The sequence below is a fragment of the Megalobrama amblycephala genome, linkage group LG23 (genome assembly GCF_018812025.1).
Source record: "Megalobrama amblycephala isolate DHTTF-2021 linkage group LG23, ASM1881202v1, whole genome shotgun sequence".
In the NCBI taxonomy this organism is placed as follows: Eukaryota; Metazoa; Chordata; class Actinopteri; order Cypriniformes; family Xenocyprididae; genus Megalobrama; species Megalobrama amblycephala.
In genome coordinates this window covers 18,568,803-18,857,160 of record NC_063066.1, presented here as the reverse complement: position 1 = coordinate 18,857,160, position 288,358 = coordinate 18,568,803, and the positions used below count along the sequence as shown (strand labels likewise).

The 288,358-nt window shown below is 38.3% G+C and overlaps 1 protein-coding gene across 3 annotated transcripts; it reads left to right on the top strand.

Moving 5' to 3' along the window:
- Window positions 1-56,204: 56,204 nt before the first annotated feature.
- LOC125259363 (A disintegrin and metalloproteinase with thrombospondin motifs 2-like) lies at window positions 56,205-252,526 on the top strand. 3 transcript variants are annotated; one of them, XM_048176979.1, is made up of 23 exons: window positions 56,205-56,691; window positions 58,647-59,038; window positions 137,490-137,661; window positions 196,614-196,813; window positions 209,544-209,627; window positions 222,183-222,339; window positions 222,575-222,680; window positions 223,609-223,752; window positions 223,836-223,968; window positions 225,061-225,090; window positions 228,815-228,928; window positions 229,024-229,169; window positions 229,329-229,504; window positions 230,631-230,764; window positions 230,840-230,960; window positions 237,444-237,524; window positions 237,628-237,791; window positions 237,877-238,042; window positions 239,895-240,027; window positions 240,594-240,801; window positions 240,885-241,014; window positions 242,248-242,337; window positions 249,141-252,526. In XM_048176979.1, the coding sequence occupies exons 1-23, from the start codon at window positions 56,607-56,609 to the stop codon at window positions 250,748-250,750; spliced, it is 4,776 nt and encodes a 1,591-aa protein (XP_048032936.1). In that variant the 5' UTR covers window positions 56,205-56,606; the 3' UTR covers window positions 250,751-252,526. The 3 variants fall into 3 exon arrangements, with proteins under 3 accessions (XP_048032936.1, XP_048032938.1, XP_048032937.1); XM_048176981.1 differs by lacking the exon at window positions 242,248-242,337 and having other exon boundaries at window positions 56,206-56,691; XM_048176980.1 differs by lacking the exon at window positions 225,061-225,090 and having other exon boundaries at window positions 56,207-56,691; window positions 249,141-252,525.
- Window positions 252,527-288,358: the final 35,832 nt, after the last annotated feature.

Genomic DNA, 288,358 nt, shown 5'->3' with positions numbered 1-288,358 from the left:
AATGATTACAGAATTTATTAAATATCCATTATTGAATTTCATGCAGTACATTTTGTTGTCATTTATACTGATCAGTGGAGTAGGTTTCATTTGATCTTTGGAGGGAACACACTGTTGTGTCTTCTCAAATGGTTATAGCTTTATACTACACATTAACATCAAGGTGAACACACACCCACCCACCCAAAACTATGCCTATGATATTGATCACCAGATTTGGCAGCAAAAAGCACACAAATGGAGTTTGTTGGAGGATTTCATGTTGTTTCTATGGTTACCTAATGAGGGTCCTTTTAGGACATTGCACTGGAGTTTGATTGGTTAAGTTCTTTGTAACCAAACAAGTGCTTGACCATTATGTTTTGCAAATGTGTCTTTTCCCCTATCTTTCGCAACAGATATTGTGAGCAGGTAATTTAGTTTCGATCAGTATGAACTATTTAAAGAGACTGGAATTTGATCACTATGATGAAACTGGTTCCATCATATTCAGATCAATGGCAAGTTCTTCACAAACTGCATTCTGTGGCCTGCAGTGGTACTGGTAATGAAGGATGTGACAAGTTAGGGATAGACCTACTTTAGCTAAAAGAGCCAAACACGGGCAAATGGACTGTCTTGGCTAGCAGTTTTTAATTTAAATTTAATGGGCATTTTCTATAAAAACACTGATTAAAGCTTTATAAATGAAGGTTCTCTGTGAGTATTCATGGGTGATCAAGTGAGGAAACTTGCATGCCAAAGTCTAACATGTCTGCCAGATTACCCTAGTCACGGCAGTCTGGAGGAAATTTTGAGTTATTGGATCATTTGGATCCAGTGCAAGTAAGACTAAAACTTGGAAGTGGATTTTGCATAGTAGTTATGTGAAAATTGGATACAGATTTCAACACCGACTATAAATAGTGATTGAGATATTCATTCACTGATATCATGCAATATTTCTGTGAATATAAATGTCAATGTAGAGAAAATATCTGAAAGCAGGTTTTCTTGTTCCTATATAGACAACTGTTTAGCATTCACTCAGAGGCAAGCAGCCACAGACCCCTGACACTCTCCACTGATTTCCCGTTTCAGGGTCAGCTGTGTTTTCAAAACATTGGTCCACCATGTTTCAGTTACAGCTCTGGCTGCGTGTCTCAGACTGTTGTCTGTGTTCGGCATGGAGCTGGCTTTTCTTTGAGCCTGTCACTGTTTTTGCGAGCTTTAATATGAGACAGATGTCATTGTTTTGGGTCTTTGCTGATCGCTGAAACATTGTGCAGAAAGGTTTATTTGTTATTCAGGTCTAAGACCAGCCCTTTTAACCCTGCCATGGAAGAGTATGTTGTTTTCCCTCGCACATTTGCAAAACATTTAGCATTTAAAACTCAAACATCTCAGATATTTAGATGTAGAGCCTACACTAACAGTTTGGACACACTTCAATGAAATTGTCTTAAAACCTAAAAAAAAAAAAAAAAAAAAAAAAAAAAAAAAAAATATATATATATATATATATATATATATATATATATACACACACACACACTACTGTATATTGCCCCTCCAAATCATTGAATTCAGGTGTTCCAATCACTTCCATGGCCACAGGTGTTTAAAATGAAGCACCTAGGCATGCAGACTGCTTCTACAAACATTTGTGAAAGAATGGGTTGCTCTCTGGAGCTCAGTGAATTCAAGCGTGGTACCATGATAGGTTGCCACCTGTGCAAGAAAGTCCATTCATGAAATTTCCTCACTACTAAATATTCCACGGTCAACTGTTAGTGGTATCATAACAAAAGTGGAAGCAATTGGGAACAACAGCAACTCAGCCACAAAGTGGTAGGCCACATAAAATCACAGAGCGGGGTCAGCGCATGCAGAAGTTGCCAACTTCTGTCAATAGCTACAGACCTCCAAACTTCATGTGGCCTTCAGATTAGCTCAAGAACAGTGAATAGAGAGCTTCATGGAATGGGTTTCCATGGCCGAGCAGCTGCATCCAAGCCTTAAATCACCAAGTGCAATGCAAAGCGTTGGAGTGATGTAAAGCATGCCACCACTGGACTCTAGAGCAGTGGAGACGTGTTCTCTGGAGTTATGAATCACGCTTCTCTGTCTGACAATCCGATGGACAAGTCTGGGTTTGGCGGTTGCCAGGAGAATGATACTTGCCTGATTGCATTGTGCCAAGTGTAAAGTTTGGTGGAGGAGGGATCATGGTGTGGGGTTGTTTTTCCAGGGGTTGGGCTTGGCCCCTTAGTTCCAGTGAAAGGAACTCTTAATGCTTCAGCATACCAAGACATTTTGGACAATTTCATGCTCCCAACTTTGTGGGAACAATTTGGGGATGGCCCCATCCTGTTTCAACATGACCGCACCAGTGCACAAAGCAAGGTCCACAAAGACATGGATGAGCGAGTCTGGTGTGGAGGAACTTGACTGGCCTGCACAGAGTCCTGACCTCAACCCGATAGAACACCTTTGGGATGAATTAGAGTGGAGACTGTGAGCCAGGCCTTCTCGCCAACATCATCTCCTGACCTCACAAATGTGCTTCTAGAAGAATGGTCAAAAATTCCCATAAACACACTCCTAAACGTTGTGGAAAGCCTTCCCAGAAGAGTTTAAGCTGTTATAGCTGCAAAAGGTGGGCCAGCTCCATATTAAACCCTACGGATTAAGCATGGGATGTCATTAAAGTTCATGTGCACGTAAAGGCAGGCGTCCCAAAAGTGTCTATTATAAATAACAACAATGTTAATACTGCTACTACCAGTAATTGTAATAATAATAATTTATGAATGCTGGATAGAATATGAAAGGTTAGAAAGCTGAACATTTTTATGGCCACTGTATAATTTACTGTAATGACTTTACTAATATTGTAAAATGTGGGAAAAAATTATAATAATAAAGAATTACTAGATGTGTCCATACTTTTGACCAGTGTATTTTCATTTATCATCTTTTTACTATCTTTTTGTGTATTTATGTGTATGATGGTGAGTACAGATGACCACCTCACCTGTAGATAGCCAACAACATGATGAAAGAGACAGCTAAAAATGTCTGTTGTGTAATGCTGAAGTCTTTGAACTGATTCCTGAGCAAAATTCTCAGAACAACAACGAGAACAACCCAACTTGAGGTCACTTAAAGGGGTATGTTCAATTAAGTTGAGCAACGGTGTCAGTCCTGTAGCTTGAACTCATGTTTCAGTTTTCTGAGAGCTGACGAGATTGGAGCTGGTGCACAAAATGTCAGTGAACATTGTAATCACATCTTCATGTGTCCATGTCTGTCATTATGTCCCTGAAAAGTATGGAGCCATAACATGAACTGAATTCCCCACTTTTTTCGACTTTGGTGTAATACAAGTAGAAGGTTCCTTGTTTGTTGTCTTAACTCTTAAAAGCTCTCAACTCTTTATATATTTATAGTTCACCATCCATCTAGTTTGCTTTTATATTTTTTTAATACTTTTTATGGAGCTTGTCAGCCTTTGGTAACTGTATAGAAATATATGAACTAAATATGTTTGAAATTAAATGACATTAGGGCAAGTATGATGATAGATGTTTAATTTTTGTGTATCATAGGCCCGGTTTCACAGACAGGGCTTAGCCTAAGCCAGGATTAGGCCTTAGTTCAATTAGGATATTTTAAGTAGCCTTTATAAATGTACCCTAAAAAACATCACTGGTGTGCATCTTGAGACGTAACAATGGCACTGACATATTTTAAGATATGTCAGTACAAGTTGCTTTCAGTTAAAACAGCTCAAACATACATTTTAGTCTAGGACTAGATTAAGCCTTGTCTGTGAAACCAGGAGCTAGAGTTTTTGAGTAGCTATCTTAACGCTTTCATGCATGAATTATGACATCCCCACTTGAGTATACACTAAGTGTTTTTGGTTTTAACTGAAGATATACTGTATTAAACATAATACAATAATAACACAGTGATACTGTATTTAAGAAATCAATGAATAAATGATATAAAATCATGTGAAAACTATATATATTTTAACATATAATACAAGTTCAATTATTGCAAATGCATTTGAGTTTGTTCCTGTCTGACCAGCAGATGGAGAACAAGTTGAACGTTGCATGTCTTTGATATCAGAACATGAGGACGTGATTCCATCACAGATCAGGTGGAGGGTACAACTCTGTGGAAACCCAACTCAGACTAAGTAGAAAATGCTCATGTTCCCTCCAGTCTACCAGAGTATGTCGATATACCCTTATTAGCTGATATTTCTGATTATGTTCAAAATGGACAGATTTCTACCTTTGCTCTCGGAGAAAACCTCAGGCTGAACGTGCATTACGTAATCAGATTACTTTTTGATGTAACGAGTAAAGAAACGGATTATGAGTAACATGCATTATGTAATCAGAATACTTTTTGATGTAATGAGTAAAGTAACGGATTACAAGTAACAAGCATTATGTAATCGTTTTACTTTTTGATGTAACGAGTAAAGGATTACAAGTAACAAGCATTATGTAATCGTTTTACTTTTTGATGTAACGAGTAAAGGATTACAAGTAACAAGCATTATGTAATTAGTTTACTTTTGTTGTAACGAGTAAAGTAACACATTACAAGTAACATGCATTACGTAATCAGATTACTTTTTGATGTAACGAGTAAAGTAACGGATTATGAGTAACATGCATTATGTAATCAGATTACCTTTTGATGTAACGAGTACAGTAACGGATTACAAGTAACATGCATTATGTAATCAGATTACTTTTTGATGTAACGAGTAAAATAACACATTAAAAGTAACATGCATTATGTAATCAGATTACTTTTTGATGTAACATGTAACACTGCAAGTAACGTGCATTACGTAATCATATTACTTTTTGATGTAACAAGTAACGCAATGTAGTAAAAGTAACATGCATTATGTAATCAGATTACTTTTTGATGTAACAAGCAACACATTACAAGTAATGTGCAAAATCAGATTTTTTGCTTGCCACTTGGTGGCAGTGTATAGGAGGATGCACTAATGTCCGCTGTAGTGGTTGATGTGAAACTGCAATTTAAACCCATGCATACTCAAGAAATGGCTTTTTGAATAGATGTCCACTGTAGTGACCTCAATGCATGAAAGGGTTAATGCACCCCCTACCCCCGAGGTTGAAGAAACAAACACAAACTATTCAGATTTCCCCCTTTTTAAAAAATCTCTTTTAATGTTTGAACCAGTGAAGTACAAATTTGTATTTTATATCTGTATTCCAGAGTGAAGACAGGTACAGAAGAAACTCGAAAGGGTGTGAAGTGTAGTGGTCCAATTAAAGCAAACACTGATGAAACACTCATGAAACATGAATGCTAGTACCCCAGAGGCTAGTATCTCTTTTTGAAAGGTTTGGATCCCATGTAGAGAAAATGATCTTGCGTTTGCTGTATTCTTTCAAATAGACATTAAAAAGACAAATCTTTTATAACCATTTCAGAGTAATGTAATACTTCATACTAAAGTCAAGTGATATTATCCTTGACATTTTTTTGTTCAAATAAGCAAAATTTGGACCCCTGTGCGGTTTTATATAACAACATATACACAAAAAAGTACAAAATATAAAAAAGAAAATGTCAAAACTTTGAAAGCACTCAGTGATAACCTTACAAAAAGACAAATGCAATACTTCACAGCACTTAATCAGAGTTAGAATTCCAATGACACAATATGCAGCACATGTGTAATCATACATTAGACATTAATTGTACTTTCTGTTGGTGTGTGTGATCCTGCTGTGTGTAATGATTGTTTCAGTGTCATCAATTCTTGATGAAACTGTGCCTGTCTTTGAAACTTGAGAAAATCAGATCTGAGATGAGTGGCTGAGCAGGATTTAAATATTCAGTAAGGTGCCAAAGCTTTCTTACCTGCTGTTATAACACACTTAGGAGGCTTACCCCACTTGTTTCTATGGAAACGCCTGAGGAAAGAAAAGAAGATTCAAGGACAAGTATGTTTGTAAACTGGAACATTAGGTCACCTTTGTGTACACAAGCACTCGTATGCACTCACAAAGCCAAGCATTCATCGCCAAGGTCAGTTTGATGGTACAACGATAGTCAATCAAGGAATTTGTCAGACATGATCTTCATTTCATCTCACGTATTTCAGTTTTTGTTGTTGTTGTTGTAAATAATTAATGCATTAATTTCTACTCAGAACCACCACTCTAGTGTTCTATGCTGACTTCACATGAAGAGACTGGTACTCTAGTTTTGTCTCAAAAGTTAACTGTCATAAATATATGTTTTCTAGCAGTGATTTGTTGGTTTCAAACACCTAATTAAAACACAAAATATATTTTTATTTTATACTCCTTAAATTCCATTTTTTTGTAATAGCTCTTGGGTAAACAAATGAATATAATAAAATGTGTTTTGGATGTATGCACTATGCTGTTAAAGTGTTTGGGGTCAGTAATGTTTTTTTCTCTGAAGTAAACATTTTTCTTCAGCTAGGATTCATTACATTAATATAAAATGAAGACCTTTAACACTAAACAAAAATATGCAGCATAATGATTTTCAACATTGATAATAATAATAATAACTGTTCATTGAGCAGCAAATTAGCATAGAGTGATTTCTGAAGGATCATGTGACACTGAAGACTGGAGTAATGATGCTGAAAATTCAGCTTTGCATCATAGGAATAATGAATAACTGCAATAATGCAATTATAATTGCAACTGTCAAAATATAATGACATGTCAGAAACCATTCTAATATGCTGATTAGGTGCTCAAGATTTATTATTATTATTATTATTACTATTATTATAATCAAATGAAAACAGTTGCTTAATATTTTGTGGAGTTTTTGTTTCAGGTTTTTTTCAGGATTATTTGAAGAATAGAAAGTTCAAAAGAACAGCATTTATTTGATATGGAAATCTTTTATAATATTATAAACACATTTAATTTAATGCCAGCTTTCTGAATAAAAGCATTAACTTCTTTTAAAGACCCCCTGTGGTGAAAATCAAGTTTTTAATGTTGTTTATATGTCTATGTGGTGTTTTTTTTAAATATGCTTTAAAGACAAATGTGCAAGTTCATCAGTCAAGACCATTGCTGAGTATTTTCTTGTTAAAACTACAGTGAACCAAAGACACGGTTTGAAGCCGCCCTTGTTCTCTATGTCACAAATATGTTGTAACCAGCTCTGATTGTAACCAATCCCGTGAATGTGCAGGGCGGAGGGTGGTCTAGAGAAGCCAGGCTATCCCAGTATTTTTTTTTTTTCTGTTTATATGAAAAATCGAGTTGTACATTTGGCAATATTGCAGGTGAATTATGTATATGATGTATATCATGATATTATGGTATATACTATCATCTTTCAGGTTCTAAAGAATATCCATTTGCTGCATTGTTTTTAAAAAGTTGTTTACATTCATTATTGTAGCACTGTTATTCACTGTACTGTAAAGTTTTCTCACCGGTTAATGACACATAATGTAATCTAATAACGTTGTCTCTGGTCGTCTCGCTTCTGGTCGGTGTGTTTTCATGTGTTTTGGAGTAAGCGTGGCTTTGGACGGTGATTTGAAGGGAGGTTAGGACGTATGCTTTCAATGCTAGCAGGCTAAAGTTAGCATTTTCCCAGAACACCTACTGCACCTTTAATATTTAAATGCCTTCATTTTGATAACACATAGCTTTCTCCAAACCCTCTAAAGACAGGACAGCAAATGTGCTAAATCATTCACAGAGACTGTTTCTTTTGATTTTCTGTTTTTAGAGTCTAGTAATGTCACAAAGACAGCTGTGATTTCACAAGACATCTGTCTCAGTGATATTCAGTCAGGTAGTAAGGACATATTGGTTTTGTTGACAAAGAAAATGGTAGCAGTAAATCAAAATAAATCCACACAATAAAGCTGTAATATAATGAAGGTAGACAAATTTAACAAAGGAGGCTCTCAATATGATAACAAAGGATGCTCGAGGGACTTTTTTTTTACATAAAATTTAAAGGGATCATATAATGCCACTTTCACAAGACGTAAAACAAGTCTCTGATGTCCCCAGAGTGTGTATGTGAAGATTATTTTTTATAGCATGATAAATTTGTCACTTTTTGAGGGTGAGCAAAAACGCTCCACTTTTGTGTGTGTCCCTTTAAATGCAAATGAGCTGCTGTTCCCAAGAAGAGGGCGGGGTTTCAAGAGCTCCTGTTAGCAGCTCCGATTTCCTCACGCAGACTCACTGAAAATGCCAGAAATTGTTCAGCCGGAGTCGTCGGACAATGATGGAGAGACTCAAGAAGAAGTGACAACATGTAGAATGCAACAAGACGTTTCTGAATGGTTAGTTGATGAATTTATGTAGCTGATGTGGAGATAACTATCTTAAAGTCATTGATTAGTATATTCTGTAATGATAATCTATAAATCGCCCATGTGGGAACTGTTGTAAGATGCCTACAGAACCAGAGAATATATGCTGCATGAAGATATAGGTATAGTTTAGTTTAATTACGGTTATAACTTATGTTGTCATCTTGCTTTTATGACATTTGTGTTACGTACTGTATTGCAATAACATGGTCTCACGTGTTCTTGGGGGCAGGGTTTATGCAAATTTTAGGGTTAGTGATGTCACCAACCTGGGAAGAAGCTCGTTTCCATGTCCATTCCAAGAAATCCATTTTTTGAAAAAAGAAAATATCTTCCTTTGCTTTGAACTTTGAGCATCATAACTTTGCAGATGTTTATGCTCTAACAGCAACATCACACACTAAGTAAAGTTAAAAAAGTGAAATCATAGTCAAGCACCCCTTTAAGATGTTGCAAGCGGTGAAGCTGTTTTTCGTTGGGGAAAGTTGTAATTTTTTAAATGTTGCAGTTTTAAACATTTAATTAATTCACTTTTTTCTTTATACTTTTTAAACTTCACTGACTTCCCACTTATGTGATCCCATGCTCTTGCATAAAAGGGACTGTTTTTTATTACGCGAGTAATGATTAAGAAAAATATACATACTGGATCATAACTATGATTAATGTGTATGTTCATAAACTAAAGTTAGCTTCTTTTTTTTTTTTTTTTTTAAAGGGGACCTATTATGCCTTTTTTTAAAAAGTCTATTTTGCTTTTGGGGTTTACTAGAATAGGTTTTGATGCTTGGTTTTTCAAAAACATTATTTTTCACATATTTTACATAGTTGCAGTACCTCCCTTCCCAGTCTGTCAGTAACTCTCTAATTTTTCTCTCTGGTCTCCTTCTGAAAAGCGCAATATGCTCTGATTGGTCAGATGGGCTAGTGTGTTGTGATTTGTCACATCCTTACCATAACTGTGAGTTTCAACACAATACTAATGCAACTCAACCAGGCCTCGCTCATTTTTTTGCATACGTCTTGGGCCGGAATTATTTAAATGAACGATATTGTGATGTGTAGATTCCCAGAAGAAAGCTCAAGACTACAATCGAGGTGTCTCAGGGAATTCAGAAACGGCATAAAGAAAATAAATTCCTATTTGAATTCATGTTGTGCTTTGTAACTTTGACAATTTTCATGCTCAAACAACAACATTACACATTAAAGAATTTTGAAAATGTAAAAAGTCATAATAGGACCCTTTTAAGGCTTTTTGTATTCTTGTAGTGTGCTACTCACATGTAGACTAAATGCAGGTGAGCAGTGCAAGCATGTCAAGGGTTCATGGTTTGGCTGTTAGCAGTTAGCCCTTGCTGGGATGCTGAGAATGGATTTTTCTGGCCCCTCTTTTGTCCTTCTTTTCCTTGCCTTTTTGTACAGATGCTATCCCCCATTTTGATCGTGATCTTTAGGAGACATCACTTATTAAAAGCGTACTAGTGTGTGTGCGGTGCACACGCTGGGCCTCATCTCCAATGTTCGGTGTCTCTGTGACTGATGAGACGAGTTCATTATCAAAATGTTAGCTGGGTTCTGGCTGGATTCTGAGTCCCACCTTCCAGCTTTCTGGTTTTGTGTTTCTTTTGCTCATAAACTATATTCAGCCACACACATACACATCTTGAGAATTTATTGAGCTTGAAATGACAGGAGGGAAAGATGAAGTGGGGTTATGTATGGTAACCTAGTCAGCTAATGTGTCAACATCAGGGCTAAGACCAGGCGATGATTCTGCTAACACCTCCTCTGTATTTCTTTTTATGGGATAACATTATGAAACTCCGATGTAAGAACAGCCGTGTCAGTTTCGTTGCTTAAATACACTTTTAACTGATCAGATGGTATGTTAAATTCATTAGTGCATTGCTATCATAAACAAGCAGATTTGATTGTACCATGTGACTTTGTAATGGATTTTATATTCATAGATTTAAAAGCAATTTCACACTTGCTAATGTAAACTTTTCTGCTTTGACACAGTGTTAACTGAGTGACTAAGCAATCTGTTTTATATTTAAACAGTAAGGCATGAGATGTCATGCCTTTTGTGAAAGTTATCATTACTAAAGGGAGTTGCAACCCTTTTAGACTTTTTATTAGCCTGCAACCCCTTTTGTTAAGCAAATAAAAGATCTGATAAATAGTCCCTATATTAGATCAGACTGTGTTGCTACTACACAAAAATTATGATCTGTTATGGGTGCCGCACAGTGATATGATGAACGGGTGCTTGACATGGCTGTTACTTTACCATGGATTTGAACATGATTGGAACATTTTATTGATAATTAGAAGCCTAGAACTATCAATTTTATCACTTACATAATAGGTAATTTGTGAGAAATACAACCCGAATTCATGGAAGTGTTGGGACGTTTTTTAAATTTGAATAAAATGAAAACTAAAAGACTTTTAAATCACATGAGCCAATATTTTATTCACAATAGAACATAGATAACATAAATGTTTAAACTGAGAAATTTTACAATTTTATGCACAAAATGAGCTCATTTCAAATTTGATGCCTGCTACAGGTCTCAAAATAGTTGGGACAGGGGCATGTTTACCACGGTGTTGCATCTCCTCTTTTTTTCAAAACAGTTTGAAGACGTCTGGGCATTGAGGTTATAAGTTTCTGGAGTTTTGGTGTTGGAATTTGGTCCCATTCTTGCCTGATACAGGTTTCCAGCTGCTGAAGAGTTTGTGGTCTCTTTGACGTATTTTTTGTTTAATGATGCATCAAATGTCCTCTATAGGTGAAAGATCGGGACTGCAGGCAGGCCAATTCAGCACCCGGACTTTTCTATGACGAAGCCATGCTGTTGTAATAGCTTCAGTTTACACGCTCTTTCACAGCTCTGCCCATCTTTACTACTCTGCCTCGCTAAGACATCCCTTTTATAGCTTATCGTGTTACAGACCTGATATCAATTAACTTAATTAGTTGCTAGATATTCTCCCAGCTGAATCTTTTCAAAATGTCTTGCTTTTTCAGCCATTTGTTTCCCCCGTGACAACTTTTTTGAGACCTGTAGCAGGCATCAAATTTGAAGTGAGCTCATTTAGTGGATAAAAGTGTAAAATCTGTCCCTTTAAACATTTGTGTCATCTACGTTCTATTGTGAATAAAATATTGGCTCATGTGATTTGAAAGTCTTTTAGTTTTCATTTTATTCAAATTTAAAAAACGTCCCAACATTTCCGGAATTCGGTTTGTAACCAAAATGTAAATTTTCTGATGTATGAAATGTTTCCTTTGCTTTTGCCTTTTTTCTCCAGTCTTCAGTGTCTCATGATCCTTCAGAAATTTTCTAATATGCTAAATTGGTGCTCAAATTATCACAGTTGGAAACAGTAAGTGGTTAAGTATTTTTCTGTAAACTGTGACTTTTTTTCAGAATTCATTGAGGAATAGAATAAAAATTTATTCGAAGCATTCTAACACTGTACATGTCTTTACTTTTACCTTTGATCAATTTAATGCATCCTTGCTGAATACTCAATGAAAGTAAAACGAACAATATATATATTGACCCCAAACTTAGTGTATGTGCTTTTGCAGAGATGTTTATCAATTTATTATATTGGAAATGTGTCAGTGTCAGTACATATTACCATTAGGTGCCATTAGTTTTTCTCTTTACTAGCACGTTAAATCTTTGTACTTTTTTTTTTGTGTGTCTAAAACCAGCTATTTTATAACCTTTTAACCGACTGCATTTTTTTCATATAAATATAATAAATTCCAGTTTGAATGTTTCAACGATTCGAGGCTAATTGCTGTGAAGTGTCGAAGCTGTAATTTATGGCATGCTGTGTTGCTTTGAGGAACATCTAGAGCCTGTGGCCTTCAGCGTTCCGCAGATGTTTACAGCTGCTGTTGCGCGTCTGCCTCTATCAACAGACCCAGCCAGCGAGACAGAGGCATGGTGCTGTTTCCCTTTTACTCACTCTCAGTGTTTATCTGGGACCTAGCTCTGGCACAGTTCTGCGCACATGGAAGTACTCAGGCAATGATACAGCGCATATGGGATCCAGGCGGTTTGGCCTAACACATGATCACAACATGTTACTGGAGATGGGAGAAGTCAGACACGGAAAGTTGACTAATAGGGACAGAAAAGAAAATAATTATGAGGTTTTCAACTCATGGAGACAGATTGATAATGGTAAGGGTGGGGGAGTTTGATATAAATAAAGTGTTTTTTTGCTAAACCATCTGGTATTAGTACAAGTTTTTGAACAACAATGTACAAAACATTCATTACTTGTTTGAACAATATTTATTAATTTATTAGTTTGATTTATTAGTTTACATTAGTTTACATGCTACAGGTCTCAAAAAAGTTGGCACGGGGGCAACAAATAGAAATTTTTGAAAAGATTCAGCTGGGAGAACATCTAGCAACTAATTAAGTTGATATCAGGTCTGTAACATGATTAGCTATAAAAGGGATGTCTTAGCGAGGCATAGTCTCTCAGAAGTGAAGATGGGCAGAGCTGTGAAAGAGTGCATAAAAAGATTGTGGAATATTTTAAAAAACAATGTTCCTCAAGGTCAAATTGCAAAGGCTTTGCAAATCTCATCATCTACAGTACATAACATCATCAAAGGATTCAGAGAAACTGGAGAAATCTCTGTGCGTAAGGGACAAGGCCGAAGACCTTTATTGGATGCCCGCGGTCTTCGGACCCTCAGACGACACTGCATCACTCATCGGCATGATTGTGTCAATGACATTACTAAATGGGTCCAGGAATACTTCCAGAAACCACTGTTGGTAAACACAATCCGCCGTGCCATCTGCAGATGCCAACTAAAGCTCTATCATGCAAAAAGGAAGCCATTTGTGAACATGGTCCAGAAGCACCGCCGTGTCCTGTGGGATCCCAGGAAGGCATCAGGGAAGGCCTTGTGTATTTCAGCAGGACAATGCAAAACCACAAACTGCAGCTATTAGAACAGCATGGCTTTGTCGTAGAAGAGTCCAGGTGCTGAATTAGCCTGCCTGCAGTCCAGATTTTTCACCTATAGAGAAAAATAGTTAGCCTGGGTGCCAGCCCGAACCCCGCCCACAACATTTTTTGGACGGGAAGTTCGGTCTGGACTCGATCCATTGTGGAGTAATTATGCTCGGCTCCCAGAAGGCCGAGCCAATCAAATTGCCAGGGCGGGCTTTAATCGATGATGGACAGGCTATCTGCGGTTACGTAACCGCCCACGTCATCAGAGAACGCTTGGGGAGTTTGATTGACAAGCGATCTAACCAATCAGAACGCCGCATCGCCGCCATTTTGTCCGTCAAAGCAGTCAGGAGTTAGAAGATTAACATCGGTGGAGTTAAACTTGAAAAATTGTGCATACTGACGTCTTTCCGCGTTTGAAACAACATTCATTCTCATGTTCATTCATGTTTATTTGGTGCTATAAATGGACTAGTAGGAAGAGATGATCGGTTCACGAGCCTCTTGAGCAGAGGCGCTACAGCAATCTGTCACGATCATGGTCACAACACATTAAAGAGCCACAAAACGGTTTTTATTGTTTGAATTTTTTAAATAACTACACAGTTTGAAAGCTGGGACTTTGTTTAATATCATAAGTAACCAGCTCTGTCTCGTCTGTCGATGTGTTGTCAGTTTCCTCTTTGCTCCACTCTGTGTGGCGTGACAGCGCCACGGCTTGTCGGACAAAGCAACAGTAACTAAGGGGGGCGAGTCTTTGCGAAAGGTCAATTAGTTTACAACAATGATGGCTGTTGTTGAAGAACTGAGATGTGTAGATTCCGCCATCGCGTCCGTTATAGAAGATATCGACAGCGCATTAATTTTAAAAGAGGAACAGAGGACCGCGATCAAGGCATTTGTCGATGGGAAAGATGTCTTTGCCGTCCTTCCTACGGGATTCGGCAAAAGTTTGATTTATCAGCTGGCCCCGATGGTCGCTAAGAAGAGTTCTGTTGACAACTATGCGTCGCTCAACATACGTCACTTACTCTGTAGCTCTGATTGGTTGTAGGTCTATCCAATTGAGGTCTTTCCTGGATCGGTTGAAATACGCCCCCATAATCAAAGCCCAATGGAGCAGTATCAGACTCATATTCTGACTAGAATTGAGTATGACCACGTCAGGCTAAAAAATAGTCAAAGACAACCACAAACTCTTCAGCAGCTGGAAACTTATATCAGGCAAGAATGGGACCAAATTTCAACCCCAAAACACCAGAAACTCATAACCTTGATGCCCAGATGTTTTGAAAAGAGGAGATGCTACACCATGGTAAACATGCCCCCATCCCAATTATTTTGAGACCTGTAGCAGGCATCAAATTTGAAATGAGCTCATTTTGTGCATAAAATTGTAAATTTTCTCCCTTTAAACATTTATGTTTATGTCATGTGATTTGAAAGTCTTTTAGTTATCATTTTATTCAAATTTAAAAAACGTCCCAACATTTCTGGAGTTCTTGGTGTATTTGATCAAAAATATAAAAACAGTAATATTGTGAAATATGATTACAATTTAAAATAACTGTTTTCTATTTTCATTTTTTTTTTTTTTTAATGTAATTTATTCCTGTGATGGCAAAACTTAATTTTCAGCAGTCTTCAGTGTCACATGATCCTTCAGAAATTATTCTAATATGCTGATTTGCTGCCCAAGAAACAATTATTCTTATTACCAAATTTAAAACGGCTTTTTTCAGGATTTTTTGATGGACAAAGTTGAAAAACAGCATTAATATGAAATAGAATTTATTTTGTAACGATGTAAAAATCTTTAATTTCTCTTTTGATTTAATGCATCCTTGCTGAATAAGAGCATTCATTTCTTTCTGCAACACCAATAGAATTTTTATTGCTTACATAGGGACTATAATATTTTATATTACTAGTTCTATTTCTGCTAATTGTCTGATTGTGGCCCCCTCCCTGACTTTTTTTCTTTTGTTTTTAGAGCCTTGCATTGTCAGAGAGACAGTTGTGATTTCACAACACTAATGTATTTCTGTGATGTTCACTCAGGTGGACATCTTTGTAAGTTTTTTTTTTTTTAATTATTATTTTATACAGTATATACATTTTTAGTAAATAAATTCATGCAAAAAAACTGTAAATTTTCGATAACTTTTGGTAAACTGATGAGACTGTGTAAGCATCTGTGTACTTGAAGTGAGGCTGTAGAGCATTACCATGCCATATGTGGCCGTTTGCTACAGCCAATACAAATCTAGTGGCCAAAGGCTGTTACCTTGTTAAAGTAGTTAGTCAACTGGGCATGTTTTTCTGTTGCTCAAGATGTTTCAGCACACATCCAAGTAGATTCATCACTTGGGAACTGATCGTGGAGATGAAGCCATTTGGATCAGTGGTGAAACAGAAAAACATGTCTAGCTGACTAGACTAACATCCAGCCTGACCTGGATAACTCTGTTATAAGACTGTTACCTTAATAATGTGGCAGAAACATTCTTGTTTATAGCGATTGTTGTGACAAAAGAAACTAGTATTGCATTTGTGTTGTTGTTGTTTTAGACCTTCATGAATGGATTCCATAGCTCATTTTCTTTTTGAATTATGCGAATAGTGTTTGTTTCCCCGAGTGCCCTTAAGGGGTGAAAAACTGGAACTGGAATTTGGTCAATGATGCCTTTTTTGTATTGAGGAGCTCTTTAGGTGGACAGTGAGTAAACAAAAACAAGGGACACTAAACAGACACAGAACAGCTAGGTTTTCATATACAAAGAGAACAAACATTTCTGAGCACTACAATTTTTTTATTCTTAAGCCATTTATGCTTATGCTATTTCTGTTTGACCATGGCCCTGCTGTCAGTTTTAGGGCTGAGGTTGTGGCAAGTTTTATGTATATTCTATTTCAGACAACTGCTTTCATTATACTATGGTTTGTCTGTAAAATCATTTTGAACATTCAAGCAATGAGCAGATGTCCACAATAACGGAATAAGAACAATCACAGTGACAAAAAACAGGGAGAGTGGACAACCGCTGCCTTGGAACTTATTTGAAATTAATTATATTATTTAAATTTTTATTAAAATATTATTTAAATTGTTTATTAATTAAATTATTGTATTTATATTATTAAAAATATTATTAAATTATTTCATCATGGTTGTGTGCCATTGAAAACTGAATTGAGAAACTTTTTAGACTAAGTAGACTTGCAATTTAGTCAATTTCAGTTCCAGTTCTACTTCATGTGGAGTGTAACCATTTCAGCTCATGAATAGAAAGGGAGCACATTTGGAATTTTGACCAGCACTGTTGTATATTTTCGCTGCATCCGAAATCACATACTGTCTGAGTAGTTACTACATTTGAATTTGAATTAACGTTGTGTCATTTAAAAAAGTATGCACTGTATAGTATGAATATGGGTAGTACGAATGAAATTCATCTACCATGTTGCTACTGTCACGTAACCTACCAGCATCAGTTGCTATGGTGTGGTCTTAAGGTCAAAGGTCAAGAGTTATTTCAGCTATAGCTCAATCAATCATGTTCACAGTCTAGAATACTAGCCATATCTTGAAGCAAACACTTCAGTTTATTGCATCTGTTTGATCAGTACATTTGGAGTTCATATGCAAACTAAAATCCCAATTTAAATCTAAAGACGGCCTTGTTTTTTATTTAACGTTTGTTTGTTTTAGATTATGTCAGGAAGAAATCATTCTGATTGAGGTGAGAACTTCATCTGCCTGAACTGAATTATTAAAACAGGCTAACAACATCATTAACATAGAGTTGATGAAATAAAGGAGAGAGAAAAGGTAAAAGAGAAAAAAAGGAAGTGAGAGAGAGAAAGAGAGAGTGTGCCAGAGTTTGTTTGTACAGACATTGATCCACAGCCTCCTGGGTCTGTGGCTGCCGTTTACCAATTTGTGTCTTCCCTTTTTCTCAGCACAGCTCGGCGGGAACAAACAGTCATGCTCGCCAACACTAGACCACACGTTGCTCAGCAACAGCACACTGGTCGGAGGGAGGGTGGATAGGGGGTGGTGCGACAGGATAGAGATTCGTGGAGAGGGAATCAAGGCCTTTATTAGCCCTGAGTACAGATCTCTGACCCAGAACTCTGCACTCTTCATGACCCTCATAACAGCAATGAAGACATTACAAAGCTTTTCTATTGACCTTACAGGGTTAGTTCACCCCAAAATGAAAATTCTGTCATTAATTACTCACCCTCATGTCGTTCCAAACCTGTAAGACTTTCATTCATCTTCAGAACACAAATGAAGATCTTTTTGATGACAGAATGTTGTCAGATTTCCTTCCATAGACTGCCTTCACATCTGAAACTTAGTTAAGATCTGCTATCAGGGGTGACTGTTTCAAAGTAATACCCATATGGCAAAAATGTACAGTTCTAAGATAATAGAAATCATGCTGATAGCTAACATCTGAAAGTGTTACTACAAAAAAAATTAACTCATCATTTGCATATTCTAGCTAAGTAACTTGAAAGTTTTTTTTATTGCTTGTGAAGCTTTTGTAAAGTATAGTGTTGTATTTTCATATATTTCTTTCTTTGCACCTTTCTACCTTGTAATGCTCATTTATAACCAGTCTTGGGGAAAGTTAGTTTTAATAGTAATGCATTACAATTTTGTGTTACTCCCTAAAAAAGTGACTAATTGTGTTACTTTTTATGGAAAGTAATGTGTTAAATTACTTTTGCTATACTTTTTCTCATCTGGACTGGGCTGTTTATTTGTTTTTATAACAACTAAAAGGTTCTATTTTTGGCAAATGTAAAGGCCCTTTCACACTAAGAGCCCTATTTTAATGATCTAAGAGCATGGTCTGAAGCACATGGCGCAGGTGCACTTAGGGCGTGTCTGAATCCACTTTTGCTAGTTTAACGACGGAAAAAATGGTTGCCGTTGGTCCAAAAGGGTTGTACCCTAGTCTCTTAATGAGTCATGGGTGTGTTTTGGGCATAACGTACAATAAACCAATCAGAGTGTCATCTCCCATTCCCTTTAAAAGCCAGGTGCGCTTGCACCATGGCGGATTGCTATTTACATGACGGAATATAAAAACCCTCAACCTGATGAGTCAGTTTAAATACATGTGTGCATTGCCATGATTGGTCAAATAATTAGCCAATTTCATTCATCATTACTGCAAATAGGTAATTCTGATACATGCAATGACTATCCATTGGCATTTTTAGTATGTACACAATAATAATCTTTTACATTGTAATCCTTTTATTTTTAATATTTGAAATGTTTGTATGCTGCTATGCATCCCTTTGTGTGTAACAAGCAGAGTGTATGCACGTTGTGCACCCACCTATAGCCACATATTACTAACGCTCCCTTTAAATAATCACAAAAAAAAAAAAAAAAAAAATACTGAGGCATTGACTTTAGACCAGGTTTCAGTTGATCAATGGTGCTGTCTTTTTCAGTTGCCTCAAAATAGCAACATGCCAACAATGCGCCTGAACACCTCGTTTTCAGACCAGCACGTCCACAGGCTTTTTACACAAATGTGGACGATGGACGTGAAAATGATAACTGTGTCGGGCTAAAACTTGCAAAAAACGCTTGCGTCGCACCTGCCGTCGCATTGTGCCGGGTGTATAATAGGGCCCTTAAAGGTGCCCTAGAATTCAATATTGAATTTATATTGGCATAGTTGAATAACAAGAGTTCAGTACATGGAAAAGACATACACTGAGTTTCAAACTCCATTGTTTCCTCCTTCTTATATAAATCTCATTTGTTTAAAAGACCTCTGAAGAACAGGCGAATCTCAACATAACACCGACTGTTACGTAACAGTCGGGGTGTACGCCCCCAATATTTGCATATGCCAGCCCATGATCAAGCCATTAGACAAGGGCAGAATGTCTGGATGTGCACAGCTAAATCATCAGACTAGGTAAGCAAGCAAGAACAATAGCGAAAAATGGCAGATGGAGCAATAATAACTGACATGAACCATGATATCATGATATTTTTAGTGATATTTGTAAACTGTCTTTCTAAATGTTTTGTTAGCATGTTTCTAATGTACTGTTAAATGTGGTTAAAGTTACCATCGTTTATTACTGTATTCACGGAGACAAGAGAGCCATCGCTATTTTCATTTTTAAACACTTGCAGTCTGTATAATGCATAAACACAACTTCATTCTTTATAAATCTCTCCAACAGTGTAGCATTAGCCGTTAGCCACGGAGCACTATCAAACTCATTCAGAATCAAATGTAATACATCCAAATAAATACTATACTTACATGATCCGATGTATGCAAGCAGCATGCATGACGAACATCTTGTAAAGATCCATTTTTAGGGTTATATTAGCTGTGTAAACTGTGTTTATGCTGTTCAAGGCAAGCGCGAGCTCCGGGGGAAGGGGAGCGGGAGATTTAACGGGGCCGCAACCTATATATCGGTGCATAGTTAATGATGCCCCAAAATAGGCAGTTAAAAAAAATGAATTAAAAAAAATCTATGGGGTATTTTGAGCTGAAACTTCACAGACACATTCAGGGGACACTTTAGACTTATATTACATCTTTTAAAAAGAAGTTCCAGGGCACCTTTAATGTGAAATGAATAAGCCTCAGGCTGAAGGAAATGCAAATTCACGCCTGTACAGTAGAGGGCGCAGTTCAAACAAACAAGCCTTTCAGCTGTGCTGCCATTCAGGAATACAGAAAAAGTAAAAGGGTAAATGTTTTCTCACATTTATTCTAGAACTAGTCCAGAATAACCATCCTGTTTACACAGCGCACACAACACATCTGCATTTACTCATGATTCCTCTCAACATGGGGACAGGAGAGCTGTCAGTCAGTAAATGGGAAAACAAAGTAACTTAGATATTTTGTTAATACTTGTAATGTGTTACCCCCAATATGGTTTATAACAACAACAGCAACAACAATAATATATATGTATCAGTCAGGTCATCGTTCCACCATTCTGCACAGAATTGTTAAGAGACCATTCTGGAATTGTTCACTTATGGGTGTAAGGTTGCATGAGCAAATTTTCACCTAAGTGTACATCAATAACATGATCCATATTTCTAAGACAAATCTAGATTTCAGTATTGTACGTATGTTGTGTAGGAGTCTAGCTGTGAGAATGTGGACTTGACCTTATTAGGTTTCCAACTACTTCCTTTTAAATGTATTTGTTCTTTAGCAAGCTATACGTTTTTTTCATATTAAAATGACTTGGTGAGAAAATGGTCTTTAAGGTTGGATTTGAGTAATTTGAGTGCTATTTGTTATTGAAGATGTTACTGATTTTTTTCATAGCATAGTATTTTCTTAAGAAACCTTTTTATGACAATATGCTCAAAATATCTAAGAATTTTGCTTTTGTATGAGTTCAAACCAGGCCACAGTGCAGCTGAAGCCACTAAAAACATTCAATTAGCATTTTGGGAAAGACAGTATGTCTGAAAAGTCTGTTTGGCCCTCATACTTCCAATTTAGTGATGTGAGGCTCAGAATTAAACTACTAAATGGTGTTTAAAAGTTATTTATGTTAAGAAGAAGCATATTTATGTTAGTAAAATTAGTAAATTAGGAGTTTAGGAATTATTTAATTGTAGTTATTTCCTACTTAATATTCAATTTAATGTGAATTTACTTAATAGTATAATTTATTATACTCTTGAGAGCTTTTGTACAAAGAATGATTTATCCAAGAACAGCATCAAAGATACGTTTGAGTTTTAATAGCTTCCAGATTTAAAGCCAGTCAGATGTTTTCAGAATATCAAATGACTTTTAATCACAGTAAAATACGATCTGTGTGTTCAGTGCCAGGTGTAAATTTCTGATTTGATTCTTGTTTTGATTCTGTGTGTACGTGTGGGTAAATGGATTTCTAAAAGAGACTTAAGGGAACGGAAACACAGGAATAAATTATCAAAATAAATTAAGTACATCATGTATCAAGTAATCTTCAGACATTACATACAGGTGGCTATGCTTCTGTGACAATCTACATGTTTGAAGTTTTGATACTTTTGTCATATATACATTTGGTTGAATGGTCTGGCTCCCTCCCAATATTTTTTTTTTTTTTTTATTATTTGAATTACAGCCTATGTACTTGGTTATTAATTCACAAGATATTATGTCAACATGAGGCTTTCCACCAAAACAATCTGTAAATAATAGTCTCTCAATAACGAATGAATGCTTTTATCCTCATTCAGAATAATTCAGCCCTAAATACTCTAGCCGTTCCGATCCATTCCCTGCATGGCTTACCGGATATGGCAAACATATGCTTAGGGCTGTCTGTGTAAGGTTTACCTCAGTCCCTGGATGAATAAAATAGAAGGATTATTGGATTAGGAAGGAGAGAGGGATGAGGAGATTGCTTTTTCCTCTACATGCCATTTCATATTCTCGTGTATTTTCAATTAAAGCGATGCAGTCATTGATTAAAAGACCTCATAGACATAAAGTGAGACATGACGTGTCACTTTTACATTATCTTTTCAGTATCAGGTTTAATATCACAAAATTAAGATAATATAATATACTATTTAATAATTGTTTAGTTTAGTTTTTGAATGTTTCTGAATTTTATATAAATAAATAAAATAAAATCTAAATAAAAAATGTATATAAATTTCAAATTTGTTTTTCAGACAAATTCAACAGCATGTGTGATTGTAGATTGTGTTTCGCTGGACATAATGCGTCTCGACCTATAAAGGGAAACTGCATCCACGTCCATGTTTTCATTGCACAAACCTTGCTGGATCACAGATTCTTTGCATATGCACGCCACCAAACCGCTCAACAATACCGTGCTGCGAATTGTATTGAGTTCTTTTGTTTTATTTTTTTCTTTTGTGGTGCCTGTTTTCGTGTGGCTTCAATCTTAAGGCTGATATGAAAATTCTTTGCCAGACATAAGAATGTGATCACATGCTCCAAACAAGCTAAAACAGCATTCTAAAGGGCCTTGAAGCTCCCAGTTCCTCAACCCTTCCAGCCACAAGATCATAGCCTCTCCATGCAGCAGGAAATATAAAAGTGCACTTTTTTAACAACACCTACAGTCTCTTAGGGCTTCTATTTGAATGACGCTTCTTAAAGTCAAGCCATATGTGTGCTTAACTCTTACGTGTGCAGGAGACCCTTGTCACCCAGCTGGAATGCCTTTTAAATGTATAGTAAATCCTAGACTCTTGGCAAGGATTTCAGTGCTATATATATATGTTCAAATAATAGGTAGACTCTATAGAGATTGTTGGCTTTGCATACATGTATTTGTGAAAGATAGTGCTAAAATCCTGTTAAAGGTGCCCTAGAACTTTTTTTTAAAAGATGTAATATAAGTCTAAGATGTCCCCTGAATGTGTCTGTGAAGTTTCAGCTCAAAATACCCCATAGATTTTTTTAAATTCATTTTTTTAACTGCCTATTTTGGGGCATAATTAGAAATGAGCCGATTCAGGGTGTGTGGCCCTTTAAATCTGGTGCTCCACGCCCAAAGAGCTCGCACTTGCCTTAAACAACATAAAAAAGTTCAAACAGCTAATATAACCCTCAAAATGGATCTTTACAAAGTGTTTGTCATGCAGCATGTCTAATCGCGTAAGTACAGTGTTTGGATGTTTACATTTGATTCTGAATGAGTTTGATAGTGTGCTCCGTGGCTAACGGCTAATGCTACAGAGAGATCTCTACTGTTAGAGAGATTTATAAAGAATGAAGTTGTGTTTATGAATTATACAGACTGCAAGTGTTTAAAAATGAAAATAGCGACGGCTCTTGTCTCCGTGAATACAGTAAGAAGCGATGGTAACTTTAACCACATTTAACAGTACATTAGCAACATGCTAACAAAACATTTAGAAAGACAGTTTACAAATATCACTAAAAATATCATGATATCATAGATCATGTCAGTTATTATTGCTCCATCTGCCATTTTTCGCTATTGTTCTTGCTTGCTTACCTAGTCTGTTGATTCAGCTCTGCACAGATCCAGACGTTAATGCCTGCCCTTGTTTAATGCCTTTCATAATGTCGGGAACATGGGCTGGCATATGCAAATATTGGGGGCGTACACCCCGACTGTTACGTAACAGTCGGTGTTATGTTGAGATTCGCCTGTTCTTCGGAGGTCTTTTAAACAAATGAGATTTATATAAGAAGGAGGAAACAATGGAGTTTGAGACTCACTGTATGTCATTTCCATGTACTGAACTCTTGTTATTTAACTATGCTGAGGTAAATTCAATTTTTGAATCTAGGGCACCTTTAATACATTGAAGAGTCATGGATAGTGCAGTATTGATGGTGTGATCCAAAACTATACAGCACTGAGGGAACAAACTTACATAAATATATATATATTTTTTAAGGTTTGAAAAGAATAATCTTAAGTAATCAATACCAGCTGTTCTCAACTGAGAACAGAGCCATGGGTCTGGTTAACACTTTGGGAGACCTGAGGGTTACAGTGGAAGCTTTTCCGCCAGGCCAGTCCCCATGTACCTCCCATTCCACTAGCGTGCCATGTGATGGTGGTGCAGGCAACCCAGCATGTCATTCAACGCTTTGGGTGAAGATGTCGATAGCTGCATCAGAGAGTGGGCTGTTGTCCTCTGAAGAGGAAGATGAAGCTATGCTTCCCCCTCTGGGCGGGTTGCTCATGCTGAATCGGATTCAGATTTGACAGCCATGCTTGCCCGGGCTGCCACGGGCATCGGACTCGAGTAGAACCCACCACCTTGTCCTAAGCACTCGCAGTTGGATGATTGGTTCCTGAGTGCAGAACATGGTTCAAAACCATGTTTTGCCTCAGTGCTTTTCTTCCCATAAGTGCATGAGGAGGTTCAGTTGTTGTGGAAGGCACCTTTTATTTACTGCCTGAAGCTGCTTCACAGCCTCCTCCACCTGTGATGGCAGGGCTGCTAAGGGTCAGCGGCGTCCTATTTACCTCAATGACAAACAAAGATGCTCCTGTCCTGTATGCGGAGATTACGGTCTACAGCCGAGATTAAGTCAGGGTTTTACAACCAATACTTCATCATACCCCCAAAAAGTGGTGGGTTATGGCCAATCTTGGATCTGCATGTCTTAAATCAGGCTCCCGTTCAAGATCCCCAGGCAGAGACGCATACTCACGTGTGTTCACCCCCAGGATTGGTTTGCAGGGATTGACCTGAAGGATGCACACTTTCACATCTCAATTTTACCTCGAGACAGACCGTCCCTACTCTTTGCTTTCAACGGTCAAGCATATCAGTACAAGGTCCTCCACTTTGGGCTGTCCCTGTCTCCCGGTGTCTTTACCAAAATCATGGAGGTTGCCCTTACCTCTCTCAGGGAGGTGGGCATTCTCATTTCAAACTATCTCTACAACTGGCTCATTGTAGCTCTGTCCCGTGCAGAGCATCTCTTTTCTCGGTATGGAGTTGGACTCTGTCAATATGATGCTGTTCGCCTTGCACCGGTTTTAACCGTTGCTTCAGGGCAAGCACATGTTGGTCTGCACAGACAACACTGTGACTATTGCATACATGAGCATGCTCGCACAGACACTGTACAAGGTCTGGGAGGAGGAGGAGCAGGCCTTGATAATTGCACCTTTTTGGCATACCCGGACCTGGTTTTCGGACCTGATGTTCCTCATGACAGCACCTCCCTGGAGGATTCCCCTGAGAAAGAACCTGCCCGTATCCACACCTCTGGCAGCTCTGGATCCTCCACATGTGGTTTCTGGATGGGACGTGGAGGACTTAAGTGGCCAACTACCAGCCCCCTCTACCAGGCGCACTTACGCTTTGAAGTGGAGTCTGTTCACTGAGTGGTGTTCTTCCTGGCAGGAAGATGCCCAGAAATGTCCGAACTGTTCTGTGCTTATTATCCTGTCTCTAAAGACAGTGCTCCTGATCACGTTCACTTCCTTCAAGAGGGTGGGGGACCTACATTTGCGGTCAGTGAGACATGCCTTGAGTTCTGGCCGGCCATGTCTCACGTGATCCTGAGACTGCAGCCTGGATATATGCCCCCTTTAGAGACTAGGTGGAGAACTTGCAAGCACAGCCCCTGGAGAAGGCAGACCCAGCCCTTGTGTTGCTGTGTCCCGTTCACGCACTGCATGTTTACGTGGACCGCATGTAGAGGTTCAGTAGCTCTGAGCAGCTCTTTGTCTGCTTTGGAGGTCAGCAGAAGGGAAAGGTTGGCCCAGTGGATAGTGGATGTCATTGTCTTGGCGTACCAATCCCAAGGCGAGCCATGCCCCCTTGGAGTGAGGGCTCACTCCACTCAGGGTGTTGCCTCCTCCTGTGCGTTGGCATGCAGCACCTCTCTGGCAGACATGTGCAAAGCTGCAGACTGGGCGACAACAAATATCTTTGCGAGATTTTACAATCGCCAGCTGGAACCGGTTTCTTTCATGGGTAGTTCCATCCCTGGCTAGGCAGGACCTACTGCAGAGATCTTCCATATGTAGCACTGCCCCACGGGTCAGTCCATATGTGTATCCACTACACGTTACTTCCCTTCGGCAGGGTGTGGCCTCCGTAGCGTCCCACTGCCTTGGACTAGGCATGCTTCCCCAGCATTAACACACTGGTAATGACTGAAAAATATGGGAATTGATATCGGAAGCACTCTTCCCCATGAAATATCATGATAATAGGAACAGCAGCTATGACCGTCTCCAGGGTGAGCCCTGTCCCTTCCATCCCATTGGTATGGAGGACTAATTTTCCTTGGGCTTACGTGGGGCATGGGTAGGTTGCGACTGTGTGAGGACAGTTGCAAAAATGGCACACTACATTTTGCCAGCATCTGCGTCTCTGACACTTGTAACACAGTTCAGAGGCTGTGGCGCTCTCCATAGTGACCCCAATATGTCAGTATTTACGTAACTTTGAACGTGACTGACTGAATGGGAATGTCTCTGTTACTGATGTTACCCTCGTTCTTAGAAGGAGGGAATGAAGATTTTAAGTCCCTCCTGCCACAACCCTGAATCCCCACTGAATTGCCAGGATCCCTTTCGGCTCCTCAGCAAAACATGAATGAATGAGTAAGTGAGCCTTATATACCTAATGGATAGGAGTGGCTCAGCATGCAAATCTCACTGGCCAATATCCATTGGCTCGTTTAGTTACCACTTCAAGGTGATTGGGCTCCTAGGCGAGACCCCAATATGTCAGAATCGAAGTAACGTCTTCATTCCCTCCTTCAGGGAATGAGCGTTACATCAGTAACAGAGACGTTAACAAGAAATTAGTAAATACTGTAACAAATGTATTGCTCATTTTTAGTTAATGTTAGATAATGCATTAACTAACGTTAACTGATGGGACCACATTGTAAAGTGTTAACAATATTTTTAAATCTTTAATTTCAAGGACTATAAATAATTGTGGTACTTTGTTGGGTTTCTCCTTCATGCCCAATTTTAAGCAAAACCTGTTGAGAACCACTGATATAATAAACATTGATGGATGTCTAATTCATAAAAATGAGCCTGATTTCTCCTTTCAAACCAGGTCACACTGTGTGGAGTCCTACAGAAAATGCAAAAGCTGCACATTTGTCCTTTGTCTTAAATCCTGAGGCATTTTTCTTATGGGATCTTTTATTACATCTAACGTGTACATCTGGACAATCACCTAAAATAACTTTTGCATGCAGGCCTCTTTGGTTTTACTGAGGTGCATCAGCATTTTTGTGTTAACTTTTGTGGGCCCAGCCATGAACATCTCACATGAGAGTACAACCATCAGTTTTTGATCCATTTAACCAACATGTGAGGTCAACAGTAGGTTTTCCAAGAGGCAACTGATTTTAAAATGATAGGTCAAGTTTTATTGAGTCACCTGACCGTGTGTCTCACTAACTAGGAGCATCTGTCCTATACTTCATGTCTTTGACAGATTCCAGCCATAAGCATCTTGCACGAGAGGCTTCAATTTCAGACCGTTTTGACCAACATATGGGGACAGCAGTCGATTTATCCATGTGCTAAAGATTTAACATTTACTCTATGTTGTAATTGGAATGATTCAACCCTTTTATCGACCATAAACATTAACTATTGAACCCACTTCAAGCAGCTACCCTGTCAGACATGGACCATCTGTGGGTACATCACACCGCAGGTCCAGTCAAAGCTTTAGCGGTCCATTTAATGAGCACCCAAACAAAGATGATGTAAGTAACAGATTCATTAAGCCTACACAATGCCAAAGTCTCCGTCTCAAAGTTGATCTTCGCTCCTTTTGTGGATAATGATACCGTCAAAGGTTTGCAAATATAGAATCTTTTATAATCGCAGATCTTTTAAATAGGGGAAAGCAGAGCCTATGGGGGCGTCTTTACCATTTCAAATGTTCACACTCCTGCTTCATTTCTATCCCTTCATGTACTTTTTCTTTTTACAGGTCCATTATGTACACCCAGACACAGAGCGACAAAGAGTTACACTAAAAGAGAACAATTATCTGATCAGTGACAAGCTGCAAGACTAAACATACATGTTTTCATGTCATTATGTGCCATCATTGGTTGGCAGTGAGGAAACGAGCCTGTTTCTATCACTAAACCATACTATGTGTTACATGCAAGGCCCATCTGCCCTACAGCCTCCGTTTTTCCACGTATCCGCCGTTTTATTTATTTCTTCCATTTGGACTGGGTTTAAAAAACTAATAAAAACATCAGAACCAGATACACAAGTGGATTTGTGAGACATGAGAGTGTCACACATCCGCTTTTTCATTTCAGTCAAAATATTTGTCATTGCACACAACATTCTTGAGATTCTCCAGCTTTTAGTCACATGACTGCATAGAGTAGTGTGACTGTAATATCTTAATTTTAGTCTAAAGAGAGACAAAACTAAGAAGTACCTCACCTTGGGGCAAGATTCTTAGAAATTCACTGTTGATTTGTGTTTTCAGCTAAGAACCATTGAGTGTCAGAAGAGATTCTAGTTGTTGCAGCTGGACCGTTTTCAAAATTCTTGTGATAGAACCGCACATGAAGAGGGTATTTTCAGACATAATATGGCATATGATGTCCGTGTTTAAATTTAGATAGATGCAGGAGAGAAAAATAACATGTACTATATATCAATCAAAGCTATGTAAATAGTTTAATTGAATCCATATGGGATGCATCGGCCTGGGCCGGCCCAAGCTCTGTTGTTGCCCTATATAGGTGAGATTTTAGATAGCGCCCCCCAAAAGCCAGTAACCTCAGAATGCTAATGGCAAAACTAATACCTATAATAACTGTGCAGCAATGCATACTTAATGTGTTATGGTGATATATTATAATCACATCATGATGCAGGCAGTGTTTAAATTAATCCAGCATAACATGTTGTCAACTATTATATTTTTTCTTCTTCAGTTGATATCAACTTTGTTATCATATTGTTCAGCTCTTCAGTACTTTATCTAAAGCATGTGTTTTATTAGGGCTGAGTGTTGACATAAATTTCATGATTCCAATCTAGATTGAATTCCATTCAATATCGATTAATTGGGATAAATATCAGGTACAGTACATGTTCATTTTAAATTTTAACTACTGCTGTAAACTGTACGAGGAACCCTGTCAGCTGGTACTATAATATTAAAGTTAAAAATGTGTTTTCAAATGAGTATCTTAAGACACTTATATATAGTGTGAGTTACTTGTCCAAAACCTTTTAGGGGCAGTTTATGCTTTTTATCTCAGCACATTTTTATACCCATAATCTTAAAATCACTGCTTGGCAAGCTTTCTTTAGTATTTGATTCTTTAGTACCTGTTGTAATTTATTTCTGGCAAAGGTACTGCAGATATTCGCTTTAATTCCAAAGGTCATTTCTATTTATATGTGCTTGAACAGTTACATTAATGCTCTCTTTTGAATTGCATGCCTCTTAAAATGTCTTGCAACAAAAGGCCTTTGGAACAGCAAGTAAAAGCATTGATTTAGTTCAGTATGTAGTGCTTTATGACAATATAATGGAGGCTTTTGTGTAAAAAATGCTCTATATAGCATATCACAATATGTTTAAAAAGGTTCATTAACAAATGATTTTGTTTTTGACAACACTGGACTGCAAGACCTTTATTGATTGATCTTATTGATCTTTGATTTCTAATCTGCAGCAAACACCTCCAAGCTTGCAGAAACGTACGCTGTGTCTGAAATCGAATACTTCCCTACTGTATAGTATGTCAGACATCACCTGAACTGAATATTTCATTACAGTTTAGTAGTAATAACTTTATAAATTTCTTCACCTAGAAAATCAAAAGTATCAGAAATACAACTGTAAATGCACAAACTTTTACAGCGTTTCATGATTTAGCCTCAACCATACCATGACAGGAAGAACTAAATAAACAAACTTATCACTGCATCTAAACTAATAATGTTTATTAGATCCAATACCCACTAAACTACTGAAAGAGTTGTTACCTATAGCAGAAGAGCCTCTTGTCAATATTAACTCGACTCTGTCTCTAGGTCATGTCCCAAGACCGTTCAAGCTAGCAGTTATTAAAGAGTTAGTTCACCCAAAAATGAAATTCACTCACCTCATGTCGTTCCACACCCGTAAGACCTTCGTTCATCTTCAGAAGACAAATTAAGATATTTTTGATAAAATCCGACGGCTCAGTGAGGCCTCCATTGCCATCAAGATAATTAACACTTTCAGATGCCCAGAAGGCTACTCAGCCTTAATGTTATGAAGCGACGAGAATACTTTTTGTGCGTCTAAAAAACGGGGCAATTTGGGCAATTTCAAAACACTGCTTCATGAAGCTTCGAAGCTTTACAAACCTTTTGTTTAGAATCAGTGGTTTGGGGTGTGAATCAAACTGCAAAATTCAACACTTGCCATACAATCAGTCCATATGACACAATGCTCTGGTGTACTCTAGAAAACTTGGAATGTGGTGCAGAAAGTGGACTGTTTTTATGGTGCATTTCTAGTGATTATAGTTGCCTATTTGTCCTTTCAGAAGCTTGACATCTCCTGTTATTTTATGGAATAGAGCTCCAACTGTGGAAAAGAGATTAAAGGTGCCCTAGATTCAAAAATTGAATTTACCTCGGCATAGTTGAATAACAAGAGTTCAGTACATGGAAATGACATACAGTGAGTCTCAAACTCCATTGTTTCCTCCTTCTTATATAAATCTCATTTGTTTAAAAGACCTCCGAAGAACAGGCGAATCTCAACATAACACCGACTGTTACGTAACAGTCGGGGTGTACGCCCCCAATATTTGCGAATGCCAGCCCATGATTGAGGCATTAGACAAGGGCAGCCAGTATTAACGTCTGGATCTGTGCACAGCTGAATCAACAGACTAGGTAAGCAAAAATGGCAGATGGAGCAATAATAACTGACATGATTTATGATATCATGATATTTTTAGTAATGTTTGTAAATTGTCTTTGTAAATGTTTCGTTAGCATGTTGCTAATGTACTGTTAAATGTGGTTAAAATTACCATAGTTTCTTACTGTATTCACGGAGACAAGACTGTCGTTATTTTCATTTTTTTAAACACTTGCAGTCTGTATAATGCATAAACAACTTCATTCTTTATAAATCTCTCCAACAGTGTGTAATGTTAGCTTTAGCCACAGAGCATACTATCAAACTCATTCAGAATCAAATGTAAACATCCAAATAAATACTATACTTACGCGATTAGACATGTTGCATGACGAACAGTTTGTAAAGATCCATTTTGAGAGTTATATTAGCTGTGTGAACTTTGTTTATGGTGTTTAAGGCAAGCACAAGCTCTTGGGGCGTGGAGCACGAGATTTAAAGGGGCTGCGTACCCTTTTATCGACGCATTTATAATGATATATAGGCAGTTAAAAAAAATTAATGGGGTATTTTGAGCTGAAACTTCACAGACACATTCAGGGGACACTTAAGATTTATATTACATCTTTTGAAAACATGTTTTTCGGCACCTTTAAAAATGCATATGGTGGTGAAAAATACAGTAAACAGTAATACAGTTTTCTATCTGAATATATTGTAAAATGTAATTTATTCCTGTGATCAAAGCTAATTTTTTTAGTATCATTGCTCCAGTCTTCAGTGTCAAATGATCCTTCAGAAATCATTCTAATATGCTGATTTACTGCTCAAGAAACATTTCTGATTATTATAAATGTGAAAACAGTAGTGCAGCTTCATATTTTTGTGGAGTATGTGATACATTGCCATTCAGAAGTCAGAGGTAATCTCTTTATAATCTCTATTATATATAATCTCTATTGCCGCAAGGATCTGTGTTAGGCACTCTGTTATTTTCAATATAGTTGCTGCCACTTGGTAATATTATAAGAAAACATGGTATTAGTTTACACTGTTATGCCGATGATACTCAGTTATATATTTCGTAATGACCAGATGAATTCTCTAAATTATCTAAGTTGACAGAGTGTGTTAAAGATATAAAATTGGACCAAAAACCTGTACACAGAATCTCTTAGACTACAATCTCCATTTAGATGGATGTACTGTTACTTCAACCTCTACAGTAAAAGACCTGGGTGTTATATTTGAAAGCAACTTGTCTTTCGAAAATCATATTTCATATGTTACAAAAACAGCCTTCTTTCACTTCACATCACTAAACTACGGAACATGTTATCTGTTTCTGATGCAGAAATATTAGTTCATGCATACAGGACCTCTAGACTGGTTTACTGTAATGCATTACTGGGTGGTTGTCCTGCATCCTCAATAAACAAGCTACAATTAATCCAAAATGCAGCTGCTAGAGTTCTTACCAAGTCAAGAAAATATGATCATATAACACCAATTTTATCATCTCTACACTGGTTACCTATTCAGTTCTGTATTAATTACTAAGTATTGCTACTGACCTATAAGGCCCGAAATGTTTTAGCTCCTTAACCGATCTTCTGTCGCTGTACAATCCATCACACTCTTCAAGGTCATCAAAACTCTTGGTTGTATCTAGGATATCTAAGGAGGAAGTCCACTGAAGGAGGAAGAGCATTTTCACATTTGGCTCCTGAACTCTGGAATAGCCTTTCTGATGATGTTTGATGCTCAGACACAGCTACTTTAAATTATATGTATTGTGAAAAGCGCTTTTTCAAATGAATGTTAATTGAATTGAATAAACCATTTATTATAAATACTGCACTATTCTAAAGCAATATTTGTCAATTTTGATTTCATGGTGACTTTAATAACTCCCAGTATTGAACATCCAGCACTGAGTTCAGATCATGTCATTCCAAGAGCAGCTTGAGATGGAGCCGTCCACAGATGGTCAGTGTTGTGTACACCCAGAGCACCGTGAACCGGGAGGGTGAACGGGCCAGGCAAAGGGTCCACAGAGAAAGGATGTATACGTTCAAATGGGAGAATGAGCACCAGCTGGCATCTGGCAATCTAAGATCAGCAGCTGCCCAATCTGGTGCACATACCGCTCAGTAATATGGAGGAACGGGACCACCGTGAATGTCTGGACACACAAAAGAAGTTTATGCGAGCGAGAGGTATTTCTCCTGTATGCCAAATTTCACTTGCACATTTCTTTCTGATTTTAAAGTCCACACACATAAATTGGTCCTATTATCTACGGAAGAGGATTAGGGCCAAGCAATAATAAAAAAATAAAACCATCTCAAGATTAAAGTTGTTCAATTTAGAGAAAAAACTTGTTAAATTTCGAGAAAAAAGTCAACTTTTTTCTCATAATTTAATGAGTTTATTCTCAACATTTTATCTCGACTTTTTTTCTCGAAATTTAACGACATTTTTCTCATAATTTAATGAATTTGTTCTCGTAATTTAACGATTTTTTTTCTCGTAATTTAATGACTTTATTCTCAACATTTTATCTTGACTTTTTTTCTCGAAATTTTAACGACATTTTTCTCATAATTTAATGAATTTGTTCTCGTAATTTAACGATTTGTTTTCTTGTAATTTAATGACTTTATTCTCAACATTTTATCTCAACTTTTTTTCTCGAAATTTAACGACTTTTTTCTCGTAATTGAATGACTTTATTCTCAACATTTTATCTCAACTTTTTTTCTCGAAATTTAACGACTTTTTTCTCATAATTTAATGAGTTTATTCTCAACATTTTATCTCGACTTTTTTTCTCGAAATTTAATGACATTTTTCTCATAATTTAACGAATTTGTTCTCGTAAATTAAATGACTTTTTTCTTGTAATTTAATTACTTTATTCTCAACATTTTATCTCGACTTTTTTCTCGAAATTTAACGAGTTTTTTTCTCGAAATTTAACAACTTTAGTCTCGAGATGGTTTTATTTTTTCATTATTGCTTGGCCCTAATCCTCTTCCGTAATTATCAGATTTTAATTTTTAAAATTTAAATTTTTTGTTTGTATAATAAAAGTCAGTGGAGTCCAGTGTTCCCCATCAACTTTCATTGTATGGACATTTGTAAACATTTTGTAAAAATATCTGTTTCTCTTGCACAGAAGAAAGGACGTCCATGTTGGTTTGGAACGGCATGAGGGTGAGTAAATGATGAAAGAATTAACCCATCCCTTGAATGAAAAGAGCTTTGTGTTTCTTTAGTATTATGTTAAACCTCTACAGTCAAGTTGCTACATGTCATTTTATTTAGGTCTATTTTGTTTCATCCACCCTTGCCAGTGGTAAAAGCAGTTGCTGAAGCACATGACACAATGTTTACCTCTTTTTCCTCACTTGTTGATGCCTTAATTAAAGACAGAACTGAAAAACATTTAATTACTTGGTGTCGCAGTGTGTCTAGTGTTCCTAAATGTATTTCTATAGTCTGGAAGGGAATGTTTATTCCTGTGACTGCAGTCTTTCATAGACTGATGGATTCCTTGGCAACTGTTTCTCTTGTTTTTTTTTTCCGCTCTCACTTTTTTTTTTCCTCTCCTTCTCCCTCTCCTCTTCTTTTAATTAGAGTAGAAGATCAGTGAAATGCCAAGTGTCAGAACCAGAGAGGATGAGAATATAGCATAAACAACCTTTTAAACTTTGCTGATCTTTGATAAGGCCACAAATGGAGCATCTTGGTCCTTCCACTGTATTGTTTGTCTCACATACCTGGGCTGTTATCTAACAGGTGGATGTCTGGGCAACTGTGGACTGTGATTGATATATGTGATGGCTAGAACTAAGCACATCATGAGACAGACAGAAGGTCTGGGAACAGAAGTGGATGAATAAAATAAAATCCTTTTTTTTTTTTTTTTTTGCAGCGTTTTGTTATTGTTCTATTTGTTCTCAAACTTTCAAGTCATGTCCAGAAAACTTGCTTCCACAATGTTTGGTTGTGATGCAGTTGCTAAGGTGTTGCTAGGTGGTTGCTAGGGTGTTCAGTGGCCAGTTGCATAAACTGCTTAGACTATTCTTAAAAGTTAGTCATCTATTTTTTTTTCTTCACAGCTGGTCCTATTTTTTTTTTTTAAGGTCAGTTACATGAAAAGGTGGATTGGTCTAAATGGAATTGAAAAAGTAAGACTGATCTCTTCTCCTCCTGCAAGTTGGTCAAACTAGTTCTTAAAGGATTAGTTCACTTTCAAATGAAAATGAACTAATCCTTTGAAAAAACCCTCAAGCCATCCTAGATGTATATGAATTTCTAAAAATATCTAGTTTCTGTCAGACCGCCTTCCCTGACTGTAACTGGCATCAGTTACACTTTTTCCGTAAGTTGAATAGGGAAGGCGTAGGACGTAGCGTTAACTTTTTGAACTGCAAGAGTTTTACATTTTCTTCGTACGTTGAATATGAAATACGTTCTGGTGGAAGCTAGGTATTTTACTTTATAACTTGTTAAATATGGATTTTTTTTTTACACAAACCCCTCGCTCTGCTTCAGAAGGTCTTTATTAACCCCCCCACCCCCCACCCAGAGCCATGTGGAATATGTTTATGATGGATGGATGTGGATGGAGACACTTTCTTCAGCTCATACTCGTGACTCCTGTTCACTGCCATTATAAAGCTCGGATTCGTCAGGATATTTATTAAAATAACTCAGATTTTGTTCATCAGAAAGACGAAAGTCATATACACCTAGGATGGATTGAGGGTGAGTAAAGCTTGGGCTAATTTTCATTTGAAAGTGAACTAATCCTTTAAGACACAGTTAACATAGTGGCTAAGTTTATACTGCATGGCCCCTGGTTGTTTAAAGTGGTATAAATATAGTATTTATCTATTATAGAATTTATTATCTTGAAGTAGCTTTTATCATTTTCAATTTTCATTTTAATTTTAGTTTAATATTCAGTAATTATTTGATTTTGTTTTATTAGTTATTGTTATTTCAATATTTCTATATAGCTTTTGTTTTTAAACTTTATTTCAGTTTTAGTAATTTTAGTACTTCAGCTTATTTCAGTTAGCTAACAAGGCAACAGTTCTAAGTTTTGTAAGTATACATTTTTTTCATCTAATGTTTGTATATATATATATATATATATATATATATATATATATATATATATATATATATATATATAGTTTCCAATAACAACACTAGGCTTAAAGGTGCCCTCGAATGAAAAATTTAATTTATCTTGGCATAGTTAAATAACAAGAGTTCAGTACATGGAAATGACATACAGTGAGTCTGAAACTCCATTGTTTCCTCCTTCTTATATAAATCTCATTTGTTTAAAAGACCTCCGAAGAACAGGCGAATCTCAACATAACACCGACTGTTACGTAACAGTCGGGGTGTACGCCCCCAACATTTGCATATGCCAGCCCATGTTCCCAACATTATGAAAGGCATTAGACAAGGGCAGCCAGTATTAACGTCTGGATGTGCACAACCAAATCAACAGACTAGGTAAGCAAGCAAGAACAATAGCGAAAAATGGGAGATGGAGCAATAATAACTGACATGATCCATGATAACATGATATTTTTAGTGATATTTGTAAACTGTCTTTCTAAATGTTTCATTAGCATGTTGCTAATGTACTGTTAAATGTGGTTAAAGTTACCATCGGTTATTACTGTATTCACGGAGACAAGAGAGCCGTCGCTATTTTCATTTTTAAACACTTGCAGTCTGTATAATGCATAAACACAACTTCATTCTTTATAAATCTCTCCAACAGTGTAGCATTAGCCGTTAGCCACGGAGCACTATCAAACTCATTCAAAATCAGAAACAATATAACAGTATACAATACTCACATAATCCGACGCATGCATGCCGCATGCATGACGAACACGTTGTAAAGATCCATTTTGAGGGTTATATTAGCTGTGTAAACTTTGTTAAGGCACTGTTTAAGGCAAGCGCGAGCTCTGTGGGCGGAGAGCACGGGATTTAAAGGGGCCGCAGCATAAAATCGGCGTGTTTATAATGATGCCTCAAAATAGGCAGTTAAAAAAATTAATAAAAAAAAAATCTATGGGGTATTTTGAGCTGCAACTTCACAGACACATTCAGGGGACACCTTAGACTTATATTACATCTTTTAAAAACATAATCTAGGGCACCTTTAAGCTATTCCTGGACTAAAATGCATGTTTGAGCTGTTTTAACTGAAAGCAACTTGCACTGACATATCTTAATATATGTCAGTACCATTGTTTTGTCTCAAGATGCACACCAATAATGTTTTTTTTTTAAGGCATGTTTATAAAAGCTACAGTGGCATGAAAAAGTATGTGAACCCCTTGCAGAATCTGTGAAAATGAGAATTATTTTAATAAAATAAGAGGGATAATAAAAAATGCATGTTATTTTTTGTTTAGTACTGTCCTGAGTAAGATATTTTACATAAAAGATGTTTGCATTTAGTTCACAAGACAAAACAATAGCTGAATTTATTAAAATAACCCCATTCATAAGTATGTGAACCATTGATTCTCAATACTGTGTGTGGTTACCTGGATGATCCATGATGTTTGTTTGTTTTGTGATGGTTGTTCATGAGTCTCTTGTTTGTTCTGAGCAGTTAAACTGAGCTCTGTTCTTCAGAAAAATCCTCCAGGTCCTGCAGATTCATCAGTTTTCAAGCATTTTTGCATATTTGAACCCTTTCCAGCAGTGACTGAATGATTTTGAGATTCATCTTTTCACACTGAGGACAATTGAGGGACTCAAACTCAACTATTAAAAAAGGTTCAAACATTCACTGATGCTCCAGAAGGAAACACGATGCATTAAGAGCCGAGGGGTGAAAACTTTTGAATTCAAATATCAAGGTAAATTGTACTTAATATTTCTTCTGGGAAACATGCAAGTATCTTCTGTTGGTTCCGAAGGGCAGTACTAAATGAAAAACAATGATATTTAAACAAAATAAGAAAAATTGTGACATCTTCATCCTGTTCAAAAGTTTTCACACCCCGACTCTTAATGCATCGTGTTTTCTTCTGGAGCATCAGTGAATGTTTGAACCTTTTTTAATAGTTGAGTTTGAGTCCGAAGATAGTTGAGATAATGCGAAGGTGGAGCCTGTCCGTGACACATATAGTATATATTTATAATTTAATACACTCTAAACAAAAATGGTGCTATATAGCACCAAAAGTGTTTTTTGGCTCGTAATCATAGGGGAACCTTTTTAAGTGCTATAGACCTTATGTAGCCCCGCCCCTTTTCAGCGTTGCACTCGTTGTCTTTTGACTTCCGGTTTGTATTTCTACAGCGATATTACATTTATGAATGAACTGCTCGTTTTAAAATCTTCCCGATCTACTGACATTTGTTAAGACATCTGCTTTAAACATAACAATGCTCATGATAACTTTCATTAACTCTACAACAAGTAAATCCACTTAACCAACTAATTATTCTTTGACAGCGATGCCATAGAAATGTACAGAGCTACCGCAAAACGGAAGTTCAAAGACAATTTTATAAAGATGGCGGCGCGCTTGTTTCTCTGGTAAATAAGGTCTATATAGTACCAATCTTTAAAGGTGCTATATAGCACCTTAACCACCCCAAAGAACCACTGAAAAACCGCTGAAGAACCACACAGGGGCTTTACAGTTTCTTATACGGTATTGGTGCTATATAGCACCTTATCCACCCCGAAGAACCGCTGAAGAACCATTTTTTTAGAGTGTATATTAAAATGTATATTTTATTTATTATAATAATAATAAAATATTTACAAAATATTTTAAATATTGCTCTTCATATACACCCGTTTTGAATAGTGCGCTCTCTTTTCTGTTTTCCTGTCGACAAGGGCAGAACTCTTTCTGTTGAGCAATTAAAATTCACAGACTTCATTGCCAAATGTCTGAACTTTCTATGACATTGGAAGCCTTTGGGTTTTGCTCCTCTCTGGCTAGAATAATCACCTGCTTTTGGCTTGAGGCTATAAACCACACTTCATAGGGATGGAGAATCCAGTCTGGCAGTCAGAGAGACTAATGTCAGGACATTTTATTCAATCACACATTTTACCCGCCAGAATTCAGATCATGTTTTGGTTCAGGTGTTATGAGACCACAATCCAACAGCCTTAGGGAGAAAAAGAAGTCTCACATGTTGCAGTATACGGATGTCAAATTTAGTCTGTCTCTGTGTGCAAGGTGGATGTTGGATTTCTAAAATGATAAAAACAAAAGCAATACTGCTACTACAGTGCTGCTGCTCTTTATACAATGTCTACATCCTATTACTTACAACATTCTATGCATCTCCACGTTTTTCAAACGATTTCTAATTTTTCTAATTTTTTCTGATCAGCTTCTTTGTCTTTTTACATGATTTTGGGTCACTTTAGCCTTTGACTTATTCATATTGTCAGCTTGCCTTGTGCTAGACATTGTGTGGGCTCTGATATTCAGATTTGGAGAGAAACACTGAGAGCATCTCCAGGATGAGTGGGAGGGTAAAGCACTTGCACCTTGCAGTTTGTTGTCTTTTGGAAAACAGATAAAAGAATAAGTAACACAGTATGTAATCTTCACAATTAGCAGTGGATTCACAGCTTTATGAGAGCAAATTGAATTTTCCCACAGGTTTCCAGGAATGAGATGGATCAGTAGTCAAGAGGTGAATCTAGGTATTCGACACTTTTTTTGTTCAAGAGTCAGAACAATATTATAGAGCCTCATTTGCAGAATGGATTACTTGGATGACTTAGACTGCATTGTTTCTTCCACTTGATATTTACATTCTAATGAGATTTAATGAGTTTTCTGAAGAAACTATGAGAAGTGAAGGAATGTTATAATTTGACAGTTTGAAATTAACCCACTTCCATATTTCTGTTAGTCTTGCTATACTTTGCCATGTACTTCCTAAGGTATTGCTAGGGTGTTTTCCTGGTCCAAGTCAGAAAGAAGCTCACCAAACCGTATGATTTTAGTTTTCATGTCCGTAACACAAATTGTGCACTTTTTTTGTTGTTGGTAGAACAGGAATAAAAAGCTTGAAGAATAATAATAGTGATGACACTAAAAAGTGACTTCAGACTGAAAAATGCATTCAATTTCCTCTGACTTCATTTGGAAATATACTATTGCTACACTACCAATTGCACAACATTCAAAATATTGATGTTGGTCACCTAAGACACAAAGAGTTCTCTCACATATGAGGAAGCAAGCGTTCATGTGCATACATGTAATCACTCATTATTCAGTCAGATTAAGTGTATTCTGTTGGTATTGGCCTTTGATTCAGGAATTGCAGCTTGTCAGTGGCACCATGACATTCACTGTCAACATTCATTCCAGTTTCCACAATATAGAAATCCTTTTAAATGGATCAGCTGTCTTGGTGAGAGTGTGCGCTGTGCCTACAGTGGCAACTGAGTATTGTTTAAAACATTTATTTAAACTTACATTTTAAAGGGAAGAAAAAACATTTCTGTGCATAACAATATAAACTGTCTTGTTGATGTTTTCATTTATTGCCAGCATTGTGTTTGCCAGCAATGAGAGAATCTTGGCTCAGCAATTCAATGCTTTGTTTTTGGAGCTAGGGCAAAGAAATTAAATTAAATGAAAACAATTGTCCTTAAGAAAATTGAAAGGGATTGAGTGATTTACAGTATTATAATCATCATATTTTCTGCCAGTATAAATTTGGTTAGAAACAGGTGTACAAACTAAAGCAAAAACATAGGCAAAAAATGCTGTTGAAGTATAACGCGTAGATGAAATGGATCCGTGAATACATAGTCTTTTATTAAGACTTTAAAGTGAGTGGAAAACAGCAAATACATTAAAAGAAAAAAAGAAAAAAAAAAGTTTGCTTAGATTGTTTTTAAATGGTATAGCCTACTGGTTAAGAATTGGTGTACCAAATGTTAATCGAACAGGTTGAAAGTTTTTTTTTTTTTCCATTATCTAACTTGGGATATCGAATGAAAACTGTAAGACAGGACTCGATTTGTCACATTAGAAGAAAAAGAAAGTTTTAGATGCACAGCAACTAATTTGTTGATTGCATAACCTGTTTTCTACTGTATGTTACATCATGATGAGAAGTAAACCTGACAGGCCCTGCTGACCATATGAAATTTTTGACTTAATTTTATTTTTTTTACACAGCATGGGCCATTCACTGAGCATGCAGAAAGAGGTTTTAAAATATTCATGGATAAAAACAAAACATTTTTTTGACATTTTCAGGATATGACATGTTCTTGACATGTTCTTTTCATATATGCTCCCCACAATTTTCACTCATTTGAGGTCTTAAAACATTTACATGTATATTTAATCATTAGCAGATGCCTTATCCAAAGTGACTTAAAAATGAGGAGAGCAATAGAAGCAATCAAACCAACAATAGGGAAACAATATGCAAGTGCCGTGACCAGTCTGAGTTAGACCAGCACAGTACACATAGCAAGTTTTTTATTATTATTATTATTATTATTATTAATAGATGTAGAATAGTCAGTGTTAGTATTAGTGGGTCAAGATACATCTTGACCAGTTTCTTGAAAATGGCTAAAGACTCAGCAGCTTGGGTTGCAATGGGCTGGTCATTTCACCTGCTTGGAACAGTACCAGACAGTTCTAGCAATGTAGTCTGTGAAGTTCAACTGATCATCAATCACATCTCAAGGTTCCTAGCTGTTCTGGATGGAATTATGGTTTATGAATTTAGCTGGACGGAGAAGTTGTGATGAAATGTTGGGTTGGCTGAGACCACAAGCAGCTCCGTCTTCAAGGTTTAGTTGAAGGTGGTGGTAGTTCGTCTAGCAAGAAATGTCTGTCAGGCAGGCTAAGATGCAAACAGCTACTGTTGGATCAGCTGGTTGGAATGAGAGGTAGAGCTGTGTGTCATCAGCATAGCAGTGATAGGAAAATTCATGTTTCTGAATGACAGATCCTAGTGATGACATGTAGATAGAGAAGTGGTCCAAGCACTGAGCCCCGAGGCACCCCAGTAGCTAGATGTTGTGACTTAGACACCTCACCTCACCCCTCCACGACACCCTGAAGGACCCACCTGAGAGGTAAGACTTGAACCATTGGGGTGCAGTTCCTGAGATGCCCTTCGTCTTGAGGGTTGACAGAAGGATCTGGTGGTTAACTGTGTCAAAAGCAGCAGACACATCCAGCAAGATGAGTACTGAGGATTTGGAAGCTGTTCTTGCCACTCTCAGAGCTTCAATAACCGAGAGCAGGGCAGTCTCAGTTGAGTGGCCACTTTTGAAACCAGACTGATTGTTGTCCAGGAGGTTGTTCTGTGTAAGAAAGGTAGAGACTTTGTTGAAAACGACTTGTTCGAGTGTTTGGTGAAGAAGGGACACCGGTCTGTAATTTTCTAGATGTGCTGGATTTAGAATGGGTTTCTTAAGCAGTGGGGTTACCCGAGCCTGCTTAAATGCTGTGGGAAAGGTACCAGTGTGAAGTGAGGTGTTGATGATATGAGTGAATGCGGGTACACCTGAAGAAGAAATGGCTTGAAGGAGATGAGTAAGATCAAGCGGACGGGTAGTAGGGTGATTAGAGAGGAAGAATTTGGAGACTTCTTCCTCTGAGAGCGGAGAGAAGGAGGGGAGAATGTGTGTGTGTTAGCTGTTAAGTTGAGCATGTCGATTTGTGGTGTGGAAAATTGGCCTGCTGATTGTTTCATTTATGAAGACTGTGACAAAGTCGTCAGCTGGTTAGTTTAGGGTTGATGGAGGGGGAGGAGTAGGGTTAAGTAGACAGGAGAAGGTTTTGAAAAGTATGCGAGAGTCAGAAGAATTGTTAATTTTGTTGTGGCAGTAAGTCATTTTAGCAGTAGAGACATTCGGGATAGATGCAAACCAAGTTCAGTGGGGTCTTTCGATTTGCACCACTTCCTCTCTGCAGCCCTAAGTTTAGAACGATGCTCATGGAGAACATCAGATAACCAGGGGGCAGAGGGGGTGGCACAGGCTGACCCGGATGAAAAGGGGCAGAAGTTGTCTAAGCAAGATGTTAGAGTGGAGAGTATCAATTGCACTGTTAGTATCTATGAGAGCTTATTAGGGGGAGGAAGTGTGGATGAGACCAAAGAGGATAGGCAGGAGGGTGAGAGTGAGCATAGGTTATGCCGAAAGGTGACCTGTGGAGGAGTGTGTGTTGTGTCCTGAGCCAGGTTAAGGTTAAGAGTGAGGAGGAAGTGATCTGAGCTGTGCAGTGGAGTGACCAGCGTATGGTCAGTGGAGCAGCAGCGTGTGTATACAAGGTCCAGTTGGTTACCTGATTTGTGAGTAGCCACAGAAGACTCTCGCTTGAGGTCAGACGAGGCAAGAAGAATGTGGAAGTCAGCAGCCTGAGGTTTTTCTAGGTGAATGTTGAAGTCTCCAATAACAACCAGAAGAAGTACTATCCTCAGATTGTCTGCAGTGCCTATCTACAACACAAGATGTTCAGTAGGATGTTTTATTTGCAACTATTGATGTGACCCCTCTGTATACAAATATTCCACATTGTGAAGGTCTATTCATTTTCTTGATTTACATGTTGATGATGACTGCATTCCAAATAAATTAATCACTGAAATGGTACTTACCAAAAATACAGATATTATTTACAGATTGAGCGCATGGCGATGGGGGCTACCATGGCTCCTGATTATGCTAATTTTTATTTTTAATGTTTTTTTTTTTGTTTGTTTGTTTTGGAGGACAGATTTGTTTTCAATAATAATCCTTTTTTGATAACATTATTCTTTTTAAAGGTGCCCTTGATTCAAAAATTGAATTTACCTTGGCATAGTTAAATAACAAGAGTTCAGTACATGGAAAAGACATACAGTGAGTCTCAAACTCCATTGTTTCCTCCTTCTTATATAAATCTCATTTGTTTAAAAGACCTCCGAAGAACAGGCGAATCTCAACATAACACCGACTGTTACATAACAGTCGGGGTGTACGCCCCCAATATTTGCATATGCCAGCCCATCTTCCCAACGTTATGAAAGGCATTAGACAAGGGCATAACGTCTGGATGTGCACAGCCGAATCAACAGACTAGGTAAGCAAACAATAACCACAGCGAAAAATGGCAGATGGAGCAATAATAACTGACATGATTCATGATAACATGATATTTTTAGTGATATTTGTAAATTGTCTTTCTACATGTTTCGTTAGCATGTTGCTAATGTACTGTTAAATGTGGTTAAAGTTACCATCGTTTATTACTGTATTCACGGAGACAAGAGCCATCGCTATTTTCATTATTAAACACTTGCAGTCTGTATAATTCATAAACACAACTTCATTCTCTATAAATCTCTCCAACAGTGTGTAATGTTAGCCGTTAGCTACGGAGCACTATCAAACTCATTCAGAATCAAATGTAAACATTCAAATAAACACTGTACGATTAGACATGCTGCATGACGAACACTTTGTAAAGATCCATTTTGAGGGTTATATTAGCTGTTTGAACTTTTTTTATGTTGTTTAAGGCAAGCGCGAGCTCCGTGGGCGGAGAGCACGAGCAATTAAAGGGCCAGCAGCCCTGAATCGTCTCATTTATAATGATGCCCCAAAATAGGCAGTTAAAAAAAATGAATTAAAAAAAATCTATGGGGTATTTTGAGCTGAAACTTCACAGACACATTCAGGGGACACCTTAGACTTATATTACATCTTTTAAAAAAAAGTTATTTTAAAAAAAGTATTTTTTTTTTTACAAAGGTTCTGAAAGGGACTTTATAGGGACTTCAGCATTTGCTTTATATATAAATTGTTTAAGACCTTTGATTAAATTCACTTATCATGTGGATACCACTAATGTCAACTTTTTTGGACACTTGTACGTCAATTATTGATAAACAAATGGTCTCTTATCTTTATAGAAAAGATACTGAAAAGAACAGTCTTCTTCATGCTAAGAGTGATCTTCCAAAACCCTTAAAATGTGGTTTACCTTATAGTCAGTTTTTAAGACTCCATTGTATTTATTCTAAGAGAAAGGATTTTGTTGTTAAATCCCAAACTCTGTATGCAGATTTGAAGCCACAGGGATATCCCGGGGATACGGGGATGTCACAGGGAAGCCAGTGGCTTGATACTGCAGTTGCGTAAGTTCATACTCTATATGAACAGGAGGCTAGCACCTCCATTATGAATAAAAGGAATAAGAGTTTCTCGTGTGTCTTTAAATCCACTTATAATCCACTGAGTAATGACATTAGGAGGATTATTAGGAGTCATTGGCACATTATTCAAAGTGATCATCAGTTACTGAATGTATTTAGTGATCAACCACTTTGTGTTTTTTCCAGGAGCTCTAGTTTGAGGGATAAACATGTCCTTGTGGATACTTACATCTCCTCTCCGACCACTCTTGTTGATGCCCAGGGTAACTTCCCATGCTACAATTGTATTTCTTGTACTAAACATGTCAAATGTAAATCATTCACACATCCTCATTCATTGAAAACATACAAGGTCAGACAACTTATGACTTACAAAAGTATATGTGATTTATATCATTATTTGTCCATGTCCATTGTCGGTAAGACCATACATGCATTACGCACCAGAATCATTGAACATTCAAGTGCTGTTAGGTGACAGGATGATACATTTCCAATTTATCAATAAACAGAGCACAATAAACAAAACAATGTTTCCTAGCAGCGACAACTAGGCTAAAATCAAAAGAGAAAAGACACGACTCCACTTACAGTATGTTGTCTCCTTTTGCTGACAGAGGTTGGACATTTGTTTCGACATTGTTTGCAGTATCTGCATCCTCATGTGATTGTTGATCTCTATATTGTCTGCATGCTAATCCTTGATCATGCAATTTTTATGATGTTTATAGTGCTGTGAACAGATTACTTTATTAATAGGGTCACACAAGGTCATCATAAGTGAATTTCTGAGAACTTTTCCATGTTTACGTTTAAAACCAGCACAAATAGGAATTGTTGTGAAAGTGAGTCTGTCCAAGAGAGTGTGGGTGGATGTATGTGTGTGAATGTGTGTACAGGGATATGAGAGTATGAGGAGTTCTGGCAAAACAAGCATGGGTGGCAAAGGGAGAGTGAGGGACACAGATGGACTGCGTTTGCAAAATGTGGGAAAAAGTTATAAAAAAAAAATGGATTAACACATCTTCAGTCCCACAGCACAACTGCGTAGCCATGCTGTAGAAATTTATGTAAATTAAACAACAGCAATATTTTTGTATATATGGGAAGTCGACATGAAATGCTTTTGGTTACATTTTATTTCAATTGTCCACTTTAGACATTCTACTATATAGAATGTCTATATAGTAGTATAGTATTACTATGCTAAGTAACTCATAAGCAACTATATCTCAACTAACTCCCAGTCACATATTGGGCTTAGATTAAGCCAGGATTAGGCCTTAGCCTATTTAGGGTATTTAAGTAGCTTTTTTAAACATGCCTTAGAAAAAAAATACTGGTGTGCATCTTGAGACAAAACAATTTTAAGATATGCATAAGTTGATTTTAATTAAAACAGCTCAAAGATGCATTTTAGTCTCAGACTAGCTTAAAGGTGATAGAGAGGATTTTTTCGTCGACTGAGAATCCAAAGACTGTTACTGAGTTTTTGAAATGAGCGTATGCTTAAGAACAACCCCCCTCCTTCACAACACATTTCAAAGGAACGCCTCCCAAAACTCGTAAACACTCGTATTGGAACACAAGTGTTTACCACCGGCATTCGCTGTGTCGTGTTTTTTGGATTCATTATGTCGGACTCACCGCAGGTAACTCATAATCTGCAGTTGTTACTCCTGTCTCCGGACAAAAACATTGCATGCGGCGCCTGTAGAGTGTGGAAAGTTACTGGAGCGTGCAGCCGCACTCGTCTCTCAAAAGGAACGTCATGGCAGTGATTGACAAGCCAGAGGGCCAATCGTTTACGCGATCATCGATTGGCTGATGTTTTTAAGGCCCTACCTCGTGCACAGATGATGTATATTAATATTATTACTTTCAGTGCACCTAATAAATAGTCTTTTATCAGTAGTAAAGACAGTTTCAAGTAATATTGCAAAAATGTATAAAACAAAACATCCTCTTTAGCACCTTTAAGCCTTGTCTGTGAAACTGGGGGTCATAGTGTTAGTGGATTATTAGGTTAGAGTTAGGTGTATAATAAGTTGACACGTGCTTGCAACGATACTTATAGTCAGAATGTCTGTTGGGGAGCATCAAAATAAAGTGTGAGCAAATATTAAAGGATTAGTTCACTTTCAAATGAAAATGACCCCAAGCTTTACTTACTCTCAAGCTATCCTAGATGTATATGACTTTCTTTTTTCTGATGAACACCATCTGAGATATATTAATAAATATACTGACCATAGGCGTAATTTGCGGGTGGGACATGTCCCCACCACTTTTTGAAACATCTCGCGGCATCTCGCGGATATCTAATACAAAATAAACACCTCTAGTTGATTATCAATTTGTGTTAATAATAGGCGATCTGGCGCTGGGATGTGTTGTTTTTAAAATCATGTTGAGTGCTCGTTGTCGCTGTTATCAGAGGCGCAACAGTGTTCTCTTGGCGCTCATTCACATTGCGCAGTCTTCACATGGACGAGCGCTTCAGTCTATGAATAGAGAGTTGCAGAGACTCTCTATTCGTTACGTCGAAATCACAAAACAAAATACACATAAACGTGTCCTTGCTCTTGATATACAATCACTGATGAACATCTTTGGTTTTAATGAGAAAAAAAAAAAAAAAATCATTCATGGTTGGATTAGAACCCAGAACCTCTTGCACGCTAAATGAAAATACTGCCATTAATCCATCAGGACATTCGATTACCAACAGTGGATCCTCGTATTTATTAACTAATGTACATAACTATCGAGACTAACGACATATTGTACTATAGCAGATGTAAGGAAGAAACTATCATATTAATTTTAATATCATATTATTATTATTATTGTAATAATACAATTCCCCCCCCATACACATTCCTGTCCCACCCACTTTTTAAAACAAAGTTACGCCACCGATACTGATGCATCTGAGCTTTATGATGGCAGTGAGTTATACAAACGAGTATTCATCCACAACAAGTGCCTCCATCCACATCCATCCATCATAAACATACTCCACACGTTAAAGGGTTAGTTCACCCAAAAATGAAAATTCTGTCATTTATTACTCACCCTCATGTCGTTCCACACCCGTAAGACCTTCGTTAATCTTCGGAACACAAATTAAGATATTTTAGTTGAAATCCGATGGCTCAGTGAGGCCTGCATAGCCAGCAATGACATTTCCTCTCTCAAGATCCATAAAGGTGCTAAAAACGTATTTAAATCGGTTCATGTGAGTTCAGTGGTTCAATATTAATATTATAAAGTGACGAGAATATTTTTTCAAAATTTTTAACAAAGTCACCTACATCTTGGATGCGCTGGGGGTAAGCAGATAGACATCAAATTTTCATTTTTGGGTGAACTATCCCTTTAAGCTTTTCCACAATCCTGCATGATTCAGCTCTCAGCTTGTTTACAAATCTCCAAGTTGACAAATCAACCCAAAACAAACAAGTTTTGCCAAATATTTTGTCAAATAGCTGCTGTCCCCTCCGACATCATAAAGTGATGGAGACTCACTCACAAGCAAAACAACAGGAAGGAAGGAATAAAGAAAATCAATCAAGGAAAAATAGGTCAGGAGAAAGGATAGACAGAGGAATGGTCTCAAAGGACTGCCTCAGCTTCAGAATGCACAGGAGAGTATTGATAGACGTCTGTTGGCTTGAACCTGCTGTGAAGAGGCAACATGTGGAGATGGTTTGAAATGGTCAACCTGAAAGAGAGATTCAGGGTTTATTCTTTGTCAGCTATATTGGCGATGTTGAATGGCCTGCATGTTCTCGCATAGTGCTGTGCCTTTGTGACTAGAACAATGTCAAAATATTGTTTAATATAATAATAATAATAATATTTAAAACTCTAATACAATAATTACATGTATTAAAGATTGAATATTACACATTGGAATATTGAATGTGAATTGCATAGCACAGACTTCATGATGACGATATTTTGAATCACTTATATTTATGAATGAGTTACAAATTACACAACTACTTAAAATGATAAAATTACAATATATACCATACACATTTGTGAGGTACAGTACATGTGGTATGTGCATGTATAGGACTTTGTTGGTGGGTGTTTCTGATTGTGCCTGTCTTTGAGGGGGCTTTTGTATAACATAATGTTATCTTGCATGAGATGCAAGGCAATTCCATAAAGTTTAATTACATGTTATGCTCCCTGTGGAACAGAGAAGATTAGAATAAAATTAAAATGTGGTGGTGCAAAAGCACTCCAGTTCTATGGAGCAGAGCTGTGGTTATCAGAGACCCTGAAATGTCCATAGATCCTTATTGCATAGCGAGACTTCAGTGGGTGGCTTCCCACTCAGTAAAAGACTTCAGGTGATTATTTTTAGTCAATCATTAAGTATTCATAAATGCTTTTTTGTAATATTACGTAATAGGTCTATAAGGTTTTTGAAGGCTTCCCCAAATTTAAAAAGGTGGCATGGACAGTGGGCTATCTATTTATCTATCTGTCTGTCCGTTTGCCCGCCCGCCCGCCCATCTAGGTTTAGTTTACTTAAGAATTAAAAGTTCCTGATTATTTACTCACCCGCATGTCATCCAAGATGTTCATGTCTTTCTTTCTTCAGTCGTAAAGAAATTAAGGTTTTTGAGGGAAACATTCCAGGATTTTTCATGGACTTCACTGGGGCACAATGGCTTGAAGGTCCAAATTGCAGTTTCAGTGCAGCTTCAAAGGGCTCAACATGATCCCAGACAAGGAATAAGGGTCTTATCTAGCGAAATGATCGGCCATTTAAAAAAAAAAAAAGAGACTGCGCTAGCTCTGCGATGCTCCATGCATTACGCAATCACGTTGGAAAGGTCACGTGTGACGTAGGCGGAAGCACCGAGCAAGTGTTTACAAAGCGAACGTGCAATCAAAAAAATGATTGATTGTTTCGCTAGATAAGACCCTTATTCCTCATCTGGGATTGTGTAGAGCCCTTTGAAGCTGCATTGAAACTGCAGTTTGGACCTTCAACCCATTGTACCCCACTGAAGACCACTATATGCAGAAAAATCCTAGAATGTTTTCCTCAAAAACCTTAAAGGTCCAGTTTTTCGTGGTTTTTTGAAGCTTTGATTGTGTTTATAGTGTGCAATATAACATGTGTTCATGTTTCGCGTGTAAAAAAACACAGTATTTTTCACATAATTTACTTATCTGTATACCGCTGTTTCCACTGTCATAAAAACGGGCTGATGACTTCCTTGTTCTATGAAGTCCCTCCTTCAGAAATACGTAACGAGTTCTGATTGTGCCAGCGGTTCCTGTGTTGTGATTCGACAGCAGTTTAGCGAACCTTGCCCGGAAAGGTCACACCTCTTACCATAACGTGGAGATGCACGCGCTCAGTGTTATTGTAAACATGTCTTTAATTTTACCCTATCAATTTGAGCCGGAATCAGACCCGGTGATTGGACTGCGGGATGAAAATAACAGCGTTTCGACGACATGGCGACAAACACACTCTACAAACGCAACTCTTGTGTATTCCTGTGGGCGGAGGTTAGTCAAAAAACTGTTTTAGTGACGTCATTAAAGAAGGAAGTAGAGGGATGTAGTCCAAACTGGCCGTTCGATGTAGGCGACTTCTGTTAAATAAAATATCTCGCTTGGCATTGAACTTTGAGCTTTAAAATTTTACAGATTTTATTTATACTCTAACAACAACATTACACACTAACTAAAGTTTGAAACATGGGATCACGAAGAACGGGACCTTTAATTTCTTTTCGACTGAAGAACATAAACATCTTGGATGACATGGAGGTGAGTAAATTATCAGGACATTTTATTCTGAATTGAACTAATCCTTTAATACACCAGAATTTTAATTATAAAATTAATCTTATTTTAGATTTTACCTTATTTCCAACAACCTGATTTTTACTTTGCTTTTAAGTGACACACATTTATACGCTGTCAACTAACACAGATGGTCTCTACTGAGAGCCTATTATTTTGACTAAACAAGATCGGATCATCTTCGGTGTTGTTCAAAGCCATGAGATGCAGTCAAGGTCTTCGGCACGGCTTGACTGTGCTATTCTAAGGAATGGTGAGCTCACTAATTAAAGTCTGATGCTGCTCCTTCACAGGGATGCAGCAGTCAGGATTGTTCCCATGTGGCAGAAATGTAACCATTATTGAAATGTTCAGGTCTAAAAATACTAATGGCATGAGGTATGCAATTACTTCAGGATTGTTCTTGGATTAACCAAGGCATGTGTAAAGATGGAACAGACGCTATATGTTAACTATTTCAAAAGGCTATTATTAACATTCCAGTGTCGATGGTTGACATTCCATGGGACTGACTGCTGGTTTTCTGTTTTTTTTAGTTGTGAAATTTTGCTCTTCTGTTGAAGTGAATATGGTAACTCTGAGAAGAAAGTATGATTTTATTGTCAGCTGGTACAAATAGATAAATATATACTTGCAAATACAACACACACACCTTTCCACTATCTTCTCTTGTCCGTGCTCCGTAGATCAACTTAGGTCAAGAGGTCAAGGTATTCAATGTCTTCAAAGTCTTCAAAACTGTGACCCAATTGCATTCATGAAAGTCATATATATATATAAAGAATTGTAATTTTCGATATCTTCAAAACATCAAAAATGTCATAAAACCATTGACCATTTTACTTCCAATTAACCACGTGTATTGAAATGAACTAATTACTGTACATTTGCATCTACTTTTCTACTTCTGTTTTTAAATATATTAATATCTGATTGGAATCTGGTAAAAGTTTCCTTAAAGACTAAACCTTAATTTAGAAACAATCTCGCATGTGATCTGTCACATTATTGCCCAGTACGAAACTTCTTTTTTATCTCCAAGGTATTGTAGAAGGTTGTTGCTCAGCAACTGCACCTATTCCACGGGAACGACAAAGGTGGCTTCTTCCAGACAGGATTTATACCTAATCATAGTCCTGAGACAGCACTAGTTATAGTCAATGACTCATTATTGTCCTGACGGATCTCAGTGCAATGTTCAAAACGTTGTCCTATCTCTGTCTGGAAAATCATTCCCAAGCTTAAATAACCTTACTAGTTAGATTAGAAACTTTTTGAATGCACATGGGTTAATTCTGGTATTCCTCAAGGTTCCAAATTAGAGATATCACTGATTCACTATGGTTATTTGCATGCATGGTATCAGATTGCAGAGATGTTATTGAACACACCAACTCTATTTTAATTTGATTTTCCATTTAATTTAATTGCCTATTTAATGAATTATTTGAAAATAACATATGTGTGCAGATTCACAAAAATTTGTATTTTGTGTAAAAATTAGACAATGGAAGAGGCGGATCATTTGCAATATCAATTATCCATTAATTCCTGCTTTTTGCTAACATGCCCACAGAGTGGGGTTTATGTAAGAATTTTTTTGTGATGTTTAGAGGATTGCGAGGGATAAGGAGGAAAAGTGAAAAGGAAAAGATCAAACGTATTGACTATCAAACCATCAGACGTCTCTTTATGGGGAAACATGATACACACTAATTCCCCCACATCCCTGCCACAAAGTGAACACACACACACGTTGGATTTCCATGTCTTATGGACACTTTCCATATAGACTTAAAGGGTTAGTTCACCCAAAAATGAAAATTCTGTAATTTATTACTTACCCTCATGCCGTTCCACACCCGTAAGACCTTCATTAATCTTCGGAAGGTCTTATGGGTGTCGAATGGCATGAGGGCAAGTCATAAATGACGGAATTTTCATTTTTGGGTGAACTAACCCTTTAATACTTTTTATACTGTACAAACGGAATATACTATCCCCTTACTCTAAACCCTAAACACAACCCTTATAGAATATGTTCTGCATTTTTACATTTTCAGAAAACATCACTTAGTGTGAATTATAAGCTGTTTTCTTCATGGGGGCCAAAACATTTGTGGTGTGTGTTCCTGGTAAACCTTCCATTGAGGGGACAAATACCAGAAATCTTTGTAAATCTTTGAAATCACAATGTAAGGTTTACCAAGACACCCCCTCCCCCCCCCACACACACAAAATGTGCAGTATTAAGGGAATTTCTCTGCAACAAAATGCTTGATAATTACACTGTGCTCTGACCTCTCTGTATATCTGTGGAATGAACAGGATCAGCATTGCCATTAGAATCAGTTGCCTTTGCATTTTTGTTCTCATTCTTGACTGAAATGAGACCATAAATATATTAGTGAAAATAAAATGATTTGGAATTGGCCTGGTAAATTATGTTTCAGGTACTCAATACATATTTCACTATTTGTCTTAGCAGTGAGTGTGAGATCCTTTTGACTAACTTTGCTCAGGGTCAGAAAATACCATTGTTTCTCATTTAGCCTTCAGACCTTGTTAACACACAAATGTAACACTTATCTTGCTTGTTATTATAATTTTTTAGATGATAAAAATTGCAATGTGGAGGCCATTTGCTTTTAATTGAGCTATTAATATGACAAGTGGTTTACATGATAATAGGAACAAATCTTGTTATGCCAAACCAGACTAGTGTATGCATCACACCAATATAATGGATGCTTTAACCCTGATTTTATCCATGCATGTTGCTTTGTGGATGTGCATGTTGCTCAAGGTAAAGATATATGTAAATAAATATAAGATATGGATGTTTCCAAGCATTTTTATCAATACTGTTTCATGCTTTCATAGGGTCTGGCAGCTTTTTAATGAGTATGTCAGATTAATTCTGACACTCTCTATACCTGATGCTCAGGAGTCTAACCTTTCAAGAGCAAAATTAAAATCCATCCCATCACTCATTAGGTATGTTAATACATGCAAACGAATGGATGCCATGTGTTTGACCCTACCAAGGACATTCTCTGTCCGCATTTTAGAAAGGCTATCTGCTCACCTGCCTTTTCAAAACAATTCTACTCCTGATATAAACTCAAAGGAAATTACAGTAAGAATTCTTACTGAAATTACACTGAATTCTCTTCTGCAGAAGAGAATTCACACACACAATCATTCTTTGTAAACCCTAGAGATGGTTGTGTGTGAAAATCCCAGCAGATAAGCAGTTACTGAAATACTCAGACCAGCCCGTCTGGCACCAACAACCATGCCACATTTAAAATGACTTAAATCATCTTTCTTCCCCATTTTGATGCTGAGTTTGAACTTCAGCAGATCATCTTAACCGTGTCTACATGCCTAAATGCATTGAGTTGCTGCCATGTGATATTTGCGTTAATGAGTAATTGAACAGGTGTACCAAATGACGTGGCCAGTGAGTCTGTGGGCGAATGCTGGTACCGGAACACATGCAAGCTACAGAGAAAATGGAGGCCTACATAGACGAGAAATTGTGCGAAGAGGTTAGAAAGTATTCTCATTTGCGTAAAAAATGTATACCTGGGGCTGAAGGGCACTTCGGGAAGGGGACGCCATTTGTAGGGGCGTTCCAAATGAAAGTGAACAACTAAATACCTTCACAAAGGGCTCTTCCACAAGTCTGTTAGTGAAGGGAACATGCAATAGTCACTTCAAGGAAGTAATTTAAGTGTTTATGGTCATGTGACCCAGGGTGACAAGTCCTCGCGATTCATTTTAAATTTATATGGCGGGAGAGTTGGAGTTAATATATAAACAGAATTTTTTGTTTTGTTGTGATATATTACATACATTTTGTCATGCTTTTCATTAGTTTAAAAGAGTTCCATTGGTAAAAAACGTGCTTTGTTTAGTGCTTAAAGGTGCTCTATGTAAGAATGACAGCTAATAGTTGAAATGGGTACTGCAGTCCAAATTCAAAATATTGTTCACCCCCCCCCTCCCCCTCAGACTCGATGCTCTCACGGGTTGCCAGTTTGAAGACACGCAACAGGAGCGAGCTTAATTGACATTGGAAGGTGAGGAAACTTACTCACTGGAAGATAATTAGTTGATTTATTGATTTATCATGACTTGATATCGCGTTTTAATATGCTCGCGTTCATATAGATTTTTAGATAGATGCTGAGGCTTTTTAGGTCGGGTAGAATCTGTGATCTCTGACCCAGTCTGTTCGCTGGCTTCCATGGCTGCAATTCGCTGCATGTGTTTTCTGCCAACTGGCAACCCGGGGCGGCAAAATACTATTGGGTAAATTGTCAATGTGCGGTCTTGCACAGACCGAAACAAAAACAGAAACGCAAATTTCAAAGTAAAATAACTGGCTGTAGCAATGGTTTTCAGAGAAGCGAGTATGTGAACTCAGCATGTTTAATACATATCTGGAAACATATTATGGTATTTTTATGCTTTAGAACAGTCAAAAATGTACATAGAACACCTTTAAGTCATAAAGTTAAGAACAGATAGGGAACACACACACACACATATAAAGCATATTTTATATCATATTAACTGCAATAAGATATTCCTGTTGTCGCTGCCTAGCGTTGTCGTGGTAACATTCCATGTGAAGCTAATGAGGAAATGATGTGGTTTTTCTTTGCTCCCTTCGTCAAGTGTGTTTCAAATGGCTTCATTATGACACACAAGTGCCCTGCTCCCTCCAAAGTCCCCACTTCAAGGGCTCTGCCCTTCAGAGTGAGTAGGGCATAGGGATGCTCACTTCCTATTGGAATTTGCCCTGTGTATGTATATTGGGCCTCTCAAGCATTTTGATACACTGCAATTAAATTTATTTTCTTGTTTGTCTTTTACATATACAAACATATTTTTGATTTCAGTTATTAGGCTATTATTAGGCTATTATAATGCATTTGCACCATTATTCAGTTGTGCCACAGATATCCTCTCGGGCAAATGATCCCATCACCTATTTTATTAAAAGAGAATTGTTTGGTCATTATCTCAACCATTTGATAGAGGCTCATAATCAACTATAATAATTACAATGTTGTGTGTAATATTTTATACATTTGTGTGAATATTTTTGTTAATAATAATGATAATGTTAAATGTAATATGAATAACGCATGGTTCGGTGTTGATTAAGTGGTACTTGAGCCTACCTGTGATTGTTGTTGAACAAGTGACAATCTGTGTGTGTGTTCAAGGGGGCGCTATTGCTCTAGCTGATGATGCTGTGCTTGAATGTGATGAGGCGCTGCAAAAAGTTTGAGCAGGTCATGAAGAACACAACCTCACACAAGTAGCATTTCATTTTGAAAAGTTTCAGACTTGAGCAGCAACATTTTAAAAATTCAGCAGTGACTCACACGTGTAGTTTGAAGTCCTTAAAATTTTATTGACATGCGGAAGAACGCAAAATATCAATATTTATATTGCCGCGCTGTCTGAAATAATTCCGCATCCCTCTGTCGCTCCACACTGTAGAGAGCTCGTGAGCGCGCTTTCAGGTGTTGACAGAGAAACCTAGTAAGAGTCGGCGAGGAGGAAGAGGGTGTGTGTGTATGAAAGAGAGAGGGAGGGAGAGAGAGAGAGAGAGAGGCACGCTCTCTCTCCTAGTGCACTTTGCAGTAAGTTGCGGGTGGCTGTTGCTGGCGTGGCGGTTGCTGGTCGCGCAGGGAACTTTAACACGCTGGATCCCAAAGTCCGTCTCCCTCACCTGCGCAGTTCGGAGCTGCCATGGATTTCTCGGCCGGATTTACTATCCTAATCACACTGCCGATCTTTCTGCAGACGAACGGCCTTTATATCTCCAGTAGCATAGGTACGTGCGGCTGCTTTTACCTATTTACACTTCCAGTTCCATCCCGTCGCAAGATGTCCTGCCCGGTACCACCCCAGTGCGCATCAGACCTGGATGTTTGCGCACTGTCCCCATCCCGGTGTGCGAGAAACTTGTGGCACATGCTATTTCTTATCTTTTTAATTATTCTCTGGAGCTTTAGGAAATATAAACAGCCGCGGCATCCTCGTGTGCTTTATCATTACTGTTTGTTTTGTGTTTGTTTCACATGCTGATGAAATTAATTCTCAGCGCAGCTCTGGTGGTGTAGTGGAAATGTTTTGGGTGTTTTTTTTCTTCTCGCGTTTGCGATTTTTTTTTCTTTTTTTTGACGGACGCTCTGGCGATATTGATCTGCCTGAGAGCGGAAGTATTGCAGGATATTGATTTCAAATAATAATAAAAAATGTGCCAGTTCTGTTCTCCTGATGAGATGTACGTTTTTTCATATGGAAACTTAAAAAAAAAAAATACCCTAAAGCTTTGAAATAGAACTTTTGGTTTTGGAAGAGAAAGACTAGACTGTTTTTATGCGGCAACTTTCTGTTTGTTGGTAACTTGTAATTGTTATTGGTAAATTACAGATTGTAATAAATATGCTAGAGTAAGTGGTCTCTTCAGAGATGCACATGCAGAACTCAGCATCACTTTGAACTGACACATCGGCTGTGTCTCAAAACCTATTGAGTTCTCTACCTAGACATCATTTTTGGGCATCATAGATGTGTGCAACATAGGTTAATTAAAGTATTTTGTGAGCACACTGCACATTTGAGCATTTTATTAGGCATCATAGGTGTGGTTATCATTACTAGGCATCATAGGTATGTGCAGCATTTTTAGGAATCATAGGTGACTTTTGTGCTTGAGGTGCATTACATATTTGCATTACAGGTGCATGTGGCACTTTTGCGTATCATAGGTGTGTGCAGCATTTTTGTGCATCAGTTACATTAAGTATTATTGGGTATCATAGGTGTGTGCAACATTTTGAATATCATAGGTAAGCATTTTTGAGCTTTTTTTTAAGGTATGATAGGTGTGGGCATCATTTTGTGCATTATAGGTGTGTACAATATTTATGTGCATCAGGTGTATAAGCATTATTGGGTATCATATGTGCTTGTGGCACATTTGGGTATCATAGATTTTTTTGTGCATCAGGTGCAGTAAATAGTATTTTCAGTGCATGTGGCACTTTTGGGCATGTGTGCAGCATTTTTGAGAATTATAGTTGAGTGGAGCATTTTTGGGAATTAAAGGTGCATGCAGCATTAATGGGCATCTTAGGTGCATGAAACATTTTTGGGTATCATAGGTACATGCAGCTTTTTTTGGGTAGCATAGGCATGTTTGGAATCAGCTGAGCTGACCTGGAATGCGCCTGTGATCCCAAAATGCTGTCTTGATAGGGTGCTCACTAGGTTTTGTGAAACTCATTTAGGATGAGTGGTCTTTTTTTCCTTATGTGAGTCTTGTTGTATTTCCTCTTGATATATTTCAGTATTGTAAATACATCTATCAGGCATCTGGCTGTCATTGAAAACAACAAGGCATATTGAGAATTATACTTGGTATTTTGTGATGGGAGGCAGATATGTAATTACAAGCACAGAATACCAAAACACACTGTTCATACAGTCTGTGCACAAACAGGCTTTGTTAAATCTGAAAATGATGGTGTCAGACAAGTGTTAATGTGTTTCTTCACCCAGACCCTTCTGACCCATTGCTTCTCATGTGCATTAACTCGCTGCATTGGAAAGAATGTGCATTTCAAGTGTCAACATAAACACATCTAAATTTAATTTGCTTTGTGAGAAGAAGCATTGTTTTTGCAAACTATCACATGAAAGTCGCCGGCATAGTGACATTCATTATAGATGCACTACGGCTAATGTGTGCTGTCTGACTGACTATCTTTGTGTGTAATGCAGATTCCCTGCAGCATGTTCTGGGGGACTATGGACTGGTGAAACCCGTTCTTACTGATGCAGAAGGCCGCTTCCTGTCCCATGCGGTATCGGTTGGTCCAGCAGGTGGGCAGTTCCGTAGGCGCTGGAGAAGAGAGGCGGCATCAGCCGACCACGCCCACCATGAGTTCAAAGGAGACACGCTCGAGCAGCTCTACTACAACGTCACCGTCTTCGGCCGGGAGTTTCACCTGCGTCTGCGCCGCAACACACGCCTGGTGGCTCCCGGAGCCAAGATGGAGTGGCAGGAATCCGGCGGCATGCACTCCGAGCCTTTGAAGAGTGACTGCATGTATGTGGGTGACATTACGGACATACAGGGAGCCTCAGTAGCTATTAGTAACTGCGACGGCCTGGTAAGTGGCCACATTGGCCTTCATTTGTGTGTGGTGTTCCTTCATGAAGCTAATCTGTTCGATAAAAATTGCAATCATTGAGAGAAGCTTTAAGTGTTTTGTCTTTCCTATATTAAATCAATATGGAAATTAGGTTTTTATTACGTACATACTGTATATTTGTAGGTTTTTTCATTTCAGATGCTCTCAAGTTGTATCTGAATACCAGGGGTGACATTAAGGGGCAGAACCTGATTTCACCAAGTGCAACATATTCTTGGATCAACATCTTTGTTGATCCTGGAACAACATTCCAACCAACCAACCAATCAGATTTGAGGGACAAGTTTACAGTTTATGTCAAGTTTAGGCTTACGACCAGGGGTTAGGTGCTTCTATATCTGTGTTTTTCACCTATCATTTCCCTCTGATTTTAGAAATAACTTATGGGTAGGGGTAGTTTTAGGGGTAGGGACATGGTTAGGACAAAATTTTCGGACCAGGATCGACAAAATATAATGACCCGGGAACACGTCTAATCAGGACATGCATTGAAGGTATAGTTCACCCAAAAATGAACATTTTGTCATAATTTACTCAACCTCAAGTTGTTCCAAACCTAAATGAGTTTCTTTCTGAACACAAAATAAGATATTTAGAAGATATTTTGAAGAATGTTGGTTATCAGGCAGTTGATGGTAGCCATTGACTTCCACAGTAGGTAACAATGGTTACCGTAAACTGTCTGTTTACCTACGTTTTTCAAAATATCTTCTTTTGTGTTCAGCATAAGAAAGAAACTCATTTAGGTTTGGAACAACTTGAGGGTGAGTAAATGATGACAAAATTGTCATTTTTGGGTGAACTATCCCTTTAAGGGGAGACAACGAGGAACGTGGATGTGAACCTATATGAGATGGCCTCATTAAGGTCCTTTATGGTGTAGCCTAAATGTTTTGTCCCAGGCCATGTGTTTTAGGTGACAGACACTGCTATCTAAACTGAATATTTGAAAAGTTGTTTTAGTGCATGCAGTAGTCACAGATTTTGTGAGTATCCTGGGATATTTCTAATACAAGCTGAAAGGCAAATAAATAGTTGAGTGGTACAGTGTGCTTTGTGATTTGTGTGCAATGAGATCTGTGTTTATGGCACTGACAGATGTGAGGATTGGAGCAGAGGTCTCTTGTTAATTACTGGAGGTGTTTTTCTTTACTTAAATAAAACTATAATTCTAAACAGGCCCAGATGAGAAGCTCAGAGAGTCTGTCTGAGATCCATATGCCCCCTGTGGCTGATATCTTTATACAGAGAGAAAGAGAGGCACAAAATAAACAGAATGAATAAACTTTATACGCAGATTAAACAGAGGTTAAATAAATTATGTAGACATTAACTACAGAGTTCCAGTGCAAGGCTGTGCTGTCGGATCTGTTGGTCTCAGTGTTCTTGTAGAGGCATTATAGCCATTTTAGTTTATTGATTGCACTTAAGTTTATTGATTTGTATACTTGAAATCCAAAAATAATTTTTTCGGTTAATATAATTGACACAAATTAAAAAGTACTTAATACATGACCAATACTGTAAGGGAATATTATAGACTTTCATTACATATGTAAGCACACTTTAAAAGTGCTTATTTGTCAATTTAATTTTATATTTAAAGGGGTCATGAACTGCATTATTTTATCATTTTATAATGTTTCCTGATGTGCACTTCTAATGTTAGTATGATATTTTACATAAAAAATTGTCATGATTTAGAAATAAAAGGCATTTTTCCTACCTGATATTAGCCCTCTGATTTCAATGCTCTGTTTTAAGGGGCGTGTCTGCTGTGAGACTTCAGTGTAAACGCCCACTGCTGTGATTGGCTAACATCTTTGCATATGCAAATAGCTAAGTGTTACATATGGAATTCTCGAATTCTATATGATCTCATCATTGTAACTCGATTTCTGCACACTAACGAATGCTTTCATCATAACTAACAGTGCAAACACAATGTAAATAAGAGATTCGTTGATTCTAATGGGAGTTTTTGGCGAGAGTCAAAAACACTTGCGCTGCTTGATTGACAGCTCCTGCGATTGTAAAGGGAGCGTTCTTTAATTGCTTCCTATATATATTTTAATCACAGTTTAAATAACAGATTTTCATCCTACTAAGAGAAACAATGTGATGTTGACCGTTTAGTCACTGTTTGATTTACTGACAATAAACGATTTTGAGACAAAAACTTCTGACTGTAGGCCTACATGAATCATTACATATCAGAAATCCCTGGTCACTGGTGATTAGACATGTACACATAAGCCATACATATCAAACGATCTGTGACACAGTAAAAATGTTTTTACTCACATAAGTGTGTTGCGCCGTTCCTGTCGGATCCAATATAGAATCCAGCTAGCGCAAGTGTTAGCGTTACCTAATAATACTTGTCGTGGTCGAATCAGTGGGCGGGGCTACTGAACTTTAGGGTTCGTGATGTCACCAACCCGGGAAGAAGCTCATTTTAGTCCCTACCAGCCGTTTGTTGTTGTTCTTAAATGAAAATTCTGTCATTAATTACTCACCCTCATGTCGTTCCACACCTGTAAGACCTTCGTTCATCTTCGGAACACAAATTTAAGGATTAGTTCACTTTAAAATTAAAATTTCCTGATAATTTACTCACCCCCATGTCATCCAAGATGTTCATGTCTTTCTTTCTTCAAGGTTTTTGATGAAAACATTCCAGGATTTTTCTCCATATAGTGGACTTCAATGGAGCCCAAACGGTTAAAGGTCAAAATTACAGTTTCAGTGCAGCTTCAAAGCATTCTACGCGATCCCAGACGAGAAATAAGGGTCTTATCTAGAGAAACCATTGCTCATTTTCAAAAAAAAAAAAAAAAAAAAAAAAAATTATATACTTTTTAACAATAAATGCTCATCTTGAACTAGCTCTCTTCTTCTCTATTAGAATTCCGGCAGTGTAGACACTGCTAAATGTATTACTGCCCTCCACAGGTCAAAGTTTGAACTACTGTAATTGTTATATACTTGCACTATCATATTGTATATGACAATTTAGTTCAAGCTTTGACCTGTGGAGGGCAGTAATACACTTAGCAGTGTCTACACTGCCGGAATTCTAATAGAAAAGAAGAAGAGAGCTAGCTCAAGATGAGCATTTATGGTTAAAACGTATAAAGTTTTTAAATTTTTTTAGAAAATGAGCAATGGTTTCTCTAGATAAGACCCTTATTTCTCGTCTGGGATCGCTGTAAACTATCATTTTGACCTTCAACCGTTTGGAGGCCATTGAAGTTCACTATATGGAGAAAAATCCTGGAATGTTTTCATCAAAAACCTTACTTTCTTTTCGACTGAAGAAAGAAAGACATAAACATCTTGGATGACATGGTGGTGAGTAAATTATCAGTAAGTTTTAATTTGAAAGTGAACTAATCCTTTAAGATATTTTTTGATAAAATCCGATGGCTCAGTGAGGCCTGCATTCCCAGCAAGACAATTTACACTTTCAGTACTCAGAAAGCTACTAAAGATGTATTTAAAACAGTTCATGTGACTACACTGGTTCAACCTTAATGTGATGAAGCGATGAGAATACTTTTTGTGCGCGTACAGGTTATGATATAGCCCCATATGAAATCATACTTACGGGAATACTCTGTGTTTGTGTGCTTGTGCACAGGTATGTCCACACCTGTGTCAGTTTGTGTGTGTATATGTATGTGAATGCACGCTCCAGTGGGCATGGTGCCCACAGGATTAAACAGTCTCCATGCTGTCCTTCAGCTTCAAACACTCAGGGTCATCCGGGGCAACAGCCGTGGGCATCTTGCATATAGAACAGCCTCAGTAACTCCATTTCCTCTGAGGGTGATGCTCCTCAACAGAGAGAATAAATGCAACCTTAGCTTCACGGCTCTTGTATTTCAGACCCAGGTTTGTTTGTACGTGATTATGTTGCAGAATGAATAGTGGCCATGCTAACAGCAGCATTAAGTGTATTTTGAATAGCTCAGGATATTCAGAGTGACAGATCAGGAGAGCCTTTGATTTTATCCTCTTTTTTTGGGCATAAATTCTACAAATTCTACGGACATAAGTTTTGGCCAGGCAGTCATACAGAGAAATTATGGACACATGCAAAAACATTTTTACATTTTTTGCATATTAAAATACCTTAACCAAGTTCTTCCCTCATATTTAAAATATTTAAAAAATATAAAATATCGTCATTAAAATATATTTTCTCTGGACACCACAAAATCATGCTGCCTGATCGACAGCTTCAGCCATTATAAAGAAAGCGTTGTTTGAAGTAAAAATGATAGCACAACATCTACGTGGCATCACAATCTTGTTATTATCATCACAATCTTATTGTAAACAACTACTTTAGATCCACTCGCTCATCAACACCAGTGGGCGAGGACAACGATGCAATGATGTAAAATTAGCCATTGTTGTCTTGCTCCAGAGGCAGTCGTATGCATATGATTGTGCCCCTGTGAAGTCACGTGCCACCTCAGATCCAAATTAAGCTTTACAGCTTGATTATATAAATGCATTTTTATTGATGACGAGGATGTTTTAAGTTATGGAACTTGCAGTATATATTAATGATACAAAGACCTCTTATATGCCAAAAGAACAAGAAAATTTTGATTTCTCATGTCATGACCCCTTTAAAAAACCTTTAGAAATTATTTATTTTAATTTATTTTATTTATCTGTTATACAAATATTTCCTTGAAAAATCTTATACTTCAAACGGTTCTGGTTATAACTTTTTTTTAAGGTGACAGTTACATGTTTCTATATTTACTTACTATAGTAATAATAACAGCAAAGTATGTATAATTACAAGTAACTAACCCTAACCGTAAGTTCATGTGGTTAATTAATATTACTCAGTACTTATTTGAGTAAGTACAATGAAACTACGTCACCTTAAAATGAAGTGTAACCATGTTTTTTAATGAGACCAAGAGTAATATAATTAGTCTGGTGCAACTTCACAACCAACAAGGTGCATGGAATGGTAAATATGTAGTATAAGGAAGAAAACCAGCAGCACTTGTGGCACAGAGGGGTCAAAAATAAAATGTGTGCCACAAGTGCTGCTCTTTTAATGAGACCAGAAAGGGAAAACAGCCAGATGAAAATAGGTAGACATTGTAGCAGTAACCACTTGTTCAAGAATCTCAAAGAAACTCATTGTTCCATTCCTTCTGAATAACTGGAACTGCAGAAAAATCAAAACATCTGCTCAATGAGCAAAAGGTTACGCAGGCTGTAGAGAAATCCAATTATGTGCTATTATGTTTTCTCCAAAACAGTATTTTTTTTTTTTTTGGAAATCAGAGGTATGTGGTATACAAGTTGTTAGAGGTAAGATGTGGTAATCAGAGGGTCCATTTTAGTAATGCAGAACTGAGAATCATTTACGGTTTATACGGTTTATCAACAGGTGTTTATCAACACAATGTACAGTGTATGTGAAGACGTGTCTTTTGGGAGGTTATAGTTTTAATAGCTAAAAGTATTTTAAAGTTTTCAAAACAATTTGTACTACAATTTGATTGGTGATATAAAATAGAGTTTTAGGTCTTTGTTTTAGATTAGTCATGACTGGACTCCTATGAGCTGAGAGGCCAATTTTGTGTTTGTTCGGTTTTGTAATAAAATGACTGAGGCCAAGATATCCTTTAATAATAGCAAAATGTTGACTGTGCATACATCTGTTTTATTGTGGGTTTTTTATTGCAGGTTACGTTAGCACTTACAGAAACTCAAGAGAGTAGTCTTTTATTGTTTTTACAAGTTAGAAAAATTAAGCCTGTCCACTCACTAGATGATGGCGTGCTATTTTCTAATAGCTATAGACAATAAAAGTGACTATATGTGTGTATATTAGTGCTGTCAATAGATTAAAAAAAATTAACTCGATTAAATTTTTTTTCTACGATTAATCGCAATTAAAAACACTTAAGTTTTTAATATATTTCATAATGTAATCTTCAGTTAATCTCCAAAATAAACAACATAAAGAAACTACATGAAGACAGTATATTTTAAATACTTGTTTAATGGCATATTTTTATGTATAAAGGCCAGTATCACTGATACTAACAGTCTACAGCTACTGATGTCTTGATCAAATGGATTTTTTCCCCAATTTTAAAGGTGCCATCGAACGTTTTTTTACAAGATGTAATATAAGTCTAAGGTGTCCCCTGAATGTGTCTGTGAAGTTTCAGCTCAAAATACCCCATAGTTTTTCTTTAATTTTTTTAACTGCCTATTTTGGGGCATCATTAAATATGAGCCGATTCATGCTGTGCTGCCCCTTTAAATGCTCATGCTCCGCCCACGGAGCTCGCGCCTGCCTTTAACAGCATAAACAAAGTTCACACAGGTAATATAACCCTCAAAATGGATCTTTACAAAGTGTTCGTCATGCAGCATGTCTAATCGCGTAAGTACAGTGTTTATTTGGATGTTTACATGTGATTCTGAATGAGTTTGAGGCTGTGCTCCGTGGCTAACGGCTAATGCTACACTGTTGGAGAGATTTATAAAGAATGAGGTTGTGTTTATGAATTATACAGTGTTTAATGAAAATAGCGACGGCTCTTGTCTCCGTGAATACAGTAAGAAACGATGGTAACTTTAACCACATTTAACAGTACATTAGCAACATGCTAACGAAACATTTAGAAAGACAATTTACAAATGTCACTAAAAATATCATGATATCATGGATCATGTCAGTTAGTACAGCTCCATCTGCCATTTTTCGCTGTTGTCCTTGCTTGCTTACCTGCATAAAGTCTGATGATTCAGCTGTGCACAGCTACAGACGTTAATACTGCCCTTGTCTAATGTCTTGATTCTTGATCATGGGCTGGCATATGCAAATATTGGGGGCGTACATATTAATGGTCCCGACTGTTACGTAACAGTCAGTGTTATGTTGAGATTCGCCTGTTCTTCTGAGGTCTTTTAAACAAATGAGATTTATATAAGAAGGAGGAAACAATGGTGTTTGAGACTCACTGTATGTCATTTCCATGTACTGAACTCTTGTTATTCAACTATGTCGAGGTAAATTCAATTTTTGAATCTAGGGCACCTTTAAACATGAATTATAGCCATTCAACATTCAGTGTAATTGAAAGCTATATAATTTTTTACATTTATTAGGCTTCAAAAAAATAACTTTTAATTCAAGTGAACTTAGAACAATCCTCACATAAACCCATAATAAATGTCATATTTACCTGTGCCTTTCCTACCTGTCTAACAGATTGGAAAAATACAATTCAATAAATTGAATAAAGTTACCAAACAGTCTGCACTACATAATTTATAGCGTAAATTAAATATAAATAATCATTATTAAAGCTACAAAAGTTCTTTAAACAGCAGTGATTAATTTTCTCTGTTACCTTTGTCTTTCATTATCTTCAATGACAGACGGCATTAGTGGTTGCTGTCACGGTTTCAGGCCGGTTTCACACCGCACGCGTCAGCAGAGCTTAAGAAGCACGTATTTTTTTCGCCGCCCATGTTAACAGATGAGAGCATTCACACCGCACGCAGAGGCTGCGCGGCAGCACGTAGCAGGATCAGAGCAGAAGCAGCAGTGCCGCGATCATTTCAGCGCTGGGTCTATTTTTGCTGCGCTGCTAACGCTCAATTAAAGTGAAAGTACACCTTTGATGGACAAAATAAATATGATTGCACACAAAAAGTGCTCAAAATGCACAGAATAAGCATGTCTAGTGTTTTAAACAAGAATTGGAGTAGGTCAGAAAAGAAAATTAAGATTAAAATAATATTTATAGAAGATTTACCCATTTAACTTGTTTTTAATTATTCAGTTTGGTTTAAAGTATAGAGTATTATAAAAAACTAAAGTAAACTAGCCATAAAATATGATATATAAACATCCTTTTAGTTATTACACAGACAGGTAGGCTAGGCAGCAATACTCAAATCAAACACGAGTTTGTGGTCTATTTTCGCCGAGTTTGCTGTCTTGTAAACATGTACACGCGGCAGATAATGTAAGCACAAAGCTTACCTCATTCATGTGTAGCATAGCAATATGACACGAGGCTTCTTGATTGATCGTTTGTTTATTTGTTACGTTTACATGAGAATGTTGTACACATCCCCATGTTAACAAACTTTCAAGACTATCAAGTTTATAAATGACCAACTTATAAAAACAAATTTATAATTGTCCTTGTAAATAAATGCTCACTTATAGGTAGTTTGGAGCCGCTGCTGTGACGCAGCAGCTCTTTCAGTGTGAATACTCGCACGTCTCTGCAGCTGCAGTTCACGCTCGCACTTTCTCACAGCTCTTTACTTTCGTTTTAAGACTTTATTTAACTCACTGAACGTTGCTCTTATGAGGATACTTGACAAAACGGATATTTTTGGCATTATTGTGCTTGTTTGCTTTCGTTCAAACATGACAGAGAACTCGATTCTGGCTCGCCATCCATGCGCACGATGGTGCGCGTCTTTCTGTGCGTCGTGTGTGACAGGACATTCACAGACAGTGCATTCTCTTTTTCTCTTTTGGCATGTTTATATGGTTTAAAAGCATTTGCATGAATAAGAGCGTGATCATATATTGTAATGCTAGCCAAAGGATGACAGAAAAAAACGAATGGTGTGTTAATTGCGTTAATATTTTTAATGTGTTAAACTGTAAAAAATAAATTGCATGCGTTAACGCGTTGACAGCACTAGTCTGTGTATATATATATAAATATATATTTACGCATAGGTTATATACGTTACATTGGTTATAGGCTAACATAGGTTATAGGTTAGGCATGTAACCATGGTTCCCTGAGAAGGGGGGAATGAGATGCTGCATCCCAGAGAGGGTGCTATGGGAGAAACGTGACCAGTGTCTGAAGCATGTGTGTAAACACGACAATGAACTTGACATTGGCAGGTGGCAGCCTATGACGTCACTACTGGTGTGACCGTGAGTATAAAAGGGCACCTGTGAAATATGTCATCCACTTCTTGTCTGAAGGAGACGTTCGCACGAAAACCTGAAGCATTAAAGTTCACCCAAAAATGAAACTTCTGTACATAAGGAGAAATTATGAATAATTATTGTCCATACAACAACAGTTCATAGTGACCACGTCTGTAAAGACTATTGCAATATATTCCAACTCTTTTGAAGTCATATGATAAAGGTGAGCAACAGACTGAATTTCACTGAAATGTTTGTTTTTAAGGTGTGGTTGTATTTACTGTTGCTCAAAAATACTGTTTTGCAGGCAAAATCTATTCATTTCAATAAGAATCTTTAGGATGTTCACATAAAGGAGAAAAAAAGTTCCCCACACAGATTTTGCTCATGTTTAAGATGGTCACACGAATTCACCATATACAGACCTCCAATAGAAAGCTGCTTGGATTGTAAGTGACTTCTGTGTGAGCAGTGCATTTCACTGAAATACTGCTATTGTGACTGGACTTTCATTCACTGAGTTGAGTGAGTTGAACTCAAAAACTGAATCGGTGAAGGAATCATCCTTTTGAGCCAGTCATTTTATAATGAACTGTTTGATCTGGTTGCCAAATAAGGCTAAATGATTAGTTTGCAAATTGTACAGATTTCTTCACTAATTAGGCTTTGGCAATCCCAGTCACAGCAAACATCTTATGACTTCAAAAAACATAAAATAGTCTGTAGCACACAAGAATAGCATACTGACTATTTTATAGCTCTTTTTGGTGCTTTTGTTTTTTTTTTTGAAGCTTAACAGCTGTGGTCACTTTGAATTGTTTGAAGACTGAATTGTTTATTTCACAGAAGAAATAAAACCATACAGGTTTATAACAACATGAGGATGAGTAAATGATGCCAGAACTTTAATTTATGGCAGAACTGTTCCTTTGATATTCACTTCTTTCTGTTTTTTTGTTCATAGTCTTGGTGGTGAGGCAGTTGGCATCTTTTAACCACAACTAAACAAACAGATAAACTTTCATGGACGTGTTCAAAAAACCGAACATAGGAAAGTGGAAACAGACAGGTGAAAGGCACCATCACATATCCTGAGGGAAGCTTTCGCTCGTAATATTGCCAGACTAATGAAGACAGAGACAGTGTTGAGCAGCTGAGCAGGTTCGAGAGGACATGCCATGATTGGTAAAAGACAAGGCCAAGGCTGATATAGCAAACAGGCAGGTGAGGAGAGCCGTATTGAAGACGAATGGTGCTGTCGGCACATTGGTTTCAGTACACAAGCAGGCCAGCGCACTTCTCCCCGGGGGAGACAGTCTTTTATATGTGTGTGCTGAAGAGTGGCCAAGGCCTAATCCTTTCACACACTTCACTGAGCGACGCAATTATACTCTTGCCTCTTCTCTTCTCGTCTCTTCTCTTGGGGCGAATCTGCATCCAGCAACGCACTCATACCATCAATCAGACCCTTCGTCCATCATCATATAGTGTGCATTGCTGGCGATAGTCGACAGCAGCATCAGCACCAAAAGGCAAAGCTGTTCGCTCTATCTATCTATCCATCCATCCATCCATCCATCCATCCATCCAAATTGCTACCTGTTGCAAGAGCTAATTATTTCCCTAACACTTTCAAACACAAGTACGGCAGCATGTCTAATTTTGATGAGGTGATGAATAGAGTCCCACGAGGAACATTAGCACTCCATTCGCCTTACATGTTGTGGAACATCTGTTTCACTTGCTTCACTTTTACTTGCAGTTGGCTCGAAGTTCTTAAGCATTACTTGATCTCACCCATCTAATCTCATTCCTGTAGTTTAAAGGGGGTCCGCTCCAGGCGTAAACTAGTTCAAGTACCATAAGTGCCCCTCTGTCATCAAATAACACTTTTAACAACTCAGCAGAGTCATTTGGTCATTTTAGGAGTTGATGATCTGGTAATGACACAGGTGGTTTAGTCTGAAAACACTGTAGGCCGAGAGACTTCATTTCTTGCTCAAAAAGCACTAGCGTCACCATGAATATAATCGTGATGGTGCGCTGAGCTAGTGGAGTTCAAGTACCATTTATTTCTGAGTATAATCATTATATCAATTTTCTGCTGAGCAGCTGTTATTGACCCCTTTTGTTCGAATTTGTGTGAATCGGCTGGTGCTGGGCATGAACGAACAAGAGATTACACTATGATTACAGACTCCGCCCTGCAATGTGGCTCTCAAACACACAATTACTCAATCAGAGGCTTTTATCAGCCAGTCAGCGGCTCAGCGCGAAGGCAGGAATGTTTCTCATAACCTATAATTACCAATTCCTACTGACTGCAATTCAGCAGCCATTTCACAGTTTATGCACTGAACACATAAAAAAAAAGACAAGGGGTTTCCCTTTGGATGAGGAAATTCCACATGAGCAAAGACATTATGTACAATATGTGAAATTTTAATAGCAGAAGATAAATAAGATCTGTAGCACCATCATCTGTATGTCTGTAACATTGGCGCTAGCAACAGCAAGGTCATAAAAAATGCGCTTTTGTAATATAAGTCACTTTGGTTAAAAGTGTCTGCCAAATGCATATTGTAAATGTAAATTCAGTTAATACTACACTGTAAAAAATTATTGTAATATTGAATTTTATCAGTAAAAGTAAAAATGATTTTAAAAATTATTTTAATGGTAAAAGACTTAAAAATGCTAAGGTGAAAAACAGTTAATTGGTTTACAGAAAGTTTACGTACATTATACGGTGAAAAAATGTAAATTGATAAATTTTACCACAATTCCCTGCGTGACATTTCACATTTGATGAATTTTCATTTAATGCATGTTTATTGCATTTTTAAAATTGCATGCGTGTTACCATGATGTTGTTTAGTGTTTGTGTGAATGACATTTGGTGCACCTTCTATATATTATTATTGTCCTTCTCAGCTTTTGGAAAAGCTGCTTGTGATGAGCTTTGATTCATCACAAAAGGCACAAAGGTACAAAACAGATATTAGTACTTCAGTAGGTAGGTAAACATATATCAGGTAGGTAAACATTATATCAGTTAATGAAATACGTTTTTTACTGTAAATTTAATTTTTTACAGTGTGTAAAATAAACAGTTATGAACCATAATTATTACAATATAAACCTTTAAATTATACGGTTTTGAACTGTAAAATAGACAGTAAACTAAGTACTGTCCCGTAAAACCGTAAATTTTACCGGTATTTTTTAAATTTTTTATTTTTTTGCAGTGTGTAAAATGTATTTGCTATAAATTCTTTATCAAAGAATACAGACATAGAACTGAAATTGTTAGAATGACAAAGAAAAATAATGATAAGAAAAAACACAAAGTGATCTTTCACAGCACTGGGTATTAAAGTTTACCAGTTGTCCATGTTCTCGAATTGTCCAACTTCTGTTTTAAAGTCTACTGTATATTGTCAGTTTTTTATTCTTTCAATAAAGCAACATTACATAGGCAAGGGTGCTGTTGTTCCAACAGTACAATTGTCATAAAAATTGCAAATGTTGTTATTGAGAGTGTGCTAGTTTACCAAATTAAAGCTTCTTTTTTCTCACAAACTGGGGATTAACAAGTTGGAAAGTCACAAAAATTGTGTCAAATGGGTGTCAGAAACACAATGTAACTGACAAAAGCTAAAAAACAAAGGTATCAAAACCCATGTTTTGAGGCGTTTGACCTGATTTAGACGTTTTGATTTAGAATAGTCGACCGTTGTGTCTCACCCAATATCCATGGGCCTTGATGCTCAGCACAGAACATTTAGCAGCCTGTACACCAGGAGCCTCCCTGAGAGTCTCCCACTCTGTCTCTCTCCATCTCCTTCCCTTCATTTATCTGTGGGGAGGTGGGGATGGTGTGGTTTCATGAGCAGCAAAACAGGACGATATCACACTGTTTTGTACGTTTTCACACTTTCAGGCTTCCAGATGCTGATGTGTTTAATTTGTTTTTGTTATTGATGTTGTTTTGGTGTAGATTATGATTGAAGCATTTTAGATTTTCACTTGACTCTCTTATTATTGCACAGTAAAATCAGCCTGTCTGCCTGTCTGCCTACCTGTTTGTCTGTCTGTCTGTCTAGCTATCTATCTTGTTTACTCAGTATTATAGTAATGACAATCGATTAAAATTTGTAATCATTGAAAGTTAAAGTGGATTTTCATTTTCACATTATACAATAAATATGAACATTTAAATGCCAATTTGTGTTGAATACAGGAATACAGAAACTTGCAAAGCATATTATATATCCCAAATACTGTATGTAGAATTTGTATGTTCATTTTCTGTAATGAAATTGATTTAATTGAGCAGCAGATCATTGTCCCCAAAATATTCCCATGCTTATGATGCAAGACAAAGCTTTCCAATCTGAAAACGGAAAGTACGGCACTAAAATATTTTAAGTCATGATTCCTGTAACATGCTGTGCATCAAATTGTTTACAGAAGCATTAGAGATTGGTTTAATCTTACTCAAGCAATTTCTTTTGCCATAGTTCATTTCCAGTTCAGATCCTCCCATGAGTCTCCAAGCTCCAAGAGTTTTTCAAAGCCATGAATTGAATTCTAGTGTAATGAAAGTACATCCTTGCTGCAAAAACGACCTTAGACTGGCTTGACTTTGCATTGTCCAAGCTAGCTTATGATGATTAGTACTAGTTTGGTGTTGGTTTAGCTCAAAGAGGCCTTTACTACACTGTAAAAAATGACCGTGATTTTAACAGTAAAAGACTGATGCGGTGAAAAACTGTCAATTGGTTTACAGAAAGTTTCCGTACTATATATGGTGAATAACTGTAATAGATCTAACGGTACATTTAATGTAATTTTACGGTAAAATACCATTAAATTCACAGTTTTTGGAAGTGAAAAATAACAATTCATTGTAAAATTTACAGTGAAAAACTGTAAATTGACATTCCCACAATTCCCTGCATGACTCATTTTTTCTAATCAGTTATGTACATTAGGGTTTTATGTTACATCTAATGTTGTTAAATGAATGTTTATTGCATTTTTAAAATTTCATGCATGTTACCATGATGGTGTTTAGTGTGTGTGTAAATGACACTGTGTGCACCTTCTATATGTTAGTGTTGTCCTTCTCAGCTTGTGGAAAATCTGCTTGTGATGAACCTTGATTCATCATGTGACTCTTATCACCACTGGTTTGGTGACTGTCAGTGTATTATAAAGGTACAAAACAGATATTAGTACTTCATTAGGTTGGTAAATTAACATTATATCAGTTAATGAAATACGTTATTTTACCGTAAATTTAACAGATTTTTTTTTCGTTGCTACTGTATTTTTTACGGTAAAGTTCTGGCAACCACAGCTGCCGTTTTTTTACCGTAAATTTTACTGGGATTTTTTTTACAGTGTACCTAGAGAAATATATCAATTAGCATTTCTATCAATTAAAAAAAGAAAAAAAAAGAAAAAGCAACTAATCTGTGATGTATAACTTGAATGGCCACCAATGGAGAAGGATGCTTATTGTATCCAGATGGTGTAATTACAACATCTACCAGCAGGGGCTGACTGGGAAATATTAACTACTGTAGCTAGACATTGGTCTAGCTGGTGAACCTAAATGTTGGTTCACCTGCTATACCAATGTCTAGCTACAATGTCTAGCATGCTGTTTAATAGCAACATTTAGTGGTCTGGTTTTTACAGAGAAGCTCATTGTTTTTGTTGAATAAAATAGTTAAATGTCTGCTAGGGACCAGCATGCAAAACACAACATATGCTGGAGGTTTCAGCAGGGTTATTGTATTTTCTTCAATAAAAACAAAACCTCTCCACATTAAAACATGACTATTTAAGACTGTGTGTATCTTCCATGCTCTCTTGCTCTGGTTATGTGCTAATCATCATGCTTGATGCTTTATGTTCCTCTTCCAATGCTATTGAAGAATCTCACTCCATGGGTTCCTGCTGTGGTGAGATCTGTTGCCTCTCATGTTCCTGTGCTATTTTTTCACAATCTCTCTGCTAAAAAGATGGCTTTACTTGTCTGTAATCCAGTTATTCTTTGCCTGAATGTCACTCTCACATGCATTCTACTTCACCACTATGTTTTATTGCTTCTTAAGATAGAAGCAGGTTATAGAATAAAAAGCAAGACGATACAACACAGGTCCAGCCACCCAGGTGCAATTCGAGGTTAAGTGCCTTGTTCAAGGGCACAGTGATGATTGGGCTTCCCAAATATCTTTCCAGTTCATGTCTCCGACTCCACACTTTGCAGAAATGCCACATAGGTTGTCGAGTAGTAGTCAGCTGTTGTGGCCACATAGGGGGAGCTCACGAGCACCCTTCTGAATCTTAAAACCTTCAAAGATACTCGCAAAAGTCACCTTTCAAGTCAAGTCGCCTTTATTTATATGGCACTTTATACAGTAAAGATTGTTTTAAAGCAGCTTCAAAGCAATAAACTGGAAAATAACTGCCAATGATGCAAATTTAATAAAAAATTAGATGACTTATTCAGATAGCTGTAAAGCAGCTCTAAAAACATCATTATTTCAGCTCAAGCCAATTCAAGTTTTGTTCTCAACCGATAGTGTAGGTCAAATTGATAATATTACTGAATATTAAGTGTCTTCTTAAACCCCAACAAAGCAAGCCAAAGGCAACAGAAGATGGGAATCGCAACACTGCAAGTACACATAAGTGTGCAATTTTGGTCAGGTGTGTTCATTAACAATAAAAATGACATGGAATTGTAAATATATATAAGGATTAGTATTGAGTTGACAAGAAAATTAGCGAGAGTGAGAGACAGAGAAAAAAAAATGCTATCATCTATTCACCTTTTATGTGATTTTACTGTTCTTCAGAATATCTTATTTTGTGTTCCATAGAACAATAAATGACAGAATTTTAATTTTTGGCTTAACTGTCCCTTTAAGGACTCGAAGCATGATTTTGACCTGTTTTATGTAAGCTAATATCATACAGGTGCTGTAAGGACACGCTACTTTGCTACCCATCTGTGGTCTGTCCTGGAGACCTAGGCTTGAGTCTTTGATAGAAATAAGATGTGACATGGCCTTTCTGATTGTCTTTTTCCTTGTGTGTGATAGCACGTTGCCTGCATTCACCTCGATTCCCAAGGAAAAGCACTTTCTTTCTTCAATATTATATTTTCTGCCTGTTTCTTGTTCACTCTCCCCTCTGGTAACCCCACCTCCTCCCCGCTCTGGGGCTCGGGCTGTAGGCTGTAACATCAGATGACTGATGCCATCTCAAGTCATTCTGTGATCGCATCTATCCATCCCCGCCTTAAGACTCACTGAGTTTCTCTGGCCATCTGAGGCTCTAATGTGCCGCCAATGAGGAGAACCGCGTATTTGCCAGAAAAAAAGTTTAGTAAATTGTTACAGCACAGTCTGTTTTAAATGAATTTGATAGGGTGAGGAGGTGTTGGATTCATACAGACGCTGTGTAATTTGTGCCTGGGGTGAGGCGGATGGCATATGCACAGCTTGTAAGCGGCATTTAACAGATAGATTTACAGCATTACTGTCCTAATAAACATAATAAGATCAAAGCTCCTCCACATAAAGCTGAATTCTTTAAGGAGGATTGCAAGAATTAGCCCTCATCCTCCAAATAAAGCACTTAACCTTTGAGCCAGGGCATCTGTGAGTTGTGGGTTATCTGTTTTGCTTGGCCAGTATTCATTTGAGCTGTTTTAAAACATGCTCAGATGTCTTGTCGTGGGAATGCCATTTAGACTGTGAATTTTTGTGGATTTCAGGCTGTTTTTGGAACTCACCATGCTGGAATGGGAATGATCCAAGAAACTTGGAACGCAGTGCATCAGCAAAGAGGTCAAAAATCCAGCTGAGTCACAAGCTGTTGCTGCTGGAATGTTACCTTCCTGTGTGGGAAATTACAGGAGACTAGTTATTATGGGTGTTTCTTCAACTATGGGCACTTTTGACCCTGTGGACACACACACACGCACGCACGCAGACATATATATATATATATATATATATATATATATATATGTGTGTAGTAAATCATATAAATATATAACATATTCTGTAAATATGAAAGGGATAGTTCACCCAAAAATGAAAATTTGATATTTATCTGCTTACCCCCAGGGCACAAGATGTAGGTGATTTTGTTTTTTATGAACACAAATGGATTTTTAACTACACTTGCAGTTGACATATAATGCTGTATAATGTCATATTATGCAATGGTAACATAACTATGAGAGTAAAAAAAACACGCACAGACAAATCCACATTAAACCCCGCGGCTCATGACGACACATTGATGTCCTAAGATACGAAACGATCGGTTTGTACTGTGTTTATATCATTTTTTACCTCTAATACACCACTATGTCTAGCTGCCTTGAGCAAAAATGATCGCTGCAGACCCTCAACAACCTTAGTACGTTAACCCTTAAATGCATGACTGTTTCGCCAATCATTCTTACATATTCGGGTCTTTATCGACCCGGATCTATATCTAACACGGAAGGATCTCTACCTGTCGTGATAATATAAAACTCCTCTGATATTAGAGTAACAATTACAGAAGAATAAAATAAATTGTATTTTGTTACCTTTTGGAGCTTGAAAGGGCTCCGTTTGAGCAGATGTTTTATGCCATCATCACTGTCCTCGTCAGAGCTCATTTCCCAGTAAATTCAGCAAATAATGGGCTAGTTTTATGTTTGAGGTCACGAATATGAGTCCATTCGCGATCTCAAACATATTCTCAGAACTGTATAATTTTCAACATCTTCAAAATCAATATTTCGATCGCTAACAGCTTCACCAGATCCATCCAGTGACAGTTACAGTCATATTTGATTGCGTTCAGTACTTGCTCTGCAGTAAATCGCTGAGCCATTTCATGTTTCTCTTATTATTTCGCTTTCTGTCTAAATGAGTCGTCACTTCAGCATTGTGTATCAGACATTGCCACCTTGTGGAATAAAGGTGAATTGCACTTATTCCGTCATCTAAGATTCAATTATTGTTGTGCAGAAAAAATATATGTACACTCATACACACCTCGGGTCGTTTGCGACCCTATACAATTTTTAAAAAAAATGAATACAAAAATTGGCATTCTTTTATAATTTTATGATTTTTTTCTTGTTATATTCTTTATAATGAATTGATTGAGGAATACCAAGAAGGTTGATGTCTAACTTTAAAAAATTAACGAGGAGGAGGGTAGTGAATGACGTCCCGGGTCACTAAAGACCCGAGGTATGCATTTAAGGGTTAATGGGTGTGTTGATATCCAGCCGAAGAGCAGTGAACATAACTTCAGGCTAGCAGGCTCAGAAGTTGGGAATACGTGGAACGTCACCACTCCAGAATGAGCTTGTGTGAGAGAACGTAATCTTTTAGTTTTAAGTCGGTTTGAACAATCCGGATAAGCGCAAGTAAGTACCATTTTGATTAGCCGTCGTACCTACAATGTTTGTTCACTGTGTAAACAAGGAGTGACGTATATGTGCGAGAGATCACTTCCGGCGCTTGTGTAAACTATGCCAACTACACACCTCACGCACTGAATGCTGTGCGCAAGGCAGTTGGACATAGTGGTGTATTAGAGGTAAAAAAAATTATATAAATACAGTTCGGTTTCTCGCACAAACCAATCGTTTCGTATCTTAGGACATCAATGTGTCGTCACGAGCCGCAGGGTTTAATTTGGATTTGTCTGTGCATGTTTTTTTACTCTCATAGATTATGTTACCATTGACATGCATTATATGACTGACAGACTGCAATGGTTGGAGTTAAAAATCATCATTTGTGTTCTACTGAAGAAACAAAGTCATCTACATCTTGGATGCCCTGGGGGTAAGCAGATAGACATCAAATTTTCATTTTTGGGTGAACTATCCCTTTAATTTTTCTTTTCCTTAAAGGGTTAGTTCACCCAAAAATGAAAATAATGTCATTAATTACTCACCCTCATGTTGTTCTACACCCGTAAGACCTTCGTTCATCTTCGGAACACAAATTAAGATGTTTTTGATCTGATGGCTCAGTGAGGCCTCCATTGCCAGCAATGTTACTGCACCTCTCAAGACCCATAAAGGTACTAAAAACAAATTTGAAACAGTTCATGTGACTTCACTGGTTCTATCTTAATATAATAAAGTGATAAAAATACCTTTTGTGCGCCAAAAAAACAAAATAATGAATTTTCAGCGATATCTATATGTGCCGATTTCAAAACACTGCTTCTTGAAGCTTCCGAGCTTTGTTTCAAATTAGTGATTTGGATCTCCTATCAAACGGCTAAACTGCTGAAATCACGTGACTTTGGCGCTCCGATTCAATGATTCGATTCGTAAAGCTCTGAAGCAGTGTTTTGAAAGTTTTAATGTGAACATATTTTTTATATAATATATAATATATTTTATATATTCTTGTGATCACAAAGCTGAATTTTCAGCATCATCACTCCAGTCTTCAGTGTCACATGATCCTTATGAAATCATTCTAATAGGCTGATTTGGTGCTCAAGAAATATAAAAAGTATTAATTCCCTTAAAAAACAAAAGTCTTACTGACCCTTTTAAACAGTAGTAGTAAATATACGCTCTGTTATAACAAAAACACAGCTCTTGAGTGCACCAAAAAGATTTAAGAATTTAGAATACAATCCAGGCCCCTGCATCAAAAGCCAAGATGAGCTCAAAACATTGAGGACTTCATTTGCCAAAAGCACTGATGCTCACATTAAGATGTCATTTATTTGGTTGACAATCTGTTCTCAGGCTCGAGCCCAGAGTAACAGAGCGCTCTGTCATCAGGTGTTGGGTTCATCCTGCAGGGTTTCACATCAGTTTCCAATCAAACCCGGCCGTCTAAAATGACATGAGCAACACTGTGCCTTACCTTAATTGATGCCCTAAAGAAAGACCTCTGGGTCTGGCCACATCAGCCTCTTGATGGCCAATACCAAGGACTGCTGATTGGAGTGTTGGACATAAGTGCAAACAGTAAACTGAAGGTTGAGAAGAAAGTCAATATACATTAATTGCAAGCTGCCAACCCCCTTTGCTTTTGAACCTTCATTGATGTGGTCACATTTCCTGAGACAAAAACTCATCGTATCGCATCTGAAAGCACGTTCCGTGTGCTCCGGGACATTTAGACTGTAGGATCTGCTGCTGCAGAGCCTCAACATCAAGGTCGTGTGCGTATTTGACCCTGTTTTGCAGGCTGAATCCGAAGAGAGTGTGCGAGGGCTGCGGTAGAAGTGGTGAGGGGTAATCTAGTTAAGGAGGTTAACTATAAAAAATGACCAGGCTCGTGTGCACTGTTTTGACACTTTTTCCTCTTCGCAGCTGCAGCTTTGATGTATCGCGGTAATTCAGTGTTTCAGAGGCAGCGAATTACCATCAGCGGGGCTCTGTAAGAGGCAGGGCATCCATATCTATGGGAATAATGGGCAAAGTGACAATTCCTCTCAGTGCAACAACAACGCCCCCACCCAACGCACTAAATGCAGAAATCAGACCTAAAAGTGTTTATCTTAGAGAAATTGCACTTGGAGTACCATCACCCTTAGAGAAATGATTGATAACATGCCTTTTATCAAAGCACTTGTCTGTTTTTTTGACACTAACAGAGATTATTTCATTTCGAGACTCACATATTGTGAAAAACTGAGGCCGCCTGCTAGAGTCTTTTGTCACGGTAATTCGGTACGGTGGAGAACTCTGGTATTTTCTTCTAGATAAAACACCATTACCTTTTTTCTCCGTCTGAGGTAATACCACACTACTCTGTTATTTTGTAAGATAAATCACATAAGTATGGCCTCTTCAGTGAGCGGTAAACCACAGATGGGCACAAATTGTGTCTGCCTTTCGCTGGAGCCACATAAATAATATTGAGAGATCTGAAAATCCTATTGAATTATCAAGCAATGTATGGGTTTACTGGTGAAATGACCATTATTATCGCTCACATGTATTTTAGCATAGCGTGGTATGTCATTTGCTTACAGTTGAAATCCACTTTTGAGCTAGGTAAAAATGGTTTAATATGGTTAACATTGACTTCTCCTTTTCGCTCATATAGGCTAGTATGTATTTGCAAAATGTCTGTACAAAAAGTTCTGTGTCTGTAAGACTACTAAAAAAGTTGAAGTGCTATTTTACACCCACAAGATGTAATTAGATTTCTATCACACTGTATGATATTAGCAATATAGGCCACAGAAATCACATCAGTCACTCTGGTCAGATCCATCAAATGTATTTTTTCCCTTTCCTACCTTTAAAACATATCTCATCTGCTTACTTTTGCTATTTCCAAACATAGCAAGTAAAATGTGCACGTGTCTCCCACCTTTACCACCAGAGAGCCACTCTATAGAGCTCTCTTAAAGGGATAGTTCACCCAAAAAATTCTCTCATTATTTACTCACTCTCATGTCTTTTTAAATCTGTATGACTGACGTTCTTTTGAAGAACGTTGAGAACTAAACATATTTGGAGCCCATTGACTTCCATTGTATGGAAAAAAACAAAAAAACGAAACACTGAGACATTTATCGAAATTTTCTTTTCGGAGTGTCTATTTACACTAAGTGCAAATAGCGTCCCTTGTTGGCAAACACGATTTACACTAGCTCCACCCACCAATGTCTGGTTTGGCCACTCGAGTTTTAAAAAAGACACATGGAATTTAATATCTTCAGTGGTGCAGCAGTAACGAGTAAGGTTCGCAGACCTGGCTTTTAACGCGATTGACGCGGGTTCGAATGCGCCTTTTGCCAAGCTCGCATTTATTTTCAATAAAAATGAAAATAATGTTCTAAAAGTGGAAATAAACTTCAAAGTGTTTATTGGATAGGGTTAGGGGAAGGTTTAGGGAGAGTTTTTATTCTCCCAATAAGGCAGCATCCATTTAATAATTTCAATAAAAATAATCATGTACACTCTATGATATTATTGCATCCTGTTAATGTACAAAAATACTCAGGTGGAAATAGTATCTGCTAATATAAAGTATAGATAGCCTCTAATTAGGCTACTATTTACTCTTATTGCAAAGAACTGATACTTTTACATGGTGTAAATAGAATCTATTGCTATTTTCACCTAGTGTAAATAGTATAGAAAATGCTGCTATTGTCACTTAGTGTAAATAGAATATATTGCTATTTTCACTTGGTGTAAATAGCATCTATGGCTAAGAAAATATGCTATTTTCACTTAGTGCAAGTAGCATCTATCACTATTTGAGGATAAGTAAATGATGACAGAATGTTCATTTTTTTTAAATGTTTACTCATTTACTCACTTTCATGTCATTTCAAATTTCTAAGACTTTAAATTAAATACATTTTTTTTTTTTTCTCAAAATATCTTCTTTTCATGGGGGTGAGTAAATGATGAATTTTGGACATTAAATTGCTAACAAACTCTTTTGACAATTTGTAACCTTTTGTAAACATTTAGATCTGTCTGTTTGAAACTTTTTTATAGCTTGGGTCATTCTCTATTCTAAGTGTTGGACTGTATGTGTGGACCTTCAACATGTAAACATGCAATTTTCTTTCTCTCAGCATCCAGGCCAAACTTGTGGGATGTGGGATGAGGTGGCTATGTTGGTTTGACTTGTTGGCCATGGTGTAGCACTGCACTGAAGTGCTGTGTCCTAACCAAAGGGTCAAGTTATGCCCTGCTGCCCTGTTATCCCCTGCTGGTAGATGTGGTAACTACAACCCCATTTCCAGAAAAGTTGGGACAGTTTTGTATAGTTTAATAAAATCAAGAATCTGTGATTTGTTAATTTCTCAAACCTTTATTTAACTGACAAAAGTACAAATAAATGTTTTCCAATGTTTTCACTGTCCAACATAATTGTATTTCGGCAATATAAACAAATTTTAATTTTGATGGCTGCAACACTCTCCAAAAAAGTTGGGACAGAGGCAAAATAAAAGTGAAAAGATTATGGAATATCTAAGTTAAACTGTTCACATTTGGTAATAGGTGAGGGAATTGTGATTGGGTATAAAATGATCTCAGTCTTTGCCAGCAAAAATGGGTCATCGCTCACCACTTTGTGCCACATTTCATGAGAGAATTGTCAAACAATTCAAATATCACATTTCTCAATGCGAGATTGCAAAGAATTTAGGTCTTTCACCATCTACAATACATAATATTGTGAAAAGATTCAGGGAATCCAGAGAAATCTCATTCAGTGTAGGGCAAACCTCTGTTGAATGTGTGTGACCTTCAAGCCTTCAGATGGCACTGCATGAGAAACTATCATGCTACTGTGTTAAATATAGCTACGGTGGCTCGTAAACATTTTGGAAAAAACATCATCACTTTACACAGTCTGCCGCTGCGTCAAGAAATGCATCTTGAATCAATTTTGAATCATCAATTCTATGCAGAGATGCCGTCTCAGATACTCCACACCATAGAGAGGATGTGCTTGAGTGGCCTGCCTGCAGTCCAGATCTGTCCCCTATTGAAAATGTGTGGCCCATCATGAAAAGGAGAATCAGACAACGATGACCATGGAGTGTTGAGCAGCTGTCTTGTATCAGGCGAGACTGGGTAAACAATTCCACTGGCAAAACTGCAACAATTAGTATCCTCAGTTCCCCAATGATTAAAGAGTGTAGTTAAAAGGAAAGGAGATGTGACCCAGTGGTAAACATGCCTCTTTCCCAGCTTTTTTGGAGCGTGTTGCAGCCATCAAAATCAAAGTTTGTTTAACAAAATATATTTAAGTTGGTCAGCGAAATCTTTTCTTTGTATGTTTGTCAGTTAAAGGGTTAGTTCACCTAAAAATGAAATTTCTGTCATTAAGTACTCACCCTCATGTCGTCGCAAACCTGTAAGACCTTCGTTCATCTTCGGAACACAAATTAAGATATTTTTAATGAAATCTGAGGGTTTCTGAACCACACATAGACAGCAACGGCATTACTCTTTTCAAGGCACAGAAAGGTAGTAAACACATTGTTAAAACAGTCCATGTGACTACAGTGGTTCAACCTTAATGTTATGCAGCGATGAGAATACTTTTGTGTGCAAAAAGTAAATGCAGTGCAGCGCTTCCATATTCTACGTCAGAACGCCGACTCAGTATTGGTCGACTCTGTACACGTGCGGCATGACGCATGCGTGTGATGCTGACGCAGGAGCTGGCCAATAATGAGTCGGTGTTCTGACGTAGAACACGGAAGTGCTGCACTGTGTTTACTACATCAACAGCGTAGAATACTGACATGGAAGAGAAGAAATTTTTGACTAAAGTTGTTAGTTTTGTTTTTGCGCACAAAAAGTATTCTCGCCGCTTCATAACATTAAGGTTGAACCACTGTAGTCACATGGACTATTTTACGATGTCTTCACTACCTTTCTGGGCCTTGAAAGGTGCAATGACATTGCTGCCTATGTGTGGTTCAGAAACCTGCGGATTTCATCAAAAATATCTTAATTTGTGTTCCGAAGATGAACGAAGGTCTTACGGAACGACATAAGAGTGCGTACTTAATTACAGAAATTTAATTTTTGGGTGAAGTAACCCTTTAAATAAAGGTTAAAGAGAATTAATAAATCACAGATTCTTAATTTAATTGCATTTTACAAAACTTTTCTGAAAATGGGGATGTACACCATCTGGATGCAAACAGCATCTTTCTCCATTGACGGTTATTAAAAAGGGTTATTTGTTTTTTGTTGCATATAAATTGCAAATATTTCATTATATTGTTGTAGATATTTTATTAGCGGACAATTTGTTTGTTTGTGGCTTCGGCATTGGTTGTGGGTGGTGAATGCACCTGAATGCAAGTGCAAAAAGTGTGTTGTGTGTATGTGGGGTGGAAATCAGCCCCATGGGATCCTGTGAGGTTAGAGTCAGTGGTAAGTTGACTCTGGTTGATTTATTACAGTGATTTTGCTTCATCAACATTAATATAGAGCAGAATCAGTGCAACAAGCATCAGCATTTCTCTTATAAACTGCCAGCTTGCGACTAATCAATGAACAGTCAATAGTGAATACTGGAAAGCATCTTAGCCTCTCGTTCTCAGAAAATGAGCCGTTTAATTTCAATCAGAGCTTATCATGTATAACAGTCTGTAACGTTTATGCCTAATTATGACTTGAATGGAAGGATGACAGTTATTCTTTACCATTTAATTGTTTGATGTGGCATCTATATTCTTCATAACGGTAATGGATTAAAGTGCTGCACTCTGCTGTACGCTGGAGAGTAAAAAAAAAAAAAAAAAAAATCTTTATGGGTAGTAAAGAATTATTTGCACCATATGAGTAGACAAGGTACAAAAGTTGTTATAAGCTGCAATAATAGGCCCAAAAATGAAAAATCAGTCATTATTTAATTCTGCCTTATAAATGTAGGCTGTTATTTTTGCTGTGAAACTGAATTTTTGAAAAATATTCATGCAGTAATGGTAAATTATCTGATTTTACAGTCTCATAATGTTCTCGAGAAGTTTATTATGTACAAAAAAGAACATAATGTCAGGTTCTGGTTCTGAGATAACTTTATCATGACATAACACCATCTCTTACATATTCAAAACAAATAAAATTTGATTTTGTGTGCATGTATGGTTTTACTTCAATTAAAGCACGCTAATATAACAACAACAACAAAAATACAACTAATACAACTGTTTTATTTAATGCTGTATTACATGAAATAAAACGGGTCTAAACGCCTTTTGGCCTGGTTCAGCTAGTGGATAAAATTTTTACTTGCCGTGCCAAATTTTTTACTGGCCCCGCCACCAGAAAAAAAAAAAAAAGTCACTGTTTTTGTTTTTATGACCCATTGAATTCTAATAAATAAGGTACAAAAATTTTAGATACCAGTGAAACTATTTACAATTCTTTATTTCAATTTAGATACCACAGCAAAACTACTAGCCTAACTAATATAAAGTTCTAACATTACTGAAAACAAGTGAACAGTCAATAATAAAATAAAAAGAAATACACAAATTACAAGCAATAGCACAATTTTTCAGTTAGGTCTAACAGTAGTGTTCAGGTACAGAAATTTAATAATCAAATATAAAATAACTGCATAGTCTTCACTGTATAAATTAAATACAGATTAGTTCTTATTAATCTACAAAAGTTCATTTATCAAACGATCGTATACTCGTTTCCACGCAAAATTTGGCATTTATCAATATGAGCGTGAGCGGTGACTACGATCAAATCTCACGTTAGGTCTCAGCTTGTGTACGAAATTTTTTGAGCCAGCGGGAACTTGTGTGCAGCATAGTAAATCTGGTGAAGAATTGTTATGAGAAAATGTAGATTATTTTCCTGACCGACAATCACTCATTAACCAATAAACAACATGATTAAAAAGTCAAATTAAAATTAAATTAGAATAGATAAGTGTCTTAAAATACCACTAATGTTTTTTCTTTCTTTCCAGTGATTTCGCTTTGTTTGCGCAAATGGCTACATCAACAGAACATAATTCAATATGTAGGGCTCTATGAAATACTTGAAATACTTAATTTTATTTATTTATTTATTTATTTATTTATTTATTTATCTATTACCAAATTCCATTTTCTGTTTCAATTTTTCTGGATTCCATTTTAATGGTTTAATCAAAAACATGTCTAATTAATTGAATTTAAAAAAAATCTACTTTATTAATTTGTTTACAATAATAGGGCCCTATGAATTTTTCCCCCCAGAAATTCTGTGCTGTGTATTTTAATTTTTCTGGTAATAAAATTAAGGCATAAAACTTTGAATCAAATTAAATTGAAATAAACCTTTTCATTTTTTTTTTTTTGCAAACAAAGTTTACTGTTACTGTAAAATTGTGTGATTATTCCTTCAAAACTAAAGTCTTAATAATTATTGTACTACTAGTAGTATTACATTGTCATTAAAAAATACATTATACCATACAATAGTAAGACAATATTGACTACATAGTACTACAATAGTAATATATGAAATGAAATGAAAATAATATGGCTATATTTCTGTTAGAAGTTAAACCAAACTTTTATTTTGATGGGTTGCTGTGATCTAGAAGTTTGTGTGTATATGATATGACAATAATTTTTTCTCAAATTAAACGGTAAAATGCTCACAAAGTTACCCTCAGAGCAGCTCTGGAGATGCAGTTTATGTTCATGTCGTCATATAGTAAGATAGAAACCGCGAGTGTCACGCGTGCTTCAGGATGTGTAGTACACATATTCGCGCTTCTGCGCCAGAGACACGCAGAACATGCAAGATATTCAATTTGCCTTTTTGCGGTTTAATATTTACAGACCCTAGTCCATATCGCAATTTGATGTAAGTGTACCCCCCTACTTTTGATTTATCAATCCGAAATTTGACAAATTCCATGACATTCCGTGTCATACTGTAAAGTCCATTTTTATGAATGGATTCTGTGATTCCGTCCGTTTTCTGCATTGAGGAAATCGTAGGGCCCTGAATATGGGTACAGTATAATAAAAGTATTGCGCATCTACTAATAATTATATATTAATAAATCGTTTTTACAGATGCAATTATGTTAGAACCGATGTATCGCGATACAAATGGCAACTTGTATCCGATGCACACTTCAATGCATCGCAATGTTAACTTTTATACCGATGCACCGATGCGAATAGGTGAATCTTACCATCCCTAAAATATATACATAACGGTCTAAGAATGATTTATCGATCCATCATTACCTAGAGAACCGTCTTTACCGTAGACCTCCTTGTTATTTCTTCGTAGTTAGGTAATTGTTCTGGACATTGTGAGCCTGTGGGCAAAAGGCTTTTGATTTCAACGTGAAGTATTACAGACACTGCAGTCATGTGACACGTCCACCCTGCCCTTTCATCTTTGATGAAGCCTGAGACAGAGCAAGGAATATATTAAATGAGGACTAAAGGCGTTGCCTTGCCAACTGGAAGGAGAGTTCCCATGTCTCTACTCACCACTCTACCATAATGTAGTATCATTAACCAATTTGATTTGATGTACTGCATCAAGATTAATATAGGGTTATATGACCTTCACTACCTTTAAAGGTAACATACCTAACAGAAGCTGTAGCAGGATAGATGAAAAATAAACTGTTTCCAGTTGTCTCTCTTGTCTCCTGTGTTATTGCTGGAGAACGGCCCAGTACAGCAGGAGAGGTGCTACGCAGGCCATTTGCATTGACATATTGACACCCTTGTCAGGATTTATATGTACAACGTGGCAGGCAGGCTGGGGCGAGGACAGCGGAACAGAGCACAGACATCCCAATCAAGAGATCTCACTTCACCAAACCACACTGAAACTGCACATTTATCAAGCCATAGGTTTTTATTTTTGTCAGATATGTGTTTGAGAATCAACAGGGTTCTAAATTAAATTTAAACCTGTTAACGAGTTCATGAATAATGATATTATCTGATTCTGAATGTTCAGGAGAAAATTATTTAAATTTTCTCTCTTTGTCCTCTCTCTTTTTCTTTCGTTCTCGGCTAGACTCCCTTTAGGTCCCTGCATCATTACAAAACTCGAGGCCGAGTTGCACATAATCAAATATTTGACGTAATGAGGCTTTTTAATTACTCTTCCCTGCCTGCAGTATCGGCATGCTGATCCTCTCATTCATTTCCAGAGCCATTTGTCATACAGTTGACAGGCGGTTATGGATACTTCCCATGGTGCATTTAGGCTGTGTGAAGCTGGCTGTGGCACTGTTGGGCAGAATAGAATTACTTTTTATGGACAAGATATTGGCATAAACATTTTTGGGTAACAAAAAAGAAAAGATGAAACTGATGTGCATCTATCTATCTATCTATCTATCTATCTATCTATCTATCTATCTATCTATCTATCTATCTATCTATCTATCTGTCTGTCTGTCTGTCTGTCTGTCTGTCTGTCTGTCTGTCTGTCTGTCTGTCTGTCTGTCTGTCTGTCTGTCTGTCTGTCTGTCTGTCTGTCTGTCTGTCTGTCTGTCTGTCTGTCTGTCTGTCGGCATTTGCTGCTTTTGTTTTGGATTCTCATTTTGCAACACTGGTTGCATTGGACTTAGTGTGAGATTTTACTGTTCAGTGTCTGAATAAATTAGCATGGAACACCAGACAGACCTAATAAGGGCCGTCGTCCATGTTTCAATGTGAAATGTGAAAAGTCTGTGCTCAAACATGTCATTATACAAACAGACTACTTGTTGCAATTTCCCAGTGTACCTGCATTTTTGTGGGTTTGTTAGAGATGCTCCTGAAGTCCTTTACAGCAACTGAGGCTTAACTTTACAGACATGACCTTGGTGGAAACTGAATGCAAATAAGATGGGTTTGTGCAGCGTAGTCAAAGACACTCTGCATCTGAGACTGGTTGCTTTCATTAACGTATTCTTGTAAACATTGAACAGACTTGTAGGTATAAACATGCATTTTAGTTGAAGTTTATACTCTTATTTGCATAAAATTTAATATGAGGTGTGGTAAAGCAACAGTTCGTGATTTTTTTTTTTTTTTTTTTGCTTTTTCTTTATAATTTTCACATGTATTTGGTTTAATTTCTCTTGAGTTCATATGATATAAAAATACATTTTGTAATTTATTTGATCTTATCGCTTGCATAAATTTGCACATTCTATTGACTAATCATACTTTATAAATTTGCAGGCCTCAAATGAATGTTGCAAGTAGTGTGGGCCCAATAATAATGATAAAAGTTTTCTGTGAGGAGGATACAGGAACAGTTTTCTTCTTGAATTTAGGAGCTTGGAAGGAGACTCGCAGCTCTGCTCTGTCTGGGTTCCACAAACACACATCTTATGAGACAAGCCATGGCATCCTTGCAAGTTTCCTGTATTTTTTTCCCCACATGTGTGGAGATAAAATTCTGTTCTTAGATGAAAGTAGAAAGAAAAAAAAAAAAGAAAAAGAAAAAGCATGGCACCTACCTGGATGGAGTAGGACAGGAAAATGAGTGTCGTTTTTGCTCATTAAAATTGTGGAGTGATGACAGAAGGAGAGATAAAATGAAAAGGCTAACTAGAGGTTTTCGCTTTGCCTTAAGGGTCCGTCGCAGCTTGGGGAGGGTGTGGCAGAGCCTGGGGTATTAAGAAGCCCACCAAATGTCAATGATCTCTGTATGATTCAAATGGTGGAATGGAAATATTATTGGAGATATCTAGCACAATCACAGTAATAGGAGGTAATGAGGGCTTTTGTAATGTTAGATCTGTCTGAAGGAGATGGTGAGCAATTGAGAGAGATAAAGACACTAAAAGAAATGAGATGAGCAGGAAAATACCATCATGTGATACTGATGTTCCTTAATCGGCAAGGCTTCCTTAGTCAACAAGCATCACCAGAAAAACCATGCTGGTTGAGCAGCATTAAATGCATAATGGTCTTTTCAATTAAATGTACACTTACTACTTTTAGTTTGAAAATAGGATTTCTGTAACATTTATTGTAAACTTAAATACATTTTGTACTGGAAACGGAGCTGAATAACTGAGTTGAGTAACAAAAAATAAAATTAGGTATGTCAAAATAACACTTAATCTTTTGCAGTCAAACACTAGCTAGCAATAGTGTACGTTAGTGTTAAAATAATATGCAATTTCAACACACATTCTAAAGAAAAAAGTTTCAGTGGGTTTCAATAGAACCCTAGGATTATTATATGCCAAAAGGGTTCTATATAAGGAGAAATGTCTTAAATGATTGCATAATACTTTCATGTTTAATAGGTTATTTAAATGTTTTCTACTGATAACGTATATATACAAGCTATTTAATTCATACAATTTAATTGAAATTAAAAATGAATTAAAACAAAATTAATTAATTAAAACTAACTCCTAATCCCATGATGCGAACCCTGAAAATATTTTATATATAAAGTGCCTGACAGAAGATGTCACTTTCCTGCTGGAACATGCCCCCTCAGTCAGACTGAGTGGCAAAAGAGCCTGCTGCGTGACTGGATTTAATGGGGGAAACTGCGAAAATGTGAGTTAAACAAATGATTGTCAGATCCAGTGATCCATGGATATTGATATGCAGCAAGGAATCGTGTTTCCTGACATGTGCCTGATTCTGACGCCAGGGAAATACATAACGCAAATTTGTCTGTGGACGCAAATACAATATAGGTTGGCCTAAATCCGGGGGATATATATATAATTGATATAAGTGACCCCCCGGATATTAAAGCGCTTTGGATGTACAGTTATACATAGAAAATGCGCTATATAAATATACCTGTTACAAATACAGGAGGTTGTAGACACAGGAAGTATAAAAGTAAGGTGTTTTTCACAACCAGATGAACAACAGTGAAGCAGGTGAGTGAATGGTAAATCTTCAGGTGAATTGTGATAATTAGAATGGTAATACTGTCCTTTGTTTTGTAGGTGAAGGAATGCAGGTATCCAGACACAATGATGACATTGGAGAACACACACGAAGACGGAGCACTCAGGAGGAGAACAGGAGAAACACTGGAGACAGGTAAGTAGCGTGGAACGTGTGGAGCAAGTTGGGGTCGAGTATGATGTTTCTGGGTACTCATGAACGTTCCTCAGGGCTGTAGCCTTCCCAGTCCACAAGATATTCCAAGAGACCACCACGGTGCCGGGAGTCCAAGATGTCATGAACCTGGAAGGCAGCGCCGTCTTCGAGGATGAGAGGAAGGGGGGGTTCCACGTCTGCACCAGGCTCTGTGGAGACAGAAACAGAAGGGTAGTGAGGCTTAAGGAGTAAAACTTGGAAAGTGGGATGAATCCTGTACTGAGGTGGAAGCTGGAGTTGATAAGTGACAGGATTGATCTGCTTCAGAATGGTAAAGGGGCCAGTGAATCTGGGACTTAACTTTCTGTACGGTAGACGCAGCCTGATGTCCCGTCCTGGCTGGTAGTTGGGAGCGTTGGAACGACGAAGGTCTGCTGTCATCCTGCGTCTGCGCAGTGCCCGCTGGAGTTGGTGATGTGCTGAGTCCCAGACCCTCTCGCTTTCTTGGAACCAGTGGTCGACAGATGGTACATCCGATGGTTCCCCTGACCAGGGGAACAGTGGGGGTTGGTATTCGAGTACGCACTGGAAGGGTATGAGACCAGTGGTGGATTGCTGCAGGGAGTTCTGTGCGTACTCGGCCCAACCCAGGAACTGGTTCCAAGAGTCCTGGTGGCCGTGACAGAAGGTACGGAGGAAGCGGCCAATCTCCTGGATCTTCCGCTCCGTCTGCCCGTTCGTCTGCGGATGCTATCAAGACAAGAGGCTTACGGTCACACCTAGGAGAGAGAAGTAGGCTTTCCATACTCTGGAGATGAATTGGGGCCCTCTATCCGAAACAGTGTCCTCCGGAATTCCGTAGTACCTGAAGATATGGTTGAACATGAGCTCAGCGGTCTCCATGGGAGTGGGCAGTCCCTTTTAAAGGAATCAAACACACAGATTTAGAGAATCTGTCAACAATCACTAATACACAGGTACAGTCATTGGAAGCAGGCAAGTCAGTGATAAAGTCCACTCCTAGCTGTGACCAGGGTCTGTTGGGAACGGGCAGAGGATGGAGTTTACCGGAGGGAAGATGACGAGGGCTCTTGGAGATGGCGCATTCCTTACATCCCTGCTGACGTCAGATGCCATGTTCAGCCACCAGAAGCGCTCTTTCAGCAGCGAGAGGGTTTCATTGACCCCAGGGTGGCCAGTGCCCAATGACGTGTGGGTGGTGTGGATGAGGGGAGTACGCCGTGTCCGAGTGATGTATAACAAACCTGGTGGACAACCCAGCGGAGTGTTGGTGGAAGCATTGGAGGAGGGTAAGGTCTCGTCAGTCCAGGTGATGGGACTTACTATGAGTTTCTCAGGCAGAATGGGTTCATGTTCTGCAGTGTTCTCTTCAGGGTTGTAAAGGCGAGACAGAGCATCAGCCTTGACATTCTTTGGACCAGGATGATAGGAAATAGTGAAGTTGAACCTAGTGAAGAAAAGCGCCTATCGTGCTTGTCTTGGGTTAATCTTTTCGCATCTCTGAGATATTCTAGGTTCTTGTGATCTGTCAACACGAGGAAAGGATGTTGAGCACCCTCCAACCAATGCCTCCACTCTTCCACGGCCAACTTGATGGCGAGAAGTTCCCTGTTGCCGATGAGTGCCCGGTAGTCGATGCAAGGCCGCAAGCCTCCATCCTTCTTTGCTACGAAGAAGAAGCTCGAAGCAGCAGGGGAAGTAGACGGGCGGATGTAACCTTGCTCCAAAGCCTCCTTGATGTATTCTTCCATGGCCTTCTCCTCCGGTAGTGACAGAGGGTAGATCTTTCCTCGGGGCACTGGCTCACCCGGAAGCAGATCGATGTCCCATGGTCGGTGTGGAGGCAGCTTAGAGGCACTTTTCGGGCAGAAGACGTCACTGAAGTGAGCGTAGCACGGTGGAATGTCCACACACCGTTTCTCAACAGGGCTCTTGATGGAAGTGGTACAGATGGGGAGATGCTTTGATCGTGGAGAAGATGGTTGAGGTAGAGTTGAGAAACAGGTCGAAAAACAGTCACCCCACTTCAGGATCTCACCGGTTTTCCAAGATATAACAGGATTATGTTGCTCCATCCATGGGCGCCCTAGTATCACGTCAGCGGTGGATTCCTCCAGAACCAGCAGATGGAGATGTTCGATGTGAAGTATGCCAACTTGAAGATGAATGGATCTGACAATGTGATTGACTTTTCTTCAACTGAGGGGCCTTCCAGTTATTGAGAGGATTTGGTAGGTGGACGCCGTATTAGCAGTCTTGAGCTTGAGCTGGCGGCAGAGGGCGCCGGAGATGAAGTTGCCAGCTGACCCTGAGTCGAGGAGGGCACTGACTGGAATAGAAACATCAGCAGCAGTAAGGTTTACAACAATGTTGAGTGGCTTCATGGAATTCATAGGAGGAAGAATGGCACTCACCATGGGACGAGGAGGACGGATGGGGCATGCCAAGAGTAAATGCCCAGGAGATCCACAATATAAACATAGTCTCAGGGTCAGCTGCCTCTGCCGCTCAGTCGGTGTCAGCCGATTATTGTCAAGTTGAATGGGTTTGTTGGCTGGTTCTGGAGGGCTGACGGATTAAGTTCGGCGGAGAGATGTTGGGAACTCTAGCTGGCCCTGGTGCTCTTCGAGACACAACTGCATATGAGTGGCAAAGCGTATGGATAGCTGGATGAAGCGTTCAAGTCCGATGGTGTCCTCATATGCAGCGAGATGCAACCGCACGCGTGGATCCAATCCTTGTCGATAAGTGGTGAGTAAAGACTGTTTGTTCCATCCACTGGCAGCTGCAAGTGTCCTAAACTGAAGAGCATATTCATTCACAGTCATTGATCCTTGTTTTAAAGGTCCCATGGCATGAAATTTTCACTTTGAGGTTTTTTAACATTAATATGAGTTCCCCTAGCCTGCATATGGTCCACCAGTGGCTAGAAAAGGCGATGGGTGTAAACCGAGCCCTGGGTAAATTGAGAAAATGAAAGCTCAGACGACCCAATTTTTCCTTGAGAGACATCATGCCTTGTAAACCAGCGAAGCATGGCAGTTGCTCAGTGTCTGGATGTACAAATGAACACCTTAGTATTTTTTTAGTTCCTTCATCCGAGCCTATGAAGAAACAGTGGGTTAATTTTATTTTCTCTGGTAATGCGCTGATACAACTTCCCATAATTTTGTATGTCTGCGCCACACATTTCACCGATGACTGTTTCCTCAACGTGGGCCAATACAGCCCAGTTACTGTCGCTAATGTAAAGGTAGACAGCATCAAGTGTGTGTGTGAATACACACACTGTAACACGAGTGTTGTACATTTCTTTGTTGTTTGGATAACCGTTCTGCTGTTGGCGCACGTGATATCCACATTTCCAGATTGCAGAGCTTGATGTAATTGTAATAAGATTGTAAAAACTTTTAAGATTTATGAAATATGAAATATGTAAACAAATAAATGATGTTGGCATGGTAGCACATTTTCCACAATGGGCAATGGCTAATGGGTCTGACTAATTTAGTTGCGCTGGTTAGTGTCTTTAGCTGATAATTATATATATAATATATATACGATAGCAAATCAGAGCAACATGAAGAGCCAACAATGTAGGCTAGCATTAGCTAAATGATAATAACTGTAACAGCATACATAAACCAACTAAAGTACTGTATCCAGACACAGTGTTTAAAAACTAACCATTCAGAATCATCCGGATCAGATTCTGGGTCAAACGGAAAAGCTTTAACGACTGTGTGTCGTGAGCCATTGCGATACATCCACTGTCAACATTAGCACATGGTACAGTGGCAGCAAGCTGGTTAAGACCACACCCACCCTCCACCTTGCCCCGCCTCTTTCCTCCTCATTAGCATTTAAAGCTACAGACCCAGAAATGGCACGTCCTGAGGAAAGCTCATTGTGGGACTGGCTTGTAGTGGCTGAAATTGTGCACCAAGGCTGAAGTTTGGGAAAAAGACTTCAGATACAGTACTAGGGACCACTTAGGCCTATATAAAAGCATCCAAAAAGTAGCATGTCATGGGACCTTTAAATGATAAAGTTGCTCATGCTGGAGTGTATCGGTCTTGGTCCGGTCTTCTGTTACAAACACAAGAGGTCAGAGACACAAGAAGTATAAAAGTAAGGTGTTTATTTCACAACCAGATGAACAACAGTGAAGCAGGTGAGTGAATAGTAAATCTTCAGGTGAATCGTGATAATTAGAATCGTAATACTGTCCTTTGTTTTGTAGGTAAAGGATGATGGCAGAATGCAGGTATCCAGACACAATGATGACGTTGGAGAACACACACGAAGATGGAGCACACAGGAGGAGAACAGGAGAAACACTGTAGACAGGTAAGTAGTCCAACGGAGTCCTTAAGGTGAGCATACAGGTAAGATGCTAACGCGACCGGACAATGAGCATGTGTGACTGAGAGTCCTTTATGCTGTGTGTTTAATACTCAGTGTTTATTTAAAAACATCCAATTATGCTGAATATAAGATGCTAAATATTTAATTAATGAGTTGTCAGTACAATATATAGGGTATGATTTTACCTTGAAATTCAACATAGTGACACAAAATGATACCTGCAAATCCATGTTTTGCTGCCTGGAATCCAGTTGTTTCTGTGAATTGCAGTGATCCATTTGCTTCTCTTTTCTGTAGCTTTCGGTAGTCTGTAAAAATATACCTCAGATTTCTTGTCAAATCTATCTGTACTGTCAATTGCACAGCTCTTTCCCATTTTAGATGTGTTTTGTGTGTTTTTCGCGGCATTCATTGCTTCTTTAAATATAGAGCCATTTTACTCAAGTCTTTAAAGGAACGAGCAAAGATCAGCGTAATTGATGTCCATCACATTGATATCTAAAGATTTTTTCTTCTTCTTTTTCTTCTTCTCACTAACATTTAGACAGCAAATAAACGTCAACAATAAAAGAAACTAGCTAGGTTAGCTGATTATCCTAAAAGTCCATAGATATCGCTCTCAGTTCGTACTGCTGTTAACACTTTCTCCAACAAGAAGATGCAATGAGATCCGTTTTCTGGTTTGTTTGCGTGACGTTCGGCATAAAGCCTAATAAACTTCTGTTTTACAAATGTAAATGTGAACCTCTGACAATTTTTTTGTTGTTGTATTAGCTTGCTTTAATTGAAGTAAATTGAGAAAGCAGCAAAAGTGCCTCTCTCGAGTGTAAGAGAAGTGATGTGTTCTTGAGTAATGTGAGCGAGAGCCCTTATGACCTGTTGATGCTAAGTTACCAGGGCAACATTGTTTTGTTGGAATCTGAGGAGATGCAGACAGCAGACTTGAGACGAACTGTCCTTGCTGTCACTGCCATCACGCACACTCTCAGAGAATGCTTTAAAATGATAAACACTGGAAAAGATTTGTTCACTGCCATCTTAATCAGTGCTTTTTTTATAAACATTTTCTCCAACATATTTTGCTTGTATCTCATTTTACAAATGTTGAAGAAAATGATTTTTTTTTCTTTTTTTTTCAGTGTCAGTACAACAGGGATAAAGAGCAACATTATGTATTGCAATGCTCCCTGTGTGCCTGCCGCCAGTTTGTCAATGAAGCTCTTTTATATGAAAAACACCCATCTCTCTAGGAAGTGGCCCTCTTCCATTCAGTAAGGCATTTGATGCCATTGATGTCAACATGAGGCATCAAAAGCCCAAACAAGTACCCAAGCAGAAGCACACTTGGCTAACTGTGGCTCTGCTCGTTCACTTTTGCTCAGACACACAGTGTTGGTGAAGCTCTTGGCCAGGCTTGAGCTTTTGATGGATCGGGTGGTGAGCTATTCTCGCTGCCTGCTGCAGATGGAGGTTCTGGGCTTTTAACCAGGGTGGAGGGGGTTGAATGGTGTGAGAAGACAGCATGGAAGAGAAACAATTGTAAAGGATGAGTCCAATGCTTTATTAGATCCTCCTCAACCCATTGTCTCCATACTTTTTTGGTTATGTTTTTTTTTGTTTTTTTTTGTTTTTTTTTTGGAGATAATAGGATTGTGTCAAACTGCATGAAATGCTTATTAATTAATAAAATTACTTGGAATTAATCACATATATTTGTAAAGAAGCCTCAAAATTAATATAATTGAACACATTACTTTATTGTGACACATGCATGTTATATATGAAAATATATTTAAAAAAAGTCAATATATATACATTGATTTTTAGACTTCTCAAGCACATACTGGATGGTGATTAAATAAAACTAGGTTATAGTTTTGGAGGATAATGAGAGACATACAGCAGATACTTTCGTAGACGTTCATCCACAAAATTGCCAAACCGAGAGATGGATTAGATAAGGAACAGACCACAGTCAGATGGAGACAGAATAATCAGTGTTGAGATTGTTCATAAACTGCAGTCTCTCTGTCTGGCCTCTGAAGGAGACAGCAGGTAATTAAAAAGCAAAATGGGGGGTTGTGGGATGGGGGCCTGTTCTTTGATAGTGCATTAATGGGCTGTGGTGAATAGTGATGTGAATTGTACCAATTTACCAATTCTGAAGTTCTGATTCTTCCCAATTAATGATTATTTTAGTACTTTTGAGAAGGAAATATTTGGGGAAAAAAGAATGGCAGTTCTTCTTGCCCTCAGAAGTCTATTGCCATATGATGAGATTTTAGAACAGATAATTCATTTATAAATCAAGTAAAATATAACACACAATATAATTCTATCAAATGGTCTGTGTACACAGACTTAATTACTTATTGACTTTTTAGAAGTGGCATAAATCCAATCCCTATCCCTGCCCTATATATTAAACTATGTATAAACCATTCAAAATTTTTGAGTCAGTAATACTTTTATTCAGCAAGGAAGCATTAAATTGATCAAAAGTGACAGTTAAGGCATTTATAAAGCTGACAAAGATTTCTGTTTTAAAGCTGCTGTCTGTAACGTTTTTTTTTTATGTACATAACCAGCCTAGTGTTCAAAACTTTCTCCTTACCTTAGCTCGATTCACAACGGTAAGCTTGTAATAATGTTTTATAATCTGACTGGTACTGGTAGGATTGTGCGGTACATACAAGGTTGCTGACGTTTGTCTTTGCGTCATTACATCACGTCTGGCTAGTAGGCTATATCGTGTATGTGGATGATGCTGGTGGCGCATCATTTGTAACCTCTTCTTACAGCAGCTGGAATTTTTAAACTTGAGATGGTGGCTTGTAATCTTGCAAGTTTGACAACAGGAGTCTGACAACAACCGATGCTCCACACTGAGATTTGCTCTCACCATCATCAAATCCATCGGTTTAATCACAGACAGACTCTATGATGGTGAGATCAGATCTCCCTGTGGAGCACCGGCTGTTGTCCGACTCATGCACACAAACATCTCACTGGATTGTTACAATTAATGGCAAAATGAATGTTTAGAAATGTGAACTGATATTTCTTACTGACACACTACAGCAAAAGATATAAATAACCAGCTTAAAACCATTTTTTGGGGGGTGAAAATACTGACATACCTAAGACTTTTGCACAGTAGTGTATGTGATTTGAAATCTTGTTGTTATTACCTGAACCTAAATGTTATGTCGACTCTTGTGCCTAATTTCTGTCAAAATAACCCTATCGTCCAAACCCTATAGTTGAGAGAAAGAAAGAATAATGGGAAAAAGTGGTGCAACAGCCTTGTGGAAACCTTGTTTATAAAAGGAATATGGCCACAGAAGACTGATCTATTCAGGAAAAAGCAGAGGTCAAGAAGGGAAGACATAGGGAGGGAGGGTGATTTGAGAGCTAATCAATATTGAGGCTCATCACAGAAAATGATGTTTTATATTCCACCGCTAACGCTCCGCTTGTTTTGTTCTCTCTGTGTGCCCTTTGGGTGGCTATGTTTTCTCCTCTGCGTCTGGAGAATTCTCTGTAGTGGCATTTCTGATGCTATCATTGAGTTCCTGTCAGCCAAAGATCACATTAAATGGCCAGTTATCAAATATACTTAAAAGAATGAGAATGAAATAGAGGGAAAAGAAGTTAACAAAGAAAAGAAGAAGAAACTGAGCAGGATGGAAGCAAACAAATGCATTCTTTTGAGTACTTTACTGTAGGTTAGTGACTATGTGTAGGGATTTCAGTTGGTATATATGTGTGTTTAAGGATTAGTTCACTTTCAAATAAAATTTTCCTGATAATTTACTCACCCCCATGTCATCCAAGATGTCCATGTCTTTCTTTCTTCAGTCAAAAAGAAATTAAGGGTTTTGATGAAAACATTCCAGGATTATTCTCCTTATAGTGGACTTCAATGACCTCTAAACGGTTGAAGGTCAAAATTACAGTTTCAGTGCAGCTTCAAAAGGCTTTAAACAATACCAGATGAGGAATAAGGGTCTTATCTAGTGAAACGATCGGTCATTTTCGGAAAAAATACAACTGTATATGCTTTATAAACACAAATGATCGCCTTGCACGTGCTTCCGCTTTCTGTATTCTTCAAAAAGCTTATGCTGTATGTCCTACGCCTTCCCTATTCAACTTACAGAGCGAACACGGCGCCAGTTACGTTTTTTTCCATAAGTAGAACAGGGAAGGCTTTTAATCTATGTGTGTGTGTGTGTGTGTGTCCGTGTTTGATTTTTATTATTTTTTTGGTCTAAACCCGAATTCTTAAACCTTTCAAATCAACAAAACAAACCGACATCTGATGTCAAATTGGTCTATATCAAAGGAGTTAAACAGCACCCTTATATTTAAGTATTTGTAGTTTGTTTACAGTTTGGAATGCTTACAGTTTGGTGTTAGTGTGTCTGTAAGGGAGAGATTGAGGGCATATGTGTGCTGGTATGCTGCAGTGAAGTGTCCATCCAGCATTTAAATATTTAGGTCTATCTGTCAGCCTGGCTCAGGAAGGACTTGGCTTCTAGGCACATTTGCCGGAGGAAAAGAGAAGAGTGGGAGAGAGACAGAAAGGGAATATGAATAAATGGATAAGAATTGTGGGAAATGAGACAAAGACAAATGAGGACAAGATGAATACCTGGACTTGAAGTGTGACAAATTTATATACAAAAACATGGGTTGGGTTTCCATGGTTTATGGGGTCTTTCCATAGACATAATGATTTTTATACTGTACAAACTGTATTCTATCCACTAAAACATTTTTTCATTTTCAAAAAACATAATTCTGTAGGATTTATAAACTTTTTCCCTCATGGGGACCAAAAACTGTCCATTTTGTCCCCTCAAAGTTAGGTTTACCAGGACTACACACACTGAGAATCAAACCTGTGACCTTTGTGTTACTAGCATCATGCTCTTTAAGTTTATCTACAGGAGCACAAAACCAAATACAGAGAAAAAGACGAGTGTCCTGTGTCCATTTGTCCCTTTTCCCTTTCTGCTCTCAGGACCAAAGATCTTCCCACAGTCCTGCTGTGACTGAAAAACAAATCAGGTTCTAGGATGATGTAAGTTCATTATGTTTTTGTTTGTGGTTGCTATGGACAAAGGAACTGAAACCCATCGTCTAGCCAAAATGATTATCTGGTTTGGCTTTGAATTTGTCTGTGCAGCTTGGTTTCATTCTAGATTGTTGAAGTGACACTTTAAGTTCAGAAGTTCAGCCCTCCACTATTATGAAAACTGGGTTATTATGACTCTCTCACTTGGTAATGTTTTCAAATGGAAATCACATTTGTTCTGTAAATAATATTTGACAGGACTTCTAAAAAGCCAAAGCAGTGTTTAAAACTACATACTGCCCTGGCCAATCAAGTAGACAATTTTCTTGACCTGCCATCTGTTGGCAGACTCATTTGTTACTTTTACATGTGTTAGACTGTGCATGACATAATTCATTATACCATGTTGTAAATGCTCATTTTTGAGTGAACATGTTGTGAATATGCTGTTTTCGTGCATGTTACTTTTAAATGCAAATGAGCTGCATCTCCCCACCCTGCTTTCCAGAATAGGGTGGAGCCTGTACAACTCGGATACACTGCCAAAAACGAACAAAACATCTGTTTGGTTTAGATTATCATCTCTATCGCAGTCACGCTCATGTGACAGTTCTTTGTTTTCATGAGAGTTTATTATTTGCATGCGCTGTAAAGCCATAACAGTTTGAACTTCTGATATATGGGTTTTCTGAGCGCACGCATTTGAAACACATGCACAGAAATCTGGCTGTCAGACAGTGCATCCCGTAAGTATTAAACTGATTTTTCTTACACGTCTTAATGGTCTTATTGCACTTAAACTGTCAAATATACACAAGGTTATGTTAAAAAGACACAAAGTTCACAAACACCGTAGGTTATGTCTGTGAACGTAGATCTGAGTATTAAAGTGACAGCAGCATAATATACAGTACCTACTGCTTTATATGCTGTTAATATGAACCAAACAACAAAAGAACAACAGAAAATCACTCACTGCTCTTGATTAAACAACTTTAGTAGCTTTAAAGGGGACCTGTTATGCAAAATTCACTTATATAAGGTGTTTGAACTCTGATGCGTGTGCAGTGTGTAAGAACAACCAGCCTATAATGGTAAAAGTCCAATCACTCCTTTTTTATAGTTCCCATAAGCACTATCTTCAAATGAGCTGCTTCAGATTCAGGGGGGAGAAGCCCCACCCATAGCCGGTGACGATCTGTCCTATTAGCATAGACACAGCCCTGAGTGAGAAGCATAGAGTCTGCCATTTCTGCATCCTCGCTGCATTCATTTTGGAAGGAAATGTCCCAAATAAAATCGATAAAGTATTATACGTTTGCACTAATCATTTTGCACCAGACTGCTTCACAAACGAGGGTCTTTTCAATGCTGGAGTTTTACAAAGGTTGATTATGAAACATATAAGGCTGAACACAGCTACTGACAGTTTCTGACATTTTCAGTGCGTGAGATTTCCCTGTTTTGTTGTTGCCAGTATGCTAGAGCATGAGCTCTTGAAGCTCTACCCTCTTCTTGAAAGGGGGTCTGGAGCACCAGCTCCTTTGCATTTAAAGGGACACACACAAAGGGGTGTGTTTTTGCTCACCCCTTCAAAAATTGGATTTGTGAATCAGATTTGTGAAATGTTCACCTGTTTGGTAAGTTTTTGTCATGTTCTGACAATAAAGAGTCTTTTAAAACCACAGTCTAGTTTCTACAACTTTCATTCAAGAGCAAAAATCTGCCCTTAAACTTGAAAGAAATAGAGATTTGATATTTATTGTGATAATTATCAATAACGACTAATATGTAAATTTTTATCATGATAATTTTAATGGCTATATCACCCAGCGATATGAAACCTTAACAATTGTTAACAATTGAAACCTTATTTGTAAATTGGTTTTAAAGACATTTTGAAAAATCTCCATGCAGCTCCTCAAATGAGAACCTAAACATGCTGTCAGGACACAAATTCAGAATATCCCACATGCTGGAGAATAGTTTTACAGCTAAGCTTGAATTTGAAAGCATTATCAAGTCTGAGTGATGAACTAACCTTGGCCTGTCTTGCTTTAAGCAAGGATCAGAGAGGTCTGTGCTTAGCTGAGGGGTGGCATTAAGCGTGAAGCTCAGTTGATGGTTTGGCATAGATCGTCCATCAATGACGCTACAGGTTGTAAATGTTATACGATAAGATATTGGGCAAGGCTAATAATGTGTTTTAGTCAAAGATTGCTGAAGACTCACTCCTTTATATATGCTATATATACTGTAAAAGTGCTTGAACACACACACACACACAAGCACTTTTAAAATATATTGTCACAATTAAAGTCCAAAGATGATGATGAACGCAAGTTAAGAGTTTAAAACTAACAAGGTTTAGCAAAGGTATTAGCAAAAGCGAACAACACAAGACACAAGAAAGTATGTATAGCATACACCAGAAAAGTAATGATCAACTGTGAGATAATTCAATTAATTTTGTAACAGATGACTGGCGGTAAAACTAGAACAGTCAATTATCAAACTAAAAGTCCATGAAAGTGAAACTAACTGAACATACAGTGGTGTGAATAAGTGCTTGCCCCCTTCCTGATTTTTTTAATTTTTTGCATGTTTGTCACACTTTAATGTTTCAGATCATCAAACAAATTTAAATATTAATCAAAGATAACACAAGTAAACACAACATGCAGTTTTTAAAAGAAGATTTTTATTATGAAGGGAAAACAAAATCCATATGGCCCTGTGTGAAAAAGTGCTTGCCCCCTAAACCTAATAACTGGTTGGGCCACCCTTAGCAGCAACAACTGCAATCAAGCGTTTGTCATAACTTGCAATGAGTCTGTTACAGCGCTGTGGAGGAATTTTGGTCCACTCTGCAGAATTGTTGTAATTCAGCCACATTGGAGGGTTTTCAAGCATGAACTGCCTTTTCAAGTTCATGCCACAGCATCTCAATAGGATTGAGGTCAGGACTTTGACTAGGCCACTCCAAAGTCTTCATTTTGTTTTTCTTCAACCATTCAGAGGCACATTGTGTTATCTTTGATTAATATTTAAATTTGTTTGATGATCTGAAACATTAAAGTGACAAACACAGTGACATAAAGTGAAAAACATGCAAAAAAATAAAAAAAATCAGGAAGGGGGCAAGCACTTATTCACACCACTGTAATTGTCACATATACATTAATTGTATTAAAAATTTCTAAAATTAAATATCAGCAATTAAATATGGAACGTCCTCAGTCTACTCACTGTCCGTCTGATGCATGCTGCACATGAACTTGGGAAGAGCTTCCTGATTGGCCAGCTTTTCCCATCTAACAGGCGCCAGGGTTCAGTCCTTCTAAAATGTTGTGGACGGAAAGAATTTCTGATGTTTCTATACGGTGCAATTATTTTTAAGGATTCTTTTTCCATTGCAGTCTATTATATTGATATTTTGGATGTTCTTCCTGTCTTGAGTTGGTGGTTCTTGGCCAGAATAAGCAGATTTTTTCTTTTTTAGCATACAGAGATGAAAACATACTGAAAACATACTTTAATGGGGATGAGATGGTGTAATTTATACTATGTAAGATTTGAAAAGTTTCCACCCACTCTCAAAACTTAGACAACCAGGACTACCTTCTGTGTTTACATTTCTAGCTTGCGTAGTCTATGTAATTTGAGTGTATTTTTGCCCTTTTAAGTAGGAAAAAATAGGCTAAGTGCAGGCTCATTTTCCCCCTCAGCCCCTTAGCATTAAAGCTGGGAATTATTTAGCGGTGGGAGAGTTACTCAATTTTTCAAGCGCATCCCGAATGAAGCGTCTGCACAGTTCCTCTGACCATTAACATGAGCTGACTTGTCACACTCCTCCATCCTTTTCCTGTTCATGTCTTTGCTATATCTCTCTGTATTTCCATTTCAAACACCCTCAATGTACTCTCTTTAGCCTCTCAGTTGAGGAAAACCACACTGTTTTTTATTATTTAGCTAAAACTGGACGTCGAATGTTTGTAAAGATTCCAAAAGATGAGTGGTGTTCAAAAACATGTATGAAAAGCTTCTGTCATTTTCTTTTATGCCCAGTCTCCCTCTCCTAGTCTGAAAGAGCTACTTTCACAACTGATCTTATCTGAGCTCGCTCAGATTTACAGCTTGCACACTACATCTTCACACTAGCCTTAAGGGACAGGGTCAAACTCTGTACAACTGATCCCCTTATCTAATCTCACTGCTGAGACAGACAGAGAAAGATAGAATCACAGTGACTGAAGGTGTTGGGTCCTGGAGGTTGTAGAGAAAGGTGCCCACAGTGCTCAATTATATGTGTTACACACATCCTTAGATTCAACCTAATGCTGTGTGCTTTTCAATTTATATGTGTGTTTGTTATATTCCACCACAGACAGATAATGTTTAGGGTGATTTTGGGATATTTTTTTTAATTTGTATTTTATAATGATAGACATAACAGTAGATCCAGAAGAACACACACACACACACACGCACACATACTTGTAAATGTGGTTTACGGGGACTCTCCATAGACGTAATGGTTTTTATACTGTACAAACAGTATATTCTATCCCCCTATACTACCTCTACCCCTAAACATACCCATCACAGAAAACTGTCTGCATTTTTTGAATTTCAAAAAAAAAAAAAAAAACCATAAAAATTTATAAAAAATGTAATAATAATGTCATTTATTACTCACCCTCATGTCGTTCTACACCTGTAAGACCTTCGTTCATCTGTGGAACACTAATTAAGATATTTTTGATTAAATCCGATGGCTCAGTGAGGTCTCTATAGACAACAATGCCATTATAAACCTCAAGATCCATAAAGGTACTAAAAATATATTTAAAACAGTTAATGTGAGTTCGGTGGTTCTTACCTTAAAGGGTCATGAAACCCCAGAACAGCTGTGAGCAGATATGTATAGGCTGCACATCATTGAAAACACTAAAGGTAATCATTAATTTTATTTATAATTTGAAATTAGCGATTTCTGTCTTCTGGTTTGAAAAGCAAAGTCGGAGCAACATCATAAAATTTGACGTCATCGTGTACTACCGGCAAGATCCGGAGTTCTGGTTGGCTCCAAGTATGGGCTGGTCGAACGTGCTGACGTCAACAATTTCTGCATTTATTCATGACTTAAAGCTCATTCAATCCAATCACTGCGCTGTAGTATGCATAAGATTATAATTGCGGTATTATGCATGAGGAAGTATCACTTCTCTTGCCTCGGTCTCTGTTGTCATTCAGAGACATGGGTCGGTGATCGTTTCCTAAGTGCGAAGTTTGGGTGCAGGTGGATTGTTTTGCTGTAATCTACTAGTAGAAATGGAAAATATGTTCGCACGAGATCACATTACAGTGGAGAATTCAAATGTCACAAAACGGCTCATTCTCCTTTGCGTTCGGAGACGCAAGCCATATGTATGTTTTCCCCAGCACACCAAGCACATGAGTGTTGTTTGTATTTTGTCCGCGATGCAGTCTGAAATGGAGTTTGAATACGAACACATGAAAAATACGATTATTATGATACACACGTGGAGCGGGCATATGATCGGTTTCAGCGCAGAGCTCTGCATTGTGTTTAATAACAACAGCCATGTGGATTATAGATTATTATAGATTATATGATCTATACAGAATAAAGTATCCGTGTTTAAAGTTTTTATAGACATATTTCACACATTCTCCTGCACCAAACATTAACCAGCACGGTGTATGCACACATATTTCATCAAGTCTTCTTCAAATGAAATATATGTGCAAACTGGACACTGATATGTGTATCTGAACGCGATGACAAGATTATTCTGATAAATAAAAGACTTAACAAAAATTAAACTACGTCTTTATTTTTTCTGTTAAATTATGTGTCATTTATCATGAGACTGTAGTGCTCTTAAACATAATGAAAGTATTATTAGCCCTTTTAAATATTCTTTCGCATTTCTCTGTGCTCATATTAATATTCATTATTCTGTATAATGAGTGTGTTGTAGGTCTGTGCTTCATTGGTTGTTCTCTCCCCTCTTCCCCCCCTCTACAGTGGGTATGGAAAGTATTCAGCCCCCCTTAAATTTTTCATTCTTTGTTATATTGCAGCCATTTGCTAAAATCATTTAAGTTCTTTTTTTTTCCTCATTAATGTACACATAGCACCCCCATATTGACAGAAAAACACAGAATTGTTGACATTTTTGCAGATTTATTAAAAAAGAAAAACTGAAATATCACATGGTCCTAAGTATTCAGACCCTTTGCTCAGTATTTAGTAGAAGCACCCTTTTGATCTAATACAGCCATGAGTCTTTTTGGGAAAGATGCAACAAGTTTTTCACACCTGGATTTGGGGATCCTCTGCCATTCCTCCTTGCAGATCCTCTCCAGTTCTGTCAGGTTGGATGGTAAACGTTGGTGGACAGCCATTTTAGGTCTCTCCAGAGATCAAGGCTCTGGCTGGGCCATTCAAGAACAGTCACGGAGTTGTTGTGAAGCCACTCCTTCGTTATTTTAGCTGTGTGCTTAGGGTCATTGTCTTGTTGGAAGGTAAACCTTCGGCCCAGTCTGAGGTCCTGAGTACTCTGGAGAAGGTTTTCGTCCAGGATATCCCTGTACTTGGCCGCATTCATCTTTCCCTCGATTGCAACCAGTCGTCCTGTCCCTGCAGCTGAAAAACACCCCCACAGCATGATGCTGCCACCACCATGCTTCACTGTTGGGACTGTATTGGACAGGTGATGAGCAGTGCCTGGTTTTCTCCACACATACCGCTTAGAATTAAGGCCAAAAAGTTCTATCTTGGTCTCATCAGACCAGAGAATCTTATTTCTCACCATCTTGGCAAACTCCATGCGGGCTTTCATGTGTCTTGCACTGAGGAGAGGCTTCCGTCGGGCCACCCTGCCATAAAGCCCCAACTGGTGGAGGGCTGCAGTGATGGTTGACTTTCTACAACTTTCTCCCATCTCCCGACTGCATCTCTGGAGCTCAGCCACAGTGATCTTTGGGTTCTTCTTTACCTCTCTCACCAAGGCTCTTCTCCCCTGATAGCTCAGTTTGGCCAGACGGCCAGCTCTAGGAAGGATTCTGGTCATCCCAAACGTCTTCCATTTAAGAATTATGGAGGCCACTGTGCTCTTAGGAACCTTAAGTGCAGCAGAAATCTTTTTGTAACCTTGGCCAGATCTGTGCCTTGCCACAATTCTGTCTCTGAGCTCTTCAGGCAGTTCCTTTGACCTCATTATTCTCATTTGCTCTGACATGCACTGTGAGCTGTAAGGTCTTATATAGACAGGTGTGTGGCTTTCCTAATCAAGTCCAATCAGTATAATCAAACACAGCTGGACTCAAATGAAGGTGTAGAACCATCTCAAGGATAATGGACAGCACCTGAGTTAAATATATGAGTGTCACAGCAAAGGGTCTGAATACTTAGGACCATGTGATATTTCAGTTTTTCTTTTTTAATAAATCTGCAAAAATGTCAACAATTCTGTGTTTTTCTGTCAATATGGGGTGCTGTGTGTACATTAATGAGGAAAAAAAATGAACTTAAATGATTTTAGCAAATGGCTGCAATATAACAAAGAGTTAAAAATTTAATGGGGTCTGAATACTTTCTGTACCCACTGTACACTCCCACTTTTCCAGAGCTTTACACGCTCATTTTTACAAAGTTTTTACAGCTCAGAGGTGTGAACGACCAGGCTAAAACAGGGGGGTTTCATGACCCTTTAAATATTATACAGTGACGAGAATACTTTTTGTGCGGCAAAAAAACAACAACAAAATAACGACTTTTCAACAATATCTCGTGATGGCCGATTTCAAAACACTGCTTCGGAGCTTTAAGAATCGAATCAGTGATTCGGATCTCCCATGAAATGGCTAAACTGCTGAAATCATGTGACTTTGGTGCTCCAAGCCACTGATTTAATTCGTAAAGTGTTTTCGTTATTTTATATTTTTGGCGCACAAAAAGAATTCTCGTCACTTTATAACATTAAGGTAGAACCACTGAACTCATATGAACTGTTTTAAATATGTTTTTAGTAGCTTTATGGATCTTGAGATTTACAATGGTATTGCTGTCTATAGAGGCCTCACTGAGCCATTGGATTTAATCAAAAATATCTTAATTTGTGTTCCGAAGATGAACGAAGGTCTTAAGGGTGTAGAATGACAAGAGGGTGAGTAATAAATTACATTATTCTCATTTTTGGATCAATTAACCCTTTAAATGAATGTAACTACCCTTTTTCCCTTCTGAATTTCTATTGGTATCAGTGATTTTGGCCTTGATTGTACTTTTGAATTTACAGTTAAAGATTGGACACATTTCATCATTTAATTTTAACACAAAATACTATGTAAAAAATACAGTGCATTTTAACTGTGCCAGTGTAATTTGCAAAGTCTGGTTTGTTTTGTGTTCCCGCTGGCCAGATTCTGCTGCAGATTCCTACAGTAAATGCAGTCTGTGTAAATACAGCTAATTAAAGCTGCATTATTGATAGATCATTGAATTATTCAGTACCAATAATAAAAGATAGCCCAATGACAAGCGTGGTGTTAAAGGTTTAGTGCCCTTATAATGGAATTTTTTTCACCATATTGTCTTTAATTGTCTGTCTGTTGTTTTCTCTCTGGCTCTGAATGCTGTTTAACAAATCTGTACCATAACTGTCACACGTAGCCAGAGTTTTGACGGCAAAAAGCTAAACCCACAATGCAGCTTGTTTTGGACAAGAACCACTTAATTGTGGTGGACATGTAAAGTGACCACAAGTTCTACAGACAACCACAGAACATTTTCTTTTTATATGCCTTTTAGGAGTGAGTTTATCTGAAATAGATTGTGTCACAATAATAGACTGCATTGGGAAAAAAAGGTAATAATTAGCATAATTAGCAAAAAAAAAAAATAGCATAAAATAGCATAAAATATGTGTAAAATGTTCTCTCCAACAGAAGAAAATTTGCCCAAAACAAACTCCCAAAAAGTTGTGTAAAGCCAGCCAATCAGAGTACAACACACCAGATTGAGAAAGTGTTTTCCAGTTTTATGAGAAATGTGCATCAGACGGTCAGGACTGTGGGTGGTCTGTAGGCGTGCCGTCTGAGACTAGTCTACTCTGACCTGAATTTAAGGTCATCTTAAGGGAAAAAAAATATTTTAAAAAGTGTTTTGTATAGACATGCAGTGCCTTAAATGCTATGGTTACTCACGTAAACCCTGGTTCCCTGAGATAATGGGAATGAGCATTGCATTATTTTCACTGATACTTTAAGGGGAAAACTCCTGTTATCTCCAAATCCTGAAGGCTGATTGGTTCACGTCTGTGCGACTGCACAGACAAATGGCGTTTCATCCTGGCAGAAAGTGTGGGGTTGACTGACAATATAAGTCATACAGAAACGCTGTCAGTCTTTCGACAGGGAAGCGCCTAGCATGACTGATTGTGGAGAGGTCCCACGATGGGACAGAAGAAAGGTGTGGAGGATTCAACCTTCTAGCTGTTCTGAGAAACTTCACGACCAGATCAATTGGCCATACATCGGCGATAGCTGCCATATACTATGAGCATGGAGGGGGTGAGTCTGCCATCCAACAGTTCCTGCAGAAATGTAAGAAGAGAAAATAGACCATTTCTGGTAGTAAAGGCACCTCGTGGAAGGGGCCCTCGACTCAGATCATTCTCATGATCCCTTGGGGGAAGCCTGATGGCTCCTGTCAAGGGGCCATACATGCACCCATAACTTTGGACGAGGGTGCCAAGCTGCTCCCCCCGCTTGAGAGAGGAGGTCTCTCCTCAGCAGCATGGGCCTTGGAGGTGCTGACAGCAGCTGAATCAATTCTGGGAACCAAGGCTGGTTCTGCCAGTGTGCTGCCACCAGAAGTGCCGAAGATTCCTCTTCTCTTTCCTGATCTGAGTGACAAGCTGCAGGAGCAGGGCTACAGGAGGGAAGGCCTAAAGGGCCAAGCGAGGCCATTTCTGGGCCAGCACACCCGTTTCCTTTGAAAAGTGTGTCTGGCAGTGGGAGTTCTCTTCCGTTTAGAAAAGATCCACATCTGCTCGGCCGAAGGTGCGCCATATTGCGTTCACTGTCTGGGTGTGGTGTCTCCATTTCCCCAGCGGTGGTTCGCCATGTGTAAGCATGTCCACTCCTACAATGAAGGAGCCTGGCATGTGAACTGCCATCAATGAGTGTAGGTTCTTCTGCGCCCATAAGAGTAAGAGAGTAATACCTGATACCTCTTTGGCGGTTTACAAAGGCAACCGCTGTTCTGTTGTCCGAGCGGCCCAGTATATGATGACCTCTGAGTTCTGTACAGAACTCTTTGAAGGCCAAGATTATGGGCAACATTTCTAGACTTTTGATGTGCCAATTCATCAAGGGAGTCGCCCATGAGCCAAAGGCTATTCTGCTTTTGCACAGGCCTTGATGCAGCCATGGGTGACTCTGAGAGTTTGTTGGCACATGTGCCATGCATGAGTTGGGACACAGCCTTTTAACCAAAGCTGAAGACCCCACTTTGAATGAGGCTGCCATGCTCCTGATTTTCAGTGCGTGCTCTTGAGAGAGCCAAGCCTGCATTTGAGCTGAATCAAAGACCACTCCCAGATCTTTCGGATCCACTGATATTGACAGCGTCAGTGATACTGAGTACATTCTGAATGGCCGTATCACGAGGACACGATTCAGACATCTCCGATCGAGAATGCACCAGAGGCAGCCCTCTTTCTTGGACACGGGGAAGTAGAGGCTGTAAAAGCCTGACTCTGTTGCGTGGGAACTCCTAGCAGACTGAACTGCGGCTCGGAGGACATGAGAACTGCCGTCTGAGATCGAAGAGTGTATTACGCCCATGAAGCGTAGTGGTCTGCGAATGAATTAGAGCAAGTAACCTCATTCTATTATCCCCAATATCTAGCTCGACCACCCGGGGATGGCCTGCCATGCCCAGAGTTGAGTGATGAAAGGTTGAAGTGCTACAGGCTGCATCTCATGCTGAAGCGGAGAGAGGACTGGAAGACAGGCACATTTTGAGGGTGGTCATAACCCTCTCCTCTGTCTTGAGGCATCAGGACTGCTTCAGCTGCACGTGGTCCAGCTCTAACTTGGGGTGTGGCTCTTGCCATTTTGGAAACGGGTAGCGTTTGGCCAGGTGGAGGTGTGGCTTGACAAAAGGCTCCGCTTCCGGCTGGGGCTAGATGGACTCTGAGGCTGGCCTGGGATGCTGCTGAATCGTCGTGGCCATTCTGGAGCGACTGGAGGCATGTGGACAAGCTGGCTCTCTTTGGCAGGAAGTGACACAAAGTTTGTGATGACTTCTGTGCTGCAATGTAGCGCTCTGCAAAGCCGTCCACAGCGGAGACAAACAGGCCCCAAACTCTATGTGATTAAGTCATAAGTGGTGCTCCAGCACCACAAAGGGTGAATTGCCTTCATTGTCTAGCCAAGAGCTGTGGGCTGGAGGAGATGCGCAGCAACGGCATCTTCCACTGGGGGGAGCTTCACGTAGCCTTTTTCTGCAGAGCCGTCTACGTTGGAGAGAGTGGCCGAAAGAGGAATAGTGGCCGCGCGCTGAGTACAGGGTGTGCCACAGCTTAGTGAGCTCTTCAGGGAAGAACAGGGCTGGATGCTGGTGGGGGGTCTGTTGGCGGCATCCCGGCTGCAGGAACCACTTGTCGAGTCAGGCAGGCTCTTCTTGGGCAGACCAGTCCAAGCCGAGCTCTTGAACAGCTTTAATGAAGACTCACATGAGCTCTAAGTCACACAGGGCCGCACATCATCAGTCTCTTTAAGTGGCGGAGGGGCAGAGTCATCACTGGAGTTTGCCCACTCACCACACGCAGAAGCGTGAGACATTCAGTGTGCTCGTCAGGCGCGGGCAAAAGAGCCCTGCAGTAGCTGCATTCACAGCACGGCATTTGCAACAACGTTGTGGAAATATGCTCTCAAATTTACTCTGTTAGAGGTCGCTGGATGACCGCAGGGGAGATTGTTCATATATACATATATATTGTACATACTTATTGTTTCAAAGCTGCTTTACAGAAAATCCATGTCAACATTACAGTTTAGAGTAATCTGTTATCAGAGGCGACTGTGTCTAAATTATGTTATTTCAGAAATGTGTATGAAGTCGTGATTACGAGCTCATCGCATTCAAAATTGGAGGCCGTTCATGTGCAATTTTTACATAGGAAACTCGTATTTATGATAATTTCGCAGCATTGTATAGGCAGCCAACCCCACCCTTTCTGGTGGGCTGACACACCATTTGTCTGTGCAGCAGTTGCATAGACGTGAACCAATCAGGCTTCAGGATTCTGAGAAAATAGGAGTCTTCCCCGTCAGCGCCAACAAAACTGACACAATGTGAGTGAACCATATCGAAAGGGAACTACTTTAATACATCTGACAGTATTAATATCTTTAAATGGAGAAAACTATAAATACTTATCGATACTTACTAAAGTTTAGATCATTTAGATCACACATTTTAATGTCTATTTAGGATAAGTTAAAATGCACAGTATGCACAGGTAAAAACAATTCACTGTCACTCCTCGCACTGTGTATTTCTTAACAGTGCTGAATGTGTGTATGTGTCCGTGTAGTTGGGCTATATGCTGTGTAAGTTGACCTTTACTACCTGTGTTATGGTGAGTTGGCTCATTAGAGCTGTGGGAAGCAGCAGGTATCTTGTTCAGCTGGGTAATGAGAAAGATTTTCTGTTTCATGGCCCACATCTACAGATCAAATCTTCATTACAGACCCCTTATTTAGCCTCCTACCAAAATGTTGTCACTGATTCACTACATACCTATAGTGTTGGTTTAGTGCCAGATGAATACCATCCATCCATCCATCCATCCATCCATCCATGATTTGAGCCAAGTAGACTTTTAATGCAAAAAAAGTATGCATGAAGATTTTTGTCACTTCATCAATTTAATGCATCCTTGCTGACTGATTACATTCTTCCAGCACTGCCAGACAAGCCTTACACTTTAGATTTAAATAACTACTAAACTGTTAAAGAATTTATTTTTGTAATGATCTCTGTAATGATTTTTGAACTCATTTTTGGTGTTTTATGTATGTCTGAATGGCATATATTTAGACACTTTTTTGTCTACATTTTTTTAAAATTCCAGAAGTAATGCCAACATTAGATTATAGCTCTAGAGAAAAATGGTAAGACTGATCTGATGCACTGCACAGCGCGTAGGTTTTACTGAAGTACTGTTAAAGCAACTGAGTGAGAGTCAAGTAGAAAAGAAGAAATTTTAAAACCTAGACAGCATTTGACACCAGAGGATCAAGCTCTCTTTGGTGTAACAGCAAGCACCTAAATCGGCATAGACAGTGTAGATGTTATCCATTACCTAGCTTTCCTTTCAACAGTTGTGGCATCTTTTTTTCTGCCTGACAACCAGCTAATTTATTCATTTAATATTGTCGCTTTGATCGCTTTAGAAACTTTGAAAACTGAGAGGCAAGAAAGAAAAGAATCTTCCTAACATTCAAAGGTGTATGGGGTGTGCTTCTCTTTTTGATCTGTTCACTTCTATTCTATAGTATTTTAACAGACTTCAGAGAAAAAAATGAGGGAAAGGAGAGCTTCTGTGGGAGTAAATATATTTGTGTCTGAGTATACTGCTTTTACAGTATGCAGTGTTGGGGTAACGCATTACAAGCAATGCAAGTTATGTAATCAGATTACTTTTTTAATCTAGCAAGAGTAATTTAATTTTTTGATCTTTTCTATTATTCTGCAATCAAGAATGGCAGCACAACTGAAAGGTTTGTTTGAGCTGCGCCCTCTATGGTTTAGGCATGGATTTGCATTTCCTTCAGCCTTGTTACTTTTACAATTGGTGTGAAAGGGCCTTTACATCTGCCAAAGATGATAAATATTTAATTGTACCATTTTAGCTTTGGTAATGTAATGTGGTGTGCATTTTAAAAAAAATATAATATTTAAGCTTAGAATAAATACATTGTATCAAAATATTTACTATAATTTCTAATCAGGCACTGAAGAGGAACCACTTATAAAGCACTGGAAAGAACCATCTAGCTCATAGTTCTCTGCCTTTTTTTTTTCTTTTCCAGCTCCCTTGGTTGCACACTTCAGTATCTCAACAATATGTCATCCATGTACTGTATATTATTCTCTTATTGTATCATGAATACATTCTATTAATATTGTGTATAAGAGAGGTTCTCTCTTAAAAATAAAGGTTCTTCATTGGCATCTGTTTCCATAAAGAACCTTTAATATCCATGGAACCTTTCCAATATACAAAACGGTTCTTTATAGTGGAAAAAGATTGTACAGTAACACTTTAGTATAGGGAACATGTATTCACTATTAAATATGACTTTTCCCTCAATAAACTCATAATTTACTGCTTAATAGTTAGTAAGTTAGTTGTTAAGTTTAGGTATTGGGTAGGATTAAGAATGTAGAAAAAGGTCATGCAGAATAAGGCATTAATATGTGCTTAATAGTTAATAAACAGCCAATATTCTAGTAATATGCATGCTAATAAGAAACTAGTTAAAAGACCCTAAAATAAAGAGTGACCTTCAATAAGAAAAAATGGTTCCTTAACTGTTAACTGAAAGGTTATTTGGGTAACCCAAATGATTGATCTATGACATTCCTCTGAAACCCTCTTTACTTTTAAGAGTGCGTTAATGCAGAACAGTGTATGTACAATGTCAGTTCAATGTTAATTAACATATCTCCCCCCCCCCTACTTTTACAGACCATAATATGTTTTTAATAAAGCCTACTAATGCTCACTTAAAAGAAAATGAAAATTCTGTCATCATTTACTCATTCTTACATTGTTCCCAACCTGTATGTCTTTCTTTCTTCTGCAAAACACAAATAAAGATATTTTCAATAACTTTTTTTGTCTATATAATAATAAAGTCATAACACTGAGACATTCTTCCACAGAATAAAGAAATGCATACACATTTGGAACGACACAAGGGATGTTTTTAATTGTTGGGTGAATGTTTCCTTTAAAATTCTTTGTAGTGTCCAGCACTTGCAACGTTTCGTCTCGGGGAAGGAGGCCAAACGCTTGTTTTATTGTGTAGCATGCTAGTCATGTTTATGTATGAATGGCTTTCCTGTGCTATCAGCGAGCCTATTAAAGAGGAATATCTTGTCTTAAGCCGGCACTGCAGGGGTTAATTTGGCTTTGACTGAGCCTGGAAGGAAGAAGGAGAGACAGAGGGATTGCACGATAATGAACCAGCAGGAGGAAACATGACTGACCATAATATTGGTGTGATTATGAGACCTCGACAGGGCGAGATATGCACAATGTTGTGTTGTACTATGAGCTGACCGCTTGTGCCTTTTGAGTTAAATGCCTTTTAAATTGATGGAGAATAACATGTTTCCATGTCAGGTCACTGTTTGGTTCTGGAGGATTTAAATGGCAGTCTGATAAGGGTGTGGTGGTGTGATTTGATGCATTCGATAGTGCAAACGACGGTGCTTCTAATTTGATTGGCAGGTGAGGGTTTTGTATATTTGTATGCCACATAGTGGCTGATCTTGCGTTCATCCTTTGATTTTTTCCTCCTGTTCCTAGGGTGGGGCACAGTGTCTGTGTGGGAGGTAGGTATGCATCTCAACAGGTCCTATAAAACTCTCTGATTGGTCTGTTGGGCGCCCTGGGAGATGCAGTCCTTTGTGCCGTATTGGCAGACAAGCCGAAGCTGTCACTGTGCGAGAAGGTGGAGGGCGGGACAATGTCTTCCACTGTTGCTAGGTTACAGGTATACCTAATAGTCGAGATAGAAATAGAGATGGAGATGGAAAGATAACAGGAAAGAGAAGTGCAAAATGGAGCAATTGGCATTCCTGAAACTTTCAACCAGTTAGCGCGTCTGTTGTGGTGTTCTCAGGTCCAGAGCTTTTGGCTTTTGTAAAGTTTTGCCATCATTCAATATCCCTGTGTGCTATTATCTGATGATTAATGCCATTAGCTATCATTTCAACAACCTCTGAGTGCACAGAGTATTATTCGTCATTTTTAAACACAGGCACTTTACAAATCCCCATCGTGTCACTTATTAATTGAATATTGACTGGAGGTTGTTCTATGACCCGAACACAGTCTGCCTGTACAGGAATTAGCGAATGCTTTAACATTTATCATCACACTGTATAAATATAGCCACGGCCAAGGTTTTCGTTCCTCTCTTCTCATAGATTACTGCTCCGAACCAGTCCGTCTGGCCTAATTGAGGTAATCTATCACCATCCCCCACTCTGAAGTGAAGAGGAAGTGATGAATAGCCGCCGTGCAGCGCTCATGTTACGCTGTTGAAAATAGCGCGAGCAACGAGTCGGGGTGGCAACATCGGAAGTGCGGGACAGTGCCGTATCAGTAATCTGAATCGCTAACAAGAGTCCATTTAGAACTGCCAGGACTGCCAACGAGTTGAGCTCCCCAACACACACCAATCAATACACTCCTGTCAGCCTTGGCAAGGGCTCTGCAGGAACATGCTGTTAGTGCTGCCTAAGAAATCCTACACAGTTATGACATGAGAAAGTGGAAGAGAAGGAAAATGAGAATCTTATGCAGAGGAAAAGAGTTTGATACAGTAGTCTATGACAGCGGTTCTCAACTGGTTTGTTTCACAACACAGATTGGACATGTAGTGGCGACCCAGCACAGTACCAGAATTGTTTAGTGCACAAGAAAATAATTAAAACCAATCATTTATTTATTTATTTATTACATTAATGATATTATCATAACAATATTGAATAGTACTAAAAAAAATGATGACTAATTTAATTAATAGTAACTTTTTAATATTATTATTTAAACATATTTTCATAATAATAAATAACTATTAATTTAGTATTATTAGCAAAAAAACAAACAAACAAAAACAAATCAAACTTGCATCATCTGCACTGCCATACGCAGGTACATACACACAAATGAGTCTTTCTTTTTTTCTTTTTTTTCCCTACCCTTGTTCTAATGCTGCTGAATCTGGATTGTCTGTGAGTTTTCGGTAAATACAAATCATACATACAATACATACAAATTTATATATACATATTTTTAAGTATTCAAATATTTATTAGTGATGATCACAACACATTTAATCTGATGAAAATGTAAGATGGAACTCTGAAGGGGCTGTTGAGAAAAAAAAAACCCAGCTCATAAACATTACTTTTTATTGCCTTTCATTGCTAAAACTAGCATTTTGTCTAGTGAGTCTGATCTGTTAATGATTTAAACATTTTTCCTTTTCATAGCAGCCTACATACCCTCTTCCCCTCTTTCAGATTGCATTCATCCTGCTGTCCTGAAGTGGTTATATAAGCAGTTCCATAGTTATGCAATTATATATAATAATGTATAGCTAAATAGCCAAGTTGACCTTTAGGAAAGGGATTTATATTTGTGCACAGGATTTGGCAATTAATCAGCTTGTTTCTTATGGAAAGACCACTTGAGTACAGCTGTCTTTAAAGCAGCCTGTAGTGCCGTGACTCAACTGAACTAAGTTCAATTTAATGTAATTGAATTAGAATGAGTTAGAAGCCAGAGAGGCCGGAACCCAGGCAACCAAGTGCAGAAAATCTGATCATAATGTTGTCTGCTAATTAACTAGCTTCATTGCGATCTGTGGCTGACTAAGATGTTAGCAGTATAATACAACATATATCATGTGAATTAATAATTTATGTAAGCTGTTTAAAGTCAGCGTGGAAATTACTTCCGTAATTTCAGAGTGAAACAGGAAATTCAATGAGGAAAAATGTAAGATGAGATACATTTTATACATGTGGTATTAATTAGGTTATGAAAGTGGCTGTTTGATGGTGTTTATTTGGCTGTTTGGTTAACATTAGTCTGTACAAACCAAATGACATCAGTGATAAAGGCAAATTTTTATTTTTATTACAAAGACAAACTTTTTTGTTTAGAATAACATGCACTCAATGAATCAGTCGGATGATTTCCGATCATGTTTCAATCAGGACAATCTGTGTGAAGCAAGTGGTGGTTTGTTGTTGTCTCACTAATTGCGTCATCAGGTTCTGCGCTCCTGTTGGTTCTTGATTTGTCAAACTAGCAATCAAAGACTTCAGATTTTATCCTAGGATCCGAGTAATCTTTTAGGATTCACAAAATTCAGACGGCCAAAATCGTACAGTGTGAACCTGGCTTAAGACGGTAAGTAGCCAATTTTGATTTCATGTTGAAATACTCAGTTGGACCCATCAATCCAAAATGGTTCATAATTCTTGCTCTGTAGTGTCTGAATGAGATAAAGAGAATAAGTAAGAATCATTACTTTCTTTCTGAAGAATCATTTATTTTTTTTTTTTTTTACTTTTGAATACGTTTGCCCTCAATTCTCAGTGGAAATGTGACATTCATAGCAATTTCTTAGCACTCTGCTCTCTGTTTGGCTGGATCAAACCACCCCCCTCCAGCACCCTCTCAAACTCTCAAAACATCCACCCAATTCTCTTCTTCTGTCTCGCTGTCATTCGCTCTCTCTCACATACCCCCTAGTCATTCACTTCTCGTCACCCGCTCGTGCAGCTAGGCCCTGAGATGACACCAATTACTTCATACTGGAGCACACAGCTCAACCTTCTCTCTTTCTCTATACACTGACACTCACATATATACACACACATAAACATTATGGCCCTGTTCCTAATATTTATCTTATGCAATTATGATTTTTATGCAATTATTTCTCAAAACAAAAGACTGATTTCAAAAGGAATTTAATGAAAAGGGTTATACGTTAATAAGGGTTATAAGTTTGCATAAGTTTTGTCCTTTCTGTGTGGACCATGCACATTCTCTTCGTGTCTGTGTGGGTTTCCTCTGGGTCCAATCCAAAAACATGCAGTATAGGTGAATTGGAGACGCTAAATTGTCCATAGGTGTGAATGTGTGTGTCAATGCCATGTTTTGACAGGTAGTGTATGCGTTATTTTTATAATTAATTTACTCTTGGATTTTTCTCTTTTTTTTTTTTTTAAGCCCATCACAATGTGTTATAGGAATACCTTCTCTGTGAAGGATACATGTGATGCTACCTTAGAATTTTGACCAAAAGAAAGCCTTTTTTTTTTATCAAAGGCACATATATAATATTTTAATATGCTGCCTATGTAGGAGGCTCACTAAGATTTGAAACTAGTGTGTCATATTTTTCTGAACCAGCATAATTTTCATGTGTTTATGATAGATTTGTTCTCAAAGCAACATTAATAAGACCAGGGACAGTATAAATCCCTAGCTGAAATGCATCTGTGGGAGTGACGGTGGGATAGCTGAGCTACAACTGAGCTTCAACTCAGCAAGAATCAGTCCCAGAGGAAGAACCACAAGTTCAGTGTGTTGTAGAGTCTTAATGGGCTAAAGGGGGGGATAGGGAGGTAGCGACTAGGCGAACGATTCAGCTGAACATAAGTGTGCACTGCACACAAACATTGATGAAAATATGCATGCAGGCCTTCCGGAACAATGAGTGAGCTGGCATTTGACTCAACACTTTTCAAGCTGCTGGAGTGATACAATTTCTGATTAGCTTTGAGTGGTAGTTTTTTTTTTTTTTTTGGAAATTATTCTAAACTTGTTGGAGCTGTTGCCTCTTTACTACATTGGCATGTTGAGCCTTGTTGCAAATACAGGCGATTTGACTTCAAATCTGCTTACATGTCTCTGTCAATAAATGCATATTTTTATACAGAAATGATTGTGCTTTTTCACTGGTTAGTCATGTTTAAAAGAAGTCACATACTGTATTTCCTCCCCTTCATGTCATTGCTGTTATTTTCTCTATGCAATATAAACGTTTTATGACCATGTCAGTTTGAATATACCGAATGGAGAATGAGGCTTGAGAACGTCAGACAGCACCTTGAACAAAATGATGTTTTATTAACAAAGTTCGGGAGGAGCACGTTCAGATAATCTACATTATAGAAAGTCATCACACCCTGTGAAAATCTTTAACTTTTGTCACATCACACCCTGGAAAATAAAATAAATTAATGTTAACTTTTTTTGAGCTGTATGTACACATTATAACCCTCATCATCAAAATGAAAATAACATTTAAAAAATTCTGGAGGATTATTAAAAATTTAAAAACAGTTAAACAGGTTTGGAAAAGTCATCAGTCCCCTGATTTAATACTTTGTAGAGCCACTTTTTGCTTTAATTACAGCTATTACTCTTTTTGGATATGTCTGTACTTGCTTTGCACACCTAGATTGGGGACTATTTGCCCATTCTTCCTTGCAGATTTGAAGTTCAGTCAAATTCCATGGTGAGTGGCAATGGACTACTCTCTTTGGGCCCTATCATAAACCCAGCGCAATGCATCGCAAGTGTTTTAGCTAGTTTCAGCTTGACGCAATTATCATTTTCACGTCCTGCACCACGTTGTTTAAATAGAAAATGCATTTGCGCCCATTTGTGCACTCATGGTCTGAAAATGAGGTGTGTTCAGGTGCATTGTTGGCGCGTTGCTATTTTGAGGCAACTGAAATATACTGTGCCATTGAGTCCATAAGTAATGTGCAGGTGCACAACGCGCATACACTCTGCTTATGACACACACAGGGATGCGCAGCAGCACAAACGTGCCAAATATTCAAAATAAAAGGATTACAATGTAAAAGATTATGCACTAAAGTGTACATAAAGATAAAAAATGCTTTGGTGGAATTTGGCTTGTCCCGTAGATGGCCTGCTCGCACGCTTTAACCTTGCGCATGAGCAGATCCGTTTTAAGTCAGGGCTCTGACTTGGCCACTCAAGGACATTCACCTTCCTATCCTTTAGCCATTGTGTTGTTCTTTTGGTGGTATGTTTAGGATCATTGTCTTGTTGAAAGGTGAATGTCCTGCCCATCTTCATCTGTCTAGCAGAGGGACACAGGTTTTCCTCAAGAATTTGGTATGTACTTGGCAGCATCCATTTTCCCTTCAATCTTTGAAGATTATGCAGGAATTTCCCTATTGCAAATCGGTTTGGAACGATATGAGCATGAGTAAATTAAAGCAACATTTTCATTTTTACATTTTTGCTCAAAATTTTGGTGTCAGTAAAATTTTTCTTTTAAATAAATTAATACTTTTATTCAGCAAGGATACAAAAACAATTATATTTCTTTTATTTCAATTATAAATGCTGTTATTTTGAACATCACAGCAAAATATATTTATTATATTTCATTACTGTTACTGTATTTTTATCTAATAAATGCAGTTGGTGAGTATAAGATAATTACATTAAAAACCGACCCCAAACTTTTGAATGGTAGTGAATTTCTTTAAATTTGCACACATATGTCTCGGTGACATGACTTAGGCCATATTTCGTCCTTTTGAATTCTTGATGACACTTTCGTGAGTGTCTCTGTACATTCTTACTGTCCTTACCTTTGTTCTCTTTTCTTATAATCTCAGTGTCTCACACATATACATCTCTGTCAGCACCTTCTGAGCCTGTCGAAAAGTTCTCCAGCCCTCACGAAACTGTCAATCAGTTATGCACAGTCTCTCTTCTGCTTTCTTTTACACTTTCACCTTTCAAAGCCTTCTGAACTCATTCAAGAGACATGGTTCCCTGGCGCAAGAAGAATTGTTTCTCGTAGCTGAGGTTCCTGCTCAGTGCCAGTGAATTCTGCCAAGGGGCAGAACTGTTGTGTGTGTGTGTGTTTGTATGTATGTGTTCAGCCGCTTGAATCGTTAATCTAAGCAGATCATTGTGCAATGGAAGCTTTCAGGGGGAATTTCATTTATGTATACACAGCCAGGCATAAAATACAGACCTGTCTGGCTTTTAAAGGCAACATTAGCAGAAACAGCCCTGTTAGAGTAACACACATGTATCTAGTCTGCAACAGTTTGACATACACAGTGGAATGAATGTGCATCTCTCAGTGTAATGAGAGGGATGCTGGGATAGGCACAAGGTTGCATCACTAAGTCTCTTACAGTATAAATCGGCCTGACATCTGCCACCCCTTGTGAGAATTTAGGAGTTTGTTTGAATAAAATGACTGGGAGAGTGTGTGTTTGCATGTGTGTTGGCAAAACTAGGGCAGACATATAAAGAGACACACACATGCACTTACTAACCGAAGACAGATATGGGGCAGGCACGCTCTCAAACTGTTACAGCTTCCTAAATTCACGTGATTACACTGCATTCTGAGTTACTTTAACACCGTGGTCTTTCTGGTAAGGTTAGTTGGTTTGCTAGTCAAGCTATTTAACTCTCAGGGGTTGGCGGTCGCGCCGGCGATACCACCTCGTTTTTTCGTACCAGTGCGAAAGAGACTAAAAAAAGTGCGAAAGAGCTATATATAATTAAAATCTGTGAAATTTCTTCTTTTATTTGTGTACACTCACAATCCATTGAGGACACCAGCATCACATACTGTGGTCAGCACCCAAAACACAACATGCTAGGTTGACTGTTTCACACAGGTGCTTCTGTGCCTGTGGTTGTACATAGGGGTGTAAGAAAATATCGATACACATGAATATCGTGATATTATGTTTGGCGGTACTGGATCGACTCTCAAAAACACTGTATCGATATTTATTTATTTATTTATTTACATCCAAGATTCGTAGCTTTGTGTTCGGTTGAAACCACAGACTGTATAAAACCCAACCGCTAGATGTCAGTGTTATCTCAGAACGCAAAATGAAGAGGAGTCGGAGAAGCATCTCTGCCGTTAGCATTAGCAAACCTAGCTCACAAGATGGTAGAATTATTCCGCTCCCGCTGCAGTGTACAGAGCTGAAGTGTTGACTCATTTTGGCTTCAACTATAAAGAAACCACTAAGTAGATCGACAAGAGTCATGTTGTTCGCAAAATAGGCCATGTTAAAATCCAATACTCGGGAAACGCATTGAGCTGACTTAACATCCTGACGTGATCCACGCTGCTGAGAGAGGTGTTTCGATAGAATATGTACTGCACACTTTCCTATCAATAACAAAATAAACACACAACAAAAATGACAGCGGTGGCAGCAGAAAGAAAGTGAATGTGGATATGTTTGCACCAGCTCTGTTCAGCACTTCAGTGGAGGCACGTTTATTTAAATAGCACTTTATACATTATACTGCTTTAAAACAAGCAGCTTAACAGTATTATATACATATAAAAGACATTCATGGAATGAACTATTCTGTTGTTAAATACTGTAGAAATTAAAAACTGTTATAATGTGAACCTTTAGAACATATACACCTAAATAATCCTGCAGTCACTTTACTATTTTCCATTTACTTAGATTGCACAAAATAGTGATCAGTGATATAAATGCCAATGATACTGTATTACATTAAAATAATTTTTTTTTATGCATATGATTGTGTGTTCTTTATGAAAGTTTTTTCTAAAATTAGATCCTCTTTTTAAAAAAAAAACAAAACAAGAAATATCTCAATATATCGCCTTTCTTACACTATCGTAATATATCACAATATATTGAATCATAACTCCTGTATCATGATCTTGGCAATACACAGCCCTAGTTATACAGTCAAATGCATTTCTTTTATTATGTTATGTTTCCTTAAAGGGTTAGTTCACCCAAAAATGAAAATTCTGTCATTATGTCGTTCCAAACCGTAACACTTTTGTTCATCTTTAGAACTCAAATGAGGATGTTTTAATGAAATCTGAGAGCTTTCTATCCCTGCATTGACAGCCTACTCTACCACTTTCAAGCCCCAGAAAGGTAGTAATGACATCATTAAAATAATTCATGTGACCCATGTGGTTTAAACTAAATTTTATGAATTGACACGAGTGGTTTGAAACCCCCCCCCCCCCCAAAAACATAATTTACCACTTTACAAAATACAAAATATTAATCTCAAACCTCTTTTGCTAGTTTAAGGACGGGAAAAATGGTTGGCGTGCTGCTGCGTGTCCCTGTGTGTAATAAGCAGAATGTACGCGCTATGCATATAGGCGCATATTACTAACACGCTCTTTAAATAACAACAACAACAAAAAAATATTGCGCCATTGACTTTAGACCAGTCTATTTCAGTCGCTTCAAAATAGCAATGTGCCAGCAATGTGCCTGAACACAGCTAATTTTCAGACCAGCACGCCTATGGGCACACAAATGGACACAATGCATTTGCTGTTTAAACAATGTGGCGCTGGACGTGAAAATGATAACATTGTTGCCCTGAAACTAGCAAAAAACACTTGCGCCTGGTGTATGATAGGGCCCACAGTATGATTTATGAGCTGTTTTCCAAAAAATGTCCACAGTATATATAAATATATATATATATATATATATATATATATATATATATCAGTGGCGTGCAGTGGTGTTCTGAAATGAGGAGGCACATTTTTTTATGAATCAATGTAAATTAATGTGCATTACTCTTAAAGTTGACACATCTTCCTTGTTAAATGAACATTACTTTACAGTACATCAAAAAAAGAAAAAAAGAAACCAAATACAATTCTATTTTGTAATTTTACATTAACAATGTAATGTTCTATTTATCAAAACCAAGTCAATCTCATCAAGTTAGTGTTTTAAGCATTTCTACATTCATTCCAAAATAATAACTAAAGGCAATAATAATTTAAACAATATATTTTATTTGTGTGTTGCGGTTTTTCTTTTTAATTGTCAACCTAGGATATTTTGGATCATCAGTCATGCTCCGTAAACACCGTCTGTCACAGACACGATTTGTATTTTTAATTTCACCAAGCTGATTGCACTAAAACCCCCGCAGTCATCATGTTTTCAGTCCATTTCAAGTTTGATTTTGACATGACATAATAAAGCAGTGATATCTAACTGGGTGATCTGTTTACTTACTTTTCAATTAGTTTTCCGATTGAAGCCATCATTTGTTCAGTCAAACCCACGCGCGGAAAGCACACGTCAACGAGAGGCGGGATTTATCGCACTAACCAATCATATCCAATCATAACCAATTACATCCAATGATAGCGCGATGGAGACATTGCCTCCTCTCACGTGACTTTCCCCCATTCATTCTCAATTACCCCCCACAAAACCCACCGCACGCTGGGGGTCTGATGATTTTATATGGTTTCCTATGAGAGGAAAGGGAGGCATGACTCCATAGACTGTAAAGCATGACTCCTCTGTGTAACTTTACCTACGGGTGTCGCTGTTGGGCACTGTTCCTTAAGAAATACGCGTGACTTGCGCTCTTTTTAATGTCATAATTTGTAATATTTTTGTTGTTTTATATGTAATATGGATTATTTTCTCATTTTATTTTCTCATCCTATTTTTTTGAGGAGGCACTGCCTCCCTTGCCTACTCGGAGGAAACGCCCCATATATATATATATATATATATATATATATATATATATATATATATATATATATATAATATAATGTATAAAAATAATATTTAATGTTTATTTACAATATATATTATGTGTTAGATTTAAGCATAAACCTCTACGGAGCCCCTAAAGGGACATGGTGGTAGAAAAAAAAAATGGGAAGGAAGGAAATTTTACGTGGTGGTGGAAAAAAATTTGGGATGGGAGGAATTTTTTTTTTTCAAATCTTTTGCGTTCCCTCGCAAAGATTGCGTTCCCTCACAAAGATATTTTGCGTTCCCTCGCAAAGATGTTTTGCATTCCCTCGCAAAGATTGCGTTCCCTCGCAAAGATGTTTTGCGTTCGAGCTTCCCGGATTAGTAACTCGTGAGCTAAACGTTGTTAAAAACACAAATGAAGCTACTTCCAATCATAGTAACCTAGACAACAAGCTACAACAACCCAATTTTCCTCAAATGTGTTTTATAATAAATTAGTCTCTATGAGCAGGCGGCGGAGATACACGCCTGAAGGGACCGTCTGAAAAGTGCAAAACCCAACACTTACTTTGATAAAAAAAATAGTTCAGTATCGAAGATGAATCGACTTCGATAATGAACCCGATTTTGCGTGGCTTGTCCGTGAACTACGGCTCTGTCTATTAAAAGGCGCTCCATTTGAAAGCAGGTGATGGCGATTTAGCGGTAATCAAGGAACCGGCTTTACTGACGAAATGCGCGTGAGAATCGCATGCGATATATCACCCAGCCCTACCACCAAGTAAAATTTCCTTCCTTCCCATTTTTTTTTCTACCACCATGTCCCTTTAGGGGCTCCGTAAACCTCACACTATTTATGCATACAATTTTGTTAAATGTATGATTTATTTATGCATACAAAAAATAATTTCTCAATAAGGTTTACATATATAAAAAAGTAACCTTTATAAATTATTTATAAAATAATACAGTATAAATAATACATATCCCCTTAAAGTTTTAACATTTAATTTCACTTCTCAAATTCACTTGTCTTGCTTAGTGTACTGGAAAACAAATATCAGTATATTGCAATAATATCAGAAATATTGCAATTTGATTACATTTTTACAGTTTTATTTTAAGCTCTGAAGGAATTTGGTCTGAAAATTCCACAAGGAATTTAAAGCATTTTTCAAATTGCAGCTCATCTGTAATTTAACCTCACTTTTTCTTATTGTGTTTGAAAATCAAGGTGCATCAGTCTGCACCTACTGAATTATTTCATTACCCTGTATGTGTGTGTGTGTGTGTGTGTGAGGGACAGGGACAGACAGAGCAAGAGACAAATAGAGATTCATGCCCCGCCTTATTCGGTCAGAGAGACACTCTCTCCTCCCTTGTTTTCTGAATGCACAAAGCATCGTTCTCTCTCACTATAATTACTGCAGTCATACAACTAACTGTATTCAAACCTCTAAATGAATTCTTAGTCTTCCATAGTGCTGCCTTCTCTCCTCTTATGCTGTCGCCATAAGGTCAGGGACAGTCTTAAATCAGATTGTCTCTGACAGGCTGAGAGAGATATGATAGAACAGGATTAGACCTTAAAGCTGAACACAACATTTTCCAATTGATTGCTATTGCATCCCAGGTCATGGTTTCTTAACAACATTTAGTATAAAGCCTCTGTAAGCTCTAGGGGCTGAGTAAGAGTAAGATTTAAGGGCTGGGATGATTTGTGGCATATTAGACCACAGGTACGTTACAAGGATAAGTTACAAAGTTCAAATTAAAACATGTATTATTATAAAATGGATAGTTGCGGCTCGAAAATCTGATTGGATAAGCTACATTCAAAGGGGTCCATCGGGGTCAACGTTTGCCCCTGCTAGACTTTACGTTACAGTGATTTTACAGTGGTTAAAAAAGGGTTCGATCTTAACTGTGGTAAAATCCCTGCAATGCAAGGTCTCATGTGACTTAATGCTTTGCGTTTTTGTTTGGGTTTTTTTTGCAGTTTTTAGTAATATACATTTCTGAGAACACAGTGTAAAATGTGCAATATGTTCTACATTTGTATCCCCTCTTATTTCTTCAATAGTTTTCATTGTGATACAGAAAGTTGTCTTTTCTAATGTGTCATAGTGATGTGCCACTAACTGGCAGCCTCCCCACTGCTCAAAGTCACAGTTAGTCTTTTTTTAGGTCCTGCTCACCTTGAAATACATAGGCGGTGCCATGGAAACCATCCTTTTACATCGTTCAAAAAAAGATTTTACACCTTGCGCAAATGCTAACTGCCTATTTCTTTAAGAAGAAACAAGTTTCTATCAAATAAGGCATCAAGTGAGCAGCTGTTTTGCTGCAGACCACAGATATTTATCTAATAACAGTTTGTTACAAAGCTAGTTTGCTTGCATACTCGATTATATGTGCACAAATTGCTCAGGACATTTTTCACAGTCAGTCTGCAGCATTAGATTTGTTGATATAAAGACATTTTCAATTTGCTTTCTGCAAAATGTCATTATATGACAGCTGGATACAGCTGTTAAGAGTACAATACTTGAATTAAAGTTACATTATAAGCAGTTATTTAAGGAACACTCTTGACATAAAGAACTAAATGAATAACATACACTCAACATGTAATGCAGAAATATTATGAAATGTTTCTTAAGCACCAAATCAGCATATTAGAATAATTGAAAATGCTGAAAATTCAGCTTCGCATTTGCAGGAATATATTACATTTTATTTTATTACATTTAATAAAACTGTTATTTTACATTGTAATAATTTTTCACAACATTGCTATACTGTTTTTACTGTATTTTAATCAGATTAATGCAGCTTTAGTGAGACTTCTTTCAAAATCTTTTAAAAATCTTACCAACCTCATATGTGTATGTTATACAGTATAAAAAATGTTGGGTTAAAAACAACCCAAGTTGGGTTGAAAATGGACAAACCCAGCAATTGGGTTGTTTTAACCCAGTGGTAGGGTTAAATGTTTGCCCAACCTGCTGGGTAGTTTTATTTAACTCAACTATTGTTTAAAAATTACTGTATTACTTAATTAAAATTAACCCAAAGTATGTTGGAAATGAACATTTATTAATGTTCAATGAATAATTATTAAACAATAAACATTTATTAAATTGCTTATTAATAAATTTATATTAATAAGCTATTAAAGTATTAAATTTATATTAATAAAATATTAAAGCTTATTAATAAACATTCACCTTTTGTCTATTATTGTTGCCTCTAATTGCATCTGGTTTTTAATTTCCCAACTATTTTGGGTTCATTTTAAGCTAGCCATATAGAAATTTTTAAACAATAGTAGGGTTTAAATAAAACTACCCAGCAGGTTGGGCAAACATTTAATCCAACCACTGGGTTTGTCCATTTTCAACCCAACTTGGGTTGTTTTTAACCCAGCATTTTTTAGAGTGTAGTTTTGAATAACTATACTAAAAAAAAACCCCACAATGTTATTGCGTCATGACTTAATTGTACTTTAACAAGTAGTTTCTTTCTATTTGTACATTATTTGGCTCTCACAATTGCAGCAAGAAAGGGCTGGTTCCCAATTCTGAGCAGGGCAATAATCTGTCCTTGAACAAAACAGCAGCTTGGCCTTGCAATATGAGCACAATTTGCAATCTTTTTCGTTTTTCTTGTATCAAAAGTCATGAACCAAGCTAAAAGGCTGTCTTTAACTTCTAGGGTTTGGCTCTCTATCTATACTGACAGACCTCTTTGGCTTTCTTCTAAATTGCTTTGCACTCATCCACTGAACTTGAATAAGTGAGCAAACAGAGAAGACCCAAGACGAGCAGCCATTTTAGCCCTTGGTCTGTTTCTACCTGCCCGCTCTGTCTTCGTCTCCTAAATCCCGTCTTGGAAGTGAACACAGTGTTCTTTTGGCTCCAGCAGGCCTCTGATGTTTTATTCAGCATCTCCTCTGAGAGCTGAAGGGACAGCACATACTTGTCTGGTCCCCTCTCCCTTCTTTGCCTCTCCCTTCAACGATCGATACATCCGTGTCTCAGAGTCCCTCGCGTCATCTTTCCTCCCTCACAGTGCCGCGCTGCACTTCCTCTGTTTGGTATTCCAGAGCAGGAGCCACAGTGTAGATCCATCAGCAAGGCCTAGAGATGAAGGGATGAACCGAGAGAGAGAGACAAACAGAGACAGTACGCCTTCTCTCAGAGTTTCTCAGAAATGCAGCCGAAACCAGACTCCGTTCCACAAAACTGGCATCTCTTTGGAACTCTTTTTGATCAGTGGTTTGTCTCTCTGAACTTTGATAAGTTCTGTGAGCTGGATCACCTGTGTTTCCAAATAGGCAGATCAAAACTTGATTTATAATATAAGTACAGTAAATCACAGTCAGTCCATCCATAGGCTTTCATTATACCCGGCACAGAAGCCTCAGTCATAACTCCCAGCACTGACAGGGCAGGACCATAATTGTTTGCGTATGTGTTGCCCTAGCCGTATTTATGAATTTCTTATGTTTTTTGGGCACATTATTTCAAGATTGCCATAGAATGTTATTTAAAACATTATTATTATTGCTTGTTATTAGTCTTGTGTAGGCAATTTTTTTAAAAATTATTATTATTTTGCATAAAATATGGTTCAACTTGGTTCAGCATTTCCAATTTTTATCCACAAACACCCATTTATATCACATGATCCTTCTGAAATCTTTCTATATGCTGACTTTTGGCTCAGAAAATTCTTATTATTATTAATAAAAAAAAGAAAAGAAAAAAAATGGAAAGTGGGAAACTTTTTTTTGTGTGAAACCCACTTAAAAGTTTGAAAATACTTTTATTCAACAAGAATGAACTAAGCTGATCAAATGCAGCAGTAAAGACATTTATAATGCAACAAAAGATTTCTTTTTTAAATAAATGAATTTATTAATCAAAGAATCCTGTTTCAACAAAATAATATTAAACAGCAAAAGCTGTTTTCATCATTGATAATGATAAGAACCGTTATTAATAACTGAGCACCAATAATTGATAACAATTGAGCACTAAATCAGCATATTAAAAATCATTTCTGAAGGGTCATGTGACACTGAAGACTAAAGTAATGATGCTAAAAATTCAGCTTTGCAATCACAGGAACTTTTTACAATGTATTAAAATAGAAAACATGTATTTTAAATTGTAATAATAATTCACATTATTACTGTAATTTTAATTAAATAAATGTAGCCATGGTAAGCATAGGACACTTCTTTCATATGCATTAAAAAATCGTAATTATTCAGAACTTCTGACTTGAGTGTGTATTCAAAATGATTATGTTAAAGCAATTTAATTAATATAATGAATCGGTAATATTTATCATTTTGTATTATGATATACATTTTAGGTTTAATTTTACATATAAAATGTTTCACTTTTGTGATGGTAACCACACACATATCATCACTAATTGTATGCAGCAGATTTATGCGCAAAAACTCATGCAACTCTAAAATGATCATGTTATTCTCAGTGCATGCTCACCACTGGATCATTCAGCCATTCTTGTCTAAGATGTCAACGTGAGAGGACAAACAATGACAGCGTGCATGTGGAGCATGCCTGGGGCATGAATTTATGCTCATGTGTGTGTGTGATGTGAGATTTCCCTTATGGATGCTGCATAGATGCAGTCAGCAGGACTGGTAATTACCAGTTGTCTAAACAGACAGATGGAATTAAGGAGAGTGACTGGCAATTTTCCGAACGCTTGTTTTGGAGCAAGGAGCTGGAGAGCGCAGGAGCGAGCGAGAGAGAGAAAGATTACCTGACACTGTGTGTTAGCACCTTCACTTGACATTTTTATCTTTCACTCTCCTGTCACTAGCATTAGGTGCTACTCTTTCACCCTTTTGACAGGATACATCTTGCCCTCTGGCCTTCCTACTTCTACCTTCCACCTTTCCTTCCTCTCCCTTCCTTTTCCTCTCTCTGTCTCTTTCCTTCTCCTCTTCTCCCTCTCACCGAAGAGAAGGTCATCCAGGCTAGATGCCCTTCTGAGATGGCTTACATAACTCAGGCTGACATATGGATCTTTTAGTACGTTTTTGCACAGTAAACTCCAACTGTGCTCAGCTTGGGCGGTGACGGCTCCCTCCTCAGTCTCCCTTCGGTGTGAATCATGTCAAGAAACTGTCATTTGCAGTGACCCGTGTAAAAGCTACAGCTGACATGCACTTATCTTAAGCCACTGATGCTTGGGTGGTTTACGCACATTGGCCAATTAGCTACCAAGGGATTACAACCTGTGTTGTGTGATGGTAGGAAGAATTGTCACACAACATCTGATTGCAGTGAGTAGCTGTCTAAATTCAGCCACAAAAATTTTTGAACTGAATGAATGATTATCAGAATGAATTACAATCAATCTGTCTGAAATGTACTAAACCCAATGTCTGAAATATACACTCTAAAATATACACATAAAATATAATTGTTATATTTGTATATAAAATGTAATATTAAATATATAAATTATCAAATATATTTTATTATATAAACAACAACAACATGTTATTCTACATCCCGCCCAGTGTTGTCCTTCAAACGATATGCAAATTGAAGGCTATAAAATAAAAAGCAAGTAAATTGCTTTAAAGCTGCTCGTCAAAAGTTTTAAATCGGGCATAAATCACAAAAGCACAAAATAGATGTTATCTGGTATGGTGAATGTTCTGTATACATACATTCCTGTGATCATAGTAACATGTTAATGCCATTTCTTTATCCTCTACAGTAAGAGATGTTTATCCCTTGCCTTTACAGTTATTTGTTATACATGTATATTTAAGCCTAAACATAAACCTCTGTAAACTGATAAAAAGTAATATTTAATCACAAATATTGCCCGCTATTCTATCGCATTTACGTCAGAGTTGCCAAATTCATATTGTATTTTTGGGCTTGTTTTTTAAAAAAGTGGCTTATAGATTCATGCAGTCTCGGGGATGCATTTTTTTTGGGTCACAAACCCACTAACTGACTATTTTTTTGACCAGTCTATTTTGACACCTGAAATCTAATATCATCTGATCTCAAATTGATTCAGCATCTTTTTGCCATTAAAAGCTGCTCTTTGTTGCTTTCCTGTAGCTCAGTGGTTAGAGCATGGCACTAGCAATGCCAAGGTCATGGGTTCGATCCCAGGGATTGCATATACTCAAATACAAATGTATAGTAAAATGCAATGTAAGTCGCTTTGGATAAAAGCGTCTGCCAAGTGCATAAATGTAAATGTAAGTTGTCACAGTTATCTGGACTCATTCACCTTTAGTTTTGTCAGTCCGTTAGTTTTCATCAGTCACATGTTCCTTTGTTTGAGTTTTCCTGCCAGTCATCAGTTCCCATGGACACTCATCAGACCATTACACCTGTTCGTCATCTCTTCATTACTGTGTATTTAAAGGGTTAGTTCACCCAAAAATGAAATTCTGTCATTTATTACTTACCCTCATGCCGTTCCATACCCGTAAGACCTTCGTTAATCTTCAGAACACAAATTAAGATATTTTAGTTGAAATCCGATAGCTCCTTGAGGCCTTCATAGGGAGCAATGGAAACTTCTTCTCTCAAGATCCGTCGCTTTATAATATTAATATTGAACCACTGTACTCACATGAACTGATTTAAATATGTTTTTAGTACCTTTATGGATCTTGAGAGAGGAAGTGTCCATTGCTCCCTATGGAGGCCAAACGGAGCTATCGGATTTCAACTAAAATATCTTAATTTGTGTTCTGAAGATTAATGAAGGTCTTACGGGTGTGGAACGGCATGAGGGTAAGTAATAAATGACAGAATTTTCATTTTTGGGTGAACTAACCCTTTAAGTTCCTCACGTTCACTCTGTGTTTGTCGGTTGTTGCTCATGTTCGTGTGTGGACACGCTGTTACTTTATCTTCATTATTGTAGATTATCTGAGTTTGTTTTCATTAAAGAACCCTTTTGTTTATTGAAACCATTTTGAACTCTCCTTCATCTTCGTCATCTTCATCTGGTAACAGAACAACCGACCGAAAGGATTTCTGTGATTGCCCTGGAGGGTGTTGATTTTTTTTACTTACTGAAAACTTCTGTCATCTTGCCATCACCAGCCCCTTCGACAATGAGACCCTTAAGTCACTGTTCAGGATCAGTGCGAACTACCACCATCCCATAGACCTCCCAGACACCTCTGGACTTAACTGGAGGGACGCCATCATTCGGTGTTTTGAGAGTGTCTACCCCCGGTCCAGAACACAGCTGGACCCAGAGAACATTTCACCACCTGTGACCACAAAGGAATCGTGTGTGCTCCCCACAGACAGAGAGCTACCACCCACTGCAACATGGGTGGTAGCCTGAGGGCAAGTGGACAGCGCTGACCCTCGCCCCGGAAGAGAAGTCCCCCAGAGTGTCTGACCAGGGGTGTGAGCCCACAACATCAGTGGCCGAGGATATACTGATGAAAATAGAGACTGAGGACCGGCTGATGGACTTCAGTATGGAGGTATCGTCTCCCACCCTATCCCACTCCGTTTCATGTTCCTCATCACTGTCCTTAGACAGCACTATGGACTGTAATTAGGTTATTTCTTCAGAACCCTCATCACTGTTTCCAGACAGCACAAAGAACTTTTTTGACTCTTATTTGTCTTTTTTTAAATTTTTTATTTCTCATCACTGTTTTATTCAATATACTCTACCTTCGATCTCCTTGTGTCTCCATCTGCCTCCCTCACCACCCTACTCAGCCAATCTTCCAGCCCATCTTCCAGCCCCACCTCTGCTGGAAATGTGCAGCCCTTCAACATCTCCTGTGATACCATACTGTGACGTCGAGTTGCAGGTCAAGGAACCTCCATCAGAGCCTGAGCAAGTGGAGGCAGAGCAGAGGCTCTATGATCACCTTGCTCCATCTCTGCTTGTCGACCTGTCAGCTGCACTTTGGCACCGTCACCTTCGGCTCCACCAGACTCTACCGGGTTCCCTCATTCCACTGACTCCCCCTTTGTCTGTCATCACTTGGACTTGCAGATCTTCTGCTACACTCCATTCCTCCACCTCTACGGCTGCAGTGGGCTCCTCTTTCCCTTTGGGTTCACCTTCCATCACACTGGCATTGCCTCAGTCCTTGGGCATTCTGGCCTCTCCTCAGATGCTCGTCGCCACGGCATCACCTAGGTATCCTGTGCCAGCGTTGTCGCTCTGTTCCATCGGCTCTATGTCTGTGCCCTGGGATCCATCAGCTTCTCCTTCGATGGTCATCCTCCAGTTGACGTCAGCCTCCATGCCACCTTGTCTCCTCCTTCATCTCCACCATGGGCTGTCATTTCTAGGCTCTGGTCTGTGCCTTTGGACATCTACCACCATCGCTGCTGGGGTCTCGTTGTCCGTCTGTCACCATTCTTCCGGCATCTACCATCACCATCCCTTCGTCTGCTCCTTTTGCCATCCCTTCGCCACCTCCTTGCCTACCTCCAAAGCTCGCTCCCTCCATCCTTCCCTCAATGCTGCTTCTACAGCACAAGGTCGCACCTATTACATTCTGTAACAGTTATCTAAACTCATTCACCTTTTCCTTTTCATTGGCTTTCAGTTTTGTTTTCATCTGTTACGTGTTTCTTTGTTTGAGTTTTCCTGCCAGTCTTCAGTTCCCATGGACACTCATCAAATAATCACATCTGTTTGTCATCTCCTTATTATCACTGTGTATTTAGTTCTTCATGTTCACTCTATGTTTGTTGGTGATTCGTGTTTATGTGCAGACACGCTGTTACTTTGTCTTCATCATTGTGGATTATCTGAGTTTGTTTTCATTAAAGAACCCTTTTGTTCATTGAATCCATTTTGAACGCTTCATCATTTTCATCTGGTAACTCTTTTGATGCAACAGAAAGCCTTTTTTTTTAAATAATAAAATTCATAGCCATCAATACACACATATGTAGATAATCCTATTTAGATTATGCATGAGTTTATGTGTCTTATGAGTTTTGTAGACCGTAAAATCAACGGTCCTTAAATAACAAGCCAGGGAGTTGAAGGCCTAGAAAAGTTTCAAGAAATTAAAAGGAACTATGTTTTTGGAAGAGCATTATAGAAAGCTATATGCCCTACCACCCAAAACCAGGGGTTGCCTAGTTTGGGCTTGTTTTTTTTTTCAGTCCGGGTTGCTTATTTCTCTAGCAAAACATGGGAACACTGGTTCACATTCACTTTGTGTGAAGTCTGTTAAGATATTAACACATTTTTGCTGGCTATCAGGATATGCCGTGTACAAAATGGCAATAGTTATATGCATTCATAACATTTACAGATAAGGATGTGGCAGTAAAATGTAAGTTATGCATTGGGGAAAACATGTTTTAAACACCTGACAGGCCAAGTGATGAACTATTCGAGTTTGTTTGAAGCACTTTATATTAAACATTCTCATGTTTTGGACAACTCAGTTCATGTGCTTTTCCTGCAGCACCTCACTTTGTTACCTCCTCTATTATTCATTTGCATTTTGTCCATTTTCAAAACTGTAAAGTGGTGTTGGTTTTCCCACACAAAGTGCAAAGACTAATCAATAATGTCATTTGTTGTCAGTCATTTTTCATGATTGGCTATCAATTTGATCAGTTATTGCAGGCTAATTATTTTCACACCTACTGAATATCATTTTTAATGACTGTTGAATGTTTTAAAACCAAATGGCATACAATCTTAGGAAGAGCTTTAGACAACTTGTAGTATAATGTTTTATGTAGTGGTGTTAATAATGTACCTTAAATGAATAATAGGAAAAACTTCTTTCCCCCGGTTTCACAAACAAGCTAATGCCAGGCTAAAATGCATGTTTGAGCTGTTTTAACTGAAAGCTTGAAAACTGAAAACTTACACTAACAAATCTTAAAATATGTCAGTGCCATTGTTTTGTCTCAAGATGCACACCAGTAGTGTTTTTTTCTAAGGCATGCTTATAAAAGCTACTTAAATGCCCAAATTGAACTAAGGCCTAATCCTGACTTAATCTTAGACCTGTCTGTGAAACTGGACCTTAGTTTCTCAATCTTTGCTAGGGTTTATATGAGATATGTGCCCACTGGTCACTAAAGTTGTCTTTATGTTAAAAACAATAATCTTAAAGTCATCTAGATGTGAAAAATACACTTGAAAAAGCGTGCAAAAAGTCTAATTAAGACATTCATGGGAAAAATCTGGGCTTTAATGGGCTAACATTTTAATGGCAGGTGGCTGCAAGCATCAGCCAAATCCATGGCGTTGTTCACACCACACACATCTGCAACAGTACTCCAGCCATAAGAAGAGACAGACGATCCGTCTCCTCTGAGAATCATTGTAGCATATCACTCTCTGGGGTGCTCCTGAAATCCATTTTTTTCCTCATATCTGCCACAGCTGATTCAGAGGCACACCTGTTATAAATGTCCTTGTGTTTAAGATGCAGCTGGTGTTAGAAGAACTGATCCTAAATCAGGTGTGGAAGTAAAATTGAGATTTGACTGACTTAGGGTTGATATCAGTGGAAGTAATGTGTCTCAAAGCAGGTGAAACGGGGCCTAAGGGTACACTAAACCTTTTAGAGTCTGAAAGCTGGAAAGAGGATTTCAGTGCTATGTGTTAAAGTTTGCCCGGAGGAAGGTTCTGGATTGTGCAGGGGGCCTTATTAGGAATAAAAAGGTGCTAAAATGGAAATTGTGGTGTAAAATGGCAAAGAATCAAGATTTAACACATAAGAAAAGAATGGCCTAATGATGTAATTGGTTCACTAAGTGTAACTCGTTCCCTTCTTTTTACCCATTTAAAAGTCTGGGGTCAGGATTTTTTCCTTTATTCTTTGGGTCACTCGATTTATCACAAGATGTCTACAGCATATCAGATATTATGGTATTGTAGTTTTTGTATCAGTTTGGCACACTGTATTTATTTATCTTTTTTCTTCTCACAGGCAGGAATGATCAGAACTGAGCAGGAGGAGTTTTTCATTGAGCCAGTGGAAACGGGACATCATGTGATGGAGCAGGAGGAAGAGGACGGTGGCCGTTCTCACATTGTGTACCGTTCCGCCGCTGTGAAGAAGCCTCCTGTTAGCTCACTAGCTGCAGACTTTCACTCAAGAGGTTAGTCCGCTTAAGCAGCTTTACTTGCTAGCGTTTATGTTATCCTCAAATTTTGCCGTTCCTTTTTTGTTATGTAGTTGTACCATTGTTCCAGCTCTGTCTAACATTTCAGAATTTCTAAAGCATTTACACTCTAAATAATTTCATTCCATTTCTAGCAGTTACTGTCAGCTTGATTACAACTAGTGGTTTATGTGGTAGACATGCTTAGTTAAACCAAAGAGTCAAAGGAGGCCTCTGGTCAGCTTGGATTTCACTGATTGGATCATCATCCACTGGCTGCCCAGCCGAGTCCAACAATATGTGTCATATTGCGTGTAATGAACTGCCATTTTGAAGAAGGAGAGTGTTGTTTTCCAAAGTGAGTCATGTAATTTAATGGATTTTCTTTTTGTTATGAAATCTGTGAATACTTTAAAACAGCCTCTCAGTAAAAGTTGTTGTATTTTTTAAGCAGTTACATCTTAATGGTAGGTAAATAACAAAGTTTTTGATAAATAACCACCTGTTTTAAACAGTATATTAAATTCCCCCTGTAGTCAATAATTTTATCCCTTAAAACTCATCTTTTATCACAAAAAAATTCTTCATGCCTTAACATAGCTTAAATGTAAATCTACACCCTTGCTTCATTTTGTATACGTGGATGATTAAATATGCTAATTAGCCCCGCCTCCGCTCACTCACACCAGCTCAGAGATCCACTTGGTCAACTTACTGAGGTAAACGCTGCACAATGGTATCACTTTTTACAACATCGGACACATAACGGTAATTAATAAGATTAGCCTTTTGCTTGACTGCTGTTACACAAACCATATTCCTGTTCGCGAGTCAGACAGCTGTAGTTATATTGCTAAATCTACCCGAGTTTTCATATCAACAGAAAAATATACCAGGATGACCTTCTCTTGAAACTCCCCTGCTCCAGAGCGGTTATAGTTAATGATATGCTAAAGCCCGCCCACGCATTGATGTGATTGGTTACAAGGTAGTTTGTGACGTCAGTTTTTTTAAACCGCATATTTGATACTGTCTTTAAATCAGTGCAGTTTTAATATATATATATATATATATATATATATATATATATATATATATATATATATATATATATATACATAGGCCATGAATTAACAAATTGTTCCCATGACTTACTAATACATCAGCATGTTTTACTAATTCATTCACTCGTGGCGAGGCCAGAAATTTTAAAGGTCCCGTTTTTCGTGGTTTTTTGAAGCTTTGATTGTGTTTATAGTGTGCAATATAACATGTGTTCATGTTTCGCGTGTAAAAAAACACAGTATTTTTCACATAATTTACTTATCTGTATACCGCTGTTTCCACTGTCATAAAAACGGGCTGATGACTTCCTTGTTCTATGAAGTCCCTCCTTCAGAAATACGTAACGAGTTCTGATTGTGCCAGCGGTTCCTGTGTTGTGATTCGACAGCAGTTTAGCGCTCCTTGCCCGGAAAGGTCACGCCTCTTACCATAACGTGGAGATGCATGCGCTCAGTGTTATTGTAAACATGTCTTTAATTTTACCCTATCAATTTGAGCCGGAATCAGACCCTGTGATTGGACTGCGGGATGAAAATAACAGCGTTTCGACGACATGGCGACAAACACACTCTACAAACGCAACTCTTGTGTATTCCTGTGGGCGGAGGTTAGTCAAAAAACTGTTTTAGTGACGTCATTAAAGAAGGAAGTAGAGGGATGTAGTCCAAACTGGCCGTTCGATGTAGGCGACTTCTGTTAAATAAAATATCTCGCTTGGCATTGAACTTTGAGCTTTAAAATTTTACAGATTTTATTTATACTCTAACAACAACATTACACACTAACTAAAGTTTGAAACATGGGATCACGAAGAACGGGACCTTTAAAGTAAGTGGACTTTGGTGAAATAGGGTGGACCTCAGTACCTCTCAAACTAAAGTAAATGATTTTACAATACATTTTTTTGTCTGAAAAAGAAAAAGGTCAAAAATAGTAGCTGAAATATATGCCTAAATTGAAAATAAAAATGTGCCTTCACTTGAAAATATGATCTGTTAATCATCATACGTAACAGATAGTTTTGTGTCATATCATTGAAAAGGTCTCAACTAGCAGAATACAACAAGCATAGTTGTTTCAGAGACCAACAAAACCAAGTAAACAATATAGACATGCAGTTTTTGGGCCGCGTTTTGGTTTGTAGCTTCACCAAACATTAGTAAACCAAAGTAGATCACCTAAATTTATTTAGAGCAGGTATTCTCGATTCAAACGAGCCCTAACAAAATGTAACACTACTCTTAAATCTTGAGATAATTCTCATAGAGTGGCATTTACATGCTGCTTTGCTAAAGCTATAAGACATCCGAGATCCGATCGCGTCAAGATGATGACAATGTTGTAGAGTGTTCTTTTCATTTGACAATGTCAGGAATGTTTCTCGGCTGGGTAAAGCAAACCAAGTTTTGATGGATGAGGATTGCAATCAAGGTAAAGACTATTGCGGTGATATGCAGGAATCGTACAGTAAGCACACATGATTCCGATATATTGATGAGCAAACAAACCATGTATTTGCTCTCTCGATGCACTGATCACACATTGTATTTATGCACAGACACATTTCACTACATTCATGTTGTTTCCACACATATTCAGAATAATGTTTTGAATCGTCATGTGTATGTTGCTGTGTTTAGTAAAACTGGATAGATCCGTGTACTGTAGTAAGTATGTAGTCAGGTCAAGGTGGTTGGTTTTAGGGTTTTTTTGGCATCTCCATATGGTCCTGTTTCTTATTGCAATTTGACTTGTCTAAAATGTAAACAAGCTCTTTGCTGTTGCACTGTACACATACTATACACTATGGATTCTACAGAATTTTTCTAGAATGTTTTTTTTTTTTTTTTATGGGTGCTTTTGGCTTTGGTGTTTTCTTCAATTCATGAATTCATCAATTATGGAGTCCTTATATCATTTGGTGTCCTTTTGGACTCTCCAAGTGTCCTTTTTGGAAAGACACTTAAATTTACCTTGAAAAAAGCTTGCAGAAACAATCTCATGGTTTAATTTGCTGGATATAGCAAATTATGACAAACTTAACATGCTAAACGAGATAAATGGTGTATGCTTAATTTCATGTATGTGCAAAATGTGATTAAAGGATTAGTTCACTTTCAAATAAAAATTTTCCTGATAATTTACTCACCCCCATGTCATCCAAGATGTTCATGTCTTTCTTTCTTCACTCGAAAAGAAATGAAGGTTTTTGATGAAAACATTCCAGGATTTTTCTCCTTATAGTGGACTTCAATGGACTCCAGATGGTTGAAGGTCAAAATTACAATTTCAGTGCAGCTTCAAAGGGCTTTAATGAAGAATACGGAAAGCAGAAGCATGTGCAAGGCGATCATTTGTGTTTATAAAGCATATACAGTTGTATTATTTTTCGAAAATGACCGATCGTTTCACTAGATAAGACCCTTATTCCTCATCTGGTATCGTTTAAAGCCCTTTGAATCTGCACTGAAACTGTAATTTTGACCTTCAACCGTTTGGAGGCCATTGAAGTCCACTATAAGGAGAATAATCCTGGAATGTTTTAATCAAAAACCTTCATTTCTTTTCAAATGAAGAAAGAAAGACATGAACATCTTGGATGACATGGGGGTGAGTAAATTATCAGGAAAATTTTATTTAAAAGTGGACTAATCCTTTAATCGCAATTAAAACGTTTAATCTATTGACAGGGCTTTGTACTATTTCAGTGTGAAAGGTGTTTATATGACCAAAAATCAGCTCCAATACACATAGTACACATATGCTAAGGGATTTTGAGCTGTTTATCTGATGTTATAATCCTTAGTAAAGAGTGAGTAAATTAAATGTCATATCACAAGGTTTAAAAAGTTTTAAAAGTGTTTCTTTCTTTCTTGTTCTTAAAAGCAATTTTGAAATATAGGTAGCTTTTGAGCATTTAACCATGCTTTCAGTTTAATGCTTACAAGTGACATTTTGCAGCTCTGCCAAGTATCTGTTCTAGAGGAGATGTTGTTAGCACCATTTGGTCATGTACCTATTCAGGAGGTAGAAAATCAATTCCAAGCCTTTCTTCAATTGCTCTCTGCGTGCACAAGGCTTAGTCAAGTTTCAGCTGTATTTTCCTCCTCTTAAAATGTGTTTATGGCAAAGCTGTTTCACGCTTTCAACCCAAGCTGCGTGTCAATACATCTGTTGTCTAAAGCCCTCTGAAATGAGTGACTATTGGCCCTTTAAATTTTTGCTTTTTTTTTTGGATATGTTTCATGGAAAGCAAGTGCATTCATAGTCAGTGAATTCTATTTATTTATTTATACATTTTTGCACCTTCAATACAGCTTTTAAGACGGAAAACAACATGCACAGCCAGGAAGTTTTAGCATGATTTACAAAAAAAAACAACAACATTTGGTTTCATTTCTTGTCAGCCATATGGGAAAAAATAACTGTTTCACAGGCAAATAAACAATTATGCAATTAAATATTGGTTCTTCATAACAACCCGTTTACAGTAGCTGGGTACTAAAACGTTCAAATTAAAAGGACAGATAAATAATATTTTATTTTGAATTGAATAAAGAAGCAGATAACAGATTTTCATTAATTAAAATGAAAGCAATAAATAATTGTCTAGCCCTTACTTCCTGGTTGATTATGGGGAAAAATATGTTTACTTTTTACATAATATACAGTATGAATTTATTAGTGTTTTAAAGGCAACACTTTACAATAAGGTTCATTAGTTAAACATTAGTTAATGCATTAACTAACATGAAATAACCATGAGGAATACATTTGTTACTGTATTTACTAATACAGTTGTTCATTGTTGGTTCACAGTGCATTAACTAATGTTAATAAGATTATAATAATGTATTAATAAATGTTGTAATTGACATTAACAAAGATTAATAAATGCTGTATAAGTGCAGTTCATTATTAGTTAATGTTAACTAACGTAGATAATTAATGTTAACTAGTGAACCTTGTTATAAAGTGTTACCGTTTTAAATTATTAATTGCATTGCATGTTGCACTGTTGGTGTAAAATTTTCGCAAAAAATAAACATTTTATTTTTAGCACAATTTTAATGTGCAAGGACTTACATATATTTAATACATACATATAATATTTTATTATTAAATATAATGATATGATGCCTTAATAATTAAATATAATAATTAATAATATTAAATATAATGCTATATATGTTATATAAGTATATTATGTTTTTTTACCAAAAAATTAAAAATGATACACTGTAAAACTTTACAGATTTAGCATTTTAAACCCATTTGAACTGATTTTGCCAGCTTATTTGTTGTTATTCAGATATCTGAAGTATATCATAGAAATTGTAATATTTATGTCGGAACTGATAATCATATGTTGATTCATCTTACAAACAATGGTCACATTTTACATTTAAATGGACAAATCTGAAACTGGTTGTAGGATGGTATGAATCATGTATCTACTTTCGACCCTTGACTACCTTTACCAATCTGATAAACTATACTAACTAATGCACATCAATGTGTGAATTCCCTCAAAACTAACATACAATTCACATATTTACAGATCTCTGTATCTAGCTCATAGTCTCATAGTCTTTTTGCTTAATGGCCTTGGATATCTGAACAGACTCACTCAATGAATAGTTCGCCTTTGTGTTGACTTAATTTGTTTGCCTGTTGCTTAGAAAGATTTTGCGGTTTGTCCTCGACAACATAATTCTATGTACTGTTCTGTGTGTTTCTCCATTTGAAAGAGATATTAGTGACAGAAATTATGGAAATATTACATCCTTGGCAATCAGAAGAGGATAATGTGATCTTCCTATGTCAAGCCGGGTTCACATAGTAAGCATGTTTTAGTTTGCCTACATACTAAAGTACCAGACAGACACTGCAAATCAATCGATTTCAAATGGGGATGATATGCCGTAAGAGAAAAAAAAAAAATGCAAGAGTTTGCAAAAGTGATCCTCTGTCATGCAACCAAAAGTTGCAGAACTTTCCTAAATGTAGAACAAGAGCAGCAATGTGCCAATCGCAAAAAAATGTACTCGATGAACAGCAATGCTTATGTTAAGTTTTTGCGACCAAAAGGTGTCACTTCACTTTTAATGTCCAATTGATCACCTAAAGGTCAATCAATTGTGACCTTTAGCACTAGAGGTGTTGACACAAAAGTGCTCTGGTATAAGAGGCATCATAACTTGCAGTTGTTGCTGCATTGTGTAGCTGTGCATTGAACGGGTCCTGGAGTGTGCGGTGAATATGAGGGATTATGAAAGTCTATTCTGAGAGCTCTCGTCTGACACCACAGCCGTCAATAATAAAGGAATAAAAGCAGCTGTGGAGAGGAAAAATGAGTTTCCATAAGCGTGCGTGAAGAAGGATCTGGAAAGCGACAGATCTTAGCAAAGCGTAGTTTGGTGATGCTTTGTCAGTGACACCTGCTTCTCAGCTGATTTTTCTGTTATGTATTTGAGATTTGTATTTGCATGCTTCTCTTTCTGTGTAACACCCTGCAATGATAATAATATCCATATTGACAAACCCTGTTGTAAATGCATTTACATACATGGATCTCTGTACACATGCACAAACTATTCTCCCTGTTGCTTGGTGAGCTGAAGTGTGCGCCTATGAAGTGCTAGGGTGAGTCTGGATGGCGTGGGAAGCGATGCTTGGGAGGTGGTCGTGCTGCACTCTGCTGTGAAAAAGCAGAGTTTTTCATGGCCAGACGGTCATGTGATGCAAAAACAACATAACCGAGTTGTTTTCCTGCTATGCTGCATTTTAACTTCTCAGAATTCATACCAAGTACTGTAGCACCATCGATTAACAGCATCACTGTTGGAGCAGATTAATGGTTGTTATGGAGGTGAACTAGGAAGTTGAATCTTTAGGATTTAATGTTTACCATGGTATAATTTGTTGAACATGAACATTATGTAAATGAACTTTATGGTGGTTTATACCAACAAGGGCTGGGCAACATATTGAACTATATGTTCACAAGAATTTTAAGCAACATTGAAATGGTGTTTTTTTAAAATGGTTTTATTGTCATTATTGTCATTAGTTCCCTTTCGAGAGCGGTCATTTCAACACTGCGTCAGCTACTGTCTCATATGCAAATTTTGATAGGCGTAAGCTCGTCTCTGATTGGCCTAGGTTCGCCTATCATACTGAGCTTCTAGTGGCGCCGCCCCTCTGTGGCTTGTTATCTTCTGCAATTGGTGCAACTGCTACCTTGCAGCTCTCACGGCGGGACTTCATTCGGTTCCCGCAGCGTAGCTGACGCAGTGTTGAAGTCACCTCTCTCGAAATGGAATGTCTCCGGTTATTATCGTAACCTCGGTTCCCGGAGATGCGGGAACGAGACACCGCGTAAGCCGCCGTGCCCGCCGCTCACTCAACTTACAGCGTTCAGTCGTGATTCTGCTCTCCTCTCTTTTTATACTGCCAGGATACCCCGTCAGTATTTGCATGCGATTTGCATATCGCGCAGAAATTGGCCAGTTTTTCTAACTGCTGTTAGCCTATAATATTCAGGAATTTTGAAGGAAAGGGAGTTCCTGCACCGTAGCTGACGCAGTGTCTCGTACCCACCTCTCAGGGAACCGAGGTTACGATAGTAACCTGAGACATTTTGCATGTTACTGCATGTTAAAAAAAATGACATAATCATTATAATCACATGGGTAGTAGAGAATAGAGGGCCAAGTAGCCATGATTTCATAGATGTTATTTAAATCCTGTGTGACAGAATCAAATAATCACTTTTTTATTCTCTAAAGCAATAAAATTGGTTTTACATAAACTATTAATTCATCGACAACCCTCTACAATACAAGTAAATCACTTGCGACTAAATCTTCCCTGTGAGCGACTAAATAATGTCTATCATTAACCATTGGCTAATAAATTCTTAGATTCAGGATGACTTGCATCTGGACATGTTTTTCCGCACCCATTTGATTGACAGGATATAATTGGCCTTGATCATCAGCTGTTATTAAACAGTCGGCTTTTATCAGCTGGTACCGATTATTGGCCGATACATTGGTGCATCTCTACTTATCCAGAAATTTTTTCCAGATTTTTAAAGGTGTATTGTTATTTCGGTGTATATACATGAAAATAATTATCCCCTCTCTCTATATATATTTTATATATATATATATATATGCTATTATTATTGCTGGGTGATATAGCTAAAAATGTTTCAATATTTTCACCTTATATATATATATATATATATATATATATATATATATATATATATATATAAGGTGAAAATATTGAAACATTTTTAGCTATATCACCCAGCAATAATAATAGCACTTTGTCTGTTTCCAAGTCTACTCTATGTGGATTTCATGTCCCCTCTGTTCTCCTCTTTATCAAGAGAATATTCTTTTGGTCAGTGGACTGAGGCATGCACAGACAGATGGACCCCCATGAGGCGTATCCCACAATGCATCACCTGCTTCGACTGCTGCCTCACCCTCAGGATGTTCTCCAAGCAAATACAGTTTGTCTGGTTAACTCTGTACTTTGTTTTTAATGGTCATGCTTCTTTTTTTCTTGTCTTGCAATGAATTTGAGCTCTTTTTGGGTCACTGTTTGATGGTTCATTTGGTAGACCAGAAGTAGACAGCTGTCGAGAGGGTTTAATTTTACACAGTGTCTGTTTTTCTGGCCTGTTTTGTTGATTTTGTCTGGAAAAAGTAGGTTGCAAGTGAAGCATCCAACAAATTAGTGTAGTAGCACTTAATTGTCAATTGTTATTCTGTCCATATTGGCAAATCTTTTTTGAGATGATGTGCACCACCCACATGAACAGGATAATTTAGTGACTCACTGAATCTCATGTGTCATATTTGGCGAGTTGTGTTCATTGTTTCATATGCTATTTTATGATGTAAAAGCAATTTCCATATCACTATTTCCATTGCAAAAAGGGAAGAATAATAACACTTTGAATCTGTCACAAAGGATTTTAATAAGATGGTACTCTTCATAACAATATTCCAAAGTCTATTTGGCTACCTGCCGCTAGTGCAAAATTGATTTTCATATCAATTTTAAAACATCCAGTAATTAATTTTCATTTATTGCCACACAAGGTCCAGTTTTTCAGGTGATGTCACCTTACAGCGACACCATTAGATTATTATTGGAATGATCCCTCCTGAATAACTTTAGTGTCTTGCAGGAATTGAAACTGCAACCTTCCGGTTGCCAGTCCTGAGTCTAAACCACTACACCAAATATTTTGCTGAATCAATTTAACTTATCTTTTCCCCATTGTGGCTGTTTTTTCAAGCAAACCTGCCAGTGAAATAAGCAGCCATTTAATCCTGGTTCTACAGGGCAGCCTCCTACACAGTGACTGTCCAGGCCTATTACATCATGTCTTGGGAGAACTGCACATGTAATGGACAGAAGTGAGGAAAGAAAACGGAAACATAATCCTGTTTTCCATTATTGCTTTTTTTTGGTTTGAGCCAAGTGTTTTACCCGATGGGTCAATGAGAGGTTAGTACTGTCCATCTCTTTTAGCTTTGATAGTTTTAAATGTGTTGTGGTGGAATTTGCTGTATAAGCTTTAATGAATGTGGAGGAAATGCTTGGGGTGGAATGGTCACATGCACACACTCCAGTATAAATGTGTCACACACACAGAAAAGGAGATGCTGGGAAATCATTGAGGAAGTTTATTGCAAGAAATTTAACAGTCAAGCAGGTGAGTATGACTCAATGATAGTTCGTGTGTAATAGTTCAACAGGTGCAGACAAGAGCAGTCCACAAACAAGTAGTATAATCCAGAGAACGTAGAAGATCCACAGGTTAGTATGTCTGAGTATGGTATTTATGGGTAGTCCTGAATAGGTGTAATGCAGGTGTAGTGAATCAGAATTCGGGTGACAGAGATCGAATGAGCGGAGTGATAGGATCTGCTGCTGAAGATGTTGCTGACTCTGTGACAAAATGTTATCTCATTCAAATAATAGTTGTCACACATGCACAGATGGCATCTTGCAAAACTAACAGGAAGTCAGTGAGAAAGCAGCTCCACAATAAGTAGGGTTGGTACTACTTGAGATTATGTGTATGGCTTTTTTTCTTCTTTTTTTTTGACAGACTTTGGTCTCTGTAAGATTCTTCAAAATTTCTCCTTTAGCATTCCACTCATAAAATAAAGTCATACTAGTTTGGAACAAGATGCAAATGTCAAAATTTTAAGTTTACATCCAGTTCTTATCGAGCTGTACCACAGATGGACAAAAGGTTGTTTTAAACATCAACTCTCTTGCACCTGTTGAATGCCTGAGTTAAACCTCATCCTATCGATCTGGTCTTCATTCTAAGTTTGTCCCTGTCTCCCTTAGCAACCCACGCTCTGATCTGCCAGTCTGTAGGGACTCACAAACATATAAAATTTCAGCCCAGCAGAGATGCTGGTTTTCATTGGTCACGAACAGGAACTGTGAGGACACACATATGGCCTTTGAACAGCATCCATGTAAAACAAAAATCTTTGGGTTGGACCTTTGAGAAGAGGCTGTTTAACTCATGTTTTCGTAGCTACACCCAGACTACCACTGGGTGTAGTTATGAAGATCTACAGTATCTATCTATCTCTCACCTGTCTCTCTGTCCATCCATTCATCCATCCATCCATCCATCCATCCATCCATCCATCCATCCATCCATCCATCCATCCATCCATCCATCCATCCATCCATTTTTGGTTCCCCAAACATTTAGAATGGTTAAATAACAGGTTTTGTCTTAGTGTTAAGAACATTTTAATAATCTGATGAATCCTTTTCCACTATAAAGAACCTTTTGTGCAGTGAAATGGTTCCATGGATGGTAAAGCTTCTTCATGGAACTGTTGATGCCACTAAAGAACTTTAGGGTCTTTGGGGGTTTATTCCTTTTCCTTTATGAACCATCCAGTTGGTTTTCTCCCTTTCTCCACAGGTGGTCATGTGGTATTCATAGCTACACCCATGGTATACCATTATTTCAGTCCTGCCATTTCCATCTGTATGTTCTGTAACTGAATTTGTTTGAACTGGACAGATTACAGGGCAGCACCAAAGCCGGTTTTAGTGGTCTTTTTATGGGATCTTGACTCTAGAACATCTGTTCTGAAAGGCCTAATATTACAAAATAATAACACACCCAGTATTCCCAGAGACAGACCCAATGGACTTGAGCACTGGAGGAAGCAGCTGGTTGTAGGAACACTTCCTTCACTGAAACTCTATAATTTCCTCACAAACTCTCTCTGTGTCTCCATTTCTGTCTCTCTGCCTCTTTCTTACTTTCATGTTTCCATTCATTTGTAACACCTGGAAAAGGGGTCATATTGATTATCAGAACAAGGTGTTTGATTCCTTTTGCACCCTGTTCTCAGAGCTTTTGCAGTATGTACTATGAGTATGTGCTGCTAAAATCCTGCATATAAATGACTTATTTAGCAAATATATAGGCAATATCCATCTGATCACGTTGAATATTGTCTGGATACTAAAAGGAATGTTAATGGCAGGTTTTAAAAGAGGGTCTTTGTTTTGAAATACAAGCAGTCTGTATTGTACAATATACTATATTTTTCTTTTTGATATGCTGGTATTTTTCAGATAGTATGTGACATAATGTGAGTACTGAGCTCATTTCTCTCTCCTTCTTTCTTGCCCTACATAATATTACAATTTAGTTTTCACATCCTCACAGTTTAAGTTACAACAAAGCATATTCTTGGCTGGTCTATCACCATATAAACCAGAATAACCTCCACTGCACTCAAAATAACTTTTGCTCGGGAGCCATGTGCTGTCAGATGCTTGAGATAATTCTTGAGACTGTTTCATGTGAGAGTGATTCACCTTGGAGTGCTGTTCTCTGTAGGTCTGTTATTGAGTCATCACTCTCAGTGCCACACCACTATCATTACTGGGAGGGGGGCAGTATGGGAAATAGCAGGGTGTGTATCCGCCTGAGCATCTGGGATACACATTAAAAAACTGATGATTCCAACTAGCACATGAGCACATGAATGCACATGTAAACACTAGGGCTATCAACTTAATTACATGTTAATTTGGTTAATTAATTATATAAAACAATGTGATAAAGAAATGTAATAATACAGTATGCATTTAAATAACATAATAAGGACTCTGTCTGATAAAATAATGTCTTAAATTGTCTTCATTGATGGTCTGCAATGTAGTTCCTTTAAGAGTTATAAGGAATTAGCTCCCCATGTTATATTTTATATATATATATATATATATATATATATATATATATATATATATATATATATATATATATATATATATATATATATATATATATATATATATATATATATATATATATTTTTTTTTTTTTTTTTTTTTTTTTTTTTAAAAAGAGAGGGAGAGAGGGATAAGAGATAAGGGGGAAATACAAACATTTAGAAAATGTAAAGATTTTATTTCCAGGGTTGATGGCATACATATCTAGTAACAATTTTGTAGCCAATTTAATATTAAAGGTATAATTCACTCAAAAATGAAAATTCTGTCATCATTTACTCACCCTCAGGTTGTTCCAAACCTGTATGAATTTCTCTCCTCTGTTGAACACAAAAGAAGATATTATGAAGAATGTCGTAAACCAAACAGTTGATGGGTCCCGTTGACTTCCATAGTATCCCCCCAATACTGTGGAAGTCAATGGGGCCCATCAACTGTTTGGTTACCCATATTCTTCAAAATTCATATGGGTTTGGAACAACTTGAGGGTGAGTAAATGATGACGACAGAATTTTCATTTTTGGGTGAACTATCCCTTTAATGTTCTTGTTTTATTGTAGAAATAATGCATATCTTTCATTGTATGTGTTTTCTTGTTTAACGAAAAAATAAACATTGCAAATTATTTGGTTATTTATTTAGTTTATCTTATAATGAATTTGTTTAGTACAGAAGCAACTATTTTACCTTTTAATGATAATTTATTGAACCATATTATGCTTGTTATCACTGCATATTTGGTTCTTGTTTAAACAAATGAATGGGAAGCAATTGAGAGTAACAAAACAAAACACCTGAGAATTTTTGTTTTTGTTGGGAAATGGTAGACAAAGTGACCACAGCCGTTGCAGGCAAATTGGGTAATAATTAGCAACTGTTCAGAATTAGCCATGGCGTTGTGTTTATTGTGGATAATTTTTTTCCCCCAACCAGCCTAAAAACCAGTGCTGATTTGATCGTGAATATGTTTTGACATGTTTTGTTTTGAGCCTTCTTTAGCTGTCCGCACCTCTGAGTTTCATTATTTGATACATATGTCATGTTTTTCATTAAAGTTCCACTCCAGAGTTGCTGGGAACATGGCTATTTTAATAGATGTTCACATGCCCTTAATTAGAGATACTCTGGGGGTAATTGAATGCCCAAATGACACCTCTGGCCTATTAGAATTCATTAATGTGTTGTGATTAGCATTCACAGCGCTCCCCGGAGGCATTTGAGGAGAGATCATTTTGAAGCAGGAGGTCTGGATCACACGTTTCAAAGATGCTACTGCAGAGTCTAGATTATGAGTGTCAAAACTGCCGCACTTATTCGTGCAAAACCTCTTTGAACCCTGATAACCAGTGCTTTTTTAAAGCGGGTGTAATGTTTATATTCTGCTGACAGTGTATAATTATATTTGAGATCAAGTTTTCAGATGATGTTTTGAACTAGGGTGGTTCAGAGTAGTTTCCTCAGTTCCAGATGGTTTACTTGGTGTGATTATGACGCGTGTTAGTTTTGAGCATGAGTGATATGTTTATTTGGCAGAGAAGAAGGATTTGATGTTGATAGTAGCTCATGAAAAGCATCTAAATGGTTTTGAATGTGTAGCTGGCAGGCAAAACGCCCAATAACATTCTACTGGCTTTGATTCATGGGCGTCTGGCGTGTCACTCCTCAGTTTGGACAAATTTAGCACATTCATGTGCACCCATCAATCTACTATAAGTGCCCTGCAACTTATACTCATATGCAAGCATTTTTCATTCATTTACAGTGTAAGGGAATATAATTTATAATGATATAAGCAATATGGGAACAATCATGTTAAGCGGGTCTGGTTGAAGAGGGTACAAATGTGATGGTGATTTTCTTATTAACTTATTAATAAACAGATTTAAAGAAATAATCACAGGCAGTGAAAGTTTATTTAGCAACGGCAAACTAGTTGTACATTGTAATGCTGATAGCACATACCTAATAAATGGATATGAAATTAAAGTTATGGAAAAGAAAGAGACCATAGAATGACATGGCATGCATGGAACTCGCAGAGCTATGTAGGAAATAAGTTGCTTAGGACAATGTAGCTGTATAATTGTCAATTATGCTATTTTATTCTATCTTTCTATCACTTTCTTTCCTCTGTGGAATGCAAAAAGAAGGTATTTTGAAGAATGTTGCAGTTTTGGAAGAACACAAGGATGAGTAAATAATGAATTGTCATTTTTCTGTGAACTATCCCTTTAATATTTGTTAGTGTTTTCTCAGGGAATAATATACCATCCTTTTGATAGCTTTGTCCTTCTGAAATGTTTTGCACTCTTTCAAGTGTTTGGAAAAAGAAAAAAGACTGATTGATTTCTGCTGAGAGTACTGATGATGGTCTAATTAGAGTTTTGACACAAACATTTGTGCTCATTAGGGAAAGCAATATAATCACAAAATCATTGCAGCATCAGAGATCAAATAGGACAACTAGTGTGATCTTAGCAGCATTTGTGTACATTAAATGTTTGTAGGCTATTCTGGAGCTTAAATGAATAGTTGACTTAAAAAACAAAAAGAAGAATGAAAAGACATTTCTGCCATTATTTACTCACCCTGTGTTATTTTACTCTATAGCAAACCATGTGTTAATTTAAAGGGGACCTATAATGCCCCTTTTACAAGATGTAATATAAGTCTTATAAGTGTCCTCAGAATGTGTCTGTGAAGTTTCATCTCAAAATTTCCCAAAGATCATTTATTACAGCTTGTCAATTTGCCTCTATTTGCCCCCTTTTTGAGCAAAAACACGTTGTTTTTGTGTGTCCCTTTAAATGCAAATGAGCTGCTGCTCCCGGCCCACTTTTCAAAAGAGGGCGGAGCTTTAACAGCTCATGTCTCAGTTGCTCAACAACAACAACAAAGCTGGAGAATCTTATGCAGCCAAAATGACGATTGTCAGTAATGGTGTTCAGCCTTACATTGTTCAAACCAGAGTCAGACACTGATGGAGAGACTCAGGAAGATGTTACAACTTTTAGAATGCAACTGGACTTTTCTGAATGGTCAGTGGATAAATTTATGTAGTTGATTCAACTCAATGACTAGCGTGTGCCGTCATGTTAATCTTTTGCACAAATCCAGCATTGAATTGACCCGTTTGTGAAGCAGTCTGGTGTAAAATGATGGCAAGGCAACAATACTCTACTACAACAACTCTTCCTCTTCTCTAAAGCAGCCCAACATGACCTCTTCCCCTTTGTTGCAGTTTTCTGGGGCAATGTTTATGTCAATTTTAGGGTTAGTGATGTCACTAACCCGGGAAGAAGCTCATTGTAGTCCCTACCACCCGTTTGTTGTAGTCCTTAAACAGCGATTTCTTTAAAAGAAAATATCTCCCTTTGCATTGAACTTTGAGCATTGTAACTTAGCAGATGTTGTTTATGCTCTATCAGCAACATTACACAATAACTAAAGTTAAAAAAGTGAAATCATAATCAACCACCCCTTTAACATTTTCTAATCAAACAATTGTTCATGTAGATGTGCTAAACATGCAATATGTACAAAGTGTCTGCTCGAGGTATTCTCTCAGAGCTTTAGAGACCTGATTTTCCTCTGGGCTGTTGATTATTTCATACGGTATGCTGATCTCAGATATCCACCCTACAAGCAGTCAAACTGGTTAGTGATTCTGCAGTGCAGCCAAGAGTAGACGTGAGTGCAAGAAAGAAATAATGACGAAAGTGATGTGCGTATTCATATACTACTGCTTTTATTCACTGTATACGTAGCTTTCACTTAGAAGAGTGGGCAAATGTGTATAAGCCTCATTAAAAAGATGATCTCCAGTAATTTGAGGGAGCTGATTTTGCTGTCCTTGAGGCATGGCTAATTGAATGAGCACTTGTCTGATTTTTTCCCCTTCTTTTTTCACCACACACAATAGCCTGTGGCCCTGCTGACCCGTGGGAAACTTTAGACATTGCGTGAAGAATAAAGAGAATGTGAAAACATTTCAGTTCGATTTTGTATTTGCACTGCATTTACTGGAAAGTAAATTTCCAAGAAAATATGTATGTAGTGATCTTCCATTTGTAAAGGTGCATAGCCTTCTTCTGCTCTCTCCAATGGATTATTGCGTCTTTGTACCATTAGGTTAATCCAGAGGGAGTGAAGTGAAATAAAAGCAGTCCAGCGTGGCCACACAGCAAATGGTTAAGGCAATGAACCGACACCTCCACTTGCTTACAGAGTAATTGTGTACTGGGAAACCGTAGGACTACCTAATACAGCCGCCCACTTTTACTCAAGCGAATCTTATGACTGCAGCACCCAAATCAATTTTAGCCCATGCGATGAACATGATTTATTTCCGCTAGTCTGAGCTCCTTGCTGTATTGACATTCTTTAGGTTTCATTACTGTGCACCTTGTAGGGATATCCCTCATTTTAGTATCAACAGAGTTTCAGATGTTTCTCCTAAAATTCCATAGGAGAAATAAAAGTAGATAGAAATAAGACATGAGAAATATCTGAGAAAAAAGGAGTTAAAATTGAGAATGTGTTGCAAGAAACATAGAACAGCTCTTTATTGTCAGGCTGCAATCTCTTTCAAAACTCCATTATAGGAATATTTTACTGCTCAGAGGTTGCTTGTGATTCTCATTTATCTCTTTTTCCGCTAGTCTGAGCTCCTTGCTGTATTGACATTCTTTAGGTTTCATTACTGTGCACCTTGTAGGGATATCCCTCATTTTAGTATCAACAGAGTTTCAGATGTTTCTGCTAAAATTCCTTAGAAGAAATAAAAGTAGGCACAACTGAGAAAGTTCTGAGAGAAAGAATTCCAAAATTAGAAATGAGAGATCTCTTTATTTAGTTGCATAGTAAATTACGAACTAGTTTGACTACGTAGCAGTTAACCAAAGTGCAATCAGTCTTACTTTTCCAATTCAAATTAAACATCTGAAAAACTGCTGATACTGAAATGAGAGATATGTGAGAATCACAACTAAGTCTCATGAGCTTAGAAATAGCAACCACTGAGCAATGGTTTTATTCCTCTGGGATGATTTCCTCTGTTAATTCATTGTGCAACAAAACACTATCTGCACTAAACATGAAATATGAGAATGCATGTTGTGCTTGATTGAAATGGTATGGATCAATGAGATTGAAGCTACTTAAAGGAGAGAAAAAAAACTGTACCATCTTGAATGTATCTGCTAGACATAAAAGAGGTTACATTAATATCAAATGGAGACTTATGCTTGAGTCTCTTGCTTCTCACACTTGTCTCCTCCTGAGACAAAAACTCTAATACTCTCACAATGGTCTCTTTTAAAGTTCTAGAAGAGATCTCATTAACATCACAAAGTGCTCAGACTTTTCTCCTAAACCAAAGACTCTGAAGCTCTCACATTTGTCTCCTCTAAAGTTTTGAAGACATCTCCGCAATATTGCATACTGTGCTCAGATTTTTCTTCTAAACTAAAGACACTGGATTTCTCACATTTGTCTCATTAAAAGCTTTTAAAGAGACCTCAGTAACATCATACACTGTGCTTAGATTTTTCTCCTTAGCTAAAAACTCTGAAGCTCTCACGTTTGTTTTCTCTTAAAGTTTTAGAAGATATCTCAATAACATCACACAGTGCTCAGACTTTTCTCCTAAACCAAAGACTCTGAAGCTCTCACATTTGTCTCCTCTAAAGTTTTGAAGAAATCTCAGCAATATTGCATACTATGCTCAGATTTTTCTCCTAAACTAAAGACTCTGGAGCTCTCACATTTGCCTCTAAAAGTTGAGATGAGAAACCAACAACTTCACAAAGTGTGCACCAATATACCGTGTGCAGAATTATTAGGCAAGTTGATTTTCTGATCATATATTTTTTTCCAGGCACATTTTACCAATTCCAAACCACATCAATCTTAATAACTACTATTAATTTTGTATTTAATAATTTATAAGTGATATATAATTGTTCATGAAGGCTGGAAATGAAAACGCTTATATTCAGGTGTGCATAAGTATTAGGCAGATTGTCTTTTACAAGAAAAATGAGCTAAAAAGATATTTAACTCAGACTGAAAAGTCAAAAATGATTAAATACACTTGAGAAGGATGCAATACTAATGCAATACTAGAAATTGCAAAGTTAAGGCATGATCAATGGACAGCATAATGCTCATTAGGTTAGCAGGGTCAGACAAAAACAGGTGGAGAAGAAAATACACGTTAACTGCAAAAAAAAAAAAAAAAAAAAAAAAAAAAGAATTAAGGTGAAGAATTAAGTGTGAAACCACTTAATGTGAAAAGTCTCCAGAAGTGCAAGGTGTCAGGATCTCAGAGACTTAGGTTAGGTAAAGAATCCTAAAAAAAGTCCCCCACTTAATAAGAATCACTAGCTGAAGTGTTGTAAAATACATGACGACTGTTTTTTATAGGCTTTATAGACAGGCAGATTGAGAGTGACTCTTGAAGGACCAGCACCACATCCTCTTGTATCACTGTTTGAAGAATTTATCTTCCACAATCTGGCAGTAAGATGCGGGAGTTCATTTTTAGTCCATCTCCTATGGAATAAATCTTGCAGATATGGAATAAAAATGATCTTCCAAAACTTACTGCCAGAGAGCCAAAGTCTTTAGCTAAGTAGAAAAATCTGAGCACAGTGTGTGATTTTATTGAGATATCTTATGAAACTTTAGAGGAGACAAATGTGAAAACAGCAGAGTCTCCAGCTAAGGAGAATAATCTGAGTATATTAAGTTGATGAGATCTCTTCTAAACTTTAGAGGAGACAAATGTGAAAACAGCCGAGTCTCCAGCTAAGGAGAATAATCTGAGTATATTAAGTTGATGAGATCTCTTCTAAACTTTAGAGGAGACAAATGTGAGAGCTCCAGAAACTCTAGCTGAGGAGAAAAATCTGAGCATAGTGTGTGATGAAACTGAGATCTCTTATGAAACTTCAGTAAAGACAAGTGTGAGAGCTTCAGAGTCTCTAGCTAAGGAGAAAAATCTGAGCACAGTGTGTGATGTTGTTGAGATCTCTTTTTAACTTTAGAGGAGATGTGAGACCACCAGAGACTAGCTGAGAAGAAAAATCTGAGCACAGTGTGTGATGTTGTTGAGATCTTTTCTGAATCTTTGGAGGAGGCAAATGTGAGAGCTTCAGAGTCTCTAGCTAAGGAGAAAAATCTAAGCACAGTGTATGATGTTTTTGAGATCTCTCTTTAACTTTAGAGGAGACAAATGTGAGACCACCAGAGACTCCAGCTGAGAAGAAAAATCTGAGCACGGTGTGTGATGTTTTTGAGATCTCTTCTAAAACTTTGAATGAGACCATTGTGAGAGTGTTAGAGTTTTTGTCTCAGGAAACGAGTGTGAGAAGCAGGAGACTCAAGCAAATGTCTCAATTTGATGTTAAACCTCATTTTTGTCTAGGAGAAACATTTGAGGTGTTAAAGAGATCTCACTTTTGATTTCTCTTTACTATGGTGAGTAAATGGTGACTTGATTTTCATTTTACAGGCCCTTTAAGCATTTTTCCACTGATCCACAGCCTCTCAGAAAACCCAGGCCTTCACAGATAGGTCTGATTGGCAAGTTTTGTAAAAAAATTTCACAGCTATTTCACCTATTTTAGTAATATAGTTGTTAGGTTGCCAGGGACATTTTATGCATATAAAATAAATAATACTTATTGTCACATTTTGTTTGTGTTTAGTTTCATTTCATTGACTTTTAGTTTGTTTCCGTTCAGTAACCTGTTTCCTTTGTTCTTGTTTTCCATCACTAATCTGTTGTCATGGACATTCATTTAACAAGCACATCTGTTTAAGTTCCTCTTTGTTCTCTTTTCACTTGTTGGTTCGCGTCAACGTTGAAGTAAAGTTTGGTAAATCTAATCTTCTGCCTGTTTCTGTATTATTAGCTATTTTTGTTTGTTAATAAAGACTGTTTGAATTCATCATCTTTGTCGTGTCTGATAACCAAGAACTTGCCAATCCATGACACATATAAAATAATAAAACTGCTTATATAAGCTGACAACACTTGAATGCAAAAAGTTCTTTATAAACCTTTAAAAACTTTCTTCACATTACTCCATTAGTGGTCACTGAGTTTACAAAATTTCTTTTTATTCTAAACCTTGTGCTCTTTTTCTGACTAGCATTGTTGTTAGTCAGACACTTCTTTTTTTTTACTGCTGAGCGTGTTTGCTTTTTCAGCTTCATACAGCAAAGGCAGAACAAGGACACAAACTTCGTGTTTTATTAGTTTATTGTGGTGTGATGTACTGATTGCCACAAAATCAACTCTAGCCAAGTACCTTGCTTCACTCATGTCGTGATTCTGTGGATTTCTCTCTGTCGTCTTGTCTGAGTATACATATTTGTACACAAACATTTGTGGATTATATTTTAAGTCTTCTGAAGTCATACAGTATAAGATCGTGTGACATTTCAGACCTTATTCACTAATAATGTTCCCCTCTGCAGAATCTCTGAAATGTCAGTGATCAAATTGTGATCAAATTCATATGGATTTTTTTTCTTTTTTTTTTTGACTGATGTGTTAATTTTGTTAAATGTACATTTTAAAATGTAATCAAAGCCAGTCATTACAATTTGCTCAGACCATCTTGACCAAACAAAGTACTCAGTTATATATTCTCTGTGGAAGTTTTTATTCACTATGGCAGCTTTGCAAAAACACAAAGACGCACTGAAGTTGTCAACTGCTAGAAGAGAGTAATGGGGCATAATAGATATCTCACCTCGCTATATCAGTGTTATGAAGAGAAAAGAGAGACGGCTGTCTCCTTTAAGTGTTTTTGGCAGCTTAACTGATAGTAATGAAACATAACAGCCAGCCATAATAACTGTCACTATTACTTAGTGGGCCTCTGAAGGGAATATAAAAAAATAAAAAATAAATAAAAAATAAAAAACAGGCACAGACTGAAACTCGGTTCTGTGCTGTACTCCATACTTGTGCGGGTGACATAATTTCCATCTATGGATGTCTGTGTGAGGGAAAGAAGCCAAACTTTGACATGATAATAACTTGGATAACACAAGCTTGTTTTTTAGTGTCTGTAGCCTAGTAATCTATTGCTTCTTAAGGGAATGGTGGAAAACCATTATAGCTGGATGTGATGCTGTCAGTGGAGGAATCTCTTGAACATGATAACAGACATTTCATAATCCCTGGATTTATTTTAATATTTTTTACATGAGAATATATATTTATATTATTATATTATCTATTATTACAAATAATATAAATGCAATATGGAAACAGAAATATGTGTTTATTATTGTAAAAATTTTAGAAATTAGAATGTAATCTTTTTCCTTCTGAAAAGACTGGCATGGCTGTTTTTTTTTGTTTTTTGTTTTGTTTTTTTTTTACTTCTGGTGCCCTGCTGGCTTTTAAAGTGGTTACGTTTCGCTTGTGAACATCTTGGCAGGCTTGGCTATCTTGAAATTCATCATGGTGTTTTCAGCAGTATTATTAGAAAGAAAAAGTGATAACAACCCCACAAAACAGGTTCATTCAGATGTTCACTGTGCCTCTAATCATCTCACACATGTAGCTTACATTATATAGGTGTCATGTCTTCCGAACTGATTCTAAACCCTTGAATACTGACAAGCGGCTGCTGAAGATGGAGTGTGCACTGCTCTCTCTTGAGCTGAGGAAATCCCCAATCTCAGGCATGGCTTTCAGCAACAGTGCTACTTTCCTCTCCATCTTGCTGTTGTTGCTTGTGCAGAAGAGGTATTGGAATGCATCTAGTCTTTTGGGTGAAGTTGTTTGTGGTCGGTGCAAGTAAATGTTACTTTAAAGGGGACATATCATGAAAATCTGACTTTTTCCATGTTTAAGTGCTATAATTGTGTCCCTGGTGGATCTACCAACCCCCAAAACCCCTGAAAAAGGACAACCCTTTCTCTGCTAGCATGGGAAAAAACAAGCCGCTCATATTTTGCGCCTCTTGTGACGTAGGAAGGGGATCTTATTATAATATTACCACCCCTTAATCTGTGTGTTTCCACCTACGGCGCCACCATTTTGTTTTTGCAAGCGACAATCAGGGGCGTAGGACACGTCCCCCCCACATTTCAAAATCTAAGTTTTGTCCCCCTCACTATTTCCCAATGTCAGATTTTGTTTTGCATTGCCTGCCTATCTCTGCCGATTTCAGAGTCTCCAAATTAATCCATTCTGCAACTTTTAAATGCATAATTAAATTTTTAAAAACGAAATTATAGGCTTAAGTGCAGGTTCCGAAAGTTGGTCGTTTTGTCGCTATGTTACACACACACACACACGCACCGTAAATTGCGCTCTTTTATATGGCAAAAGTGGGAGACATAGAGCAAAATAAGTAGACTAGCACCAATTAAGTTTTCGTGCACTATATTCAAAGTCATCTGAAGCCATTCCATAGCTTCATGTGAGGGACAGAAGAAATATACATCGATAAGTTCACGGTCAGAAACTCGTCTTCCCTCCGCTACAGCTGTCAATCATTCAGCATTTAAACAGCGCGTCGCGTTCGGTAACGACAGTCAGCACGGGATATATTCCCATTATAATACTTGATATGTAGATAAAGAGCTGTGGATTTGCATAAAATGACTTTATCTTGCTGGAGTTTATTGCTGTTTCTGAACGATGTCATCATACTGGCTACAGGGTGTCTGTTAGATCGCACAACACAAGGACTATGAATTCGTGTCACACGCACAATAACTGGAATTTAAAAATGAAAGAAACATATGATTAATAAACTGTTAGATACAGTCAGATGTACACAGAGATTCTCTTTGTACCGTGAACTTTTCAATGCGCAGCACAACTGCGCGCTCTGACTCGATATTGCTTCAAGCACATCATTCTGCACCCGGGATGCGCATTAGCGGTTTTTTGCTGTTGTTTTGAAGCGTTTCATATTATCATGGTTTTGCACACTGAAAGATTATTAATAGCCTATTTTGTTCTGTCGTATCTATAGCTTGTTGCCCCATTAAAAAGCTGCGCAATACATTTAAAATAAGCGTCTTTTAATGTTACATTAATATAAATACATATAATTATTTACATATAAATCTAATTTCATAATACAAATAGTAATTTTAAACTTTTTATTAACATTTGGATTTATAAAATTACTGTGCAAAGTTTTTAGGCTAGAATATTTTTTGCTGCTGAATTATATACTCGCCTAGTTTACTTATTTATTTATTGGTCAGCTTATGAATATATTTGTATTCATTTGTTATTTTTCTCTATACTGAGATGTTGTGTTTAGTGCATTCTGGATTGGTTAACAAATCAAAGATACAGGCTCCCACTAATAAATTAATTCAACAAAGGTAACCTCTTTTGCTACATATTTTTAATGGTTTAAATGTGTACTCTACATGTTTGACCACTTATGAACTATCATTTAGCCTACTATATGTTGTGTACATGACTAATGTGCCCTACCATCACCAATAAATAAGTTACTTTTAGAGCACAAAATTGTTTACAAGAGAACAAATTTCTTTATTGATCTAGTCACGTAATTTTGCTCTCAGAATACACCAGATTTATGCATTTAAATTTAAAATGTACAAAATTTTCCTCCGGGGGACCATGCCCCCGGACCCCCCTAGAGGAACCGATGTCCGCCCACCAAAGTCTCACAAAATCTTGCATTTTAGTGCTTATATATATAAATCCAGGGAATTTACCCCGAACCTCCCTGGCATTTACTGTCTCCCCCAGGTTCAAAATCGCTCCTACGCCCCTGGCGACAATGGTGTACCAGTTCTAAAACTGGTCCTGGAGTGCAGCTGTCCTGCACAGGATGTCATAAACACATCTTCATTCTTATTTTCTCCAACAGTGCGTAACTTTAGCTATGTTAGCCGTGCAGCACGCTATCCAACACATTCAGAATCGAATGTTAGCAAACATCCACAAAATACATGCCATGCCACAGTTTGTAATTATCCATTTTGATAGTTATACAGTTGCAAGCAAAAGTATGTGAACCACTTGCAGAATCTGTGAAAATTAATAATTTTAACAAAATAAAGGAGATAATACAAAATGCATGTTATTTTTTATTTAGTACTCTCCTGAGTAAGATATTTTACATAAAAGATGTTTACATATAATCCACAAGACAAAAAAAATAGCTGAATTTATTAAAATAACCCCATTCATAAGTATGTGAACCACCGACTCTTAATACTGTGTGTGGTTACCTGGATGATCTACGACTGTTTGTTTGTTTTGTGATGGTTGTTCATGAGTCTCTTGTTTGTTCTGAGCAGTTTAACTGAGCTCTGTTCTTCAGAAAAATCCTCCAGGTCCTGCAGATTCTTCAGTTTTCCACCATCTTTTGCATATTTGAACCCTTTCCAGCAGTGACTGCATGATTTTCAGATCCATCTTTTCACACTGAGGACAATTGAGCGACTCAAAATCAACTATTGAAAAAAGTGCAAACATTCACTGATGCTCCAGAAGGAAACATGATGCATTAATAGATGGGGGGTAAAAATATTTGGAATTTGAAGATCAAGGTTGTATTTAATTTGTCTTCCGGGAAACATGAAAGTATCTTCTGTTGCTTCAGAAGGGCAGTACTAAATGGAAAAAAAATTATATTTAAATAAAATAAGAATTTTTTTGTTTTTGACATCTTCATCCTGTTCAAAGGTTTTCACCCCCCGACTCTCAATGAATCGTGTTTTCTTCTGGAGCATCAGTGAATGTTTGAACCTTTTTTAATAGTTGAGTTTGAGTCCCTCAATTGTCCTCAGTGGGAAAAGATGGATCTCAAAATCATACAGTCACTGCTGGAAAGGATCCTGTGGAATATATGTAAACATCTTTTATGTAAAATATCTTACTCAGGACAGTATTAAACAAAAAATAACATGCATTTTGTATTATCTCCTTTATTTTGTTAAAATTATTCACATTTTCACAGATTCTGCAAGTGGTTCACATACTTTTTCATGCCACTGTATTTGCTGTGTGAGCTTCTCCTGTATTATTAATGCCTCGGTGTAGTGGAATCGTGAGCATGGGGGTGGGGAGCACTAGCTCTTTTGCATTTAAAGGTACACACACCAAATCAGCACATTTTTTCTCCCACCCAAAAAAATAGGCAGTTAAAACATGGTATAATACAAAAATCCATGGGGTATTTTGAGCTGAAACTTCACAGACACATTCTGGGGACACCAGAAACTTATATTATAACTTGTAAAAAGGGAAATAATAGGTCACTTTTAAATGATGATTAAATGCTGCTTTTATAAATACAGCATTTTAGGAATAACAAGTGACTGAAGCATTTTAAGTCTAGATGATTACACGTTTTGTTTTGAACAACAGTGATGACTTGGTAATAATTTGATGTAAATATACAGTTTGTGCAGATGGGGTGTCACGGTGACTCCTTCAAAAATTGCAGTTTTGGCATCTTTTTTGGCATGTGTCTGCGCTCCTGAGGAGCCCTGCCCTTGTAGTGCTGCTCATGCTCCAAACCTCTGCCCAGTGACTTTGAGCCTGCTGGGCAATAGACCGCTGTGCCTGGCATCAAATATGGCCGAAATATGACTTCCAGGAATTTGCAGTAATTTCTGCTAACTGCAGTTCTATCTATCTATCTATCTATCTATCTATCTATCTATCTATCTATCTATCTATCTATCTATCTATCTATCTATCTATCTATCTATCTATCTATCTATCTATCTATCTATCTATCTATCTATCTATCTATCTATCTATCTATCTATCTATCTATCTATCTATCCATCCATCCATCCATCCATCCATCCATCCATCCATCCATCCATCCATCCATCCATCCATCCATCCATCCATCCATCCATCCATCCATCCATCCATCCATCCATCTATCTATCTGGAATCCAATGAGAATTACTATTGACATTGGTTGCACACAATAATTGTAATGATTATTTGGAGAAACCCAACCATTAGACTTGTACACTTAGTGAAGATGAATCTGCTTTTAAACAAATCCACTCAGTGATCAGGTTTCTACAAGGCTTTTCAGTCTGTGCCAAAGTCGGTTAATAATGGATAATGCCCACCTCAGAGTTAAATTAGCTCTCCAAAGACCAGCATTTTATTTACTGATAAAATTAAACAGACATACACACACTTGTATATGTGGTTTATGGGGACTCTCCATAGATGTAATGGTTTTTATACTGTACAAACTGTATATTCTATCCCCCTACACCACCCCTACCCCTACCTACCCGTCATAGAAAACTGTCTGCCTTTTTTGAATTTTCCAAAAAATACAGTTTAGTATGTTTTTTTTTAAACCATTTGGTCTATGAGGACACAGGAAGTGACAGTACTTGACATTTTGGCCATTGTATTATTTTTTAGCGGTGAGAAGAAGTAAGGCACACACTTGGCAATGTTTGTTTTTATTATACTTCACCAAACCCACACTATAAAAGAACCAAAGAATCGTGTAAAACCCAGTAACTTTACTTATGACATTAGAACCAAATATATGGATATGAGAACATATGTATAAAACTAAATTAAACAACAATCTCTTAAATATATATATATATTTTTAATTTCATGAAACATTTTCATTTAATTTCGTGAACATTTTTAACATGGACCTTTCTTTTCATTTGAAAGACTTATTTCTGCTATTGTAGGCTCATTTGGTAAATGTAAACAACTAAAGGTGATAGAGAGGATTTTTTCGTCGACTGAGAATCCAAAGACTGTTAGTTTTTGAAATGAGCGCATGCGTAAGAACAGCCCCCCTCCTTCACAGCTCACTTCAAAGGAACACCTCCCAAAACTCATGCACGAGTATTTGAACACGAGTGTTTACCACCGGCATTCGCTGTGTCGTGTTTTTTGGATTCATTATGTCGGACTCACCGCAGGTAACTCATAATCTGCAGTTGTTACTCCTGTCTCCTGACAAAAACATTGCATGCAGCGCCTGAGGAGTGTGGAAAGTTACTGGAGAGCGCAGCCGCGCTTGTCTCTCACAAGGAACGTCACGGCAGTGATTGACAAGCCAGAGGGCCAATCGTTTACGCGATGATCGCGTAAACTATTGGCTGATGTTTTTAAGGCCCTACCTCGTGCACAGATGATGTATATTAATATTATTACTTTCAGTGCACCTAATAAATAGTCTTTTATCAGTTAGTGAAGACAGTTTCAAGTAATATTGCAAAAATGTATAAAACAAAACATCCTCTTTAGCACCTTTAATTTAGACAAGCACAAACTGGGTACTGGTGCAGACATACCTGTTCGGCCATAATCGCCTCAAATTCGTGCCTCTTTGGAGGTAGAGCTGTGCATAAAGTTATAAAAAATGCTGCACACGTGAAATAGGATATTGCGCGCTCAACACGCACGACCTCCCACACTGCGGTGATGTCATTTTTGCTGCGTGCACTTTTACGCTTGAGCAGACACAGCAATTATAAACCAGGCTTAACCCTAAACCTAACCATCACAGAAAACTTTCTGCATTTTTAGATTTTTAGAAAAACATCACTCATCACTTAGTATGATTTATAAGCTGTTTTCCTCATGGCACCAAAAAAAAAAAAATCCTACAAGGTCAATGATTTCTGGAATAGACCCTTTTTACATTTCCCGGTTTATTCTAAAGCGGTGAATGAGAGAATACAGTAAATATATTTTTTTGTGTTTCCATTTGCTCAAATAGCAAAAGAAAAACTCCACAACAGTGTTTTTTTACAACTTTCAAAAAGAGGGAAAAAATAGAGAGTGATTGATAACGGCAGTCAGAAGAGAGAAAGATGTCATTTTTACTGTCACTCCCATAGCTGCTGTATTAAAAACACCCTCACCACAGCGTTAACTAAATTTTTGTAATTTGAAGCAAAGGTAATATAATATTAAGTATAGTATTATAAATGTACATAAGTTTAAAAAAAAATTAAAATATAAAAAACTTGCAGGATTTATGATATTGATGAGCATTAAAATGCATCATCACAGTCTGTGAAAAGGGTCTATTGCCATTTTTGTGAGAACATTGTCCCCATAACATAGGGTTTACCCACACACACTGGCCATAAAAAGGATGGTCTTTGTCCATGTTTATACTGGAAGATTTGTGTCAGATTTGCCCAACTAAGGCATATATATATAAAGATTTGCCAAATATATAAATGACTCACTCACAGGGTCTCTTTCTCAACCACTTGTTGTCTTAACACTGCCAAGTGCAGTGTACCTGATGCTCTGAGAGGAGTAGAAATTACCTCAGCTTGGTGTTTGTGTCTGTGCTTGTGAACATAATGTGGGGGATGTCAACAGACATTTCCTTTAGGCAATTCGGATGAGGTTTTGATGCTGTCTGTATAAAAGGGCATGGACAAAGAAAACCATGAAACAATCACATACTTCAGTCTGGAACACTGTGAACACAGTCACAGGTGGAGTGAGTAAACTGTATAAAATGAGCTATTGATCATTCTACTTAGGAAGTGCTTTCAGTTTAAAATAATATTGGCATAATATGTTTAATGTTACAATCATATTGGGTCTTTAGTGTTAGCTGTACACCCTGATATCAGTGCTGAACACGTCTTAAATTTAAGAGTTGCAGGTCAACTTAAAATTAAGTTGATTAATCTGTATAGTCTCATTTGGTTTATTAGTGCAACTAGTTTGTGTGAAATAATCACCTGCTAATGTCCTGTGAGTGTCAGCATACAGACAGATAAGAGAGGTGCTAGTGCATGTGAAAGGTGACTTGGTGTCACATTTGAATAAATGAAATATTGATGCCATCAGTCAATTCAAATTCAACATCGGGGATCTTGGGAACAAATTAGAGTGTTTCTAATAAGATCATTTCCATTTAATGCTGCCACTCTACTGCCATGTTTACCACCCCATGACTAGTGGGATCTTTGCAAATGGTCTTTACTTTGTAACTTCCAAAACATTTTAGTGTTAACAACTCTTATGGAGGACAAAGAAACAGTATGTGATGGAGGAACAAGAGCATATTTTATGCAATAGTCGAGTGCAAAGTGCACCGTGACCCTGAAACAGCATTAAACTGCAGCTCCATGCTGATTACCTCCCTTCCTCGCTGTCTCAAACACGCAAGCAACAATAAATCACCCCCCCTCAGCAGCCAAGCTAGCTCAGAGTTGCCTGGGCTCTCTTTGCTAGAGCAATATTAGCCCAATGGTAATTGAAGCACTTCTACTGCATTCACTACATTAAAGAGTTTTTGGCCACCCAAATGTTTGGCAGTGGCTTGTCGAGTGAATCCATTGGCTTGTTAGCAAAGTTAGCTAGATGATTTCTAGTTAACCAAGTGGAAATGTTTGCAGCTTTGATAATTTTGAATGAATTTCAGGGTTATGCATCATTCAAAATTAAATTAAGAATGCCTATTAAAATTCTAAGGGTAAACGGAAAAGTTATTCCTTCGCTTTTTTTTAACGTACACACAACACCATTGTTAAAATGATCCCCGTTCACACAGATCCGCGAAAATGACTAAAAACACTGTATTATTCATTCATGCCAGGCCAGTAGTTGGTGATGTCATTTTGTAAAGAAACACTACGTGTCTTTAGACTGTCTACTGATGTTACCATTTTCACAAATTCACATTTTTGTAGTTTACACGGAGACGATAACGGTATTGTTTTCAAGAAACACCTTGAAATCCGTTTTCAAAAGTAGTAGAAGCATGTTCAGGCTCCCAAAACGCAATTGTCGTGTAAATGAATGGCCAAAACGCAAAAAACGCATTTACAATTTTAGTTCAAAAAAGTGTTGTGTAAACAGCCCCTCAATTAGTTCCTGAATTTAATCTGAGGTTTCAAAGATAATGCAGAATTGCAATTCCAATTTTAATAGAAGCAAGTAGAAATAAAATGTAATTTAAAAGTTTCTCAAGATTTTGTTTGAAACATTTGTTAGTTTATAAAGTGCATTTCATCAAAGTCCCTTTCAAGGAAAGTCTGTTCACTCTGTGTCCATATTTGCAATGCCTCCAGGCAGCTATTTCGAGCATCCAAGACCAAGTCCACCTCACAATTAAATAATATATTTCAAATCAGCAACAAACTCTGACATTGAACTGTCCCATAAATGGTGTTTTTGTGCTCAAATAGCATTAAAAAAGCTTATTTTTCAGGCTAGATGAGTCAGTGCACATGTGTAGTCCAATGCGCAGCTGCAGTGACGCAGTGATTTTATCAATCAGCGATTGGCTCTTTTACTTAGAAGGCGGGACGTGTTCCGCCATATTGCACGTTGCAGTTTCTCCCATTCATAACTAATAGGAGTGAACCATCTTTCTATATCAATAGTCTTTTATTTTATTTAATAAATTACTTTTATTGGACAGAGTGGAAAAGCACTTCTTTTCTCAGAATTCACTGCCTGTGTTGAATTTCTTTAAATTGCAATTCAGTAAATTTCAATGTCATTCCAATCCAAATTCCAAGCCCATTCTTTAGTTCTGAATTTTGCCCAAATCTGGTGGCCTTTAAAAGTACCTAAACGTAGTAAAATGACTATTTTCATATTGTGGTATTTAGGGTATTTATTGATTAGGTAAAACAGAAAAAAAGTCAGCACACCAAAAATGTAATAATGGATTCTCACGAAACATCGCCTGTATGAGAGTCTAACTAAGGATAGGATCACCACATCTGACTGGACATTATTTGTTGCCTACTGTAGATGTGCATTTTAAGTGAATAAATAAGTGGCCTGGTGTTTTTTTTTATTGTAAATCAGCTCAAGTAAAAGTATAATTTACACCTGGAATTCCGAGTATATTCAAATTGAGCTTATGGACAGTGTAATTATGGTTTGCATTACCATAATTTATGCAATAAAGGCCTTTACACAGCAAGGTGCTTGAGAAATAAGTGATGTATTCATATAGACAGCACAAGATCCATGTTTTGCTCAAGATGCGTTTTGCCCCTTTATACATCAAATCAGTCGTCCCATGTGGCAGCTGTCAGAGTTGCTTGTGGTTTTTTTCAGTGCACAGCACAGGTTATTTTTAATGAACATATGAGATTACCAGCTGTGAAAATCAGAGAGCCATCAACACTTCAGTGCGAGTCACAGTATTATTTTAAGAGGTCTAGTTTTCATGTCTGTAATCACAGCACAGTTTCACCCAAGGCATGGTGTCGAATCCATTAGCATCGGTTACAACTGCTAGGTGTGGATGTTGACAGTGTTGAATGGTGTTTGTGTGACTTGTGTTGGCTTTCACACTGGTGGCTATGGTGAGTAAACCTTCCTAACACAAAGCTAGAGTTACAGCTGCTGTGAATCAATGTAAAAGACTAGCTCACAGTCAACACAAACGTCTATTTTCCTTGCTCTGTTTTTCTCACCCACTACCACGTCATGTCTATTGCTCTCTCAGTTAGTGTCACCTTTTCTTCATCGTGACCCACTGCATCGATGTCTGGCACATTATTCCTGTTGAATGATGTACATTTGGCCTACAGATCCTTTCTCATCACACACGCACACACTGCAGCTGTTTGCCGACCAATCAGTAACCCTGTCATTATTAATGAGAGAAAATGATGGCATCAATTTTTAAGCAGTATCACTGGCGAGATGATCACAATGTCCTTTACTTTACGTATGCTTCCCTGTGCTTGCTTAAAGGTGTGCAACAGTGCAAGCCTGATGAAATCTATAGAAAATGAAATTAGCATATTAGTTATTACTGTGGTTTCTAGAATAGTTATTCATAGGGCTGTCAAGCGATTGTAATTTTTAACCTAATTAATTAGTCTACTTACACATCAAATTTGACTGAGAAATTACCCCCAAAAGATAAAGTCATTATTGTGTTAAATGAGAAAAGCATCAAAATAGACATTAAACAAATTAGCTATAGAAAAAAAAGAAAAAAAAAAAAAGAAAAAATTTATTTGATTCAACATAGAATTTAGTACACAAACTTTTAGGCTTCAACAGCCATGAGGATGTGTAAATGAACCCAGAAATTTTCATTTTTGGGTTAATTATACCTTTAATTGATTTTTATTAATATGGAAAAATGTATTTTTTGAAACGTTACTCTAAATAAGAAACTAAATGATTCATTCAGGAATGAAGTAAATGACTCTCATTATGAATGGGCCATTGAATCATTGGTTCACCCGATTGATTCGCTCAAATGGAAGATTCATTAAGAAATGAAAAAAGATGCACAACAGTTCTGTTCTGGTTTTATAATATTTTCAGTAGCAAAACTGAGCAAAAGCAGATAATATTGTTTCTAAAATATAACAAAAAATTAACTTCTTATGAAAGTGAAAGTAAAAGAGATGTGACGTGTGATCTGAGTTTTACCAATCCAAGTGAACACACACCCAGAGCAGAGGACAGCCATTTTTGCTGTGGCGCCTAGGGAGAGATTGGGGGGTTAGATGCCTTGCTCAAGGGCCACCTCAGTTTTGTTGTAATGAGACTGAATGAAAGCTCTATTCGTTCACTCCCCCCACCTACATTTCCTGCTGGTACTGAGACTTGAACCCGCGACCTTCGGATTACAAGTCTGACTCTCTAAAGCTCGGTTCAGACTACACAATTTTAGCCCGATTTTGCCATGATCTGCTTGATGTAGGGTGTCATGGGAATTCAACATTGTTTCATCGATTCATCGTTTCAACTTGTGTAGTGTGTCATAGTGGACGACAACTGGTGTCGCGTCTGCGATGCTTCACAATGTCACGACAGAAAAGCAAGTCACATGTGTGACACTAGCTAATAGGAGAACAAAAGCGCCTTCCTACATGCTTTTAAACATGCCGAAATGAAAGAGAGACAATCGTATCGTTCCTGCTAGGTGAAATTTTACAATGGAGGAAATGTTTGTGGATCTATGGAAACAATACTCCTGCATTTATGACGTTTCCTCAAGGGACTACCCTACCGCGACAGAGTGAAAAAAGTTCTGTTTGGAGGAAATCCAAATATCCATGCAGTCCAGATATGTATCCACTTTTGGCTTTTCTGATGACAAGACAGAGCAAAACAAGCTGCTAGCCATTGTTTGTTTACGCTCACGGTACCTTCTAGTCGATGGTCCCGCCTTCTCGATGACAGCATACAAGTCGATAAACGCGGCAAGCAATGAATTGCAGGATAGCAACGTGTAGCCTGACATGTTTCTTGTCCATGACACGACAAGATTTTATGAGTCAAACTTGTATAATCTGACAGTTAGTAACCGTCAAAAATATTGTGTAGTCTGAACCCAGCATAACCATTTACAGTTGTGGCCATTTGTGGCCTTATTTATTGAATTGTTGTATAAAATCAATATCACATTTGCACTCCTGCTATTCGGGACATAAACATTAGTTTTGTGATATTGCTTAATTATATCATGTCGTAAATATGAGACAAAAACTCATACAAGGGCATTTAAAGGTGCCATCGAACGTTTTTTTACAAGATGTAATATAAGTCTAAGGTGTCCCCTGAATGTGTCTGTGAAGTTTCAGCTCAAAATACCCCATAGATTGTTTTTAAATAATTTTTTTAACTGCCTATTTTGGGGCATCATTAACTATGCACCGATTCAGGGCTGCTGGCCCTTTAATTCCTCACGCTCTCCACCCCTTCCCGAGCTCTTGACTCTATCATTGCATAAACACAGTTCACACAGCTAATATAACCCTCAAAATGGATCTTTACAAAGTGTTCGTCATGCAGCGTGACTAATCGTGTAAGTATGGTATTTATTTGGATGTTTACATTTGATTCTGAATGAGTTTGATAGTGCTCTGTGGCTAACGGGCTAATGCTACACTGTTGGAGAGATTTATAAAGAATGAAGTTGTGTTTATGAATTATACAGACTGCAAGTGTTTAAAAATGAAAATAGCGACGGCTCTTGTCTCTGTGAATACAGTAAGAAACGATGGTAACTATAACCACATCTAACAGTACATTAGCAACATGCTAACAAAACATTTAGAAAGACAGTTTACAAATATCACTAAAAATATCATGTTATCATGGATCATGTCAGTTATTATTGCTCCATCTGCCATTTTTCGCTGTTGTCCTTGCTTGCTTACCTAGTCTGATGATTCAGCTGTGCACAGATCCAGACATTTTGCCCTTGTGTAATGCATTGAACATGGGCTGGCATATGTAAATATTGGGGGCGTACACCCCGACTGTTACATAACAGTCGGTGTTATGTTGAGATTCGCCTGTTCTTCGGAGGTCTTTTAAACAAATGAGATTTATATAAGAAGGAGGAAACAATGGAGTTTGAGACTCACTGTATGTCATTTCCATGTACTGAACTCTTGTTATTTAACTATGCCGAGGTAAATTCAATTTTCAATTCGATGGCACCTTTAATTTTAGAGGCATTCTAAATGCATTAGGCTTCATCACCTAGTGAGATGTTGCCCTGCTTAATGTTTGTCACCATTCAACTGTATGTAATGTAAGATGAACTAGGTCTAGGGCAGGGCGAGTGCATTAGAACTTTCTAAGAATAAGTTCCATGTTAGCTGGGTAAGTAGCAGTTCTTGCATTTTTTTTTTTAGAACTGGTTAGTTCTGCATAAGAACCGGTTCTCGGGTTCCGAACCCTAGAGTGCCAAGCCTTGATGCACATTGTGTTTATTGAATTAGTTCAGTGTGTGATGTCAGGAATGTCATGTGATGTGAGCATTTGTATTTCTTGATGATGCCACAAGCTTGTGCTCCATAAATCACACCCTCTCACATACACACATTTAGAGATTAAAAGGCCTCGAGGGCTCCGGGCACACTCTCTCTCTCTCTCACACACACACATGTTCACATGCAGAGACCAAAAGGCAATTTTCACCAGCATCGTAGTGAGACCCACTTCATTAAAATTGGATAGAGAATGGCAGGCCAGTGCCTTCAGAACAAGAGGAGCGAGAAGGTGAGGGAAAAGGAGAAGAGAGAGTGGAATCTGATTTCCCAGCCTCCTCTTTCTTTACACCCTTCCCCTGCCGTCCGTACCGTGCTGTCAAGAATAGCAGGGGGAAAAGGAAGCTATCTCATTACTTGACGTTCCTAGGGCTATGCGCTTTGGCTTCTGGGTTGGAGCTTTAAAGCTTGAATTAGCACATGCTCGCTACGTGGCTGGTTTAATTTGTGTGGCAACAGAGGAAACGCTCCGTATTGTCAGAACAAACGCACAGGCCGTGTGTTTGCTGTCACCGTCTGCTGCACTTTGCTGCATAGCTGCTTTTGTTGTGCTGTATCTAATGAACTCATTTGGGGCATGCACTTCATGTAGACCTTATCAAACTGCTGTAGTGCTTGACCTGACTGTGCTATGTGAGACCAGGGCACTAGCCATTTAAAGGATCCTAATTCTGTTGACGTTGGGATTGTAAGATTATTCTCTCATAATAGAGAACTGTGTTTGAAGTAAATATAATGAGGTTTCAATACCTGAAGTAGAAATGTAAATGGAGAGGTTATGTAATAGTGTGTTTGTTTGTTTTTTTGTTTTTCCCAAGGAAGTTCACCCACAAATGAAAATTCATTATTTACCCATCCTAATGTTGTTACAAAACCGTATTGTGTTATATATATGCATATTATGTATTTGTGTGTGTGTATTTGTGTGTGTGTGTACATTATGGGGACAAAATGTTTCCACAAACATGTCAATATCCAAAATCATAGTCCTTGTGGGGATATTTTTTGGTCCCCTTGAGGAAAATTGTCTTTTTATGAAAATCTAAAAATGCAGAGTTTTCTGTGATAGGGTTAGGGTTAGTGGTTATTCAGTTTGTACAGTATGAAAATCATCATGTCTATGTCCCCATAAAACATGAAAATCACAACACGTGTGTGTGTGTGCGTGTGTTTTCATAATTTATGAAGAATTTGTATAATGACATGGGTATTACACTGGTATTACGACGTAAACATGTTTTATGAGGACATTTCTTGAGTCTTCACATACTAAACAATGTTTTATTAAAAATGGTGGAGGCTTGCGGCGCGGAGCCAGGTGAAAGTATAAACAAGGCTTTAGGGGATATAATATTCGGTTTGCACAGTATAAAAATCATCATGTCCATGGAATTTCCCCATAAAACATGGAAACCCAACGTGTGTGTGTGTGTGGAAATTTCATGAGTCATCATATTTAAAATAGCTTTCAAAACATACTAAACAATTGTTTTATTAAAAATGTAAAAATGCAGAATGTTTTCTGTGATGGGTAGGTGTAGGGGAATAGAATGTACAGTTTGTACAGTATAAAAACCATTATGCCTATGGAATGTCTTTACTAAGATAGCAAAACAAATGTGTGTGTGTGTGTGTGTGTGTGTGTGTGTGTGTATGTTAAGGGGTTGGTAAGATTTTTAAAATGTTTTTAAAAGAAACAAAAGGTACGGAGCCCCGGACATGACATGCAGGAAAAATATAGAAGGCTAAATCGTGCGCATGATTTACTAATTCATTCCCTTGATTTGCTAAAATGTGCTCACGATTTACTATTTCTTTCCCTTGATTTATAAATCATTACTATTTGTTCCCTCGATTTATAAATCATGCGCATGACATGCAGGAAAAAAATAGAAGACTAAATCGTGCACAATTTAGTAAATCAAGGGAACAAATTAGTAAATTGTGCGCACAATAAAAATTTTTTCTTGCATGTCATGTGCGGGCTCCGTACAAAGGTACATTGATTTGATCAAAAATTTAAAAAAAAGTAATATTTTGAAAGTGTTTTACAGTTAATAAAAAATTTCCACGTTTGCTCAACTTAATCCATCCTTAAAGCTGCAGTCCGCGATTTTCCCTCTTTGTCGCCATCTCTTGTTTGAAACCTGCAATTGCACTCATATGCGGAACAGTTATCTGTACGTGCGTTGTGCCTCGGCACAGCGCGTCAGCGCGGATGAATCTAATGCTTGCTGTCAATCACCGCACCGGTGTGGATACTGTACTTCAGAATCACAGATTCTACGTCTTGAAACTTAAGTATGAGCAATATGAGAATTTTCACTGGAAAATATCATCTGAACAAGTAAGTAACGTTTCTGCCACTTTTGTTCTGACCGACTGAGGAAAAAAGCATTAGGCCTACAATATTTCATGTTGTCAGTGATGATTACCGTGCAAATTATTATTACTGTTATATTGTTCTTAAATTGTTAATGTTAACAACATCAGCATTACTATGACTGTGTATATTAGCGTTACCTGTAGATTTCAATTTCTGTAGCCACTCCACAGTCCAAAGTCTTTTGCTTTTGACTACAGGTGAATCTCCAGGGCCCAGTTTTTCAAAAGGTTTAATCCGGATAAAATTGATCCGGATTTAGTAATCCTTTTTTTGCGATCCGTGATCACGTAATCCATCTTACTTTTGGAGCCAGTTTTTTAAAGCAACATCGGATTGGATCAATCTGATCCGGATAGGAACTTTTCAGGATCACCAAATCTGGATTTCCAGTGCTCTACGGAGGCCCTAAAGGGACATGTTGATAGAAAGAATATGGGTTTTGAATTAAATATATTTTTGTTGGATATTTACAGCTGTTTAGGGATTGTTTTATGGCACCAACATTTCTTTTTACTTTAGAGTAGGTTACCGAAAGGCTAAATATGTAGACTAATGTCTGCATTTAATTTATTACTTTAACAGTTAAACTAATCAAGAGCAAGATAAAAATGTGAATGTATATTACATGATAAAAATGTTGTATTTTTTGACTAGTTTTAAAGTTTTACTTCATTTTCCTCCTGGAATCCACCTTGAAATCCTACCCCCTGTTGGGATCAGGATAATCCTGTTTTTTTTGGATCAAAGTGATCCAAATCCTACAAAAAAAGTTCTGAAAAACCCAAACTAAAGGTTTGATCCGGATCAAAACCAAGATTGGATTACGTGATCTAATCCGATTAAGTAATCCGTTTTTTCTTTCGAAAAACACATTTTCAAGATTTGATCCAATCCGTTATCCAAAATCCTAGTGGATTACTTTTGAAAAACCGGGCCCAGTTGTCACTGATGATTGTCATTTGGACCTTTCTGGTTTACAATCCACCATCAAAATGATAAGTTTAATTATTTCAGCTGCTGTGGAACAGGCTATAAATGATCTGCTACCAGCTGCGTCCTCACGTGATAAAACCGATTAGCCTGGACTCCTTCCTTTCTGTTTACGGACGTGACGTAATGACGCACAGAGGAACTGCCGCATGCTCAAATTTCCTGCGGAAATCCGCCATGTCGCTCTTATTATAAAACATTATTACAAAGCTTACCATTGTGAATCGAGCTAAGATAATGAGATAATTGAACACTGGCTGATTATGTACTTGCTCAAAAATTGATTTTGGATAATTTTTAACCAAAAAAAGTTACGGACTGCAGCTTTAATAAATAAAAGTGTGGCAAGTCATTTCTTTCAAAGTCAAGGTCTTACCTCAAAGTATGCATCAAAGAAGATTGGCTTAGAAACAGACTTTTATGAAATGGAGTCGACAGTAATGTAACAACATAAGTAACTGTGTTCATTCTAATGCCTGATCTGATATGTAATGATTCATGTACATTTATATGTTCTTTATGTGTCAGTAAATCAAACCACTGACTAAACAGTCAACTAACTTCACATTATTTCTCATAGTAGGATGAAAATAATCTGTTATTTAAACGGAGATTAAATTTTATGTAGAAAGCGATCAAAGAACGCTCCCTTTACAATCGCTGGAGCTGTCAATCAAACAGCGCAAGTTTATCAGTGACTGAATTCTGGAACAAAACTCATGTTTTATTCAGTGATTCTCTTAGTTACATTGAGTTTGCACTGTTAGTTATGATGAAAGCATTCGTTAGTGTGCAGAAATTGAGTTGCAATGATGAGATCACTGCTTTTATACGCTCAACAACATGTCTGTGATCGGCTACAATGTTCATCCCTGCAACCTTTCATGCCACAATCTAAATATAATGCCATAGATTTAAGTGTAATGCTATAATCAACACTTTTTAAAATTAACTAACCTTGAGAGCTGTAATAGTAAAAACATGCTAAATGTTTTCGAGAGAGTAACATTACACTCTAAACATTTCTTATTGCAAATATGTTAGCCAATCACAGCAGTCTCACAGCAGACACGCCCCTTAAAACAGAGCATTCAAACCAGAAGGCTAAAATCAGGGTAGGAAAAATGCCTTTTATTTTTAAATTATGACATTTTTTTGTTGTAAAAAGCATACTAATATTATAAGTGCACACCAGGAAACATTATAAAACAACGCAGTTTGTGACCCCTTTAAAACAAAATCCTGTCTTTGCTGTAAAACTTATCACAGCATGTACAAAGTACAAGTAGTAGCTGCTCTCATGCGCAAGCTTTGTAGAATCATGATGAGTGATGATTCACTTTCAATACACTACTCTTTCTTTGGACTGCTACAAACTAGGTTACAGAGACAAGAGTGGTCAATGCTACCTCAGTATAATAGTGACATGGGACAGTCAGGAACCGGCCGGTAGTTTTCTTGACAAAGTAATTTGATTTGTTTATTGTGTAATGCTATTAAGGCTTAATAATTAATTTATCACAGGTCTTAAGTGAAACTCTCTCTCTCTCTCTCTGTCTCTCACTGATCTGTGTGCTGTTGGATTAGAGGACATTACCTGTGCAGTGAAATGAGGAGAATTAAATAACACCCAGTGTCGCGTTCAGATTGGAATCAGGAAAAAATAACCCTCTTTGAAGGCTGTTATTGAATTTCATCAGAGAAAGATAAGCCCTAACATTTCCCCTGTCTGTTTCCCCTCGCTACACTTTCAGTGCTGACTCTGTCCAAACAATATTACTGTCCGCTCTCTATTATATAGCATATCCCTCTGTGCTGCAATCTTTCACTAATGCACACCCACATTTATTGGTTCTTTGTTGTACCTTATGCACATTTTAGCATATTGTTTCCGATTATTATCAATTAGCTTAAAAATTTGGTTATATGAGTCACTTTCTCTGATTAATCTCTTGAATAATCAGTTTTTCAAATCACTTTTTGGTTCAAAATTAATTAAGAATGAACATGTTGTCTATATTAATGACTAATTCTCAAAATTTCAATAGAAATTTTGGAAATCCGGTAGTAATCATGCACAATTTTTGAGCCAAATTTACATAAGAGGCAGTGTTTGTGCTAGAATTCATTTAAATACAACGCAGCACTATTTGAAATCAGCTGGTAAAAATAGAATTTCAGGTGGTTAACGAATGAGAATAAAGTTGCTCAACCATTTAGTGCCCTTTTGTGTTTCGTATTGCATTCAAGTTGCATTGCAGTTGCATGCATGAATAGGCACAGTTATCAGAGATGAGAGTAAACAGTGTGCCTGAAAATCTGATTCTATCCAAGGATTCTGAGAAATGGCAGTCCAGATTTATTCTTTCAGTGCCATGGGAATGACACGCGCACTGGACATCTGCTCTGGTGCGGCAATCCGCCACAGATAATCCCATTAAAATTGCAGTTTATTAAAATAGGAAAACACAAGAAGGGATACTTTACTTTGCTGCTGGAGGAATATAGTGTTACAGACGGATGAGTGTATTGATTAATGATGGAGCTTGCCATTGGGTTCCAAGAGAGAACACAGATCCCATGAAGGGACAATATTGCATGGTTGTATTGCATGCTGAATGGTGACCCATTTGTATATGTGCATAGAAAGGGGCAAATTTACAAAATTATTGTTAAAAAAGTAATATGTAGGTCTATTATGCAATCAACAGGTTAAGCATATAGTAATGGTTTTTCTCTGTGTAGATTATATTTTGATTTATAAATGTGTCAACTAGTGGAATGATTTATTATGAAGAGTTATAATTCAAAATCCTGGCTTTAGATATGTGTTTATACATTTTTATTTTTTTCTAATTTATGAATACCAATATTAAGAATAATCTGTGTCCATTGGAGAGGCAGATTTACCAGAAACAAATGTACATCCTTATTTGAAAAGAGCCTGTCATTTTTCTATAGATTTGCACAATTAAAATATATTACTGACTGATGAATTTCCATAAATCATAACTGATATATATCCACGTTCCCTGTGGGAATCTCTACCCGGGATCATTTGCATACATATTGTCTCACACCTTTTGTTTTTCTCCACCCCCTCTACTCAAGACCATTTTTACAATCTTTTTGCAATCGAGATGGCTGTATGTGGCAGCTAGCTGAAATAATCTTGGAATCAAACCACTGAAGTACATCATCAAATTGTATTGTATCAGTCACTATCTGATTTTATTAAAAGAGCATGTAAAAATGAGCTTGGACATGCTTGACAGTTACGACAGCTAATATGTCTGAATTAACTTTCAGCTGAGAAAATGTTAGCATTTAAAATTAGTTTTATCTTCTGGGAATCTGACCAAAATGTAGTTAATCATTTTATTATGCATTTATTTTTTAAATAATTTATAATTTAATTATCTTATATTTTATTTAATAAACGTAATATGTGTATATATATATATATATATATATATATATATATATATATATATATATATATATATATATATATATATATATATATATATATACAGTGCTCAGAGTATACCCCTTTGAAAAGTAACATTTTAAACAATATCTCAATGAACACAAAAACAATTTCCAAACTGTTGACAAGACTAAGTTTAATATAACATCTGTTTAACTTATAACATGAAAGTAAGGTCAATAATATAACTTAGATTACACATTTTTTTCAGTTTTACTCAAATTAGGGTGATGCAAAAATGAGTACACCCCACAACAAAAACTACTACATCTAGTAATTTGTATGTCCTCCCTGATTTTTAATGACAGCACCAAGTCTTCTAGGCAAGTTGGCAACATTTTGCAACATCTATCTTTTTCCATTCTTCAAGAATGACCTCTTTTAGAAAGGATGGAGAGTGATTCTCAACTTGTCTCTTCAGAATTCCCCATAGGTGTTCGATTGGGTTCAGATCAGGAGCCACTGAATCACTTTCACCATGTTCTTCTTCAGAAATCCAACAGTGGCCTTAGATGTATGTTTAGGATCATTGTTGGAAAAGTGCATGTCGACCAAGGGCACGGAGTGATGGTAGCATCTTCTCTTTCAGTATAGAGCAGTACATCTTTGAATTCATGATGCCATCAATGAAATGCAGCTCCCCGACACCAGCAGCACTTATGCAGCCGCACATAAGGACACTGCCACCACCGTTTCACTGAAGGCACATGCATTTTTCTTTGTATTCCTCACCTTTGCGACGCCATACAGTTTTAAAGCCATCAGTTACAAAAACATTTATCTTGGTCTCATCACTCCAGAGTATAGAGTCCCAGTAGTCTTCATCTTTGTCAGCATGGGCCCTGGTAAACTCTAGGCGGGCTAGGAGAGGCTTCTTTCGTGGACGGCACCCATGCATGCCATTCCTCCGGCTTTCTACTTCTTTAGATAACTGCAGTGAACTTGCATGCCGATTTTCTTCAACCCTTCTTATCAGAAGACGCTCCTGTCAAGGTTTTAACTTCCTTGGGCGACCTGGACGTCTCTGTGAGATGGTTGCAGTTCCATCTTTTTTAAATTTTTGTACCACTTGTGCTACAGTATTCTGACTGATAACTAAAGCTTTGTTGATCTTCTTGTAGCCTTCACCTTTCTGCTGTAAAGAAATTATTTTCTTTCTCAGGTCCTGTGACATTTCTCTTCCATGTGGTGCCATTGCTGACAGCATGAAATGGGAAAGGGTTTTAACACACTTTTATAGTCAACTGTCTGCTGGACATCTGTGTAATGAATAATTAGACTCACCTTAGGTTGAATTCATATTAAATTAGACATTTGTAGTCTAAAATTTAGCTTTGCTCCAGAGACTTTCAGTGGGGTATACTCATTTTTGCATCAACCTAATTTGAGTAAAACTGAAAAAATGTGTTAGTAAAAAGTTATATTATTAACCTTTCTTTTATGTTATAAGTTAAACTGATGTTATATAAAACTTAGTCTTGTCAACATTTTGGAAATTGTTTTTGTGTTCATTGAGATATTGTTTAAAATGTTACTTTTCAAAGGGGGTGTACTCATTTACGCTGAACACTGTATATATATATATATATATATATATATATATATATATATATATATATATATATATACTCAACAACAACTTTATTAGGTACACCTGTTGAACTGTCCGTTAATGCAAATATCTAATCAGTCAATCACATGGCAGCAAATCAATGCATTTAGGCATGTAGACATGGTCAAGATGATCTGCTGAAGTTCAAACTCAGCATCAGAATGGGGAAGAAAGATGATTTAAGTGACTTTGAATGTGGCATGGTTGTTGGTCTGTGTATTTCAGAAACTGCTGATCTGCTGGGATTTTCATGCACAACCATCTCTAGGGTTTACAGAGAATGGTCGAAAAAATATCCAGTGAGCAGCAGTTCTATTGGTGAAAATGCCTTGTTGATGCCTGAGGTCAGAGGAGAATGGCCAGACTGGTTCAATCTGATAGAAAGGCAACAGTAACTCAAATAACCACTTGTTACAACCAAGGTCAGAAGAGCATCTCTGAACGCACAACACATCAAAGCTTGAAGCAGATGGGCGACAGCAGCAGAAGACCACACTGGGTGCCTCACCTGTCAGATAAGAACAGGAAACTGAGGCTACAATTTGCATGGGCTGACCAAAATTGGACAATAACAGATTGGAAAAATGTTACCTGCTCTGATATGTCTCGATTTATGATGCGACATTCAGATGGTAGGGTCAGAATGAGTGTATGAGTGGTTCAGCATGCTGGTGGTGGTAAAATGGTGTGGTTCTTGGTTCTTGACACACTTTGGGCTGTAATGCCCATCTCTTTATGACCACAGTGTAAACAGATATTCTGATGGCTACTTCTAACAGGATAACATGTCATGTCACAAAGCTCAAAGCTCAAAACTGGTTCTTGGACATGACATTGAGTTCACTATACTCAAATGGCCTCCACAGTCACTAGATCTCAATCCAATAGAGCACCTTTGGGATGTGCTGGAATGGGAGTGGTTGTGCAGCCAACAAATCTGCTATCGTGTCAATATGGCCAAAATCTCTGAGTAATGTTTTTAGCACCTTGTTGAATCTATGCCTCAAAGAATTAAGGCAGTTTTGAAGGTAAAAGGGGTCCAACCCAGTACTAGAAAGGTAGTCCTAATAAAGGGTCCGGTGAGTGTATATATACAATGGTATAATCTCTGCTGTCTTTGGAAGAAGGCAGTTGCTGTAGTACATCCCTTATCACTATAATGACTGCTGCCATTTCTCACCTGCTGTTCACTGACATTGCTCCTGCTTATTCTAATTTTTTTTTGCTCTAACGCAGGGATCTTTGAGAAATGTTTTTATTTCCCTAGAGATAAAGGTCAGGGACAAAAGACATACACAGATTCCAATTAAAGTGCCCCTATTATGCCATTTATAAAGTTTCTAAAATTATTTTGGGATTCTCCTACGACAGGTCTACATGCATGCAAGGTCAAAAAACACTTTTGTTTTCTCATATTATACATTTAACATCACCTAATTACATAAAGATTCTTAAATGATTCATTCAAAGCAATTCAAACATTCAGTCCCTCTAAACCCTTCCTTTCAATGAGTCTATTCTGCTCTGATTGGTCAGATGGCCCAATCTGTTGTGATTTGTCTACTGCTTACGGAAACGAAACACCCATTGCCATAACTGAATTACAGCTCTGGAGGCTTATCAGTTCTCAAGAGATTGTATAGAAAGTATGGAGAGAAAATATGGCATCGATTTTACCTTATAAATTCGAGCTGAGTCCGACGATGAAACATCTGAAGTAGTGAATCAACCATAAACTCAATCTCAAGCACGGCTGCAAAATAATAATAATAATAATAATCATAAAGACACAGATAAAAACATTAAAAAAATTATTCGGATACTGACCCATTTTTCAAGAGCAAGTGTTTTGCAAATCCTGCGTTAAACTCCCCAAGATTTGAGAAGCAGTCATCAGTGAAATGACAAGACCAACACAAGATTGGGATTGTACTGTTGTATTGTTGAAAAAAATAAATTTTAACCACTGATTCTTCGCAACCTTATCATTCACAAGTGAAAATAAAACAAAAGTACTTTCACAACGTAGGACACAGTGTCTTCTCGACATGTTAACCACACGAAAAAGCTACAGTGTTTGAGGGCAGGTCAAATTGTTCGTGGGTGGACAACGTAGAACATAGGTGGACATTAGGCAAATGTGTTACTCAGTGATGTGTACCCATCATGGAAGTGGGATTTGAATTACTGACAACTCATTTAGGCTGTTCAGAGTCGATTATTTTTTTCGAGAGACAATAAATTCAAAGTCTTGTCATTAAAATCTAGATGGCACAGGCTAATAGGTCCTTAACTCAGCCTGCTTGCAATCACATCATTCTCTATAGGGCACAGCTGATTGGCTCACATGCTCAACCTTCAAATACTTGGTTAGCATTTGCCTTAGCAGTGCAGTGTGCTTTCAAAAACTCTCCACCTTCCCCAGCTCCACCTTTATAGATCACCTTTATAGACAGCAGCAGCATGTCTTACTTGCTCACAGCAGCGTGTTGTGTATTTACAGTAATGACAGTAGCAAGTCGCGCACTTGCTCAGTAGCAGCAGCAGCAATAACAGCAGTAGCGTAGCAGATGTATTCCTCCAAGACCAAATATATCAGCATTATTATATCCATTACCATGCCTTGTCATTACAGAACTTTATTTATCGTGCACTTTCGGCTTCACAACAGCAGATCGTTTACATTCACAGACAGCTACAATACACATTGCATGAAAGGTAATATATGAAAAAGCATAAAAGGGGCACTTTACACTGTAAACCCAAATAAATTGGGCTAACTCAAAAAAGGTAATCAGTTACATAAAATGTTTTGAGTTATGATGTTCCCAATTTTAAGTAAGCAGAACTATCAAATTTTGAGTTTGTAGTACTCATGCATGATAATTGCTCCTAACTTGAGGTACTGAGTCAGCTAACTCATACACTTTGATACCAATTAACATAAAATATTTAGTTAATTGTCTTTTTTATTTTGATGTCTTCCAAATCAAATGAGTTATTCCCTTCACTGTAAACTCTAATATGAAAATTCAGAAAATGCCAACATACTAATTTGCTAACATGTTAACAATAGCATGGTATAACGCTTACTGAATGAGTATAGCATCTTAAAACATGTAACTTACCTGCTCTCAAACCAAGCCACATGCACCACTTGTCACCATGATGGTAACTCTTCTAACCCAACAGAAACTCTTCTAAAATAGCATAACAAAACATTAATCTTTACTAAATCTCTCTTATCCATTAATTTTGCACAAAAAACCCATTATATAACACTTAATTTTAGCATTTACACTCCTTTTCGAGTGCCATGGGCAAAGCATGCTTGGAAACAGAAATCCCAGCCCAGATTCTGTTAAACTTAAGTCAGTCTAAATTAAAAGAAATTAGTTCATACAACTCAAAACAATAAAACAGTTCAGTTTACTTTAAATGAAAAAAGTTAATTTAACTGAACTAATTTTGTTTAAATTTAAGTTTGTCCTACTCAAAACAATTAAGTATTTTGAGCATTAGGGTTTACAGTGGGTTTAACACTGCTATCTTGAAATCTTGAAGATGTGAGCAAACTTGGTTTGGAAATTGGTTGGAAATTAGATTGGATAGATAGATGTATGGATGTATGGATGGATGTATGGATGGATGTATGGATGGATGGATGGATGGATGGATGGATGGATGGATGGATGGAGCCATTGCTGTTGGCCATATTTTTTCGAGATGACAACAGGAGCAGCTGATAACAGAATCTCTGTAAGCCAGAATAAGTTTGTAAGAGACACCTGTACAGTTTAAGCGCTGTCTATTTCTGCAACCTCCTATTGTAGCTGTGAGGAGAGTGAGACTATTGCCATGTCAACACCTTTGGAGGTCAGTATGGCCTTGTCTTTTGCTTCCACTCATCTGTCACCGTACCGGGGCTCATGCACTGACCTCTGTGGCCCACATTCATGGACAATGACATGGCCAGGTCAGTTTTACTTTTGAGCTTATAGAGATAGTTCACCCAAAAATTAATATTTATTCACCATCATGTCATTCCAAACCTGTATGTCTGTCTTTCTTCTGTGAAAGTTAAGTTTGGTTAGCAATATTCTTCAAAATTTCTTCTTTCACGTTCCATATAGAATAAAGTCATACAGGTTTGGAACAAAATGAGGGTGAATAAATGATGACAGAGATTTCATTTTTGTGAACTATCCGTTTAAATTAATGTTTTATTTAGCAGATGCCATGTGTAGGAGATTTTAAATTAGAAATTGTAGTATTGTATCAAAATTAGTTGTAGTATGAAATACGATGACTTACTCTATGTGCCTAGCCTCATATTACTGTAAGCAGTATTGATTCACTAGCAATACTCTGATTACAATGAATGTTTTTTCATACAGCAGAGTGTACACTTATAAGAAAGTGCTCCCCATTTGAGGGGTTTCACAAATTAAATCTCTTACGTCTCAATTGTTTCTCCTAGATTGCAGTAAGATTAAATTGAGATTTTTGCTTAATGGAAGTCTCCTGCTTCTCAGATTTTTCTCACATCAGTAATCTCACATGTCTTTTCTCCACTATTGAGAATAGAGCTCAACGTTTCTCATTCAGTTCAAGTATGCTATTGAAATGTACGGCACCCTAGACAACTCTTATTTTTCTCCCTTTTTAATTTTTTCTAATGAATTTTAAGAGACAGGTCTGAGAGCAAGTAGATACTTAAAGAAAATATTAATGAGAACTACATTAAGCCTCCTGGACTATGAAAGAGAAATAATATGAGTGATAAAGCTATCAAGATAAAGTGATTTTATCATCGTAAAACTACTTAGATTCCTCATTAGCATATTCATGTAGGTATTTTAAATGTCTTTTTTTTTTTTGTTATATTTCCATAAGGCAATCACAACCTTGCACACATTTTGGGTTCTCTGTGTTTAAAGGGTTAGTTCAACCAAAAATGAAAATAATGTCATTAATTACTCACCCTCATGTTGTTCCACACCTGTAAGACCTTCGTTCATCTTCGGAACACAAATTCAGATATTTTGATTAAATACGATGGCTTAGTGAGGCCTCTATAGACAGCAATGTCATTGTAACTCTCAAGATCCATAAAGGTACTAAAAACATGTGAAGTGTTTGGTCCCAAAACGCAATAACTCCATTTTGATTCATTTGAGTAAAAAGGTGTTTTCTTTACCAAGGAAGTGGCAAGATGAAAACCACTATTTTCTGTTTCAAACTTTCACATAGCATCAAATCTACATTTTGATTTTAAAAAGTTTATTATAAAAACGTATTATTTTTTTCTCAAAATGCAATAAATCCATGACACTTTTTTTTTTTTTCAAAATCTATCAATACAAAAGTTATTTTTCAAATTGAAAATACACAACAAAGTAAGTTGATTCACATATATGACAGAGTCTAAACTTTGCCAATATTTCTATCTTATATACGGACATTTTACTAAAAAATACATTCAGCCATCGCTCCCAAAATTAATTCAATTGGTCATCTTGTTAAAGGTCCCGTTCTTCGTGATCCCATGTTTCAAACTTTAGTTAGTGTGTAATGTTGTTGTTAGAGTATAAATAAAATCTGTAAAATTTTAAAGCTCAAAGTGTCAGGTTTAGGGAAGGAGCGAGGACTCAATTGCAGGGAAGAGGGCTTTTTATTAATAAAAATAAAACAAAACAACAAAAACTACCCCAAGGGGGAGGGGATGACTTGACTTGACTTGACTTGACTTGACTTGACTTGACTTGACTTGACTTGACTTGACTTGACTTGACTTGACTTGACTTGACTTGACTTGACTTGACTTGACTTGACTTGACTTGACTTGACTTGACTTGACTTGACTTGACTTGACTTGACTTGACTTGACTTGACTTGACTTGACTTGACTTGACTTGACTTGACTTGACTTGACTTGACTTGACTTGACTTGACTTGACTTGACTTGACTTGACTTGACTTGACTTGACTTGACTTGACTTGACTTGACTTGACTTGACTTGACTTGACTTGACTTGACTTGACTTGACTTGACTTGACTTGACTTGACTTGACTTGACTTGACTTGACTTGACTTGACTTGACTTGACTTGACTTGACTTGACTTGACTTGACTTGACTTGACTTGACTTGACTTGACTTGACTTGACTTGACTTGACTTGACTTGACTTGACTTGACTTGACACGACACGACACGACACAAGGGAAACATACGATGAAGAACGACAACGAACCAGCACAGGACTGCAAACACAAGGAGAATAAATAGGAGAGCAAACAAGGCAGGTAACGAGGGAGGACAGGTGGGGCAAATCAACCAATAATCAGGTAACAAGATGGGCGGGGTCAAGACAATAGACATGAGAGCACATGGCACAAAGAAACACATGACAAGCCATGTGCTCACACCAAACAAAACAAAGACACAAGCACATGGCCAATGAAGACAAATCACAAGCCATGTGCTTACACAAGACGAGACATGAACACGTGACTATGAAAACTCATAAGCCACGTGTTCACACAAAACAAGACAACATGAGAGCACGCAGCCCGTGAAACACGGACTGCGTGCTAACACAACACAAGACAAAAACACAACATGAAAGCACGCGGCAGGTGGAAAACCGCGTGCTACACAAAACATGAGACAAGAGCGCACGGCAAGTGAAAGTACACACAAACCGTGCGCTCACAATTAAGACAGGACTGGGAGCGCGAGTGTCCGAATCCCGACACGAAACCGAAACCAAACTAGACACGAGTGCCGGGATCCGAACGCCACGCTCCCAACATGAAACAAGGCACGCAGACAAGAGAGCGCACGGCCCCGAGAACACTCGAGACCGTACGCTCACACAAAAACACGACAAGAACGGGAGTGTCAGAGCTCTGTCACAAAACCAAGAAATTAACTAGACCGAAGTGACAGAACCCTGACACAAAGTTCAATGCCAAGCGAGATATTTTATTTAACAGAAGTCACCTACATCGAACGGCCAGTTTGGACTACATCCCTCTACTTCCTTCTTTAATGACGTCACTAAAACAGTTTTTTGACTAACCTCCGCCCACAGGAATACACAAGTGTTGCATTTGTAGAGTGTGTTTGTCGCGATGTCGTCGAAACGCTGTTATTTTCATCCCGCAGTCCAATCACCGGGTCTGATTCCGGCTCAAATTGATAGGGTAAAATTAAAGACATGTTTACAATAACACTGAGCGTGTGCATCTCCACGTTATGGTAAGAGGTGTGACCTTTCCGGGCAAGGTTCGCTAAACTGCTGTCGAATCACAACACAGGAACCGCTGGCACAATCAGAACTCGTTACGTATTTCTGAAGGAGGGACTTCATAGAACAAGGAAGTCATCAGCCCGTTTTTATGACAGTGGAAACAGCGGTATACAGATAAGTAAATTATGTGAAAAATACTGTGTTTTTTTACACGCGAAACATGAACACATGTTATATTGCACACTATAAACACAATCAAAGCTTCAAAAAAACACGAAAAACGGGACCTTTAATGTTATAAATTATTTGTCATTACTGATTAGAGTAGAAGAGTATCTGGCATCACCGCATGGTTAAATAAACACATTTACCGAGTACATTGGTATTAAAAACGGCTTTTTAAAAAAAGCCTTCAATGTTTACAGTGTGTGGAATGGTGCGCTGTGATTGGTTGAGCGGATATATTGCGTTCTGCAGAAAAAGGAGACTGGCGTTTGTCGCGTTTTGGAAAGAAAGGGAGAAAACATGACAGAATAACACGACGGATATCGCATTTCAGTACCGACCAGATACAATACTGATTTTGGCGGAAACTCAATTTTTTTTGAAAATGCCATTTATCACGTTTTGGAACCAAACTCTTCATATTTAAAACAGTTAATGTGATTTCAGTGGTTCTACTTTAATATTATAAAGCGACGAGAATACTTTTTGTGCACCAAAAAAAAAAAAAAAAACGACTTTGCAACAATATAGTGATGGGCCGATTTCAAAACACTGCTTAGGAGCTTTACGAATCGAATCAGTGATTTTTCATTTTTAACTCGCTTTTTAATATTAAGGTAGAATACTGAACTCACATTAACTGTTTTAAATATGTTTTTAGTACCTTTATTGATCTTGAGAGTTACAATGGCATTGCTGTCTATAGAGGCCTCACTGAGCCATCAGATTTATTCAAAATATCTGAATTTGTGTTCCGAAGATGAACGAAGGTCTTACGGGTGTAGAACGACATGAGGATATGTCATAAATTACATTTTTAAAATTTTTGGGTGAACTAACTCTTTAAACAACTAGGTTTAAACTCAATCTCCCAGCATTCAGCTGAAAACATATCTTGCCACTGATAGACACAGAGAAGGTGGGGGAAACGAAGAATGTGAGGCTGACCTGAGAGAGAGCAGGCGTCTGGTGCAGAGACGCTGAGGAGGAGGAAGTGGAGGAGGTGGAGGAGGACCCCTCCCATCTTGGCATGAGTGGGTGGATTTCTCTGTTTATCTTTAAGATCTGGCAGTGACAAAAATTCTAAAAACCATTTTTTTTCCCGCTTTCTTGTATTTCATAAGAGGATCTCTTATGGCACTCTTATGAAATCATTCCCTTGTGTAGACATCCAGAGTTTAATGTGTGAATTGCTGGATGGCTTGATATAGCCCAATGGAGCATTTCTCCCATGATGCTTTGCTGTTGCTTGTACATGTCTGACTTTGAGGACAGTCAGCTATAAAGATTATGGAACACTAAAAACTACATGTTAACTACACTAAAAAACACGTTTGATAAATCAAAGCCTACTGTCTATTACAACCTTGTCCAATACTATGGTTATTGGTTACTTTGGCTATCTCTCTCTCTCTCTCTCTCTCTCTCTCTCTCTCTCTCTCTCTCTATCTATCTATCTATCTATCTATCTATCTATCTATCTATCTATCTATCTATCTATCTATCTATCTATCTATCTATCTATCTATCTACCTACCTATCTGTCTATCTGTCTATCTACAGCCTCAAGTGCAGTCTTCAAGAGATCATTATAATATAGTGATAAATGGGTATGTTTAAATATTACTTGCACAGATATACAGTAGATAATTGTAAATAGTGTATTGTATTATATTACATGGGGGGGAGGGTGATATGATAACAATATGGATTAAAAATGGCACTTCATGTCAAGAAGGTTGCTGACCTCTGCTCTATAGTAACATAGATGCTTTACTTACCACATAGTAAACATTAGTACATTGTTGGCATTTATTTAGAGCTTAATCAAATGGCATACTTTATTACCACTGGAGATGATTTAGTTACTGATATCATTACCAGCTCTAAATGGCCTGGTCCTAAAGGCTTAATTTGATCTCGGCTTTTACAACACACCATTAAAGATTAAAAGGCAGAAAGAGCATTAGTTGAGCACTGGCTTTTAGAAAATGTGTGTAGCTGGATCAGATTTCCCTAAGGTTGCGATACCCTTCCTCAAGAACACAGAAAGGCTCGCTTCTACATCTGCTGCATGTACACACTTTCTCACACTCTAATTAAAAACACTGTCTGACATCACCGGCGCACAGCCAATGAGGAAGCTGTTTGCACACAGAACGTTATTGTGCTTTTGCTACACATGAGACAATATTCTGTGCTGGAAAAACTCTCATGGACACACACAGTGTCCATGTTTTTTACTTGATGTCACAAAAATGCATCTTCAGAGGTCACATGTGCAGTGACCTAAAGGTCATTTAGCCAAATTCCTTTTTCTGTTGATGTTTGTGGAGAATCCTTTTGTGGAGAGTCAAGATACAGTTTATTTACACCTGCCATGGTGCTAATGCATCATATTCCAGAATTGTCTGATTTGATTGGTCAGGAATCAGTTTTTCTTGCTCTTATGAATGGATGAGGCTTTCATTATACCGTGGTTTGCACCTCCCTAAGGATGACTCAGCCTGATTTCTTCTAATTTCATTGATCTTCAACTTTTTTCTTTCATACTATGACCTTATTTTCTGATGCACTGCCGTCATTTTCATCAATATTTTCTGGAAAAGGTACAGCTTTTCCTTTCTGTCTTCTAAAAAACTTACTAACATAAACCTAAAATAAAGGCAAACAGGCTATTATTCTACCTGCCAGTAATGAACAATAGTGCAGCTATACAGAAAACATCTATCCCCTAAAAGGACTTTGTCATTTATGCATAACACACAGATTTTTTGGTATTTGAGTTATTTAATTTACAAAATGTGCATTAAAAATGGCCAAAAACTTTAGAAAACATCTGGATGTAAAATTATTTGTTTTTAAAATTGATATTATGTGTATTTTCTAGTCTAAAAAGAACACACAATGGAGCCTTGACAGCATGTGACATGTGCTCATGTCTCCTTTACGTCCTTGTTGCCAAAAATGTCAAGCACATGGCTGAAGGGGATGTTATATGATAATACTAAAATAGAATTTATTTGGTTGGATACTATTTTAAATGCGTCAGTTATGAATGACGAAACACCATAGAGGGTTAGGTATTGGAATTGGTTAGAATTAAGGGATGTAGAGTATGGTCATGCAGAAAAAGACATTAATATGTGCTTTATAAGTACTAATAAATAGCCAATATCCTAGTAATATGGATGCTAATGAGCAGCTAGTTAATAGTGAGAATTGGACCTAAAGTCTAAACTAAAGTTTTATTTACTATATTAAAACAGAATAAATTGAATACATTCTTCATTGTCGTTTGACAATTTTTTTATGTATTTTTTTTTTTTTTAACTATACTCTGTTGATTATTTTTGACATTTGACTATTTTGTATCTAATATTTTCGACTAGATTTATTATACTATATAATATATTTTGTCCATTTTATATTTAATATTTTGACTAAATTTATTATACTATTTTTGGCTATTTTGTATTTAATATTTTTGACTTCACTCTTAGGAGAAAAGATTCTATACAGAACCTCAAGGGATTCTGTCAGGTGCTTCATATTGGTTCCCATAATGATTTAATTTTATGGATAGAGTTTTAAATAATTTTATATAAATAAATTTTTAATTTTAATTAAATGTTATGAATTAAAAGAGCTCGTAAACATACTTTATCATTAGTGAAAACTTGAAATAACCATTAAGCAGATTCAGATCTACAAGCTCACGAGTTTTGCAACACTTTAACTTCCGTACAAAATTTAATGGCAAATGTTTGTACTTGGGAGTGTGCATATTTGTGTGTATTTCTATGTGCATTTGTCAGCAGACATGTTTAGATGCACCAAACTCTCGTTCTGTCTCAGTGCTTTTGCAGTTTGGCGGCCTGACGACCCATAAATCTGTCACTCATGGAGATGAGCAAGTGATGCTTTGAGTTGTTAGAAACCCAATTGAAACGAGCTACTGTGAGTTCAGTACTTTGGGTTCATAAGATGACACTGTGATTCTGGAGCAACGTTCTGTGAATATGTACATCTGTGACTAAAACACATTCACAGCTCATAAACTCAGTCAAACTTTCCCTAACATCGCCAAACAGAACCACAACTGTACATAATATCATTTTTTTTCTAATGTTCAACCAGTCTGAACAACCTTTCCCTCTCTCCTTCATGCGTTTCTTCCATCTTTCTCTCCCTCATAGCTTCTCTTGACATTTGCAAAGGTTGAAAGACAAAGTAGCTTTGTGTCCTGATAAGGGCGAGGACTCCTCGGCCTGAATGTGAATGTTCTCTCATGAGATCAGAACGGAGCTGTGTGTATTTTACAGACAGGGTTATGGGTCAAGTTTTGGAGGATCACAGAATGAAACTGGATAGCAGAAAAAGACAGATGTCATATATGGAGGTTAGTCGTCACCAATAGGGTAGAACGGAGGGGGGGGGGGGGGAATTCCCCTTTTCTGTTCCCAAAGAAACAGATTTTCCATGATGATGGGGAAAAAAACAATATATTTTTTATTGAATATTGAACATTATGTTCCATTTATGTTCTTAGTAGAAGTTTTCATACAGAAACAATGTGGCTTTTATGCAGAGGTGTAAAGTATTTGAGTAAATGTAATTACTGTACTTAAGTATCTTTTTGGCTACTTTGTAATTGTACTGAGTATCAAAGATAATAGCAACTTTTACTCTCTACTTGACTACATTTTTTGAACAAGTAAATATACTTTTTACTCCTATACATTTGTGACGAGTAATGCAATTACACATTACATTTTGCATGGCACCTAACTTTTTCTGCAGCAATTTGTTTCTGCTATGAAGAAGCGATATTGCCATCTAAGGATACTATATCTTTTGTAATTTTGCCTTTACTCACCCATACTTGTCAACAAGGCTACTTTAGATGAATGCGAGTGTAGCTGGTAGTTGCTGAATAGCAGGTTGGAGTTGTCAAAAGTACCGACTTCGGTACCTATCAGTACTGAAATTTAAAAAAATGTGACACTTTAAGTGCTGTTGAGCGGATTCGTAAACACCTCTGATTGGCCATTGTGTTGACGCGCTCATCGGATATGTCTGTGATTGGCTACAATGATCAACGCACGGCAGCGTTTGAAAGCATACAGAAGTGTTTGATCTGTGTGTATCCGTGTAAGCGCTTGGTGAAGAGCTTCATTGTTGACTATTTACAACCTTTTTACACAGACATTTTGACAACTCTATCGCAGGTGTTTGATTTAGGAGATGAGGATGACTGCAACCAGTGATGAGCCCGAAACCAGCACATCCAGTGCAAGTAGACTTTGACTATTTTACTTAAAGGTGCCCTAGAACTTCTTTTTAAAAGATGTAATATAAGTCTAAGGTGTCCCCTGAATGTGTCTGTGAAGTTTCAGCTCAAAATACCCCATAGATTTTTTTTAATTCATTTTTTTAACGGCTTATTTTGGGGCATCATTAACTATGCACCGATATATAGGTTGCGTCCCCTTTAATTCTCGTGCTCCCCCTCCCCCGGAGCTCGCGATTGCCTTGAACAGCATAAACACAGTTTACACAGCTAATATAACCCTCAAAATGGATCTTTACAAGATGTTCGTCATCCATGCTGCTTGCATACATCGGATCATGTAAGTATAGTATTTATTTGGATGTATTACATTTGATTCTGAATGAGTTTGAGGCTATGCTCCGTGGCTAAAGCTAACATTACACACTGTTGGAGAGATTTATAAAGAATGAAGTTGTGTTTATGCATTAAACAGACTGCAAGTGTTTAAAAATGAAAATAGCGACGGCTCTCTTGTCTCCGTGAACAGTAATAAACGATGGTAACTTTAACCACATTTAACAGTACATTAGCAACATGCTAACGAAACATTTAGAAAGACAATTCACAAATATCACTAAAAATATCATGTTATCATGGATCATGTCAGTTATTATTGCTCCATCTGCAATTTTTCGCTATTGTCCTTGCTTGCTTACCTCGTCTGATGATTCAGCTGTGCACATCCAGACGTTCTGCGCTTGTCTAATGGCTTGATCATGGGCTGGCATATGCAAATATTGGGGGCGTACACCCCGACTGTTACGTAACAGTCGGTGTTATGTTGAGATTCGCCTGTTCTTCAGAGGTCTTTAAAAAAAAATGAGATTTATATAAGAAGGAGGAAACAATGGAGTTTGAAACTCAGTGTATGTCTCTTCCATGTACTGAACTCTTGTTATTCAACTATGCAAATATAAATTCAATATTTAATTCTACGGCACCTTTAACATTACTTTATTTATTATCTGCTATATTGGCAAGACCTCTTTGAAGGATATTGGTTTACTTTTTGTGCACTTTAGCTTAACTGAGACTTGAGAGTTTGTAGATGTTTATAAGGCTATTGTGTCAACCTTGTTTTATTGCAATATTGAGGTGTTCAGTTTTATTTTGATTTTAGAAAATAAACCTAATTTCTCATCTTGCAAATCAATTGTCTCTTATTTTCACTGGCATGTCTCTTCACTGGTGTTGAGGACTTGTGCATCTTTGAACCTATATTCAGTAAGAGTAAAATACTTAAGTACTGTTAAAATCAGATACTCTAAGTCGAATTGGAATTGGTGACTTGTAATGGAGTCATTTTTGCTGTAAGGTATCTGTACTTTTACTCAAGTATGGTTTTCAGGTACTGTTTACTCTTTAATATTTTTGTGGAAACCATGATACATTTTCAGGATTAATAGAAGTCAAAAGAACAGCATTAATTTAAAAAAAAAACAAAAAAACAATCCTGCTGACCCCAGCTTTAGAACAATGTTTGCAGTGTTAAAAAAAACAACAAAAACAAACAAAAAAAAAACTGCTTATTAGCTGTTGTTAACAGGTTCTGAGGATGATACTGAAGGGATTTCTTCCTCTTCTTACTTCTGCTGAACAAGATATTACACCCAAAGATCCAACATGGTGGATTTTTTTCCACCACCCTCAGATCATCATCAGCTTTGAGCAGACTATGCTATCATATCAGCCTGGTGCAGATATTGCTACAAAATAGATACTGTTAATTAAATTACAATTTTAATAGAATAAAAAATGGCATCACTTCAGGAAAAAAAAAAAAAAAATTCTATGCATATTAAAAGACATGAGCCAAAAGCATGTTAATTGCTTTTGTTGTACTGTAGAAGCTTTCTTCTAATTTTGGGTGAAAATCTGCTGACACAGGCTATGATATTATGAACACCTGCTGGTGAGGAAGTTTACAACCCTACAAAATCCTTCATAATAAACACCAACAAAAATAATGGAATGAAAAAAAAAAAAAACACACACTCAAACACTTCTCCATTTGGTTTATTGGGAATTTTCTGTGCTTGTCTTCTTGCCTCTTTAGCCCTGTAATAATATGTTACTGACTCTCAGCATTAAGATGATGAATATTGTTCTTACTCTCAGATTATCATCCAATAAGAAAGTGACTGGTGAGCTAATATTAGTCTGCACCGAGCGTTGGTTTACCCATGAGCAGGTTGCCTAGGAAACGTTACATAATTGGAGCATAGAAGATGCCCCCAGTTGATTGGGTGATGGAGACAAGGTGATAGATCTTCCTCAGTGTGTTCTCTCCTCCATGTTCCGTCTATCCGCCTGGAGAGGGAATGACCTCATGACACCACATATAGTGGCTAGTGGTTTGATAGCTTTCTTCTTATGGCACAAAACAGCTTTTCCTTTCATGTCTTCAACAACATGCCACTTAAAAGGAAAAGAAAGTCTACACATTGCTGTAATGATTTATCAGTTTACACTGTTCAATTTCTGTATTTTTTCATAGGTGCTGATCTGGGCGGTCTGTTGGATCTCGAGACTTTGTATCAGGGCGTAGAACGCAGTATTAACCAGAGCCGACGAGCCCGCAGACAGTCCCCCGAAAGAGCCTACAACATTGAGGTTTTGCTGGGGGTGGACGACTCCGTGGTGCAGTTTCATGGACAGCAACATGTGGAGAAGTACCTCCTCACTCTTATGAACATTGTAAGTGTGCTTGAGCCACCCACGCTGCCTGTTGTGTTTGGGTTACCCTTGAGAAAAATCAAAGAACGATAGAAACTACTCTGTCAACAACACAGCAGTTCTACAGGCGTAAGACAGCATTATAATAAACAGCTGAGATGAAGCCGACTGGTGGTGAAGCATTAGAGACAGTGTTAACACCAGAGGAAGTTCTGTTTATAACATTTATATTCAATCCTGCAGTGCTTTGAAAACATTTTAAGTACTGCTGTCAATCTAGGTCTGTCTGTCTGTCTGTCTATCTATCGTCTGTCTATCCATCCATCCATCCATCCATCCATCCATCCATCCATCCATCCATCCATCCATCAGTTTAAATCACATAAAATGTGTGACCTGCGCTGGCAAAATGAGTCGGAATGCGCACAGGCTAATTTTGAGCTACAGGCAAAACAAGTGAAAAATGTACATTTTTAGTTCATTAAGCCCTCTTCTAGTGATCCCAATGCTCCAAATAGCAATTAAACATCTAAAAGTATCTTTATTTGTATATTTTCTAAGAGGAGTACCTTTTCTTTGTCCATGAAAAATGCAGTTTTTCTCTGCTCGCTTCTCGTCAACTGGTGCTTCCCTCAGCACAAGTTTGGTATCGTTGTAAAGCGCAGCATTCCAACTTTGAGAATATTCATAGCAAATTCTCAATGGCATGAGTCTGGACCACTGAAATGTGATTTTTCAAACACATGGTGATGTTTACTTGACTGACAGAACCAAAGCGCGCGCACAAAAACGCGATCCCGATGTACACATATACCAGTGGCGAGCATTGCTTGCATTCTCAGTGTTAGTTTACTCATTTGCTTGTTCATGAGAAATACCAACACAGTGAAAAGTATTTCTAATATTTTGGCCTTTTATTGAGAGTAGCCCATATTTACCTGTTGAGACGTGCCTTCACAAACACCTGTAAGAGCTTTTGTGATGTTTGAGTTGACGGAGGCGCAACATGCGAAAGGTGCGTTTGCAAAATATGCCGTATTTTTCTAATCCGCTCGGTGCCGCTAGTATCACACAAACAACATACTTCACCTTTAAACGTATCAGTAAATCAGTAAAACGTATCATCTAAATGAGACACGACAAATAAAAAACACCATTGCGTCAATTTAAATGTATGCCAGAAGTATTTTTTAAACTAATAATTAAAAATACGTATAACATAAGTATAAGCAGCCTATTATGAATAAAAAATAAAATGTTATTTTAAAAAATTATAATAAATATAAGGCTATAATAAATAAAAATATCAGTGTTCTTTAAAAAATAAGTTGAAATTATGCAAACTGATGACTTTAATAAATGCACAGACTATTAATTAACATCCTCTGATAGTTGCAGTAGTACTGTCTTAAATAATTTAGTTTTCATTAAAAAAAATCCCTATGGAGAAAATGAAAGACTATGAAAATAGTTTTAGTTATGATATTTTTCCCCATTTGGTTAAGTCTAGTTAGTTTTATATCAAATAAAATGTGATTTTCATGATCGAGATCTGGCAGCAGCTCATTTTTTCTCTTGGGCGAGCGTTTCGATCATAGCTTGTCTTGCCATGAAAACTCCCATAGGCCAGCAAACCAATGAGAATGCTGGACAACGATGACGTTCCATAACAAAAGCGTGAAGGCGCAAAAGCTGCTGTAGATCAGCTCACCTGGATGTCTCCGTAACTGGCAGATTTAAAGAAAAATTACCGTCGTTTGGCAAATAAATAAATTACGGACAGTTACATACGCATTACCAATCATGTAGGCTTTATGGTACAACTCAAACAAGGCGTTTAATAGTAATTTATAATGTTAATATTAATTGCTGAGTCCACGAATGGCTTGGGTATGCAGAGCATTAGCAGCTTATATGGACCGCACGCCACTGACATATACACAGAATTACAGTATTTCAAAAAATGGCGAGTATGCACACAAACATTATCTGTTATGTCTTAAGTGAACATTTGGTTAACTGTTGGGGAAAAACATCTAATGTGTAACGTTATATTAGAAACGTTTAATGGTATTACCAGGATTTTAAGGTATGGTTGCTAGGTGATTTTGTTTTGGAACCTTCAGAAAACTCGATTTTTCTCAAAATTGACTTTGCTGACTCTATCGACTTCAAACAGGTGTAGCTCTGTCATTTTTTTTTCTTTTTCGGATTCCAGGAAATCATACATCATTTTGAAGGTGTTTTAATAGAGAATGTGAGAATAACAATAACTCATTTTTGAAAATTTGCTCATTGCGACTCATTTTGCCATGCAGCCTGGGTCACATATGTTTTTTTTTTTATATTACTTACTTATTTCAGATTTACACTTGTGCATTTTTATGCAGTTTTTGAGAACTATAGCATCAGTTTTGTGTGTGTGTGTGAGTGTGTGTGCGCGCGCATTTTTGTGATTTATGAGGACACAAATTTGTATAATAACATGGGTATTACACTGGTATTACAATGTAAAAATGAAATGAGATATTTAAAATAGCTTTAAAGGGATAGTTCACCCAAAAATGAAAATTTGATGTTTATCTGCTTACCCCCAGCGCATCCAAGATGTAGGTGACTTTGTTTCTTCAGTAGAGCACAAATGATGATTTTTAACTCTAACTGTTGCTGTCTGTCAGTCAAATAATGCGAGTGGATGGGAACTTCTACTATAAGAGTAAATAAAACTTCCATAGACAAGTCCAAATTAAACCCTGCGGCTCGTGGCGACACATTGATGTCCTTAGACACGAAACGATCGGTTTGTGCGAGAAACAGAACAGTATTTATGTCATTTTTTAACTCTAATACACCACTATGTCCAGCTACGTTCAGCACTCGTTTAGTGATGTCTGATCGCGCTCTGACAGCGGCAGTGATGTCTCGTTCTCATTGAAGTATATGCGCGAGACATCACTGCCGCTGTCAGAGCGCGATCAGACCTTATTAACGAGTGCTGAACGCAGTTGGACATAGTGGTGCTTTAGAGGTAAAAAATTATATAAATACTGTTCGGTTTCTCACACAAACCGATCGTTTCGTGTCTTAGGACATCAATGTGTCGTCACGAGCCGCAGGGTTTAATTTGGACTTGTCTATGCAAGTTTTATTTACTCTTATAGTAGAAGTTCCCATCCACTCGCATTATTTGACTGACAGACGGCAACGGTTGGAGTTAAAAAACATAATTTGTGTTCTACTGAAGAAACAAAGTGACCTACATCTTGGATGCTCTGGGGGTAAGCAGATAAACATCAAATTTTCATTTTTGGGTGAACTATCCCTTTAAAAACATACAATGGTTTATTAAAAATGTAAAAATGCAGAATGTTTTCTGTGATGGGTAGGTTTAGGAGTAGGGGTAGTGTAGGGGGATAGAATGTACAGTTTGTACAGTATAAAAACCATTACGCCTATGGAATGTCCTCACTTTGATAGCAAAAACAAACCTGTGTGTGTGTGTGTGTGTGTGTGTGTGTGTGTGTGTGTAAGCAAGTGTGTATGTGTGTGTATTATGTGTGAGCATATTATCCACGTAAATTAGCCAACTCAATAATTACAAATGTTTTTAGTTTTAGTTTAGCCATTCAATTTTGAGATTAATCTCAATTAAATTCTTTAACAGCTCTAGCTTTAAGTGTTTATAAACCCCATTCCTGACTATTTTGGAGCAGTCTTCTGATATTGAAGTAAAAGAATACATGCAATAGTCAAAATCATACAATCGCAAAGATTTCATGTACTTTCGTGTTTCATTTTGTGTGATTTGTCTCTGTTATTGTCAGGATTTTATTTGTTTGCTTGTTTGTTTGTTTTTTGATGAGAAGGATGTCAAGCTCAGGTAACGCTGGATGCAGTAAATCAGTGGCTTTGTGTCATGTGGTCCAGGGTGACGGTAAGCCAGGGGAGAAAATATGCTTCAGGACAAAACAGCTCTCATCTGCTATGTGTCCTTTAATCTCCACGAATTAAACCTGCGCAGTGAAAGAGAGCAGGAGAGAGAGAGAGAGAGAGAGAGAGAGAGAGAGAGATCAGCTAGCCAACAGTAAAAAAAAAAAAAAATCTCAAGCCGGCCAGATATTATATCATCAGTAATAGTCAATGATGTGAGGTAAAATCAGACACATATTAGATCAGTTCTGCAGTAATTTTTCTACATCATGGATCACTCCATCTAAGATACAATGTGATGGGATGAAAAAGGCTAGAGAAAAATGTATTATAACCTCACCATTTGTCTCTATATTGCATATTTTCTCCAGTTATCATAAGTCCCCGAACAATTTCTGCAGCTGTGCCGCTGCCATCTCCTTTCCTCTCCTCTCGTTCTCATCCTAGGGGGTGTTTGAAACGCTGCATTCTGAATAAATGACAGGAAAACAGATAAACAGAAATATATAAATAACATTGAGTCTCCTATCTCTCCCACGCATTGAGTTCTTGCTGCTTTCTTCTTGAAAGTTTGCTTTGCTCACTTTTGGAAGGCATGTCTCCCTCGCTCTCCGGGAGTCAAGGAGAGAAAAGAGAGAGACATAAAGCAGGTTTTTTCCCTTTTTTCCTCCAACTATTTTCCCTGACTTCCCCACTTTGCAGCTTCTCTTTTAGTGTTTGTTGCACATAAGGGCTGTGTGTGATGATGTTTTATGCGTAGCGCCTAAGTTTGTTGTTATGTTGGGTTGGATTTGTGTGTGCGTTGAGCGTGTGTGTGTGTAAATGTCACTACTCTGTTGCTGTGTTTGCTCAGAGTGAAAAATCCTCTGCAGTCTTTCATTCATGATCTCCTGGTCAGTGGTTGGTCTCTCTGAATGATCCAGCAGGAGGAGAGAGTGGGAGCCGTCTGTCTGTCTGCCTGAAAAGGGATCTGTCTACGGGACTGTACGTGGGTGGCATGGGTTGAGCGCCATTCACAACCGAATTTAGAATGCCTTTAGAATTTCGAAGCCTTTTAAATTCCTGAATTTCATTTGGATTTGAACTGAAATAACAAAAAGGATACAGAATTCTAATTAAAATTTGAATTTAGAGTTAAAATGGAATGAAATGCATGTAACTGCTTCAAGGTTTGACAAGATACCTATAGAAGTGCATATTTAATGTATTATATTTATATTTAATAGTTAAGTTTCATTATATTTAATACATGAGGCCCTATCAGTTCAAATTCCAGCTCATGAATGGAAAAGGAGCCAGTGGCAAAATGGATGCATGTAGTGTATAAGTGTGTATGTGCATGTTAAGAACATAATGCAATTTAAATCTTCTATCCTGATCAGAATAATGGATTTGTTTAGAGTAAAGTAGTGTCAGAAAATAAAATTTTATTATAAAGACACTGTTTTAGTATTATTAACATTTTAGTATAGTTGACACCTTTTTAAATATATGACCCTGGATCACAAAACCAGTCATAAGTTGCACAGGTATATTTGTAGCAGTAGCCAACAATACATTGTATGGGTCAAAATTATTGATTTTTTTTTTTTTTTTATACCAAAAATCATTAGGATATTAAGTGAAGATCATGTTCCATGAAGATATTTTGTAAATTTCCTACTGTAAATATATCAGAAATGTATTTTTGTGAGTGGTATGCATTGCTAAGGACTTAATTTGGACAACTTTAAAGGCGATTTTCTCAATATTTTTTTGTTGTTGTTGCACCCTCAGATTCCAGATTTTCAAATACAGTAGTCAACATTTGAAGTGGATCAAAAAAGGTTTTGATCCACTTCAAATGTTGACTACTGTAGTTGTATCTCAGCCAAATATTGTCATATCCTAAAAAAACCATACATCAATGGAAATTTTCAAATCTCAGTTTAAAAAAAAATGGACCCTTATGACTGGTTTTGTGGTCCAGGGTCACATATATTGCTTTCTATTTGTTTTTTATGTTGCATTTTGTCCTGCTTCATTTCTGACTCTAGTCTAAAGTGTTTGTGAATGTAGTTTTGCGTTTTCCTGAATTAATTTGATACATTAATCTCTGTGTGGGAGTTGATGTATTTGTAAATGGGATTTTTGTTTGTTCTGGAGAACTGGTCCAATGACTTGCTCTGCCCTCAATTTATAGAACAGAGTGAAACAATTCTTTAAAATGCACTAAGATTGATTGGTCCATGGGAAATGATGAAGAATCGATGCGTCAGACAGGGATCAAAAGATCTGGAGGCCTTTTGACTTACGCCCACCCTTCCAATCCACCAATCAGCAATCCTTCACCTTTATTCCACCCCTTTAAGACTGGGACTTTCAGATTTAGTGTTGTAGTCAAGATAATGGACCCGAATTTAATGCGGAAGCTCTTTGTGGGAGAGTTTGTTGTTGTTGATACTCCTTTCTAGTTTTCAATCTTGGAAAATCTCAGAACATGCTGATCTAAGATTGCCTTTAGCACAAAACTGAACGTTTCATATTAGATACAGGAACACGCCATCACAGCCCCTCGACGACGCCCACAGGCTCTTAATTCTTGTACTCAGACTCATTTCATGTATTTGCACGAGCGACCAGCGCAGCCAGTCTGTGTAATGGAGCTGAGACCTTTGTGTGTAGCATTAATTGTGTGAATTGAAAGTCGACAATATTAATTGCTTCCCTCTATATTAGTCGCTCCTCAGGAGTAAACAAGACATGCGGGCGGGCGGACCATTATGTAATCAGCTCTTCATAGACACGTTGTTCTGGCCCTCAAATGTCAGACAGGTAATAATGGTCCAAAATGTCAAGTGAAAATGGCAGAGATTCAGTAATGAGTCTGAGCAAATACTGTCCACCAGTGCGTACCCTCATATCTCTGAGCATTCCTGTACATTACAGAAGAATGAAAGGGAGATTGGGAGGACTGCCAGCCAAGAGCCTGATGGGATTTCTCTACTCATTCCCTTTCCTCTCCTGGACCAAAACAGGGTGATGATGATTCAGCATAATATATGTGTGAGATGCAAGGTGAAATGAGTGTTGTATGGGGAACAAAAGGCTTGTATGGGACTTGTTTATTTTTGCACTGGCAAGAAGTCTTTTATATAGTTGATTTTGAGGCATTTAATATATGAGTACAGCCTGACAATTAGCCAAAAAAGTGGATTCCTCATGAAAGTACCATAAAGATACTTCATACTTTGTCTTATTTAGAAGCTATGATAGCTTTGAATGAGAAATACCAAAGTTTTCACAGAAAATAGGTTTTATAAGATAGACATCAGTCATGTTTGGTTCTTGAGATGCCGGTGTTTATTATGACTGATGATTTTTGAGTGAACTATTCCTTTAACAGTTTATTGTTAAAACCTCACTCTATCTGTGCGGCAAGCAGGGCAGGGCTGAGAGCCGTGGGAGCAGAGCAAGGCTGGTCGCTTTACTTTCGTTTGGTTGTTTGATTATTTTATGATTAAAGTTTATGTTTAATGTTCGCCGGTTCCCACCTCCTTCCTCTCCGGAACGTGAACTCTGTTACATTGATGGTGAAACCCGAGAGGAAGGCGGAACGCGTTGTGGGAAATCCGCGGTGCCATCGAGCTGAACAGACTCTACCACCATGGACGCTCAAGGCGGTGGGCTGGAGTGACTTGCCGGGGGGACGGACAAGCTCACTGCCTGGGTTCTGGAAGGGCGGGCTGTCCAAGAGGGAGCAGAGTTGCCACCACCATTAGGCTGGAGCCTGCTGCTGTCCGCCATGATGGGGAGGAGCAGGGAATGGGGGATTCTCTTGCCCCCTGCCCGAAACCGGAGGAGACTTCACCGTCCACCAGGTGTCGGAGGAGTTAGAGGGCCAGCCATCGAGGAGTATCCAGCACCACCGCCAGGCATCACAGAGGAGTTCACCCAGCTGGGGGAAGACCGGATGGCAGTGCGTTTTGGGAACCAGACCAAGAATTTTTTTTCCTGTCTCTCCTCATCCTTCCTGCCTCGTCTATCCATACGGCCTCCTTCTTCCCTGAACATGAACTTTGTTACAACCTGTGATAAAGGAAACCTTTTGGCACTTAAATCCCTTCTATCGAAGTTCTTTTACAGTTTGGCAGGGCCAGATGATAAACAGGTCTGATAAGATAAAAATTGGCCTCTTTAAATGGCTCCTTTTCATGGCTCTTTCTCACTGGTTTAATCTATTTGATAAGGGAATGTTGGTCATTATGCTAATATTTCTCATCACATTATCACCCCAACCACACACACACTATGCGCTGACTACTCACTCGGTCAATGACCACACACACAAAGATTTTTTTTTCTGTCTGCACCCTCTATTGCTATTTTTTCACTCTCTCCTCCTTCCTCTAAAGCGGTGAAGCCACAATGCTAGCCCCTGCTGCATTATTAATGGGATATTAATGATTTTCTGACTTGCCGACCTCTAGGTCTCCATTAGTTACCTGTAGGCTGATGAAACCCAGTGCTCCTGAACAAGGCCAGCAACCAGGGCAGTACTAATGAGACCTACACTCTCACGGTCATTAACATAGATAGAGATGGGTGGGAAGGGGGCATCTATAGGGGTTTTATTCTGTAGGAGGTTGAGGAAGAAACCTACCGGTGTTGCTAAAGATTTGTGACTCTAATTAATATTAAGCTTTCCAGCAATGTGTGCATTTGTATATTAGTGGTGGGTAGTATACAACAGCATTTTAGTTGCATGTTAAAATTTTTAGACATCTAAGATTTTGATAATACAGCTTTAACAAGAATAAATTCCCTAATAACCCTCATAATTTTAAATGTTATCAACAGTATTGGGGAAAGTTTCTTTTAAAAGTAATGCATTACAGTATTGCATTACTCCCTAAAAAGTAACTAATTGCGTTACTTAGTTACTTTTCATGAAAAGTGATACTTTACATTACTTTTGTGTTACTTTTTATCACCTGGGATGGGCTTGCTTGTTTGTTTTTTAACAACAACAACAACATCATTTTTATTTTTGACAAATGTTAAGGCCCTTTCACACCAAAAGTGAAATGAGTAAGCCTCAGGCTGAAGGAAATGCATATTTACGCCTGTACAGTAGAGGGCGCTGCTCAAACAAACCTTTCAGCTGTGCTGCCATTCTGGATTAAAGATGAATATGATATAGGAGAAGGAAGTTCAACACTCTTACATCTAAATCTAATATAAAGTAGTTTTTACTTATTAGTATGCCTGAATTAGATCATTGAATGTCAGCAGCAAAGACATTGGTTAAAGTGAGATTAGATAAATAAAGTATTTGTGTAATTTAATATAGTTAATTATTACAGGTTTGCATAAAATTCTGAGATTGCATTTCACTGTTTTTATTCATTTGGAGGAATACTGAATGTTTCATGCAAGTGAGATGTGTAAATGCATGTTCACATTTAGTCTAGATCTACAATAACCATCATGTTCACACAGCGCACACAACACCTCTGCACTTTATTTCTCTCAACATGGAGTCAGGAGAGCTGTCAGTCAATAAATCTGAAAAAGTAACTTGTGTTACTTATTTGAAAACGTAACTTAGATATTTTGTTGGAAATTGAAAAAGTACTTTACGATTTACTTGAAAAAGTAACCTGATTACGTAACTCATGTTACTTGTAATACGTTACCCCCAACACTTGTTATCAATATATTTATAAGTAACTTTGCAACATGCCAACTATCAGTCAGAGTATTAATAGACTGTCTGCTTTATATCTATAATAATAATAAAACAAAAAAATTGTTACATTTATATACTGTAGCCCTTTTCTGGGTACTCAAAGCGTTTTACATATGGAAGGGGGAATCTCCTCAACCACCACCAATGTGCAGCATCCACCTGGATGATGCGACGGCAACCATATTGTGCCAGAACGGCCACCACACACACCAGCTTATTGGTGGAGAGGAGAGAGAGTGATGAAGCCAGTCAGTAAATGGGGATGCTTAGGAGACCAATCTGCTAACACTTTATTTTGATGCTTCACCAACAGACATTTTACTGACTATAAGTTACTTTGCAAGTACATGTCAAACCTTAACTCTTAAGGCCTGCACACACCGGGACGAATGTCGCACATGCTTATCGCCAGCATTTTTTGAGACGTTTTTTGTGTTCATATCCAAGCGATTTTCACTGGCGATGCGCAGAGTGAATGTGCAAATTCACTCCCTGACAGTATATGGCACTTGTGCTTAACGGTAGTGCAAATAAACATATTTATGATATTAATAAAGTTAAATAAGATAAAAATGGAGATATAAAATGGCATATATATGACATATGAGAGATGGTAGATAGAAACGGTGGTGCAAATAAGTCACAATGACAGTAGTGCAAGTGAACGGTAGTGCAAATAAACATATTTATGAAACAGACATTCTTAACTATATTTCTTGAATGTAAAAGAAAAAAAAAAAACAGTAAAAATACAGAAATAATAAACATCTATTGGTGTGGCCAAGAACTGACACAGCACCCATAGCGTGCATCTCAGCTCCCTAGTTCAGTAGTCAGGGCACTGATCAGGGAGTCGGCCACATTCATTTACATGGTATACTGATACACGACCTAGGAAGCTAGGGAGCTGTTTTGAGACGCAGGGATAGTTTGTAGGGGTCTTCGTCATCTTGGTATCAATGTGTGCTAGGCAAGACCGTTTTGTGCTTGAGCGCCACCAAGTCGTGTTTTACTGTAACTTCAGCAGCTCCATGCATGTGAACAAAAGCGCCAAACTCATTGGTCTGCTAGTTTTTAACGCGTCGTGTCAATCCAAAGAAACGAACCCGAGGCTTTTTTAAAAAAAAAATCTGCTTTTACACCTGGCGTTTTTCGCATTGGTGCCCTTTGTTTAGTCACGAGGCCTTAAACGTTGGCAATAATCGCACACGATATTCGTCCCGGTGTGTACAGGCCTTTACAGTCTAACAAAGTTGCAAAGTTACTTCTTTACTAGTTATTTGAATGTTATTTGGACTTTAGAAAGTGGATATATAGTGTATATATCTATCTATATATATATGTATGCGTGTGTGTGTGTGTGTGTGTGTGTGTGTATCATTTATCAGCCTTAGTGTAAACTGTAATAATGTGAGAGAAAAGAACTTTTTTCTTTGAAGTGAAGACTGGAAACAAGGCAGTAGCCATATCCCATCATGCACTGCTTCTCCTAATGCAGAGTCCTGAGGTGTTGCACAGTGTGTGTTCTGTATGAAAGTCGTGCCTCAGTTTAACGATCATTAACGTTCAGAACACTGGAGTCATGGTCACCTGGCTTTGCCTTCTATGCCTTTACTAGTCATCTGTATTAACATGGTTACTAAGGCAACCAAGCCTAAGAGCTGCGCTCTTTAGAATTTCTGAAGAAATCTTGGCGAACTCTACGGAAAAGGCCTATACACTAGTTTGAAAGATAAGCTTTTGGCAGCTGCAGGCACATATACTGATTTAAAACTGAAGGGGAAGAGATGATGAATTCAGAAAAGTTGTGAATTGTAAAAACAAAGTCTGCAGAAACATAACGAAACACTGACAAACAGACAGCACAACCAGGACATATTCCGACAGTCAAAAGGAATGACAGCAAATGAAGAGGGAATGCCAGGAATACAGAGAGAGAGAGAGAGAGAGAGAGAGAGAGAGAGAGAGAGAGAGAGAGAGGGCTCCACCCCATTCTGAAGTTTGCCGGTTGCTTGGCAATATAAAAGAGCAGGTGAGTCGGTGCAGCGACACATCGGTTTCGGAAAGCATGTTGTATAATCTTTTCCTTCTTCTTTGCCACCCTCTTTTAAGCCCCTTTCTTCTTGTCTATCTTCGTCTCTTATTCTCGCTCCCCCTCCCGCAGTCTGTCCATCAGAAATCTCATTATTGTTGGCTGTGTATACATCTCAGTGTCTCATTAGCAGGCTTCCAGAGCAGCAGAGGACACAATGTCTGAACTTCTGTACCAATTTGTCTGCCTCTGTCTCCCTCTCTGTCTGGGAACCGCGTTTCCCACAGTGCATTAGGCCCATCCTTCAGCAAACTGAATAAGTAAAGATGGCCGAGGCACGGGGTGAGAAGTCAAACTGCAGAATCATGGGAATTGAAAAAGGCTCTCTTGAACATTACTGGGACTTCTGCAGTTTGTCTGTGTGTTGCTACATGTGTGTGTGTGTGTTATGCTTTGCTGTCTCTGTGGGCACCAAATGACCCCTAAAATTTGGTAAAACCTGAAAAACCATGCTGAAAATTACCTGGCCCAAGATGGTTTGCTGGTCTTAGCTGGCTTAAGATGTTTTAGCTGTGGAAGCCTGGAGTGTTTTTGAAAGAAGTCACTTATACTCACCAAGGCGACACTCATTTGATCAAAAATACAGTAAAAACAATATTGAGAAATATTGTAAAATATAATTTATTCCTGTGATGGCACAGCTGAATTTTCAGCAGCCATTACTCCAGTCTTCAGTGTCACATGATCCTTCAGAAATCTGATTTGATAGTAATCAGAACTGTTTCTTGATGAACCCTAACCCTCTTTAAAATATTTTGTAATGCTATAAATGTTTAAACTTAATGCATCTTTGCTGATTATAACTATTAAAGATAACTATTAATCTATTAAAAAACACTGAGTGAAGCCAAAGTTTTTGAAGTTTTACATGAATATGAACACAATTTGCTTTATTGGGGTGTTTTGTATAATGAGACTTTTTGTATGCTCACAATATCAGCAGGTCTCAATATTAAGCTCTTAATGATGGATCTAACACTGCTTTTCTCTCTTCGCAGGTTAACGAGATCTATCATGACCATTCTCTTGGGGCACGAATAAACGTGGTGCTAGTTCGGATTGTTTTGGTGGATGCCAAAAAAGTAAGAACCATTGTGTGTGAATCATGAATCTAATGACATCATGCATCAGATATCAGATGAAATTAAAATTTTCCCTATTTGCTGTTTAATTGCACACTTCTGTTTTTAGTACACATGATCATCATGTTTTGATTCAGTACATATTTTATCTACATTTAAAAACAACAAAAAAATTCAACTGACATCACAAATCTTTGTAGTCATATTTTGTGTAATCTTTTCTGTAGTTAAATGCTTCAGAGACAAACATTTCATAGACTAACTTCACTGTGGTTTTGTGACAGTTTTAACAGTTTGTTTAAGGAGTTTCAAGTTGTTTCCGAAATCACATACTCTCTTGAGTAGGTACTTATTTTGAAAAAGTAATTACTTCTCAACCGTTAAAAAAGTATTTTCTATATAGTATGAATGTGTGTAGTATGAATGTAATCTGGATGTACTACATTCGTTAGTTTCGTTGTGTCACTGCCGTTCTCAAATCCCCTCCCGTGGCCTCATGAGATAGTAAAATGTCCATCGTATGCACACTTCAGGATCTCGCTGGAAGAAGTAGGTCATCCAGGTACTTTTTGCCTACTCGTTTATGAGTACTGTGAATTTGGAAGTTGGAAATCGGACAACTTCTGTCACATACTGCCTATTTTTCGCCTATTATATAGTAGGGAAGTATGCGATTTCGGATTCAGCCCCACACATTAAGCTGTGGTTCCACCAATGGCATGAGTTTAGGGTGGGGTTATCTTTTTTTTAATCAGTTGAAGACGGATAGAGTGATTGGGAAACATTATTATCAAGTCAGTTTGGTTTTAGAAATTACACATTTCTCTTTAATAGTTGGTGTTTCATCTGATACGAATTTTATGTTCAGACTCTAGTTTTCACTCTGATAGAGCACTGATGTAACCTAGTTACATCAAAAAACATAGTCTTTTCTTTTTACAAAAATTCCCAAATGAACAATTTTGCTGTCTGTAGCCATTTAGCACCTTTGCAGTTCTGTGTCATGACAGTTTGACATATTGCATCAGCAACAAACATGTATAGACACACACTCCATTTCTCTCACTCTTCCACCCTCTGTCTCACACTCACACCTACACAAACACATAAACACACTGCTAGCTTAGCTTACATGGACATCTTTTTCCCACCCCCTTCTGCTGGGTGCTCACCATGGCCTAGGGCCTGTTATTCCACCGGACTGAGCAAACGGGAACTAAAAGCATAGCTTTCCCATGGGAGTCTTTTCAAAGTCGCACGCCTTCACAGTTCAACACCAAAGCACACAGAGTGCTGAAGTTATGCAATTGCCTTCCTAATACCCCCCACCCCCACCCCAACACATAAACACGCACACACCAGCACCTCCCCTATGGGACCGAGCAAAGGATTCTGGGAAGAAGAATCAAGAATGCTAGATAAACAATCAATGATGACCCTGCCTCATTCATAAACAGAGCTCCATAAAATGCTGCTCTTCCTGTAACTGGAGATCAGGGAGAGGCTGATCTCAGATCAGGGAGCCAGTCTCAGATGTGGTTGACCTGATAGCGACCACAGTTCTAGGCTCAGCTTTCATCTGACACACACACACACACACACACACACATACAAAAAGTTAGGTTCTTCAGTGGTTCTTTGGGGTGGTTGAGGTGCTATAAAGCACAGCTACCGTATAAGAACCCGTTAAGCCCGGTATGGTTCTTCAGTGGTTCTTTGGGGTGGTTAAGGTGCTAAATAGCACCACTGCCATACAAAGAACCCGTTAAGCCCCTGTATAGTTCTTTAAAAACTCTCTCTTAGTCTCTTAGTTTAGTTGAGGAAAGGATTTAAAAAAAAGACATTACAGTGTATACAGTGTATTTCCTGAAGATAATGTGGTTCTCAACATTTTTTGCCCCCAAGGCCCCCTATAAGGGAAAGATTCCAAGGTCCCCACATAAGACTTTTTGACAACAGAAAACATAAAAACATAAAAAAGTGTTTCACAACAGCTTTTGCCATTGTAAATTCCTGTTCATAGCAAATGAGAGTGGAGTAACATATCTAAAATCTAAGGAGGATAATAGGGTGGTGGTGGGATGCAACAAGACAGTTCGGATACTGAGAGCTGTTAGTTGCAGATTAAATTATGTGGAAGGAGGAATACAATTGGAGGATGAGAGAAAGCTAAGACATGGTGATTGGCTGTAGCCTTTGAATGAATGTAAACTGATAAGAGGCTCGACAGTAGGAGGCGTTTGTAAAGTCAGTTACATACACTGTAAAAAAAAATGGTGCTATATAGTACTAAAAGTGGTTCTTTGGCTCGTAATCATAGGGGAACCACTTTAAGTGCTGTATAGCACCACATTTTGGTGCTTCAGTGGTTCTTCAGTGGTTCTTTGGGATGACTGGTGCTATATAGCACCGCTACCGTATACAGAACCTGTTAAGCACCTGTATGGTGCTTCAGTGGTTCTTCAGCGGTTCTTCAGCTCTTTGGGGTGGTTAAGGTGCTATATAGCACCACTGCCATACAAAGAACCTGTAAAGGCCCTTTAAAGGTTATTTACGAGCCAAAGAACCACTGTTGGTGCTGTTTAGCACCATTTTTGTTTAAATAGAATGCAATATGGCACCTCTTATGGGTTCTACATAGCACCATTTGACAAAGGTGCTGTAGAGCACCTTTAAAGATATGGTGCTACATAGCACCAAAAGTGGTTCCCCTATGATTACGAGCCAAGAACCACATTTAGTGCTATATAGCACCTTTTTTTAAAAAATTTTTAGAGTCAGTGTTTTCCACACATAGACTTTACTTAATGGCCGCCCAAGTATATTTGGAGACACATTTTTGCTTTTATTATTTTTATCCTCTTATACTTTTACATCCGCGCAAGATAATGAAACCATCCGCGATCGAATAACTAGTCGTTTTGTACCTGCTCATTATGTGTGCGTCAGAACTGTTTACTCCCGCTAGCATTCCCACGGGCGCTGCATGTTGCAGAGTCACAAGGCGGCGCTGTTGCGCGTTCTACAAGCTCGCGCAACAGTGCCTCAGACTGCTTCAAAGTGATTCTCAATCAATGAAATGCGCAGATTTATGCCAAGCGATTGCTAATAAACTCAAGTTGATGAATTATTACAAAGTCTATTTATAGTCTATTTCATGGCCTTTATATAAAATGTTTTAGACGATTGTAAGAATCTGAAGGATTAGCCTGCAATAGTACAGACATTTCAAAATAAGAGTCCCGGTGTATTTCGGGCTTGTTTATAATTAAAAGTCAGACACTAAGTTTTTTCTTTTTCTTTTGGGCATTATTGGTATTTTGGTTACACAATAAATTGTATTTAATTTGATTTCCATTTAATTCATAGTAAATTATTGTAGTCTCCCCCACATGAAGAAAAGACTAAGAACATTATTTGACACACATATTATTCATTTTATAAATTTTACTAGTAAAATCTGTCCCATTCACTGAGAGAGACACTATATGACAGCAAGGAGAACATACGAAAAGGTGAACCATTTAAATGCTGTAATTTTGCATAATTTACAATGCATAATAATGCATAGTATTAGTATGTAATTAAATGTAATATGCTATGTAATTAAAATTAATTTCAATAAATAAAAATACTGTTAAAAATCACACATTATTTGTTTGTTACACGTAGTAGACGTTTTTTGTGCCGCGGGTAATAGGAGGATTTTTCGCCCAGCTACCACCGCAAGTATATTTCAAACCTGTGGGAAGCACTGAGAGTGTACCGAAATTGTCACAAACTTCAATGAAAAAGGGTATATTCATATATTAAGTACTTTGTGTTATGTAGTCAAATAATTAGGCTATATCTTGATGTTTTGTGATTGAAGCATTATGAAAGTAAAGTTTTCAATCAACTCTTATGGTTCTACACAGTACCATTTGACAAAGGTGCTGTATAGCACCTTTAAAGATAGATGCTATATAGCACTTTAAGTGGTTCCCCTATGATTACATGCCAATGAACCACTTTTAGTGCTACAGTATTTAGCACCATTTTTGTTTAGCTCCTCACTAAGAAAATCCCATATCTCTTCAGTATCTCACCTAGACATAAATGAGATTAAATGAATAGCAATAGTGTGTATTACATATGCATTAGTGGTGCATATTTTTCAGTGACTGTTTACGTAGTTTACATCGTTGTGCCAGTAGGTGGCAATGGGTGACTGTTTTTCTGAGTGACTCATTTAATCATTAAAGGGATAGTTCACCCAAAAATGAAAATTATCTCATAATTTACTCACCCTCAAGCCATCCTAGGTGTATATATATGTATATGTGTGTATATCTTTTTTTCAGCCAAACACAATCAGAGTTAAAAATATCCTGGCTTGGCCAAGCTTTATAATGGGACTGATGGGAGGATGAGTTTGTGAAGTCCAAAAAAGTGCATCCATCGATCATAAAACATACTCCACACGGCTACGGGCGGTTAATAAAGGCCTTCTGAAGCGAATCGATGCGTTTGTGTAAGACAAATATCCTTATTTAAAATTTACAAAGTAAAATTACAAGATTTCTGCGTGACAGCCATACGCATTCGACTTGCATCCAAAAAACATTAACTTCTGCAACATAGTACACAATGCAATGGTTTTCTATGCCTCGACATGACTATGTTATAACGCGAATATGTCGAATGCATATGGCTGTTGCACCGGAAACTATTAATATAACTCTGATTGTGTTTGGCTAAAGGAAGAAAGTCATATACACCTAGTATGGTTTGAGGGTAAATTGTAGAGTAAATTTTTGGGTGAACTAACACTTTAATTCAAGTTATTTGAATAAAACACTGATTTATTCCAGAACAAAACAAGTGACTAATGACTGAGTCATTGAATACTAAATTTGTTCATAAATACTGATTAATTCATTCAGAAACAAAACACTTGATTATTTTACGAGTGAATCATTGATTTGTTCCCATTAATCATTGAATCATTCACATGAATCATTGAATCGATGAGTGAGTGATTGAATCAATCATGTATGATTGAGTTTTCGAATCATTAATTTAAGCTATTTGTTCAAAACACTTACTCATTCAGGAACAAAACAAGTGACTGCCTTTATGAGAGAGTCATTGCATTATTTACTTAACCAGTTTGTTCGCAAATACTGATACATTTAGGAACAAAATAACTGAATTATTAAATCATACATGAATCAATGAGTGAGTGAGTGAGTGATTCATTCATTCAGTTATGAGTGAGTCATTCAAACATTTATTCAACTGATTTGTTCAAAAACGCCAATTCTTTCAGGAAAGCCACTATTGTGCGTTGCTCAGAGACAAAATTTTTTGCTGTTGTTTTGTACCTTTTGAGTAATTGGCAACATTGTGTCTAAAATGTAAGTTACTCAATTAAGTTCATTAAGTACTCATTAAGTTCACTGAACTGTATAAAAGCAATATCACACTTGCAATCGTGCTGAAAACTATTCACTTTTGCTAATGTGATATTTCTTAATTGTCTCATTTGTTTCTACATTTATTTTTCCTAAGGATTTTTAGGGGGTACAAAAGACAAAAGTTTTACTTTAGGTCAAGTATGTACATTTCTTTTTTATTAGAATACTTTCTCTCATGCCAGTTTGACATTTAATTAAGCCTGTCATAGGTTAAATTCCCATAGGTTAATGCGAGTTTAGAAAAGTTATTATTTTTTTTAGTGACATTAATTCTGTTTGGTGCCACTAGTGACTAAAAAATTACACACTTCACCTTTAAATGTAACATTCCTGAGACAAACACAACTGAGCTTTGAAAGAGCAATTTTCCTCAGGGAACGTCTGAATATGATATCTGGAAAAATACATCTTAATAAATTGTGAAGTTAACACCTACACCATTTATTTAATCAGTATCAGGTTCAGGAAGACAGGATCTTTTCTCCAGAAGTACTATCTAGGTGTGTAACCCATGAGGAAGATATTTTTAAGCCACTTAAACATGACAATCCATCACCTCTCTATATCTGCGACGGAGCTTACCATTACCACAAATGTCAGTTCACCCAGCGGGAGGAATAGCTCACAACGCTATGGTGCCCTCAAATTTTGCTCTTCTTACTGAGACACTATACCACCCCCAGACATTATGATAAATGGTGATTTTTCCTCAGTGACAGATAGTGTGGGGGGTTACATGGTGATTATGTGCGGTTTCAGGTGAGATGGAGAGACAGAGGTCTGCAGCAGGTCAGGCAGATGGCGTTTTCTGCACTGATTTGTGGTGATTGTCCCTCTGGCCTTGTCTTTCCAGGATTAAGTTCTTAAAATGCAAACTGTCCCACATGAACTCATCAAGCGGTTGACACACAGGTCTCTCTCTCGCTCTCTCTCTCTCTCTCTTTCTCTCTCTGTCAGTTCTCTCTTCATCTCTGTCCCTGTGCTCATACATCCTCTGGTTTCCTTTCCATTCCATTGCTGGTCACGCTTCATCTGCCTCTCACTGTGACTTAAAATGTTGTTTAACTCCATTCTGGGATGTGGTGGCCACAGGGAGCACCGGGACATTCCCAATGGGTTGGTTGACTTGTGGGCTGGCTGTCTAAACCCAATTTAGATACAAAATAAATATACAATGATTTTAAAGAGGAAAAAAAAAAACTTCCTGACATCATCCAGACCGACTGTCTGAAGTCCAAGTGGCAGATTCTGGCGTAGATGGCATAGACACAAAATAAATGCAATTGAATGCATCCCTGATACTTAGTTTGTGGATAATTTGCATGCACGATTTGAACTCGGGTCACAACAATGTTTCCATCACTGCTATTTTAGTATTATTTACATATATTAACATTTCTATTAACATTTTGAATTAGCTCTTATTTTTATAATTTCAGTTTTTGTTTTAGTTTAATTTTTAATAATGTTGTTCTGCTTTTTTTTTTAAAGTTCAACTTTATTTTTAATTAACAAACATGTTTTTAATAGATTTAGTTAATGATTATAACCATGGTTTCCATCTAAATAGTGTATTTACTTTATACAAAAATTGTGAATATTTAAAGAAGATTTCACGAATACACCAGTTTCCAACTTTCAGTATGTGTTCAAGAGAAAAAAACAAAACAAAAAACTTTACTGCCAGTGGGGGATTGGTGCAAAAATGTTTTATTTTCTTCTCTGAGTGTGTTAAGTCACATGACTTGAGGTAAAGTCACATGACTTTTTTGATGCACATTTTCCAGTGTAGTTTATTTGTCTTCTTACTGAATGAAAAAAGTTATCCACCTGTTCACATTCACATGTTGGTATCCATCCAGCTTTTTATTTATGCAAGATTCCATTTATTTTCTCTATTTATTATTTATTTATTTGTTAATCTTTTGGACATTTGTTTTAAAACTAAATAATAGAGCAAGCATTAATTTCTATTAGGCCAGAATAGTCTTCTTTTTAAGCTGTGTTCATACGAGTACATTTCAAGAATGCGAGTGAATATGCATATTTTTCAAAATTAACACATTCTTACAGGATTGTCATGACAGAAATCACAAAATAACCAAAGTGCTTTAAATATAAATGACTAATAGCCTATAAAACTAGTTTGTCCAAACATATTATGTAATTAAAACAAATACACATGCACAGAACCCAATTCATGGCTATCATAACTCAATGTATGCTTAGGGTGGGGATGTCCTGGGATGATAATTGTTTCTCTTTTTTTTTGTGTGTGTGTGTGTGTGTGTGTGTAGTACAGGATTATCTGTTTTACTTCCTGTTAAATAGAGACACATTAATGCAGTTGTTCCATTTTAGTAATTTCATTACATATTTGTTAACCTTTATCTTAACTTCACTCTTTCACTTTCCACTGCTTTTTCTTATTCACACTCACTCGCATCCTCAAATCACTTTAGATCTCCACTTATTTCAATAGCACTGCCACAGATATACATCTTTTTCCATCTGTATCTTTTTCTCTCCACCTCTCCCTCCCTATTTTTCTCGCTCTTGCACAAACGCCTGGTTCTTCCACACCCACTCCTCTCCCCTGCCGCCTCAGCCCCAATCAGCATGCAGCCTCGCCCGTCTTGCCAGCAGGTTGTCCATCATTCCCAATTACTGTGGCAACCGTTGCTGCCGGCAGCGGCACGCACCGATCAACCGAGTGACCCCGCGCACCTCCAACATGGTTCCAACATCACAGTCTCTTCCGCACATCTGTTCTGCTCTTCCCCTCACCTAGCGCCGAAAAAGATAAAGAGACCCTGACACGACACACCCAGCATCAATCTACAGAGCGCGCGTGTGTCTAAGTGTGTGTGCGTGTGTGTTCGGCGGATCACAGAGACGATAAAGATACTGAGTAGTTCTTTTAATGAGCGTGCTTGCACGTCTGTCATGTATTCCGTTAACAAGAACAACAAGAGAAACTCTCCTGTGTACAGAATCCCAAGAAACACCCTTCATGACATTATCAACAAACATCTCAGTGATGGAATGTAGATAAGTGAAGATAAATCGTGTGTTTAGTAACTAGTTTACATTAGTTTGCTGCCTGCGCACAAACCTTCTGCATAAAAATCATCAGTCACAAATAAATGAAGTGTAATGAGAGAATAAAGCGCTGGATGCACTTGTGCTGAGAATGATGCTGAGTTGAGTTATTTCCCACCACCCTCTTTCTTTCCCATGGTGCACAGCAAGGCATTGGAATGGTGAAGCCTCCCTCTACTGGTTGATGAAGACATTGCAGCGTAGCTCTCAGAGTTCATGACCTTGATGCAACGTAAAATAAGGCACAGGGAGTGAGAGAGGCGGTTTCAGGACACACATCTGGAAAGGATCTCCTACTTCCAATGGCTCTCGTGGCCACGTCATCAAAATACAGCCGCACATTCCTGTCTGGATGTTTCTTCGCATTCACATTTATCTCCCTGCACAGATTGCGGAAGAAAACCAGAGCAATGTTTACATCTGTGTTCACACGAGTGTGAAATGATGCAATAATAACAGCGTCATGGCTGCCGTTTTTTCTTTTGTTATTATATAAACGGTTCAGTTTCACTATATAAATTATATTGATTGGATTGTTCAGTACTTTTAACATCAAAGGATGGTAATGATACTAAATGATTGTTGAACAGTTGTCTCGTGCTTTTGTAGTTTGTGTTGACGTAATTGTTTAGGAGTCCGTCCTCTGATTAAAGGAACAGTCTGGGTTCAGCATCTGTTATTTGACCGCAGAAAATAGTTTCGATTCATCCCTCAGAGTAATAACAAACAACAATTTTTCAGTGTTCAGTGATGTAATTATGTTGGATGTCTAAGGGGCAAGTGCGTGAGATGCACTTCATATGAAATATACTATAAGTTTACTAGTATTCAAGGCTTAGTTCAGCCAAAAGTGAAATTTCTGTCATTAAGTATTCACCCTCATGTCGTTCTAAACCCGTAAGACCTTCGTTCATCTTCAGAACACAAATTAAGATATTTTGATGAAATCAGAGAGGTTTTTTTTATCCTCCATTGAAAGCACAAAATCATTCAAGGTCTAGAAAAGTATTAAAAACATTGTTAAAATAGTCAATGTGACTACAGTGGTTCAATTGTGAAGCGACGAGAATACTTTTTAATGCGCAAAAACAAAACAAAAATAATGACTTTATTCAACAAATTCTGATACACTTTTTACATTTCAGTGCTTCCAGGTTCTACGTCCGAACGTCGGCTCAGTATTGGCTCACGTGAACCGAGCCGGCCAATACTGTTGTATAAAGTCATTATTTTTGTTTTGTTTTTGTGCAAAAAAGAATTCTCGTCGCTTCATAATATTAAGGTTGAGCCACTGTAGACACACTGACTATTTTAACAATGTTTTTAATACTTTTCTAGACCTTGAATGATAGTAATTTTGTGCTTTCAATGGAGGATAAAAAAACCTCTCGGATTTCATCAAAATATCTTAATTTGTGTTCTGAAGATGAACAAAGGTCTTACGGGTTTGGAACGACATGAGGGTGAGTAATTAGTGACAGAAATTTCATTTTTGTGTGAACTAACCCTTTAAATGGTCAAGTTTTTTGATATGACTAAAGAGACAATGTTAGCATACGATTCCATTATACTACTTTCATATTAACATATAATTGTTAAGTCTTGTGGTTATATGCCACTGTTTCAAAGTCTGGGATACATTTTTTTGGTCCCACTTTATATTAAGTGGCCTTAACTACTATGTACGTACATCAAAAAATAAGTACAATGTACTTATTGGGTTCATATTGAATTGCAAAACACTTTTGCTGCTATTGAGGTGGGATACAGGTAAGGTTAGGTTAGGTAAAGCTTTGGTGGTATGGGTAGGTTTAAGGGTAGGGGTAAGGTGTAAGGGAAGGGTCAACAGTGTAATTATAAATGTAATTACAGAAATTAATTACAGATGTAATTACATGCAGGTGTTTTTAAATTTTAAGTACAATGTAAAAACATGTATGTACACAATAAGTGCATATGTAAGTGCATAGTAGTTAAGGCCACTTAATATAAAGTGGGATCCATTTTTTAAAATTAATTATATAAATTATATTTTTTCAGCAAGGATGCATTAAATTGATCCAAAGTGACAGTAATGACCTTTATACTATTACAAAATATTTCGTTTTCAAATAAATACCGTTGAACTATTTATTTCAAATGAATGCTTTTGCTGTTTTCAATGTCAAAAATAATAAGAAATGCTTCTTGAGCACCAAATCAGCGTTTTAGGATTATTTCTGAAGGATCATGTGACACTGAAGACTGCACTCTAAAAAATGCTGGGTTAAATATGGAAAAAACCAGGGATTGGGTTGTTTTTACCCAGCTATTTTTTTCAACCAATTTTGGATTTATTTTTTTAGCCAGCACTATAGTAATATAGTAAAAGGCATGTTTTTGCTCACCCCCAAATAGGGGGAAATTTGAGGGGTATTGTAAGCTGAAACTTGACCAGCACAGAGACTTGTATTACATCTTGTGAAAGAGGGCATAATAGGTGCCCTTTAACCCAACCTGCTGGGTTTGTCCATATTTAACCCAACTTGGGTTGTTTTTAACCCAGCATTTTTTAGAGTGTGGGTAATAATGCTGAAAATGCCGCTTTAATCACAGGAATAAATTACATTTTAAAAAATATATTAATGTAGAAAATAGTTATTGTAAATAGTAATAATAATTCACAATAATTGCTGTTTTTACCGTATTTTTTGATAAAAGAATTGCAGCCATGGTGAGCATAAGAGTTTTTTTGTTTAGAAACGTCTAAATCTTAACACCCTAAACTTTTGAATGGTAGTGCACATACTTATAGAGGTCAGGTGGTAACAATCATCAGTATTCATAACTTTCAAATCTTATTCATCCTCATGTCCTTCCAAACCCTAATGACAAGATGTACACTCTAAAAAATGCTGGGTTAAAAACAACCCAAGTTGGGTTAAATATGGACTAACCCAGCAGGTTGGGTTAAAGGGCACCTATTATGCCCTCTTTAACAAGATGTAATGTAAGTCTCTGGTCTGGTCAAGTTTCATCTTAAAATACCCCACAAATTTGCCCCTATTTAGGGATGAGCAAAAATGTGTCTTTTACTATATTACTATATTGCTGGCTAAAAAAATAAATCCAAAATTGGTTGAAAAAAATGGTTGGGTGAAAACAACCCAATCCCTGGGTTTGTCCATATTTAACCCATCATTTTTTAGAGTGTAATACAAATGTAAAGCTAATAGTAGTTGCTTTTATGATAGAATTTACATTTTTTGATGTACTGTTCCTTTAAAGGGTTAGTTCACCCAAAAATTAAATTTCTGTCATTAATTACTCACCCTCATGTCGTTCCACATCCATGACCTTCGTTCATCTTCAGAACACAAATAAAGATATTTTGATGAAATCTGAGTTGTTTTTTTTTTTTTTTTAATCCTCCATTGAAAGCAACAAAATTACCACATTCAATGTCCAGAAAAGTAATAAAAACGTTAAAATAGTCAACATGACTACAGTGGTTCAACCTTAATGTTATGAAGCGACGAGAATACTTATTGTGCAAAAACAAAACAAAAATAATGACTTTATTTAACAATTTTCCTCTTCCCTGTCAGTCTGTTAAGCAGTTGGTGCAGTGCTGTGTTTCCATGTTTACGTCCGAAAACTGGCTCATTATTGGCCGGCTTCTGCTTCAGCATCACATGCATGTTAACAATGTTTTTACTACCTTTCTGGACATTGAATGTGGTCATTTTGTTGCTTTCAATGGAGGATAAAAAAAAGAACCACTCGGATTTCATCAAAATATCTTAATTTGTGCTCTGAAGATACAGGTGCGGAACAACATTTTGAGTAATTAAAGACAGAAATTTCATTTTTGGGTGAACTAACCCTTTAATAGTTTGTATTGAACCTACAACTTAATTTAGATGTTTAGGATTGATTCACACCTTCACCAGATTCCAATACCGAAATCAAAATTTAGCTTTGAGTGTAACATCCTTCTCATGTATGCTTTCAGTCCACGAGTCTCATTGAGCTGGGCAACCCTTCTCAGAGTCTGGAGAATGTGTGTCGATGGGCTTTCGAACAGCAGAGGAAGGACACTAATGATAAAGAATACCACGATCACGCCATCTTTCTCACTCGTCAAGAGTTTGGACCCACGGGGATGCAGGGTAAAATGCACAAAGACATTCACCAACACAGCATCATCAACTTCCAGAGTTGCTATTAAAAGCAGATGATTATTCAAACATGAACACACACACACTACAAGAACATGCTACAATGATCTTGAAATGATCTTGACCTCAGGCCTCAGATCAGTGGAAAAGAAGAGCTAAAAATGTGTTTATAGTGATGAAGATGTGAGGAGGACAAACTCAGTCAGGTGTTTTTATGTGTTGCTAGGTTACGCTCCTGTCACAGGCATGTGTCATCCCGTACGGAGCTGCACTCTCAATCATGAGGATGGTTTCTCGTCTGCTTTTGTGGTGGCGCATGAAACCGGCCATGTGTGAGTACCTCCTGCACCCCTGCTTGCCAAAAGCTGTTTTGTATATTTTAATTCACACAACAGTTAGTTCTGGTGTTTGAATCTTATTGGTTGAGCAGCATTCGAACAGATGACTTTCCATTCTTTGTATTGCTTATTAGTCTATTAGTAGTGGGGATTTTATAATGACTCTTTCTTCAAGTTACATTAAAATGCCCAAACAGTAGATGGCAAAAAGTGACTGAATGAGTAAATTGGATTGCTCACAACCGATTCGTTTAAAACACTGATTAAATCATAAATTAAACAAGTGACTGGCTTCATTCGAAACTGTATACTTCCCAACTATACAGTTAGCGAAAAGCAGTATGTGAAAAGATTAGTATGTCCCTATTCACAGTATTCATACAACAGTTGGTGAAAAAGTACCCAGATAACTTACTCCTTCTGAAATGTGCATCCAATGTACATTTTACTGTCTCATGAGGCCATGGGACGGAAGTGAAGTGATGCAACTGATGCTGGTTGGTCATATGACAACGGATGTAGGGCCTCCAAATTACATTCATACTATACAGAACATACTTTTTAACATTAGTGAAGTAATTACTTATTCAAAGAAAGTATCTACTCAGAGAATATACAATTTCAGAAGCAGCCACTGTTTTTATGGGTGAGTCATTGAATGATTTCCTCAACCGTTTAGTTAAAAAACAAATTCATTCAGGAGCACAGCAAGTGACTGCCTATACGATTGAATCATTGATACACTCACTCAACCAATTCGTAAAAAAAAAAAAAAAAAAAAAAAATTGGTTCAGGAACAAATTTATGTAATTCCATTAATAAATTGTGAATAAAATGTATTTTGTGTACATATATATATATATATATATATATATATATATATATATATATATATATATATATATGTATATGTGTGTTATAGGTTGGGAATGGAGCATGATGGGCAGGGGAACCGTTGTGGAGATGAGGTGCAGATGGGGAGCATCATGGCCCCACTGGTGCAGGCTGCTTTCCACCGGTTCCACTGGTCCCGCTGCAGTCAACAGGAACTCGGCCGCTACCTGCAGTGAGTACTAGATGTACATATGCACTCAATCAATCACAACTCTACTATACTGGATTATATACCACCTCATTCTGCCTCTGTAGTTCATATGATTGTCTCCGTGATGACCCGTTCGAGCACACGTGGGAGGAGCTTCCACAGCTGCCTGGGCTGGATTACTCTATGAACCAACAGTGTCGCTTTGATTTTGGGGCCGGATATATGATGTGCACAGCGGTGAGTATTGAATTAAGTGCCGCACAGGCCTTTTCATTCAAATAATGCATTATTTTTATGAGATTGTATAATCACTACAAGCATGTATAATTCTTGTTGACAACCATCAGCTTGCCATAACAATCACCATTTGTGGTCATTGGGTTCACCGTAGACTGCCGTGACCCAGTATTATGTGTTATACATGCTAATAATGCATTATGAATGTAACACAGTACGTTGTGTTAAGTGACTGAGTTTTGATATCTGTACTGTACATGCTGAAGGGAAAAAGCTTAAACAGAATAGTGCACCGGAAATGTTCAATTTGTCACTATTTCTTACGCACATGCTCTTTCAAACTCATATGGCTTTCTTTCTTTGTGGAACATAAAAGCAGGATTTTGAAAAAAAAAATTCCATTCAGGCTTTAGAAAGGACACAAAAGCACATTTAATAAAAAATTTCATAAAAGTGGTCCATATGACTTGAGCACTTTTTTTTCAAATCTTCTGACATAATGCAAGATTTACAGACTGAAATTTAAGTCTTTACTGAACATTTTGTCATCTGCCCTAGCTCTAAAGAAGCAGCACTGATTCATTAACGAATTGTGCTTTTGGGTGGGATCTTTTCAATTAATTTTTTCATAATTTTGCATGTTTGAAAGCCTTTCAAACATGTGTTCTGTGAAAGAAAAAAAAAAAGAATGTCATATGGGTTTACATGAAGGTGACTTCTTTTAATTTTGGGTGAACACATCTTTTAGTGACCAAAAAGGACCAAGTTTTAAAAATCCTTCACACCACATCAGCTGGTTTTATTTTATATAGATGTGTCAATATAAAACAAATTCCAGAATCACAACAAAACATAAATTTCAAAATAATGTCAAACATCTATCTGAGAGAAAATGTGAGGCTAATTATATTGTTTGCGAAAATTGATCAGATAATCAAAACCAGATGGCACGAGTTTGAAATCACTTGATGTTGCTTTAACAAAACTGGATAAAAATGATTTCAAGAATCATTTCTGCTCTAAAAAATGAAATTCCAGCTGAACACCACTGCTTGGACTGTACTTCACTGTCTTGTTAAACCATTCCCTTAGCTGCAAAAGGTGGGGCCGTCAGGAGCCCAGGTAAGGTGTTCTCCTCAGTCCCAATGTGGCCTCTTTCGTTTGAACTTGGTTCAATTCAGATGGTCTTATTGTTAATCATTACATGTTATTGGTTGGTGTTGAACTCATTGTCATTTTGCAGACATGTACGCAGCGGGATACTAAACCCACAGTCGTCTTTTCCTCATTTCAGAATTGATTGGCACAGTTTTTTTCCCCCCATGAATTTAACAGCCTGTGTGACATGAAGTTAAAGGAATGCTTGAGTTCAATACAAATGTAATGATTTAAATAATTTCGACTTGTCCTTCAGTTTCTAAAAATAAAGACAAGATCTGTGTACAGAAATGCACAAATTGATCCATATATGTGCAATATAAGCACATGAATGCTCAATCATCTGCAAAGTTCTGTTTACAACGAGCTCCACACAGAGGAGTTACATATTTTAATGCATATTCTGGAGGTTCATCCAACCAGAACAGTAGTCTCACCACTTAAAGGGTGTTTTGGACAACTTTACATCTTATATAACACATTTTATTTGTTTGTTTATTTTTTTTTTTTTGTATGCAAGAATTAATATATTTGCTTCAGCAAAAACACAAGGGGCACTTTTCTGCTTCTAAACTCTCTGGAATGCCTTGCCCCTTGACTTAAAGGGTTAGTTCACCCAAAAATGAAAATTATGTCATTTATTACTCACCCTCATGTCGTTCTACACCCATAAGATCTTCGTTCATCTTCGGAACACAAATTAAGATATTTTTGATGAAATCTGATGGCTCAGTGAGTCCTCTATTGCCAGCAATGTAACTGAACCTCTCAAGATCCAGAAAGGTACTAAAAACATATTTGAAACAGTTCATGTGAGTTCACTGGTTCTACCTTAATATTATAAAGCGACGAGTATACCTTTTGTGTGCCAAAAAAATAAAAAAATACTAACTTTTCAACAGTATCTAGTGATGGCCGTTTTCAAAACACTGCTTTGAAGCCCTACAAATCTTTTTTCAAATCTTCAAATCAGTGGTTTGGATCTCATATACAAAGCCTCGTTTACTGAAATGACGTGACTTTGGCACTCCGAACTAGGGCTGCACAGCGATTAATCGCGATTAATTGTTTGCAAAATAAAAGTCTGTGTTTACGTAATAAATGTGTGTGTTCTGTGTATAATTATGTGTATATATATATATATATATATATATATATATATATATATTTAAGAAAAATGTTATATTTATATATAAAATATTTATATTTATATATAGTATAAAATATATTTAAATATATTTATTTATTTATACATGCATATATTTCTTAAATTTATACATGTATGTGTGTGTATTTATATATTACATAGAACACACACATTTATTACGTAAACACAGACTTTTATTTTGCAAACGGTTAATCGCGATTAATCGTTGTGCAGCCCTACTCCGAACCACTGAAAGTATTCTTGTCGCTTTATAATATTAAGGTAAATTAAATATGTCTTTAGTACCTTTCTGGATCTTGAGAGGTTCAGTGACGTTTCTGCAATAGAGGCCTCACTGAGCCATCGGGTTTCATCAAAAATATCTTAATTTGTGTTCTGAAGATGAACAAAGGTCTTACGGGTGTAGAACGATATGAGGGTGAGTAATAAATGACATTATTTTCATTTTTGGGTGAACTAACCCTTTAAATTGTAAAAACACTACTGTGAACACATGATTTCGTTTTTCGAAATGAGGGACAAAATGATTTTCTGTGGTAATTGAAAGCATGCCACAGATTCTCTCAATACAGCTCAGACTTTCTTTGAACATCCCTTTAATGTCAGGTTAACCAGGTCATTGCAGTCTGGTGACTTTTCATTGAGTTTTCTACATTCATCAGAAAAAAAGACATCCATGAATAGATTGCCGACTGGAGCAAGTTTAATCACAATACAGTTCCCTGAAATGTCTAAAAATCTCTTCAGGTGCTAAATAATCTTCTAGCTATTGGCCTAGCACTATTTTTCGCTATTTAGCTTGGCAAACTCTAAACAATACTCAAACTGAGATAACGGAAGCAGCCAGCTGGCTACTGCTGAAAACTGTGAGCCATTATTTTGCACTTAGTGTCTTGATGTGTTTGAAACACTTGTTGGGTTTAGGATCCTGCTAAATGGAGTGTCATCATTAGTACCACAGCCAGAGATTCTGGTCCTGTCTACTACGCCTCTCCAAGGGAGGAAAAAAAAAGGAGAGATTTTGCTTAGCATTTGAGGCCATGTCACATCACTGCCCAGCATTCTGTTGTCTACCTGTGCTCTTGGTCAGAAGCTGTATCATAACAAAACCGTTTTTCGTCATTGTTTTGTTTTGCCTGCATGAGATTGCTTTGTTACATAAATGTAACCTGTCCATTACTGAAAATGTATCATACTGTTTCATCATACCTAAATAATTGTGACATGCCATAGCTAATATATTATATTACATTAATGAATAAAATACAATCTATAATTATCTATTATAGAAACAAAGTGTCTGATTGTGTAATACATTTAACGGTGCAGTATGTAAGATTTTTGCAGTAAAATATCCAAAAACCACTAGGCCAGTGTTTTATATTTTGTTCACTTGAGTACTTACAATATCCCAAATATTTCCAACTATTTGTAAATTTTAACCAAGGCTCCGGGACATGTGAGGAGTCACCTGTCAACTGCGTCATACCCACTTTACCCTCGGTTTCCGGTTTTATTTTGTAAAAACCATGGAAACACCAAAGATGCTTTAATATAATATATTAATATAGTATATTGTATAATAGGCAAGGGAACAACTGTTTGGTTACGTTTATAGACAGAAAACTAATTGTTGTTATATAGCTCAACACGTTTAGTCTTATTGTTTAAATCTAATTTTCTTGATTTTTTGCGAGTATCATGCTTTACCATGCCTCAGAGAAAAACACTATTTTGTCAAGTAGCTAACATAGCATAATCAGATGCAGCTTTATTTTTAGTAACAGTAATACAGAATTTTCTCCATCATACAATACGTTTTAAAATTAATTGCATGCCATTTATCAACACAAGCCATCCAGCATTTATTAATGATATTCTAAAATGGATCTATTTTACTGCAGTGTGTCTCAAACAAGTGTCTCACAGCATCCGCCGAGCGAACGCACAGAGTAACATTATTACATTTTCAACACTCTCAAATGTATCTAATATGATAAACAGAGCAGCGTTACCTCATACTCATGTCTGGAAAAGCAGAAGCAGCGCCGGTGACTGTGGCATAATAAAAGTTCCGCTGCTCGTGAGGCGTGTGTTGCGCAATCGCTCAAGCGACCTCGTTCAGCTCCCACAACAGTAACGCAGTAACGTTAATAATCTTATCCATGAACATGATTTCTTCCTGAGTCCTATCCTGATTGTTTCCACCGGCTGTGAGGTGAAGACCTTATGTCCCAAAATTCCATGCTCAAACTTGCTGTCATCAAGCTACGCCTTTGTTTTGAATAGGCCTCTAGCGACCTCTAGCGGGCAGAAATCTTACATATTGCACCTTTAAAAGAAACTCAATTAACATTTCAGAAAAACAAACATTACTATATTTACCCAATCTTATGTCCTTCAGATTCTAGCCTTGTGACTATCTGACCAGCTGCATCTTGTCGTAAGATTCATCTCATTCAAGAGTGTGTGTGAGAGGTTGAGAATGAATTTTCTTCTCTCTATTCCTCTATTTCTCAGTATCGCTCATTTGACCCCTGTAAGCAGCTTTGGTGTGCTCACCCAGACAACCCCTTCTTCTGTAAGACCAAAAAAGGACCCCCCATTGATGGTACCACATGTGGAGATGGGAAGGTACCACCACTCACCCTTTAATGCAGATATGTCCTGATGCATTAGACTCACTCACTCTGTATTTATTTGTTTGCTTTGTTCTCTTCCCCCCTCAGCACTGTTTTAAAGGCCACTGTGTGTGGCTGACTCCAGACATCATAAAACAGGATGGAGGCTGGGGGATGTGGAGTGAGTTTGGCTCCTGCTCTCGCCCCTGTGGAAGGGGACTACAGTTTCGCACCCGAGCTTGTGACAGTCCACGGTGTGTACATCCATCCATCCATCCATCCATTCGTCCATCCACCCACCCATCCAATCTATCTATCTATCTATCTATGTATCTATGTATCTATCTATCCTGTCTGTCTAAATTTTTCACATGTAACTAATTCTTTTTTCCAATTTCTTTAACCTCCTCCAGTCCAGCTAACGGTGGACGTTCTTGCTCCGGCCCAAGCTATCAGTTCCAAATGTGTAATACACATGAGTGTAAGGACCCGTACCACGACTACAGAGCCGAGCAATGTAGCATGATGGACAACAAGTTTGAGTACCAGAATACCTGGCACCACTGGTTGCCTTATGAACACCCTGACCGTAAGTAATACAGAAGACTTCACAGACTGTACAGAGTTGACAACAGATACTGAGCTACAAAACAGCTAGAGAGCATTGGCCACAAATACAACATCAAACACAAAGTTTAAATAAAAGACTACCCTAAAACAGTACAGTACACCAACAATGTATCTGGACCACAATACTTACCTTGAAACCTTAAGGAACTAAATACCCTTAATGTGCTAATACAAACCTTTTTTTTTTCTCTCTCTCTCTCTGAAAGTGAATTTCTGTGCAATAAGCAAAGCCAAATAGAAAAACAAATTAACACTATGTAATCTATTGCTATATTTGTACATTTTATTCAAATAGTTTCTCACTCCTGTCCTGCACAATCAAGATCAGTTTGTCAGCCAGGCTTACAACCGGGCTGATGTAATCCATCGCTCCACACAGCTGCTCTCGCTTACACAGTGGGCACACATGAGAATATGATTTCACTCAAAACCCCCTCTTTTTTTTCAATGTGTACTTCTACACCATTCATGACATCAGTGAGAACATGAAATCCCTCCAGTGTCATTAGCGCTGTGGACATCTGCCTTAGTTTTATTATCAACACAACTACATCCAAAGTAATGGTCATGTAAAGAGGGACTTTTTGAGTCTTTTATTACTGTCATGTCAATTATGACTGAACAGAGTAATTCACAGAAGAATGTTTGTGGTTTATGTCTCATACCATGAAATTGTTGGCTTGGATATACTTTGACTTAGATGAGGCACACACACACACACACATACAGAGTGCAAGTAAATGCTTTTAAATTGCTGGTGTATCCAGCAGCCATCACATTGTTCATGGATAATGTTTGGTCTTTATGGGAAATTGAGCTGGACTTAAAATATACTTCTGGAACTGAAGTGTCTAGTTTTGGGATTATACACACCAATGTTGGGAATCCGTCTGGGATGATATAATGTAAAATGCATTTATAGTAGACCATTCACACTTAATCAAGGTTTTTTTTTTTTACAGATAACATATGGAAGCTGTTTTCTTTTAAGAGTTCACAATCTTTTCAATCCTCGTTAATATGCATTTGATCTTTTTGTTGTATATCTCAATCCATCATTCAGGGATCTCTCTTGTTTTCCATAGCTAAGCAACGCTGCAAATTGTACTGTCAATCCAAAGAGACGCGAGCTGTAGTCAACATGCAGACTCTGGTGGAAACTGGAACACGCTGCTCCTACAAAGATCCCTACAGTGTGTGTGTGTACGGAGACTGTGAGGTGAATAACTGTATGTACCTCTTGTAAATGTGTGTGCTTTGTTCCCTTTTGCTTATGGTGTCTCTCTCCCTTCAGAAAGTGGGCTGTGATAATGTAGTTGGATCAGCTTTTCAGGAAGACAAGTGTGGCGTCTGTGGGGGAGACGGAACCAAGTGCAAGACTCACAAGTTTAACTTCACCTTTGTAGAGAAGAAAGGTACGTCTTCCTAGCACACATGTAGGCTTGCTTCCAAAACCTAGCGGAGGCCGCATTTTAAGGCATCATAAGCTTACAATCCAGACACAATGGCTCTTCCAAACATTGGCATAATTATGCTACCTCCTAAGGATCTTGCCTGAGAGCCCAATCACCTTTGAGTGTAAACTAAACGAGCCAATGGACATTGGCACCCGAGATTTGCATTGTGCACTTCACCCTGCGAAGCGGGTATAAAGGAAGAGCGTGTTTAGTTGCACATTAAGCTTTCGCTTTAGAGTCGAGCATCTCTTGCAATTCTGCACTGCAATCATAGTTCGAGTGTTCTATGAACCTGGGAAAAGCTCTCTAGAGAGTGTTGGTGTGATGGCGCGACAGCGTTAGTTGCTACTACTGAAAATTCAAGATTCAAGATTCTTGATTGTCAGTATACAAAGTACAGCAAAATTAGAGCAATCGTTACAGTGCAATCAGAGTTAGTTTGACTAATAGATAATTAACTAATAGATAACCAATGAGAAATTCTCAAGTGGGAAAGTTACTTTGTTGGAAAGCAAACTCATTTGCATGAGGGGAGTAAGCTGGCAGTTTGTGACTATTTATACTTAAATATAACAAACACACACTGCATTCTATGAGAAGGTGATGTCCACCAAAGTGTGAGTCATTAAACAAGGAATATTTTGATAGGAGACACTACCTAAATGGGGCTACAGTATCCAGTAGTTCTATCATCAGGCATGCATAACACTATACGATATATACAGTACACTATATTGCCAAAAGTATTGGGACACCCCTCCAAACCATTGAATTCAGGTGTTCCAATCACTTCCATGGCCACAGGTGTATAAAATCAAGCACCTAGGCATGCACACTGCTTCTACAAACATTTGTGAAAGAATGGGTCGCTCTCAGGAGCTCAGTGAATTTGAGCGTGGTACCGTGATAGGTTGCCACCTGTGCAATAAGTCCATTCATGAAATTTCCTCACTACTAAATATTCCACGGTCAACTGTTAGTGGTATCATAACAAAGTGGAAGCAATTGGGAACAACAGCAACTCAGCCACAAAGTGGTATGCCATGTAAGCGCATGCCGGGGTCAGCGCATGCTGAGGCACACAGTGTGGAGAAGTCACCAACTTTCTGCAGAGTCAATAGCTACAGACCTCCAAACTTCGCATGGCCTTCAGATTAGCTCAAGAATGCAGAGAGCTTCATGGAATGGGTTTCCATTGCCAAGCAGCTGCATCCAAGCCTTACATCACCAAGTGCAATGCGAAGCTTTTGATGCAGTGGTGTAAAGCACGCCGCCACTGGACTCTAGAGCAGTGGAGACGTGCTCTCTGGAGTGACAAATCACACTTCTCTGTCTGGCAATCCGATGGACAAGTCTGGGTTTGGCGGTTGCAAGGAGAATGGTACTTGCCTGACTGCATTGTGCCAAGTGTAAAGTTTGGTGGAGGGGGGATTATGGTGTGGGGTTGTTTTTCAGGGATTGGCCTTGGCCCCTTAGTTCCAGTGAAAGGAACTCTTAATGCTTCAGCATACCAAGACATTTTGGACAATTTCATGCTCCCAACTTTGTTGGAACAGTTTGGGGATGACCCCTTCCTGTTCCAACATGACTGCACAACAGTGCACAAAGCAAGGTCCATAAAGACATGGATTGGCGAGTTTGGTGTGGAGGAACTTGACTGGCCTGCACAGAGTCCTGATCTCAACCTCATAGAACACCTTTGGGATGAATTAGAGCGGAGACTGCGAGCCAGGCCCTCTCGCCAACATGACTGCCTGACCTCACAAATGCGCTTCTAGAAGAATGGTCAAAAATTCCCATAAACACACTCCTAAACCTTGTGGAAAGCCTTCCCAGAAGAGTTGAAGCTGTTATACTGTAGCTGCAAAGGGTGGGCCAACACCATAATAAACCCTACGGATTAAGAATGGGATGTCATTAAAGTTCATGTGCACATAAAGGCAGGTGTCCCAAAACTTTTGGCAATATAGTGTATATGTATATATTAGGGATGTCCCGATCAGGTTTTTTTGCCCTCGAGTCCGAGTCCGAGTCATTTGATTTTGAGTATCTGCCGATACCGAGTCCCGATCCGATACTTCTATAATACATCAAAAAAAGAATAAAGAAGAGCGAAAAAAAAAAACAGATCCAGGACTTTCCTTATTTTTTATTTAATTACAAACAGAGCACTTCTGTGAGGTAGCTTGAACAATCAAGTAATAAATAACATAAATTGTTCACTTCACTTTAGTGCAACAGTAAATATAAAAAAGGCTAATATAAAAACAAATATATTTGGTTTGATTTGGTTATGCTGCAGTCTGTGTAATAACTAAAATAATGTTTATATATATCATATTTTCTGGCTAGTTTACTTTAGTTTTTTATAATACACCATACTTTAACCCAAACTGAATAATAAAAAAACAAGTTTAAATGGGTAAATCTTCTATTATTATTTTTGATTCTTAATTTTCTTTTCTGTCATACTCAAATTCTTGTTAAAACACATTAGACATACGTATTGTGTGCATTTTGAACACTTTGTGTGAAATTATATTTATTTTGTCCATCAAAAGTGTGCTTTCACTTTAATTACGCGTCAGCAGAGACTCGGTGCCGAGACGATCGCGGCACTGCTGCTTACGCGACGCTCCTGCCTGACGCTTTACGAGCTGCTCCTGCTGCCTGTGTGAATGCATCCGTTGGTTGACATGCACGCTGAAAAAAATATGCGCTACTCACACGCCGCTTACGCTTGCAGTGTGAAACAGGCCTAACTCTGTGCCACCGCATCACTATAGATGTATTAAAAATAATGAGAATATATATACATATATATCCGAGTCCTGATCGGGAGGTAACGTCCGATTCCGATCGAGTCTGAAACCACATGAACGGGCCCGATTTCCGATCACGTGATCAGATCTGGACATCCCTAGTATATATCTTTTAGGGAAGGCAGAGGGTAGCCAGTGATATTTTTGTGCTGAGTTGATCACCCCTTGAAGAGTCTGCCACTAAGCTACGTACCACGTAGAGATGCAGTAAGTTATCATACTCTCAATAGAACAGCGATAGAAGGACACTAGCAGCTGCTCTTGTATGTGATTCTTTCTGAGAATCCTCAGGAAATAAAGTCGCTGCTGTGCTTTTTTGACTACTGCTGAGGTATTTGTGCTCCAGGAGAGATCCTCAGTGATGTTCATGCCCAAGAATCTGAAGGCTGGAACTCTTTCCACGCAGACCCCGCTAATGTGCAGAGGTGTGAGGTTTGTGTTGTGCTTTCGGAAGTCAATGATGAGCTCTTTTGTTTTAGAAGCATTCAAGGCCAGGTTATTTACCCCACACCATTCTGTCAGTCTCTGAATTTCATCTTTGTAAGCTTTTTCCTCTCTTCCTGAGATTAGTCCAACTACGGTCGTGTCATCTGCGAATTTGATGATAGTGTTGGTAGAATGGGTTGGTGTACAAGTCATGAGTGTAAACGACATAGAGAAGTGGACTCAGCACGCAACCTTGTGGGGCATTAAGGTGGAGGAGTAATGGGGGCCTAACCTTCTGGGGTTGGTTGGTCAGGAAGTCCTAAATCCAGTGACAGATAGATGAGGAGAGACCTAAGTCCAGCAGTTTGGCTACCAGCCTGTCAGGGATAACTGTGTTGAACACTGAACTATAGTCAATAAAAAACATCCTCACATAGCTACCATGGCGTTCTAGGTGGAGCAATGCTGTGTGCAGGGCAGTAGCGATGGCATCTTCTGTGGATCTATTGGTTCTGTATGCAAACTAATGTGGGTTGAAGGTGTCTGGGAGGCTGGATTTGATGTGCTGTTGGACCAGCCTCTCGACACTTGTGTCCTTTCGAGTATTGAACTCAAGTAGCCAGTAAACACCAGAACCCACTTTGTGTCGTTCAAGCTTGCTGCTCCATTCCCCTCTACGCACCAGATACATGCGCTTATCTGCTTCACAGGTGAGTTCCCCTCATGGCGAACCCTGCTTTGAGTTCCTCCAGCACCTTCGGCAGTCAGACGTGGTAGAGCATCAGGCACCAGGTCTAGCAATTGTGTGTATGACCAAGGTCAGCCCCTGTGCTAGTCTAGGTGCCCATGTATTGTGATTCCCCCAACTGGGTCATCCCACGTGTATTCTTCCACGGTACAGCTTCCCTCATGGCAAGCCCATGTCTTTTCCTGGAAGAGCTGCTCTGCTGTCTCTGCTCTGTACTCTGCTCAGATTTCATCCAACTAGGCTGAGTCTACCACAGGGACCTTCCATATGTAGCACTGCCCTGATTGGCCAGTCCATATATGTAATTTCCAAATAATACCTCCTACATGCAGGATGTGTCTCTGCAGTATTCCCTTATGGGGGTATGCTTTCCCAGTGTTATCCAGTGTCTCACTGTATGGAACAGCAGTGATAGACAATTCTCCATCTAAGCTCTGTCCTTCTTCCGCCACAGCAGGTGCAAGGGGGCTGCAATAGTGGTTCTTTAGGATCCCAATTCGTCAGTTCAGTTCTGACGTAAAATCGAACGTGACTGACTGAAAGAGAATGTCTTGGTTATGTACTGTATGTAATGTATGTTACGTTCCATCGCCACAATTGCTATACCATTGCTAAACGGCCTGAACACACCGTCTCAGCTCCTCACCGAAAACTTTGTGCGACTGCAGGCACTCTTCATTTATACCCGCTCCGCAGGGTGGAGTGTGCGATGCAAATCTCGCATGCCAATGTTAATTGGCTCAATTAGTTTACACTCAAAGGTGATTGGGCTCTCAGACGAGATCACAATTTGTCCATTCAGTCCTGACGTAACGTACATACGTACGTAACCGAGACATTTCCCAGCTTACATACATAACTGAGAAACCAACACAGCTTTCTTGAACCCGCCTTTTATTACTGTCCTGCAAATTATGACTGAACATAGAATAATTCAATGAAGAATGTTTGTGGTTTATGTCTCATACCATAAAATGTGGATACCTTTGATTCGATAAGGTAATCATTTTTACAAAATGTTTTTTACATCTTGCACTCAAATTTACAAAAGCCAATACCATAACCCAGGGTTTCCCAAATGCAGATTTCTTGAACCTCTGGGGGTTCGTGAGTGAAATGCAGGGGGTTTGTGAGTTGATGAAAAGCTAAAAAATTAATAAAATGTAACATTAAAATAGACAAATGGGGCTGCACAATTAATAAAAAAAAAACATTAAAACTGAAAGTGTGATGTGATTATTATATTGCGATTATCAAATCCAATTATGATTTTTTACATTTTCAACTTTCTTTGTGTAAAGTTTCTGTTTGAGCATGAAAAAGGTCTGCAAAGTTACAAAGCAACTGAACTACCTGAAATGCCTCGATTGTAGTCTTGAGTTGTCTTCTAGGAACGTACACATCACAATATTCCTCATTTAAATAATTTCCGACCAAGCATACATAAAAAAAAAAGAAAAAAAAAGAAATGAGCTGAGTTAGTAGTGTGTTGAAACTTGCACTTATGTTAAGGGGTGTGACATTTCTGAAACACGCTCGAAGCGGTTGACCAATCACAACACATTGGTCCAGCACATTGCCCTTTTTAGAAGAAGAGGCTTCATAGAAACCAGAACTGAACAGAGAGTTACTGACAGACTGGGAAGAGAGGTGCTGCAACAATGTAAAATATGTGTTTTTTGAACATTCAAGCATGAAAACCTATTCTAGTAGACTCCAAAAACGAAAATCAAGAATTTGAAAAAAGGGTAGGCTATAGGTCCAAATATTAATATTGTAACTTGTATTGTTAGTTGGTTCTTATAAAGAGTGAACCCAAGTGTGAACACCCTTTAAAGTAACTATTTACATTAGCAGTAGAGTTTCTGTTCTTTATTCCTGGATGCCTCAGCAGTACCAAAATAAGACATTTTCAAATTAAATGAAATGTCATATTAATTCAAAATATATAATCACAGAATAATCACAGTATAATTCCTTGCAGCCTTATATATAAATAATTTTCAAAATAAAACACAAAAAAAAAAATATTTTATCTGTTTACTTGTATGTCATGTGACCATTAACCAACACCAGAGAACATCTGTCACGGTTCTCTGATGTTGGTTAATTCTGAAATTGTGTCATTAAATTATTGAGATATAAACTTAAAATCTTAGGGGGTACTTCAAATATTTGACATCTAAGGGGTTCAGCTTAGAAAAAGTTGAAACCTTAGTGGAAATTCCAAGAAACAAATGTTGGTTTCAAAATTCAATACTGAAAGCATCCATAAAAATAAAACCATTTTGCACTTGTTCATAAAGGCTACTTAAATGTCCTAATTGAACTAAGGCCTAATCCTGGCTTAATATAAGCGCTGTCTGTGAAGCCAGGCCTTAGAGTATTGTTGGATAATAATAGTGGTAGTAATAGTGATTTGAAAATGTTTTGCATTTGGTTTAGGTGTCATTAAGGTGCTTGAAGTTCCCAGAGGGGCGAGACATCTCTTCATCCAGGAACTTAATGGGACTACTCACATTTTAGGTGAAGCCTGATCTTTTCTTGTAATTGCTCATTTAGTAAGCACTGAAGTGGTCACTGTTTTTGCTTAATTACGGCTCTTTCTCTTCATTTTTTCACTGAATAGCTATCAGGAATAAAGCGTCGGGTGATTTCTTTCTCAACGCACATGGAGACTACCCAGAGACGCGCTCAGTTATCGAAAAAGGACTGGAATGGGAGTATGAGAATAAAAACAACAAGGACACCATTCAAACCAATGGCCCCCTGAAAAACGATGTGGTTGTCATGGTAATTTCCCATAGGAATTCACACACGCATGAATGGACACACTCTTTTTACTTGTCCTAACTGATTGTTTTTATTTGTGTACTAGATCCGAATGCACGGATCGGCCAAAGTGAAAGTGTCGATCAAATACATCACTGACAACGACAGACCAAGTGACAGTGCCAATGAGAATAACATGGTCCCTGATAATGCTGTGCCATACTCCTGGGTGGTGAAGAGATGGGCACCTTGTTCCAAGACCTGTGGAGGAGGTAGTTCACTTCAACACCCACAATCATTTGTCTCAGAATAGTTTGATATAGATGTAGGCATATGAGTTTCCCCTACATCTCTAATAAGTTTCTACTATAACTGACCCTTTGCTAAGTGTTAATCGCAGACCTTATTTCAGGCATTTAAAGGAATAGTTCACCCAAAAATGAAATGTATCCAATGATTTACTCACCCTCAAACCATCCTAGGTGTATATGACTATCTTCTTTCAGACAAACATAATCGGAGATATATTTAAAAATATCCTTAGTCCTCCAAGGTTTATAATGATTGTGAATGGGGGTCGCGTTTTGAAGCTAAAAATAATGCATCCATCCATATAAAAAACGAATGCATACGACTCCGAGGGTTAATAAAGCCTTCTGAAGCAAAACAATGTGTTTTTGTAAGAAGAATATCCATATTTACAACTTTATAAATTCAAATAACTAGCTTCCGACGGATGACCGTATGCAGAATGCCCAAGTCGATTTGCGCCAAATGAGTAATAATCTGACGCGATGTATGACGCAGGATATAGGAGTATTGTAAGCTCAGACGCCATGATCCATGATAACATGATTTTTTTAGTGATATTTGTGAATTGTCTTTCTAAATGTTTCGTTAGCATGTTGCTAATGTACTGTTAAATGTGGTTAAAGTTACCATCGTTTCTTACTGTATTCACGGAGACAAGAGCCGTCGCTATTTTCATTTTTAAACACTTGCAGTCTGTATAATGAATAAACACATCTTCATTCTTTATATATCTCTCCAACAGTGTAGCATTAGCCGTTAGCCACAGAGCACTATCAAACTCATTCAGAATCAAATGTAAACATCCAAATAAATACCATACTTACGCGATTAGACATGCTGCATGACGAACACTTTGTAAAGATCCATTTTGAAGGTTATATTAGCTGTGTGAACTTTGTTTATGCAATGATAGAGTCGAGAGCTCGGTAGGGGGGCAGAGAGCGCAATCAATTAAAGGGGCCACAGCCGCATTTCTAATTATGCCTCAAAATAGGCAGTTAAAAAAATTAATTAAAAAAATCTATGGGGTATTTTGAGCTGCAACTTCACAGACACATTCAGGGGACACCTTAGACTTATGTAATATAAGTCTTGTAAAAAAAATGTTCGATGGCACCTTTAACCCCCTGAAGTCATATGTATTTCTTTTTAAATGGATGGATCCATTCTTTTTGGATTCAAAACGCGACCCCCCATTCACAACCATTATAAACCTTGGAGGACTAAGGATATTTTTAAATATATCTCCGATTGTGTTCGTCGGAAAGAAGATCATATCATATGCACCTAGGATGGCTTGAGGGTGAGTAAATCATGGGATAATTTTCATTTGTGGGTGAACTATCCCTTTAACCAGAAACCATATTTTTATTTTTATTTTTATTTTATTTTTTTTAACTATTGACTTTAGGACAATGGAATTGGAAGTGCTAGAATGCTAATTCTGTGTTTTTTGGGAGCTTTTGGCCTACAGAAATATATCATCCTTGCAGCACTCTATTCATGTTCTCCTGTTATTTATTTATTTACAAAACCTTCTGTAAGAACAATTTTGACAATATTTGGTACAATAGTATGTTAGCTTACATTATTTTTTATTGTACTTATCTTTTCATGTTCATGAGTATTTGATTCACTTCCTTTATCTTTTTAACAAAACTGTGTTTTTTTCTCTCCAAAAAATGGACTTGACCCCCAATTCTGACAATATTTAGTCCAATAGAATGTTAGCATATCTTATTTTGATTACATTATTTTGAATTTCTCTTTTCATGTTCATGAATATTTCATTCACTTCATTCTTATGGACAGGCATTCAGATGACACGCTACGGTTGCCGTAAAAACACAGAGATGAGGATGGTCCATCGCAGGTTCTGTGAGAAAATCAAGCAACCTCCACCCCTATTTAGAGACTGTTACCTGAGAGAGTGTGCTCAGCCTATGTGAGTTTGTGCACCACAAGAGCTTTCATTTCCAAATCAGAGTATCGTGTATTGTTATATGAGTTACAAGGATATTCTTGTTATTTTTTATTCATATTTTCAGTTTTGGGAGTAACACAAGTTGCTTAATCAGATTATGTTTTGAAGTATTCTTTTATCTTTACATGTTAATGGTATTATTCTGGATTTTAAACCCACCTTTAACTTTGCCGTTGTTATCACCTTTTGTTTCTAATCATCAGTGCATGGGATGCAACACAGAAATTAACATTTGTCAAAAATGTGATACATTATTTGCTGTGATTTAATGTACAATGGGATCCAGAAAGGCTTTTAAAGAAATAACCAATACAATTTTATTGCAAAAAAATATCTAAAACCCACATTACTTTTAAAACTAGCATTCCCTAAACATATTTTACATTTTGTGGTCTAGATTTCTGTAACTATCATCTATCTCCAGTAGATGTCATTGTGATACTGTTGTTTCTTGCTTTACACATGACAAATTAGAACCTGTTTTTTCTGAATAAACTGTGACTGTGTCTTTGATTGTATGTGTTTAGCTGGGTGGCTGGAGAGTGGGGTGAATGCAGTAAGTCTTGTGGGAAGACAGGCACTCAGACACGCTCTGTACGCTGCGTCCAGCCTCTGGTCGACGACAAGTACAAATCCATCCGCAGTCGTTACTGCAGCGACGAGCGTCCAGAATCCCGCAGAGACTGCAATCGCAACCTGTGCCCTGCTGAGTGGAGGCTTGGCCCCTGGTCACAGGTACAGACATGAACATGCTTTGTTTTTTATCAGTATAAATCTGGGCGTTGGATTAGTTTGACATTCTGTGTGTGCTGTTTTAGTGCTCAGTGACGTGTGGTAATGGCACGCAGGAGAGGCAGGTGCTTTGCCACACCCGTGACAACACCATTGGACTCTGTTTGGACTCCAAACCAGCTGCATTAAGACCCTGCAGAATGGATCCCTGCCCAAGTTCGTATTCCATTTTGTGGTCACGCTTTCTGTCACTTTCATTAATAAGTCTGAAATAACAACCCAAAATGTCTAACAGATTAGTACATTCATAATTAAAGTCAACATGAAGCCCATTTTCTGTAAAATGATGTATCGAAACAAGATATTCGAGTAGAAAAAATGTGTAGGGCAGGACTTATATATAATTTGGGATGGTTGGTTGGAGGGGTTAAAGGGTTAGTTGACCCAAAATTTAAAATTCTGTCATTATTAATTATTCATGTTGTTCCACACCTGTAAGACGTTCATCTTCGGAACACAAATTAAGATATTTTTGATAAAATCCAATGGCTCAGTGAGGCCTCCATTGCCAGAAAGATAATTAACACTTTCAGATGCCCAGAAAGCTACTAAAGACATATTTAAAAAGTTCATGTGACTACGATGGTTCAACCTTAATGTTGTGAAGCGACGACAATACGAAATAGCGAAATAACGAGTGTATCAAGTGGTGAACCAGTGAAATTTCGAAACACTTATGATGTAACGAACCCTCGTTTACTGAAATCACATGACTTTGTCAGTTTGATACACACTCCGAACCACTGATTCGTAAAGTTTTGAAGCTTCATGAAGCAGTGTTTTGAAATCGCCCATCACTAGATATTGTTGAATAAAGTCGTTATTTTGTCTTTTTGGCGCACAAAAAGTATTCTTGTCGCTTCATAGCATTAAGGTTGAACCAATGTAGTCGCATGAACTGTTTTAAATATGTCTTTAGTAGCTTTCTGGGCATCTGAAAGTGTTAATTATCTTGCTGGCAATGGAGGCCTCACTGAGCCGTCAGATTTTATCAAAAATATCTTCATTTGTGTTCCGAAGATGAACGAAGGTGTTACGGGTGTGGAACGACATGAGCGTCAGTAATTAATAACAGAACTTTAATTTTTGGGTCAACTAACCCTTTAATGTTGAATGTAAAAATATATTAAGCCAAGTATTCATATTTGAAATTTAGTCAATTGGGATTATTTGAATGTACACATACTAATGATCTGTCAAGCTTGCTTATTAATGTTATTAATAAAAGTTGTATTTTCTGTACTGATTTAGTGCAGAAATAACAGACTAATTCATGACATTAACAAATGCACTAATATAGTTGATGAGTTTTCTCTTGCTTTCTCTCTCTCCGTCTCCCGTGGCTTTCTCCTTCCCGATCCCACTCCCTCCTCTTCCCATATGCAACAGGGAGCACTTCCGACTTCAACAAGCACGGCAACTTCCTGATACAGTGGTTGTCACGTCACGACCCCAAATCCCCCGTGCAGAGGATGTCAAGTAAAGCGTCTCTCTCCAGCCACGTTGTCGCGCTGCGCTGTCTCAGCTCTCTCAGCTGGATCTTCTCTCTGTCACTCTGCCTGGCTTTACAAGGCAAACTCCCCTGACTGCCTCCCTCTTCTGAGGCTTGCACGCTTCTCTTTTTCCTGGGTGGTGGTCCTCTTTTACGGGGCGTTTCTGATAGGGGGAGGTTTCTCTGTTTCTCTCTCTCTCTGTCTCTCGCTCTATCTCTCTCTCTCCTTTGTGGAGCTCTGTGTTGTGAACGCTGGCCAGTAAGAATTGTTGACAAAACAAAACATGTAAAAAATTTGGGGGATGTTCATTAAAGGATGGGCTTTGTGGTTGGACGGGCAGCTTGCGGAGCTAATGATTGCGCTGAGGTTTCCGCAGGGGCGACGCGTTTGTTTGAATCACTGCCCTCTGCAAGCTGTTTCTATATGGCTCACGCTCTCGAGGCGGACGCTGTTTTACAGAGGCGCCGTCTGAGCTGCAGGTTTGAAGGGGAAAAAAATAAACATGAAAAGTGGCTAAAAGATTAAAAAAGAAAAACAAAAGACAAAAAAAAAAAGCTTTATTGTGATTGTGAACTTGTCACAATGAGGAAATCTTTGCTAAGTGCTCATTCCACATCCTAGTTCATTCTCGAAAACCAATGGGACAAAAACAAACACTCAAACTAACAAGTTAAGATGTTAACATTGGACGTACTGTTGAACCGCCATCATGCGTGTTGGTGGCCGATGGTGAGCATGAGGTGGAACTTGCTAAACAGGGTCGCTTTATTACACACGTTTCAATGCCATAACCACCTCATCCTCCATCCTCTCTTTGACTGTTAACAAATTCAATAAATGCAGCTTATTTGTGCTTGCAGACTTTAAACAAACATATAAATATATTTGTATTTATATATGACTATAAATCTATATGGGTACCAATAATATGAAATATTAATAATTTGTTTTACCATGAATAAGCTGTAGCTTATTAGCCTAACATTTTGACTGCTATTGATTGCTTTAATTCTTGACTGTTACGTGTATTTTTTTATTGATTTTACATAAATACAGAACTATTGCTATTTAATAACAGAAGTTAAGTGTTTCGGGGGAAGGGGAAGACCTATATTATGCAGGACTCGCTCAGCCAGTTGCCTCTTCATTTTATTTTCAGAGAGACGTGATTTCATTTTATTGGATTCATCCTGAACGAGAGGGATTCATGCACATTAAATATATCCATGTGGTTATGAGACTGACGTGCTTTTCCGTCATGCCTTCGTGTGTGCGAGTGTTTCCGACACAAGTGTGTGTCCGTCTGCCAGCATGTGTTTTAACGTTGGTTACCAGTGGCCATACGAAAGACAAACGACACATAAATATACCTCATGAACTTTCATCCGCATCCGAGCTCATTCTTTACGGGGTGGGTGGGTGGGGCGGGGATGGGAAAGGGGAGACATAGAACAATGCCTTACACTACAATTGAATGTATCGGCATTTATCTGTGAAAGTGATGGCTTAGCGCACAGAAACCAGAGGCAGCTTCAAACAAAACCTAAAATAGAACCAACTGATCAACCAATCGTCACACACATCCGAAAACAGTGGCTAACCCATTGGATACGGAGAGCGTTTTAATGGAAACTTACACTCAGCATCTCTTTATCACTTCAGACTTGTCATTGTATCGTGAAACACATTTCTGTTGTGACTATGTAGCGAGCTATCCGAATTTTCATGCTCAAAGCCGTGAAGAAAACACTAGGAAAAGCCAGACCTTGCAGTGAGATACTGTAAATAAACATTGGTGTTTACTGTATTTAATAACATTTATGACTGTTATCTCCTTACTTATAAGAAAAAAAAAATGCTAATATTATATACTATGAGTAACTGTCATGTTACTTCACTGGCCTAACTGCGTCTTGGCTGGCTGTTGTGGGGGAAATGTCTGGGGAACATTCAGATGGACTTACGTGCACTGCGTCTATATGCACTTTGATTTATCAGGGAAACTTTATTAATGTTTTGTAAATGTTTAATATATGACACTTGTATGTGCCATGCCAGTTTTTACATCATCATGGAAATCCTGTATTTTATTTAACTAATGACCTATTTATTTATTTACCTGTTCATCTGAATTACCAATGGATTAATTGTTCTCAAAGTAATGAAGTGTTTAACCAAAGTTACTGTGACCTTGTACCTTTCAATACAGTTGATTTATTTTTCTGAAGAAGATAACTCTATCTGTATGTTTAAAGGGGGGTGGGAGTGCATTTCATTGTTTCAGTTTCTGTCATGATCAACTGCAAAAGTAGGAATAAAAAAAAACGTGTTATAAAAACAGAAATCTTCTCTTCTGGCTTTTCCCTGTCTGTGTTGGTGCTCTGCTTTCTGTCTATCTCTCTGAAAGTGTGATTCCTGATTCACAACGGTAAGCTTGTAATAATAGTTCTATAATTCAGGTGGTACTGGTGGGTTTTCTCTGCAGGAAATTCAAGCATGTCACCGTTTGTCTTTGCGTCATTGCGTCATGTCTGTTTACATAAAGAAAGAGTCCCAGCTAGTAGGCTATATCGCATGTGAGGCGGATCATTTATAGCCTTTTCTCACAGCGGCTGAAATTAAACTTATCATTTGGATTGTGTCATGTATGGTAGGACAAATTAATGTTAGAGATTAGACTGTACAGAAATTAAAATCTACAGATAACACAAATACACACTAAATACACAGCCACAATGCTGATGATGTTAACATTAACAATTTGAGAACAAAGTATAACAATAATAATAATTTGCACGGTTTGACGTGATCCGAGCTAAGCGATCGTTAGATTTAATTACCATTGGTAGCGTGATTTGATGTAATGCTTTTTTTTCCCCTCAGTTGGTCAGAACAAAAGTGGCTGACATGTTACTTGTTTGTTCAGATGACTTTTTCCAGTGAAAATTCTTATTTTGGTCATACTTCAAGACTACAATCTGTGATTCTGAAGTACATTATCCACACCGGTGTGGTGACAGACAGCAAACATTAGATTCATCCACACTGAGGAGCCGTGCTGAGGCACAACCCACGTAAAGATGATAATTCCGCAAATAACTGCAATTGCAGGTTTCAAACAGAGGTGGTGAAAAAGAGGCAAAACTTACGGACTACAGCTTTAACTAACCATTCATCAACATGCTTAGTCCTCTACTATGCATCTAACTTATAAATATTTTTTTTCCACATTTCTGCTTATTTCTTGCTCAAACACGCTTGTCAAACACACAAAACAAGCTTTTATCTACTTAGCTTCACATACCCTCCTGGGCAAAAACAGGCCAAGCCCAAAATGGCGAAACACTAAGCTTTTAATTATCTTAACCACAAATTATTGGTCAGGAAATTAGTGAAATTTAAGCAAATGCACTACTTAAAAAGCCACTGATGTCTTAGAAAAACATCAAGACAAAATGCAGTTTTTGACAGAATATGGGAAGTTGAATCACAGTGGAACACAGGTTGGTGATGCTCCAGAGCGTCTTTGAAAATCTGGTGAGAAATATAATAATAAATGCATCTCTACCACAGTGAAGGATAAAGGAAGAGGTGTCATTGTGTGGGAGGTCTTCACGGGTCCACTTGTATCCGAAAACCGAGACCCGAGCGGGTCCAAAACTTCGACGCGTGCCTCGGACACAGGTTGGGTTCGGCATAGTGGCTGTCTCAGGGAATTTAAAATAAATGTGCTTTTTTTTTTAGAATGGACCCAAGAAGACATGAATTTTTGTAAACTTTGTCGGGCATATAACAAAATTTTATTATTTAAAACAATTCTTTGTCAACGTTATCACACTTTTTCTAAGTTCTCTCTAACTCCGCACTTCTACATGCAATGGACTCTACGCATGGTTGCTACCATAATTAGACTCCACTTTAGCTCCACATTTTTACCATTTCAACGAGTGACATCAGCATGGATTTTAGATTACTTTTAAGAATAATAAAACAAAGGTTGGGAAAGTGATATCATTGTTCCTTTTGCTTCTAACTTCTAAATTCATCCCAGCTCCTTTTATTTGTCATCTTTACAACATTTAGGGTTTGAGGATAAAAAAGCATCGCTTGATTGGTGAATATCCCTGAAGAAAAGATAAAAATAATGAAATAACTTTTAATTATTTAGATAATTACCTTGAATATTTAGAAAAATAAACTTTAAAGGTGCCCTAGAACTTTTTTTAAAAAAGATGTAATATAAGTCTAAGGTGTCCCCTGAATGTGTCTGTGAAGTTTCAGCTCAAAATACCCCATAGATGTTTTAAAATTTTTTAAACTGCCTATTTTGGGGCATAATTAGAAATGAGCCGATTCAGGGTGTGTGGCCCTTTAATTCTCGTGCTCCACACCCCAAAAGCTCGCGCTTGCCTTAAACAACATAAAAAAGTTCAAACAGCTAATATAACCCTCAAAATAGATCTTTACAAAGTGTTCGTCATGCAGCATGTCTAATCGCGTAAGTACAGTGTTTATTTTGATGTTTACATTGATTCTGAATGAGTTTGAGGCTATGCTCCGTGGCTAACGGCTAATGCTACACTGTTGGAGAGATTTATAAAGGATGAAGTTGTGTTTATGCATTATACAGACTGCAAGTGTTTTAAAATGAAAATAGCGACGGCTCTCTTGTCTCCGTGAATACAGTAATAAACAATGGTAACTTTAACCACATTTAACAGTACATTAGCAACATGCTAACGAAACATTTAGAAAGACAATTTACAAATATCACTAAAAATATCATGATATCATGGATCATGTCAGTTATTATCGCTCCATCTGCCATTTTTTGCTATTGTCCTTGCTTGCTTACCTAGTCTGATGATTCAGCTGTGCACATCCAGACGTCCTGCCCTTGTCTAATGCTTTGAACATGAGCTGGCATATGCAAATATTGGGGGCGTACACCCCGACTGTTACGTAACAGTCAGTGTTATGTTGAGATTCGCCTGTTCTTCGGAGGTCTTTTAAACAAATGAGATTTATATAAGAAGGAGGAAACAATGGAGTTTGAGACTCACTGTATGTCTTTTCCATGTACTGAACTCTTGTTATTTAACTATGCCGAGGTAAATTCAATTTTTGAATCTAGGGCACCTTTAATCATCTTATAGTTAGATAAATAACATTACGCCAAAAGGATGTAGCTACTGAGGTTACAGTGATGAATGATTGACATTTCAGCACTTCAGCAAGTAGGCTGCTTGTGCGTTCCTGTGAAAAGTACATTTTTGAGAAACGCACGTAAAAAAGATCAAACGTTCGTAACCTCACACACAGAAATTCATCTTATAGCTATGAGATCCATTAGAAAAAGACACACTGCATGTTCATGCAGCCTAGCGTTGCAGACAACACTAGCGAATCCATGATTTATTAGGCTATCGATTTAATTTTTTCGAGCTATCACATTTATTTTTCCAATCCACTGCAAAAATTGAAAGCTGAACTCAGAAATAACTTGATCCATTAGGCATACATTAACATAGGCTAAAGTAATATTATTTTAAGTAAACAAGTAAAAAAAAAAAAAAATACACACTCTCATGTCGTTACAAACCCGACTTTCGTTCATCTTAAGAGCACAAATGAAGATTTTTTTGATGAAACCTGAGAGCTTTGTGACCCTCCATAGACAGCAACGCAACTACCAATTTGACACTTTAAAAAGTTCATAAAGTGATTGTAAAACTAATCCATATGAATTGAGTGGTATAATCCAAATTTTCTGAAGAGACTCGATTGCTTTATATGATGAACAGATTTAATTTAGGCTTTTATTCACATATCAACATTGATCAGCGAACAAACAGAAACTCAACAGAACCTGCTTGATGCGCGAGAACAAACCTCTTGCAGAAGCTCAAACGTGCTGCATAACACACAAGAATGAACCTCATTGGTTCACGCGGAAGCTCAAATGTGCTACATAACACGAGAATGAAGCGAACATGCTTGAGCTTCTGTTTACCACAACTGATGTGTTGAGTTGATGAATGTTTATATGTGAATAAAAGCCTAAATTCAATCTGTTCTGATCGAGTCTTTTCAGAAAACTAAACCACTCAATTCAGATTAGTTTTATGATCTCTTTATGAACTTTTTGAAGCATCAATGTGGTAGTTGCATAGCTGTCTATAGAAGGACAGAAAGCTCTCCGATTTTATCAAAACTATCTTAATTTGTGTTCTGAAGATGAACGTAAGTCTTACGGGTTTGGAACGACGTGAAGATGAGTAATTAATGACAGAATTCTAATTTTTGGGTAAACTAACCCTTTAAGACCATTAAAAGACCACTAAATATTTTGCCATTTTTGGCTTGGCCTTTTTTATTTTTTTTATTTTTTTGCCCAGGAGTGTACAGTAGATCCCTATCTTGACAGATTTTGCTTAATGGTCAGTTCATAACTTCTTATCTGCCTTTTCCTTAACTCATGCTTCTCTCAAGATTTCCCCCTATTTCTGCTTATTTCGTGCTCAAATTTCTTGTCAAAAGCACTAAACAAGTTTAGAAGACATATTTTATCTACTTAGCTTCACATATAGTCAATAAGATCCTCTTTATATATTTATCATAGATTGTAAAAAGTGTGAACTTGCTAATGTTGCCTTAAGAAGCCTTTTCTGCTTGAAGGTTAGCCTTTTTGTTTAATTTTGGTAGTGTAACCTTTGTATTTTAGCTTGTTGCTTAAGTAAGATTTCAGTGTATACATTTGTCTTATCATGACCCTCTCCTGTTTTTCAGGACTGCGTTGTCATGGTGACCGTTCTACGTTCTGTCGCATGGAGGCGCTGCAGCAGTATTGTTCGCTTCCGGGCTTCCAGCGCATGTGCTGCAAATCCTGCAAGGTTGACAATTCCACAAAGATCACTGTGATCACAAGTAGGCCACCATCCAAATCAAAAATAACCACTAAAGGACGATCGACCACAACTCAGAGTCCCACACGCACAGAGTCCACCACACCATGGACCTCCACAGCAGCCTTTCTACAAACAACAGAAGGGAAAAGTGCCACTTCTGTGAGCACACCTTGGTTATATACAGCCTTAGCAACGTCAGCTGATCCTCACGGATACACGACAATGCCCATTTTTCCGTATACTACAACTCCTATCTATAAGCACGCCACTCCAGATTTCCTTCCAGAACAGAGCACATCCTTCGCTATTAGTACAGCAACTAGGAACACATCTGCACCTGGTAATGACATGGCAAACAGCACAGAATTACCTGTTAGCACTGTAATCCCCATCATTTTCAGTAATGCGAATGACGCCACTCTCATTCCCAACACCACCATCCAGTTTGAAAAGTTTGATAGGAGTAGTGGTGCACCAGATGTGGACAACAGTGTGGTATTGCAGTCAACGACAGAGTATGGTGTGAATGAAAACGAATTAACAACCTCGGACACCATGTTACCTGTTAGCACTGCTATCCCCATAATTTTCAACGATGTGAAAGATGCCACCCTCATTTCCAGCACCACCGTCCAGTTTGAAAAGTTTGACATTAGTAGTGGTGCACCAAATGTGGACAATGGTGTGGTATTGCAGTCTTCGGCAGGGTATGGTGTGAATGAAAACGAATTAACAACCTTGGGCACCAAATTACCTGTTAGCACTGCTATCCCCATAATTTTCAGTGATGTGAAAGATGCCACCCTCATTTCCAGCACCACCGTCCAGTTTGAAAAGTTTGACAGTAGTAGTGGTGCACCAAATGTGGACAACGGTGTGGTATTGCAGTCATCGACAGGGTATGGTGTGAATGAAAACGAATTAACAACCTTGGGCACCAAATTACCTGTTAGCACTGTTATCCCCATAATTTTAAATGATGTAAAAGATGCCACCCTCATTTCCAGCACCACCGTCCATTTTGAAGAGTTTGATGGGAGTAGTAGTGCACCAGATGTGGGCAATGGTGCGGAACTGCGGTCAACGACAGAGTATGGTGTGAATGAAAACGAATTAACAACCTCAGGCAAGATGGTCCACAGCATCCCAGTGACATCTATAGCAGAGGTGCCAACTGCCACAGAAGAACCTGCTTCAATGGCAACAACTTCTATATCTACAACTTCCAGTACACCACAGTCAAGTACAACAGCATCCAGCACAGAGAAGACAAGCAGACGGCCGAATAATTTGGAAGAGACGAGCGAGAGCAATGCTATCGATATGCCGTATCGAATAATCCCGTTGGACATCGAGTTTCCTCCAAATAACATCATCCCCAGGAGAGGCCGCGTGTTTCTGCGTGAGAAAACACGGAATAAGCGCATCCAGGAACTGCTTGAGGAGAAGCGAAACTTTTTGAGACGGATGAAAAGAGCACAGGGGTTTTGAACCCTGTCCAGTTTCTCTTATAGAGATACAGCTGCCAAATGCTACTTCTGAATCTAGACTTCATCTTGGTGCTTGGGTCAAGAACTGGAAAAATGGCCAAAATATTTAATGAACTGATGCTTTTCCCTCTTTTAATGACATGGCAAACTGATCTTTGTGGAACAAAACCACTAGCATGTGTTTGCACAGTGTCTTTGAAACTCAACTATGTCCCTTTAGGAGGTTTCACTGAAGGATCTTCTAATTCGAAGTGATTTATCATCTTAAAGGATTAGTTCAGCCATAAAATGAAATTCTGTCATCATTTATTCAACCTCAAGTCATTCCAAAACTGTATGACTTTCTTCCTGATGTAGAACATTATACATAGTTTTCCATACCATATATTTAAATGGATATGTGGAGCTATCAAGCCCCAGAATGACAATAAAGCATCATACGAGTAATTTTCCAAAGTCTTTCGAAGCCATTTGCTTTATGCAAGAAACAAGTCATTTTCAACAAACAATATCATAATAGATCATAAAACATAAATCCTAAATATTCACATTTCAGGATATTCAAATACGGTTCATCAAGATTTTTTTTTTATGGTACTTTTATTGTTTTGTTTTGAAGCCTGACTGCTTCTGGTCCCCATCCACTTATAATGAATGGAAAAAAACAGCATGAAAAAGAAAGGGAAGTCAACAAGAGGGTGAGTGAATGGTGAGAGAAATTTCATGTTTGGGTGAACTAAAAACCATAGAAAGAGTTGAATGAATTATCATTTGCATGACAGATACAGACAACAGGCACATACTGTATTATTGGTAAATTACGGTATAGAAATGGTGTACTATTTTTTTTCATTTGGCACCAGTCTGAAATATACTTGTTGGCTATTTATCATAAAAATGTCTGATTATTTTACAAAAAATATGGAAAATATATGGAACCCATGGTGACAATATATTGTGAATATACTGGAAAAAAAATATGAGAGTCAACAAGTGAATCTGCAAGTACTTAATGTACAGTAAATGTTCTTTCAGTATGTAAAATGAATAGCACTAAATTACCCCAGAGAAGTGAATCAGAGTTAAGTGTGTATAACCAGACATGACATGCAGTTAAGACATTTCCATTACTCAATATTCTTACCTATATCGCTGTCTCATATGTTTTGACTTGCATGTATCTGTGATGAGAAAAATTACACAGTTGTTTTCACTGGTGAGTGATTTGACAAGAACAATTCAGGGATGCGCCATACAGATATTAATTTTATGCTTGTGAATTATATTTTCTTTCACCAGTATGCAAGCTTATGCTGAAACTTTATTAAATCAGGTCAAGAAGATATATATTTTTATTTGTGAGATATTAATGATTATGAGTGCTCTACAGCCTTTCCCAAAGACTTCTAAGACTCCATATGTAAAAAGCAGAAGAAAATGTCAAAAACAGAAATAAATTTTCTATATTGCAAGAGTTTCGTTTCACATTCCTCTTATACATTTTCTTGTGCTTTTACAGAACTTTTTTAGATTTTGATAGAATTATTTTAATTTAAAGTTTACATCTTTTTCATTTAAACGCTAAAACAAACATATGCTGTATATATCACCTTCATTTTTGTATTTATTATTCTTCTCTGCACATTTTGCTGTTAAAAAATTGTATATGCAACTCACATGTTAAATAATTGACAAACTTTTTACAGCTGTTTAATTAAGTTACCTTAAAAAGGTTAGTTCACCCAAAAATGAAAATTCTGTCATTAATTACTCACCCTCATGTCGTTCCACACCCGTAAGACAGTCGTTCATCTTTGGAACACAAATTAAGATATTTTTGATGAAATCCGATAGCTGCCTGATTCCTCAATAGACAGAAATTTAACAACCACTTTCAAGGTCCAGAAAGGTACTAAAGACACTGTTAAAATAGTTGACGTGACTGCAGTGGTCCAACCTTAATTTTATGATGCGACAAGAATACTTTTTGTGCTCAAAAACAAAACAAAAATAACGACATTTTTCAACAATATCTTCTGTTCTGTGTCATTCTGGTATGTTGTTTACGTCCAGCGCTTACAGGTTCTCTGTCAGAACGCCAATACAATATTGGCCGGCTACTGCGTCAGCATAACACGCATGTGTCGTGCTGCTCACGTGTTACAGCTTTGACCAATACTGAGCCGGCATTCGGACTTAAACACAGAAGCCTTCGCTGGGAAGAGAAGAGAATGTTGAATAAAGTTGTCATTTTTGTTTTGTTTTTGCACACAAAAAGTATTCTCTTCGCTTCATAAAATTAAGGTTGAACCACTGCAGTCATGTCCACTTTTTTAATAATAGCCACGTTTCTAATACAGATTTTGCAATATTTTCTAAATGTCGATAAAAAATGTGAAATGACGCCGTTTCCATTAACCAATGTTACGCGACTATAAGATACGTCTTTCTGAGAGCTTTATTTGGAGCATAATATTTGCCACGGCTTCTGGAAGCCCTTTCCCCTCATATATGCTTCCATGGGTGCTTTTCAATACTGCAATGGATGCTTCCTCATTTCCTGAGGAGCTATGAGCTGTTACGGTACGGTGGTGTAGAGATGAGGCAGATACGGATTTCCACAATAACATAGAGCTTTAATCAAACAAAGGCAAGGAAACACCAAACATAACCTTAACACAACAGAGAACGGACCAGGAGTGAAGGGAGTGAGTGCAATATATAGGAGTGCAGACAATAGAGTCCAGGTGCAGGTGATGAGTGCTGATGAGGAACTGACGAGGGAAGTGAGTGCAGGTGTGGAGAACAGGAGGAACATGGGATATGGAGTCCAGGGAAACAAGGGTTCTGTGACATTACCCCCCCCTCCCGGTAGGCGCGTCCTCGCGCCGTAGATGAAACAACCGGGAGGGGGCGGGCGCCCTGGAGACCTCAAGCTGGTGCAGGGGGAGGAGCAAACTGGAGTGGAGGTCTCCAGGGCAGGTTCAAAAGCCATGGCGGGTCAGGGGCTGAAGGCAGCCATGGCGGGTCAGGGGCTGAAGGCAGCCATGGCGGGTCAGGGGCTGAAGGCAGCCATGGCGGGTCAGGGGCTGAAGGCAGCCATGGCGGGTCAGGGGCTGAAGGCAGCCATGGCGGGTCAGGGGCTGAAGGCAGCCATGGCGGGTCAGGGGCTGAAGGCAGCCATGGCGGGTCAGGGGCTGAAGGCAGCCATGGCGGGTCAGGTGCAGCGGGCAGCCATGGCGGGTCAGGTGCAGCGGGCAGACATGCAGCGGGCATACATGGCGGGTCAGGTGCAGCGGGCAGCCATGGCGGGTCAGGTGCAGCGGGCAGCCATGGCGGGTCAGGAGCCGAGGGCGGCCATTGCGGGTCAGGAGCCGAAGCCGAATTGTCGCCGAGCCCAGGCGGCGCTGAAGGACCGGCGGGAGATGGCGGAACCAGCGGCTCCGCCGACCGAAGCGCAACCGGGGCTCCAGAAGGCCGCAGTTGAACACAGACGACAGACAACAGAGTGAACACCAGGGGGAGTGAGGAAGCCAACTGGAAACGAGGGACGGAGGGACGGAGCGGAGACGGAGGAGTGCAGTCCAGAGGGGAAGGCAGGCAGACGAGGGACCAAGGTGTGAACGGGGGCAGGATGGAGACTTGTGAGGCTGGAGGACTGATGGACAACGGTGGAGACGAGGGAGGTTGGAGCCAGGGTGAAGGTAATCGCCCAGAGGTCTGAGGTGGAGATCTGGGCGAAGGGGCTTGAGGTGGAGGTGCAGTGAGTACATTAGTGGGAGGAGGCGGGAGAGGGAGGCAGGGAGGGAAAATAGTCTTTGCAAAGTTCATAATTGGAGCAGAGGGCTCGGCGGCGGCTGGAGCTGAGGGCTCGGCGGCGGAGACTGGCGCTGCTTGCTCGGCGGCGGAGACTGGCGCTGCTTGCTCGGCGGCGGAGACTGGCGCTGCTTGCTCGGCGGCGGAGACTGGCGCTGCTTGCTCGGCGGCGGAGACTGGCGCTGCTTGCTCGGCGGCGGAGACTGGCGCTGCTTGCTCGGAGGCGGAGACTGGCGCTGCTTGCTCGGAGGCGGAGACTGGCGCTGCTTGCTCGGAGGCGGAGACTGGCGCTGCTTGCTCGGAGGCGGAGACTGGAGAACTTGGCTCTGCGGAGACTGGAGAACTTGGCTCTGCGGAGACTGGAGAACTTGGCTCTGCGGAGACTGGAGAACTTGGCTCGGCGGAGACTGGAGAACTTGGCTCGGCGGAGACTGGAGAACTTGGCTCGGCGGAGACTGGAGAACTTGGCTCGGCGGAGACTGGAGAACTTGGCTCGGCGGAGACTGGAGAACTTGGCTCTGTCCAAAAGTCTATAAGCCAGGCCACCTCACTTGGTGGCTCGCACAGGGTTGGAGCTGCAGGCTCGGAAAGGGCTGGAGCGGGCTCGTTCATCCCTCAAATACAATTAAAATCCCCACAGGCACTGGAGCTGGCTCTGTGGGGACTGGAGCGGGCTCTGGAGAGACTGGAGCGGGCTCTGGAGAGACTGGAGCGGGCTCTGGAGAGACTGGAGCGGGCTCTGGAGAGACTGGAGCGGGCTCTGGAGAGACTGGAGCGGGCTCTGGAGAGACTGGAGCGGGCTCTGGAGATACTGGAGCGGCTTGCTTCCTCCTCCTCCGCTTACGGGACCCAGTTGAGGATTGTGGGTTCCGTGTGGGGCAGGCAGGGAGTTCGCTGGAGGGGTATGCGGAGGAAGCCGGAGGTTGACTGACTGGCCCGGCCAACCGTGTCTCTGGATGGACTAGAGACAGACACCCATCCTGAACCCAATCAACGATAAATTTGGAATCATTTAACCACAAAATGGAATTTATGGTTTCGCTTAAGGAGAAACGATAATCGGTTCACTAAAACGGATGGTGTCATCATCTAGTCCATCCAGAAACAGGGAGATCAAAACTGCTTCAGGCCAGTCAGACACATAAGCGAGCTCAACGAACTCCTCCACATACCTCTCCAGCGAACGACCAACCTGCAGGAGCCCGATGAGGCGATCGCCGGCCGACAGATGGATGAGAGGCATAGGAGGAGCACGAGCCAGGAAGCCAGGGAAAGTCTCCATCTTTTTTTTTTTTTGTGGAAAATCCGGTCGTTTTTGGGTCCGTTCTTCTGTTACGGTACGGTGGTGTAGAGATGAGGCAGATACGGATTTCCACAATAACATAGAGCTTTAATCAAACAAAGGCAAGGAAACACCAAACATAACCTTAACACAACAGAGAACGGACCAGGAGTGAAGGGAGTGAGTGCAATATATAGGAGTGCAGACAATAGAGTCCAGGTGCAGGTGATGAGTGCTGATGAGGAACTGACGAGGGAAGTGAGTGCAGGTGTGGAGAACAGGAGGAACATGGGATATGGAGTCCAGGGAAACAAGGGTTCTGTGACATGAGCGAGGTGCATAGACATTTACTGTACTATTAGTTTCTATTATGTTAATTATTAATTGTTAATAGATTAATACTATTAGTATTAGATGTCAAACTCAAATAACATAAGATCACTTGAGGCTCGAGCACAGTTGATGACGCTTTAAACTGACGCTCGAGGGATCAAGAATATTCCAATATAAAAATAAGATTTCCTTCAATTACCCCCATCCTCATTTTCTTTTCTTGCATCCTACTGTTGCATCTATGTGGTGAGGCTGAGGTGCGAGCAAAGAGATGCATAAATAAGAAGCACCCCATCTCGTCTTCTGTACAAACATACCATGCTATCTTTGAAGAATGATGATGTGACTGTATGTCAGGTGACCTGTAAATGTGGAAAAAAAATTTTTTTGCAGTTTTGCAAAATATTCCTTTTTCGAATTTCCTGAAAAACCACCTCATGCGAGCGTAAAAACTTTTTTGCGATATTTGGGAATTTTTGCGAAATTCACAGGTTTCCACTGAGCGTAATTTCAATTCGCAATTACAATTTGCGCAATTTGAAGGGTAATGTAAACACGGCTAGTCTCTTTAGTACCCTTCTGGACCTTGAAAGTTGTTGTTAAATTGCTGTCTATTGAGTAGTCAGACAGCTATCGGATTTCATCAAAAATGTCTTAATTTGTGCTCCAAAGATGAACGAAGGTCTTACAGGCTTGGAACGACATGAGGGTGAGTAATTAATGACAGAATTTTCATTTTTGGGTGAACTAACCCTTTAAGTTAGTTTTCTTTAAAAAGACTCATGTACTCTTCTCATTATTTTACATATTTGAATGAAGGTTTTCTTGAGAAAGAACAGTGCTAATTAGAACAGATGAAATTAGAGATGTACCTCTGCCAGGGCTCCTCTCTTCACTTCATCCACTTCATTAGCTTTCATCTTCACCACAGGTGAAAGTCTGGATGAACCAATCAACACATCCATTATATACAGACTCAGGAACTAAGAACAGTGAGAAGCAGGACCCATATGAAATAAGAATCACAAATAAAAAGAGATGAAGTTCAAATCTTTGCTAAAGTCTCCTGTTGAGAAAAAGACACTAGTGTTTCCCCTAGAGTTTTTAAGATAACAATTCAAAACTTTGCCAAGGTAGGCCTACCAACATCTGCAAAAATTCAGATATTTCAATATAAATATCACTCTTTTAATTCTGAGCTATGTTTTCCACATGAATTGTAGCTAGATATATTTTTTGTATACCTGTAGTATACCTCAATTGTCTAATTTGTATCTCTTCTATATCTTATAAGGAATTATAGGAGAAACACCAAAGTCAAGGTTGATATAAGCTCCTGAGCTATGAAAGATCAGCCTCTGAACAATTTCCTCTTCTCTGCACAAGATCTTGAATTCTAAGGTAGGTTGTTGAATGCTAACGTTGTTGAAAACTAAACTGTTCACAATTTTGTTAACGCTGGTGTAATTTCTTCATCACTAGTAGAGCAGGAATGAGTTGGTTAACAGGTCAGTCCCTACTCTTTGAGTGCGAATATGCCATCCGTCCATGCCATCCGTCAATATGCCAAACAATCAGCTGGTTAGCCCCACCCCCAACTCATGCCATCCGTTTAAGTCTGATATCAGACTCTAAATCAGATGGCAAAAGCAAACAACAAACGGTGTTAAATAGCTTAGTTAGTTTAATGTGTAATATAAATAAACTATGCTCATAAACAGCTGTTGAAATAGTATTCTCAAGTGAAACGAGTAGAGGCTTGGACCTGGAAACAGTCTTTCAATGTGACAATTTAACTAGGAGATTGGTCGAGTCAGCATTGTTGACAGGGCACTTCAAACGAAAATGAGAAATTTCTTAGCGCCACAGAGACATATTTTTAGTAATTGAGAAAAATAACCTACAAATGTCTTAGTTGTCTCTACATAACCTAGTAAGCTAAGAGAAAGTATTTAAACACCAAAAAGTTACACACTTAAACTGTAACATAGTTACAGTTTTTTTTTCTCTAAAAATTCTTGGTTTACTATTTGATTATTGATGGTTTGAATACCATATCAACCAGCTTGTCAAGTCTTGTTTTTTCCATCTTCACAATATTGCCCGTATCAAAGATGTCAAAACTGTTGTTCATGCTTTTATAACATCGTATTTGGACTATTGTAACTATTTGTTTTATGGCCTAACCGTTAAAGCCCTTAATCACTTGCAGCTAATTCAAAATGCATGCCCTTACATATACTAAAAAAATCAGCCCTCATCACTCCTGTCCTACAGCATTTACATTGGCTCCCTGTTATTTATCGTGTTCAGTTTAAGATACTTGTCCTAGATTTCAAGGCTCGTCATGGTTCATCACCTTCTTACCTCTCTGAATTAATTCATGCCTATGTCCCTGCCCGTACTTTGAGATCGAGTTCTGAGAATTTGCTTGCAGTAGTGTAGGTGGTAGGGCTTTCAGCATTTCAGCTTCTAAGCTCTGGAACAAACTACCATGAAACCTCTGTGCTGTCTCTGAAACTGACCTCAAAACTCACTTATTTACAATAAGTTTTGTTAATTGTCTGTCTCAATTTCCAGTTCCAGTTTCCATGCTTGCTATCTTGTATATTATATGATATCTGTCTGCTCTATTTGTTTGAATATGTTTATTTGTATTCGTGTTATCTATCAACATTATGTACTGTGTCCTTGGGTTCTTGAAAGGTGCTATATGAATAAAATGTATTATATTTAAAGATGACTATAATGATAACTATTTTAGCGTCCATGTCAACGTATGATATCGTTCTGTAAGTGTACGCTGCAGCTATGTTGTGTGTTGCCATAAATGATTGTCCTCTATAACATCAGGTGGATTATGATTTGCTGTCAATGTGTGCGTCTCAGTCAGCTCCCTAGTTCAGTAGTCAGGGCACTGATCATGGAGTCTATTTTAAGGCTCAATTGCAAAATCCTTCCAGTGCACTGAAACGTGCACTGAAACTCTCTAAAAAGACCCACAATGCATGCATCCGAAAATCCTGCATCCGAAATCGCATGCTTCCCTAGTACAAACCCGATTCCAAAAAAGTTGGGACACTGTACAAATTGTGAATAAAAACAGAATGCAATGATGTGGAAGTTTCAAATTTCAATATTTTATTCAGAATACAACATAGATGACATATCAAATGTTTAAACTGAGAAAATGTATAAATTTTAAGGGAAAAATAAGTTGATTTTAAATTTCATGGCATCAACACATCTCAAAAAAGTTGGAACAAGGCCATGTTTACCACTGTGTGGCATCCCCTCTTCTTTTTATAACAGTCTGCAAACGTCTGGGGACTAAGGAGACAAGTTGCTCAAGTTTAGGAATAGGAATGTTGTCCCATTTTTGTCTAATACAGGCTTCTAGTTGCTCAACTGTCTTAGGTCTTCTTTGTCGCATCTACCGCTTTATGATGCGGCAAATGTTTTCTATGGGTGAAAGATCTGGACTGCAGGCTGGCCATTTCAGTACCCGGATCCTTCTTCTACGTAGCCATGATGTTGTAATTGATGCAGTATGTGGTCTGGCACTGTCATGTTGGAAAATGCAAGGTCTTCCCTGAAAGAGACGACATCTGGATGGGAGCATATGTTGTTCTAGAACTTGGATATACCTTTCAGCATTGATGGTGCCTTTCCAGATGTGTAAGCTGCCCATGCCAGACGCACTCATGCAACCCCATACCATCAGAGATGCAGGCTTCTGTACTGAGCGCTGATAACAACTTGGGTTGTCCTTGTCCTCTTTAGTCCAGATGACATGGCATCCCAGTTTTCCAAAAACAACTTCAAATTTTGATTCGTCTGACCACAGAACATTTTTCCACTTTGCCACAGTCTATTTTAAATGAGCCTTGGCCCAGAGAAAACGCCTGCACTTCTGGATCATGTTTAGATATGGCTTATTTTTTGACCTATAGAGTTTTAGTCGGCAATGGCGAATGGCATGGTGGATTGTGTTCACCGACAATGTTTTCTGGAAGTATTCCTGAGCCCATGCTGTGATTTCCATTACAGTAGCATTCCTGTATGTGATGCAGTGCCGTCTAAGGGCCCGAAGATCATGGGCATCAAGTATGGTTTTCTGGCCTTGACCCTTACGCACAGAGATTGTTCCAGATTCTCTGAATCTTTGGATGATATTATGCCCTGTAGATGATGATAACTTCAAACTCTTTGCAATTTTTCTCTGAGAAACTCCATGTTGCCAATTGACCTAATAAGTTGCAAATTGGTCCCTCCAGCTGTTCCTTATATGTACATTTAACTTTTCCAACTTTTTTGGAATGTGTAGCTCTCATGAAATCCAAAATGAGCCAATATTTGGCATGACATTTCAAAATGTCTCACTTTCAACATTTTATATGTTATCTATATTCTATTCTGAATAAAATATACGTTTATGAGATTAGTAAATTATTGCATTCCTTTTTTATTCATAAATTGGAATCAGGTTTGTATATAGTAGGTGAAAAACAGGTATGTCACAAAAGAAGTATGTCCGAATTCACAGTACTCATAAAAGAGCAACCAAAACGTACCCAGATGACCTACTTCTGGCGAGATTCTGAAATGTGAATACTGACTTTACTTTACTATCCGTTTAACTCCACTTTTACATACACTCGCTTCCCTAAGCACTTCCCCTCGGGAGAATCCCCGCCGCCATTTTGCAGTGCGTTCAATTTCATCAAGTGAATGAGGGAAGTTGATTTGGACAGACCCTCGACTTTGACAGAGGGAGCTAGTCTACTCAATATGTAAACTTAAAGGTGCACTATGTAATATTTTCTGTCCGCTAGAGGTCGCTAGAGGTCTATTCAAAACAAAGGCGTAACTTGATGACGCCAAGTTTAAGCGCAGAATCTTGGGACATGTGGTCTTCATCTCAACAGTCAGTGGAAAAGAATTGGGATAGGACTCGGGAATAAATCATGTTCATGGATGCGATTTTTAACGTTGCTGTAGTATGAAGCAGAGCAGGACCAAGTGTTGTGGGAGCTGAATGAGGCCGCTGGAGCGATTGCGCAACAATTTCAAACAACTTAATTTACCCCCACCCAACACAACTGTAGTGTATGATACTGGAGTTATTTTGACATTTAATACTTGTAGCTACCTTAAGCTTTCTGGGTTTTTTTTGGGGGGGAGGGGGGTTTGTTTTTTTATTTACATGGTTATAGTTTATTGTATTATCATTTTTGTTTGTGTATTTTTAAATATTTTATATTTAATAAAAAAAGTTAATATATGAATATTTGTTTATATTTAATTTTTTAGCAGCCCAAGCATACATACAGGCCTATATAATGGTGCGTAAACAAATTTATAAGGAAAAAAAAAACAGTAAATATCAGATTCCAAATAATCAAGTGCTTAGGGTGTTCCATTTCAACACATTGCAAGGGTTCCACCAGTAGTAGGCACTCATACAACGTATTATGTACAACCGAGTGAAAGAGATGGAGGGAAGTTAACGAGGGAAGGGTGCCAACGCACACATGTGGTTGAAAATAAATAAATAAATAAATGTCCCAGGTTACTCAACGTCACCATGGTTCTCTTTTCGAAATGTTCTCTCATATTGCGTGAATAGCTATAGGAAACTCTGTTTTCTCTGAATACTGAAGCCTGATTTGTTAACGTATGGTATTTTAGCCCACCAAAATGAGCAGGGCCGACTGCCTATATAAGTTGGCACCGAATGCCATTTCATCAGATTCTTTCTCCTTCAATGCGAAGATCATCTCCTCGCTGGACTCCGGTCAGCTCTTCTCCTCTGCAGCCATCCGGTAATGATGTAAGAGCAAATTTCACTTCTAATTGAGAAAATTTCTGTGACGTTTGGTTCAAAATGTCATGTCATGAGTGTGGCTCATGCAGGGCATGACTCAGACGAGCAAAGCGAGTGCGTCGATTGCCTGGGCTGTGCACACGCTAAGGCAGCGCCCATGGGCACGGACTGCTCTCATTGCGAGAGCATGAGTCTTGCCTCTTTAACACTCGTGGATTACTTTCTTCAAAGAAAGAGGTCACCCCTCACGATCTCCTGTTTCTCTACTTTCAGGAGCTAAGGAGAAAGAAACAGCAGAGTCAGAGGGCTGAACATGCAGGTTTGAGCAAGATCACGCCAGCACAGGTCACTATCTGCTTGCTTGGCCAGGAGAGAGTGAATTTCTGCCTGTAATAGTGAAGCGCTCTGCTCCGTCACTTCTGTCATGATCAAAGTGCATACTGAAGTGTGTATCTGTTCTTTGTGGTATTGATAAACCACTCTGACACTGCTGGGAGGTCTACCCACACACTGGGAGGTCTGTCTCACACAGCAGTTTGCCAATGAGACACGGCTGTCTCGATCTCGCCTGAGTGTCAGCCTGCTTAAGTAGAAAGTGCATCATCATTTTTGATTGTTTCTGCTGCTCTGAGAATTTCTCAGAGAACACCCCAACAGCGTCACTGAAAAGGCCTTGGGGATTCACAGGGGTGTCAAGCAGCGGCGACATATCCATGTCACACATCTCCGTAAGCTTAAGCCGCAGGTGACACTGCAGCACTACTAAACTGCCCATGCTGTGGCTGACTCCTTTGGCAACTTTCTTCGATGTGCACAGGCTGCGGTCCACTGGTGTGCGCAATTTTTGAAACTACTCCAGGTCCAGTCTTTCCTCATCCAGGGATTTGAGGAGTCTAGTTTGGAATACTTGCAGGACAGCCATTGTATGAAGGACGGATGCTGTGTGTCCAGCTGAAATGTATGCCTTCTCAGTGATGTGGGCTGTGGCCCTATATGGCTTTAAAGCAGGGAGGGTTTCAAACCATGGGACGGACACAGATGAGCCGTGATGGCCTCTTCAACGTGAGGCAATTAGGCATACCCATGTTTCTCCGCTCCTTCCACCAGTGAAAGAAGGTGGGTTCCTTGGGCATGGGCTCGGACTAAATGAGGGGAGCACCATGACTGCGTGAGCTCCTTATGAAGCTCGGGAAAGGAGGGAGTTGGTCTCTGCGAGGCATCCAAGTGGCGGCCTGCACTGAGATAAGATCCATCCATCCACTTCTTCATGGGCTGTTCTGAGGCTTACCACTCCAGGCCCATATCACTCACAGCCTCCGTGAGGATGTTATGGAGCTCTATGTCCAGAGAGGCTGAGGATTGTTTCTCTCCTCCGTAAGAGCTTCAGACCAGGCACCCGCATCTGAGGCGTTAGTGGACATTCCTTCCCTATGTCCACATTCAAATGAGATCAGATCCCGTGCTTCAGGGGAAGTGCATAGACTGTCTTTAGCGAGACTGAGGGCACTGACACAAGGCGCGATAGACTGTGAGGCGCTGTTAAGCACAACAGCCAGCCTCGCGTGGGGGAGCTTGATTGGCAGGTCATCACTTGGCAGCCTTTTAACGCCGCCTTGGTGTGGGCGTAGCCCAACCGCAGCACACAGTCGCTGTGCGAGTCCAGGAACTCAATGGGTCCTCCCCACATGCTGCATCCTCTAAGTGACATCTCTAGCCGGATTGCAGGAGGGGATCACTTCTCGTATCATCAGCTCTTCATGCATGTCTATGGCGAAGTAGGCTTCCAAGTGAAGTGCAACGAAGGAGAAAGATTCTGTGGTAAGCTGCTTATAAAGCGGCTGAGCCCGCCCGCTGCACGAGCTCCATTGACTATTGCAGAAATTGCGTGATTCAGTCAGGCTTTAAGATGTTGTGAGAAAGGAGTTTCCCCAAAGCGTAAGCTATTATGCAATGTAGAGTGACCAACTCGAAAGGGAACTGTTATTTAATACTGTTTCAGCGTAAACATATGTTCATCGCTAGACAGGTTATACACATAATCTAGCTAACATTTATAATTAATTTACGGCTGAAATGTTGCCGGTATATGTAACAATCAAAGTATTTATCATAATGTACTTTAAATTATGTAAACAAATAAATATCAGAGATATCAGTTTGGATGTTGTTCATAAATACCAGTAGTGACATAACGTTCACTATCCCACATCAGTATCCCAACATGTAGTGAGCCAGGGTCCTGCTCCTGTCCTTTCCAGTGCCCAAATTCATGTACACGATATACTGATTAACCACCTAGGGATCTAGGCGAGGGTTTTATCGAGCGTTTATTAAACCAAGGCTGTAATATATATATATATATATATATATATATATATATATATATATATATATATATATATATATTAGGGCTGGGCAATATATCGCATGCGATTCTCACGCGCCATCACCTGCTTTCAAATGGAGCGCCATTTAACAGACAGAGCCGTAGTTCACTGATAAGCCACGCAATATCACGTTCATATCGCAGATGAATCGCCTTCGATAATGAACACGATATTTGCGTGGCTTATCAGTGAACTACGGCTCTGTCTGTTAAATGGCGCTTTATTTGAAAGCAGGTGATGGCGATTTAGCGGTAATCAGGGAGCCGGCTTTACTGACGAAATGCGTGTGAGAATCGCATGCGATATATCGACCAGCCCTATATATATATATATATATATATATATATATATATATATATATATATATATATATATATATATATATATATATATATAATATATATATCATATATCAGTGGCGTGCAGTGGTGTTCTGAAATGAGGAGGCACATTGTTTTTTTATAAATCAATGTAAATTCATGTGCATTACTCAGTTGACACATCTTCCTTGTTAAATGAACATTACTTTACAGTACATCAAAAAAGAAAAAAAGAAACCAAATACAATTCTATTTTGTAATTTTACATTAACAATGTAATGTTCTATTTATCAAAACCAAGTCAATCTCATCAAGTTAGTGTTTTAAGCATTTCTACATTAATTCCAAAATAATAACTAAAGGCAATAATAATTTAAACAATATATTTTATTTGTGTATTGCGGTTTTTCTTTTTAATTGTCAACCTAGGATATTTTGGATCATCAGTCATGATCCCTAAACACCGTCTGTCACAGACACGAATTGTATTTTTAATTTCACTAAACTGATTGCAGTAAAAACCCCCGTAGTCATCATGCTTTCAGTACATTTCAAGTTTGATTTTGACATGACATAATAAAGCAGTGATATCTAACTGGGTGATCTGTTTACTTACTTTTCAGTTATTAGTCTTCCGATTGACGCCATTATTTGTTCAGACGCGGAACCTATGCGCGGAACGCGCACGTCAACGAGAGGCGGGATTTATCGCACAAACCAATCATATCCAATCATAACCAATTACATCCAATCATAGCGCGATGGAGACATTGCCTCCTCTCACGTGACTTTTCCCCATTCATTCTCAATTACCCCCCACAAAACCCACCGCACGCCGGGGGTCTGATTTTTATATGGTTTCCTATGAGAGGAAAGGGAGGTATGACTCCATAGACTGTAAAGTATGACTCCTCTGTGTAACTTTACCTGCTATTGGGCACTGTTCCTTAAGATACGCGTGACATGCGCTCTTTTTAATGTCATAATTTGTAATATTTGTGTTGTTTTATATGTAATATGGATTATTTTCTCATCCTATTTTTTTTTTTTTTTTTGAGGAGGCACTGCCTCCCTTGCCTACTCGGAGGAAACGCCCCTGATATATATATATATATATATATATATATATATATATATATATATATATATATATATATATATATATATATATATATATATACAAGGGCGTAATTTCCACTGGGGACAGGGGGGACATGTCCTCCCCACTTTTCAAAACCCCGTTTGTGTCCCCCCCACTTTCAAATTAATTTATGATTTTTTTTTTAACCGCAAGCCGTCATGGAGGAACAGAACACAGAGAGCCTGCCTGTGTCGATGCGCGCGTTCGCGTCCAAGAACGTTGCGTGCACACTCTAAAAATAGCTCAGTGAAGGTTCTAATGAGCAGGTATGGCCGTTGCGGCACAGTCAGCAATGAAACGCCAGAAACGGCAACAAATGACTTCATGAAATTAAAGAAAGGAGATGTGAGTTGGTTGATTCAGTAAATTAGCTCAGGTCAGGATAACGTACTCGGTTACTAACGTAACCTCGGTTCCCTGAGATACGGAACGAGTACTGCGTATGGGGAAAGGTCTCCCTTTTTCCCCGCTGCTGAAGCCTTTTTCAATAACGCAGTGTAACTGCACCATCATTGGTTCACTCATAGACAAGTTGTTGAACCAATGACGGCGCGGCATAGCTGCGCGGCCTATGGCGACAAAGCGCGCGAATATTCCCGCCGAAATGGGCGGGGTTAAGGGCTATATAAGCCGGCGTTTCGCCATAGGATTTCAGTGTCATTCGACTGAAGCGACGACCCTGAAGCCGCAGCCTCGTGGCACGGCAAGTATCGCAGTACTCGTTCCGTATCTCAGGGAACCGAGGTTACGTTAGTAACCGAGTACGTTCCCTTTCGATACTTCACTCGTACTGCGTATGGGGAACGAATTCAACCACGCCGTGCCACGGCTGGGAACGATATAGCTTGAAGTTTGGACACCTGAGAGGGGGCCAAAAGACAAGCGAGAGGGCAAGCCCTTACCGAACCCTTGCGTTACACTTAGAGGAAATTTATTTCCATGATAGCGTGAAGCGGAGCTCATCTGAGGCCGCTAATCACACTGAAAGGACTCGAGCCTGTAAGGTCGGGACATCGAGATGATAAAACCTGACAAAGGTGGACGGCGAAGACCAGCCGGCCGCCTTACAGATGTCTTGGATGGAAACTCCGTTGGACCAAGCCCATGAGGAGGCCATCCCTCTAGTGGAGTGGGCTCTGACTCCTATGGGGCATTTGGCTCCCAGTGAGGAGTAGCACAGCGTAATAGCGTCCACTATCCAACGAGAAATGCGCTGTTTTGAGACCGGAGATCCCTTGGTGCGGCCTCCAAAACAGACAAAGAGCTGATCTGACTGTCTGAAAGACTGCGATCGCTCTATGTAGGTCCTCAATGCCCTGACAGGGCAGAGTAACTCCAGCCCTTGCTCTTCCGTCGAAGGGGGCAGAGCAGAGAGCGAGATGACCTGAGCTCTAAACGGAGTTGAGAGCACTTTAGGGACGTAGCCATGCCTGGGTTTCAGAACGACCTTAGAGTCTCCAGGCCCGAATTCGAGGCATGCAGGGCTCACAGAGAGGGCCTGCAAATCGCCAACACACTTAACCGAGGCCAGTGCTAACAGCAAGGCAGTTTTTAGCGTCAATGGCCTGAGGTCGGCTGAGCCCATTGGTTCAAATGGGGCTCCTTTTAAGGCCCTGAGGACCAAAGACAGGTCCCAGGAGGGAACGGTAAGGGGGCGAGGAGGATTCAATCGCCTAGCGCCCCTCAGGAAACGGATGACAAGTCCGTTTCGTCCCACTGATTGGCCAGCAATAGGAGCATGGAACGCTGCAATGGCTGCTACGTAAACCTTGAGCGTGGAAGGGGTGCGCCCCATTTCCAAGCGTTCTTGGAGGAAAGACAGTATAGAAGATACGTCACTCTCCATTGGGTCTATGTTGCGTGACGAACACCAGTCAGCAAAGACCGACCATTTCTGGTCGTAGAGGCGTCTCGTGGACGGCGCTCTAGCCTGAGAAATGGTATTTAGGACGTCCCTGGGGAGGTTAGTAGGCTCCCATCGAGGGACCAGAGGTGCAGAGCCCAGAGCTCCGGCTGTGGTGCCAGATTGTCCTGTTCGCCTGAGAGAGGAGGTCCCGTCTCAGGGGGATCGGCCACGGGGCTCTCAGAGAGAGCTTGAACAGCTCCGAGGACCAAATCTGGTTCCTCCAGAGCGGGGCCACTAGAAGGACTCTGTGCTGGTCTTCTCTGATGCGCCTGATGACCTGAGGGATCAGGGCGATCGGAGGAAAAGCGTAAAGGAGCGTGCTGGGCCATGAATGGGCCAGAGCGTCGACCTCCTTCGAGAAAAATGTTGGGCAATGAGAGTTGTCTTCTGAGGCGAAGAGGTCTATCTTTGCCTTCCCGAAGAGCTCCCAAATCCTGAGGACAACCTGGGGATGGAGCGTCCACTCGTCGGAGGGGACGTTGCTCCGTGACAGCATGTCTGCACCCAGATTGTTCCTGCCAGGGACATGAGTCGCTCTGAGCGACTGAAGCCTTGGAAGAGCCCATTCCAGTAGACGTTTCGCCAGAGCGCATAAGCGGCTGGACGAGAGACCGCCCTGGCGGTTTAAATATGACACCACTGTCATACTGTCCGATTGGACTAGAACGTGACGCCCTGTCAAATGAGCCTGAAAGAACTGAAGGGCCTTCATCACTGCTAGCATCTCTAGACAGTTGATGTGCAGATGGCTTTCCTCTTGGCTCCATGAGCCGAAGGCCGGTCTGCCGTCGCACACAGCGCCCCAACCCGAGTTGGAGGCGTCTGTTGCTAGCACCGTCCTTCGTGAGACCGCCTGTAAGGGCACTCCGCGCTTGAACCATACAGGGTTCGTCCAAGGTTTCAGGGCTAGAAGACAGGCCTGATTGACCTTGAGGCGAAGGCGGCCGTGCCGCCAAGCGCTGGGAGGAACCCGGAACTTCAACCAGTACTGAAGAGGCCGCATCCGAAGAAGGCCGAGCTGTAGTACCGGAGAGGCGGAAGCCATTAGCCCTAGCAGCCTCTGAAAAAACTTCAGAGGGAGGCAGGCTCTGTTCTTGACTGAGGCTGTGAGCTGCTGAATCGTCAGAGCGCGCTCTGGCGAGACTACTGCCGTCATATGGACTGAGTCGAAAACTGCTCCCAGAAACGAGATTCGTTGAGTGGGGCACAGCAAGCTCTTGGTTGCGTTGACCCTGAGACCCAGGCATTGTAAATGGCTGAGGAGCACGGATCTGTGGTGTTCCAACTCGACTCGCGAACGGGCTAGAATGAGCCAGTCGTCGAGATAATTCAGGACTCGGATTCCCGCCTGTCTGAGAGGGGAAAGTGCCGCGTCCATGCACTTGGTGAAAGTGCGAGGAGCCAGAGACAGCCCGAAGGGCAGGACCGTATATTGGTATGTCACTCCCTCGTATGCGAATCTCAAGAATCGTCTGTGACGAGGGGCTATCTGGATGTGAAAATACGCATCCTTCAGGTCCAGCGAGCAGAACCAGTCCTCGGGGCAGATGTGCGCGAGGATCTGTTTCAGCGTCAGCATTTTGAACTTCCGTCTCATGAGGGAATGATTCAAAAGTCTGAGATCCAGGATGGGTCTGAGACCACCATCTTTCTTGGGGACCAGAAAATAGCGGCTGTAGAAGCCTGACTCGCTTTCTGCGGGGGAACTATTTCCACAGCCCCTTTTCTTAGCAACGTCATGACTTCGGCTCGGAGGACATGGGCGTCGTCCGGATTGACCAAAGTTTGAAGCACCCCGCCGAAGCGAGGGGGCCGGCGTGCAAACTGGAGCGAGTAACCCTGAGTTACGATCCCCATGACCCAATTTGACACATCGGGGATGGCCTGCCAAGCCTCGGCCCGAGTGGCAAGGGGTTGAATGATATCGTGTGACAGACCGCCGCTGAGGGGGTTGTACACCGAGAGTAGCGGAAGAGGAAATTTGCTCTCTTTCTGATGATATAAAAATTTGTTCGCCGTGAAAACGGCGTTTGGAGTGGGCGCAACAGTTGTGGGCCCAGCTGTCACTTGAAACATGTTTCCCACGCCCGGATTTAAACGAGGCGGAGGGGAAAATGTTCGTGGGAGCTTTTGGGGTGGTCCGGTCGCGACGGGACGATTCCCCATCCTCTTCCTTCCTGGCAGATCAGGATGACTTCGGAGGCACCGGGTCCAGCACAATCCTGGGCCGGGGTCCCTGGCGTCTCGGGAAGGGATAGCGCTTGGCAGAGCGCGAGCGCTGGCGTTGCTCCTTGGGTGGCGCTGACTGTTTCGGTGCTGCGGGTGGATCGGGCTTGTGCTGCTGAGCCGGCGCAGTCCTGGCGCGGCTGGAAGCAGAGGGACGCTGCTCAGGCCGAGAGAACAGGACAGGAGAGGGTTCCCTCGGAGGAGAGGGCGAGGCACGCGGGAGCTGGGCCGGCGTGAGCTCGCCTATCTCCTGGCGCTGAGTCGCTCTGCCCCGCTGTCTCTTCCTAGCCGGCTCGCGGGAGGAAGTAGACGGGAGGGCGCGAGCGGCGAGATCACCCTCCGTGAAGAAGGCGACCCGCGAGCGCAGGGAACTGAGACTCATGCACTCGCAGTGCGGGCATGAGTCCCCAGCGAGCGCGCCGTCTGCATGGGGCTTGCCCAGGCAAGCGACGCACTCGCTGTGACCATCACCGTCGTGCAGGGGGGCCCTGCACGTGCCACACGAGTGGCGGGGCATCTGAGAAGACGGCGTTGCCGTGAAAACGGCACTTGGTGGCTCTTTTAGAGCGGCGAGGGCCGCGGAAGCTCTAGAAGCGGTGAAAACCGCTGAAATACGCTCTTTTAGAGCGGCGTTAAGCCGTGGTGAAGCTCTCAAGACGGCGCGCCGGATGGCGGCAGGGGACACACAGGAAGCGGCCGGGAGCGGGAAGTGGGAGGCGGCGACTCGGCGACGGCGCTGACGCTGCAGTCGGAGAGGGCGCCGGCGCTGTCCTCAGTCCGGCGAGTCCAGGCGAGTCCGCTGCGGGAGCCTCTTCAGACGGCGGCGAGAGCAGTCAGGAAGGCGGCGAGCTTCTCGGCTTCAGGCGGAGATCAGCGAGGAGATGATGAGGTCGTCGCTGAAGGAGAAAAACACTGAAATCCTATGGCGAAACGCCGGCTTATATAGCCCTTAACCCCGCCCATTTCGGCGGGAATATTCGCGCGCTTTGTCGCCATAGGCCGCGCAGCTATGCCGCGCCGTCATTGGTTCAACAACTTGTCTATGAGTGAACCAATGACGGTGCAGTTACACTGCGTTATTGAAAAAGGCTTCAGCAGCGGGGAAAAAGGGAGACCTTTCCCCATACGCAGTACGAGTGAAGTATCGAAAGGGAATCATATTTTCTGTCTACACCTGTTGATGTTAACCTTGACTGAGCTAACGTTAACATACACCAGTGTGATAACGTTACCTACGGCCCGCCACATTCTAATTTGTCCCGCCACAGTCTCAAAATAAAACAGAAATTAGGCTTGTCGCGATATTTAAATAAAGTCTGATAATTGCGCTATTTTATGCGACAAAAGTGGGAGTAATTGAACTAAAGAAATAGACTAGCACCAATTAAGTTTTCGTGCACTATATTCAAAGTCATCTGAAGCCATTCCATAGCTTCATGTGAGGGACAGAAGAATATGTACATCGTTAACTTTTAAGTTCACGTCGTAAACTCGTCTTCCCTCCGCTGCAGCTGTCAATCATTCTCTGTTCAGCACTCAAACAGCGCGTCGCGTTCGGTAACGACAGTCAGCACGGTAAAACTCTCCAATATGATATATTCCCATTATCAGGCCCGGATTAAGAACACATTGGGCCCTGGGGCTATAGCAACACCAAGGGCCCCCTTGCCATGCCACAGTGTCTTGTACCACAAGATTTTTTTGAGATTTTTGAGAATAAGATTTTATTAGGGGCCAAGCACCGAAGGTGCTTAGGCACCTATTGTTATTGTTGGCGTTCCGTACGCTTATTAGGGGCCAAGCACCGAAGGTGCGGAGGCACCTATTGTATCCGTTGGCGTTCTTTTTATTATTATTCTTCCGTTTCTTCTTCTTCTTCCGCTCTTGAAGTCTATGACAGCCCATAGAACCGCTTGCGGGAAAGTTATGAAATTTGGCACACAGTTAGAGAACAGTCTGAACTATGTCCATAGCCAATTTGTTGTCTCTAACTCAATCCCTCTAGCGCCACCAGCTGTCCAAAGTTGCATTTATGTTTATGTTAATAACTTTTGAACCATAAGGGCTAGAAACAAAATTCTTTTTTTCATCTGATTCCTTGGGTCAAGACGAATCGATTGCATGGCGCCCTATGACGTCATTTTCCGTCATGAAAATTTTTCCGCCATTTTGAATTTTCTGAAAAACGAAAAAAATTCGATGCATGATGCAAAACCCAGTCTTGAAGCTGTATCTCTGCAATGCTTTGACATATTGACACCAAACTTTGGAAGTGTCATTGCCACCTCACTCTGACCATACCACAACAATTTGGAGACAGCGCCACCTATTGGTCGAAAGTGATGAACCAGTAAATCCTAATTTTTGATAATTTTTCAGCTCGTTTGCCTAAAATGATCTTAATAGGTCTTTAATTGCTCACTGTTGCAGTTAGTCTGATGCTCCCAGCCGTGTTGGCTAGCTTCTTGTGCCGTTTTTGTGCTTGGCCCCGTAATTGCTGCTTGCAGCTATATTTATTATTATTCTTCTTCCGCTCTTGAAGTCTATGGCAGCCCATAGAACCGTATGGTAAAAAGTTGTGAAATTTGGCACACAGTTAGAGGACAGTCTGAACTGTGTCCATAGCAAATTTGGAGTCTCTAACTCAATGCCTCTAGCACCACCAGCTGTCCAAATTTGCACTCATGTTTATGTTAATAACTTTTGAACCATAAGGGCTAGGAACAAAATTCTTTTTTCCTTTGATTCCTTGGGTCAAGACGAATCGATCGCACCATATGTCGTCATTTTCCATCATGAAAATTTTTCCGCCATTTTGAATTTTCTGAAAAACCTACTTTTTCGAACTCCTCCTAGGACGTTACTCCGATTTTCACGAAAATTGAACCAGATCATCTTCAGACCATGCCGACAAAAAGTTATGGAATTCAAGTTGATTCCTCAAACCGTTTTCGTAAAACAAGTGAACGAAATGAACACACTGCTTGCGAAAATGGACATAAGGCTGTATCTCCGCAATGCTTTATCGTATTCAGACCAAACTTGGAACCTGTCATCACAAGCATGACCTGAGGCATAATGCAGCGGTTCGGCGCAGCACCACCTACTGGTGCGGAAATATGAAAAATTGATATTTTTGCTTATAACTTCTGATGAGTTTGGCCAAAAATCATGAATTTGGTCTCGTTGGATTTGGGGCATTATGCCGAGTCGAACAATATCCAATTTTCCCATATTGGCCATTTCAGCTGTCGGCCATTTTGAATTTTGTGCTAAAATGCTGTATTTTACGAACGCATTAGCGTATCATTATGAAATTCGGTATGGGTCATCAGCACAATGCCCTGAAGGAGCCTAAGAAGTTTCGGACCAGCGCCACCTTGTGGTCAAAAGTTATAACAAAATTTACAAAAATGCTAATAACTTTTGTCTATATTAACCGATTGTAATGAAACTGGTCTCAGTAGATTCCATGGGTCATGCTGAGAACATAGGTATCACATTTCCCATAGTCAGCTAAACTTCCTGTCCGCCATATTGTTTTTCTTTAAAAACCTACTTTTTCGAACTCCTCCTAGACCGTTGCTCCGATTTTCACCAAAATTGAACCGTGTCATCTTCAGACCATGCCGACAAAAAGTTATGGATTTCAAGTCGATATGTCAAACCGTTTTCGTATACCAGAGCAAAGAATTTGAGATATGATGCAAAAATTACTCTTGAAGCTGTATCTCTACAATGCTTTGACATATTCAGACCAAACTTGGTATGTGTCTTCACAAGCATGACCTGAGGCATCATACAGTGTTTCGGCGCAGCGCCACCTACTGGAGTGGAGATATGAAAAATTGTTATTTTTGCTTATAACTTCTGATGGGTTTGACCAAAATTCATAAATTTGGCATGGGTCATCAGGACAATGCCCTGAAGGAGCATGAGAAGTTTCGGACCAGCGCCACCTTGTGGTCAAAAGTTATAACAAAATTGACAAAAATGCTAATAACTTTTTTTCTAATTGCTCACTGCTGCTGTTGGTCTGATGCTCCCAGCCATGTTGGCTGGCTTCTTGTGCCGTTTTTGTGCTTGGCCCCGTAATTGCTGCTTGCAGCTATTTGTTATTATTTTTATATTTTTACAAATCTCATTTTATCAAATCATTTTATATAAGCACAAGCACACTAAATATTCCATGCTATTTAACACATTAAAAACAAATGCATTAACTCCAGATATGAACTCCAAACAAAAAGGTTGCCAAAAGCAGCAAAAACATTTGTCATACTTCAGTCATACTCCCTCAATGATTACTTTACCATGAATACTTTAAAGAGATAGTTCACCCAAAAATGAAAATTGTCATTACTTACATGTTACATGTTGGTAACCAGACAGTTGACGGCACCCATTGACTTCCATAGTAGGAAAAATGTCAGTGGGTGCCATCAACTGTCTGGTTACCAACCTTCTTTAAAATATTTTCTTTTGTGTTAAACAGAAGAAACTCATTCAGGTTTAAAACAACTTGAAAGTGAGTATGTGATGACAGAATTTTAATTTTTGGGTGAACTATCCCTATAAGGACAAGGTTCCGCATGCTAACTATTAGGATGCTGTCACTTTAAGACCTGCACGCGTCCGATTTTCTCAACTCACTTCAGACATAACCGACTGTGTTTATGTAAACATTTTGTGTATTTGACAGTATTATAGCGCAATCTGACGCGAAAGATGAAGTCCAGTAGTCAGGTGCTGTTTGACAGGCTTAAGTGTGTGTGCACGCTTCGGGTGTATAGGGTCAGAAAAAGCGCATCTCAGAACAGCACACGAATGTTTAACTGGCAGGGCTTTAAAGCACATGCAAATAAAGAACTTTTGCGATTGCGAATAAGTGCAGTGTCCCATGAGTAACTCTACCGCTGTGTTAACATGTGATGTGAATGTGTCGAGGTCGAGTTGTACGGATGGAGGCACCAGAACTGCAACTGATAGAATGTGCTTCAAAGGCAGATAGTGGAGACAAATCACACGACATTGGTGTGCGTCAAAAAACAGTAGGAAAGTTAATTCGGGATTTTTACACGGGTGATGATGATGAGAGAAAAACACTGACATTCTGAATTCAAACGGCAATAAAATCAATCGACTCATCATTGTAAATGTTGAAAACACCTTACGTTTTCATGAGAGACAATTACCATCCGAATAGGGCTTAACTCGTTATAAGAATAATAAAGCACGCAGATCGGCGACGGTGTCGGTGGGTGAAGATAATTGTGAGCTGCCGCTGCCGCTGCACGCGGGGTCTTCCACTGGCTCGGATGTTTTATGTGAACCGAAGTAGTTAGTTAGTTTTGGAATTTTTGCTGTAAGATTAGAATCCCTTTTCTCCCTTTCAAGCTTATTTTTCCTTTTTTTGCGCACCACTATCACTTTTTTTTTATCATTTTGAACACCAGCGAGGCTGAACAAGCAACAAAGGCCAATTTCCCATTTTCTAGTCTATATGCGATGCGATAGCATAACGCAAAGAGGCGTTTCCCGATGTCATGTCGCGAATTGTAAAGTGATTTTGATTGGACGGTGATTTATCAGTCAGGCACATTTTCCAATCATTTTTTCTTGTTATTTTATTAGACACAAATCAACCACCTATGACTTGTCAATCTCATTTCCTCCAGCCAATCACGGGCCCCCTCTACCCGCGGGCCCTGGGGCTTCAGCCCCACCTAGCCCTTATGTTAATCCGGCCCTGCCCATTATAATACTTGATATGTAGATAAAGGGCTGTGGATTGGCATAAACTTACTTGATCTTGCTGGAGTTTATTGCTGTTTCTAAACGATGTCATGACTGTTAGATGCAGATGTACACAGGGATTCTCTTTGTGCCAAACATTTCTAATGCGCAGCACAACTGCGCGCTCTGACTCGATATTGCTTCAAGCGGTTTTTGCTGCTGTTTTGAAGCGTTTCATATTATTAAGGTTTTGCACACTGAAAGATTATTAATAGCATATTTTGTTCTGTCGTGTCTATCATATCTTGTTGCCCCATTAAAAAGCTGCACAATACATTTAAAAATAAATGTCTTTTAATCCTACATTAATATAAATACATATAATTCTATACATATAAATATAATCTATTTTCTTCTTCATTTTATAAGAATACAAATAGTAATTTTAAACTTTTTGTTAAAATTTGGATTTTATAAAATTAGTTTGCTGCTGAATTATATACTCACCTAGTTTATTTATTTATTTATTGGTCAGCTTATAATTATATATTTGTATTCATTTGTTGTTTTCTGGATTGTCAAAGAGTGACCATTAGTTGCACAAATACAGATGTATAGATACAGGCCCCTCCTGCTAATAAATGAATTCAACAAAGGTAACCTCTTTTGCTACATATTTTTAATGGTTTAAATGTGTACTCTACATGTTTGACCACTTATGAACTATCTTTTAGCCTACTACATGCTGTGTATGTGACTAATGTGCTCTACCATCACCAATAAATAGATACTATTAGAGCACAAAATTGTTTACAAGAGAACAAATTTCTTCATTGATCTAGTCACTTAATTTTGCTCTCAGAATGCACCAGATTTATGCATTTAAATTTAAAATGTACAAAATTTTCCTGCAGGGGGCATGTGAATAATTGTAATGGCGTGATCAGGTTCAGATATCTAAATCAGAGAATGTCATTGGGCGTTTGGCGGGTGGATGATTTATTTTTAACAGTGGATTCAGGTACAACTCAATGCACAGACTTTTTCTTTGCTCAATTTGGATGCTCAACATGGGTTGGAGCTCTTTATTTTGAACTCTCAAAGTTCACCAGATTAATGAATTTATCTTTAAAATGTACAAAATCCCCCCCCCCCCCCACCCCCAATTTTCAAACCAAAGTTACACCCTTGTATATATATAATAAAATCCCTTTCTGAATGATTCTCTGTGCCATTATATGTTATAGTTGTGGTTGACTTTGAACCATTTTTATTTCTAACTATATCTTTATTGTATCGTCCTTGGTGTGAACGAGCCTTTAAGTGATTCCAACTATATCGTTTCTCGTTGGCCTTTTTAGCCACCTGTGACATCAATAGTCCAGCAGATGGCGCTATTTTACAAAATAGCAAACCTCAACAGCGTCTACAGGACAGGTATTGCACGAGCAGTAGTAATGAATAATAATTGTTCACCCAAGTGTCCTGTCACTATTTAAATTACATTTTTAGAAGCTGTTCTACACAAATCTCCTCTCAGTTTTAATGTATTCAACAAGTTTTAACAAGCTGTTGAATTCTTAAGTGTTTTACTGCTTATATATGGGCATGTGTTATGAGACTTATAATACTGTAGGTTATATAGCCTAATAACTTTAAATTGTTTGGCAAGCAATGGACTTTTTGAAAGTTAGCTATATATGATTATGTGAGTAGTAGCTAGTTTAAACACCACTAGAAGCCTATTCAAAGTTTGATCTCAAGGAAAATATCATGTTTTTTCTTTTTTAATAAATTTCCTGTTGCTTTCAGAAATGTTTTATAGTGTATTATGGAAGTGAGTTTAAAAACAAGAATGGGAAGGGAAAGGAAATAAACTAAATTTAAATAAAGAAACATACAAAAAATGGAAGGAATGGAATCAAAATGGAACAAAAGAAACGGCAACACTTTACAATACGGGTACATGAATAATCATGTAATCAATAATAATTGTGTGAATCTGAATTTAAGCAAAGGTGCGTTTTTATCCAGTTGTTAAAACAATTCATCTTGATTAATTATTTCACCCAACATATTTCACTCAATATTATGATATATACATTCCTTGGCATTGAAATACATTTTTTAACCACAAAACAACTAGTACTTACCAGAAACGAATATCCAAAAGCAAGAGAATCGGCCGAAACGGTCCTTCCACCAGCATGAGAAAATGGCGCCGGCGGTCACACGAGTGCGTGAGCGTGTCTCGCACATGTGCAGAAGCATGCCCATTTCCCCAATCTAACTAAATTTAGTTGGTCAAATTTAAATACATTTCATAGATTAAACTATTTAAATATTTTATGTTAGATGCATGAAATATAAATGTGTATTACTCCTAATTAGATATGTTTAAGTAGAGTGAATGAAATTTAAATGTGTCATATTTGAAGGGCCTGAATAATTTTTTTTGAGTGTAGTAATAACTGAGTTAAAGTGGAATCATCATTTGATGCTTCAAAAAGTTCATAAAGAGATCGGAAAACGAATCCATAATGAATCGAGCTGTTTAGTCCAAATTTTCTGAGGAGACTTGATCGCTTTTTATGATGAACAGATTTAATTTAGGCTTTTACTCACATATAAATCTTGATCAGCGAACATAAACAGATGCTCAACAGAACCTGAATGACACACGAGAACAAACCTCTTGCGGAAGCTCAAATGTGCTGCGTAACACACGAGAATAAACCTCATTGCTTACGCAGCACATTTTTGAGCTTCCAGAAGAGGTTTGTTCTTGTAGGTCATTGCAACGTGATTTCATTAGAATGCGTGTGTATTTTTACGTAAAGTGTGGTTCTACCACATGTACATTTACTTACGTTTTCATACACACAAAAACGTACAATATTGATGTATTTATAGCACTAAAACATAAAATACTTACGTATTGACAGCAATAAAACGTAAATTATTTACATATACGTAAGTGTGAATGTGTATGAATTCCCATGTATTAATATTAAAATCGTGGCATTAATGTTACAGAGAGTACAACGTATGACCTAGTTTGAATCTGAGAAACAAAGCTGACTTTTCTTGAACAAATAATGTTTGGGGAGTTTTTATTAAAAGTATGGTTTAGAAATGACACATCATTTTACAAGCTAAATAAAAACAAGAGGATTAATTGGATCTCACACCCAGAAGCATCAATCCGTGGCTGTTTTCAGACATTGAATTTATAATTGACCAGATTAGACTTGGCTGATGAATATACTGTAGGATTACAGACGCTCTCTCTCACTGTCCAGAGGCCAAAAGCAGCGGAACTGTTTGTGACTAATTGTGTTTGTTCATAGATCAGGACAGCCATCTGTATAACAAACACCCCTTGCCATGAGTGTATGTGTGGTGTACAAAGGTGGGCTGTTCCTGTGGCAGATCTATTACAGTGTCTGGATGTGCAAAGAAAAGCTCCCCACGATCCATGCATATGTTTGTATCTTCATTCAGACCTGATTTTCTGGTTCCTGCATGGGCGCATGGCATGAAATTGGGAGAGATATTCCATTACAATCACTATATTCAGTTTTCCCGCCCACAACATTCCCATTTAAGGAGGCTTGCTGTCACTGCCTTTATATTCAATACGTCACATTGATGGAAACAGACTGAAAAAGCATATTTTGGTGGTTATTTGTAATACATCATAAGCTGACCTTTAATCCAAGAGTCACAAAGGCAGCACTGGCAACAAATTTATAAATCCCTCTCATAAACTATTACTACATATTGGCTGCATGCACACAAATTAATGTCTATAAAGGGATGGTTCACACAAAAATTAAAATTCTGTTATTAATTAGTCACCCTCATGTTGTTCTAAACCCGCAAGACTTTCGTTCATCTTTTGAAAACAAATGAAGATCTTTTTGATGAAATCTTTAAAAAGTTCATAAAAACATCATAAAACTAGTCCATATGAATTGAGCGGTTTAGTCCAGATTTTCTGAAGAGACTTGATCGCTTTATATGATGAAGATATTTAATTTAGGCTTTTATTCACATATAAACATTGATCAGTGAACATAAACAGATGCTGCTTGAGCGAGAGAACAAACCTCTTAAGCTCAAACGTGCCGCGTAACACACAAGAATCAACCTCATTGGTTCTCGCACGTCAAGCGAACATGCTTGAGCTTCCGTTTACCACAACTTATGTGTGAGTTGATGAATATTTATGTGAATAAAAGCCTAAATTCAAACTATCATATAAAGCGATTGTGTCACTTCAGTAAATTTGGACTAAACCACTCAATTCATATGGATTAATTTTACAATCTCTTTATGAACTTTTTGAAGTATCAAAGTGTCAGTTGCGTAGCTGTCTATGGAGGGACAGAAATCTTTCCGATTTCATCAAAAATATCTTCATTTGAGTTCCGAAGATGAACAAAAGGGTGAGTAATTAATAACAGAATTTTCATTTTTGGGTGAACTATTCGTTACCACAAGGTGATAATTGCTTAGAAATGTTCTTAAGCAGGGGGGTCAAGAAGAAGTTCCTCCTTTAAAGAATGAGAGTCTTCACGTGAAACGCTGTGGTGAGAATGGCCAAGGGTGTTCCGTCAATTGCTTTAGTGATCTGAGGAAAGAAAAAGGTTGAGTGTTGGATCTGACTGTTGTACTGAATGAGTATTGGCACTGACAGTGACCACAGTTCTGGCTGGATGCTCTATCTGAATTTAACATGCATTGGCCATCTGGAAAGTGCTGATTATTATTTTTCAGGTTTATATATATTTTTTTTTCTTTCAGTAATTATCAGTGTGTTTTTACATCTAAAAAAAAACCTAGATGATTTGATGTTTTATTACATTTATAGTCTTTGTATTATATTTATAACTTTATATTTATATTTAGTTACATTTTTAAGTGTCAAAATCAAAATATATCTGAAAAGACACCTGGAAAGAATGTGTGTTTTAGACAGTAACATTAATTTCCTGCAGTGATGAGTGGGACCAATCAGCTGCCAGCCTGATGAATAAGAGATGCTATAGCTGCCAGGGTTAATATTTAGATACTGATTAAATCTCATTAAATTAATATGATGATGAAGACAGATTTTCTGCTGAAACAAACTTAAAGTGTTTTGGCCCTGCAGCTGTGCACATCATAAGCTTATTATATTTAAACAAATATCACAATATCACATTATTCCAGCTTGAGATTTTGCAAGTCCCTCAGCTATGACAAAGCTCTTGTTTGACTTTCAATAAATCTAAATATGTCTAGACAGATCTTGCACTTTTATTTTCAGTTCTCTGAAATGACTTTGTGATAAATAATACTAACCTTTTCCATAAAGTTCACAAATTTGGGAGATATTTTTCTACAGTGCATCCAGTGCAATGATTTCTATATAGAATTTATCAATACTGACTACTTCTTCAAAGCTCTTCAGGCAGTCAGATTTAACTGGATACAGTGGATATTTTTTTCTTTGTTTTGATACCAAATGCATTCCATGACCAGATCTTTAAAAATTCATGAATTCTTTGCACACTTGCCACTTGGAAAACTCTATTTTGCACACATTTACATGTTTTTAAAACTGCTACATTTATGTCCATAAAGTAAACTGAATAAAAAGATGCGGCTTAGACATAATTCCATATTCATTTGTTTTGTTGATTATAGTGCATATTGGCAGAAGGATGTCAAGTTGCAAGATGGAAATGACAACTGTGTGAAGAGTTTGGAAACAGTGCATTCAGTATTGTGCAATCCGCATAACCAATTGTTAAAAAAAAGAAAAAAGATACCTCTTTTGAAGAATCTTTTGAAATTTGTGAAGAAAGAGGAGGCTGCAGCTGAGGTTCTGATGTTGGGCGAACACCTTATCTGCTATAAACAGACAGTGTTGAAAGAATTGGTCCTGAAGGCTGGCCATCATCTGTTCCTGAAAGGACTGACAGTTTCTCACTCTCCTCTCCTCTCCTCAAACACAGACATGCACTGCTCGAAGAACCTCCAATTCTTTAGGTCAACATAGATGCCTGAGACAATGATAATGGGAATGCTGTCTTTTTCAGTTCTGATGAAACTCATGTTTTTTAACAGTGGCACATTGGTTTTTCAGAAGCCAATGGAACTGTTTTGCATAGTGTAATGATTTGAGACTTTACATTTAGAAAAATAATGAATAAACAAACAAACCACTACAGATGTTTGCCACTGATAAGAGTGTGGGTCTCTTTGAAGCACCAGTAATAATGGAGCGGAGGTCTTTGATATCAGGGCTGCTCCCTTATGTTGATTAATAGTGGTGGCAGCTACTTCCTCAAAGCTTATTACAGGGTCACGCATTTTTCTTACAGGAAACAGTCTGTGTCATCATGACATTGTTCCTGACATGCCAAATTATCATAGCTTTGAGTTCTGCTAACATGTTATTCACATACCCAAGCCATTTGTGGACTCACTGATTAACATTTTTTACACTAAAAATTCCCTTATTCCCTTGTTCCCAGGTGTACCATAAATCCTACATGATAAAATGTTGGCATCTTTTGCTCCTTAGCTCTTTTATAATGTATCGCCATCGTTGTCCCGTGTCTCATTGGTTTGCTAGCATATGGAGGATTTCGTGGGCAGTGAAAACTGTGAGCGGATTGCTCGCCCAAGAGGAAAAATGTGCTGCCGCTGGCAGATCTCGATTACTGAAAATCACATTGTATTTGAGGCAAAACTAACTAGTAGTATTTTCATAGTATTTCATTTTATCCCCAGGGAAATGTATTTTTAGCAAAACCTTACAACTGTTAAAGACAGACCTACAGTAAGTAGACCTGCTGTAACTGTCCGAGACTGTTAATCGATAGTCTATGGCTATGCGTTTGTTAGTCATCAATTTGCATTTTTTTCAACTTATTTTTTAGAGAATACTTATATTTTCATTGTACTTACATTTATTATAAATATATTGACTTATATTGACGTATATAGGCTACTAATATTTATTATATTACAGGTCTTGTAGTCTCAACTAATAAGCTGATGATCTGAATCAGGTGTGTTTGATTAGGGAGACATGGAAAGTGTTGGGGAGGCTCCAGTAATGTGTTTGGGAACCCATGTTCTAGATCAATACAGTCAGTTTTGGGTAAGAAACAGATTAAATATTACTCCATTATAAATCTTGATATCTGATTGTATTGCTTCAGAACACATGACCGTGGTAGTGCAAGGTCCCCACCCACAAGTTCCCCACCCTCAGGTATATGCCCCCCCCCCCCAGAAAAAAGTTCTTAGGGAATTCAACGGAGGTAGAGGTAGTGGTTCGAGGGCAAGGAGCTCGGGTGGCGCCGGCAGGGCAAGGATCTTAGATGGCGCCGGCAAGGCAAGGAGCTCTGGTGCGGAGTCTGGAGTGGGCTCGGCGAAGACTGGAGCAGCCATCTTGTCCGTAGACACTGGCGGAGCAGCCATCTTGTCCGTAGACACTGGCGGAGCGGCCATCTTGTACGTAGACACTGGCGGAGCGGCCATCTTGTCCGTAGACACTGGCGGAGCGGCCATCTTGTCCGTAGACACTGGCGGAGCGGCCATCTTGTCCGTAGACACAGGCGGAGCCATCTTGACTCTGGACGATCAGCGGAGACGTGACTTGGCTCATGGAGATCAACTGTGACTTGACTGGGCTCATGGAGATCAACTGTGACTTGACTGGGCTCATGAAGATCAACTGCGACTTGATTTTGCTCATGAAGATCAGCTGTGACTTGACTTTGCTCATGGAGATCAACTGCGACTTGACTGGGCTCATGAAGATCAGCTGTGACTTGACTTTGCTCATGAAGATCAGCTGTGACTTGACTTTGCTCATGAAGATCAACTGTGACTTGACTTTGCTCATGGAGATCAACTGTGACTTGACTGGGCTCATGAAGATCAGCTGTGACTTGACTTTGCTCATGAAGATCAGCTGTGACTTGACTTTGCTCATGAAGATCAGCTGTGACTTGACTTTGCTTATGAAGATCAGCTGTGACTTGACTTTGCTCATGGAGATCAACTGTGACTTGACTTGGCTCATGAAGATCAACTGCGACTTGACTTTGCTCATGGAGATCAACTGCGACTTGACTTTGCTCATGGAGATCAACTGCGACTTGACTTTGCTCATGGAGATCAACTGCGACTTGACTTTGCTCATGGAGATCAACTGCGACTTGACTGGGCTCATGGAGATCAACTGCGACTTGACTGGGCTCATGAAGATCAGCTGTGACTTGACTTTGCTCATGGAGATCAACTGTGACTTGACTGGGCTCATGAAGATCAGCTGTGACTTAACTTTGCTCATGAAGATCAGCTGTGACTTGACTTTGCTCATGAAGATCAACTGTGACTTGACTTTGCTCATGAAGATCAACTGTGACTTGACTTTGCTCATGAAGATCAACTGTGACTTGACTTTGCTCATGGAGATCAACTGTGACTTGACTGGGCTCATGAAGATCAGCTGTGACTTGACTGGGCTCATGAAGATCAGCTGTGACTTGACTTTGCTTATGAAGATCAGCTGTGACTTGACTTTGCTCATGGAGATCAACTGTGACTTGACTGGGCTCATGAAGATCAGCTGTGACTTGACTTTGCTCATGAAGATCAATTGTGACTTGACTTTGTGTTGTTGTTGTGGCTGCCATTTTGTGAGTTTTCTCCTTAGTGGCAGCCATTACATGATTCACCATGGTGTCGCATTTCTCCGCGACACCCACAGTAAATGGAGAGCCAACAGTCAATAAAGCATAATCCAGAAACTGACTTAGAGATGAACAGGGTCCCTCACGAATGAGTTGTGATTTGAGTGGCTGATTAGTGCCCTCACAGAAAAAGTCTATCAGCGCACAGTCCGGCAAGTCTGAATAATATGAATAATATTCCACAACATATTCCTCCAGCGATCGTGAGCCCTGCTTGAGCCCTAATAAAAATAATGCAATGTTCCTACCAGACAAGTGTTCACCAGAAAAGCTGCTGGATCGTTGTTGTGTCGAAGTCTTCTGTAACGAAACGGGACTCAAGCAGGGATCCATTTGCGAGCTTTATTAAAGGGGAGTGTGGTCATACAGGCAGGGTCAAACAGGAACAAACAGGAACAGCAAGGGACAGGCAGAATCGTAGTCAGAATACAGGCAGTAGATCAGGACAGGCAGATATCACTCACAGAACAGAATACCAGGCAAGGGTCAAAGGCAGGCAGCAACGGGTTGATAACGAGTAACAGACAGCCAGACAGGATAATAATGCTCAGAATTGCACACACGGTGAAACAAGACTTCGCAATGAGGTGGTGAGTGAGTGAGTCTTAAATAGTCCAGATAATGAGCTTCAGCTGTATGTGGCAAATGATGATTGATGTGGAGTGTGTGCATGTGACTGGCAAGGAGGATTATGGGAATTGGAGTCCAGGAACTGACGGTGATCGTGACAGTGATTGAGACAACAGAGTGAGTAAATGATAATGAATAATCTTTTTGGGGTAAACTATTCCTTTCAATATTTCTTACAGGAAATAAATAAAATGTCCTGTGATACCTCATTTTTAAATTCAGTAATGAACAATAAAAGTGATCCAGTACACAAAATACAGTCACATCTAAACAAACAACATTCCTACAAAGATGTTCTGCACTGCCTGAATGAAATAAATAAAATGTCCTGTGATACATTTTTTTTTTTTAAATTCAGTAATAAATAATATAAGTGATCCAGTACACAAGATACAATCACATCCAAACAAACAACATTTCTACAAAGATTTTCTGCACTGCCTCAAATGTGTTTAAGTCCTATTGTATATTCAGTATTAAGTGCATAGAGAAGTCCAAAGAGTACCATGAAAGCAGTGGGAAAGTCAGATAGGTCCTCCATGACCACAGTTTCCTCCAGGATGATGCTGAAGTTTAAACATCTCTTTGTTGCCAGCAAGAGATCCCCCATTGTCCTCCATGACTCCAAGAATGCCCACAGTTTCACTGCTCTTGCACAGGTCTCATTTAAATCATTGTCCTAAGAAGTATATACATTTAAAGGAAAATAATTGATTGTGTAATTTTAAAAATCAAAGCTCAAATACAATGATGGCTGATTTCAAAACATTGCTTCAGGAAGCTTCGGAGCATTATGAATCAGCGTGTCAAATCAGCGGTTCGGAACGACAAAGTCACATGATTTCAGCAGTTTGGAGGTTTGACACATCCAAATCACGATTCGACACAGAAGAATCATAACGCTCCAAAGCTTCCTGAAGTATTGTTTTGAAATCGGCCATCACTAAATAAGTCGTTATTTTGTTTTTTTTTGCCGCACCAAAAATATTCTCATCACTTTATAATAATATTGAACCACTGTACTCACATGAACTGATTTGAATATGTTTTAGTACATTAATGTATCTTGAGAGAGGAAATGTCATTGCTGGCTATGGAGGCCTCACGGAGCCATCGGATTTCCCATTACACAGAGCTCCAGGTGGACAGTTCCCCTGTAGTGAGTGTAAGTTGTTATTTTTGTTTTGTTTTTGTGCACAAAAAGTATTATTGTCACTTCATAAAATTAAGGTTGAACCCTGTAGTCACGCTGACTATTTTAACGATGTTTTTACTACTTTTCTGGACCTTGAATCGTCATTCGTAATTAAACAGTAATTACTTTGCTTTCTATGGGAGATAAATAAAACCCCTTGGATTTCATCAAAAATATCATAATTTGAGTTCCGAAGATGAACGAAGGTCGTACGGGTTTGGAACGACATGAGGGTGAGTAATTAATGACAGGAATTTCATTTTTGGGTGAACTATTAATAGGATTGTCTAATAACACTATATCCTGGTTTGAAAATTATTTAGTGGATAGGACACAATGTGTGCAAATGGAAGTTCATTCATCTGCACCTTTACAGATAAGTGTTCCTCAGGGGTCTGTTTTGGGGCCTCTACTTTTTATTAACTATATTAATCTTGATTTTAACATTAAGAATGCCAGTTTTTTTATTTTTATGCTGATGACAGTGATTTATTGCAGCACACTCAAATTACATCAAGCTGTCTTTATTGAAGTCTGCTTTCGATGTTGTGCAACAAAGCCTTTGTTGCTTGAATTTGATTCTGAATGTTAATAAAACTAAAGTCATGTAAAGTCATGTTTTGTTTGTTTGTTTCTTTGCTTTTCAAGATCAAAGAAAGAAGCAGTAAATCTATTATCAGTTACCACCTTACAGGCTACTGAAATATAAGTTGTGACAGAATACAAATATCTTGGTTTTATATTTGATGAATCTCTTATCTTTTAAATCTCATGTAAACCAATTTAGGACTAAACTCAAGCTAAAGCTGGAAGCAAAACCTGTTTTTCATTTGAGGCAAAAAAGAGATTTGTCTCTGCTACCTTTATGCTAGTTCTTGATTATGTAGATGAGCTATATAATAATATTTATAATAGTATTCTCAGATCCCACTCTCTCTTCTCTGTGTCTTCTGGTTGCTGATCGTGTGGGACCTCACCCAGCCTTAGAGCAAGTGCACATGCGCCAGCAGGCCTCAACTGAGTGTTCGCTGGAGGAAAAGATTAATTGATTGTAATGTTAATTCAGCAACATCAAGTTAACTGATCCAAATATTTATATTTATTTTTAACAAGTTATGATTAATTTTTTATATTTCCATTTTGCTAATTTGCTACATTACTAATACAATATTGAAATTAAAATGTCTTTGTTGACATCAGTTAATGCACTGTACACTGTACTAACATTACCAAATAATGAACAACTAGCCTATATGTTTTTACTAACTCACATTAACAAAGATTAATAAATGCTTTAAGAGTATATTGCTCGTTGATATTTAAATTAAATAAAGTTAACAAATCAGACCTTGTTGTAAAGTGTTACCATTTTATCAAACATTATATAAAAAGTTTTTAGATTACGTTTCTCCAAAAATGGCTAATCGTGAGTTCTAACTCAAAATGATAAAGAGCATCACATTCTATTTAATTTTATTTTGGGTAATTTATTTTGTCTCTTATCTAAATTTAAGTGCAAAATGTATAATATTTGCATGTGTATAAATGTTAAATTGCATTAGGTTAGACATTTCGTTTTTTTCCCCTGTCCGATTCTCTGTGAAAACCCGGTTGTGTCTAAAGGTTGTGGGACTATATAATTTGTTTTGGTCCATCCATGAACATTCATATTCTCATTTCAAATGGGCTATTTAGTCTTATCACTGAGCTGTCAGGTGCACTGATAAATCTTCAAAAGAAATAGATGCAAAAACTCCCAGGCTGCTCCAGTAAAGCCTGCAATGTGCACTGTAATGGATTGAAATTTAGCAAAGGATATAAAAAATGTTTGAAGGTCCCCACTGAAATTATTACTTGTTACTTTGTAAACTCCTCTGTTTCAGCTTCCATAAAATCAAGCTGACTTTTCCAGGGACATGTCAGGTTTCATGGCAAGACCAGACACATGAAAACACACTTAAGACTGTGTGTGTTTATGTAGTTTTTTCTTTGGAGATGGCATCAAATGTTTTTGAACAACTTCCTGAAAATTCTTCTGTCAAAAGGTT

Coding starts and splice junctions, on each gene's coding strand:
- LOC125259363 (XM_048176979.1), top strand. CDS start 56,607: ATGGATTTCTCGGCCGGATTTACTATCCTAATCACACTGCCGATCTTT. Junction 222,340..222,574: donor TGGACCCACGGGGATGCAGG/GTAAAATGCACA, acceptor ATGTGTTGCTAG/GTTACGCTCCTGTCACAGGC. Junction 241,015..242,247: donor CAGAATGGATCCCTGCCCAA/GTTCGTATTCCA, acceptor CATATGCAACAG/GGAGCACTTCCGACTTCAAC.